The 255,633-nt window shown below is 39.9% G+C and overlaps 6 protein-coding genes, 1 long non-coding RNA gene and 2 other non-coding genes across 20 annotated transcripts; 5 read left to right on the forward strand and 4 right to left on the reverse strand.

Annotated features, from left to right (window-relative positions):
• The first annotated feature begins 15,654 nt into the window (after window positions 1-15,654).
• Window positions 15,655-29,490, forward strand: PTGER4 (prostaglandin E receptor 4). Its single transcript, XM_047729570.1, has 3 exons — window positions 15,655-16,226; window positions 16,692-17,613; window positions 27,576-29,490. The coding sequence occupies exons 2-3, from the start codon at window positions 16,735-16,737 to the stop codon at window positions 28,164-28,166; spliced, it is 1,470 nt and encodes a 489-aa protein (XP_047585526.1). The 5' UTR covers window positions 15,655-16,226; window positions 16,692-16,734; the 3' UTR covers window positions 28,167-29,490.
• An 8,290-nt stretch (window positions 29,491-37,780) lies between these two features.
• TTC33 (tetratricopeptide repeat domain 33) lies at window positions 37,781-72,795 on the reverse strand. Of its 6 annotated transcripts, none has more exons than XM_047729573.1 (5): window positions 72,704-72,795; window positions 67,845-68,066; window positions 46,580-46,661; window positions 45,127-45,258; window positions 37,781-41,420 (listed from the first exon to the last, which is right to left on the reverse strand). In XM_047729573.1, exons 2-5 carry the CDS (start codon window positions 68,063-68,065, stop codon window positions 41,067-41,069), a joined length of 789 nt encoding a protein of 262 aa, XP_047585529.1. In that variant the 5' UTR covers window position 68,066; window positions 72,704-72,795; the 3' UTR covers window positions 37,781-41,066. The 6 variants fall into 6 exon arrangements, with proteins under 6 accessions (XP_047585529.1, XP_047585528.1, XP_047585531.1 ...); XM_047729572.1 differs by having other exon boundaries at window positions 72,581-72,719; XM_047729575.1 differs by lacking the exon at window positions 72,704-72,795 and adding an exon at window positions 72,437-72,574.
• On the forward strand, window positions 72,627-74,014 carry LOC125099937 (uncharacterized). The gene is made up of 3 exons (XR_007127402.1): window positions 72,627-73,223; window positions 73,449-73,655; window positions 73,954-74,014. It is a non-coding gene; the product is annotated as an uncharacterized LOC125099937 (long non-coding RNA).
• A 2,449-nt stretch (window positions 74,015-76,463) lies between these two features.
• Window positions 76,464-110,995, reverse strand: PRKAA1 (protein kinase AMP-activated catalytic subunit alpha 1). Of its 5 annotated transcripts, none has more exons than XM_047730355.1 (11): window positions 110,841-110,958; window positions 109,484-109,607; window positions 95,414-95,555; window positions 93,667-93,760; window positions 93,182-93,226; window positions 89,880-90,024; window positions 88,443-88,530; window positions 85,677-85,901; window positions 83,791-84,277; window positions 83,554-83,680; window positions 76,464-79,379 (listed from the first exon to the last, which is right to left on the reverse strand). In XM_047730355.1, the coding sequence occupies exons 4-11, from the start codon at window positions 93,724-93,726 to the stop codon at window positions 79,135-79,137; spliced, it is 1,422 nt and encodes a 473-aa protein (XP_047586311.1). In that variant the 5' UTR covers window positions 93,727-93,760; window positions 95,414-95,555; window positions 109,484-109,607; window positions 110,841-110,958; the 3' UTR covers window positions 76,464-79,134. The 5 variants fall into 5 exon arrangements, with proteins under 5 accessions (XP_047586311.1, XP_047586310.1, XP_047586308.1 ...); XM_047730354.1 differs by having other exon boundaries at window positions 109,476-109,607; XM_047730352.1 differs by lacking the exon at window positions 109,484-109,607 and having other exon boundaries at window positions 110,841-110,995.
• Window positions 110,996-134,131: 23,136 nt separating this feature from the next.
• Window positions 134,132-136,850, reverse strand: RPL37 (ribosomal protein L37). Its single transcript, XM_047730120.1, has 4 exons — window positions 136,699-136,850; window positions 135,683-135,818; window positions 135,353-135,437; window positions 134,132-134,247 (listed from the first exon to the last, which is right to left on the reverse strand). Exons 1-4 carry the CDS (start codon window positions 136,699-136,701, stop codon window positions 134,178-134,180), a joined length of 294 nt encoding a protein of 97 aa, XP_047586076.1. The 5' UTR covers window positions 136,702-136,850; the 3' UTR covers window positions 134,132-134,177.
• On the reverse strand, window positions 134,331-134,410 carry LOC125101471 (small nucleolar RNA SNORD72). The gene has a single exon (XR_007127869.1). It is a non-coding gene; the product is annotated as a small nucleolar RNA SNORD72 (small nucleolar RNA).
• Window positions 136,851-136,885: 35 nt separating the features above from the next.
• On the forward strand, window positions 136,886-151,629 carry CARD6 (caspase recruitment domain family member 6). Of its 3 annotated transcripts, none has more exons than XM_047730117.1 (4): window positions 136,886-138,748; window positions 140,714-141,010; window positions 142,550-143,134; window positions 147,813-151,629. In XM_047730117.1, the coding sequence occupies exons 2-4, from the start codon at window positions 140,728-140,730 to the stop codon at window positions 150,098-150,100; spliced, it is 3,156 nt and encodes a 1,051-aa protein (XP_047586073.1). In that variant the 5' UTR covers window positions 136,886-138,748; window positions 140,714-140,727; the 3' UTR covers window positions 150,101-151,629. The 3 variants fall into 3 exon arrangements, with proteins under 3 accessions (XP_047586073.1, XP_047586074.1, XP_047586075.1); XM_047730118.1 differs by having other exon boundaries at window positions 136,886-137,338; XM_047730119.1 differs by lacking the exon at window positions 136,886-138,748 and having other exon boundaries at window positions 139,377-141,010; window positions 147,813-149,873; window positions 149,919-151,629.
• Window positions 151,630-185,966: 34,337 nt separating this feature from the next.
• On the forward strand, window positions 185,967-242,594 carry C7 (complement C7). Its single transcript, XM_047729956.1, has 18 exons — window positions 185,967-186,175; window positions 190,439-190,494; window positions 192,445-192,520; window positions 196,772-196,913; window positions 199,210-199,357; window positions 200,730-200,868; window positions 207,509-207,679; window positions 209,646-209,889; window positions 213,088-213,201; window positions 216,452-216,618; window positions 219,080-219,308; window positions 221,362-221,533; window positions 223,454-223,541; window positions 226,088-226,220; window positions 229,998-230,189; window positions 234,623-234,713; window positions 237,671-237,855; window positions 241,912-242,594. Exons 1-18 carry the CDS (start codon window positions 186,170-186,172, stop codon window positions 242,091-242,093), a joined length of 2,535 nt encoding a protein of 844 aa, XP_047585912.1. The 5' UTR covers window positions 185,967-186,169; the 3' UTR covers window positions 242,094-242,594.
• LOC125101480 (U1 spliceosomal RNA) lies at window positions 229,306-229,469 on the forward strand. Its single transcript, XR_007127877.1, has one exon. It is a non-coding gene; the product is annotated as a U1 spliceosomal RNA (small nuclear RNA).
• Window positions 242,595-255,633: the final 13,039 nt, after the last annotated feature.

A 255,633-nucleotide genomic window follows, 5' to 3' on the forward strand; every position in this document is an offset into this window, starting at 1 on the left:
AAGGACAAGCAAACTTCACACCAAACACAGAGCCTCACTTGGTCTTGATCCCAGAACCCTGAGATGAAGACCTGAGCTGAAACCAAGAGTCGGATGCCCAACCAACTGACATCCAAGCGTCCCAGCACTCTGCTTTTCCTAAAATGACTCTGCAAAAACATATTAACTTTAGTGTTCTTCAATGTCTAGAGAGAAGAAACAGAGGGATAATTTTCTAAACTTTTGACTAAAAATTTGAATTATCAACATTTTTATAAAATGATCCACTTGCAAAGCTGCAGCACCAAAGAGGTAAACTTAGGTTAAATAGAAGACATTTGGGAGTGAGCAAATCAGTTGTTTGTTTCCATTTTATTGCTATATGTACAGTCAGGTAAAACCTGAAGTTACACTGTTTCACCTAGCTACCACAATAACACAGATCATATACCTATAAGATTGCCAAGATAAATAAGCTAAAGGTGATCCTTTGAAAAGCTAGATCCATTCTACCAGGTCAGTTCCAGAGATTTTGCAATCAAGGGGTGTGTCTCCAGCTAGATGTTTCCTGTTCCGGTTACACAAACTGCACCACCCCTATGTTAAACACCCTGTGTCTAGGTCCACAGAAGGAAAGCCTAGAAAGGACAGAAGGATGAAACATATATTTTACTACATGTTTTTGTTTTTCTGAAAAACATTCCATTTTTCAGAAAATGTAGTTTCTCTATTTGGGAGAGAAAGAGTGTATACCAGCAGAGGGAAGGGCAGAGGAAGAAAGACAAGCAGACTCCACACCAAGCGGGAAGCCCGACGAGGGGCTTGATCTCAGGACTCCAAGACCATGACCAGAGCCAAAGTCAGACACTTAACCGACGGGGCCACCCAGGCACCCCTATATTATTACATGTTTTAAAAACCAAGGTCATGGGGCGCCTGGGTGGCTCAGTGGGTTAAAGCCTCTGCCTTTCGGCTCAGGTCATGATCTCAGGGTCCTGGGTTGGAGCCCGCATTGGGCTCTCTGCTCAGCAGGGAGTCTGCTTCACCCACTCTCTTTGCCTGCCTCTCTGCCTACTTGTGATTTCTGTCTGTCAAATAAATAAATAAAATTTAAAACAAACAAACAAACAAACAAAAACCAAGGTCATGCAATATAGAAGGGTTGCCTTAGGTAACTGCTTCAATTACCAACATTTGCAGAATGTCTTTCTTCAAAAGTGGCATTTACCCTCTAGAGAAATATTACTGAAATGTGGTCCAAGGGCCACTGTGTGCATCAGCACCAGCCATGCGCTCATAAAAATGCAAATGCTGATTCAGTGAGTCTTAGCTGGGCCCCAGGAATCTGTGTCTAATCCATCTTTATAGACACTATAACTTAAATATCTGCATTACAGGCTATACTATGAGGGCTTGCATAATTGAGTAATTGCAAAGTTATCTGGTTTGATAGCCAAATGACATCAAGCCACTTCAAAAGAGAGATATTTGGTCCGAATTACAAATTCACTGTTTTACTTTATAAGGACAGTAACAGCATTAAACACATATAGACCTTTATAAATCTTCCCTCCTTCATAATTCAAAAACTTAGTGCTGGCTCTTATAACTAAATCAGTCAGAAAAAGGTCAATTTTCTCTCTTCAAAGGTTCTAGCACACAAAAAGGTCTTTAAATTTAAACTGGAAGTGAGCACAAAGATACCTGGGCATCCATATATTTCTTGATTTAGGTGTTAGTTACAAAGTTGTGTTCTCTTTGTGAAAATTCATCAAGCTAAACAATTGTGAGATGTGAACATTTCTATATACAGAGTATCCTTCAAAAAAAATTAATCAACCTTTTAAAAAATAAAACCTTTTTAGGAGTTTTATAAAAGCATGATTATTTTTTGCCTTTCAAGTTATTAACCTTCAGTGTTGATGGCTGTTGAACTTTAATGGTCATTCTTATATACTGTTTTGGGGGAATATAAATAGATGTAGGCCTTTTGGAAAGCAATTTGACAATCAATATTTGGCCAAAGGTTTTTAAATAATCATACACCCATTGACCTAGTAATTCTATGTCTTAGAATCTATCCCAAGGAAAGAATCTTCAATATGAGAAATCTCAACTCCCAACATCCAAAATATAAACCCATATAAATAATCACAATAGGGGAACTATTAAATAAACTATAATACATCTACTTGGCAATATTTATATATTGGTGGTAAAATTAAAAAGGAAAGTAAGGAAATGATGGATAAAAATTCTTGATGCAAATGAGGAAAGGCATAAAGAGCTCCTAAGGGCTTCCTAATATTCTATTTAAGCTTGGCATATACACAGATGTTCCTATTATTATCATCATTATTTAAACTAAATATAATTTTATATTTTAGTATATTTTTATGTGCTATATCTTGTAGTATGTAATTTTTGATATAATCTAGAACAAATATTGTTTACCAAAAGTTTATTAACATGAAAAATGCTCATGTCATAATGGTAAGTTAATAAAAGGACAAAGGGGAGCCTGGGTGGCTCAATGGGTTAAGCCTCTGCTTTTGGCTCAGGTCATGGTCTCAGGGTTCTGGGATCCAGCCCTGCATCGGGCTCTCTGCTTGGCAGGGAGCCTGCTCCCCCCTCTCCCTCTGCCTGCCTCTCTGCTACCTGTGATCTCTGCCCCCCCCCCCGCTCTGTCAAATAAATAAATAAAAAGTCTTTTTAAAAAAAAGGGACATATGGGGCGCCTGGGTGGTTCAGTGGGTTAAAAGCCTCTGCCTTCGCTCAGGTCTGATCCCAGGGTCATGGATCGAGCCCCAGATCGGGCTCCCTGCTGAGCAGGGAGCCTGCTTCCTCCTCTCTTCTCTGACTGCCTCTCTGCCTACTTGTGATCTCTGTCTGTCAAACAAATAAATAAATCTTTAAAAAAAAAAATAAATAAAAAATAAAAATAAATAAAAAAAAATTAAAAAAAGGGACATAAATTGATTATAAATTATAGTAGATAGATTCTGCAAAACAAAGTTGGAATCATCAGTACAAAGACACAGAAATCATTTCAACTACTATTTGACATTGTGCTAAAGATCCCCGTAAAGAATTCTTCTAGAAAACGGAGACAGGAAAATATATTCAAAACTGATATTCTTTTCATGTGATGTAATTACATACCTAGAACTTCCAAGACAATCACTGACATGAGTACTATTCAGTAATCTGACCAAAAATTGTCCTAGGGGCACCAGGATGGCTCAGTCGGTTAAGAGTCTTGATTTCATCTCAGGTTGTGATCTCAGTCATGAGGTTGAGCCCCACTATGGGGGGTGAGGGGTGGGAGGGGAGGTGGAGCCTGCTTAGGATTCTCTCTCCCTCTCCCTGTGTCCCTCCCCTTCCTCCGCTCATGCTCTTTCTTAAAAAAAAAAAAAAAAAAATTGTCCTAGACTTCAGCTGTAATAATAACAGCTAACAGTTTCTGAGGGCTATTTACCAGGTACTGTACTAGGTGCTTTTTAATGTATTTACTATTTAATTCTGAGGGAGGTTAGTATTATTACCCTGATTTAATTTATTTTTTTTTATCCTGATTTTAAAGACTTAAAACACCCCAAAGGAAGAGACAGGTTAAGAAACTTACATAAAGTCACACATGCTAGTAAGTGACAGAGCCTAACCAGAGTTTGTATTTGTACATAACTATGCTATTATATTGCCCTAACAATCAGCCATTAGAAATGTAATAGATTGGGACGCCTGGGTGGCTCAGTTGGTTGGACGACTGCCTTCGGCTCAGGTCATGATCCTGGAGTCCCAGGATCGAGTCCCACGTCGGGCTCCCGGCTCCGCGGGGAGTCCGCTTCTCTCTCTGACCCTCTCCTCGCTCATGCTCTCTCTCAGTTTCTCTCTCAATAAATAAAATAAAATCTTTAAAAAAAAAAAAAGAAATGTAATAGATCACAGGATCCCATTCATAAATCAAGAATCATTAAAAACACAAACAAAAAAATCAAAACAAAGCCAAGGAGCCCTAGGGATAAATCTAACAAAAGAAAGTCATATTTTTGAAATTTTAAAACAAGACCAGACTGTTAGACTAAATATTACGTTATATACATGTTGATTCTCCAGATAACAAAAAACTGCAGGGGAGGAAAGGTGCAGCCTTATAACCAAAGAAAGTAAGCCTTGTCCTCCAGACGGTCTCCTCCACAGGTCAGAGAAATTCCCTGAAGCTAAAACTGCCAGGAGCTCCATTCACACAAAGAGCTCAAATCCAGGAACCTGGCTCAGCTACTTTGAGGAAAGGATGTAAAGAGATCCCAAAGAAAGGCATGTCAAAGAATGAAGTGTTCTGCTTCACTGCCACCCAGGAACCAAAGCAAGAGCGTGCCAGCCCAGCCAACGTTCACCAAGGTGTGGTCAGTGCAACATTTGGCCACTGTTTTCCTGGTACAGATAGTTACAGGATTATAATTCTCTTGCTACCCAAAAATAAACGAGCTTTCCTGAGTTCCAGAGGGCCTGAGGGGACTTAGCAGATCAGACTGCCTCTATCACTTACCATTCACATTAATGTTGTTGAGCTGAAGTCAACCCACAGATATTCTCCAATCCAGCTCTCCCTGTTTACAGATAAGGAAACTGAGGTTCATCCAGAACAGGCTTCTCTTCCCAAGTCACAAAATTATTTTAAAGCCAGAAGCTGAGAGCTACTATCATGTCTTCCCCGTGGTTTCCTGATGATGAGTCTGAATGTATATATTCAAGTTTACTGCAGCCTATTTTAATCCCCAATCTTCAGATACTCACCACCTACCACCCTCATGATTTTGCCCTATCTGTATGTATTTCTACATTATTCACTATATATTTTCTTTAAATCTACTCATTTTTCACATATGTTACTTAGGGTCAGTCTAAGTAACAGTATCCATAAAATCATGAATGACCTATGCATTTCCTAACACGAAAAATTTTTCCTAAAAAGGAAAATATATCTTACTGCAATATACAATGTGTGTCTCTCAACCACTCCCCCAAATAATAAATTACCTTGCATATTAGGAAAGATCCCCTGAGTGAATTCCAAGGAATTCTAAATTGTATCATGTTAACCAGGTGTTACTGATGAAAGAATGCATGATCACATAAGCCCGGGGGAAGGTGACTAAAACAAAATTAAACAGTTTGAATTTTTTCTTTTTTCTTTTTTTTTTTAAAGATTTTATTTATTTATTTGACAGAGAGAGATCACAAGTAGGCAGAGAGGCAGGGCAGAGAGAGAGGAAGGGAAGCAGGCTTCCTGCTGAGCAGAGAGCCCGATGTGGGACTCGATCCCAGGGACCCTGGGATCATGACCTGAGCCGAAGGCAGTGGCTTAACCCACTGAGCCACCCAGGCGCCCAGTTTTGAATTTTTTCAATTGTCAGACATCACAGAACCTTTTATAACAATATACAACAAGATTTTCCAACAAGGGAATAGAGTACAGCATCTCCAAATGTATTTGACCATGAAAGCCTTTCTTCTAGACAGGATGGTATTGAAAACAGGCTCTATGCTGTATTAATTGTCAAAAAGTTAGTTTTTCTTTTTGAGGCCACAAATTATACAATAGATATTGTAAATAATAATATACACTAAATCCCTTATTAGCATAATCAAAATATTTTATAGTGGTAAAAACAAAGAGGTAGGAAAACATTAATATTTCCTCTTGTCATTCTCAAAGAGTTGATCTCTCCAGGAAAGGTAGCTCAGCTTTGTCCTGAAACACCTGCAATGATAATGAGCATTCTAAAAGAATATAGATAACTTCTAACAAGTTATCCAAATCTTCTACATTATTAATAGTAGTTAGGACACACAGGCTTTCCATTCAGGTTTGTATTTGTTTGCCTTCAGAGGTTGTATGATGGAACTTCAAGAGCAACATGCCCATAACATCAGATTTGATCTATGGGTGTGACTCTGAGAAAATGTGTACCTGACTTACCACCCAGTCATCTTCTTTTTTTTCCCTTTCTTTTTCTCTCTCCTTGGTCCTTCCCCTCCTTTCTACCTCCTTTCCTTTTTCCCCACACTCCCCCCTTCAAATGCATTGATAAAAAACACTGACATTTTGTCTTCTTTAGGCTTCTTATCTTAAGTGTTGGGTGTTATCAGGGAGAAAATATCCCAGTTACTAAGCTAAGCTTTTTTAAAATATTTTTAATCTGAGTATAGTTGACAGTGTTACGTTAGTTCAGGCGGACAACACAGTGATTCAGCTTCTCTACACGTGACGCTCTGCTCACAGGTGTAGCTGCCATCTGTCACCATAACCTGCTGCTGCAATTTCATTGACTATCTTCCCTCTGCCTTGTCTTTTATTCTGTAACTGGAAGCCTAATATCTCCCACTGCCCTTCACTCATTTTTTGCCCATCCCCCTACCACCCTTCCCTCGACAAAACCATCAATTTGTTCTCTGCACTTATAGGTTTGATTCTGCTTTTTGTTTTTAACGAATGCTTTAAAGCCAAAGTTCATGAGTATTTCTTTCAACTGCACTTTGAAATAAAATTAAGAACTACAACTCAAAGCAAACAAAATGCTAATACCCTTTCTTCAGTATTCATGTTAATGAAGTTGAGTATTAAGTTAATAGAGAAGAATGCTGATGTGTTAAGAAAGTGTTTCTTCACCAATTCACGGACCATTTTGAGTCTATTACTCTTAAATACAACTTCCCATTAACCGAAGTTTCAATATATTCTTTCTCCATACCGTACAGAGGTTATCAACTTATCAGGTAAATTTTTTAAAGACTTATTTATTTGAGAAATACAGAGTGCCCCTGCACACAAGCGTGCAGAAGGGGGAGGGGCATCTCGAGAGGAAACAAACAGACTCCCCGCTGAGCGGATGAGCCCTAGCCAAAAGCAACAGTTGGATGCTTAATTGACTGAGCCACCCAAGTGGCCCTCAAGTGAATTTTTATTCTATAGAATATGTTCTGTTCTCTTGCTCAGAAATATTAGCTAGAAAGCTGAATTTTTCTGAGATTCCTCACCAAACCCTGGAGGTCAGCAAAAATTTAGGAAAATGATTCAGCTCTTGCAAGTGGACACATTTAACACTGATGCACTGTAACATAATCAGCCTGAATAAGCTTAATCCTGTGGAACTTAAGGTAGGTAAAAACTGAGACTAAAAATGGTGTTTTCTTCTCTCTGGTTCTAAAATTGTACACTGCACTACAATCATAATGAAGAAACAAATAGCATTTTACCCTTTTGGTAAGGGAGATAAACAAGAGTTTGATTAGTATATATAAAATTAAAATATATATTCTTTATATAAGTGAGAACTGTTAAAATACACAACAGCAAAAGAGAAAATAGATATAATTAATAAATGTTTGATTCTTTAGGGAAATATTCCCCAAAGGGCTCTATTATTTTAGCAAACTTCTTTGTTACAGGTTTTAAAGCAATTCAGTTTTTCCAAATACTCATTTTGTGTACTTTTAACATCATAATATCTACTGAATAAAGTAAAGTTAGGTTTTAAGTCATCTTTTTTTCCCCTCCCCCCCCATCATTTACTTCCTACTTGGCTCCCAAAATTCTATTTGAGGTCCTGGAAGATTTATCCAGTTAGAGCTGAAAACATTCAGACTTAAATGCCAGTTTGATCCAAGCAAAATCTCTTTCTGACTCTTCAGTTTGTGTTCCGCTACTCCCTGACTTGCAAATGTGGGTATTTTGCATAAAGTCATTTATTACACTACTAGATTTATTACACTACATCCCAAATATTCTTGAAGTATCTATTAGGTAAAATTGTTTTGCAGGATCCTCTATCCTGTGTGAGGTTTTTTTTTCTAGTTACATATTTAATGATCATGATCTCTCTCTTTCTATACCCATTTCACATTCTCTTCATACAAAGTTTGCCCTCCAAAGCAAAAAATCCCAATAAAAGATCTTCATAGCCCTTCCGTAATCTAGGCAAAAAGGACCACACACATGTATCATCACAGGTTTACAAAACCACCATCTATTAGGGTCTCTTAAAGCCAACTCTACAAATTGCATGCTAGATCGAGCATGGCAAATGAGTTTCATTTCTGGTGCCATTGCTAGTAAACTGGTGGTGGGCCCTTAAAGGAAAGAGTGATGCTATTGATTAGCAATGTCTGTAATGAATCTAGAAAGACAAAAAGGGATAGATGATCTATTTCTCCCCCGCACCCCCATTCCTGAGTTTATGCTAATCTTTCTCGGTTATACCCATTCCCACACCATCTCCTATAAAAAAGAGACCAAATGAATGCAGATTTTCTTACTGACTTTACATCCTGATAGAACTGCAAGAGCAATAATGCCGACTCCCTTGGAGGTTCACCATACGCTTATTTAAGATAAATATAGGGGTCTGAGTATAACATCTGGCTTACACTTTATACTCAATCAATGCTTTTCCAGCTTACGGACACCGCTCTCCACTGTAAGTTCAACCTAAACAGGAAAGTTGATTTGGGCACTGTCTGGGAAGAGAGGAAGCCAGAGCTTTATAAGGAAATATTCAATCATTTAAATGCCATAGAAATTGTTATTGATCCCCTTGCTAGTTGCAGAAGTGGTAACCTACTCCATATACAATAGAAAATTAAACTCAGCGGCTATAAACTCAAATCAGAAACCCTGAGTTTTCTACTTCCTGCTTTTTGTACCCGCTTCCTAGGGGCACAGGCATGGCCAGTGTTTAGACTGAACATACCATTATTGTTCAGAGAAGTTTTACCTGTATCCTTTATTAAAATGTGGTAGCCTTTTTATTTGTTTGCTTGTTTGTTGTTTGTTTCAGGGAGGGGCTGAGGTGTTTAGGAGTGGGCCGCTGCTCAATATTGGGGAAGAAGACTGTAATTCAGAGCTCAATAACTTGCACTCTCTGTCACAGCACTCACGAGCTCTGTGACCTTGAAACATTGGGGCGCCTGGCTGGCTCAGTCAGTGGAGCATACAACTTGATCTCGGGGCTGTGAGTATGAGCTCCACATTGGGTGTACAGATTACTTAAAAATAAAATCTTAAAAAGAAGAAGAAGAAGTATCCTAATTTTTACATAGGCAAAAAATTTTCACCCAAAACACTGTGTATACTGCGTGGTACATAGTAAATGCTTAATAAATGCTACTTATTGATATTGTTGCTAGGGAAATGGAAAGGGTGAGGAGAAAAAGAAAGAGGGAAGATCTGCTTGGCTTCTTTCAGAAGGTGTCTAGAATCCTGGTTGTCTAGATCACAGGGTTTGTGGATTTAAGGCTCAACAGGTGCTGCTATTCTTGGAGGCGTGATGGGGACCCATTGTTGCAGAGCAGGGAGGGGTGTGCAAAGGAAAGCTCTCAATAGTGAGCCTTCATTTGAATTATAGGAAAGCTTTTATCTTTATTATGGATGGAAGGGGGAAATGAGATGTTAGCATTTGCCCAAGGTTTAAAATGCCACTACAATTAACACATTAGCTCACGGATTATAGAGCTGATACTCGCTCTGCAAGAGAAATGATTCCCTCAGATTTCTAAAAATAAACAAGAGCTCCACAAACCACCACACAGTAGTGTAGGGGATTACTTGGGAAAAACTGAAAAATTCCTGAAATAGGAATTCCTGATAAATACAGCTTTTTTTATATATATAGATTTTATTTATTTATTTGACAGACAGAGATCACAGGCAGAGGGGCAGGCAGAGAGAGAGAGAGGAAGCAGGCTCCCCGCTGAGCAGAGACCACCCCCCCACCCCCCACCCCCCACCCCCCACCCCCATGCGGGGCTTGATCCCAGGACCCTGGGATCATGACCTGAGCCGAAGGCAGAGGCTTTAACCCACTGAGCCACACAGGTGCCCCAAATACAGCTTTTCTAAAGCTACAGCTCTCAGGCCGCTTTCCCTACAAGCGGTGTTTGTGCAAATCAGTAAAACAGCAGATGCAACCCTCTGTCTTGTATAGATCTCATCTTAGAAACACACAGTGGGATTGTGGGGGTGCCTGGCTGGCTCAATTGGAGAAAAAGCTGACTCTGGATCTTGGGGTCTTGAGTGCGAGCCCCACACTGAGTGTAGAGATTAAATAAAACTTAAAAAAAGAAAGAAAGAAAGAAAAACGCAGGAGGGGAAAAAAGTGCAAAAACATATTCTATGTCCTAGGAAAATAAACTAACCCTTAAAAACATCAAGGGAAAATCAATGAAAAATACAAATAACTGATTTTTTTGGAAATACATTTTTAAATCTTTCTTCTGTTGAGACTCACCTTTGGCAAAGGCTAAAAGACTTGCTTTGCGGTTAAAAGTTGAACAGTCCATCACCTAAGCCAAAAAGAGAGATCCCCGGACTTTCTCTGACAACCTAGGATTTATGGACGCTTCATAAAGTGGACATTTTTAGCACCACACCTTCAAGTTCAGGTGACCATACAGCATGTAAGAAATAAAGGAGTCTGCAAACGAGGTCTCCAAAATTATGGGTGTCCAGGTAAAACCTTATCTAGCATATAGGTTCCTCCTTAAGAGGAAAATACATTTTGTTTCTTTGGCGGGGGGGGTTAAAGTGTTCAATTTGGGACACAAAACGAAAGATGAGATATAAGCCAGAAAAGGGAAGACAAAACTAAATAATTCTTTTTATAGTTTGTTTGGCTGCAAACAATCATTTTAATCCATAGGTAGAATACTCAGGTAAGAACTAACCGCTAACAAAGTTTAAATTAGGAGCACCTGGGTGGCTCAGTCTGTAGAGCATGCAACTCTTGATCTTGGGGTTTTGAGTTCAAGCCCCACATAGGGTATAGAAATTACTTAAAAAATAAAATCATTTTTTTAAAAAGTCAAAATTAAACACAGTTTAGAGTGACTTGCACTTTAGACAATGCACTGCCAGTGTTCTTTTAAAAACACTGCAGCACTAGTGTAATATGATTGAGATGAAGACAAATCATTAACACAGGAAGACAATTTTGAGAAGTATCTCAGCTACTAAAATTTCAACATTTTTTTTTATTTCTTAACAATTGACACCTTATACTAATTCGCAATTGAGAGAAAAAAAAATCCATAGTTGATGCTCAGCCCTCACATTAGATGACCTCAAAATGTACTTGTTGTTCTTCTATTAGAGTCCATGAATGAATCTTTCTGCAAAAATGCTTTAGGTAAATTTTATAGCTCTTTATCATATATAATCTATTACAGGAAAATAGACACTCAAAATAACTTGGCATCAGAAAATCATATTTAAAATTGCTTTTCTATGTGAACAATCTAATCTCATTTCTTGTTAAACCAAACACTGTAGCTTTTAAAGAATAAAATAAAATAAAATAAAGTTTTCCAATAAAATTAGCTGCCCATCTAATTCCTTTGCTTTCAAGGAGGTGACCTGCCTCAGACTTTCATATCTTCAGACCTTCTTAAACTACAGCAGAGTTTCAACTCAGCACTTTAGCATGCTTTGTGATCTACACCTACCTATTAAGTGGGAGGTCAAGAAGTAGGCCAGGCCAGAGACTAATTTTTGGCTTGAATTCCAACAGATGGCAATCTTACTTCATTTCGCCCTCTGCTCCCCAATTAAGAGCTCTGAACTTCTTTTGCAGGGGTTCAGTAAGCAGAATACACATTCATGTGTTCTCTCAAGTCACAGGTTCCTCCTTCCAACTGGCCTAGACTGATGTCTCAGAGAGACAGATGGGTGTGTGACAAGAAACTCAAGTATAATCAGAATGTCCGCCTTCCAACAGAAGAGACTCCTGAACTAGTAAAGGCTTTCCCTCTCCACCTAGATCTTCAAAAATGGGCAACAATAAGTAATCAATCCTTTCTTTGCCCATTGGCCTATCCACAATGGGAGTGCTGTAGAAATACTTGAGAGCAAAGAGGGGGACAATGAAAAGGGTAGAAAACCAACACTTTGAGGAGTAAAACCGCTAGAGAAGGAAGCAACCTAAAGGAGTCAGTTGGAGGCAACTGGCCTCCACTGCACTTAATTTATCTCCATAAGAAGATGCCGGGGAGTTAAGCACAGTACTGACATGTGCGAACTTCAGGCACTAGACTCAGCCTAAAATTCATCATCAGAAAGTGGTAATAGTTGGGGACCACACATTTGAAATATACCACTAAAAAGGGAGGGCAGTCCTTGGAGGGCCACAACCACAACTATGGACCTCTCCTCATGCCCAAACTCAGGTTAATGTCACACTTCTCATCCGCTGAACCAAATGGGGGAACACATGGAAGACAACTGTATCCAAGAGCACTGCGTTATTTGCACCAGACAGATGCCTTTTTCACTGTGTTTAGTATCCACATGGCCTGTCAGGGAAGACGGACAGCAAACACAATTTGCACAGATTTGCTACATGAATGTTAGTGCTTTAAGATCTGGCCAGATTAGGTTTAGGAAGGGATCCAGGCCAGATCTGATTAATCCTGCTGGAATTACCAGGAATTACCCATTCCAAGAATGGGATTCTTCGCAGGAATTACCTCTTCCTTACCCACCCCTTTGTTTCCAGGAGGATTCACATTAGTCAAAGGAAATGTGGTTGGTAGCCTCCAAGCAGCCTTAGCTTTTTTTTTTTTTTTAAAGATTTATTTATTCATTTGACAGACAGAGATCACAAATAAGCAGAGAGTCAGGCAGAGAGAGAGAAGGAAGCAGGCTCCCCACTGAGTGGAGAGCCTGATGCGGGGCTCCATCCCAGGATCCTGGGACCATGACCCGAGCAGAAGACAGAGGCCTTAACTCACTGAGCCACACAGGCGCCCCCAGCCTTAACTTTTAAACAGGTTCCCACCTTGGGATGTTTACTCAAAAGAGTAGGCAAATATTTAGCTAAAACAGACTGATCACCTAGGCAGCTCTTACACTAGTTTAAACTTCAAAAAAGGATTTAAAACAATTCTCAAGAATTGAACCCCGGTCTTCCAGTGCAAAGAAATAAGGATTGAGGTAAAAACTGCAAGGGAGAATAGAAAATAATTTTTAGAACAAAAATGGTCTAAATGTCATGAAAATTCTTCATTTCCTTTTGCAGTATAGATTCCTGGAAGAATGTGAGGGCAACTGAACCACTGTGTTCCAGTTTTCCAAATTAAGAAAATAAAATAGTTGTTTCCTTAACCTTCAAATTCAACTTCTGAAGGCTAAACTTAAGCTTTAAGAATCACACAGCAAAAGAGGATACAGGTAAACTTCATTAATTTTTTTTCATCTGGTGTCCTGGTTTCTCATTTATTTCCATCTTCCTAGAAATACTGTGGAAAGAAAATTTAAAAGACCAGTATAAAAAAGATGGTTCCATTGATAACAAGCCCAGCTTATCAATGACATGTTAAAACTTGTAACCTCACTAATCATTTCAGCAGTGTGCCTCTATTATTATATTTAATATACTCTTCACCCTTAAAAATTTAACGAGTATCAGGATGCCTGGGTAGTTCAGTCGGTTAAACACCTGCCTTCAGCTCAGGTCACGATCCCACAGTCCTGGGATGGATTCCTGCATCTAGCTCCTTGCTCAGCAGGGAGTTTGCCTCTCCTTATGCCAGCTGCTCCCCTGCTTGTGCTCTCTCTCTCTCTCTCCCTCTGACAAGTAAATACGTAAATAAATAAATAAATAAATTTTTTAAAAATTAACAAGTACCAATCCTGTTTTCCATTTGAGGAACTTCAAATGGAAAGAAAAATGGAAAAAATATTTTTATTAGCATGAGTATAAGTAGAACTTCCCACCTCTCCTTCCTATATTTACCGATAGCCACCTGACAGGGTGATAATGATGCAACGGATTAGGGAAGGATGGGGGTAGAATGTGCGGGTTCCTTTTTCTAGTGTTACCTTGTTTTCAGGGCTGACACATCCTTAGAGTTTACTACTCACAGAAAACATAGACAAACATGGTTATTATGGTGATTGAAAGAAGACTGAGCAACTGACCAACTGCCAGCAATTATTTTTATAGATTCCTTCCAAATCCCCGATATTCATGAGGAAATAGCATAAACAATAGAACAATGTTATATTAATATATCCATGTGGTATCTTTAAGAGTAATTCCAGGTATTTCATGTCCTGTAATGAGGTGAAGTCTGGAATGCCCTTTCTGGTTCTCCCATTGCTCTTTTTTTTTTTTTTTTTTTTTTAACCGTTCCATTTGACAGTAAAAGGAGAACCAGGTCAATTCTTAGGGGGTCTGTTTATTTATGAAATAACATTTACGGAATGAATACCTGCTTATCACATAAAAGAATCGAGTTATTTGCTTAATCTATGAGGAAATGCAGTATGTTAAAATGCATGTATCCGGCATTTAGAAACAGATTTTTCTAGGAATTTAAAAGGCCCACAGAATCTCTTAATTTTGTTCAAAAAAAAAAAAAAAAAAAGGCGAAGCAGTTATAATTACACCATGGAGTTTTGCAATCGTTTCTTTTCTGTTTTCAATCCTGATTTTAGGAACCAGAGTACAAAGAAGTGAATAATGAGTTTGTTACAAAAACACTGTTCCCACCACCAAGTAAGTAAAACTGATATTTAAAGAAAAAAGGTAGAGCTATTGGGCGGTTCCAAGAGTTAATCAAGGAGACAATGACTTGTTGAATTCCTTCCCCGGAAAAACTTTCAAATCCCCATCGCACCCATCTGCCTGCGGTTCAAAGGCTTCGTGGTGAAAGTACCCAACGTGAATACAAGAGGGCCAAGGCTCGAAGCTCAGACGGCCGTTCTTACTGGGAGGTGTAGTTCCCGGGAGGAGGAGAAAGATCTCCGCGGTTACACAGGCCTCCCACCCTAACTGTCCCACGTGGTACCTGCGGGTCACCCGTCTCCACAGCCTCAGGACTCCGCCACCAGTTTCGGGAGAGGCGGCGGTCCCGTCTCTCTTGCGCTTTTTTTTTTTTTTTTAAACCCCGGGATGCCCGACGGAGCGATGCGCACAGCCTGGGAACTGCCAACCAACTATTTTCCTGTACCGACTGTAATTACTTTTGGAGGAGAGATTCTCCGTTGTTTCCCCCGCCCAAGCCTGGCACGCGACCGCCCATCCACGCCCCCGGTCCCGTGCGCGCTCTTTCCCGACTTGGAACCCCGGGCCACGCGCGCGCACGCACCGCTCCTCTCCACCCTACCTCCCCCGGAGCCGCGCGCGCGCGCGCGCACACAGCTGGGCCGCTCTAAGGTGGAGTTCTAAAGCAGTCGACCTCCCTTCCCAGCACCCAGGTGTGGAGGTCCACGTGCAGAGGTGCGAGAAATAGCTGACTCGGAGAGGGAGGCAGTGGGGGAGAAGGGATGCTGGTTTCAGAGTTAGCCCCCTCTGGGGGCCGAGTCTTGAGTAGCTCAGAGGGTTCCGGGAGAGCACCAGGGATTCCCAGGGCCCCCGCTCCCGGCGGCACGCTGCACACTAGCCTGAGACGCGCGCCCCTATCTTCGCGACCCCGGCCCGGACGAGGCGGGGCAAGCCGCGGGGAGCCGGCCCTCGCGCGCGGCTCGGAGCCCCGCCTCCCAGCCCCGCGCGCTGCCTCGCCGCGCAGGCGACGGAGAACACGCCCTGCCTACCCGCCAATGGACGCCCGGGCCGCGCTCTGTGTGTCCCCGCCTCCGCCAGGGAAACTTGGAGCAGAAGAAAAGTTTGTACAGAGGCTGGAAGGGCGAGAGCGGAGCTCGAAACCCGGCAGCCAAGAGGAAGAAGATGAAAGATCCCAGGTCAGAGCCTCAGGCCAAGTGGACGTCAAGCCGCCTCCGGGGCGTCGGAAGCAGCCTCAGTGGCAGCCGCCAGCCCCGATAGCCGCCCGTGCTGCCCAGGGCTGAGGAGGAGGGTGGTCCGAACCCGGGACCGAGGCTCCGTGCCACCTGCGCGCGCGGCCCCACACCTGCGCGCTGTCAGCCCGGGGACCCGACCGGCGGGCTCCTCGAAGTTTGGTCCCGTCTTTGAAGGTACGGAAGAAAGAAGAAAGAAAGAAAGAAATCCAAGATCAGATTGCGTTGACCCATCCCGCGACCCTTCTGGTTCTCCCAAGTTTTTGAAAGCGTGCCATTCTGACCCCAGTTCCGGAAAATTGGCAGCCACCGAGACCCGGCTCTTCTCAAAGACAAAGGCTTGGCAAGCTCCACACTGAGCAGGCGAGACTGAGGGCAGGTTAGAGGCGTGTCGTGGATATCTGAGCCTTGACCCTGGGGTCCTACGCCGCTGCCACCGCCGCGGCTACCACAGGTGAGACGGACTAGGGTTTGGGGGCACTAGGCCGGGAGCGGTGGGCGGGCGCTCCTCCAGCGGGGCCCGGGAGGAGCTAGTGCGCTTTCCAAATTGCCTTCCGTAACTTGTTTTCAGTGAGGATTTTATTGACTCAGAATCTGTCGGGAATAAGCGCGAACCACTCACTTATCCCTAGAGATAGGTCTTGTTCATCTTGGCGGTGGAGAGAGTTGGGCTAGGGGAGGAGGAGAGATTGGCAGTATCAACCGACAAATATCAATGGCAGTAGAGTGGTGCTTTTGGCAGGACGTATCCGGAGCCTGGAGATTTCGGTGGCCGAAGTTGGTAAGTGGCTACAGTCCACCGTGCAGGGTCCAGTCGTTCGTCCTGTCTCATCAGCATAGTGTTTCTTGGGCCCTGGTCTGACACCCGGCAAGGGATAATTTCTGCTCACCGCGCCTTTGTCTCTCCTACCATCCCCAGACCCAGCCTCGAACTCCAAGTCTGAGTACCGAGGGCCAGCACCATGTCCACGCCTGGGGTCAATGCGTCCGCCTCCTCTACCCCCGACCGTCCGAACAGCCCGGTGACCATCCCGGCGGTGATGTTCATCTTCGGGGTGGTGGGCAACCTGGTGGCGATCGTGGTGCTGTGCAAGTCGCGCAAGGAGCAGAAGGAGACGACCTTCTATACGCTGGTATGCGGGCTGGCCGTCACCGACCTGCTGGGCACGTTGCTGGTGAGTCCGGTGACCATCGCCACGTACATGAAGGGCCAGTGGCCCGGAGGCGAAGCGCTCTGCGAGTACAGCACCTTCATCCTGCTCTTCTTCAGCCTGTCCGGCCTCAGCATCATCTGTGCCATGAGTATCGAGCGCTACCTGGCCATCAACCACGCCTACTTCTACAGCCACTACGTGGACAAGCGGCTGGCCGGCCTCACGCTCGTCGCGGTCTATGCGTCCAACGTGCTCTTCTGCGCGCTGCCCAACATGGGCCTGGGCAGCTCGCGGCTGCAGTACCCGGACACCTGGTGCTTCATTGACTGGACCACCAACGTGACGGCGCACGCCGCCTTCTCCTACATGTACGCCGGCTTCAGCTCCTTCCTCATCCTCGCCACCGTGCTCTGCAACGTGCTGGTGTGCGGTGCGCTGCTCCGCATGCACCGCCAGTTCATGCGCCGCACGTCGCTGGGCACCGAGCAGCACCACGCGGCGGGCCCGCTCGCGGTGCCCTGGGCCCCCTGCCGGAGCAGCGCGGCCGCCGCCTCCCCCGCCCTGCCGCGCCTCGGCGACTTTCGCCGCCGCCGGAGTTTCCGCGGCATAGCGGGCGCCGAGATCCAGATGGTCATCTTACTCATCGCCACCTCCTTGGTGGTGCTCATCTGCTCCATCCCGCTCGTGGTGAGTGGCTGGGAATGGGGCCCTCAGAGGTCCTTGCCCCGCATCCACCTTCCTCCCCTGTCTGCCGCTTCCCTCCTCTGTCTGCCGCTTCCTCTTTTCCCTCTTTGTGCCTTGACAGTGAACTTGCCCTCCAGGTCGGGTCTGGAGTTTCGACGCTGGACTTCTCACAGCGCAGGCCCAACCTCCTCTTCGACCGCATCCCCAGTGAGATGTAGCAGGTGCTTTTCTCCTAGGCCCCCCAGTTTCTTTCTCCGAAAGCCTGGTTTCCTCTCTCTCCCGGGACAGCCCCTACCCTTCGCTGCCTGACATTGGCCTTGAGCCTTCCGGGAACACCTGACACTGTCAGATGTGGAGGGGAAACCGCTGTAGTGTGACTTAGGTCCTCCACTTCGAACCGCAGAAGCCCGAAACCTCGGGGGTGGTGATCTCTTTGTTATACACCATTCCTTAGGGCAGTGGGGTTTTGGTGCTTCGATTTATGCATTAAGTTTTTTCTTTTGGTTTGTTTGTTTGTTTTGATAGATTATGTAGAAGTTTAGAGCTAGAGAGACTGGATGTGTTTTGGTCTAGTCTGACGCCCTCACATGATACAGGGCGTGACTTGCTTAAAATAATCTAGCAGAACTACCGTCAGGCTGGACTTCCTGCCTTTACCATGCTGTGCATTGCACGTGTGGGTCCCAGTTCCTACTAGGGCATGTCCCAGAGTCAGGTTCCTTCATTCTTTCTTGGGACCAGGAAAGCCAGGATTCTCAAGCCTGTGAAGGGTAGGCTGATGTACAGGGGTTATTGAATTTGCCTTCTCAGTAACTGTGAGAGGTACAGTGCCATCCTAAAGAAAGGAAGCTTTAGAGGTGGTGATCTAGTTATTGCCAAGCCAAAACCCTGCAGCTTGTGATGAACCTCAGACCCACCTGACTCCAAACCCTGTTCACATAATATTACATCATGTCTCGCTCCTAGAACATTTCTAAGTTTGGCCTTCGTACAGTGTGTGCATTTGAGTTTTGGCACACTTCACTTTTGGGACACCGCCTTCTTTAAAATTGCCTTTGGGTTAGCTTTCAAAATGTTATTAACAGAAAGGTTGAAAATGCACCTAAGTTCTCTTCTCAGCCTGTCATTAAACCAGAATGCACCAGAAACTGATAGGCTCATGTGCATAACACCTTCCTAGAGTTTCTCTTGAAAGCAACAAGTTCTGGGTTTTCCATCTCTCAAAACACTCCATGTCTAAAAATTCTAAACTACCAACTCAAAAAGAGAGGAGTTTTCTTTCTTCTGCTGATTGGGAACAAGAGAAAATAAATTTAATGAGCTATTCTTCCTTTCTTTCTCTTAATACAGTCCAGGGATCTTTCATATAAAAATATTATATCTCTGATAAAAGTGAGTGCAAACAAAAGGAACTTAGATGTGGCTGAGAGCCAGCACACAGTAGCTTCTTGACAATTTGTAAAAAAACAGAAATATATATGATTGGCCAGAAGGGCTTTTAAACCATTCCAGGGCTCAGTATAATTTACCAAGTTAAGTCACACTTGAGCCACATAAATATATTTTACTGTCTGTAATGGCAACTGAGAATACAGTGAGATTTTGGAAGAAACAACCCTGCTCCCGCTAGGGCTCCTTTCTCTGGCTGCTGCCTTATGTTTTACAGTACAGTAAGTGACAAAGTGAGGGGCTGTTATATACAGAAGAAAATCCACTTTAACTGAGGAAACGGAGCTAGTTTAGCAACATGTTGCACATACTTCTAAAATATGAAGGTAAGCATATGAAGCTGTTGATGACTGCACAGGAACAGGTGAATTGTTTTCTTAAAACATCCAAAGAAAAATAAAAAACTTCATTCATTTTATGGGCTGAAGTGGACCTGCCCCTGTGGTACGGGGGCCATTTATCACAAAGCCTTTGATGTTATTTGAGAAGCTAGAGGCAAGAAACTATAGGAGCTATACTTGTAGACTGCAAATTAGCCACATTTTAACTAACACATACTACCCACTATTATATAAAGTCAGTAGTTCAGGAGATACTATGTAATTTTACTCTGTAAATTGAAACTGGCTCAGCTAAGAAGTGATCATACAGTGAAGTACTCACACGCCTTTGTAAGTAATAAGGAATCAAGGAACAGTAACTTCAGGGTTTAGCCTTTAGTTCTGGCTACCAAAGTCTAATTTCAGAATCAGTTTAGCTGTAAATTAATGATAAGCAAGGAAGTCATTATACCACCCACCCACCCACAGTTCGCCTGTTACTGAAAGAGTTAAAAGGGGAATTTACCCATAACTATAGTCTTCCTTGGCTTACTTTTACAGCTTTCTTGTATTTTCATGTGTCTCATATTCAGATCGCAATTGAAGTTTAAAGTTTCTGAACTCTGACTTTTAAAGCCATCGGACCTATCTTCAGTTCCAAGGAAAGTAATGAAGCACCCTTTTTACCTTTATCAAAGCAAGTTGGTTGCTAATCCTATTTGAGGAAAACCAAACCCTTCAAAAACAGTTAAAATGCTTTGGAAAAGCTAAGAGAGCAAACAGATCTTACTTGGAGTTTCAGAAAGCTTGACACAGTGTTTGAGGTTTAATAAACAGCCAAATTTTGTCTTTTGGACACAAGGGGAAAAAAATTACAGTGGCTCTTAGAGGGCACCTGATACTGAGTTACATAGGAAAAAGTAAATTTTAATTTGTTATCCAAAACACATGTCTTGTAAACAGAGCTTGGAATGTAAATTTGAGAAAGATTGGGAGCTTAATCGTAGATAAAAGAAACTGTGCTAAACTTGAGAAATTTTCTAAAATGAGTCATAATAAATGAACGGAGAAGGTGTTATAAGTACATTCAACAAGGAACGTTACATGACAAGATTTGGTGGGAAGGTGGTTCTTGTCATTTGGCCTATCCTTCCATTTAAAACCAGTCTCTTTTTTTAAACACAAAAAAAGCTGAAGAAATTAAAAAGAGTCTACACTTAAGATAAATGAAAGGGACTGACTTCTTCCAAAATATGCAAATAAGACAACAGCCTCCTAAGGTCCCAGTGTTAAATACTGTAGCTAGATCAACTTCTGGTGCCCAATTTTGCAGTCACTAATGTTGAGATAACAATTAAAATCAGATATTTTGCCTCAGCACTAAACAGTTAATGCCGTAGGATTTGAAAAGCATATGCCCCCTTGCACAGGCAGGCCGAGGCCGTATTTACCACTTACTTCCTTCTCTTATTTTCTTTCTTCTTACTCTAAGTAACAAGGATTCATCTCTTTTAGGGGTAGAATGGCCAGTTTGACTCGTCTTCTGCTTTGGACAAGGAAAACACTGATCTTTAGGAAAATAGCTTCTTGTGAGTGTTAATTTGGTTGTTTCCTATACGCCCGTTGTCTCTATAAAGCCTTCACCAGCATTCGATCAAGAAAGATTTATTAGAGCAGAGGAAATGGGTGGGAATAGATAGACTTTACTGAAAGCAAAGCAAACCGGAGTCCCAGGACAGCTGATGGGATTTCGGATGAGTACGAATCACAGTTAAAGGGGTAAGGGGAAGACCATGAATTCGAGTACTCTTACAGCAGAACCTGAACCATTTGATTATTTTTCAAATAAATTTGGCTAAGTTAAAAACACAGCCATTCCTGAAAGCAGTCTTTTAGTCATAACCCTGGAATTGCAGACCAAGTTGGTGGTAGAAGCCCGGACACTGCAGAGTAGCACATGGAAAGAAGGGATTCCCACATCCAGCATCTCGTCCGAATAGTGCAGAAAGCAAGGCTAGCCAGTATTTGCACTCTGCTCCTCAGTTTTCTCAAGGGCACTGAAGAATTTCTATCCTTCTGCAACTTGCTGAGGAGCTGTGGGGGGCAGGGGGGCCCCAGTTTCCTGGATTTTTACCACATTTTGCTGACCTGTCAAGGCTCAGTTTTATGAATATCTGCTAAGATTCCCCCCCCCCAAGACACAAAGTGATTCTTGTAATCTCCCATTAGAATACTGAAAGCTTGAATAGAAAAAAACAAAACGAACAAACAACAACAAAAAAAGTGACTTCAGAAATGTGTTTTCAATGGAGAGACTGACTGTAGAAATTAAATAATTTGCCTACAATAAATGGCTTGTTAGTGACCCAGAGGGAAGGGGAACGGAGCTTCCTTACACTGCCACACACGCAAGAATTCTTTCCACTGTCCTTTACTCAAATATATTTTGTCATTAAAAAAAAAAGTGGTAAGGATTTCTAGTAACAGCTGTGTCAATTTTGGCTTCTTCACAGGGCAGTTAGATAACTGAGCACACACAGATTAATTCCATTTATGTTCTTGGAACAGAACACATAGCACACACAAACCCCACTCTAGGATCTTGTCATTTGTTAGAAAGCGTTTGTACTTTGACAGTCAATGACTAAATCAGTCTCATCAAAATTTCAACATTCTTCAATTAGACATTCCCTGCTAACAGGTTTTTCTTACATAGGAAGGACATGTTTTTGATACCAAATCCTTTAACTATACCCCAAAGTTACTTCTCAACTGTGGTTTTGAAATTATTCCTGTATTCCACAGTAGCCAAACTTACATGCATGGGCTCCCAAGAAAGCAAGGACACCAGACATGTACGTTATGTGCCAGGCATTGTACGAAGCCCTGTCATCACCTGCATGTTAATTAGAAGGAACGGGGCCAGGATTTGAACAGAGGTTAGTTTGATTCAGAGCGTGTGCCTGTACCTCTGCAACACACAGCCTCCCTACAGCTCTCCTGTCCTCCCACCTTGTTTTGGGTTTATCATGTTTTCTCCAAGTTATGTTCCAATGCTACTGAGTCCTAATTTCTGGTCATCTTCAAGCGCTTCAGAATATCGTAGTGTCTGCCAATATTAAAGATAAAGCACATGCACAAATCTGCGGCTCCTAAAAAAGAGATTCACTTTTAAAACTGCAAGAGAGTATACATGTTGTTTGTATCCAGTGAACTGTTTTAAGGTGTCCCTACCCCCACCCCACGCAGAGGTTCTGTTTTATCAGGAGCACACTCTTCCAACACTGAAAACTGTTTATTTTGACAGGAATTCCAGAAAAGCACTTTCACCTACCCACATGACATTGAACTACTGCTGTGGATATTCCCATCTTAATCTGGAGTTTCCCCTGCTTTGGGGAGAGTAGCCTTTAAAGTGAGACAGAGATGGCTAGACTTTTTCAAACATTGTGGAGAGCATGGAGCTTTTGTTCATGTTTGTCTTTTTCTCCACCTCAAGTCAATCTCCAATGAGAACATGCTACAAAGGAAAACTGGTTTGTCTTGATTTTTTTTTTTTTTTCAAATGATTTGACGACCTTTTGAGAATGTTTTGATCTGAACCTGAAATGTTACTTTTCATACTGGTCCTTATTGCTATCCTGTGGGCTCTCCTTTCCTAAAATGAAATGAAATAACCAGGCTCAGTGGCTTATATTATATCGTAAGCTTGCACAACTGCCGCACCCCCCCCCCCTTGGAACTAAAGTAGGGCTTCCTTCGTTCCCTCGGACACTAGTCAAAATAAAATACAGCTGTGGATGAAGGGAGACACAGATTGCTGTGATGTTTCTCATCACCTTGGATTATAAAATCCCAATTATTAATTTTTTACAACTCTCTGGCTTTTCTAAAACATCGTAGAAATTTTAAAATAAAATGCCAAATCCTAATACATTCCTGTAAATAGCTACAAATTTCATTCCTTTTATATCCATTTCAACCTTTCAGAAATTTTTCTCCTTGCCATACTCACCCTGTTTCCTTTGAGGTACTGGTGGGAGAGGCAACCAGCAACAAAAGAGTTCAATGTTAAAAATCTCAGAAATGTAAAGTTCAGAGTTAACCAAGATTCTATTCTGGAAAAGGGTCTTAGAGATGGCTGTGAAAACTATTTAGAGAGAACCTGTAGTGCAAAAACTCCCAGGTGGAGCAACAGCGCCACCCAGAGGCTGCAAGTCTCAAGTTCTCACAGACCCGTCTCGGGGTTTTTTTCCTAAAGGCTGTGCACTGGGAAGGTCTGATACTAACAAATTTTTTTTTTTTTCAAAGATTTTATTTATTTCTTTGACAGACAGAGATCACAAGTAGGCAGAGAGGCAGGCAGAGAGAGAGGAAGGGAAGCAGGCTCCCTGCTGAGCAGAGAGCCCGATGCGGGACTCGATCCCAGGACCCTGAGATCATGACCTGAGCTGAAGGCAGCGGCTTAACCCACTGAGCCACCCAGGCGCCCTGATACTAACAAATTTAAGTCCATTATTTCTTTGACCCTTAGGAACATAGTAGGTGATGTGAGTAATATATAAACCTCATGCTTTTTGTACCAATGATTCCATTGTCAGGAAATAATTCTTAAACAGAAAGCCAGCCAGACTGTAGAACAGAAAAAGCAACATGGAATTCACTGGGAGACCTTGGGGCCCAGACCAGAATCAGCCATCGACTGAGTGGCTTGATAAGTTCCTCAGAACCTTCAAGTCTTGATAACACTTCATCTGAGAAAAGGCATCTCTCAGTGCCCAAACGCAGCTCATTGCCTCAATAAAGTTTATGGTAAGAAGAAACCAAAATGCTTCGTTTCTCTAGTTTTTTATAAAGATAGACATTATCAGTCCTGCTTTGACTTGTATTGCTTGTGCAAGCAGGTTTCCGAAAGTCTATTACGACATCATATACTTCTGTTTATTCTAGTTCACTTTTTATTTAGCTATCTTCCAAAGACCAAGGTATTAATTTTATGCTATTGAGAGCCATTTGGCCATTTATTTTATTCTATGAAATTTACAGGACCATAATCCCTTATCTAAAATATTTAGGGCCAGATGTGTTTTAGAATTCAGAATTTCTTGTCTTTTAGAAAACCAGTTTAGTAATGTACTGTATAATATGTAGTTGGGACAATATCTCATGGCAAAACACAGGAATACTTAGACTCAGTAGAATAAATAAAGTATAAATACCCCAATGGTCTAGTTCAGTTCAGCTTTTACTGCCAAAATAAGTTTAGGTCAGGTTTTGCAATCCAAAAAAAAAAAAGAGGGCGCCTGGGTGGCTCAGTGGGTTAAGCCGCTGCCTTCGGCTCAGGTCATGATCTCAGGGTCCTGGGATCGAGTCCCGCATCGGGTTCTCTGCTCGGCAGAGATCCTGCTTCCCTCTCTCTCTCTCTGCCTGCCTCTCCATCTACTTGTGATCTCTCTCTGTCAAATAAATAAATAAAATCTTTTAAAAAAAAAAAAAGAAAAGAAAAGAAAAAGAAAGAATGACAATAAAATAACTGCAAATGAAAAACTAATTTCTTAGAAAAGGACTATGCACCTGTAACTGATCAAGTTCTGAATTCCCGCTAAGGAAGAAATTGACATATGATTACACCTCACTGATCTAGCTTCATCTAGACAAGTTTCTCATGAGTTGAGTTTCGCAGATTAATGTCACTTGTTTCCTTCAGCATTTTGAACTTATTTTATCTACACTGTTATAAATCTTTCTAAAATATCCCTTCTCTTTCATTCATGGTGATTAATGCACCATGAACATTAATTATTATATGGTATGGTAAAGCAGCACTGTCCTCAACTCTCATTAGATGTATTTGCCCCTAGTTAAATGGCTCTAGCTCTGCTTTCATGAGTTCATTCTCCTTTTTTATGGTTTTTATGCATCCTTGCCTGGGACTACCCTCTTCCTTCTCCCTAAGTTAAAATAATTACTAAAGGCAAGTAACAATTATTAAACAATTGCTAAACACAGAGGTCAGTTATCTTAAAACCACTCTTTATATGAAGTGAGATTTTTACATAAAAGATCCTAGTGGAATTAGAAGGACGATTTAGACAACAAAACTCTAAGAGTAAATTTAAGAGTGTACATTCGGCAAGTGCTTTTTCCTCTAAAGAATAAAATGTAGTCATCCTTAAGTTTACATAAATTCATGCTCTTTTCAGAATTAAATCATTTGACGTTCCCAGAAGCTGGCATATTATTTCATTCTTCTATGACTTTACACATGGAATTACCTCTATTTGAAATGCTATATCCTTCCTTCTAAATTTAACAAACCCCCCTCATCCATCAAAAACCCCAGGCAAGGTCCCTCCTCTGGCAGGAGCCTCCAGGAGCCTCCTCTGACACCCTCCTGCCCCCATCTGGATTAGTCGTGCTCCCCTATGTTCTTCTCCCGTTTCATTTAATCACCCTGCAGTCACAGCTGGTTTTCCTTCCTGTCTTCTGCCTTGTAGATTATTCTCTGCCTTCAAGAAGTTTGTGGTATTTAATGCAACTTTTTGTGGCCAGACTTATCACGCCTAACACACTATAGCTGCCTACTCTTAAATGATTAAATGCATGAAAGAATATATGAGTAAGTGATTATAGTAAACTTGGGAACTGTCAAAAATAAGATTCCAAAATAGCAAACAGGTTGCCAGGGTCTCCTTATGCTCCCGTCATTCATGCCTACCCGTCCTATGGCAGGTGCAGACGTGCATTTTGCCGTAAAACAGTTCAAACTGTGGTAGAACCAGTTGTCTTCCTGACTGGTCTGTGCACAGCTGCTTTCAGCACTTGGCTATTTACTGCCTCAAATGCTATACAGACACAAAGGAGGGACGGATTCTTTTTTTTTTTTTTTTTTTTTTAAGATTGTCTTTATTTGAGAGAGGGAGCACAAGCAGGGGGAGCGGCAGGCAGAGGGAGAGGCTGCCTAATGTGGGGCTTGATCCCAGGACTGGGGGAGATCATGACCTGAGCTGAAGGCAGTCACTTAACCTACTGAGCCACCCAGGCACCCCAGAAGGGACTGATTCCAACAGGAGTCCAGGAAGGATGCACGGAGTTGCAGTTGCTGAACAAAACTATAGTTTACAAGCAGCAGGGAGCCACTGAAGATTTTGCAATTGAGCAGCACAGTTAGATCTGCTTTCTAGACAGAATCTTCTGGTGGCAGTTTGGAGGATGGAGAGGAGAGGAATTGGAGGTGGGAAAGCCACTAGGGTGGCTGAGGCAATCATCCAGGTGAGAAATGCCGTGGGAGGGAAAAAATTGGAAAAGGTGTTTGAAGGAAGAGTTGGTAATACAGAGGATTAGTATGAACAGACTCTAAAGAGAAAATAGAAACTATTCTCTGGTCATTCTGGATGATATGAGATTCAGCTAGTGGTCTAAAAGTTTCCAGTGTATTCTTACTAGACTCTATAATAAAGGAATCTCTGGACTTTTCTGTGATGACTGGATGGTTAGTTAACTTACAAACTTCTGTGATGATTGGATGGTTAGCAACAGGAGGGGTGTCTAAGTGGCTCAGTCAGTTAAGCATCTGGCTTCAGCTCAGGTCATGATTCCAGGGTTCTGGAGTGGAGTCCTGCATTGGATTCCCTGCTCAGCAGGGAGTCTGCTTCTCCCTCTGCCTGCCACTCCCCCTCCTTGTGACCGCTTGCTCTCTGGCAAATCAATAAAATATTTTTTAAAAAAATTAATAAAATAAAAAAAATTAAAAGGCAACTGGAATAAGGGAAATCCATGGCTATGGAGGGAAAAAGATACTTCATCTGAATTGCAAAAACTTAAAAGCACTCACAGAAAGGAAGTTAATAAAATGTTTCTCGAGGACACTTTACGCATGTGTTGCCTTTTTTATTTTTAATATTTTTATTTTTTTAATATTTTTATACAAAAATGCATTGCATTTTTGTATACCTTCTTTGATCAAGGGAAGATATTCATAAGATAGTTACAGAAATATTGAAGTCACACTAACTCAAAACAAATGCGATTGCACAATTACCGGTTTTCTGAGGCTTACCATGTAAGCTGCTCTTTCTTGGCACTTATTAATAGAAAGGAGGGCTGCTAGCTGATATTACTACGTTAGACCCTGATGCAAATATTTCCCCAGCTGGTCAGTGACAACACCTAAACATGAGCATCTCATTTATGCAGGTACGGGTGTTCATCAACCAGTTGTATCAGCCACGTTTGGTGCGAGAAATCAGCAAAAACCCAGACTTGCAGGCCATCCGAATTGCTGCTGTGAACCCCATCCTGGACCCCTGGATCTACATCCTTCTGCGGAAGACTGTGCTCAGCAAAGCAATAGAGAAGATCAAGTGCCTCTTCTGCCGCATTGGTGGGTCCCGCAGAGATCATTCGGGACAGCACTGCTCAGACAGCAGAAGGACATCTTCCGCCATGTCTGGCCACTCCCGCTCCTTCCTCTCCCGAGAGCTGAAGGAGATCAGCAGCACATCTCAGACCCTCCTATACATGCCGGACCTCAGTGATAATGGTCTTGGAGGCAGGAATCTGCTTCCGGGTGTAACTGGCGTGGGCCTGGCCCAGGCAGACACCACCTCCCTGAGGACTTTGCGAATATCAGAGACCTCGGACTCCTCCCAGGGACAGGATTCAGAGAGTGTATTACTGGTGGATGAGGTTAATGGGAGCAGCAGGTCTGGGCCTGCCCCCAAGGGGAACTCTCTGCAAGTCCCGTTTCCCAATGAAACACTGAACTTATCAGAAAAATGTATATAGTAGCTAAGGAAAGAAATACAGCACTATTTCTGGAAGCATATAAAATCCTGTGCAATAGACACATGAAGGAAGTGTATTAAAGAACATCTGGGCTCTTTAGCACTTTCCAGACAATCAAGTTGATTCATAGGGGACCCGTGGTTGGAAGCACATTGCTTTTCACTTCACTATGACACAGGATTTCTGTCACCACTTGATGGCTGGGAAGATCTACCCTCAGTTTTTCTACTTGATAGGAGGATGGCGTAAGTTTTGCTATTTTCGTAACATCCAGAGCTTTGTATCTGGCATACAGCAGAAGGCCAGGTACTGAAGGGCTCTATTCCAATAAACTATAAGGACTATCTTGTGATTTAAGTGTCTCACTAAAGCATGAAATGTGAATTTTATTGTTGTAAATATGATCTAAGGTATTTAAACTATTTTCTTCTCTGTGAGAAGGTTTATTGTTAATACAAGGTATAATAAAATTATGGTAACCTCCCCCCCCCTTCCCAGTATAACCAGCTGAAGTTGCAGATGTTAGATTTTTTTCATAAACAAATTCAGGCCAAGGTGTAGAAAATACACAGTGAGATTCATAGCTATAAAATAAGATATAAATTTTTAAAAGAAAGAGTTTAGTATTATAAAAGGAATAAAGCAAGATACTATTTTAAGACATGAATGTTATAGTCCAGAATATTAAAGTTCTTTCCAAGCTATGTGTAATACATAGTGAAAAATTTTTAGTGATGCTACATGTATTTATCCAGAAAACTGTGAGTTCGGAAGAAGCTAACCAGCTGGTAAATATTTTCTACTTTTGTCCCCACTGATACTTTTAAAAATATAACAGATTTTAAAAGGTCTGAATAAAGAACCCATAATTGAAATGTAAAATATAAAAGGAGTCTAAGCAACTTGTTTTCCCTCTTAAAGTGTTCATAGTTTTCCTTTCCTAAGGAATGATCTAGAGTATCCTTTAAAATTTAAGAGGAAGGCAGATTGCCCCATGAAAGCTTTTATTTTGAGATGTGGAAGTATCCCGGAAGCTTTAAGAGTTTAACAATATGAGGAGTGCAGAACTGGGACACATAAGGGTAACCTTCTAGTGGTTCTGTGTCACACCCAGCAATGCTGTACACATTTGAAGGACCTTTCTCAAGGAAATACTAAGCATGTTTTGTTGCTTAAAGTGTTTTTGTGAATTGCTTGGTTGTAATTAAATTCTGAGCCTGGTAGTGATACGGTTTTAAGAAGCAGTTATACCAACTGAAATTATTTTGGAATGATAATAAATAAATACACTCAGTCTGAGTTCCATATCCTCAGTTTTGGAAAACTTGTGTGATTTTTGTTTGTTTCAGGTCATCGTCTACATCCTTTTAAATTGGAATTTTTTAATTGTTTTATTTTGAAGTAATGTCAAATTTAGAAAAAAGTTACAACGGTACAAAGCCTTGGATCCACTTAATGGAGAATGATATTTAGAAACCAAGATCTCGGTGTAAGGTGGGCTTAAAATCTCAAAGGGGCGGAGGAGAGTATAGGGGAGATGGTATTAGGCCTAACTTATGGAGAACTCTGTGTGGAGAACCCAAATATTTATTACCAGAAAATCAGCATAAGCTTGTGACCCTCCTGACTTGTAAATTCTCCGAATCAGTGCTTCTCAAACTTGATCATACATCAGAGTCCTCTGGAGAGCTTGTGAGAACAGTATCTGTAGGTCTGGGGTGTGCACATTTCTGAAAAGCCCCTAGCTGACGCATGGTACCAGTATAAGGACACACTCGGAGTAATCCCCAGAAGTGAGGCTGTGAGTTGCCATTTGCAAGTTTTTAAAGATATTTTTGGATATGTCGGGACTCGCATCTTCACAGACCCGAAGGCACAGTGATTCTCAGCTGATGTCAGGGAAGCTTAGAGAAGGAGCTTCTGGCCCAAGCCTGAGATGTTCTCTTTCCCCATTCTAACCGAAACCTAAGAAACAATGTTTTCAGAGAATATTTTACCTGTGAGAGAGGCTTTCATTCTTCTCCCATGTATATGGGCAATGAGACAATCTTTAGATTTGTATATAAATGAAATACATATAATATACCACCCATACTATATATCAGCTGTGTTTATGGAGGAAAAACAAAGCCTCATTCACAAATTAGCATTACTAATACTCAAAGCATAATCTCACTCATACTTCACTTCAGAGGTTCACCATCCAGAATACGGATTCTGGCTTATTCTTTTTTTAATTAAAATAAAATCCACATAAAGTTTGCCCCATATTTCAGTATGTTCACAGAATACAACCATCACTGCTGATCCCTGAACATACTTATCATCCCTAAAAGAAACCTGCCCACCTGCAGGCACCCCCCCATTCTCCTCTCTCCCTTGCACCTGTCAACCACTTTATCTATGGATTCTCCTATTCTGGACATAAATGGAGTCATACAATATGTGGCCTTCAATATCAGGCTTTTTTCACTTAGCATATTTCCAAGGTTCATCCATGTTGTAGCACAAATCAGTACTTCATTTCCCTTTTATGGCTGTGTAATACTTCTGTATTTCCTTTTTAAAAAAAATATTTCTGTATTTCTGATAGTAGCATTTGTATACAAGTTTTTATGTGAACATTTGTTTTCAATTCTCTATATGCTGGGAATAAAATTGCTGGGTCATATGTTAACTATATGTTTAGTTTTTTGAGGAACTGCCAAACTGTTTTCCCAAGTGCTTGCACCATTTTATATTCCCACCAGCAATGTAGAAGAGGCTCAATTTCTCCGTATCCTCATCGATATATTTTTTTTCCTCTTTAGTATTTATTGTCTTTTTTGGTTCTAGCCATCCTAATGGATATGTGATTTTAATTTTTCATTTCCCTAGTGACTAATGGTGTTGAGAACCTTTGCACATGCTTACTGGCCTTTTTTATATCTTCTCTAGAGAAATGTCTATTTGAATCCTTTGTACATTTTTAAATTGGCTTCTATGTTCATATTAGTTTGCTAGGGCTACCATAACAAAATACCACAGACCACATGGCTTCAAGCAGAAACTTATTTTCTCACGGTCTGGAGGCTGAAGGCCCAAGGTCAAGGTTCTAGCAGGCTTGGCTTATCCTAAGGCCTCTCTCTTCACCATGAGATGGCCATTTTCTTGCTATGCTGTCACATGGCCTTCTCTCTGGACACCTGCTTCCTTGATGTCTCTTTTCTTATAAGGACACTACTCATACTGGATTAGGGCCCACCCTTCTGACCTGGGTTTGGCCTTAATTATCTGCTTGAAGGCCCTACCTCCAAATACAGGTACATGGGATCAGGGAGAGGGCTTCACCATCTGAATTTCAAGGAAATACAATTCAGTCCATGACAATGTCTTTTGATTGTTACGTCTGGCTTATTAAAGGAACAGCCAAGGAAGAAAAACTTCAGCATTGTCCATCATCCATTCCACATTTATTTATAAAACTTACCAGCTACGTGATATGAAGATAGTTTCTTGTGGGAAACTTGTTCCTGAACATTTAGAGCTTCAAACTTTCTATGCAAGAAAATTCTGATTATCTAACTGGCTTGTATTAAACTCTTCCTGGTCCCAACAGGATATAGCGGACAGAAATATCATCTTAACTCCATCTCATTATCTTTAAGATAATCTAACCAACACGCCAAGTGTGTTAGGAAAGTTGGTGATACTGGTACAGCTATTAAGTGGTACTTTGATGAGAAGACCATGGAATACAAAAGTCCTTTCCCAAAAGACCCTCTCCATGGTTTCTTATTGGGGTCACAAACACAAAGGCCCATGGGAAAACCAAGGTACAGTAGTATTTACTGTTAGCTATGCCTTTGGCCTTAAATCTTAATGCAGAAATAGCCACATGACACGAGACAGTCATTTTTCCTAAACTACAGGCATTTCCCACTTTCCCAAGGTTTGCATTACACCACTTCGCTCTTACAAAAGACCTACATCAGTATGCTTTCACTAACCCAAAGAAATCCAAAGAAGACTTTTGCTTTTACCAAAAAAGGTGAAAAGCAAAAATAGCATTCAGCGTTGGTTTCGCATCGAGCCATTCCAGAGGCAGCGCAACCCTGAGCGGCGACAGAGGCCCCCCAACTTCCTGCCCCAAGCTGGCGCTCAGCGTCCTGGCACCATGCTGCCAGGGCTTGAACTGTGTCTGTGAGTGTCTGTGCTCCATCTGGAGCTCTTTTGTGCATTTGTTGGCAAAACGTGTCCTAGGATATCAAAAAAGTCTAAGGTTATTTTGGGGGTTTGAGAAAGCTCAAAAATTTTTCCATATAAATTAATGGTCGTTGCTTCTTCACTTCACACCATTTCAACTTATGAAAGTTTTAGCAGCAATGCTTTCCTTCCAGACAGCAGTGAACCTGTCCTTGTGATCGCTTCAGAACAAAATACACCATAAAGTGTGTTCTCTTCCACTGCCTTCCCCACCACCATGTGCCCTTCCCAGCACCTCCAAACCTGAGTCTCAGACGCCACAAGTATGATCCCAAGGTGGCTCTCCAGATACACAAGAAATGGAACTAGAGAGAAAGAGACTCAGCAAAAGAGCACATTTCATCCTGCTGTTTAGCATGGAGCTGTCCTGGGGCACACCTGGGGCTTTAGCTGCAGGCTGGAAGCACTTTGGGAAAAAAGAAAGAAAGATGGTTGGGCCTCTGATTCTCATATCAAAATCAATGTGTCTACCGTTCATTCATTACCCTATCTTTACCTTTCTAGGTCACCCACCGCATTCCACAGCATGGGAGCCAACAGAAGAGCCTGCCAAACATTCCTATGTCCAGAAAACGTTTGCCTTGGCAAGTCCACACACAAAATCTGAATAATTAGGTCAATATTTTTTTTTTTTTTTGAGAAGGGGTGAAACAAGATTCCATGCAAGGGAGAAGCAAAGAGAATTTGGAGAACAATGATGAAAGAGCTCAAGGCGACAGCCCTGTAGCAGGCCAGGAGGGCGTGCATCTACACTGAGGCAGGAGAGGGGCTCTAGGATCTCTCTAAGGTTTAAAAAAAAAAAATTTAACAGATTAGTTAACGTCTGGCAATATTGAGAGTAGTATTACATTTCTATTAGGCAGTGAAGGGGAAAACTAGTAATATGTATATGGAAAATTACAGAAAAACAACAAAAGTAATTATCGATTCTGTATGCAACAAAGTACAAAAAAAGGTAAACTGATAATAACCTAGGTCAGATTAACTATGTGTGATAATTATGTATCTTATTAAATAATGAATATAGATTGAAGCCAAAATGATAATCAGTTTTATTGGCAATGGAGGCAGAAGTGGCGAATAAATACATTGGGGGGAATGTAAGAGAGCTAAATCATATCCATCTATAAGAAATCAAATTCATGGGGCGCCTGGGTGGCTGTCAGTTAAGCTTCTGCCTTCAGCTCAGGTCATGAACTCAGGGTCCTGGGATCCAGCCCCATGTTGGGCTCCTCGATCATCGAGGAGTCCACTCTCCCACTCCCTCTACCCCTCTACCCCCTCACCCCCCACCCCGCTCCTGTGTTCTCTCTCTCTCTCAAATAAATAAATAAAATCTTTTTAAAAAATAAAAAATGAAGAGACATATAAACAGATGAAATGGACTTTTTTTGAATCCTGATTTAAGCAAACCATACTATTACTCAATGTGACATAACTGACAAGACCTACAATGTGGCTATTTTAAAACTGAACTTACAATTAATTTAAAACCCTCCCCAAAAGAAAACACTAGGCCTAGGTGACTTCACTTGTTACCTCTATTAAGCACTATTGAAAGAAATACCAAATCTACAGAAACTCTTTGAGAAAAGAGTAGGTAGAAATACTCAATATTTTTACAAATGAACTCAGCATTATCCTGATTCGACAACTACAAGAGAATTACAGACTGATATTCTTCATGAACATAGACTTAAAGATCCTTAATAAAATATTATGAAATTAATTTAAAAAGATCTAAAAGGATCTTTAGGGTTTATCTAAGAATGCAGCTGATTTGGCATTTAAAAAATAAACGTAATTCATCATATTAACAGGATAAAAGAAAAATTATAAGATCTTCTGAGATGCAGAAAATACATTTTTATTTACATTTAACAAAATTTAATTGCCCAGGGACTTCCTCAATTTAATAAAGGACATGGATAAAAAAAAACTACAGGTGTCATCATACTTAATGATGAAAGACCAAAAGATTATGAGACAAGAACGTCCATTCTCCCCACTTCTATTTAACATTGTCCTGGAGGTTCTAGCCTGCGCAATAAGGCAAGAGATGTAAATAAAAGGCATGCAGTATGAAAAGGAAGAAAAACTGTCTTTATGCACAAAGACTTGTTATTATAGATAGAATATTGTAAAGAATCTACAAAAAGCTAATTCAACTAATAAATGAAGTATCAAGGTGGTAGGTTACAAGCTCAATACACAAAAAAATTTATTGTATTTCTATGTAATAGTATCAAATTGGAAAATAAAATTTTAAAAACATTCCCTATAAAAGCATCAAAAAATATGGAATATTTAAGGATAAACAACAAACATATGGGCAAGACCTATTCACAGAAAACCAGGAAGCATCACTAAGAGAAATGAAATACCTAAAACAATGACAGTTATACCATGATCATGAACTCAAATATATGATATAGTCGTTAATTTTTCCCAAACTGATTTGTAGAAATCAAAATCCCAGCAGACTTGCAGATGGAGACAAGTTGATTCCAAAATTCTAAAAATTCTAAAAGGGCAAAAAAAATAAACAAAATAAAATTTTTTAAAAAAAGAAAGAGCAAAGAAACTAGATTAGCTCCACAATTGGTGGGGGGATAAAATTAGAAAAACCACACTGATTTTTAAGACTAAAATTTTTAAGCCACAGTAACTAAGACAGTGTGAAATTGGTGTAAGAATAAACACATAGATCAGTGTAGCAGGATATACACTGCAACTCAAGCCTGCAAAGACACAGTAAACTGATTTTCAAGATTTCAAGGTATACCACAGGAAAGTTTTTTCAATAAATAGTACTTGAATAATTAATTGGACATTAAAAAAAAATTAACCTCAGGGCACCAGACTGAATCAGTCAGTAAAGCATGCAAATCTTGATCTTGGAGTCAGGAGCTTGAGCCCCATGTTAGGTGTAGAGATTATAAATAAATAATTTTTTAAATGAGCCTTGACCTTTACCTTGTACAACACATAAAAATTAACTTCAAATGGATCACAGACCTAATTATAAAAGCTAAAAGTCTAAAACTTCTAGAGAAAACACAGAAAATCTTTCTGATCTTGGCGTAAGCACAGATTTCTCAGCACACAAAAGACACAACCATTTTTATATATTTATATATATGTGTGTGTGTGTGTGTGTGTACACATATAATATTTAAATATTTAATATATAAATTGGACTTTATATATAATATAAATATAAATAAATATAAATTGAACTTCATCAAAATTTTAAAATTCTGCTCTTCTGAAGTTATCATCAAGGAAATAAAAAGGTGGGGCACCTGGGTGGCTTAAGTTGGTTAAGCGTCTGCTTTTGGCTCAGGTCATGATCCCAGGATCCTGGGATGGAGCCCTGAGTTGGGCTCCCTGCTCAGTGGGAAGAGCCTGCTTCCCCCTCTCCCCATCCCCCTGCTTGTGTTCCCTCTCTAGTTGTATCTCTATCAAATAAATAAATAAACTCTTAAAAAAAAAAAAAAAAGGCAAACCATAGATGGGGACAAAATATTCACAATACAAATATCTTGTAAAGAGTTTTTATCCAAAATATAGGAAAAAATCTTACAGCTCAATAATTAGATAACCCAAATAAAAAATCGGCCAAAGATTTGAATAGGCACTTCCCCAAATATAGACAATCACATAAGCATATGAAAAAATGTTTAACATCATCAGGGAAATGCATATTAAAACCACAGTGAGATCTACTACACATCCACCCAAGTGGTTAAAATGAAAAACAATGACAACATCAAGCATTGACAAGGATATGGAGCAAATGATACACTGCTTGTCAGAATGCAAAATGGCACAAATACTTTGGAAAAGTTTCAGTTTCCTTGAAAGTTAGACCTACACTTAACCATAAGACTCAACCATCCTACCTCCAGGTATTTCACCAAGAGAAATGAAAACACACTGCCACACACACAAACCTGCGACATATATACATAGCAGCTTTATTCGTGAGAGATCAAAACTTAGATGTTCATCAATAACCTAGATGCCCATCAACATACAGGGATAGCTATAAATTGTGGTTTAACCATATAGCAGAATAATACTCAGCAATAAAAATAAAACCCACTGCTGATATACATAATAGCACAGATGAATCTCCACATGGATGGATTTCAGATGTATTATGCCGAGCAAAAGTGTCAGACACAGAGTAAATATTGTATGATTTGAAATGCTAGAAGAGTCAAATCTAATTCATAGTCACAGAAAGGAATCAGTGGTTGAACAGTGCTGGTTGTTGGGGTGGAGGAGAACTCACGGCAAATGGGCATTAGAGAACTTTGGGGTGATGGAAATATTCTACATCTTGATGGTAATGGTGATGTGTGGTTGTTCACATTTGTTAAAACTCCTCAAACTGTAAACTAACAATATAGGGTACATTTTACTATATGTAAATTATACTCTTGAGAAAGTTAACAGGGTGGGCAGAGAATATGATTTGTTCATCATTTTCTCCTTCTAAGTAAATCTAGAGTCAATACTGTGGTTTTTCACAACTCCCAGGGGATAGGTCTTTGGACAACCTGAACAAGTATTTACATATTGTCTTGTGATTGACATTATCCATTTCCAGCAGAATTTCCATGACTTGAAAAATAGGTAAAATTAGAAAAAAAAAAAATCCCAATTTGGTGTTTATCTCATGCTTACTTTGAAATACAATTTTCACAAATTTTTGTTGAGGTTTGAGGGAATCATGAAATAATATTCCCCGTCCCCCTCCTAACTTCTGAGCCACTTGAGAGGCCAAGCCAGGCAAATGGAGATTCAGTATATCAGATTTAGTTTGCACCAGTAAGAGCCACCTAATATCTAACCCAGAATAAGACAGACCTGCTCACCAAGGAATGGGCAGTCCTGCACAATTCCAGGGCTCCCCCTGCAGAGTCACAGAGCCTTTCACTGCAAAGCTTAAGCCATGTCTGGCAAGAGAATAAAACACAGGCTCTCTACGAGCATTACAAATCCCCAGGAAGGGGAGAAAGGTTTGCATGTCCAGTTCTTTATCCTGAACTCCCTTTTGCAGGGAGTTGGGGTGATCAGAGAAGGGAGCGATCAGGAGTCCTTGCTTAATGGATGTGTAAAGAAGCACCTCGAGAGGAGGCCACCTCTACCCTCTGCCTTCTCAAAACAAGATGTAGATCGACATTTTTCAACCTGTCTTCCACCGTGGCACACACACCAAGTTCACATAGAACATGCATTAAGGCACAATTCATGGCACACCAGCCACAGGGCTACCCCTTCCAGAGAGCATATTTAATTGCAAGTGACTAAAGTGACATATTTCATTTTAATTTACTTTGGTAATGAGTCAATCACTCACAAATTTCTGTACTTTATTATTGATTAAAAAAAAACAAACCCTTACTTTCTCAATCCTAAAATGTCATCAGTTTCACACCATTGGCTTAATATAAATCTCTCAGAAAAAAACCCATTGAGTATACTAATTAATTCAAAGATAGTTATGGTACTATGGTTCCTGTGTCAACTCACAACTCATGTAGATACATGTATGTCATGGAATCAAAGCTCCAGGATGGCTGGTCCAGAGTCAATTTAGAAAGGCTACGGACTCACGAAGTCTGGAAAAAAAAAAAAAAAAAGAATTTTCTTACTGCTGGGAAAGGCAGTAAAACAAACTTTTGACATCATTACATAAAGCATAATTTTCAAACTCAAGAGGCTATAGTGGTCAGTTATAATCATAGGAACTCTAGCTTTCTCAGACAAAACTTTTTTACTTAAATCTTCACTACAGTTTTGTCATAGAACATCAATTTAAAACCTCTTTACACTAAGACTACTACTATAAAAGTGTGTACCTATAAAAGGCCCCAACTGCAGTGATTCTGGGTTCACGACTTAGATGCTTTTCAATGTTTGTGTAGCATTTGTTAGCATATTTAAGATAAATACGTTATAATCTAAAAACCTATTGTCTAGAGAATAATATATGAATTCTCAAATTATCAGGCATGATCTGGATGTGTGGTGTTCTGACTAACGAGTGTCTATCCCATACAATTTTCAAATAAGAATAATACAAATTATATTCAATATAGTATTTAATGTTATTTCAGAGAATATATTAAACATCTTTAATTGTATTATTATTATAAACATCAACTATTTTTCAGATTTAGAAGTGTTTGCTATTGCAGTTAACAAGCTTAGCAAATGTCTATGTATAAGTATTCACATCTTAGAAAATGATATGTGCATTCGTGTCTTCATGCACAGAAGAGTGTTAGGTGAGCATCTTCTGGGGCATGAATAAATGAGCTGCTTTCGTTCTTCATAATTCATTATTCCTTTTCCCTCCATTTTATGTCTTCCAATTTATGTCTTATATCTGAGTAAGGAAAAGACAAATCTGTCCCACTGATAGGAATACAGGAAAAGACTAGGTTCTTTAACAGAATCGTAGCTACAGGTCCTCCATCCTGGGTCTTGCCTCTTTTAGGACTGACTTTATGACAAGAATAACCCCAACTGATAACCATCTGTTCTAAAATATCAAAAGTAGTGACTCTTCACTTTCAGATAAAGATTACAAAATTCTCCTATTTTCTTAAACTCAGAAGAAACAGGTTAAATATCTCCAAACTAAGTCAAGTTCTTCACAGAAATAGCTAACATTTACTGAGGACATCCTATGCAAGACTCCATCCAAGGTGTTTTACATATTTTATTCCCACATAACAAAGAAATTAAACAAATCAACCTAATTTTTCAAAAGCTAACAACACAAAGAGGCAAATCTTTAAAATGAAGGAAAAAACTATTTATTTACAAATTACATGATAAACAAAAGCCCAATACTCAAAACAGCATACCAAAGGGTGAATGCTCACTTCTGTAGATGCCCAAGTATCTACCCTGGGAGAATATCTTTTATTAAATGAAATAAAATGTAATTAGTATTTGTTCTTTGGATTCGTCTAAAACTAACCTCTCTAACCAGAGCTAACTTTGCAATGTAACTTTGGGGGAAAAATACAATACTCTGAAAAAAAAGAGGTAAGCATTCCACTAAAGGAAAAACTTTTTAAATCATCTCAGAGGGTGGGAGATGGACTAGATGGGTGATGGGCATTAAGGAGGGCACTTGTTATGATGAGCACTGGGTGTTGTATGGAAGTGATGAATCACTGACTTCTACTCCTGAAACCAGTATCACACTATATGTCAACTAACTAGAATTCAAATAAAAATTTAAAAAGGAAAAAAAAATCATCTCAGAAAAATGACCATTAACACACATGCTTCAACAGGGTAAGATTCTTTAAAACAAAATAGCTTACTTTCATTTCTAACAAGGATAAAATTAATTTTATAGCAATAATACCTTCCTGAGTGTCAGAAGTAATAGTACCCAGTAGTCTATATAATTGCACTACAATATATGTAATATAAAAATAATAATTCACATTAACAATGGCGGTTTTGATTTGTGAATATGACTGTGGCCTTTCAATGAAATATTTCTTTAAATATAGCCTTCTCTACTCACGTATTGTACCACAGTCATGTTTCAGTTTCTATGTATGTTGTGCCTAAATTATTCATTCACTGGCACTCATTAACAGCCTTACTTTTTTATTTTTAGAAAGATATAATCTGTTATTTAAAATTGTAATTGTAATTTAATTGAGTAGTTCCAAAAAAGTTATCTAGAAAAGGACTTCCAAACCATCAGCTGGAAAGTTATAAGCAAAAGATAAATTATTTTCCAAATCTTCAAGCTTTTAAAAATAAGAAGAAAATATTGCTTTTGACTGGGACAATGCAGTAGGACAATTTGTTATGACACATCTATAAAAACCATTCATTTTTTTAAAAATGCACATCTGAAATAAGACCCACCTGTGAAAAGGAACACTATCCACTTCAACAACTAAAAAAATAAAACCATCATTCTGACATGTATCAGTATTTCACATATCTAATACTGAAGGAGGCAAATACTATGTCATAATAATCTTAAAGCCAAAATAAAAGCTCAAATCAGAATTAAGAGAAACTTGGGAAAATGTTTAGAATGTAGATATTTGCATGCATTTTCAGCCAAACTTTCAAAGATTCCACATATAACCAAATGACAACTTTGAATCAAACTGAATGTCAAAAATATTAGAGCTTTGTGACAGACCTACTCTAATGCAACCAGAAAAACAGAAGAGTGAATAGCAAGAGCAGTATATTTCTAAAAGAAGGAAAAGAAATCACTGACTTCCTTTATCACGGAACAAAATCAACAAGTCAGCATTTTTATGACACTGGCCATCAAGTGATTCACTATCAAAGAATTCACTTTTCAAGTTGTGTCTTTAAAATGCACTCATTTATATTTTGGGATTAAATTAAGTTTATGAATCAAAAGCCACTGTACTCGGAATTCTAATCTTAAGAAATTTAAATCATAACTTATCAAAGCGTAGTCCAAACACTATACCGTAATTCTACCATTTGGTTTTTATATGCCTCATCTGCAAAACTCATTTTATAAACAGGAGTTTTGCTCTGTTCCTCCACAGTTAATGTCCCTACACCTAAAATTTTAAGTGGTAATCAAAAAGACAGATTCAAAGGATTCCCGCTACTTCATCGGGCTTTGATAAAAACAGAGCCATCTGGTGGTGTAGCCCCATCTTCCTTCTCAGTGACTGTCTCTACAGTCCCAGAAGCCGACACAATAACCATTGTTTTATTTGCTGGAACCATCTTCTGTTTCTCAGCAATCGCCGCACAAACGGCAACAATCTCATCACTTTCAAAGTCATAGTCAGGAATTGACTTTGGTGAGAAATGGGTTACTTCCACTGATGCGTCACACTTTTTAATCTTCTGTGCAACCTTCTGCTGCTCCTGGAGCGTTCTTGCCCAAGAAAGGTCTTCTTTCCATATTTCAGGGTTCATTGGATAGATGTGAAGGGCGACCTGAAAACTTCGAATTGCCTAAGGGAGATTAAAAAAAAAAAAAAAGGTTTTTTTTGTTTGCTTTGTTTAAAAAAAATGAGTCAATTTAATATATATAATCCATAATATCTATCTCTATGATCTCTATGATAGATATTATGGATTATATATATTAAATTGACTCTATCTCTTTAAAATATATATATAAAATATATATATATAAAAAATATATATCATATATATATTTTATACACACACACACACTGTGTGTGTGCGTGTGCGTGTGTGTTTTGACATTTTTTAAAAACATATTAGAATGTAAGGATAGAAATTAGGGCTGTACCCTAAACACTGGATAATGATTATGATGAAAAAAAGAAAAAGTTAAAGAAGTGTGAAAGAGGGGCGCCTGGGTGGCACAGTGGGTTAAGCCGCTGCCTTCGGCTCAGGTCATGATCTGAGTCCTGGGATCGAGCCCCACGTCGGGCTCTCTGCTCCGCAGGGAGCCTGCTTCCTCCTCTCTCTCTGCCTGCCTCTCTGCCTGCTTGTGATCTCTCTGTCAAGTAAATAAATAAAATCTTTAAAAAAAAAAAAAAAAAAAGAAGTGTGAAAGAAAGTGCCTGACAAACTGCTGCAGAGAACTCCAGTCCACTGAAGTACAGGGAATGCTTTCTAGTTCAAGACAAGGCAAATGCACTGTTCCATGTCTGCAGGCCAGCAGCTATAAGAATCTAGGGATTTGGGGCACCTGGGTGGCTCAGTGGGTTAGGCCACTGCCTTTGGCTCAGGTCATGATCTCGGGGTCCTGGGATCAAGCCCCGCATCGGGCTCTCTGCTCAGCGGGGAGCCTGCTTCCCCCTGCCTCTCTGCCTACTTGTGATCTCTCTCTTTCTCTCTCTCTGTCAAATAAATAAATAAAATCTTTAAAAATAAAAAAAAGAATCTAGGGATTTCTTGGCTAACCCATCATCAGAAAGGTACGTACTGGGAATGCCTACCTTTGACACCCAGAGCTGAGATTCAAATAATGCTAACATGTATTGACCATCACAAGAGACAAAGAAGGACATTATAGAATGATAGAAGGGTCAATTCACCAGGAAGACATAACCATTATAAACATATATTCCTCCCAAAGCCAGAACACCTGTAAGTATAAAGCAAACACAGACAGAACTGAAGGGAGAAACTGACAACAGACAGCAGGAGACTGCAATACCTTTGGTAACGGGACCCAATACCCAGAAGGCAGATCACTAAGGGAAGAGAGGACCTGAACAACACTATAGATCAAAGGGACCTAACATAGACAAAACATTCCCCCCAACAGCATCAGAGTGCACGCTATTCTCAAGTACAAACATAACATTTTCCAGGAGAGGTCACATGTCAGGTCATAGAACAAGGTTTACAAATTTAAGGCGACTGAAATTATACCAAGTGTCTTTTCTAATGACAATGGAATAAAACCAGAGATTGGTAGCAGAAGAAAAACTGGGAAACTCACAAATAAGCAAAAACTAAACAACCCAGTCTTCAACAACCAATGAGTCAAAGAGTAAGTCATAAGGGAAATGAGAAAACATCTGGAGACAAACGAGAATGAATACACAACATACTAAAGCTTATGGATGCAGCAAAAGCAGAACTAAGAGGGACATTTATAGAAGAAAGATCTCAAAGAGCTAATTTTACACCTCAAGCAATTAGAAAATGAAGAACTAAGCCTATAACTGTTTTCCAATACCCAACTCACTCTAAGTTTCAAGTTTTTATTTACATTCCAGTTAGTTAACATATAATGTAAGTTTCAGGTGTAGAATTTAATGATTCATGCCTTCCAACACCCAAGTCCACATAAAATCCTGAATAATTACTGCTGGAGCTCTCCCCACCTACTGACTCTTAATCTACCACGTGGTCTGTTTATCTTTGTATGATCTTGTGTTTTTGTCCAAATACATGCAAATATAGGAAGAATGGTTAGATGTTAACAATTTTTAGCTCGCTTTCAATATATTTTTCATAGCAACCTTTCCTTAATGACATTTTAAGTCTTTTTTTTCTTACCATTCCAGTCTTTCAAAATAGCTTAAGTATACATAAAAATTACAAACTTAGATTTTCCCAAGTACAGCTCTAAAAATTATATTAAATGAGGAAAAAAATTACACTTTTAATCCCTGCAAGAATTTCATAATTTTATTTTATTTTTTTTTAAAGATTTTTTTTTTATTTATTTGACAGAGAGCGAGAGAGATCACAAGTAGGCAGAGAGGCAGTCAGAGAGAGAGAGGGGAGGAAGCAGGCTCCCTGCTGAGCAGAGAGCCCGATGTGGGGCTCGATCCCAGGACCTGGGATCATGACCGGAGCTGAAGGCAGAGGCCTTAACCCACTGAGCCACCCAGGCGCCCCAAGAATTTCATAATTTTAATGGACAGAACTGTATCAGCAGGAAAAAAAAATTAAAAAACAAAACAAAACAAAAAAAAACAACTGAACAACTGGCTCCCTTATGCAAAAAAAAAAAAAAACCTTAAAATCTTAAACAATTTTACTTTTACTGATTGACTGGAAGTACCTCTACTATGTCTCCTGCAGTATTTTCTTTCTTTACAGGACAATCTTTGCTAAACTTTAAATCCAGAGATTTTTTTCCCATTACCATAGACACTTAACAAGCAAAAGAGATAATGCTTTGTAAGCTTTTAAATAAAGCAGAAATGGGGGGCAAGTATTATGTGATAGGCTTTGTTTGTCTTCCTGTTAACCCATTAGAAAACAAAATACCATGAATTTCTTTTTTCTAACTCTAGTATGAGTTAAGTCTTCAGGTTAAAAAAAAAAAAAAAAAAAAAAAGGGACTTTGGTTAAACTGGTTTCCATCACTGTGAACCTCATTTCAGATTATCATGTTTAAGTTATTTGACACCAATTATTCTCTCATCAAAATTCCTTACTTATTATTTCTGAGAATTTGACCAACACCTTTATTTTGGTAAACAGAAATGATATTTATCAGAAAAATCTAAGTTATCCATGACTTACTAAAGCCATTGTTAGTAAAGTTAAGTTCAGGGTTTACCAGTCATTTCATTAGCCTTTAAAGAAGCTATTTTTAATTTTTAATTTTTATTCTAACTGTGAAAGGTAAATAAAGCCTTGTAAAATCTTAATTAATGACAAACAGAAAATTTGGCACTACTGTATTAGATTTGCAAGCACTCTTTAGGATGTTAGGGGCTAGCCCTGCCAAAACCAAAACAAAAACAAGATGTAACGGTCACAGCCAACTCTCATTTCTTCATCCTGTGCTACCTAACACCTGAAAAAAAATTCTTTTTTTTTAAAGATTTTATTTATTTTAGAGAGAGAGAGAGAAAGAGGAAAGGACAGAGGGAGAGCCTCTTAAGCAGACTCCCCACTGTGCATGGAGCCTGACAGGGGGCTCAATCTCAAGGCCTATGAGATCACGATCTGAGCCGAACCAAGAGTTGGAAACAACCACCTGAATCAGCAGGGTGCCCCCTGGAAAAAATATTCTGACTCTAATATAATTGATGTTTTCAACGGAAAAAGACATTCAATAAGAACTATGATCTGTATCTATGCTTACTACCTTTAAGAGGTAATTTGCTATTTATTTTTTGCACAGATGTAATAAATGGCTATTTACTTTTTGGCTCAGCTAATCAAAAACACATCAGAATAAAATTTCATCATTATAATAATCTAACTTCCTTACCAGGACTATCTCTCCTAATCCAAGCTGAGCACGTCCCAAAGTTTGCCAAGACTCCCATGAATGTGGATTTCTCTGGACAGCCATTTCAGCTGCATGTACTGCTGGGAACATTTCATGAAGAGACATTAGGACCTGTAGCCAAAAAAAAAGAAACAAAACTTGTCAGTAATACTCATAAACTAGCAAACTACTAATGAATAACCATATATAAACTTTTTCATTTAAAAAAAATATTTTTAGTCTGGTAAATATAGCATCTCAGTGGTTTTGACCCACACCTCTGACATGCAGGGTCAGGAAAGACTATTCTTCCTATTTCTAAAATAACGATGAAAATATAAACTATCCCCTTCTCAGTCATTGAACACTCTTGTCCATCAGTTAAAAAAAAGTGATCATGATCTAGCCATGGTGATTCAGAGATATTTGAACTCTTAATTCCACTTTTGATTATTCTATTTACAATGTGGTTTTCTATTTACAGTGTGCCTTACGTTTGAGATCATCATCTGAAAGGTATCTGTAAAGTGTGTAGATCAAGGCTGAATTGCAACTATTCCCTCCCAAAAATATGTCTGATACTCCATTAGAGATTTTAAAGTCTTTTGGATAACTTAATCCAAGTGCTCAGAGATTTTCTTTATAGACTTTCCCACAAAATAATAGAAATGTATTTTTAAAATTCAAATGTTATTTCCAAACTATTAATAAATTGAGTCTATTCTGACCTTTTGCTAAGGACTAGGCCATTTTTAGAGAAATATCCTCATACAGAGTCCAACCATCCTCATTCTGAAGAAACAAAGCTATTGCCCAGTTCACTACAATTAATTTCCAAGGCAAGCAAACACATTTCATTTAAGAAATCACCACTAAGGGCGCCTGGGTGGCTCAGTGGGTTAAGCCGCTGCCTTCAGCTCAGGTCATGATCTCAGGGTCCTGGGATCGAGTCCCGCATCAGGCTCTCTGCTCAGCAGGGAGCCTGCTTCCTCCTCTCTCTCTCTGCCTGCTTCTCTGTCTACTTGTGATCTCTCTCTGTCAAATAAATAAATAAATCTTTAAAAAAAAAAAAAAAGAAATCACCACTAAAAAAAAAAAAAGAAGAAGAAGAAGAAAAAAAGAAATCATCACTGACTTCCTAAAAGATAGGCATCTGTTCATATCTTACCAAGGTTGAAATAAGTTAACTTCACTGTGAAAATTAATGAATTTCTTATGTCATGCAAAAGGCAGAGCCATAAATAATACAGTGATAATATTTTATCACCCAGGGCCTACCAATAATAATACGGTAACACATTTTGGAAAGGAAATATTAAAAAATTTGAAAAAGACATATTTGAGAAAGAAAATGGAAAGAAATGCCATTTTGGTTCATTACTGTTCACCAAACACATATGAACACAACACAGTGAGATTTCATAATGAAACTGAAATTCTCCATGATCCTTACCTGTGATTTCATTTCATACAGGGTGGCATCATCTGGGGTTAACTGCAGTGCTTCATCCCATTTTTGAATTGCCTCTCGATATCTGTGATTAAGTTACATTAATATCATATTTTTAATAAGGCCTTCAGAGTACCTGACTAAATATTTAAATCGGGTACTAAGGAATACTTGTATATCAAGAAATAGCTCTATTCAAGAACTCACAATAACAATAACAATAACATTACAAAAGCAAGAAAAATTAAGAGTTAAAGGGAAAAGACAGCAAAAGAGAAAAAGACAAATATAAATGCAAGAGATCTTAGAAATCTCTCTCCAATTTTACTTTCCCGGCTGAGAAATCGCCATCAAAATTTCCCTTTTTTCATCAACCCCAATGTGTCTGCAAATGTTGTCATACATGTCACAAGTATTACAAAGGACTTTTCTGAGGAATTTATAATCCAGTTGCAATCCTGGGCAATCCTGAAACAATCTAGCTGACACACAACACTTTAAGAAGTTGCCTGATAACTGTGTAAAGACTCTTTTGGGGCACCTGGATGGCTCAGCTGGTTGAGCATCTGACTCTTGGTTTTGGTTCAGGTCATGATTTCAGGGTCATGGAATTGAGCCCTGCCTCGGGCTCTGTGCTCAGTGGGGAGTCTGCTTGAGAATTCTCTCTCTCTCCCCGCTCTGCATTGCCCTCCCCCCTGGCTCTTGCTCTCTCTCTCTCAAATAAATAATCTTAAAAAAAGATTCTTCAGTTTTAAGTTTCCTTGTCTATAAATTCCATGAGCTCAGGAACTATATCTTTTCATCACTATTAATACAAGGTAAGCTTATAAAAAATGGGTCAAATGAGGGGCACCTGGGTGGCTCAGTGGGTTAAGCCTCTGCCTTCGGCTCAGGTCATGATCCCAGGGTCCTGGGATCGAGCCCCACATTGGGCTCTCTGCTCAGTGGGGAGTCTGCCTTCCCCCCTCTCTCTCTGCCTGCCTCTCTGTCTACTTGTGAGCTCTGTCAAATAAATAAATAAAATCTTTTTTAAAAAATGGGTCAAATGAATGAAAAACAGCTTAGAGATGGTGATTTCCACTACCACTTTTCCACTGATATCCTCCTAGTGAGGTTTTTCTTGTGACCTCCAGAGCCGTATGGTCAACTAGCATCTCTGCGAAGACACCACGAATTCCTCCTGCCTAAAACCGATGTTAGCATGCCACGTCCAAATTTGCAGAAGCACTACAGCACTTTCTTTTTTAAATAAAATTAAGGAATAACAAAGTCCTATATGTTATCCTTCTATGTTATCCTATATGGTATCCTTCACAAGTGTTTAACTCACGTATATGTGACTATTTCTAGAAAGAGAAAGTCCTATTTGCCAGAATATATCTTCCATGACAACGAGCAGAAACTTTCTATTCTGTACTTTCCTCCCAGTGCTACTAATTCTGGTTTCTCGAGATAAACAGAAAATATGTAACCCACTAGTTTTAATTCTTGGCTATACCAGAATGATCTAGGGAGATTCTGGAAGGGAAGAAATACACAACACACACACACCACACGTATACACAGAGCTGGGCCTAGCCTCAGCTCACCTAAAACAGATATTCTCAGAGGAGGACCCAGGCATCTAAATTTTTTGAACCAGGAAACGCTAATAAACACCAAGGTGGTGAACCATTGATAATATCTTTCATAACATATTAAGACCTATCATGTGCTACCTTCTATGGAATCACTCATTGTTTCCTGTTTTCCAGACCCTTCATTTCCTCTGTATGTGTTCTTCTGCATAATTTCCTACTTGAATATGTGAAGATCCAAACCAAAGATACCAACCAAAATGTGGGCCAATATGCACTGATTATTATTATTATTTATTATTATTTAAACAGAGGACAGTGAAGTAGAGAAATACAGGTGACATTTGGGAGAAAATGCAAAACTTGAAGAACATAAAAAAGTACATTCTGTTTTCACCTTGCTAGAGAGTTCTTTGACTAGCAAGGAATACAGATGGGCAGTACCATTTCCAGGGGTCTCATGCCGTCTTGGCAAATGAAAATGGGCTACCAACACCTGTAAATAGGTCTGCCACAAAGCCGGCCCCATGGCTAGCAGCAGGGGGAAGGTGGACATGGTGGGAGTGTGCTTTACACATCCCGCCGGAGCTGCCATGATAGTCTGCAGCAGTGGCTACCGCAACTTGGTAATAGCAAGCTAGACAGAGCTAGATGCTTCAGATTGGCCCTGGAAAAGCTGGTAGTCTTTGCTTCCAGGCAAACCAATCTGAAAATGCAGACATAGCTATCAGAACTACTGCCTGGACCACAGTTAATATCTTCTTCCCTAACAGGGGCCCCTGCTGAGTACTGAAGAGTTACTTTTTTTTTTTTTTAAGATTTTTTTTTTATTTATTTATTTGTCAGAGAGAGAGAGAGAGAGAGCGAGCACAGGCAGACAGAGTGGCAGGCAGAGGCAGAGGGAGAAGCAGGCTCCCCACAGAACAAGAAGCCCGATGTGGGACTCGATCCCAGGACGCTGGGATCATGACCTGAGCCGAAGGCAGCTGCTTAACCAACTGAGCCACCCAGGCGTCCCTGAAGAGTTACCTTTTTGAACACTGTGTTTACTTCTGGGTGAAGGACTACTAGAGTTTTAGGAATACAGTGTGACCATTATTCACTTCATTTTTATGATGTGCTACCACAATGCTGAATGTTTTTCCCTGCTTCTGCCTGCGTCAGAAATATTCTTGGCGGGAGGGGAGGGGCACCTAGGTGGCTCAATTGGTTAAGCACCTGCCTTCAGCTTAGGTCATGATCTCAGGGTCCCAAGACTGAGCCTCGCATTGGGCTCCCTGCTCAGTGGGGAGTTTGCTTCTCCCTCTCCCTCTGCCATGCCCCTCTGCTCCTGCTCTCTCTCTCCCTCTCTCTCTAAAATAAATAAAATCTTTAAAAAAAAATAATCTTTAAAAAAAAATTTAGGTAGTTAACACACAGGGCAATATTGGCTTCTGGAGTAGAACTCAGTGATTCATCACTTACATACAACACCCAGTGCTCATCATAACAAGTGCGCTCCTTAATACCCATCGCCCATTTAGTACCCCCCAACCCCCTCAATTAAACCTCAGTTTGTTCTCTATTGTTAAGAGTCATTTATGGCTTATTTCCCTCTCTCCTTTTTTTCTTTTCTCCCTTCCCACACATTCGCCTGTTTTCTTTCGTAATTCCACATATGAGTGAGTTCATATGGTATTTGTCTTTCTCTGACTTATTTCATTTAGCAGAATATAATCTAGCTCCATCCATGTCATTGCAAATGGCAAGATTTCATTCTTTTTGATGGCTAGGTAATATTCTAGAGTGTGTGTGTGTGTGTATGTGTGTGTGTGTTTTAAACATCTTCTTCAGCCATTCATCAGTCAATGGGCATTTGGGTTCTCTGCTGCTCTAACATTATGGTGCTTACATGAAGTGTTTGTTTTTATACAAAATATTCTTAAATCAGGTATTTCTTGTATTCTATACCTGAGTAAAGGACACTTGTTTTGATATAATTGTTTTGATATAAAAAATTATTTCCCAAATACACAGAGAAGAATCAGAAAATATAGGAAAGCACATGCATACACACCCATACCCCCCACACACAGAAATTAAAGACAACAACCATAGTTAATATAGTTAACACTTTATTGTATATACTTCCAGTTTGTTTTAATATATATCACACATATGAAACTTTTTTAAATGTCTTTAAATTATCAAATGCTTCTCTCTGTAGCATAATGCTCAGAGACTGATTACTACTGTTTCAATACAAAATTCATTCAAATGGATCCTCTACTGTTAGACATTATATTTAAAAGCTGCTAAGAGAGTAAATCTTAAATGCTCTCACCACACAAAAAAAGCAAATGTGAGGTGATGGATGTATTAACTAACTTTTTACTGTGGTAATCATTCTGCAATATATATGTTTATCAAATCATCACATTCTATACCTTAAACTTACATAATGTTATACATCAATTATATCTCCATAAAACTTGAAAAAATTACCCTTTGGTCATTACTGCTATCTTTTTGGAAGGAAGTGGGCCATGAACAATTGCTGAAGAAGGAAAGCTGTATTTTGGAGGTCAAATATACACATATTATACTTGATATAAAACTGCCTGGAAATGAGATCACTTTAGAAGGAAGGATGGTACAACTTAAAATATCATTCTCATTAATTTCCTTTATGAAAAAAGCCAATGAGGGAAGAAATAAGTATATTATATTATATTATATTATATCATATCATATTATATTATATTATATTAACATTATTATGTATTAATATTATCAGTGTTAGTATTATTATATGTAGTAAATATTATATTTACTATAATATACTATAATATATGTCTAGACTCCTCCCCTTCAGATTTTCTATTAATATGACCCACTAGGGCACCTACTATAATATGCTATACTGTAAGTCTATACTCTTCCCCTTCAGATTTTCTATTAATATGACCCACTGGGGCACCTGGGTGGTTCAGTAGGTTAAACACCTGACCTTTAAAATCCAACTGTTATTTGGTAAGAATATATTCAAAAAAAAAAAAAAGAAAGAAAAGAAAAGAAAAAAGGGGAGTGCATTGGGGGAGGTGGTGGTGGATGAGGGGATGAGACAGAGAATCTTAAGCAGAATCTGTGCTGGCCCATGCTAGGCTCAAACTCAACCCTGAGATAATGACCTGAGCTGAACCAAGAGTTGGACACTTAACCAACTACGCCACCCAAGTGCCCCAAAATTTGTACAAATGAAAAGCAAATCTTGCCTTTACTCCTGTCCTCTGGTCTATTAGATCACTTTCCCACAGGCAACCAGTTACCAGTTCCTTGATATTCTGCCAAAGATAATCTTTGGATTTATAAGCATGTGGACCTATGTATCTTTTAAAACATCATAAATGGTAACATTCTAAATATACACACAATTCTCTCCCTTGCCCTTTTACTTACTATATCTTGAGATAATTTTGTATTATTATGTACAGAACTGCCTTTTAAAAAAATGGCTGTATAGTAGATCTCTTACTATCCAGACTCTACCAGGAACCAGAAAGATTTAGATTTTAAACAGATTTAGAGACAATTTTAATTACTTGTCCTGGTTATTTAAATTCTTGATAAAAAGAAAAGCTGCAGATATTAAAACACTATTAAGCTCAAAAGCTTTATTCCAGATATAGCTGATTCTCATTCCCAAAGTTATGTTCTAAAAAGGCGCTGTAAAGACTCAATTAGCAAATACTGAATCATTGCTCGTAGTTTGGAAAACACAGGGTTAAGTTCCTGCAAACCCCTGGTCATATTTTTATCAACTGATTAATATATAGCCTTGTTTTATGTGTTTCTGTTTAAAGACATCTTATTTAATATATATTTATGATTCATTAACATTGAACTCATGGCCAATAGCACTGTAACTCATGCCTGGACAAAGGTTACTGAACACACACATATTTTCTCTGTCAAATCTGTGCTCATTCACATCACACCCTTCTTGTCCTTAGGAACATAGCACTTCTAAACCATACTCAGGGGCCGTTTTAAACAGCAAAACCACCAACAAAAGACACATTATGTGTGGAAAATATAACTTAGACCACAAAAAGGACACTTGTTTACAGTGTAAGAGTTGGAACAAGGAGACACAGTTGCACCTTGTTTGACTCATCTGGGAACAGCCATAGCAGGCACTCAAATTTTTCTCAGCTCTGTGCATGTTCACTAATGCTTGTGAAAGCACCATGAGTATTAATTTGGGGGTTACCAATATACTTTAGTGAGTGGGTAAACTCATAAATGCAGAATCCAGGGGCACCGGGGTGGATCAGACAGTTAAGCGTCTGCCTTCAGCTCAGGTCCCGGGATGGAGCCCCATAAAGGGCTCCCTGCTCAGTGGGGAGTTTGCTTCTCCCTCACCCCGTGCCACCCCTCATCTCTTCCCCTGCTCACACACTCTCTCTCCCCCTGCTTGCTCGCTCTCAATATTAAAAAAAAAAAAAAAAAAAAAAAGGCAGAATCCATGAAAGAAGGTTGACCATTTTTAAGAAGAAATGTTATAGCATTTTTTTCTATGTTAAACAGAATGTAACTAGTCTCAAATGAGTATTACTTTCCACTAATATCATGACAGATTTCTATTTGATTTCTATCACACAATTTTACATCCTTATATGGAAATATCAAGACAAATATAAATGCTACTTCTATCCCACATTGGGTATAGGGATTACTTAAATTAAAAAAGGAAGAAGAAGAAGTTTCCTAAAAGCTATTTTTCTTTTCTTTTTTTTTTTTTTTTTTTTAAGTAGGCCCTATACCCAGTATGGGGCTTGAACTCACGACCCTGAGATTAAGAGTTGCATGCTCTACCAACTGAGCCAGCCAGGCACCTCCCCTAAAAGCTATCTCTATACAGGTACACTTTTTAGCAAATCCCTAGCTAATATTAACATTCGTATTTTATTGCCTCATTAAAAACTATGTCATCAAAAACTTTAAAGTTTTCACCTTATTTTACATTGTATTTCTAATAATATTTACAATAATTGTGCCCAAAAATGTTTCATGATAGAAATAACTTTTCTGGCTCAGTTTATATTTTCTTATTCGAAGTGGCTTTCCTTTGTTCAGAATATAATATTTGAAATTGAAAGTTTAGTTTTCTTCTTTGATATTGTGAGAGCTTTCGCATAGACATTACAATGATATTGAAAGTAGTTTTTGATAGATTTAATTTGAGTGAAAGCTGTGTGACTTCCAATGTAGGTAAATCAAGTTCCAACTTTTACGCAATGATCAATTTTTTTAATTAAACCCCCCAAAAACGGTTAAGATATTTTGAGCTTCTCTGTCTAGAAATTGGAGTAGCACTCTGAAGAAAGCAAGGACAAAATAATGTGTAAGTAATACAACGAAAATCTGTCATAAGAAACCTAATTCCCATACCTTAAGATAAGGTCAGAAAGAAAAAAAAACAAAAAGGCAATAAAAGAGAAAAGACATACTTCCTAATCATGGCATATTTTCTCAAGACATACAAATTTAGGAGAAGGGGAAGTGCATTGGGAAGAATTGCTGAGATGATGCTTAGATCAGAGTCCCTGGGTGATTCTATCAGGCAAGGGACAAGTCAGAAGTACACTTGACAAATAAATTCTAAACTGCTCCGAGTCTTAGTCACTATCGCTTATTGTCATTATGTGGACACAGTCCACATACGTGTCCACATGTCATTATGTGGACACGGTCAAGTCAAAAAAGCCCACGTTCGGTAACAGTTTAAACTTCAACTATTTACTTACACAAAAGAAGAAACCTATCTTAAGAGTGTCTAATTTATTACAGACAAGAACAAACAATGCAGGGCAGATCCACGGCCTCCGGAGACAGCAGGAAGGAGTCTGAAGTCACATCAATGTGGACACACACTGAATAAAGGTCATTTTCCAAAGCAAATTAAAACGATGATGTCAACTCCTACCTAGTGCAGGATGTTTCTTAGTTGTTATCGTATTGAAAGCAATTGCCTTCTTCTCCTACTTGCCATATTAGACAACCTGTTTTCTGAAACAAGTAAAAAGTCACAATTTTAATCTCCCAATTTCTACTTCAGATACAGAGATGATTTAAAATTATTTTACCATCTGTATTACTCACGGAGCATACACACAAATGTCACAAAATAAGATTCACTAGAAATTAATTCTAGTATCATGGAATAACTTGGATCAAATTAAAACATGTAAGTAAATGGGCAGGACTATAGCAAGTCGCCTTGTTTTAATGACAAATATATGACAAAATCACAAATTATGCAAAAAGCAAAATAAGAATCAGGACTCCCTTCCCTAGCTAAACCCCCATCAACCTGCCTTCTTGGTTCCTCAGAGAGGTTCACTCTGCCCCCCTGCCTTAAATCATTCTTGTGAATATTGGCTCGTGATACCCAGTTCTTTTTCTTCATAGAACTTGAAACTTTACATTTATTTCTGTTTGTTTAAGCCAGAAGCTCTATGTACACCAAGGTATATGCAGCTTTAGCACCTAACACAATAGGCCTAACACATATCAATAATTTCTGAAAGAATAAGGTAGACACGGGAGTGGTAGACAGTCTTCGTGGAAAAACAAAGACAATATGGTCCTGACCATGAAATATACGCCACTACCTAAGCCACAGTTTTAAATACCACAGTTAAAAATGTAGTCTTAAGAGTCCTAATGCATTTCAGCGTATTTGGACAATCTAGCAATAAAAATAAGAAATGCTTTTGTCCTAAGAAAGATACATTATCTGAAAAGACTAAAGACTTCCTAGCACATAAGCTAAATATAAAAACCCTAAAGTATTAACAATTTAAATCCAGCAACTTATTAAAAAGTATAAAGTTCACATGACCATGTAGGATACACCTCAAAAAATTAGAAAAACTCATATTTAACAGATAACACAGGGAAAAAAGGTATAAGACTCTCAACAATACTTAACACCCATTTCGACTCTTTATAGCGATTCCCTATAAAGTTCTTAACAAAAAGTATATACATCACAGAAATTTCATTTCATGGTGCGATTATCTACTAAGCTTTAATGATACTATGTCTAAAAGTGGTTACTATGTCACCTAAAAAGAAAGCAAATTATGGATGACTTTCAGCCTATCTCTAAGTATTTCCAAATGTTATTTCAGATACAACATAAAAAACTTTGGAAATGTGCTATGTTCTAGTCTCTGAAAAGTTAAATTATTCCTTCATAATAATCCTTCTACTCATAATATTCTAAGAAATGGAGTAGTAGTAAATTCTGTAGGACTTAAAACTAGTGAATCTATTTCTTCCAGTATTAGCTTATCAGTCCAATCTTTTTTCTACTACCCACACCTCTGCTCCACTCAGCTGCCTATGTGCCCAGTCCCCACCCACGTATCATGTCGTTCTTTGTTCATGGGGTTCATGTTTGGTTTTTTTTTGTTCATGTTCAGTACACAAACATATGCACATCTAAGATTTCCTTCCTCCCCCTCTTCACTATTCAAAGGCTTTCTCTCCTCTAAGACCAAGTTAAAATTCCATTCTTCATGAAGCCCGTATGAGTACCACTAACCTGACCGTGCAGCATCACTTGTGTTCCTGAAGTACTTTATTTTATAAGGTACTTTCAATACCATCACTAATAAACAATTATTCTCACAAAAAGTTCATTCCCTTAGTGCTCATAAAGTCCTCCAAGATTGGCATTACTTGTTCTCATTTCACTGAAGAGGAAACAAAGGTAGAGAACAGCTACAGGACCAGTCCACCAGTCCATTAATTAATGGTATTAATCCTGTGAAAACCAGGAAGCTAGCTCTTACAGTTACAAGACTAATGCTTTTCCAGCTACCTAATGCTTTCTCCCACTTCATTTTTCTCTATTTTTTTCATGTATTTTTGTCTTCTCTTCACTAATGAGTTCAGGGACCAAAAGGTAGATTCACCTGTACTCTCTACAACACCCAGAAAAAGGCCAGGCACACAGAAGGTGCTAATATCCCAGATTCTATCTACCTACCCTACCTTCTCTCAGGGAAGTCTTGGAAAGCAGCAAAGAAAAGCATGAAAGACATGAAACGTGGGGACAAAAACTAGCCTGCTGAAAATACATTTAAGAAAAAAAAAGAAAGAAAGAAAAATGAAAACAAATTTTACCTTAAAAGAAAAGTAGCAGATACCTTAATTCTTACTTTGTTCCATCTTACCATTCCAGGTACAGAAGTTACAAGAAATCCCAAGACTAAGGGAATGGGAATATGGGTAGAAAGAACTAAGAGATTAAAATTCTACGTAGAGCAGAAGGACTTTAAGACATCGGGATGTGCGAGGTTTAGGAGTCCGTGGCTTTAGAAAAAGGGGCTGGTCTGGAGACCAAGGTCAGTCTAGTAAAGCACCCTATAAAGGGTATTTCAGGCTTTGTGGGCCATGGAGTCTCTGTCACAACTGCTCAATTCTGCTGTCGCACAAAAATCAGCCACAGATAATACATACACAAAGATGCATGCTTGTGTCCGATAAAACTTTATAAATGTTTATTTAAAAAATTTATAAATGTGGGCGCCTGGGTGGCTCAGTGGGTTAAAGCCTCTGCCTTCAGCTCAGGTCATGATCCCAGGGTCCTGGGATCGAGGCCCGCATCAGGCTCTCTGCTCAGCGGGGAGACTGCATCCTCCTCTCTCTCTGCCTGCCTCTCTGCCTACTTGTGATCTCTGTCTGTCAAATAAATAAATAAAATCTTTAAAAAAAAATTTTATAAATGTGGTGTGCCAACCCCTGCATTACTTGGTCCAACCACTTAAAAATCTGTCACATCTGTCAAATGTCCTTTTCACTTTCAGTCCTAGTTTCTGCCTAACTCAACCAGGAACTGTTATCACCCCAGGGCAGGCATTTATATCAATTCACAGAGGTGGTTCTGGTTGTCATTGTGACTTAGAGGCACTATTGACAAGGGTCCAGGGATGCTAACATCCGGCAAGAAAAGGAGCAATCCTCATAACAAAGACCTGTCCTGCCCAAAATGCCAACAGCACTATTCCTGAGAAACAGGGCAGCCTCCCCCATGCCAACCCTCCCACCCCTCAAGCTGCTTCCATTATCACAAAGTAGGAAACGAGAAGTTCCAGATAGCACTGACCATCGATTAGTTCTGTTTTCTCTTTTCATTAGGCAGCATGTACACACAGGTACCCATACCGACATATACATGTGCAAACACAGGCATAGAGATTTGAGGGGAAAAAAAGAAAAGGCCACTCCACCCCCCTTAGTGGTGCCGCTTTTATTTTGAAGGCTTTGCTAAGTGAAATGTGTTTTATGCCCATGGGACACGCAAAGGTTTGAAGGAAAAAGTGAGCTGTTTTCCACCAACTGAAAACCAGCAGCAACTGGTGGGCATTTACTTCACTATCATAAGCTTATTGAATTCCCTCTCCTCCCCCATTTTTTGTTTCTCTCTGATATATGTCTCCTGGCCTACAAACAAAGGGTGCCACCCCCCAGTTCCTCTGTTTTTGGATCCCAGGAAACTTGGCACCCAATAAATCAAGGGTCTCTCATAACTTCTCCAGCATATCTCCTAATTCAACTTGAGACTGGAACAGACTGACCAGACTCAGCCCTACTGCAGCTGTTGGACAGGAAGCATGACAAGATAAAAACTTGGTTTAAAGTCATTATGGTTAATAAGTGACCAAAGTCTGATTCAGCCAGTTTAAAGACAACCTGAGCCGTGTGCCGGTGAGCTAGCACAAAGAGAACGGGCACAGGGATCCCGCTGGGCAGGGTGAGGTAAGCCGTACACCGAGGTGAGCAACAGCTGGTGAACAAGGAAGCGAGCACACTCATTTATCAGACAGAGATGTCAAAGTGTTTAACTACTCTGCTCCCAATTAGATTTCGAATTTACTACAGCTTCAAGCTTAATGAGCTCTGTAGTTATAAGCTTGTTCATTTGGTAGAAATTTATTAAGCATCTCCTCAGAGCCAGGTAGTTTTCTGGAAACTGAGAATACGGCATTCGACAAGATATAAAATGACCCTACCGTTTTTCTATATCTTCCATTCTAGAATGTTTGCATGCAGGAAGAAGGTAGAGAAAGATAACAAACCTAAGTTAAAAAGTTAAAAAGTTAAAAAAAAAAAAAAGTGGAGGGATGTGAAAGGGAATGACTAGATGGCTCCTCTGAATGTATGGTCAGAAAAGATCTCTCTAGAAAGGCATTTGAGCTGTGATCTGACTGACAAAAAGTGGTCAGCTAACTGAAGATCTGGAGAAAGTTCATCCCAGACAATGGGAAGAGCCTAAGCCAAGGGAGAGCCAAACACCTCATGTTTTGAGGAAGGGAAAGAAAACCAGCATGGCTGTAGTTGGAGGAGGAAGGCAGATGAGAGCTACAAGAAGCAAACTAAAGCCACGATCACTTAGGAACTAGGAGGCCATGGTTACTTTTATAGGTGGCTTTTATCTCATGCATGATGCGGAATCTGTAGAGATTTGATACGACACACAGACATGATTTACATTTTGAAAAGATCAGTCAGGCCCAGGGAGGAGAAGAGTCTGTAGAGGTATAAGAATGAGCACAAAAGGGGCGCCTGGGTGGCTCAGTGGGTTAAGCCTCTGCCTTCGGCTCAGGTCATGATCTCAGGGTCCTGAGATCGAGCCCCACATCAGGCTCTCTGCTCAGCGGGGAGCCTGCTTCCCCCCACCCCCACACCTGCCTCTCTGTCTACTTGTGATCTCTCTCTCTGTGTCAAATAAATAAAATCTTAAAAAAAAAAAAAAAAAAGAATGAGCACAGGAAAGCCATTAGGAGACCACTGAATGATTCAGGTAAGGGATGAGAGTAGATTAGATTAGGAATCCAGCAGTGAAAACAGAGAGGATAAAAAAGATTTAGAATATGTTTAAAAAATAAAGTCAACTTAAACTGGATATGAGGAGCAAAAAAAAAAAAAAGGAAATCCAGGATGACGTCTTAACTTGGATTCCCTAGGAAACAGAGCTTGAGGCCTGAGCTTATTCTTTGTTGGGGACAGGATCCCAGGGAAGGAAAAGTGAGGGAAAAAAGAGAAGTAAGGCAGGAAAGACGGAGAATAAATACAAGGCATCTGCTGAGCTGGCAACAGCTTCAAAAACAAACAGATGACTGCTAATCTTGTAAAACTTCAGAAGACTGTATAAAACGTGTGTGTCTTGCAAACTGTCCAGTGAGAGGATGAAGGGAAAAGAATTTTCCCTTCCTTACCCTGTCTCCCACCAATTCTACCCCACAAGCTTTGAACCCTTCACACTTCTCAATGTGTGACCCACTCCTTCCAGAGCACCTACAGGTCCAAAATGGCCAGTGTCAAGGTGTGATGGTCTTGGACGGTCAGGGAGCACAGTGAACGCAGGCTGTCTGGTCCGTAAGAACAGCGGCAGCTGCCCGGGCTTCATGGCCATAAGAACAGCATCAGGGGCAGGCAATCCGGGGTGCCGGAGGCCAATTAGCTCTGCAGTGGCACAGAAACCCACAGAGCTGACTCTGGCTTTCAGGCTTATGGACTTGGGTAAATGGTGATCCCTTTTACTGACATGGGGAAGACTAAAAAGTACCCGATGTTTGCAAGAAAAATCAAGAGTTCTGCTTAGTACATGTTCAATCTGAGATACAAATCAGACATCCAAGTGGGTATAAAGTAAGCACTGGAGATTGAAGAGTCTGGAATTCAGGTGGGAAGACAGCACTCTAGACATATTTGGCAGTCATCGGGATAGAGAGGGCACTGAAAGCAGGAGACTATGTAAGTTTAAGAAAGGGGGGGGGAAGGATATAGAAAAGAGAAGAAGTACTTCCTAAATTCTTTGGCCCACCGATGTTTAGAAAATGAACAGAAAAGGATGAAGCAAAGATTAACAAGTGGACAGTGAGACCAAAGAAAAACCAGGAGTGTGGCGCTGTAGATGAAAGAGCAGTGTATCTAGGAAGACAGGGGTCAGCTATGCTGGAGGATGACAGGTACGGTGAATGAGAACAGAGACATGATGACCGAAGGTCATACGACCTTCACAAGAGTGGCTGCGGGGGACCAGTAGGAATAGAAACCTGACTGGAAGAGCCCCAGAGAAGATTCATCAAGAAATGGAGTTTATGGTGAAAGGGGAGCGAAGAAATGGTAGGGCACGTACAGACAAGGGAAGCTTTTTAAATGACTGTTTTCAAGGTATGTTCGTACACCAGGGAGAAGAAACCAAAAGAGAGGGAGGAACAGATGACACCCAAAGGAGGATCACGGTCATTAAACAGATCCATGCTGACGTCAATAAAATGTGTGCCATGCAGCCAGACTGCCCTCATGTTCACTTTGATAGGTGTACTTTTCTAGACAAGAGATAAGATTCATGATAAATTCTAATTATAGTTCTGCTTCACACACACACTAAATCCCACAGAGGAAAATCAGACAATTTAGCTACATAATCAAATATCACCATCTAGTGGCTGAAACCTTGAAAGCCAACATATCAAAGTTTGGACTCACACCGAGACTCCTGAAAGGTATATCCCAATTAGTAACAATTCTAGTAAAAGGTGTCTGCACAAAATAACTTATAAAAAATCTTAATATTACATGAAATGCACCAATCACATAAAAAAATCCTAAAACATAATATCTGAAGTACATTTATTGAATGTTTCCGAGGTGCCAGATGACATGTTAAGCTCTTTCACATGGACTTGCTTTTTAATCCCCCAACAGTCTATGAGAGAAGTCTTACCATTATATACATGAGGAAATTGACACTTAAAAAGTTAATAATCTGCCAAAGGTTTCACAGACATGATAAAGCTAGGATCTGAACAGAGGTAAGATGACTTCAAAATCTACACTCTTAATCACTATACTCACAATACTATCCCTGTGCATTAAAATTACTTAGTGTTTACATAGTTTTTGGTTACAAAGAATCATAAATACTATAAGGGAGAACTCCAGATCTTAAAAACCATTCGATTGCAAACCAAAGTTTCCTAAGGGAAGTTAGTTACTAATGAAGGAAACTTGACAGCAGGAGCCCATAACGCCAAAAAATTGTGTCGCCTTTTGAGGATGACATTAACACCCTTGGATTGTGCTATATTTCATGTGTTCAGACCACACTCTAAGTGCTAAATAAAACTAAATGAGAAAATACTAAGTTCAAAAAAAAAAGAAAGACAGAGGAAAGAAAGAAAAGGAAGGAAGGAAGAAGATAGGGAAGGAAGGAGGGAAAGAAGAAAATCACAAGGAGGCAAAAGCTAGAAAGTAGAAGTAACTCCCTCTTCTTCATCAACCTTTCTCCCTTTCTCCATCTCTAGCAAGTCCTCCAGAGGCATTCCTACTTCTCTACCATTCTAATGATTCATACTCATGCCAAGTTCAAAGCTGTGCCAAATTCTGATGCACTTAATCTTTACCATCATTTAAAAACAACAACAACAAAAACTTTAAAAAGTGACACGATTTTATATAACCTCTGAGATGTGAACTTGAGGAGGTGAGATTCTAACTTGAGAATTAGGAATATGTGCAACTGCAAAATTCGCGCCCCCCCCACCCCAGTTCCAGACTGGGGACTTCTGCCACTGCTCCCAGAGCACAGGAAATAATTTAAAAGGCTAAAACGGTGACCCTGAGACCATAACCCAAGCTAAATCAAGAGTCAAATGCTAAACCGACCAAGATGCCTGGGCGCTCCTGATTTTTTTTTTTTTTTAATCAAATTTACTGGACTATAATCTAGATGCCAAAACATGTACCCATTTTAAGCATATCCTTCAATGAGTTTTTACAAATGTATACACACAGGTAAATACCACAACCATTCATAATAAGAAACATTTTTATTAACCCAAAAAGTTCCCTAGGCCCTTTCGCAGTCAACCCACCCCAATTTCTGGTTCCAGACAAACACCATAGATTAGAGTTCCATTTAGGGGTTGCATAGATGGAATCAGTATGCCCTCTTCCTGACTTTTCTGAACATGAAAATTTTTGGATGCATTAATCATCCCTTTTCATTGCTCCACAGGATACTGCTGGATGGATATACCACAATTTATTTATCTATTCACCTGCTGATAGATATTTTGGTTGTTTCCACTTCATAGACCCTATGAATACTACTACTAGGAACACTGTTAGGTAAGTCTTTGAGTGAATATTTTCCTTTCTCCTGAATAATTATCTAGGAGGGAGTAGACTGCCAGATTGTATGGTAATGCTGTACGTTTAACTTTAGAAGAAATAGCCAGACTGTGGTCTAAAGCAGTTAAACTGTTTTACATTTTCATGGACAATGGCTTGAAAGTTTGAGTTGTCCCACATCCTCCCTTGATATTGTCAGTCCTTTCCATTTTAGCATTCTGGTAGTTACACAGTAGTATGCTATAGTTTTAATTTGAAGTTTTCTAGGGACTATTCATGCTGAACAGCTTTTCATGTACGTGTGGGCCATTCATGTATCTTATTTTGTAAAGCTTCAGGTCAAACTTTGTATCCAATCTTTAACTGGCTAGTGTCTTGCCATTGAGCTGTGCCAGTGCCTTATGTCCTATGTCAGATATGGACATAGGAAAATGTCCTATGTCAGATATATGCATTATAAAGATTCTCTCTGAATTTTCATTTTCTCAATTATGCTTTTTGATAACCAGATGTTTCAACTTTGCTCAACTACCACATAAATGTGAGTAAATTCTGCACCTTATATTCTCTTCATGATCTGTAGATGTCCATTCTTACACTAACATTATTAAGGCACAGCATTCAAGAATGTGCTGATGCAATAAAGTAGCGTTAAGTTCTCTACATATTTTTTGGCCCATAAAATTATTTTGGCCAGTCTAGATTCTTTCCATTTCCTTATGAATTTTAGGATAAGCTTGTCAATTACTACAAAATCAAGCCTGCCGGGATTTTGACTGGAATTTCATTAAGTTTACAGCTTCATTTGAGGGTCTAATAGGTGCCACAAACTGTTCTAATTTGGGGGTACTACCTCCGACTGGATGCTCAGAGAGGGGCTCATGGAGATGATCACATGTGAGTGTAGATCAGAAGGACAAGAAGAGAGAAATTAGAAAACAGAAGATAAAAGCTTTTCCGACAGAGCATCATAGGACAAAGTTGTATAAAAACTTTGTTCAAAAACACAAGGAAGGCCAGTGTTGCTAAAATGTAGTGATAATGAAAATGCTTAAAGATGAAGTTGATGGGGCGCCTGGGTGGCTCAGTGGGTTAAAGCCTTTGCCTTCGGCTCAGGTCATGATCCCAGGGTCCTGGGATCGAGCCCCGCATCGGGCTCTCTGCTCGGCGGGGAGCCTGCTTCCTCCTCTCTCTCTGCCTGCCTGTCTGCCTACTTGTGATCTGTCAAATAAATAAATAAAATATTAAAAAAAAAAAAAGATGAAGTTGATTCAGAAGAAAGGCACTGAGGTTCTGTAGTGTTTTGTTTTGTTTTTTGAAAGATTTTATTTATTTATATGACAGAGAGAGAGAGAGAGATCACACGTAGGCATAGAGGCAGGTAGAGGGGGAGAAGGGAGTAGGCTCCCCACTGAGCAGAGAGCCCGATGTAGGGCTCGATCCCAGGACCCTGAGATCATGACCTGAGCCAAAGGCAGAGGCTTAACACTCTGAGCCACCCAGGTGGCCCAAAGAGAAGCAGGCTCCCCACTGAGCAAGGAGCCCAATTCAGGACTCGATCCCAGGACTCTGGGATCATAACCTGAGCTGAAGGCAGCAGCTTAACCAACTAAGCCACCCAGGTGACCCTGTTTTTTTGTTTTTTTGTTTTTTAATTTAGCTTCACTATTCCTCCTCGAATTATTTTTTACTCCTCATATTACTTAAATCAAGTTTAATGTTATCTTAGGTCTTTTTAAACTATTATTTCTATTTAGTTTTGGCACAGAGTAGCCAAACTGTTCAATCCCATTAGATCCCTTTTATTCTGTTTAGTTATCTTCTAAAGCTGTGTATATATTACTCCAAAACAAATGCTGACCACCAAAAATACACAATCATTTCGCAGTGTTCTCCATTCAAAATAAAGCACCGAACCCAGCTGATTTCAGTGAAACGACTCAATGTTTTGACATGCAGGCAGAAAACAAGAGTTATTTTGTTTATCTACAGAGTTGCTATCTCCCTTGTACCACAGGAAACTCAGAGGGACTCCCATGGTAATAACTGAATAGCTTTTCCCTCCTGCACACTAGTGTGGTCTAGAGAAAAAGGCATAAACAAAGTTAGTGAACTTTTAACAGGCACTTACAGGAATTTCTAAAGATGTTTTATCGATGTTCTGAAAATGATTTCATAAATGCGGAAAATTTATAGTGGGTTTTCTTCTAAGAATGGTCAATCTTGAAAAGTTCTACTTTTTTTTTTTGAAGATTTTATTTATTTATTTGACAGAGAGAGAGATCACAAGTAGGCAGACAGGCAGGCGGGGGGTGGGGGGGAAGGCCCCCCGCTGAGCAGAGAGCCCGATGCAGGGCTCGATTCCAGGACCCTGAGATCATGACCTGAGCTGAAGGCAGTGGCTTAACCCACTGAGCCACCCAGGTGCCCCCAAAACTTTTTTTTTTTTAAAGATTTTATTTCTTTGAGAGAGTGCAAGTTTGAGAGAGAGATCATGAGCAGGGGGAAGTGAAGAGGGAAAAGCAGACTCCCCACTGAGCAGGGAGCTGGAAATGGGACTTGACCCCAGGACCCTGGGATCATGACCCAAGCCAAAGGCAGACGCTTAACTGACTGAGCCACCCAGGCACCCCAAAAGAAACCTTTTTATGCCTAAAATATCAGAAATAGGATTCAGAATATAACATGTTAATTATCCTTGATTGTTATTTATTTTCCATCATTCATTTCCAATTTGAGGTGCTAATATACTATAGTCTAGACACCATTTGATGTTTTATATTAAAATATATTAATAAAAGATTACTCCAAAATCAAAAATAAAATAGAGCTAGAAACTAAAATGTTGTTTCTTCAAATCTGACTCATTCACAACAAAAATGACCAACAAGGAATCTTATACCCACCCTGAGCAATTTTAATTAAAGAAGAAGAAAAAAGAACAAAGAGAAGAAAACTGCTTTTTGTTCAGTACTGCTTTTTTTTTTTTTTTTTGACAGAGAGAGATAGATTACAAGCAGGCAGAGACAGGCAGAGAGGGAGGGGGAAGCAGGCCCCCCGCAGAGCAGAGAGCCCAATGCGGGGCTTGATCCCAGGACCCTGAGATCAAGACCTAAGCCGAAGGCAGAGGCTTAATCCACTGAGCCACCCAGGTGCCCTTCAGTACTACTTTTAATTTCTCAAAATCTTCATTACCACATGGAAGTTACCAGTCAAAGGCACACAGGCCTGATTTTAGATCTCTGGATGACCTGAAGGGTATTGTCCTAAACTCAGACCTATTCAGATACTACTCCTGCTGACCATACATATATCTTCTCAAAATAATATCCTTAGTGTGCAAATTAAAAAAAAAAAAAAAAACCACTCCTCATGTTGGCTAGTATAATTCTCTTAATATATTTCATTCCCCAAGGATAAATGTTTCAAGATTTTATTTAAGATTTTATTTATTTGAGAGATACAGAGAGACAGAGCATGAGTGGAGAGTGAGAGAAGCAAACTCCCTGCTGAGCAGGGAGACTGATGCAGGGATTAATCCCAAGACTCTGAGATCATGACCTGAGCTGAGGGCAGAGGCTTAATCGACTGAGCCATCCAGGCACTCCAATATTTCAAGATTTTTATTAAAATATGACTTTCACCAGATATTAAACACAGTAAACTGACATAGGCATGACATCTTTCAAATGGCTGCATTGATGACAACCTGATGTTACTTCTCTCCCAATATGATACAATAGAAAGTAGAAACCTATTAAGTACTCCTGCCAAAAAGTCAATCAGAATCGAAATCAAATCTCCATACCTCAGTTGACAAGAAACACATGAAATAGAGGAACAAGTTAAATGACATCCATAAGGAACAATTAAATAGAAAATTGGTCTAGACTCTTCAAAAAAGTCACTATCATGGGGGATAAAGTAGGGGACCTACGTAGACACTAAAGAGCTATAACCATGAAATGAATGTGTGAACTCTGGATCCTGAATTAAAAATAAAACAAAACAAACAAACAAACTGTAAAAGACATTTCAATGAAAATCAGAAAAATCTAAATGTGGACTGCGTATTGGTTTACTGAATTGTTAATGTTCACAGCTTTGATAGTTACAGTGTGTAGTAAGTGAATATTCTTATTCTTTTTTTTTTTAAGATTTTATTTATTTATTTGACAGAGAGAGATCACAAGCAGACGGAGAGGCAGGCAGAGAGAGAGAGAGAGAGAGAGAGGGAAGCAGGCTCCCTGCTGAGCAGAGAGCCCGATGCGGGACTCGATTCCAGGACCCTGAGATCATGACCTGAGCCGAAGGCAGCAGCTTAACCCACTGAGCCACCCAGGCGCCCCCCCCCCCTTTTTTTTTTAAGTAAACTCCATACCCAACATGAGGCTCAAACTCACGACCTACAGCTTAGGAGCTGCACACTTTACTGAGCTAGCCAGGTGCCCCCAAATATCCTTATTCTTATAAAAAGCATGCTAAATTAGGAGAGAGGTGTCATGTCTACAACTTACTTTCAGACATCACAAAAAAAAACTGTAAATTTATAACTACATGTCAGTGTATGTATAGAAATAGATAAATAGAGCAGTTAATAGGAATTTTTTGTCTAGCTAGAGTGAATATAGGGGTTGAACTATTACTTTAACTCTAATGTAGATTTGAAATTTTTAAAAATACACATGTCCTTTTCCACCTCTAGGTTATAAAAATACCCTTTCATATTTTCTTTCAATAACTGTGTAGTTTTACATTTCACACAAAGTTTTTTTTGGCTCTCTAGGGTCCATATTTGTATGTGGTATTAGATACAGACCATTTTATTTTCCCATATAGAGAATTCCAGCTTTCTCTATAGAATCTCCTAGCCAATGGGTTCAGTCCCCACTGATCTGTGAAAGAATGATTTTTGGTCCCACAGAAAGACCTAACCAGAGACAGGGGAAAAGGAACAAAATGTAGGAAAAAAAGGAAAACAGAAAAAGGTAAAGGGTAAACAGCAAAAGCATAAGTGCTTAGATGAATAAGGGCTGAAGATAAGTGAAATTATTATCAAATTCCTATGCACAACCATATTTATTGAAGTACATAAAAGCCAATGAAAAAGGATAACTGAACATCTTTAAAAAAAAAAAAAAGTACATGCCCTCAAAGCCCTTCAGGAAACACCCAATTTGTCTGGTATATAATAAAACAAGGAGAAAGTTTTCAGAAATTAAACTATCCTACCAACCAAGAATGTGGATTACATTTTACTCAGCATTTACTCTTCTTCAGACAAAACAAAAACGATGGCAAAGCAGACATTCCAAGCATCTTAGAGACTCTTCTACAAACTTTCAGACTCCATGGGAATGTTTAAAGGTATCTTTAAAATTTATTTAATTGATTAATTTAGCATCTAGATCAGAATTTTAAGACTTGAATTTATAGAATTCATAGCTCTTCATCTCATCACTGACAGAAATGTAAACCGTTCTCTAAAAACATACCTTTTATTTTCAGCCAAACTGGCTCCTTCATCCTTCAGCTGCTTACTCTTCTCAGCACAGCCCTCAGAAAGCATTTCTTTCCTTCGTTTAATGGCATGAAGCCAGTTCCCTTCTTCATTCTCAACTATATCCTTCTCATCGGCAGCTTCAGCTTCAAACTGCTGGGAAGTCACCTTTGAGACCTTCTCACCAATTTTCCTCTTCCATCCAAAGGAAGCCATTCTGGGAAATTACAAAGAAACAGCTTTAAAATTCAAACTTGGCCTTTTATAGAAGTTCTCCAAATAATAGGTGAAAAAGGGATAACAGAATCAGACTGGCACCACTTTTTTTTTTTTTTTAAAGATTATATTTATTTGACAGAGAGAGATCACAAGCAGGCAGAGAGGCAAGCAGAGAGAGAGAGAGGAAGAAGCAGGCTCCCTGCAGAGGGGAAAGCCCGATGCGGGACTCGATCCCAGGACCCCGAGATCATGACCTGAGCCGAAGGCAGAGGCTTAACCACTGAGCCACCCAGGCTGGCACCACTTTTTAAACTCCTAATTAAATGGTGGATCAAGGCAATAGTCAACAAAGGTTGCTAACATCATAAAGAAAGCCAACTGGACAGTATCTCCTGGTGGAAGGGCCATACCACCAATGAAGTTCCTATGAAGGTCACAAATGTTGGACCTATGAAGTCAAAACCTAATTCTGAATCAGATTGAGCATACCAAATTCTACCAGTTTATAAGAAACCTGTGATGTGGATGAGCATGCGGATAACATGTTGGAGATGAAGACAGCAAATTAAAAAAAATGGAAGAAAAATAAAACTGGTTTCTTCAAGAAACAAACTTCCAGGAAAAAAGAGAAAGATGGGAAATTAAAAAAGAGACTTCAGAGACATACTAACCAAATAAAACCTATGCATCTTGTTTAGCTCTGGATTCAAAGACGCCAATGGGGAGGAAATATTTATGAAATAATAGGAGAAACCAGAACACTGATTTGATATTTGATGATATCAAGGAATTATCGCTATTGTTTAAGGTATGATAATACTATTATAATTAATGTTTACAAAAAGAATACTTATCTTTTAGGAATATATACTAAAATATTTCATGAGATTAAATGATATCTAGAAATTATTTTCAAACTGATCACCAGGGGTGTGGTTGCAACAGAGGAGAAATACAGATGAAAGGATTGCTCTGGGTTGATAATTGGTAACGTTAGGTCATACATAGACAGGATTTCTTGTACTTTTCTTTCTCATATACGTTTGAAATTTTCCACAATAAAAAAGTTTTTAAAAGAGTCAAACTTGGTAAATAACTTAATTCACAGAACTACTGGGTAAATCTAAAAGATAATACACGTTGAGCTGTTTTGTAAATCAGCAATGATATACAAATGTAAAGGATAAGAAAGAAAGGACAATTGGTGAGACAAAATTAAAGAAAACCATAGAAGCACTCAACAAATTATGTATTTAGAGAAGGGATTTACTGATGAATTCAAGAACTCTTACTATGTGCATGGATGAGCTTAAAGACACCGAGAAATTCCTGGAATTGTATATACGTTTTTTTCTATGTGTGCGTTCTGGAGAAGAGTGTCTAAGCTTTCATTCCATTCTTAAGGGAGTCTAAACCCTGAGGTGATTATAATCAACTAGGGGCATAAGGAAAAGCCATGAAGCAGAGGTGTTTATAAACACTATCAAAGAATGGGCATTGTGGGAGTAAGGGAGAGAGAGAAATGAAATAATGAATAAGTTCTAGCAGATGTCAAGGTCTTCATCACCGATGCACATGGCTGAACTAAAATACAAGTAATCAATAGAAGAAAGAGGACAAAAAAGTAAAAGGGACTATGAAGTTATTCACATGAAAAGGCCCAAGATAACGGCAGAACTTGGAGGGGTAAAAAAATTACAGGTCATGTGCCTAAATTCTAATGTATACAAAGAAGTTTCAATAAATTGTAGCAATCAAGAAATGCATAGGCAGATACACATGAACCACATGCTTTCCACTGGAGCCCGGATTTTTCAAAAAGCCCAGAGGAGTAATGTATTCTAAGCTACAGTGGGGTATTAGGACAATGCCAAACTCTCTTCCCAGACCCGTTATAATATAGGAGATATATTATATGATATATATAATATATGAGTTTCCTATGTTTGAAGAGGACTTTAAGTAACTTAGGGGAAGAACCAAGAAATGACTCAAAATGAAGTGTGGTTACATTGGAACAGAAGGCCAGAGGCACAGAGTTAAGACAGTGTAAAAGAATAAATCAATAGGAAGGTCTCATAAGATACCAGGTTAATATATCTAGATAAGAACTCTAGTGTTGGGGCGCCTGGGTGGCTCAGTGGGTTAAGCCGCTGCCTTCGGCTCAGGTCATGATCTCAGGGTCCGGGGATCGAGCCCCGCATCGGGCTCTCTGCTCAGCAGGGAGCCTGCTTCCTCCTCTCTCTCTGCCTGCCTCTCTGCCTGCTTGTGATCTCTCTGTCAAATAAATAAATAAAATCTTAAAAAAAAAAAAAAAAGAACTCTAGTGTTTATAAATGTCCCTATGACAAGAACAAGGACAATTACATTTTCTGGCTTCAAGTTTCCAAATGGAACTTTGTTTCGAAATCAGCAATGTGAGGAACCAGGTAATGTGGGAACCCCGTTAACAGAGGAAAACTTGGTATATTTATGTAGGGAAATTACATTAAAAATCATCAGTCGGGTCTATATATTATTGGGAGCATGGGTTAAGATGGAGAGGAAAGGAAAAAGGAACAGAGACCTTCAACCCAAACCATTGTTCTAAATGTCAAAGACAGGGACAGGCTAAGACCCCAAATGGAGGTTCTCAACCATGTATGGAAAAAGTCACACACAACACTGCCTTGGGTGTTTCTGCCATCTTCCTCCACAAATCCTTTAAGCTCTTCTAGAGGTCAGAGGCTGTGGAGGTCAGGCGAGAATGAGGTTACATGTGTATAAAAGGCCTGATGACCACTAGTAGTTGACAAGTTTAGTCTTGAAGAGAGAGAAAAGAATACATTCCTCTCAGACAAGAGTTAATACTGAGTGAAAAGCACAGGCAAGTTCAGGGATAGGGGGAAAAAATAATGAAGGATTTCCTATCCCTAAGCTTCACATTTCCCAGAGAAATAGGCAGCTCCAAGTAAAGGGAAAAGAAACAGTTTTGAGTACTTGAGAAAAATAGAAAAGTTCCAAAGTAGTCACTATAGAGAATGGGAAAACAGGAAAAGCAACAGTAAGGGATGAATAAAGATAGCAAACAGTATCAGGGGCCCACTCGAGGTTGAAAAGCATGAATCTGGGGACGCCTGGGTGGCTCAGTTGGTTAAGCAGCTGCCTTCGGCTCAGGTCATGATCCCAGCGTCCTGGGATCAAGTCCCACATCGGGCTCCTTGCTCGGCAGGGAGCCTGCTTCTCCCTCTGCCTCTGCCTGCCATTCTGTCTGCCTGTGCTCGCTCTCTCCCTCTCTCTCTCTGACAAATAAATAAATAAAATCTTTAAAAAAAAAAAAAAAAAGCATGAATCTGTTACCAAGACCATTAGCAGAGCTTTGTATTTTCTTCAAAACTGTCTGGAGACAACAAGAGTAGAGTCAATATACTCCAGAATAAGTGTTATTAGAGAGTAAACAAAGGATACTATGACTTCAATGGAGACACTTGAGGCGTCCTGGAGGGGAGGATGATAAGTTTTGAAAAATAATAGTTGGCCAGCCTTAAAAGGAGGGTGAGTCCTAGGATATATGCAAAAACAGTCTCTCACCTGAAAAACTGAACACTCAGAGTTGATTCAGGTACCTTAATTAGTACTAGTTTGTTGTTCCTCTAAGGTTATCTGAATGTCAAATTAAAACTTCTTATAAATAAGGCTTTCCTGAGTCTATAGTTAGATGCACAAGGCGCCAACATCCCAGCCCTTACGTTTTTTCACCTGGATAAAAAGTCATATGGGTAAATCATAATCACATAGGTTTCACGTTAAACTCATGAAACAACACAAATTCATTTTATACAGACTTATAGTTAATGAACACCATGAAAACTCTAAACAACAAAGCTGGGTTCTAAATTCTTCTGTTGGTCCAACGATCCTTACAGCAGGCATTCAATTACTGTGGACGGCTGGACAGTTCTCCCAGCCACAAGCCCAGAATGCATGTCTCCACTGCACTGGAGGATGCAGCACCTAAGACGAGAAACCGCCAGATGAACACCCTTAGGAAACCGAAACAGCATTCTTCGGGTACCGGGATGTACTCAGAGGTAAGAAATTCAAGAAGCAATTTACCCGAAAATGGCACCGTAACAGAGAAACCTGTATTAGCAAGTTCCCCGTGCGAAGTTCATAAAGGCTGCCCTGGACGTCACCCGCGAGTTCACCAGGCCGTGCTCAGCTGCAGACACCCCCATCGCGGGGTGGGAATCAAGCTCGGGTCCGCTCCTCCCACCGCTAAGCGAAGGTCAAAGCCGCCCCGGCCGCCGTGGAGACGCGGAAGCTGCTCCTGACGCAGGCGTAAGGGAGGGCCTGACCCCCTGGAACTGCTCGTCTCCAGAGATCAACCTTAGCGTCCCCGCTCTGCCCACACCCCTGTTGGGTGTCAACTCCGACGTCTGAAGCTCCTTTTCCCCCTAACCACCAGACGCACCAGCCTCGTTTAGAATTCTTCCTCCAGCTTCTACCACGGTCAGCGTAAACCCCACTTACCTGATGACCACTCCCCTGGGCCCGTGTTTACATTGTGTTTGCCTTTACCCACCGGAACCGGAAGCTACCCTGCCGGCCCTCGTACCGGCCTGCCTTTGGCGCCAGGTCTCCCAAGAAACTGACCTGGCCGACCCGGGGCCTCGGAACCACGCCGAGAGACGGGCAGGGAAGAGGCGACTCTCAAAGCCCTTGTGGGTTGCCAATCCCTTTCTCGGGACCACAAATCCCAGAGGTCACTGCGACCGTCCCCACCCCACTACCCTCTGGGATTTGTAGTTTGAGCCACCCGCGCCCCGAGCGCCCTCTAGTAGCAGCCGGGAGCGTCTGGCGCACGGGCGACCGCGGTGCGTGAGCGCGGGAAACTAGGGCTGCGCGGGTTGAGGGGCTCGCAGAGAGAGGCAGCCCCAGCCAGACTGCGCGCCCCGTTCAGTACGCCGGTGAAACAGTCGAGGCTGGGGGAAAAGATTTGGGAGTATTTCATCCCATTACGATAGGACCCTGCCCTAAAGGACTTTACAGCCTCCCTAAGAGACCGGCCAGACACAAAGGACAGAAGCAAAACTCCATGGGAAAGGAGTCCAGGGGAGCAGGTCGGGGAGAGAGGCCCGTGGTTCAACTGTAGGCTTCACGTTGGAAAAAACAGGTTAGTTGGGCCCATAAGAAGTATAACCTGAAAGTAGCTGTGGTTTGTGTCTTGAAAATAATTAAGTGGGAAAATGTAACGCAGAGAACTGTTTAGGAAATTGAAAAATTAGGATTGTTGATTTATCGATGTAGCTATCTTGTGCAAAGGAAGATCATTTCTGTAGACCAGGCTTTCTGAACCTCAGCGTTATATTTCAAACTGCATCGTCTTTGTTGGGGAAAGGGAGGCTCTCCTGTGCGGGGTAGGATGTTCAGCGGCATCCCTGGAATCTACCCACTCGATTCCATTCGCATCCACTCCCACCACCTCTACCACCTGTTGTGACGACCAGAATTGTCTCCAGTCACTGCCAGAGGTCCCTGAAAGGAAAATCGTTCCCCCACCCCTGCCCCGTTGAGAACCGCTGTTGTGGAACAATGATGCTCTGAAGTAAGCCTCAGATCCCTGAGGGTTGCCAAGACCTTTTCAAATTATCTTCCTGTTCACAGTAAGACATCATTTGCCTTTTCACAATGTTGACATTGCACTGATAACTGAAAAGCAGTGGTGTGTAAAACTGATGGCAGCTCAGCCATCAAGGCAATGATACCAAACTCTGCTAGCTGTCCTTGTATTCTTCTCCACCACACTCATAGTACCCCCCCCCCCAAAAAAAGGCCACTCAAGAATATCCTTCACTGGGGCGCCTGGGTGGTTCAGTGGGTTAAAGCCTCTGCCTTCTCCTCAGGTCATGATATCAGAGTCCTGGGATCGAGCCCCCCCCCCCAATCAGGCTCTGCTCAGCGGGGAGCCTGCTTCCCCCTCTCTCTCTGCTTGCTGCTCTGCCTACTTGTGATCTCTGTGTGTGTGTGTCAAATAAACAAATAAAATCTTTTTTAAAAAATGTCTGTATCCTTCATGAAGCAGTAAAACTCATTTTATTAAAATGACCCTTGAAGCTCATAAAGTACTTCTGCCGTGTACTGAAGTACGATGTCTCAAGTAAAAGCACTTGTGAGATTGCATTATACACTGAAATAGATACGTTTCTGTGGAATACAACTCTTATTTAGAAAAACAACCAGCCGTCCAGCTGGTTATTCAGGCTTGGGTATGTGATAGACCTTACCCTGAAAGTAAACAAATGGAGCCTGCTAACTTCAAGAGAAACAGTTCATGGTGTTGCCCAGAATATACTGTCATATCATACAAGTGTATCATATAGAAGTATATAACTTCTGATATTAATTATGAAAGACACAAAGGTAGTAGCATGTTTCTTAATATGGGGAGAAGCTGACATGGCCATGTTCACTGCAAACCTAAAACACTTAAAATCCATCAAGCCAAATATTTATGATTTGTGTACTTTTCTAAGTTACATACCTCTATAGCCTTTAAAGAACACGTATCTCCCTGACAAGACACTCACTGCAGGTTTATGCCTTATGGTCACATTCTTAGTGCTTGGCTCATAGTAGCTATTTGAGGGCATATAGGTTGCAGTGCAAATTATTAAGTGGTACTTGAAGGTGTACCCCTTTCTAGGGATCTTTTCCTAAAACTCTCAAATAGTTTTACGCTGGTAAAGGCAACCTCCCACACCGTTTTCACACTACCTACCACTTACTTAAGCCTATGAACTTGAAGTTCCTATTAGTATATTTAATACATTTCTCATACTGTTAATTGACAATATAATCATCTTCCAAGTTGCTGGAAATCCTCTAAGTTTGTCATAGTTACCATTTATTGGCACTCACAATAAATAGAACAGCCTATTTGTCTACAATAGGACAGTTCAATAAATATTGATATTTCAAACAAGAAAATTTATTGTACAATTGTATACAGTCAGGGAAAATAAATATCTAGAGCAACTTATAAATTCCCTAAAGAACAATCTTACGTGCTATTCATAGCATTCTTTAGTACTGTTTTGTTACAACTGTCAAACTATTTTAAAGATTTAGAATGCCAACAATCTAGCTCAATCAAGCCCTGCCTAATAATGCCATATGGGATGTAAGATTTCATTATAGTTGAATTCTAACAGTAGTGGAATTCTAACCAGATCCAATGTTGACAACAAAGAAAATGGGTAACTACATTGGCTTTTATTGTATTCATCTTAGTATTTTTTTGTTCAGGTGGTTTTTAGATGAAATAAAAAATCAGTAATTTAGTTGAGACAAAGATCATATTTGAATGCTAAGATGTGTTTAAGCACTGTATTTTATATTTAGACACATTGTCAAAAAGATGCACAGGTGGTCCGCTATGAATAGGTTGCTTTTTTTCTTAGCTTTCCCAGAAGTTAAAAAATTTAAGCACAATGTAACATGAAAAAATGATGTTTTTATCATCCATTTTTTTTAATTTTTTTTTTAAGATTTTATTTATTTATTTGACAGAGAGAAATCACAAGTAGGCAGAGAGGCAGGCAGAGAGAGAGGAGGAAGCAGGCTCCCCGCCGAGCAGAAAGCCCAATGTGGGGCTCGAACCCAGGACCTGGGATCATGACCCAAGCCGAAGGCAGCAGCCTAACCCACTGAGCCACCCAGGCGCCCCTATCATCCATTTTTTAAATCAAAGTATTTTAAATTATATGCTTAAATATACCCCAGTCAAAACAAACATGAACACATCTCAGACATACTGTACTACGAAGATTGATTTCTACCCTATCACCGATGTATAGTTGTGTTGTACGTGGAATTTCAGTCACCTTGTCAGGAGAATTCACAATGAAAATGAAATTTCCTGCTGTGGGTGGAGAAGATGGACAAGAGTTAGGGGAAAAGATTTATACAACACACTTGTTTCTTATTCGGAAGGTGCCAGTCAGAGCACAGATGCACAAAGCTCTCCATCCAGCCACAGTCCACAGTCCACCAAGCATTCATTCGGGTAAGTGGTAGCACTGCAAAAAGCAGGGAAGCGGGGTGGAGAGTGGGCAGGGAAGGGGGGTGGGGAGTGTGCAGGGAAGGGGGGTGGGGAGTGTGCAGGGAAGGGGGGTGGGAGTGGGTAGGGAAGGGGGGTGGGAAGCAGGGAAGGGGGGTGGGAGTGGGTAGGGAAGGGGGGTGGGGAGTGTGCAGGGAAGGGGGGGTGGGGAGTGGGCAGGGAAGGGGGTGGGGAGTGGGCAGGGAAGGGGGGTGGGGAGTGTGCAGGGAAGGGGGGCGGAGAGTGTGCTCTCATCTTTTTGTATAAAATAATTTAAAACTCTGAAAAACTACAAACACATCTCAAGAGAAAATATAATCAAAGTAAAAGCAATGGAGTTTATTTCAGTGAAATTAAATTAGATATATTAAGCTCCCATATCCCCCAACCTGTAGAAAAGTTCCTCTCAGTGAGAAATCATTTATTTTAATGGCAAAATTTTTTACATATCAGTAAAATCTGTTATATTTAAAACTATGTATACAGTACATTTCCGGCAAAAACCTTATACATCTTTCAGTTGTCAAGACAAAGTAAAAATATGGTTGCAGAAAATCAAAAAATATAAATTGCTGAAAAGATAATTAAAAAAAGATTAAAAATCATTTGCATCAACTCCCTTTATCTGCAGTTAGTAAGAATTTGCAGACTACAAGTTTTTGAAAGTTCTGATGCAACCTTGACATATTCAACCAAAAGTTGTCATTTCAAATATCCCAGCTTAAAAAAGTATTTACTGCAATAATCTGTGCGTTTATCATACTATTTGTACAAGTGCAATATTTAAATATCTTCAAAATAAAATTCAGTAACTAAAAGGAATCACAATAACTTAATAAGAAGCAAAGTTTACAAAATTAACAATTTTTAGAAGGTCCTATTTAATTGGTTCCTCCTTTTGTTCTCCCGAACTCCCCTCAACAGCTTATAGAGACATTATGAAGATGCCTTAGTTCTATACACAAATCTGTAACTTTAAAAATACAGTCTTCTGTTCTTAACATCAGAAACATAATGCTGCATTTTACAGACCCTACATTAAGCCAATATTCCCCAAAACACGGGGCCACATACAAGTTAAAAATACACTTGTGAACTTATTATTTAAGTTGAACTCCTATTAGTTTATACAGCTTTCAGATTCTAAGTTGAATAGAGAAGCCCTGGACAAAAAGAAACAAGATTTTTCTTTTGAATTCAGTGCACATTTCTAGGGGCGCTGGAACCAAATCTACGACAGTTAAGTATGTAAGCTATCAAGACACTTGAGTACATTACTGTCTGAATACTTAGGTGCTCACTGTATTTGCCAAAAACATTTCTATAATACAAAGGTATGAAATGAGAAATAAGATAGCTCTTTTGCAATGGAAAAATGATCGATACCAAAAAAATCAATACCTTGGAGTTAAAATAGTATAAGGCAATTATGGGTGATATAGTATTTTTTATTATTAGCATACACAGGACACCAATTTTAACTGATATGACTTTAAATTTTCATTTACAACTATTACGGAATGCTACTAGGAAAAAGAGCAAGGAAAAGAAAATATAGAGATCTTACAAAGGTTATTTAACCATCTTTAGGCAGTTCCCATAATGCTACTTTTTAAAAAGTGATTGAAATCCAAAACGTATGTGACCATTTAGAAGCACTAACCAATATGTTCCATATTATACTGAAATAATAATGTCCTATCTGACTAAGGAGACATAACCAAATGCAATGTGTAAATTTTCGCTGAATCCTGGTTTGAAATAATGAGCTATATAAGAAATTTGGAGGGCAACTGGGGCATGGTTGGATGACATTAGGGAATTACTAATTTTATGTTTTAGGAAAATGTCATTATTTTTAGGAAATGCTTGAAATGTTGAGGGTGATTATGTCAGCAACAGTCAAGTGGTTCAGGGGGAAAAAGCATACACACGAACACACACAAACACACATACACATATATATACACAACTATATCTATCTATATATATAGATAGATATAAACCAAACATGGCAAAACGTTGACCAATGTGGAATCTAAGTGGTAGATACACATGTGATCACCCTACAGCCTTTCAATTTTTCTGTTTTTAAAAATGTTCACAATAAAATTTGGGAGAAAAAGTCATATCTGAGCATTTAAACAGTTTGTAAGAAATGTTCTTTCTGTGTGTTAAATCAATTTAAAAGATACATAATTGAATGACTAGAAACTTTTTATATACATTCAATACTGACATGAGCAGCGAACTTTGTGAGATTGACAAAAACATGATTTATAGTATACGCAACTCAGCTCTTGTGACAAAAAGAGATTTATATACAGAATATAGTAAGACAAACTAAGATTTACCTTAGTGCCTAGAGTATCTGAATATATAAGTTCTGTGCATTTTTGGACTTACCAAGCTAAAGAGAAAATTTTAATTGTGTCTAATATCTTTGATGTGCTCACCAGATACTAAAAAATATTAAAGGAAGAGATATGGAATGGTCATCCAGACTGTCATTACTGTTAGAAGATACTTGCTATTTAAGAAGATAAGGAGCCCCCAAAACAAAATCACCTATAAAGATCTCTGGGGATTCTAGGCAAATATTTATTGAATAAATTTATGAAGCAGTTATATAACACATCAACATGTAATAATATATGAAGGCCTTTATGGTAAATTAATATTCTACAAAGCCCTGTCTACACTAAATATAAAATAGCCAAATATCAAGTGAGCCTGAGAGACCTATAATTCATTGTGAATATTACATTATGCTATATGCCTACTGAACAATGAACAAAATTATCTTAATTCACTTTTGCACATTAGGCTTTTAACTATTAATCATATTCCAATTCCTGTGCAAACTGCATTCCAAAAGGCCAATCCTCAGTTATAATTAGGTATAACTTGATTATATATGGAAGCATTTGGCTATTATTTATTATGCATGCTTATTGCTATCAAAGAAATAAGCAAAGTTTTAGGTTTACTGTGCAAGAATTTTAATTAGATTTGCACACATCTCAAAAAATTCTATTGTGTGACTTCCAGGTCTCGGAGTTAAGTCAACAGGAGAAGAGTCAAGTGAGGTCATAGATGAGGTAAGAGAAGCTTCTGAGGATTTTCCTTGAGCCTCAGCATCTGAATCATTCCTTTGGCAAGATCGATAGTTGCTTACGGATCCCGATCTCTGTGGAGTAGCAGTCCCTGATTTAGCTTCAGTAATTTCGTCTGGACAAAAAAAATTTCAATGTATTATAATCCATGACACCCCCCAAAAGTTTAATAGCATTTAATTTGCTTCTTTGAGACCAATGACCAGCTACCGAAACCATGTTTATGCTGAATACTTTCTAAAATAGAGGTGACGAGTCTGTGTTAAACCATTTGCCTTTTTTCCTTACAGTATGTATTCTCCTGATGGCTAATCGAGATTGGGCACAGTAAACAGTTACTCATCAGTCTTGCAATCCAAAGCTAAAAGCCCAATAAACTAATAACCATGGGACTCAATAAACATCCTTCCCTAGTGATAAAAATTAATCCCTCTATATTAAAATCACAGAATAAATGCACTTAAAATTTGGAAATAACACTGGAAATCATCTCATCCAACCCTTTGTTCTACTGATAAATAAACATAAACCCCAGAAAGTGAAGTGACTTGCCACAGGTAATAAATGAACAGAGAGGTAAATCTAGAACCTGCATCTCCTATCATTTCAGTGCTTTTCACTCTCCCACTTTCTCTCCATAGCTAAGATCTCATAGAAGAGAATGATTCCAACAAACAGAAATCAAGGAAAAACTAAAGTTAGAAACAGAGTACAAAAACAGTAAATGTTCAAAGTGCCTGGGTGGCTTTGTCAGTTAAGCATCTGCTTTCAGCTCAGGTCATGATCCCAGGGTCCTAGGATCGAGCCCTGCATCTGGCTGCCTGCTCAGCAGGAAGCCTGCTTCTCCTCTCCCTCTGCCTGCCGCTCCCTGCTTGTGCTCTCTGTCAAATAAATAAATAAAATCTTTAAAACAAAACAAAACAGTAAATACTCACTCAACTGGCAAACTCAGAGGCTAATAAACCCAAGGTTATAAATTTGATCCAAAAACAATGAGAAATATAAAATACATTCCATATCGCAGACTACATTAATATGTTGTTAGCAGATAAACAGCATCTGGACAGAAAGATAAGCAGACAAGCAGCTCTAGCCAGTATATCACCACTCAAACCTGTGTCTTTCTGATACTAAAAAGGTACTATCCTTTGGTTTATAAAGAAGACAAAAAACTCATAGGTAAATCTCATCTAACAGTTCCATACAATCTTAGATGAACAGAAGTAGTAATAAATCTTAATTCAATTGATTTGGCCAATGAAGAACTGCCATATACTTGTACTTAATTAAGGCTCTGTTGTGAGAGAACATATATATAGTTATACTCTTTAATAATGCTGGGATAGAGAGAGTATTTACTTGAATTATGAATCACCTGTGTTCCATCAGGCTTTTTAACAGATAACATAAATTAGTTTTTAAGAGTGTACGCATATGGGAAATCTGAATTAATATAAATTTCAGGGGTGCCTGGGTAGCTCAGTCAGTTAAATATCCAACTCTTGATTTTGAATCAAGTCATGATCTCAGGGTCATGGGAATAAACCCCACATAGGGCCCCATGCTCAGTGGGGAATTTGCTTGGTGTTCTCTCCCTCCCTCTACCCCTTTCCTTCTCACTCTCTATCTCTCTCAAATAAATAAATAAATTTTTGAAACATTTTTTTAAAAGATTTTATTTGCTTATTTGAGAGAGAGCATGAGCAGGGGGAGCAGCAGAAGAAGAAGCAGGGGCGCCTGGGTGGCTCAGTGGGTTAAGCCTCTGCCTTTGGCTCAGGTCATGATCTTAGGGTCCCGGGATCGAGCCCCACATCAGGCTCTCTGCTCAGCAGGTAGCCTGCTTCCCCTTCTCTCTCTGCCTGCTGCTCTGCCTACTTCTGATCTCTCTCTGTCAGGTGAATAAGATCTTTAAAAAAAATAAATAAATTAAAAAGGAGAAGCAGCAGCAGACTTCCCACTGAGTAGGGAGCCCAATGTGGGACCAGATCCCAGGACCCTGAAATCATGAACTGAGCCAAAGGCAGACACTTAACCAACTGAGCCACCCATGCACCACTAAATAAATAAACCTTAAAAAAAAAAAATTCAAACCATGTTTGGCATCACACCATTTATGAAAAGTCTATTATAATCTACTCATATATATATATATATATATATATATATATATATATATATACACACACTGGCACACTGGCATACAAGATATTTTTCCCATTTAAAAATAACAACAACAAAATAAAAATAAGAACAAAAACGTCTGCTTTCTGCAATTAATAATTTGCCTCAACTTAATCGGTCTAAATAGTTAAGATATTCTAGCAAACTATACATAATGGTAATCAAAGACATATTTTCTAAGTACAGGTTTTCAAAATATTGAAACAGTAAAACAATATTTAATGTTTCTTTAAAAAAACTCAAGGAGGGGGGCGCCTGGGTGGCTCAGTGGGTTAAAGCCTCTGTCTTCGGCTCAGGTCGTGATCTCGGGGTCTTGAGATCGAGCCCTGCATCAGGCTCTCTGCTCAGTGGGGAGCCTGCTTCCCTCTCTCTCTCTCTCTCTCTGCCTGCCTCTCTGCCTACTTGTGATCTCTGTCTGCCAAATAAATTAAAAAAAAAAAAAAAAAAAAACCTCAAGGAGGTACTTTAAAGATTTTATACTGCAGTAATGTCATCATTTTGATGACCAATTAAAATAAAATACCCAACTTAAAAAGTTTGAATATTTCAGTGATTTGACCATCAATTGTCTCTGTTTATGACTGTAGATAAATAGAAATGGACAACAATCCAAAATTAAAGTTAACAACATCACTTGTAACTAATTATGACAGTTATGTTGAACATAAGATGCTTTAGTCCCAGGAATCCTTACACAGTGCGTTCATATAAAAGTTATCTATTATTGGGGCATCTGGGTGGCTCAATCAGTTACACGTCTGCTTTCAGCTCAGGTCATGATCCCAGTGTCCTGGGATCAAGCCCTGCATCGGGCTCCCTGCTCAGCAGGGAGTCTGCTTCTCCCTCTACCCACCGCTTCCCCTGCTTGTGTGCTCTCTCTCTTTCTCTCTGTCAAATAAATAAATAAAATCTTAAAAAAAAAAAAAGTGGTTATTTAAGAACACTTTATTGAGAGACAGATAAAATTGGAATCATGCAGCTCTCACAAAACTAATAAAGGATGCATATCTTTGATATGTCTCTAGCTTCAGGCTGGGAGCAATAGACTGGGTAAGAGGAGAAAAATAACTGTTTAAGTCCCTAACCTGTCCAAAACACTTCTCTCTCAGTCCCCTGCAAGCTTAATTGACAAATAATTTCTTGTTCTATGAGCTAATCAAATCTGTTCACATTGCCTTATCAATCAACTCTAAAAGCTAATTGTACTTTAATTCTTAAATGAAAATTAAAAATATTAAATATCAGATATAAAAAATACTTAATAAAAAAATCAACATTTCCAAATAAAACATTTTATCTTACCAAAATGAACCACACCAAAAACCAGAAATGTGGCAGAAACTATCACTTTAGGATCAGACTACATCTGGCTTTAAGATAATCTTAAAAGGACAATATACTGTAAGATTACAAGAAAAACACGATTCACAAATGCTGACATCACAGAGGCACAAAATCACATTTTATACTCTTTTGCTATTGAATTACTAGGAACAATTCAAGAAGCTTCGAAAGAGGTAAGCAGAGCCTTGATCAAGGCAGTCGTGTTCTCTCTGCTGTGAGCTTTCTCGCTACCTGAATTCAACTGGGTGAACTAGAAGTTAGGTCAAGATCCAAATCCAAACAAAGAAAAGATGACCGAGGGTCTAACCAGCATGTGGGTGCACAACAACCCAGGGAGAACGACTGAAACAAGAGGAGGCACCACCTGAGAGTCAGGATGTTCTACTCATCAAGGGAAGGCAACTGAAAGAGCATCTGTGGCTCAAGGACCTGGCCGGAAGCGGATCTCTAGGAGCTGCCTCAGGCGAAGGCTGGGGGTGTAGCTGAAGATGACCATGACGTCAAGGGGAGAAATCTGCCCTTTTCAGAGCCCATTAAAATGCCAGAAGCAGGTGAAGGACAGCCCCAGATTTAAACAAGGACAAGTTGAAACATGCAAACTACTCTTATGTGGGGGTACTTCACTGTGGAAATTCTCTCAATAAACCTTCTCCAAAGAGGGAAAAAAAGAAGAAGAAGAAGCTTCAAAAGAATCAAAGACTGAAAAGCCAAGTTAGGAAACAAGTCTAGTATGTCAACTATGTTATTTTGTGGGATGTACATACCGTCAATACTACGGAAATCCAGTAAGTACGTTCTACTATCCACTTGGTATAACTGTAGGCTCATTTTGGAGTATGTACTTGTCACAGGATTCTTCCTTCGAACACGCAAGTAATAGGGGTTTACAACCTAGTGTATGGTATGGACAAAAACAAAATCAAAAGCAGTTCTTCTAGAAAACACTTTAGACTACAGGTTTGCCAAATGTGCTTATAATCAGATTGCCCTTTCTTTCTTACCTTCCATTCATAATCCAGCTGTTTAATTGCTCTACAAACTTCTGCCATGATATCATTCGGTCGACTTTGACTCCTAATTCCCAAATGCCATTTGGCTTTCCTTACACCTTGATGTTTGGATTTCTGTGGATTTAATTCATCAAGGGTGTGGCGTGCCCTTGGTGTTTCAGCAACCAAGAATGGTACTCTTTCAGGATGGGGCCGAGTCAAATGGTGATCATCAAGAAAAGAATCAGGTGGGCTTGTTGCCAAGTAAAAATCTTTGGCCTCATTCATTATTCTCCTGTTATCTATTATGAGGTGGTAGGCAACTGCCAAAGGGTCCTGGTGATTTCTGTTATAAAGGCAGCTGAGAACCTCCTCTTCTGAACACTCAAATTTTTCACATACTTCTTTTAAGGCTTCATCATCAATCATGGTTGAACTATATGATGGATCCTCAGGAAAAAGATATTTTGGAAGGTCTTGTTTAAACCATTCATGTTCCCTGAGAGAAAATGGCAGGGTCAGGAGGAGAATTCTGAGTAGAGATGAGACTACAAGTAACAGTTTGGGGAGTTTAGGATATGAATTCATTTATATTTGTATTCATCTTGTATTTTCATTTTTTCAAACAGACTTTCCTCTTCTGGCTCACATTTCATTGTGTACACTGGAGGAAATGCTCCAACCTCCTTCTGGTTTTAAGAAGGAGAAAGCAGCGCTGTACCAACAGGAAAAGAAATGTCTCCACTTTTATTTAAAGTTTTGGTACAAATGACTGGCAAACAAATGACAAAGACCAGCTTATTTCCAGCTCAGAAAAATAACATATTCTGTGGCTTCATTATAATTCTCTTTTGATATAATGTCTGGTGAAAAAACCATAACAACAAAAACAGGTATCGTTCACTGAATGCTTACCATGTGGCAGGTTTCAGGCTAAGTACTTACTGTACATTCTCTCACTTCACAAAACAATTCTATGAAGATAAAAATATCTCTGCATTTTTTAATGAAGGAACTGAGAGTCTCCTAACTTCATATATAAAAGGATATGTTTGACCTGCATTATGTCCAAAACTGCTAAAACTAGAAACATCAAGAAAGCAAAACACCCAAAAGAATAAGGACTATCTTCTGGGTGACAGAATTAGAGATCATTTTAGCTCTCTATTTTTTGGGTGTCTTCTAAGTCTTTTCCAGTTGTCACACATTACATCTAAATTGGAAAAAATATGTAAAACACAAGAAAAAGGATCTCTCACTTAGATATTTTAAATTTTAGAGAATGATCTGTCCTTTTCCACTGGTGGTACAAACATGCCCTTCCATATTAAACTTACAAACCAGTAATTTCACATGTGATTCAGTATGTATTAGCCCAAAACTACACCTTAAAATTCTTCATAACTTGAAATGAACAAAAGAAAAAAAGAGTAATTCAAAAGATCAGAACTCAAATAGCGACACAGAAATTTACTACTACTGAAAAGTATTAATCCTAATGAGAATACATGGAAGTCAAATATGAGGCATACTACAGAAAATCTTGCAGAGCCACGACAAATGTAAAATCCCACCAGGGTCCTTTTTACTTCACATTAGTGGTTTTTTCAAATTTAAAAACAAATACAATATTCATTGTTACAATTTCAAAAGAAAGATGCATAAGTAAAAAAGCAAAAGCCCTCCTTATTACTAATCTTCTTTCCCTAAGGTGCCTGTTCAGTGTGTATTTTTAAATTCCAAAATAAAATAAATGTGCCTATATACTGTATTTTTTAATATAAAAATGGCATTACGTTGTACATACTGTCCTGCAATTTTTTCTTTCACTTGACTTGTATCATTGAAACTATTAAATCTGATAATTAGATCTGATAATCTCCAAGCTGCATTATTACCTGATATCTTTGATTGTGGCCCTCTTCATGGGATCCACCTGTAGCATATGTTTCAAAAGGCTAATCACAGACGGATTTAAATACTGAGGGGTATAGAAGATCCCATCACATATCTTCTTAAAAAGAGTTGGCACATGATCATCATCAAATGGAAGGGTTCCACATAATAAAGCATAGAGAATAACCCCACTGCTCCATATATCTACCTCTGGACCTGCATACAATCTGTAACAGGACACATTAATGGGATTATGTAATCATTACAAACTTGAGAGTCAATCAATCAAAAATTTTAAATATGGATGCTTTATAAAGAATTATTAGCATGTGGTTTCTATGGTCATTGCTACACACTACACATAAAGATTCTATACTAATTCTATCAGTATCATCTTTGAAAACAAAAGTCAAGAATTTTTTTAAGTTTAGACTATAGCTAAAATTCTGTTCTTACTACCTTACTGTGGTCCTTATGACATCAGCTAAGAATGTTTTTTAGTGATGAACTTTAAACCCACTTCTCCCAATAGCCCAAGACCTCCTACCAAGGCAAAAAGGACCTGAGGCTGTGGAAGAAAGCCCAGCTGACTGGTTCACAGAAGATTCTAAACTGGTATTTGCAATACAATGAAGCCAACTGACTTAATTAACTACTGCAGGCTGTTAGCTCAGTCTGGTTTTGGGGAAAGGATGTCTATAAACTGATGAAATAAACTGTTGAACTGATCCATAAATACTGCTTTAAGTAAAAGTTCCCACTCATCCAGACCTCACAGGAAGACCTATCCAAACTGAAAAAGGAGACTTCATTAATGACCCACGTATATATGCATATTTACAATACATTTCTTCTATTTAATTAACACTACCACAAGGTCTTGAACTGTTTTCTTCCAAAACAATTTACGTGACACAAATGAAGTAATTTAAAAACATTTTTTGAACATTAAGCTGATATAAAAAGATAATGATGAACCTTGATAAATTTTTTTTTTAAGATTTTACTTATTTATTTGACAGAGATCACAGGTAGGCAGAGAGGCAAGCAGAGAGAGAGGAGGAAGCAGGCTCCCTGCTGAGCAGAGGACCCTGGGATCATGACCTAAGCCAAAGGCAGAGGCTTTAACCCACTGAGCCACCCAGGCGCCCCTGAACCTTGATAAATTTAAAATTAAATACTTCTGCCTTATTCATAGCCATGCCTTTACCCAAATATAATTTCTCTGAGCAGATTAGGCAAGCGAGTTTATGAAAACAGACAGAAAATACCATAGTATATCTGCATTGTGAATTAGGATGTGAATCATTCAAACAAAGTGGATTTGAGTATAAAGTTATTAAAAGTTAATTACAAAAATTAGTAAACAAACTTTGTTTTCAATTTTAGTAGAAGAGTGAAGAACAATTACTCTTTTTTTTTTTTTTTTTTTTAAGATTCTATCCATTTATTTGACAGAGAGAGAGAGATCACAAGTAGGCAGAGAGACAGGCAGAGAGGCAGGGAGCAGGCTCCCTGCTGAGCAGAGAGCATGACGTGGGGCTCGATCCCAGGACCCTGAGATTATGACCTGAGCCGAAGGCAGAGGTTTAACCCACTGAGCCACCCAGGTGCCCCAAGAAAAATTACTCTTCAAAAAATTAAGTTTTCCTGCCATCTAAGCTATATACTGTACAAAGATCCTCATGCTCTCAATGCTGATGGCCAATAATTAAGAGGTTAGAATTCTTACAATACTGTAGTCTCTAGAAGATTTAAAAATGAAAAATTCAAAATAAAGGAGTCTAAAGATTTTAGCATACTTCAGTCCAATTCCCCAGGACACCTTACCATAAACATAAAGCTACTACAAAATGCCTTTCTATCAGGGCCGCCTGGGGTGGCTCAGTCAAATTAAGCATCCAACTCTTATTTTGCTTCAGTTCATGTCTCAGGGCTCTGGGATCAGGCTCTGGGATCGGGGCTACACTCAGTGCAGAGTCTGCTCAAGATTTCTCTCCCTTTCCTCCTGCCCTACCCCCAACTCATGCGTGTGTGTGCACTGGCTCACACACTCTGGATCGCGCGCTCTCTCTGTAAAATAAGTAAATATATCTTTAAAAAATGCCTTCTATCTGAAAAATTAAAGGTATACATTACAGGTTTAACTCTTCACCTAAGTAAATCATTTCTAACTAGTAGGTTATTTCTATATTCAAATTTTTAATGTATGACCTCTAAAAGTTGCTGGTGTTAGGGTCTGCGAGCTGCTGTGGCTCAGTCAGTTGGGCCTCTGCCTCTTGATTTTGGCTCAGGGCTCGATCTCAGGTCTTGATTCTTGAGACTGAGCCCCCCTGCACCTGCCTGCCACATCAGACTTCATGCTCTGCAGGGAGTTTGCCTAGGATTCTCTCTCACCCTCTCCCCTCTCCAGTCTCACATGAACACATGCACACGCTCTCTCTCTAAAATAAATAAATCTTTAAAGAAAAAGAAACCTGCTAGTTTTAAACCTTCAATTTCTTCTACTGGGGGAAAAAGTGAGACATATTCTCATCTAACTACTTTATGTACAGTATTGACTTCCAAACCAATATTCTCTTCTATAAATGGAATCCTTAATTCTTACTCACTTATGTTTTAGTCTTAAAACATAACACTTTCTGGATAAGGAAAGAATAAGCCTTACATGTCTTTCCTTTCACTAGAATTTACTATAGATAGATAAATCTAAGAGAAAAAGACAATTATAAATGTACTGGGGTGGAAAAAAGGGTGTCAAATACTACCTTCCTGAAATTACTTCTGGGGCAGCATAATTGGGTGAGCCACAACTTGTTCTTAAAAATTCACCATCTGACATCATGTTTGAAAGACCTGAAAATGCACAAAATCAACTATTCAAGATTTTCCAAGGACAAAAATAAAAATAAAACTCCATTAAACAGTAAAATTGAGTTTGCGTTAAAGTGATAAATCATCATTTTGTCCTTTGTTTTAACAAATTCTGTCTTTACTATTCCCAAATATTTTGCCATTATGCCCTAAAATTTGTAATCTATTTCAGTATTTAAAGTTAGTGCATTATTGGAATTTAATGAGCATATATTTAAGCTACTGGTTATTCTGCTTACTAGAATAAACTTGGCATATTTAAATTTATTAATACAGAAACTACTAGGAAAAAATGTACAACAGATGAGTAGAAGAATTAAAGTTCAAAGTTTCTATTAACCCCTGTTCTGATTCTTTAAAAAAAAATAAAAACAAAAAAAATTAAAAAAATTAACTTTGAATATCAAAGCTTCCGCACAGTTTTACTCCAAGAAGAAACCTCTGCCTCCTCAAAAATGCACTAGATAAAAATAATCATGACCAGAGCACGTGGCTGGCTCAGTTGCCAGCATGCAGCTCTTACACTCAGGACTGTGAGTAAAAGCCCCAGGTTAGGTATAGAGATTATTTAAAAATAAAATCTTAAAAAAAAAAAAAACAAAAATAATTGTCATCATGACAACTGAGGAATAAGGAAGTCAAATAAGTCAGTCAGTTTACAATAGCAGCAGCAAATCAGTAGCTCAGAGCTGACAGTGCTCAATGAATCTCTAAAGATTATAATACATATATCCCAAACTGAGGAAAATAGTTATAACAATCTCCTCTGATTTGAATTGAAGCTAAGCAAAAGAGAGTTGCAGAGATTCATTTTCTTAGATTTAATAATGTCGGTAGCAACTTACGTAGAAAATAAAGGAAAAATAAATTGATTTTTGACAATCAAAATAATATTCCTCCAAGCTGAAATTATGCTTTCCTATCATTTAAAATATTTTACTTCTTTTTAAAATTTTGTTCGTATAATTTACCTCTGGCTTTCAGAGTCTGAGTAGCTCCATTCCAATCTCTTTCCCTTGCTCTATACTTGATCAAAAGAATACACTGGAAATAAGGTTGCTAACTTCTTCACAAATAGTCGCAAATCAAATGGTGCTTCTAAGGCGGCCTACTTAAATTATTTACCCATTGTCACAAGACTCAATTTTAAAAACATAAAGCTAAGAAGAGAATTCCTTATGTCTTCTCCTTTTTGTACGTTCATAGACAAAATGATAAGGATACACTATTTTGGGGTACTCAATCCGCTGTGCAGAAGTAAAAATTATCTGAAGAATGCTATTGATGTTTGTTAAACATAATGAATATGGGCACTATAAAAATCTCCTTACCAAAATCAGCTATCTTTGCATTCATGTGTGCGTCAAGCAGGACATTTTCAGGCTTCAAATCTCTATGGACCACCATGTGCCTGTGACAGTAATCCACACCCGAAAGGATCTGTTGAAACAGGCGCCGACTTTCCTTCTCATCCAGCTAGCAAAAGTAGAGAGGCATTTTAAAGATATGTTTTTCAGAAGAAATTCTTCTACCTACAATTCTCCAACCTATAAGACTGTCAAAATGCATGAAACCTCCTCCTGAGATACTTTTGAAATGGGGACGAGATGGATATATACAGCACAAAATGCTAACAGGATCCTGGAAATCAAATCAGTAACTTAACTTTCTATTACCACTCTTCCGACTACACTGTAATAGCTTGCTTTCCTCTGTATCTCATGAACTATGTCAAATAGTTTCAATTTCTACCTGAAACTAGACATATATTTTGTCTCCTATAAATTGGATATGTTTAATCCTTCATTCCTTTAACAAATATTTATTGAACATCTTCAATGTGCCATGCACTGTTTCAGACACTCGAGATACAGCAGTGAATAAAACAAAGGCCCTAATCTAGTTGATGAAAATAGACAATAAAGAAATAAATATAACATCAAGGAGTGTTTTAAAGAAAAGGCAGAATAAGGGCACAAAGAATTATGCTGGAATGGATGATAATATTTTAGACTATATGAGGAAGTAACATTCAAGATTTTTAATGAATTAGTGAGCAATCAAATTTTATGTCCTCAAAAAAAGACATTTTAGTTTTAACAAAAAAAAAACTTTTATTAATTTCTTCTATAAAATATAAAAAGCATGTATCTTTAAGTCTGTTTTCTGAAAAAAGTTATGTAGCAACTAACATTTTAAAAAATAATTCTTTAAAAAGTGCTCATACAAAAAAATTCTCATTCCATTTATCCATATTTTCTTACTTTATGATTCTTTTCCCCAGAAATAATTACCATTACTTGGATGAGCCTGCACCAAAAAGTAACATTTAATAAATAGCCTATTAATTCTCTAGACAAAGGATTCTAATATGCAATTCTCTAACAGAGGCCACAAATTAGCATTCTAAAACCAGACTTCTATACTTCACAAGGCATGGACAATCTAGGAGAAAAGATAAACTAGTAATTTCTTTTGAAAGCAAAATTAAAACTACTGAAGTAGTATGAGGTACCCTTCCTCTAGAGAAAATAACAATGTGTTAGCAATCTCATTTATTTCTAGAAGAAATGTAGGTTCGCTTTTTTAATACAACTTTATGTCAAATATACTAAATGAACATAAGAATGTGTTCTAGATGTGAAAGAAAACTGATTAAATAAAATATAATAGGTAAACCAAACAGGCTACAAAAATTAAAATTATACTATATTGACAATAAATACAATACAGAAGATGAAGGAACAGAAGTCTACAGAAGAGTATTAGAAAAGTTAAAGCATATTTCCAGTCAAACACGGCAGATTGAACCTTCTGTCTCCACACTTTGAAACACTTTGTCTTAGCAAAAGTGTTTTAACAAAGACAAAAAAAGTGTCTTCGCAAAGACAAAAAGAGCAAGAGAAATGACAACTGTAATCAAGAGGAGTCAATGAGCATTAAGGAGGGCACTTGATGTCATGAGCACTGGGTGTTATATGCAACTGATGAATCACTAAATTCTACCCCTGAAACTAATTAATACACTATATGTTAACTAAACTGAATCTAAATAATGTATTTTTTTTTAAAAAGAGGAATTACTAAACTGTAGAATAGATGAACAGTGATACAGACTTCACCAGAGAGAGCTGAAACCTAAGCCCACAGGGGTGGAAACCAATAGTAAACTAGCCTGCACACACAACCCTGGAAAAGCTTAGAAGCCTTAGGAATTTGGGAAGGGAGGAAGGAGAGGAGAACTGAAAACAGGACAGTGGGTTAAAAAAGAAGTTTTAAACTCACCCCAACCAGTGAATGAGACCCATGATTTACTCTTTAGAAAGGCTGAACCAGCTCTGTTCTCAAGGACACCAAGGCAGGGATGAAGCACCAGAAGGAAAACATGGGGATTGAGTGGAACTCAAACACTAACTACTGAGACTTGCAGATCTCTTCTCAATTCACTCTCAGAATACTGAGAACTAAGTTAATACCCTCAAGGAAATTGGAAGGTTTCTTCTGGAGCAACTTTCTGATCTAAGGAAAATATCTGAAATCATGGACATTTGGTATACCCTAATAAAATGGACAGATCCCTACCCGTTCAACCAATGGGAAGGCCCACCAATCAGTAAGCTTGGCATTTAGCACCTCACTCAAATATAAGTGGACAACCAAGAATCACCAGACATCTGAGGAAGGGCCACGTACAAAACACCAAAGCCAGTAAAATGGAGCACAGAAGGTACAGTAACAATGCAGGAAATAGATGAAGACTTAATCACACACACAACAATTGTTGACTCTTAACTATAGAGAACAAACTTATGGTTACCAGAGGAGAGAGATGAGTGGGGGTAAGGGGGGGACAGGTGAAATGGTGATGGGGATTAAGAGCATACTTATCATGATGAGCACGGAATAATGTTCAGAATTGGTGAATCATTGTATGTATATCTAAAACTAATATAACAGTGTATGTTAATTATACTGGAATTAAAATTAAAAACTTAAAACAAAAACCTAATTGTCATCCTCAGATAAGATTATTGTATCTATGGAGAACTGGTTATTTAAAAAAAAAGTCAGAAAACAAGAAAGAGCTTTGAAATAGAAAATATGACAGCCGAACTGTTAATATGCAACAAGTAAAAACTGAAGAAAATTCCCATGATGTAAAGCAAAATGATCAAGAAATGACAAATGGAAAAGATAAGAAAACAAGATACCAATTCAACTTGTGCCGCATACATGGTTGGCGGGGAGGGAGGGTTAGGGAACAAAGTGGAATACCTGAAAACTGAAATGAATCATGCCAAAAAATGGTAAAATCAAAATTAACTTGGTTATTTAATGAGCTTGGTTTTGATAAAAGTAAACAGATATGCTATACTGAACAAATGAATGATATAAAGAACTTTAGCTTGAGAGGGGAAAAAATGGCTTCTTATTGCTAGATATAGGTCTCCTAGAAAGAGGTTTTAGCATACCACATAACCTGGGTATGAGAAAATACATGGGCGGGGGGTGGGGAGAGGGTGGTGAAGGGGGTGGTGGCAGTGTTCATTTTTTGGGTCTGTAACTTAAGATACTGCTCCAAATGCCTTTTAAAGTTCCTTCCAACTCTAAATTCTTTAAGTCTAATTCCTACCTCCTTCATGGAGCCTGTTCTTACTACTCCAGGTACATCAGATTTCTGAAACCAAAAAACGAATGCAATTTAAGTGTGGCTAGGGTTGACTACCAAGGCCTAGATCTTTAAGTATTAATATATTTTGTAAGGATTAAATATATACTTCAAGATATATGTTACAAGTATTTCTATACCCCAAAGCATAAGTTGGAAGACTATGAGTTCTGGGGTCTCAATCCAATTCTGTCTTTAATAAATCAAGTGATCTTCAGTTAAAAACATAAACTGTGTATCCTGGCTTTCACGTCTGTGTAAGCAGGCTACGGAAGTAATCTTTAAGGTCTTTCCTAACTCTAAATAGTCTATGATTCTAGACAAATATATGACTAAGGGAACTGGTTATTAAGTAGACCTCTTAACAAAATTGCTTTCTGACATCTTGAAGCTAGGAAGGAATAAGGGGAGTTACAAAATATATACAGGATTAAATCAGAACTGCTTACCCTTCCATTTTTACAGATATAATCAAATAGCTCTCCTCCTGAGACATATTCCATCACCATGAAAATATCAGATGGTGTACTGATGACCTGGTACCTGGTGAGAGAAAACATTACCTACCAATATTAAAACATGTATATTCATCCATTCAGTAAATGTTTACTAAGCGCCTATAATACAGCAGGCACTGTGCTAGAAGCTGGGAAAAATGCAGGAACAAAACAAATTCTCTCCCTTCATGGAGTTCATGTTCCAGGAGCCAGGAAACAGACACTATATGAATAAGCAGTATCTCAGGTGGTGGAACATGCTATGAAGAGAAACAAAGCAAACTAAGGGGAATTGCTCATACAGGGGGTTTAAGGGAGGACTCTCTGATAAAGTAACATTTGACCAGAACCTGACAGAAGGGAGCAAACCACACCATGATCTGGAAGAAGGTGAACCAGGCAAAGAGAACAGCAAGTGCAAAGGTCCTGAGGGAGAAGCCTGCCTGGCATGTTTGAGAAATGGAAAGAGGGCTAGAGCAGAGTGAGCTGGCAGAGACAAACAGGATGTAGAGTCAAAGAGGTAATTGGAGATCAGAGGAAAGAGAACCTTACAAGCCAGAATGAAGCTTTGGCTTCTACTCTAAGGGAAATGCAAAGCTATTGAAGTTTTTAAGCAAATAGTCATGTGGTCTGATCTATTAAAAGGGTAACTTTATGGCAGCAACGTGAAGAACTGACTGTGGATGGTATAGGGGAAGCAAGAGGCTACTGCAGGAGTCCATGAGAGAGATGATGGTGGCTCAGACGAGGTTGATGACAATGAAGGAACTGAGAAACACTGAGTTCCTAGATCTATTTTGAAGAAAGAGATGGAATGGATGGTAGGAGGTGAGAGAAACAACAAAGTTAAGGATGGGTCCTATGTTTCTGCCCTGAGGAAGTGGATATTAACTCAGAGGGTGAAAACTGTGTGTAAGAGCAGGTTTGGGGGAGGGTAACAGGAAGTTCAGTTCTGGCATCCAAATGGAGATGTGGAGTTGGCAGTGGGTGTATGAAACTGGGATTCAGGGAAGAGGTACGAAAGCAGGAGATGTGTACTAAGGGGTCATCAGCACCCATATGCACCTTAAAACCATGGTACCTCAGCAAATAAGAAGAGGTGAGAGTGAAACAAATTTGGAGCCAGCCAGGTCAGTATAAAAGCCTTAGCATTGTAAGTGACAGCCCGCGTAAGAAAACGGAGCAATAAATAAGTTCTATACAGACCTACAATTGGCAACTGGAAAACCACCATAATACTACTACTGCCCCCTCTGTATACTAGATTCCTGAAATTCTATCATTTGTTATTTGCTCTATCAGAAATAAGCAGCCTGGGGGAAAACCCTTTCAACTCCCTTTCTCTTGTCTCTGGTGAGGCTAAATGACATGATGTGAGATGTGGAGGTTAACCTTTTCTACTAGCAAATCACTGTTGCTTCTACAGCAAGAGGGGTAGAGAAAGTTTTCGATCAGACAGCATGTTCAGAAGATATGAAAGAACGAGAAAGTTAACAGCTGATAAGCACAAGGGCAAAACATGGACATAGGTTTAAGTGACCATGAATGGGGTTAGATAAATACATGAACAGGCAAAAATTTTAAAACCTTGAGAGATGATTCAAGAAATGTCAGTCATCTTTCTCTCTTGTCAGATTAAATAGGTTAACAAAAATGATTTTAAAATGATATGACTATATTTAATATAATCAGATCTTACAGTTTAATTATATGAGGATGCCTGAAAAGCTTGAGGTTCTGAATTTCTCTGCGGATTTTTCCTACCACATCAAGGCTTCGAATCTTCTGTCGATTCAGTATCTTCACAGCAACTTTATGCCCAGTCAATTCATGTTTGCCAACTGTAGGAAAAATAATTTTAACAAATTAGTGCCAGACTTGATTAATAACATTTTAGATGTATTCTAAGAGTAGTAATCTCCAAAAATACTGAGCAAATTTAAGTCCTTTCAGTTCTGCCTGATTCGCCCCTAAATGTTTACATGTCCAAGAGTGATTAAATAGGAGAATACATAGGAAATTGGTAACGGTGGTTCTTTCAGAAAGGGAAACTGGAAAACTAACAGAGAAAGAAAAGAGATTTCCCTTTTGCTGTATACCTTTTGCCCTTTTAAATTCTTACTTATTTTTTAGTTCTTAAGCTATCATACATACAAACCGAAATCCAAAAAAAAAAAAAAAAAAAAAAAAAAAAACCAATTATTTTCTTTTGGTGAACAGCTCTATGGATTTTAACATATAGAAATTGGTAAAGCCACCATTAAAATCAAATACAAACAGCTTCATCATCCCAAAGACTCCCTGATGCTACCAGCACACTTCCCCCATCCATAACCTTTTGAACCTTTCAAATTTCCATTCATGAACATGCAGTTTCTATTTTTAAGAACAACAACAACAAAAAGTGATCTTCTTTCAATTTGAATGCTAGGCTCAGATAATCAATGGTGATAATAGAATTTAGTCTCCAAAAATTTAGCTTTTATTTGCCTTTTCTCAAGAACCCACCATAGAACATATATTCTACCAAAAACAGGAAAATAAGCCAAGAAGATAATATCCAGTAAAGAAGGGACCCAGTACAGGAGAAAAACTAAGAGAATCCCCAATATATGGTAATGAGGCAAAGTCCTAGGTAATAGATGTGTAGAAGGCTTAGAGAAAACAAATCCAGACAGAAATGTGACAGAGGATCCAAGACAGCTGGGGGAAGGGGAGACTAATAAATTATCTTACAGGTTTGAAAGTATTGTATTGAGAAAGATTTTGACAAAGGCATTTGAAGAAACAGGGACATTCAGCCTTAGGTTCAAAGAAAACTAAGCAAATGGAAAAAACAAGGTAATTTAATAACTCCAGGAAAAATTATAAAGAAAATAGTCACAGATTTGGATTGGCAAATAAGTCTTTAGTCACAATTATTAAATGCTAAATATGGATTTTTTTAAAGTATGATATAATTATATTAGAAGAATGACAGTGTAGAGGAAAAGGTGTAAGAGAATTGAAATCCTTATGTACCACAATAGAAAGTGAACAACAACAAAATCCATCAATAAGAATTAAGAAATAGCTTGTGTGCATGCATAGGTCAATTAGAAATATGGAGGTTTAAAAACAACAACAACAACCTACAGGTAAATACTAGAAGAAAAGAGTTGAGAGTAAGGGTAAGGAATTCTGTTTTAGAACTATACCTCTTAGCACTAGTTGGCTTTTTGAAATATACATGTATCAAGTTTTGTTTCTGTTTTTTTTTGTTTTTAAATAAGTGACTTAGGGGGTTAGCTTTTTAGGAAGAAAATGTTCTCTTCTAAATTAGGACATAGCTTGTAAGACTGAGAAAGAAAGCTGAGAGCTTTCCCTGGCAATCTTGGTAATTACCAGCTGAAAAGCAAAGATAATGATAAATAAGAAATCCCTTCTTAGTTATTTATGTTAGTTATGTACTGAACTGTGTCTCCCCCAAAATTCATATGTTGATACCCTAACCCTGGTCTCAGAATAAGACAGTATTTAGAGATAGGACCTTTAAAGAAAAGACTATTAAAATGAAACAGTTTTGGTAGGTCCTAATCCACCCTGACTCATGATATCCTTCTAAGAGGAAATCTGGACAGACGGAGAGCCAGCAGGGTACACGCAGGAAACCGTGTGAGGACACAGGGAGGAAGCCGCCATCTGTGAGCTAAAGAGAGGCCTCAGAAGGCACCAACCTTACTGAAATCTTGATCTCAAACTTTTAGCCTCCATACTGTGAGAAAATATCTGTTGTTAAAAGCCATTCAATCTGCGGTATTTTGTTACGGAAACCCTTAGCAGATTAATACAATACTTCTTACTATTTTCAAGTAGAAAACTCAACACTGGTATTTTAAACTTATGTTTAAAACATTATTTTACACCAAGAATTTGTCTTTATTATTCCAGTCTAATTAGGCTTTCCCACTTGATCTGGGATTTGGGATGGAGCTGAGCCTGCCCACCCTTTAAAAACCCGCAAGGATTATGAACCACTGCAGGTTTTTAAAGCAGGGAGCAACAAGATGATTAAATTATCTTTCTAAAAAACAAAAGATTCATTGCTTGCTCCTCACTCACTATGTGCTCTTGATGAATTAACAATAACAAGCGAGCGTAGAATTTTAGAAACTAAAGAGAACTCTACAGATCTTCAGGTCCAATGATTTTCAACAATTCAACATTTTCCCCCAAAAGGCCAACCAAGATAATGAGTGATGGGCTCTTCTGCCCCCCAACACGCCCCCTGCAGTTCAGAGAGGCAGGGGATGGGGTAATTCCTCATTACTTTGAATTTTTTTTAAGCATTTGCTACTTTCCCTAAATGTTTTTTTTTTTTATTAAAGATTTTTATTTATTTATTTGACAGAGAGAGATCACAAGCAGGCAGAGAGGCAGGCAGAGAGAGAGGAGGAAGCAGGCTCCCTGCTGAGCAGAGAGCCCGATGCGGGGCTCGGTCCCAGGACCCTGAGACCACGACCCGAGCCGAAGGCAGCGGCTTAACCCACTGAGCCACCCAGGCGCCCCATTCCCTAAATGTTTTAATTAATAATATTAAATCCATGGTTAAGCTATACAGATATTTCACATTTGGTGAAAAAACTCTAAGACTCAAAGAAAAGTATTTAAGTCAGAGTAAGTCTGAATCCCTTTCAAAATATGATTTACCACCTAAGTTCACCTTCCATTTTGTCCAGATTTTTTAACCTGTACAATCCCTCTATAATGCAAATCTTTCCAGAAAATGAGCAAATGTGTAACTGTACCATAGTCAACTCTCAGAATCAAAAACTCACAGAATCAAAAAATTTTTAAGCTACGACAATGTGGGGACGCCTGGGTGGCTCAGTCGATTAAGCCGCTGCCTTCGGCTCACGTCATGATCCCAGAGTCCTGGGATCGAGTCCCGCATCCGGCTCCTTGCTCGGCAAGGAGCCTGCCTCTCTCTCTGCCTCTGCCTGCCATTCTGCCTGCTTATGCAATGTCTCTCTCTTTCTCTGATAAATACATAAATAAATAAAAATCTTTAAAAATAAATAAATAAAATAAACTACTACAGTGTAAATGGAACCTCTAAATTTTCTTATAACCACCATTTGTATAGCTCATCTAATCTCAAAACCATCCATGGCTAAGAAATTACAGAAGTTTCCTGAAAGAAGACAGAGTAAGAATGCACTGGACATACTTCCATCAAAAACTCATTAAAATATACATGAAATCAGTGACAAAGAAAAACCTATAATCATAACTGAAATGGACTGTAGAAATTAGAAGCACATTCTAATTTCTGATAAGGCTTTCTATAATCTATTATACCAATCAGATGTGATTAACAGCAGTCAACTTGACTGTTAAGCCCCAATTCAGTAAGTATCTTCTTTCTTAGACCTAGTGTACTGTTACCTGAACAAGTAGTAATTTAATCTGTCCAACTACTCCCAAAATCTCCAAACAATGGCTTAGTGGAAACCCTCTCTCATTAACTGCATAGCTGAAACAAGACTGGGAACAGCCACAATACTGGATACTACTGGCAGACTCAGATTTGGAAAGAATATGAAAGCAAAATCCATTTGGGAATGAACTCCAACTCATCACAAATCAACCACAGTCCCCTCTCATATCCCACCCCGCTCAACCTAATTTCAACCCCAATTAACTGTAAGTAACAACTGGGTCTTCTTGGAACTCCAGATGTATATTCTATCATTAACTAAGGAACTGGAATAGGAGAGTCAAAGCATTCTCTCAAATTCATGTACTGAGCGTCTACTATATGCCAGTAATGGTGTCCCAGAAAACAGTACTGACCAAAAGCAACCTGGGTCCCTGGGACCTTCCTGGCCTCTGAAGATGACCAAAATAACTATAAAGTAAGAAAAAACAAAAAGTTTTAAAGTACAAAAAACTAAAGCAAAAAGAATAGACATTAATAAATGCTCTCCAAGAGCTACATGAATGTTGTAGAAAAAATTAACTATCACAAAGTGATAAGAAATACAGAAGTTATTCAACACCTAGCTGGCCCAATCAGGAGAGCACCGGACTCTTGATCTTGGGGTTTTAAGTTCGAGCCCCACACTGGATGTAGAGATGAGTTAAAAATAAAATCTTTTAAATTAAAAAGAAAGAAAGAAATACAGAAGGTACAAAATAAGAGCAGAGTATGATGAATTATACAACAGAACAATTAAAATCATTTAGAAAGTAGTTAAGTTGCAGAAATGTGACAGAAAATTTCATTGAACACATACCAAAATTGAGGAAGAAATTAGCAAGAGAAGGCAGGATGGTGATAGACAAAGAACAGAGAGTCAAGTAAAATTCAACTCATGAGTAATAGGGAGTAGAATATTATTCCACCTGCGAATAATAGACCACTCCCACAAAAGAAGGCCAAATAAACAAAAGGAAATCAGTAACCAAACAACCAAGGTACAACTGGACTTTTTTCTAATATGTGAACATTTCATCAAATTATAAATTAATCAGAAATAGAGGCATATCTTCATTTTTGAAGCAATAGAAATCACAAAAGTATGACTGTATAAATAGTATTCAAACAAAAATTGAACAGTAGCATGGCAGGGGAAGGTGTCATGACAGCCACTGTAATGAAATCAAATTCTTTGTCTCACATATACACACACACACACACTACTAAGTAAGTAAAGAAGCAGAGTACGTGATCAGTTTGGTTTTTTGTTAAGGGAAAATTGGTACACTAATTCCTTTTTCATGGCTGGTATAACAATAGAACATTTTAGGAGAATAAAAAGGCAACTGATATCCTAGAATAGCATTAAGAGCAATATATATTTTTTAAAATATATATTTATACATATAAATATATATTTAATATATATTTTAATATATTAATTAACTATATAGTTTAATATACGGATTTTAAAAATCTGTAGTTTCCTTACTCAGAATTTAACTTAGAATTAAGTAAATTTTAAAATGTGCATAATTATTGGGCACCTGGGCAGCTCAGTCAGTTAAGTGTCCCATTCTTGGTTTGGCTCAGGTCTTGATTTCACAGGTCCTGAGATCTAGCCCCATGTTCAGCTCCGCACAGGAGTCTGCTTGAAGATTTTCTCCTTCTGCCCCTCCCCCCACTCATTCTTTTTTCTCTCTCTCTCAAGTAAATAAATCTTTTTTTAAATGTGCATAATTATTTTTATTATAGTGTCTTATTTAAGAACAAAGATGGCAAATGACCCAAATGACCAATTTCAGAGAACAGTTTAATACATTGCTATTCCAACATAACAGGCTCTCTCATAAGACTATAGAAAATATTCTTATAAATATGAAAAGCGCAAACAAAAATTATATATACAATCTATACTTTCTAGCTATATTAAACATTTTTATGACAGTGATAATGTGCTAAAATGAAAAGTTATCCTACAGTGATTTTTTTCAAATTTTACTTACTGTTTTATATTCTTTACAATTAATAAATCCCAAAGGGAAGGAAAAAAAAATGATAGGTGTTTGATTCAACTTTTTCAGAAATAGGGCTAAACACCCCATTCTCCTACATGAGAAGGCAATCTATGTACAAAACATAGACTTTGTAGCTACACAGACCTGCCTGGGTTCTTTCCAGTATGAAGGGTATTTATTTCATGTTTGACCTGGGCAAGTTAAATTACATCAGCCTTCTATTCACTTGTCTGTAAAAATAAGAATACCACATACTCCATATAAAAGTGACTGTAGGGGCGCCTGGGTGGCACAGTGGGTTAAAGCCTCTACCTTCGGCTCAGGTCATGATCCCAGGGTCCTGGGATCGAGCCCCACATCAGGCTCTCTGCTTTAGGGGGGAGCCTGCTTCCCCATCTCTCTCTCTGCCTGCCATTCTGCCTACTTGTGATCTCTATCAAATAAATAAATAAAATCTTAAAAAAAAAAAATAAAAGTGACTGTAAGGAATGCATGAAGTAGGGTTTGTAAAGCACTTTCCATGGTATCTGACACAGTAAATGCTTGATAAATAAATGGTGGCTATCACTGTTTAGAGCAATTTATTTTCCATTGCTCCCAAACCTGCCCCATCCCTATTTAATCAGCCCTAAATTTTCTGCTTTAATCTCTATCTGGCCAATAACCTCAGTTCCTTGCTTTGTTGTCCTCATCCTCCTAGATTCAGTAGCATCCCTTTATCTAACCCCATAATAAGTGCTAAATAATTAATAGCTAAAATTTCTATGCATCTAGCCCCCATTCCCATAAGCTTCAGTTCCACCAACCTACCCATCCTCCGCCTCCCATCACATCAATCCTGAGATTTCTAGCTTCCTAAAATCAACCCTTTCCTAACTTTGGTTAATTTTCAACATAATATTGCTAAACATACACACTTGGCACCAAGCCTTGATGTTATTTCACCTACTACCTAAAAACTACAGGAATGCTTATTCAGCCATATAAGAGCACAGAGCTAAAAAACAGGCTAATCAGATTTGATTTTATCAGATTTTTTAAAAATATAAATCTAGTTGATATATAACACGTAACATAATTAAGATACACAACTGTGTAGTTAATATTCATGACATACCCACTTTATGCCCAAACCTACTGATACTCTAACTCTAACTAACCCTAGAAGACTGACATTATTAGTAACACTTTACAGATAATTGAGGAACAGGAACAGATCCCCGATCATGACTTGAGCCAAAATCAAAGAGTCAGACACTTAACCAACTGAGCCATCCAGGCTCCCCTACAGTCTTACAGTGTTGAAAACAACAATAGACTGAATAGCCCCATACCAGTAAGAAATATTCTAAAAATTCAAACATTGATTAAAGAAATAGTGAGTACCTGCACCTACTATGTGCCTGGCATTGCTACTATGATTTTTTTCCTATATGAGAAAATTAATTCAGTCTACTAAAAACCTGCCTCATATCAATTTCAATGTTTTAAGACAAGGTACCAAGAATATATTTTATTCATTCTACCAGATCAATTTAAAAGTTTCTCAAAAATTAAAGTGTTAGGGGCGCCTGGGTGGCTCAGTGGGTTAAGCCGCTGCCTTCGGCTCAGGTCATGATCTCAGGGTCCTGGGATCGAGTCCCGAGTCGGGCTCTCTGCTCAGCAGGGAGCCTGCTTCCCTCCCTCTCTCTCTCTCTCTCTCTCTCTCTGCCTGCCTTTCTGTCTACTTGTGATCTCTGTCAAATAAATAAATAAAATCTTTAAAAAAAAAAATTAAAGTGTTATAAGGGAGAAACCAAGAGTATAAAACCAAAAGCATAAAAAATAACAAATGTAATGGATTGAATACTGCCCCTGCACCCCAAATTCATGTCCACCAGAACTTAGAATATGCTCTTATGTGGAAATAGCGTATTTGGATATGTAATCAGTTAAGGATCTGAAGTTCATGAAATCATCCTAGGTTTAGAGTGGGCTCTATATCTAATGAATGGCATCCTTTATAAGAAGAGAAGAGAGCACAGATACACCCACAGGAAGCCATGGGAAGGCAAAGGTAGAGACTGGAGTTTTGCTACCACAAGCCAAGGAACACCAAGAGCCACCAAAAGCTGGAGAGGCTAGGAAGTCTCTCACCATGAACCTTCAGAGGAAGTGTAACCCTACAAACCCCTTGATTTTAGATTTTTGGCCTTCAGAACTTCGAGAGAATAAATTTCTGTTGTTTGAAGCCACCCAGTTTGTGGTACTGTTGATGCAGCCCCAGGAAACATAGTTTTGTTTTGTTTTGTTTCCTAAAATATGATATTCACCATTAAAATTAACAAATTAACAAAAGTAATCTTTTTTGAAAACTGGTTTTCTAATCTGCACTACAAATGCCCCAAGAATTCATAAATGGAACATGCTGTACATAATGACTGGGAAACAAGCAAATGTTCACCTTGTATGAACATCAGTTACTCTCCTGTGCCCTCACACGGTGACATCTGTGGGAGTTAGCTGGATAGGACTTCTTCTTGCTCCTAGGCTATTACGTTCCAGCTCCACAGTTTTCTGCATTTTGAAGTTGTGTCTCATCCTTCACAGCCTATCAGGAGTCAACTTTTAAGCCCTCTCTCCAATGTTCTAATTCAGGAATTCAAATTGTCTATGGGCTAGAAAAATCATAAAACTAAAATTATTACAATGAATTTTAAGATTTATGCTCTACAGGGGCGCCTGGGTGGCTCAGTGGGTTAAGCCTCTCCCTTCCGCTCAGGTCATGATTTCAGGTCCTGGAATCCAGCCCCGCATCGGGCTCTCTGCTAAGCAGAGAGCCTGCTTCCTCCTCTCTCTCTGCCTGCCTCTCTGCCTACTTGTGATCTCTGTCAAATAAATAAAAATAATGTGCTACAGTGAGTGGTGTGAAGTGTGTAAACCTGGCGATTCACAGACCTGTACCCCTGGGGCTAATAATACATTATATGTTTATAAAAATTTTTTAAATTAATAAACAAATAAATAAATAAATATAAAATCTTAAAAACAAACAAACAAAAAAAAAGAATTATGCTCTACAGAATACTAGGACTGAAGCCTCCACACAGAAAAAGATTTTGTCAGCAAGGAAGTCTGGGAAAGGATGTATGCTCTCCCTTTTGGAAACCCACTACACATATTAACACAATAATGGCTCTGGACTGCCTAGTAAAGAAACCTATTAAACATTTTTAACCAGTCTTACTTGGATACAGACTCTTCCCTTCAAGGTTTTCAAATAATGTCCCAACACCGATGGCTCAAATATTTTCTCTTTCAGAGTAGGCAATAGCCCTCTGGATATCATCTTTCTCCCTCTTTCTTCCCAGGAAAATCTTCGCAATTTAAAGCTATCATATGATAATCTGTTCTTTTCCTTAATTATAGCAACAGATATTTTGCCTTGAACCCAATTACCAACAAACTTCAATATCAGAATTTCAGTAACAATACTTTTGAAAATAGGATTTTATATGATCACATTTGACCCTCACAACAAACCTATGATATAGGTAATTATAAAGCTCTAAGAGATTATATAATTTGAGGCAGTAAAGCTATTAAGTGATCAAGCTGGGATAGACCTTCTGACGTCAAGTCTTACGACCTACCTACTCTACCACACCATCAATATGCAATAGAAAATTGCGGGGGTGGGCAGGGGAGCTAAGCCCAATATCAAACCCCAAACCCTGAACTGTTTTCTCAAAACTAAGCAAAGGATTCTCCATATATTAAGCTCAGTTGCAGCCAAATTAATTGCTGCTCCATAGTCAATCAATCAGTAACAAGTGCACATTGTCAGGAATATGCATTAAGAGAAACACCCCCCTTTCCAAAGCTCAAACCTTTACTCTTCAGACTGTTATTGTTTTACAGTAGTGCTAAGATACTGGTTTGTTTGTTTGTTTTAAGATTTTATTTATTTGAGAGAGAGAGAGAGAGAAAGAGAGAGCATGAGTCGGGGCAGGGGCAGAGAGAGAGAGGGACAGACTGAGTCCTAACCAGGCTCCACATCCAGTGTGGAGCCCAACGTGTGGCATCTCATGACCCTGAGATCATGACCTGAGCCAAATTTAAGAGATGATATCTTAACCAACTAAGCCACCCACGTGCCCCTATGAGATTGTTTTTGAACAAAAGAGAAAACAGGTATTTCTGCCATGGAACACTTACAGGTCACTCATAGCAAAGGCTACCAAAATTCACAATGTCTCCCTCACAAGAGCAGTGAATTAGTCACCCTCCAACTAACAGCCTATTAGTGCTTTTTTTTTTTTTTAAGATTTTATTTATTTATTTGATAGACAGAGACCACAAGTAGGTAGAGGCAGGCAGAGAGAGAGGAGGAAACAGGCTCCCTGCTGAGCAGAGAGCCCGATGTGGGGCTCGATCCCAGGACCCTGGCATCATGACCTGAGCCGAAAGCAGAGGCTTTAACCCACTGAGCCACCCAGGTGCCCCTATTTTTTTTTTAATTATTTTATTTATTTATCTATTTGACAGACAGAGATTGCAAGTAGGCAGAGAGGCAGGCAGTGAGAGAGAGGAGGAAGCAGGCTCCCCACTGAGCAGAGAGCCCGACACGGGGCTTGATCCCAGGACCCCGAGATCATGACCTGAGCCAAAGGCAGAGGCTTTAACCCACTGAGCCACCCAGGCGCCCCCTATTAGTGCTTTCTAAAGGGAACTTTGTCTACCTGTAGGACACTGTAACAACTGCTCTTCTAATCAGACATGTAATCCTGAAGTGAAACAAGATCATACTTTGAAAGAGAAAATTTTAAATAGGAAAGAGATGCCACAAAGAACTATCTACTGAAGATTTTCTGATCACCTATTTCATTCCCGCTCTAAAATTAAAAGAGCCTGGGTGGCTCAGTCATTAAGCATCTCCTTGGGCTCAGGTCATGATCCCAGGGTCCTCGGAAAGAGAGCATCACATCGCATAGGGCTCCCTGCTCAGCGGGAAGCCTGCTTCTCCTCTCCCACTCCCGTTTGCATTCCCTCTCTCGCTGTCTGTCAAAAAAAATAAAATGCTCTCTCTCTCTCTAATTAATAAATCTTTAAAAAAAATCTCACTCTTAAAAGTATAAAGGAAAAAACTTAATCTTCGAGAGGATGAGCATTAAAAGCTATAGGTGGAAATCTGAGAAAGGCAGGTTTACTTAAGGAAACATTTCAGGCATCCCAAAAGGCAAACCAAATACCTATGTTCACCCACCACCAGCTTAAGCAATAAAACATTACAGATGCAAGTGAAGCACTTTATGCCTCCTCCCAGATCCCTTTCTCCTTTCTCCCTCCCCAGAGGTAAACACTACCTTGAATGTGGTGTTTGTCTTCCCCTGGAGTATGAACCCATAAACAATACTGTAACAATGTCTTCCCTACGTTTATTTCTACAAATTTAATTTTATATATTCTTTTTTTAATATTTTATTTATTTATTTGATAGATCACAAGTAGGCAGAGAGAGAGGAAAGCAGCAGGCTCCCCGCTGAGCAGAGAGCCCGATGCGGGGCTCAATCCCAGGACTCTGAGATCACGACCTGAGCCAAAGGCAGAGGCTTTAACCCACTGAGCCACCCAGGAACCCTAATTTTATATATTCTTTTGAGTACATAATACCTGCACTGCACAATTAAACGGTACAAAAAGATATGCAGTGAAATGGCCCCCTGCTACCTAGCTCCCCCGCTCTGAACTAATGTGTTTCATGTGTATCTTTAAAGGGTCACTCCATGCATGTGCAAGTAGTTAAACTTAAAAACCTTCCTTGCCCCTACTTTTTATACACAAATGGTAGGTATACTAGACACATTTGTTCTACTACCCCCTTATTCTTCCCCTTAAAAATACACCTTGGAAATTGCTTCCTAAATTATATAAAGCCTCTTGTTTTTTTCTTAATGTTTGCAATGTATATCATTGTATGGATAATGATAATATAACTACTGTCCTACTAGAAACGTTATTTCTAACCTTTGTATTTATAAACAATATGGCAATAAATAACTCATTATTTCATACCAGTATATCTATAGGATAAATTCCTAGAGTCTAAATCACTGGGTTAACTTTAATAAATACTGTCACACTTTTAGAGGTGGCAACATTGTACTCTCACTAGCAATGTCCGGGTGTTTTTCCATGATTTTAAAATTTATATAAGTAACATGATAGTATTCTACTTCTTTGGTTTTTGTGGCCTAAACTTCATTCCCACTCTAAACTTTAGATATAGATATAAATATAGATATAGATATATAGATATTTTCCCACCTTAAAGAATTTTTTTTTTTAAGTAAGCTCTACCAGTGTGGGGTCTTGAATTCATGACCCAAGATCAAGAGTTGCATGCTTTACCGCCTAAGCCAGCCAGGACCAACCCCCTTAAAGAAATTTTTAAATAACTTCTACTATGATTGATTCACAAAGAGATTAGTCACCTATTTACCTGAAATTGCAGTTTTATGTAGAAAAATACTCACCAGCTTAATAAATAGGTTGTATGTATAAACAACTCATTTGCTGAAGACCACCTATACCACTAAAGAGACCATCTTCTCTTCTCTTGGAAAACTTAACAAAAACTGCCATTTTAATTTATTGCAATAGTAACATGAGACTCTGTTCATCCATGCTTTTATAACTGCTGTACCTGGGGAAAGGCAAGTGGACCCTGCAAGGAAGTAGAGACTAACACCTTGATAACCAAAGGGGGAAAAAAGGCAACTTGGGAATAATAAAAGGTAATTCAAACATAATCCCAAACCCAACCCCGGTAGCCTGTTTAAACTTTCCCCTCACAACAAGTTGCCAAATGACTTTTTCAGCCTGTAATAGGGAACAAAATAATCACTGTGAATTTATAGTCCCCTTTGCCCCCAAAATTAAATTTCCTCTAAGCATGTAGTATCATATTAGGAATTTTCTGCATATATCTTATCTTCTATTAGATTCCTTTTCTGTGTTAAATTTACCAACATGTAACTAATTTTAAAAGCTCTATCTACTCCAAATTATCTCCACTGAAGTATCTGGCTAATCATACCATTGACAAGAATTCTTATCAAATTAAGGCTATGTAAGTTACCAACCATCACCACTGTAAGAGCTGTTCCTGCCTGCTCACTGAACATCTAATTTCTCTCACCTAACAATTAATACCCATTCTGTATAGGTATTTATCTACATGAAGTACTTCAGAAGAAGATGCCCTCACCACGCACACACATTTAACAGTGGGCCATATTCCACCAAGAGTAATGCTATCTCCCTCGCTAGTGCACAAGCCTGAACCAAATGGCACATGGCATCCCTGGCCCCAGGGACTGGATAAGCCAGTGAGACTCATGAGAGTTATGCTGAAGCTTCCAAACTTTGGAGAGAGAACCATAGAAAGTAAGGTTCTTAGCTAGGCTGAGTTGGATTTTCTATTACTGTACATGGAGCAAAAAGCATCCCAACTGTTTAACAACTTAAAAATGCACTGGTTGGGGCGCCTGGGTGGCTCAGTGGGTTAAGCCGCTGCCTTCGGCTCAGGTCATGATCCCAGGTCCTGGGTTCGAGCCCCACATCGGGCTTTCTGCTCAGCAGGGAGTCTGCTTCCTCCTCTCTGTCTGCCTCTCTGTTTACTTGTGATTTCTCTCTGTCAAATAAATAAAATCTTTAAAAAAAAAAAAATGCACTGGTTGAGGATTTTGAGCAATATCAACGAATGTATTTGCGAACAAATTTAACCCTATCTATGAAACCTGATTCTTTGATGACTATTGACTTGTCTATAATTTAGAGAATTGACTTTGACAGTATTTAACACTTCAAGAGAGGCACATGTGGAAGAATAAGGTTAGGGAACACCACTCACTGAAAGGATTCATGTCACAGCCACATCACAGTTCAAATCCAAAAAATGAAAAACTCCCTCTTGCTTTCCTATCTGCCATGCCAAAAGCCACTGAGCGAATAAGAAAATGAGACCTGACTTTGCACAGGTCTTTATTAGAAGGATGAGCATCCTAATCCAAGCAGAACCCTGGAAGGAGTGAGGGTATCAAGACTGTCATCACTATTTGGGGGCATTAATGAGCATTTCTTACAAATACTGTAAACTAAAAGCAGTCTGTAATTGCTAACAAGTAAAGAGACAACACAGCCAAAAATAAATAATTTTGAGGGTACAGAGACATCTTACTGGCCTAATACAGACCCACCCTGATGGCTCTTATTACCCTATTCTGGCATTTGCTTCTTACTTTCTTACATTGTTGGCCTTGCTGATTTTCATAAGAAGGCTTAGGCAGTTGCTTCCCTGTGGGCTATACAGCAATTTTCCAGTTCTATGACTCAGAAAGAGCAAGAGAAGGAAGGGTTCTCCTCTTCCATCCCTAGATAAAATCAGAAAATGTTTATTTAGCTCCGGTAAAGCAAGGCTCAGTTAGTTAATTCACTGTACAGGCTTTCACAACTTTTTTTTTCTTTCAAGTCAAATATTTACCAAGAGCTTAGTATATGCAATTCATAGGTTATTATATATTCAAAGCCAATGAATGAATTACATTTATCAGTTCCATGCTTCCTTTCTCTACATCCCTAATAACAAAGTCAAATATTTTAAAGAAAAAATATTTATGCCTCACAAAGTTTGCAATTAAACTTTTTGTGCCAGAATTGGTGGACTGGTGATCAGGTTTGTTATTTCCAGAATATTGTGCTGAAACACAAGGGTAAGACATTTCCCACTTTCCTTTAAAAAAAAAAAAAAAGTTCAAATGATGTGCACTCAATTATTAAAACAAATATCCTGAGAAAGTAAATGGAAACGAACTACATCAATGAGCTAATAAATACTATCTGGAGGCAACATCTGCACTACCTACCAGGTTTGGCACACACAGTCTGCAAAACTGATAATTCAGAAACACTGGAGGCACGGAGTCTGCATTCAGAACATAAACCATGCATCGCAAATACAGAACCAGGTTACATTCAATTAACTGCTCCGAAAAAAAATTAGTCATCCGTCCCAACGAGATGGCCCTTTTTAAAAAATTCTGTAAGCTACCCCCAAAGCAAGCCTACTTTTGGGGGGAGGTGGGAAGGGGGGACACATTTCACACTTGAGAATCAGCCCGGGCAGGTAAGTCGAGAACATCCTAAAGAGGACGGAAATACGGACAATACGGAGAACTGCCAGGGAAGCGATGGGCTGGCCCTGAGCCGAGGGAGCACAGCCCCAGCGAACAAGAAGCCCTCTCCCCAGGGCTCCGGGCCGAGACCCCGGCGCACCCCCCCTCCTCCCAGCGCTACGAGCGCGCCGCGCAGCCCTACACTGCCCCACCTGGGAAAGTTCGCACCTCCGCATCCCCGCCCCTCGCACCAGCAAGCCCCTCGCACCGCGGTGCCGTCGCCATGGCGACCGGTCCCCACCCCCACCCGGCCGGAGAGGGTCGCGCCGCAGTCCCGCGGTGGCCTCTGACTCCGCTCCCGCCGGAGTCAGGACAGGGGTTGCAGAGCCCGGGAGAGGAGGAACGCCGGGGCGGGGGAGGATGAAGAGGTGCGAAAGGCGGAAGTCACCCGGACCGCGGGCTGGAACCGACCCTTGCCCCGGGGGTCCTCACCCTTCACTTTGCCGAAGGTGCCGACCCCCAGCGTGTCCCCCAGGATGTAGTGGCCGATCTTCACCCGCCCGTCGTGTTTCTGCTTCTCGGCTGTCGCCATCTTTCTCCAGGAACTGAGTCTGCGCATGGCGCCGCGGGAGGGGGCGGAGGGGGCGGGCAGGGCCGCGCCGGGGGCGGGCAGGGAGGGGGGTGGGGACGCGGGAGGGCAGCCGCGCCGCCGCGCCGCCGAGCCACCGCCCAGCGCCGCCCGCCGGGTCCCTGCCGCAGGCTGTCCGGCGCAGACGCTCCCCCTGGCGGGGCGGGCAGGGGTCGCTGGGAGGGCCACCGGTATTCCCCTTCTCGCGCCGCTCCGCTTCGGCCTGGGGCGCCCGCCCACCTGCGCGCCAGAGAGGGCTTCCTGAACTGCAGAGGAGGGCGGCAGCCCTTCGGCTGCTGTCCTCTGTGGCGGAGTTTCTGCCCGCGGCGATCTCCCCGAATCGTTACTCATGGGGAGGGGTACCGCTCTCCTTGCGATTCCGAGGGGATAGATGGGCACGGGGGAAGCCCACTCGGGCGAGGCAGCTGTGTGGCTGGTTACTAGTGCGGCGTGAATTGAAACATGGCAGGGGACACCGCCCTGCCACTATGTTCTAACCTGTATATTTTTCCTGTGCGGTTGGAATCTAAAACCCACGGAGAGTTGTCACTTGCATCTTCGACGGAGTTTCCCCTTTTTCTACCCACCCCCCTGGTTCTTCGTTGTTGTTACTTTGAACCAGTAAGTTGCTATTGGGCACCTCGACAGCTTTTCTCCTTCTGGATGCTTTTCTGAAATTTCCTTCCCAAGCAAGCTCTGTTGGAAGGAGCAGGTTGGAAATACTGTGAACGAACATGTGCTCGGGAATGGGATGTTACAGACATAGGAATTAATATTTTTTGATTACCGATAAAATGTAGACTTTGAACTGAAAACAAGGCTTATATTTACAAGTCAATCGACAAGTATTTATTGTACTTGCAATGAGTAAGTACAAATGGGATGTGCCATGTTACAGGGGAAGTAGAGAAAGCATGCTTATTTCTATTAAATTTTTAAGCGAGTTCACTGCTCAGTTGTATTCCCCTGATATGGGTAAAAATGAAGTGTCCAAACAAACAAGATATGATCTCTACTTTGCAGTGTCATAGCATTTGGGCCAGTGTAAATGGGCAAAGAGTTGAACTCTTCAAGAAAGTAATATAAAAAAGTAAGACTAAAAATGTTATCCTTTTTGCTCCTAATCAAAGTAACCCAGCTCCTCTGATGTTTATATACTTTCTCTTTATGAAATCAAAGTAACATGAATTAAGTACTGCTTTGTTCCAAGCACAGCACTGCAAGGGAAGCAAAAGCTGGCGCTTAGAATTACAACTAGCCTTGGATGATCAGTTTCTATTGTATTAGGGACTGCACATAGTCTGAAGGACCATGAAGTTAAGAAGTCTTATTACTGACACATTTGGGGGTTGGGCAGTGGTTACTGTTGCAATTTTTGCTCTCTGGTTTCTTCACCTTTTCTTGTTTGCCTTGTGAGTTTCTGCAGCCCGGACATTTTGGATCTCTACAAAGCAGGAATAGCTTACTGGATTATCTTGGGAGGGGGGGACCTCTCATCCCTAACTGCAAAGTATCATCTTAAAATGACTTTAAATTTGCATCATGTCTAGAGTTTAACGTAGCAAAATTATTTCTTCTAACAGAAAAAAGTCACAAGCTACCTCAACCCTGTATGGTTAAGCTGCGGAGCATCTTACAAAGAAGCAAACTGAAGCTGAATTTTGCAAACCAATTGCCAATCTCCTCATGAAACTATGAAAACCCAATTAAGAAAATAATATAAAGTTTTTTTAACAGAAACATCAGTTTGTTTCTGTTCTAATATTTTAGATTGTAGTTTTAATACATATTCATTAAATGCCACATTTCACTCAAAAGGCTTTTTGGGGAAAGAAAACCTAGAATCTTAGATCAAAGGATTGAGTAGGAACTTAGAGCTCACCTTACTGGGTCTTCCATAGTCTCTGTTTAAACAGCTTTTATTGCTGTTGGTTTTTTTTTTTTCTTATGAGTTAAAAACTGAATTCAATTAAGAGTTCCTAAGAAGGTAAATGATAATCCTCCTTTAATCTTTTGCTTTTTCTCTTTCCTTCATTCCTTTTAAAAAATTTCTGTCCCATTTGCTTCCACTTCTCTTCCTTTCATTATCCCACTGATCCATCCCCAAACCCTCCTTTCTTTCTTCAAGCACTGTCAGATACTGTGGATAAATACAAAATGAAAATTCATGGTCCCTCCTTTGAGGAGCTCATAGTCTAAGGTGAGAGTTCTCTATATTTCTCCCACCCAGGATAGATAGTATTCACATGCTCAACATTCTCCTAGGGTAGAAGTGAAAATAAGGCAAACTGGTTTACACCCAGTTTCCAGACCCATCAGTTGTAACCCTACCCCCTATCTCAAGCCAAGTATATTGGAATGTAAGTGGGCAGGAGTGACTATACAGAAGCAACCTTGCTTGCACACTAGTTTAGGAGGAGGGAAAGGTAAATTGTTTTCAGATTTCAGTACTTCAACTTTTACTAGTACAACTAAGTCACAGTATATCTCAGCATGGATGAAGACATACCACAATGACCCAACAACCCTATAGGGAACTTCTGATCTCAGAAGAAGCTAAGTGTCAGCTGTTTCCTCTCTGGCCCTTCAGAGAGTCTGTGGGAGCTATGCATTCTCTTGGTCTTTTCTTGCTAAGGCCATCACAGTGTTCGTACACTGTACATTGTCAGGTGGATATTACAATTCTTCAATCTCTTTCTCTAAATATGGTGGCCAGAACTAAAACTTCTAAGTACTACACTTCTATTAATAGAGCCTAACATGTCCTTAGGTTAATTACATTGTAACTAATATTCAGTGTTAATTAAACAACAAGTTGGTATTAGTTTGCTAGACTCTGAGGACTCAAAAAGCAAAGGAACACAGTACTGCCTTCAACGTGGCAAAGCAATGTGATAGGTGCTATAATAAAAACATGTATATGGTCCTTTTTTAAAAAGATTTTTTTTTGAGTACTCTCTACACCCAACATGGGGCTCAAACTCATAACCCCAACATCAAAAGTCATATGATCCACCAACTGAGCTAGCCAAGACCCCCTTATATATGGTCTTTGGAAAGGGCTTCATGAAGGAAAGGCATAACCTTTATCTGTGGAGGTCCATAAAGTCTTCACTTGAATATATTTAGGGGAATAGAAAGGGATATCGCACTGTACTCAAAGAAGGGTGACATGGGGTGTGGGGGAGACACAGGGAACAAGGCATCCCAGGTAGAAGGAAGAGCATATGCAAAATCACAGAGGGAAAGAAGCCTATGGCTTTTCAAGGGAGAGCAAAGTCGTTACAGGGGATGAAATCTGGAAGCACAGAGGGACTTATTAGAAGAAACAAAAGAGAAACAGGAATAAATCCTGAAAAGCCTCATATATACTTCTCAATTTGGACATTATAGATGATGAGCCACGGGAGACATGAAGACATGAAGATGTAAAGTAGATGCATTTTAGAATTACTTTCTTTGCCAAAGAAATTGATGGCTATGGGTGCCTTTGGTAAGTGAAAAGGGTGATCAAGAAGTCAGGTGCAAGGGGCAGACTTTTCCCTGTGAACCTTCTTAACTTTTTGGTTTTGCACCTTATGCATATATTATAGAGTTGAAAACTATTTAATGATTAGAAAAAAAAAGTCTTAAACTCTGAACTGGATTGGAGAAGAGCAAGACCAAAGTGGTGATAAAACAGGAGAATTGGTGATTATCTAGTGGAGAAATGATGAAACAGGCCCTACGTATGCAGAGGAAAAGCATAAGACATAGACATGGAATTAGCAGTGGACAGAGAGGGTGAGGAAGAAATCTTGGCTACCTCTTTACATCTGGAGGGATGATGGGGGAATGGGGAATAGAGGTTCTGTAGAGATAATTCTATTTGTAACATTGGGACATCTAAGAGACATTCAGGTAAAGATATCCAGGATGATATTGGTAATACAGGTCTATTACTCCAAGGGAAGGTCAACCTAGAGACAGATTGGGTGTCATCACTACAAATGGCAGATAAATTAGGGCAACGAGTATGAATGAGATCTCCCCGGTTCACAGAATTAAGGGATCCAAGAACATAAGACTTACTTAGAGAATGTGGATATTTAGAAGGGTCCAGAAGCAATATAAACCTATGGAAGGAAAGAAAAAAGAGCAGTTTATATTAGCTCCCAGGAAGTTACAGTGATTAAAATTAGTTTGTGGATGAGTGTCACCTAGAGTAGATGATTCCTAACTCCTCTAATTAGAAACTTTTTAGGCAAAAATGTTTAGAACCTTCTTATGATGACAAATTTTAAGCTTCAATTACCCTTGTAGATATAGGCCCAGAACTGTTTCCCTGGGAAAATCTTAGCACTAAAGTTTATGAGAACTCCCTTGGCCTTTCTCTCTGTACAGACGGTTGGTTGATCCTGGTTGGCTTACTTACTGTTAGAAAACGTCAACCCTGCTCACCTCCCAGCTGATTCTCTGAGGATCAGGCATGTGGGTCTATCCATGATCAGGAGCAAAAAGTGTATTCAACAAAAAATGTGACTCTAAAATTTGCTGTTTTTATCTGCTAAAGGGAATAATATCCTTGAGACTCTTAGGGAGACAAAAGTAATTGGACTGTCCTGTTTCTGGTTGCTATTTGCTTGATTTTGCTCCATTTGGTAATACAAGGAGCAGATAAACACTTGAATATCTTGAATGGGTTAATAATTTGTCTCTCCGTTCAGACTACTGGTTTGGTTCCCTTCAAAACAATATTCTTTAAAAATTCATTCAACATTGAGGTGCCTGGCTGCTCAATCAGAAGAGTGTACAACTCTTGATCTCCAGGTCATGAGTTTGAGCCCCGTGTTGATTATAGAGATTACTTAAAAAAAAAATACAAAAAAAAAATTTTCTGTTTGACATTTATCCAAGTGGAAAGGCACGGAATAGAGGATTGCTAAGTAGTGTCCCGGGGAGTGAAGACCCTGCTATTACCAGACCCTCATTTCTTAGACACAGTTAGCAGGCCCCCCCAGCACACATTCCATTGAATCAGGCATTCCGTAGCAGGGGAGCTCCTCTCCCACCCCAAGTGATTTAGCAAAGTGGTCCTTTTTCACCACCCCTTTCCAGGAAGAGTTCAGGTAAATAAAAATTTGAGTGTTATTTTGGTGCCCCAGAGATGTGTAGTATCCCTTGGGGACTGACTCCTATGCAGCTGCTGGCTTGGCTCCCTCTGGGCATGAGCTGCTGTCCTTAGGGCAGGGGTGTATTGTAGGAATGGAAGGCATGTTATAAGAAATAGACGCACAGGGCCGCCTGGGTGGCTCAGCGGGTTAAAGCCTCTGCCTTCGGCTCAGGTCATGATCCCAGGATCCTGGGATAGAGCCCCACATCGGGCTCTCTGCTCGGCAGGGAGCCTGCTTCCCCCTCTCTCTCTGCCTACTTGTGATTGCTGTCTGTCAAATAAATAAATAAAATCTTTAAAAAAAAAAAAAAAAGAGGGGCCCCTGGGTGGCTCAGTGGGTTAAAGCCTCTGCCTTCGGCTCAGGTCATGATCCCAGGGTCCTGGGATGGAGCCCCACATCGTGCTTTCTGCTCTGCAGGGAGCCTGCTTCCTCTTCTCTCAATCTCTCTGCCTGCCTCTCTGCTTACTTGTGATCTCTGTCTGTCAAATAAATAAATAAAATCTTTAAAAAAAAGAAAAAAGAAAAAAGAAAAAATAGACGCACAAAGCCTCTTCAGCCCGCCCAAATTTACAGCCCACTTCTTTTTTTTTCTTTTAATTTTTATTAATTTTATTTTTTATAAACATATAATATATTTTTATCCCCAGGGGTACAGGTCTGTGAATCACCAGGTTTACACACTTCACAGCACTCACCATAGCACATACCCTCCCCAGTGTCCATAATCCCACCCCCCTCCCAACCCCCCCTCCCCCCATCAACCCTCAGTTTGTTTTATGAGATTAAGAGTCACTTATGGATTGTCTCCCTCCCAATTCCATCTTGTTTCATTTACTCTTCTCCTACCCCCTTAACCCCCCATGTTGCATCTCCTATCCCTCATATCAGGGAGATCATATGATAGTTGTCTTTCTCCGATTGACTTATTTCGCTAAGCATGATACCCTCTAGTTCCATCCACATCATCCCAAATGGCAAGATTTCATTTCTTTTGATGGCTGCATAGTATTCCATTGTGTATATATACCACATCTTCTTTATCCATTTGTCTTTTGATGGACATCTAGGTTCTTTCCATAGTTTGGCTATTGTAGACATTGCTGCTATAAACATTCGGGTGCACGTGCCCCTTTGGATCACTACGTTAGTATCTTTAGGGTAAATACACAGCAGTGCAATTGCTGGGTCTTAGGGTAGTTCTATTTTCAACATTTTGAGGAACCTCCATGCTGTTTTCCAGAGTGGTTGCACCAGCTTGCATTCCCACCAACAGTGTAGGAGGGTTCCCCTTTCTCCGCATCCTCGCCAGCATCTGTCATTTCCTGACTTGTTCATTTGAGCCATTCTGACTGGTGTGAGGTGATATCTCATTGTGGTTTTGATTTGTATTTCCCTGATGCCAAGTGATGTGGAGCACTTTTTCATGTGTCTGTTGGCCATCTGGATGTCTTCTTTGCAGAAATGTCTGTTCATGTCCTCTGCCCATTTCTTGATTGGATTATTTGTTCTTTGGGTGTTGAGTTTGCTAAGTTCATTATAGATTTTGGACACTAGCCCTTTATCTGATATGTCATTTGCAAATATCTTCTCCCATTCTGTCAGTTGTCTTTTGGTTTTGTTAACTGTTTCCTTTGTACAGCCCACTTCTAATAAAGACGTAGTTACTAACAATATGTTCTAGAGTGTTCTAACCTCATCCCTGGGTTTATTGTATTTTCCTTCCCCTAAATTCCTTATTCCTCAGTTATTTATTATTTAAGGGAAATATTAATCTTTAAGGTTCCCAGATTGATTGATTGATTGATTTTGAGAGAGAGAGCACAAGTTGGGGGAGAGAGAATCTCTGGCAAGTTCTGTGCTCAGTGCAGAGCCTGACACTGGGCTTGATCTCAGGATCCTGAAATCCTGACCTGAGCCAAAATGAGGAGTTAGATGCTTAACCAACTGAGCCACCCAGGTGCCCCCAAGATGCTTTTTCAGTAGGCTTTATTTTTTAGAATAGCTTTAGCATTACAGAAAAAATGCGAGGAGAGTACAGAGTTCTCATACACTACACAGCCAGTTACTACTATTGTCAACACCTCACACTCTTTTTTTTTTAAGATTATATTTATTTATTTATGTGAAAGCAAGAGTGAGAGAGATCCCAGAGGGAGAGGGAGAAGCAGACTCCCTGCTGAGCAGAGAGCCAGATTTGGGGCTTGATCCAGGACCCTGAGATCATGACCCGAGCCAAAGGCAGATGCTTAAAACCACCCAGGCACCCCAACACCTTATATTCTGTGGTACATTTGTAACAATCAATGAGCCAATATTAATATATTATCATTAACTAGACTCCACATTTCATTCCAACGTCTTTAATTTTTACCTAATTTCCTTTTACTTTTCCAGGACCATATTACATTTAGTTATCTTGTCCCTGTAGGATCTTCTTGGCTGTGACAATTTCTCAGGTATTCCTGGTTTTGATGACCTTGACAGCATTGAGGTGTATCGGTCAGATATTTTGTAGAATGCCTCTCTTTCAGAATTTGGTTTTTCTCATGGCTAGACTGATGTTACAGGTTTGGGTGGAAGAACACAGACAATGGTCCATTTTAATCACATCATATCAAGGGTTCATACTGTCCATATGGTTTATCACTGTTGATGTTGACTTTACTTACTTGCCAGAGGTTGTGTTTGTCAGGTTTCTCTACTGTGGAGTTACTCTCTTTTTCCTTCTTTCCATACTGCACTCCTTTCTGTATTCTTTGGAACGGAATCACTAACCAGAGCCCACACTTAAGGATTGGAGAGTTGTGCTCCCCTTCTTTAGGGTGTGCTATCCACATAAATAATTTGTCATTCTTCACAGGAGATTTGCCTCTTTCCTTCCATTTTATTCATTTATTCAATCATTTATTTATAGCAGTGTGGACTCACGGATATTTATTTTATAACTAGGTTATAATCCCCTACTCCTTTCATTTTATTGCTCAGATTGTCCCAGCTTTGATCAGTGGGTGCTTTTTCAGTTAGCTCCTATATCCTTTTGACATATCTCCATCAGTGTCATTTTTACTGCTTTTCTGTTCTGCGCTTTCTTATTTTCTAGCACTACAAGATGTTCCAGGCCCATCTTGTGTTATTTCCTGCCCAGGATCAGCTAGGATCAGCCATTTCTCCAAGGTGTCCTGGTTACTTTTATCATAGAGTAGTATTAGAACCCAGGATTTGGTGTTTGGAGTGTCATTGCTCTTAGACACCCTCAGCTGACAGAGCAAGGAAATATACATGCATATACTAACCAATAAATATACCCGTATCTCTGAATATTTCAAGAACTGTCCCTGTCTGTAATAAGCTTAACATGATTTCATGCAACCAACTCTAATCCGTTCCTACAGAGGTCAGCCTAGTCTCTTCCCTTTGCTTACCTGTAAACTCCCACCCCAACAGGGAGAAACCTAGCTTCCATTATCTAACAATCACTTACTGAATTGCTCAGAGTAGCATATATATTTGTGGAGGTATCAGGATTGTTAACCCCACTGCTCTGGACAGCAACTGTATCAACTGGTATCCCCTGCTTGTGTGCAGTTCCTTTTGTCTTTAGTCTTATAGATTTCCCCTCATTTCCAAGTGCTAATCTGGACTCTACCATTTCTTTAGGTAAGAATTTCTTTGCCTTCCACTCTCCTCAGTGAGGCTGTTATATACAAGAATAATACCAATAGATTTTGTTATCACTATCTGCTTTCCATCCCGGGATACCCTACCTTGGTTTTAATCTCCTATGCACCGTGTTGGTGAGAGAGGAATTCCCTCTCTATGGTTTTGCAGATGGCCAAATGCACAATAACCAACACAGGACAGATGTATCAAGAGCAGTCTACTGGTCGCATATGCTCACAGCCTAGGGGAGGTGGGGGGCACCATGTAGGGCACTTAAAAACTCAGGGCTGCACTTAAAAACAGAATGAACAACCAGTGGCTTCAGAAAGCAGACTTTGTAGTATCAGTAGGGAGGGCTGCCTCCTGGTTCTTGTGAAAAATGGGACTAGTTATTTGAATGATTCTATAAGCTCACAGGGAACTGAACCCACTACTCAGGAATTAGCACTAACTATGCCTGGCCTTTGGTAAGGAGGGTTGCTTGGCTACTTATCTATGGGAGCAAAGTGGGGAGGAGGACTTATAGCTGGGCCATTTGAGGCCCTCAGTAGTTCCAGATGTCAAGGCAACATGTAATATTGAGCCTTAATATTAGGCCTTATACCCACAACCTTGCAAATGACTTTTTAAAATTTGCATCATTGAGGTTCACTTTCTGCTGGAAAGTTCTGTGGGTTTGACAACCGTTCAATGCCATGTATTTGCTATTATGGTATCAGAATATTTTCACCACCCTAAAAATCCCCTCTGCTCCACCATAATCAACTCTGCCCTCTTTTTCCTGTCTCTACCATTTTGCTCTTTTCAGGATGTCACTTAATTGGAATCATACAGCATGGAGTCTTTTCAGACTGGCTTCTTTCCCTTAGCAATAACCATTTAAAGTTCATTTCTGGGGGCGCCTGGGTGGCTCAGTGGGTTAAAGCCTCTGCCTTCAGCTCAGGTCATGATCTCAGTGGCCTGGGATCAGCCCCACGTCGGGCTCTCTGCTCAGCAAGGAGCCTGCTTCCTCCTCTCTCTCTCTCTGCCTGCCTCTCTGCCTACTTGAGATCTCTGTCTGTCAAATAAATAAAAATCTTAAAAAAAAAAAGTTCATTTCTGTCTTTTCTGTCACCCTTAAATGCTTTTGAAATAAGGAAAATATGCAATATTTAAAAGCTTAAGATTGGTCTCCATTCTAAAATATTGTCTTCAGATACTTTAAAATATTCTATACTTTTTAAAAGAATCTGACAGTGGTGCAGCTTTGCTAAAAGGTGTGTTAAATGTACCAAGAGGAGATTGGATAGATAGATAGATAGATAGATAGATAGACAGACAGACAGACACTCTGTTATTTAGCTCTGGTGATTTCCTTAATAACTAATGAATTGTGTAGGCAAGAAAAGAGTTAAAGACCTGATTTTGGGGGTGCCTGGGTGGCTGAGTCAGTTAAGCATTAAGTATCTGACTTTGGCTCAGGTCATGATCCCAGGGTACTGGGATGGAGCCTGCTTCTCCCTCTCCCTCTGCCTGCTGTTCCTCCTACTTAATGTTCCCTCTCTCTCTCTGTCAAACAAATAAATAAAATCCTTAAAAAAAAGAAGAAGAAAACCCTGATTTTGTTTTCTGTCTCAGTAAAGAATATTATTCTTTACATATATAATCAGTACATGAAATTATTAATTTAATTCTCCCATCCTTTATATATATTCTCTTACATAGAGTAAAACACAAATTCAGATACATTGTCAAAATGTGTAGAACTTTTAATTTCAGAAATTAAGATGGTTTTGGTTTTATGTGGGAATTTTATTTTCTTTGTGTTGGGAATTTGTTCTAAGTCTAGTATATTTTACCTTTACTGAACTGGCTCTAGATTACCTGATTCTATGAAATTCTGACTTGGAGCATCCCCTAGGTGTCTTGCTAAATGACATATATTATAATTGATCTTTAGTAGACTTTGTTTTGTCTGGAACTAATACTTTGTCATGTTTTTTGCCTGTTTAGATTTCTACGTACTTACCATAAATTCAACCCAAACTTTCTAACAATTGTCTAAAATCTTTTCTCGATATTAAAATGCATGAGGTATATGATATGCAGGAGGTATTCATACTTTGTCATATTTTTTACTTGCTTAGTTTTCTATGTGGTTTTCATTGATTCAACCCAATTCCACCAATTTTCTAAAATCTCTTAAGACATTAAAACATGATATGGATTATCAGTTTATATTCTTGCATAGAACTCTCCTAGACCTTTCTCCTAATTTGCCTTCTATCCCTGTGTCAGAGTTTCCACTGGAGAATCCCCTTTTGCCTTCTTCATCAAGAGTTCCTTTACCTTTCTCCTGTGTTGGATTATTTTCAATATACCATGTTTTCTCCTTTTTTGTCCGTTTTTGCTTTTGTTTTCCCTGGTTTTGGTGAAACCTATCCCACCAGTAGCTTTATGAGAAAAGCTCAGGGAAGTTAATTTTTCTGAGAGCTTATGCATTTGAAAATGTCTTTATTCCACCCTACACTTTGTAGTTTGGTTGGATATAGGGTTTTAAGTTGTAAAAAATGTCCTTGAGAATTTTGAAGGCATTACTCCATTGTCTTCTAATTTCCTTTATTTTTAAACAATATACTGAAATGTGATTTACATTTAATAAAAGTCACTTTTTAAAAAGATTTTCTTTATTTGAGAGAGAGAGAAAATGAGCATGAGCAAGGGGTTGAGGGATGGAGAGAGGCAGAGGGAGAAGCAGACTGCCTGATGAGCAGGGAGCCTGACGATCTCAGGACCCTGGGATCATGACTTGAGCTGAAGGCAGACACTTAACTTACTTACTGAGCCACCCAGGCACCCCTAAAGGTCACCCTTTTTTTAGGTATAGAATCCAGTGAGTTAAAAAAAAAAAAAAAAAAAACAAACTACACAATGTTGTGTAATCACCACCACTCTTTTTTTTTTTTAAAGATTTTTATTTATTTATTTGACAGACAGAGATCACAAGTAGGCAGAGAGGCAGGCAGAGAGAGAGGAGGAAGCAGGCTCCATGCTGAGCAGAGAGCCCGATGCGGGGCTCGATCCCAGGACCTGAGATCATGACCCGAGCCGAAGGCAGCGGCTTAACCCACTGAGCCACCCAGGCGCCCCACCACCACTCTTAAAATATAGAATACCTCTACAGCCCTATAAAATTCCCTCGTGCCCTTTTACATCCACATAATTTTACCTTTCCAGAGTAATACACAAAGGAACTCATTCAACATATAGACTTTTGCAACCAGCTTTTTCCACTTAGCCCAGCCCTTTGGAGATTTATCCATTTTGTGGCATGAGTCAATAGCTGATTGCTTTTTTATCCCTTAGCAGCATCCCATTATGTGGATATACCAAAATGTACTTATCTATCCTCCAGTCATGGTGTTTGGGTTGTCTCAATTCCTGTAGCAGGAATAGCCTGCTATACACATTCACATACAAGTCTTTGTCTTCCCGTTTCTGTTGAGTAAATACTAGACTGCTGGGGTGTAAAGTGTATGTTTGACCTTATAAGAAACAGCAAACTTGTTTTCCAAAGTGGCTGTACCATTTTGCATTTTCACCAGAGCAAGCAATGAGCAAGCCATCCAGTGGTTCCTCATTAACATTTGGGATCGTCAGTTTTCATTTGCTTTGTATTTTAGCCACTCTATTAGATATGCAGTGCTATGTCCTTGTGGTTTTAATGTGCACTTCCCTGATGACTTATGATGTGGAGAGTCTTTTCATGTGTTTATTTGTCATGCACATTTATTCTTTGGTGAACTATCTGTTCGAATCTTTTGCCCATTTAAAAAAACAAAAAACTTAATTCTTAATTGTTAACTTCTAAATACAGGTCATTTTTATATATGTTTTGCATGTATTTTCAAGTTGTGTCTTGTCTTTTTATTTATGTATTTTTAATTATTCCTTTTGGAGAACAGAAATCCTTAGTTATGGTGAAGTCCAGTTTAGCAATTTTTTTCTTTTATAGGTTGTGCTTTTTATATCATATATAAAGAATCTTCCCCTGACCCAAGCTCATAAAGATTTTTTTTCCTGTCTTTTTCATAGAATTGTCCTGTTTTTTTTCATATAGTTTCAGGTTTTACATTTAGACCTTTGATGCATCTTGATTTCATAATACAGGGTAAATTTTGAGATTCTTTTTATTTAAAAAATTTTTTTACATATGGATGTCTGGTTTTTCCAGGACCACTTGCTGGAGACTATTCTTTCTCTGTTGAATTACCTTGGCACCTCTGGTAAAAATCAATTTACCATATTATTTGTGGGCCTATTTGTGGACTCTGTTATGTTCCTCTTATGTCCATTCTTACATCAGTACTACTCTATCTTTGACTACCATAGCTTTATAGTAAGGCCTTGTGTGGTTTTTTTTTTTTTTAAACAATTGCATTATTATTCCATTGCAAGAATGTACTATAATTCATTTAACTCAACTTCTACTTAGGCAATTTAGAGTTTTTTAAAATAAATATATATATTAGAAATAATGTGACAACAAATGCCCATGGGTATAGAATTTTGTGCCCTTGTGATGGTGCTTAGGTAGTATACATGCTTCCAGTTGGGAATGTTAGATCAGTGTTTCCCCACACTTTTTCCTAGTAATTGTGTGTACTTTAAGGTCCAGACCCACTTGGGTGGCCTTAGAGAGTAATTAACTAGACTGTCTTGGCTGTGTTCCAAGGCACTGCCTCTGATCTTAGTTTCTACTAGCTCTGTGTTAAAGCAAGGATTTCCTGCTTTCTTCTTTGGTTAGTTCATGAGCAATGGCAAGGTATTCTCTCAAGAACACAAAGATAAGAATGCTCTTTTAGGGTGCCTAGGTGGCTCAGCTGGTTAAGCGTCTGCCTTCAGTTCAGGTCATGATCCCAGGGTCCTAGGATTGAGCCTCACATCGGGCTTTCTGCTCAGCAGCAAGTCTGATTCTCCCTCTCCCTCTGTGCGTGCGCTCTCTCTCTCTCTCTCAAATAAATAAATAAAATCTTTTTTAAAAATGCTCTTTCAGGGACGCCTGGGTGGCTCAGTGGGTTAAGCCGCTGCCTTCGGCTCGGGTCATGATCCTAGGGTCCTGGGATCGAGTCCCATATTGGGCTCCTTGCTCAGCAGGGAGCCTGCCTCTCTCTCCGCCTCTGCCTGCCTCTCTGCCTGCTTGTGTGCTTTCTCTCTCTCTCTAAAAAATAAATAAATAAAAATAAAAATGCTCTTTCAGAGTTAAAGTGTTTTTCAAGCCTTCCAGAGCATTCTGCCTATGACAGTTACACTTTTGATAGTTGGCAAGCTAATTTTCAAACAATTTCTAATTACCTGGGAGTGGGTTAATCAGTTTGCAGGAAGCTTGAATTCGTGACCTTGAGAACTAGTCACATTATCTACTGACTGAGCCAATCCAGGCACACCCCCCCCCCTTTTTATATATATTTTTCAATGTGGCAGCTAGAAAATTTAAAACTCCATGTGTGGTTTGCATTTATGGCTCACATTAAATTCCTATTAGACACTGATTGTCTAACATATTTTACAGATGCTGTATTGGCTAACTCAGCACAAATTTTGCTCAGGTTGAATCTGACAAAGAGCTCTAAGCTGGGGCACCTGGCTGGCTCAGTTGGTAGAGCATGTGACCCTTGATTTTGGGATTGTGAGTTTGAGCCCCATGTTGGCTGTAGAGATTACTTAGACATAAAATGATTCTTGGTAAACTTCAGAGAGAGGCCTAGGATTTCTGCAGTCGGGCTCCTGCCCTGGCCATGGGTGGTGAGTGACCAGAAGCTTCCCTCAGAGGCCCTCCAGGCAATTTCACAGCAGAAGGCTGTTGGGCATTACACCTCCCTGTGAATGGCTTTCCCATCAGCATCCCTCTGGGCTTTCCAGCTAAGTCCGGACAGCAAGACACTTCAATATCCAGTGAGCTATGCTCTACCTTCTCAGACATCTGGATCTCAACTCCAGGGGTAGGGCCTTTACCTTTGGTGCTCTATCTCAGGTAATAGGGGTGGTGGCTGCTCCTTATTTCACTCTTCCTAGAGAGTTCTCTTTCATTTTTACTATTCAATCCCTCATTACCCCAATCCCTTACATCATATGATTCCCATTCAAATTACTGTGTGGTTTCTGTCTCACTAAACCTGATATATCAACTATTTTTACTAGATGTTTATATTTTATACTCTGCATGTTATTTCTATTATTTATGTACTAAACTACCAAGTTTTAGTACAGTAAGTGAAGTTTTCTTATTTTGCCAATACTAAAGGCCTGTGTGTGCTTGCACTACACAGATTTTCATATACTCTAAACTTATGACATTGAAAAAAATCCAGAAGGGAGAATGTGTGTGATACTGCTTTTAAATCCACCTATAGTTAATCTATTCAAACTTTAAACGTTATCTCCTTAATGCATACGAAATTTATTCAAAAATTTTAAACTGTTCAAAAATGAACTATTGAGGATTTTACTCTATAATATATTCTCTCACAGGATTTTTCTGAGAGGGAATGGATCAGGAAAGAGCAGATTTGCTCTGATTGAGACTGTTGGAAAATGGCTTGCTATTACCTTTTAAACAAGCTAACCTAATGCTAAAATTATATATATAAATAGTATCTCAGTTCTCTGTACTTTATGACATATGATCAGCCCTGTGGCTCCACAGCCAGACTACAGATGAGTAAGGATTCCATTTAATGAAGATAAATTTTCTACAAAGTAACCTTACATTATGCAATGTCTTTTTAGTATTATTATTTTTATTTAACACAGAGAGAGACACAGAGAGAGGGAACACAAGCAGGGGGAGTGGGAGAGGGAGAAGCAGGTTTCCTGCTGAGCGGGGAGCCCGACACGGGACTTGATCCTAAGACCCCACGATCATGATCTGAGGTGAAGGCAGATGCTTAAAGACTGAGCCACCAGGCACCCCTGTGCAATGTCTTTTTAAAGGAATGCGTTCTAACACTCAAGGTTGTCGGAATTTTTATTACCAAAGAAAATACATACTTTCTTTTTTTTTTAATTTTATTTATTTATTTGACAGAGAGTGATCACAAGCAGGCAGAGAGGCAGGCAGAGAGAGAGGAAGGGAAGCAGGCTTCCTGCTGAGCAGCGAGCCCAACTCGGGACTCGATCCCAGGACCCTGGGATCATGACCTGAGCCGAAGGCAGCGGCTTAACCCACTGAGCCACCCAGGTGCCCCAGAAAATACATACTTTCAATAAATAATCTCTGTGCCTGAGTTTTCTTCTCTCCCAAATAAAGAAGTGACCTCATGCCACCTCCAGTCTCCTGCAACTGTAAAGGCACGGTGCCATGCGTGTTACCTCACAGGACTAAGTTCCCGGAGGTTTCTCTCCCCAGAGTCATCCCTAATTGGACAGTACTTCTCTCAGAGGCTTCCTGCTTCCTGTCTCCTCTCCTGGGGGGCTGCTGCTTCTCTGAGGGCTGCTCCTCTGTGCCACAGGGACAGTAAACAGTTTCTGCCCTGACTATGCCTTCTCCATTCTGAGGTTGCTGAATCATATGTCACCCCTCCCTTCCTCCTATTTGCCCGAGATAGTTATGCTCCTGAAATAATACCATCTGCCACATGGCATAATAGTCTTTGCTTCCTCCTCAGCCACCTCGACTATCTCTACTCTAACTTGGGGAAGCTGGACCTTTCTCTGATACCACTTTATCAGTTGTCTTTTTTTTAAAGACCTTTCCTCTAAAGGACTTATTTTCTCTATATAACAACCAGGAGTTCAGATCACTTTAAGCGTTTTTCAGGGCAAACCAAGTACTTTTAGATTTGCTAGATGTTTATTTTCAGAGCTATATAAATATAGCACTCTATCAAAATAGGACTTTTCCTGCCTCAAGGAACTACCAAAATGAGACATAAAAGAGAATATATCAAAAAACCTGTCATAGCTCTTAGAATCCTCAGATCAATGACATAAGAGGGATACAAGGGAGAGATTAGCAAAGAAATTCCCTTGAAGAGAGTTTTAAGTATTTAATCCAACCTTTTGGAAAAGAGGGTTGCTACCTTCTGGTGAAGGAAACTTCAAAAGAACCACTGAGGGAACTTTGAAATATGTTCCTGCAACGGTTTTGGCGGTGTGCCAGGAAAGGCCCGCTGCACTTCAGAATTTGGTCAGGTCAGGAATGTGGCAGTATTTCCTGTGGCCCAAATGTGGGCCACTCAAGGCAAGAGAGAGCGTGGGATAGTTCTGGATCCTGCCAGTAGGGCCTTCGAGGTACAGAAAACCCTAGGAGAAAGAGGCTGAACCCTAGGGTCTAGGAAGAAGTCACAAAAGACAGTTTTTTTTTTTTTTTTTTAAAGATTTTATTTGTTTATTTGACAGAGAGAGATCACAAGTAGACAGAGAGGCAGGCAGAGAGAGAGAGAGAGAGAGAGAGAGAGAGAAGCAGGCTCCCTGCTGAGCAGAGAGCCCGATGCGGGACTCGATCCCAGGACCCTGAGATCATGACCTGAGCTGAAGGCAGCGGCTTAACCCACTGAGCCACCCAGGCTCCCACAAAAGACAGTTTTGAACCAAGATGGGAACTATAGGAGAGGGGTCTCGGTAGGAAATCTCCAAAGAGCTAATACAAGAGCCCAAGAGTAAAAGTCGGCTTAATCCTCTGCTCGGTACAGGGGAGGAGTAAAGTTGCAGCTGACAGAGATGTACAGGAGAGAAAGGTGAAACCAGAGGGACCATACCTTCTCCTCCACTGCTCGCATCCAGCCCAAAGGAAGCCCAGGCTGGAGGTGAGGTAAGGTGAAGTCATCTTTGAATTTTGACTTATTACATAGGACTGGACATTTTACTTAATGAAATAAAACTGTTTTGCAATTAACCATGACCAGAAGGGTTTTTTTTTATTTTTGTTTTTGTTTGTTTGAATCTGTAAGTGCTCTAAAAATACATGGGTCAGACCAAGTCTTTATCCCGGGGCACTGGAGCATATTCCCACTGAATAAAGAAAGCACACAAAAATAAAGTTATGTTTTTATCTCAATCCACATATCATGCCTATTCTACAAACTACTTGCACACACAGGAACCATTTTTTCATTGGAATTTTCCTTGACAAAACATCCTTCTTCCTTACTGTGCAAGGACATTTTTATTCCAGATTCCATTTTGGGGAAGGTAGAAGGCAAAGGGAGGGAAAGAATCTTAAGCAGGCTCCATGCCTGGTGCAGAGCCCCAGGTGGGGCTGAAATCAAGAGTTGGACACTTAACCGACTGAGCCACCTAGGTGTCCCACATTTTTTTTTAAACACCTTTTTGTTTGTTTTTTTTTTTTTTTAGAGAGAGCATTAGGAGGGATTAGCAGGAGACGGAGAAGCAGGCCCTCCACCCAGCAGGGAGCCCTATATAAGTCTTGATCCTAGGACCCTGAAATCATGACCCAAGCCGAAGGCAGATGTTCTACTGACTAAGCCACCCAGGTGCCCCTTTTCTAACACTTTTAAAAAGAATTTTTATTTATTTATTAAGTAATCTTTATACCCAATAGGGGGCTTCCACTTATAACCCAAAGATCAAGTCACATGCTCTACCAACTGAGTCAGCCAGGCACCCTGTTACTTTGCTTTTCTTATATGAATATACAATATTACACAATTACAGCTAATTATAGCCTAAGCTAAATTTTGCAACCAACCCAGAACTCAAAAAAGACTGAATATCTGCCTGAATGACTGTTGTCTTTGCAGGGGCGGCTCCTTATCATTTAGCTTTCTTAACCGCCTTTCTAAAGAAGGGTCCTCTACCTCCACATTCTCTATCGCTTCTTTGTTTTTACAACACTTATCACTACCTGATTGCTTACTTGTTCCCGGTCACCCTCCAACACACACACACACACACGCTTATGTACACACAATTGAAATCTGTCAGAGCGGGGTCCTTTGTCATTTTCCACCTATCTCCTGGACCTGGGCGTGCTTCCGGCACACAGAGGTCACTGAACAGGTATTTGGTTCAGGAAAGGACACCATATCATCAATAGAAGTGAAAGGAAACCATAGAATTTCCAGGTAACCTTCCCAAAGCATCTTTTTTAAACTCATCATTCCTCATTGCCTGATCTTTGCTGAATCCCTAGAAAACTGGCTTTATTTTCAATACTCTATTGAAATCAAGTTTATGGAAAGTAAACATTATCCCAAATTTTGCCAAATCTGGAAGTCCTTATTTTTAAAATTTTGTTTGAGAGTGGAGAGAGTGTGTGTGCATACACATGAACACACAAGAGGGAAGGGGAGGGGCAGAAGCAGACAGACTTCCCGCTGTGAAGGAAGCCTGATTCAGGGCTGCATTCAGGACTTGATCCTAGGACCCTAGTCTTTATTTTTAAAATCTTCATTCTCAAAAAACAAAAACAGACCCTTTTTTTTTTTTTTTGCTGGTGATTGAGTGCCCCCTCAAATAATCCCCTTTCTTTGTATGACTCAACCCTGTCCTAGTTTATGGGCTAATTAATTCTGCAATGCCTGGTGTCAATTGTCAACTTCAACAGCTTTTGTTCCCACTGCACCTCTAACATGGCCTGCCACACAGTAGGTATATCACTATGCACATTATATGTTGAACAAATGAATGAACCGCTCTCTCTAATCTATGGACTTCCCCCTAAATCCTTCTTTGAGCCTCTCTACATCATTTTTCTTGAGTTTGTGTATTTCAGTTTCAACTGTCAAGGATGGCTGCTGAAGTTCCTCAGTCAAGTAATTGCATCCTTTTCTCTCCCCATCATCTCTTATCTCTGTGTAAATTATCTTCACCATTCTAACCCTTAAAGTCCCTCTCCCAACTTCACTACTCCAGTGTAGAGCTCGAGCCCAGACTTCTGGTCCAACTGCCACCAGGTTTACTCAATTCTTCCTAAACCCCTCCTCCTCGTGTCCCACGGGGATTGCAACAAAACCAACTTTAGCATTTCCCCTCTTGCCTCCATTCTATTCCATCTCAGTGAAATGCACAAACCACCACTTTGCCCTGGTCAGAAACCTATCATCCAAGACTCCTATCTTCCTGTTAATTTTTTTTAAAGAATTATTTTTTGTCAAGCTTTTATTTATTTACTTGAGAAAGTGAACACAAGCAGGGGGAGTGGGAGGAGAAGCAGGCTTTGCTGAGCAAGGATCCCAATGCAGGGCTCAATCCCGGTCAATCATGACCTAAGCGGAAGGCAGATACTTAACAACTGAGCCACCCAGGTGCCCTTTCCTGATAATATTTTTGCACATATGACCTCCTGAAATCCTCACACAGGCTATGTTACAGAAGGAAATGGGGGTCTTAAAAGTTCCCTTTGATTCAAATTTCAGATAGTCTCATTAGAGACTTTCCTAATATAGCCAGCCCCACTACCACTACCTTAGTCCAAGTCCTCATGATTTTCACATTAACTTTAGAACCTGCAGCCTGATCTTCTAGCTTCAAGACTCATGACATCCACATCACCACCACCTTCTACAATTATCTTGCTAGTGAAAACTAATTGTGCCACTGCAGGGTTGAGACCTTCAATGATTTATCATTACTTTCATGCTAATGTCCAAACTCCGTAGCTATGGTACTTGAAACCTTTCATGATTTGTTCAGCTTACCCCTCCAGATTCTTCTCTTGCCAACCCTCTCTTTCTCCTGACCCAACAAAACCACAGTATCTGATTAAAGGGTTGGGTGAACAATACATGAGACGTGAAGCACTCATAAATTATTTCTGGATTTCATTTCAACAACACGTTGGTGACTAATCTGGTCCTGAGTACCCTCTGCCCGAGAAACACAATTTTCTCCCCAATTCAGTAGGGTAACTAAGCTGCCTGAGTGGGTCAGGTGTACTTTTTACTGTCTTACATATAATTAAGTGGGAAATGTTTTGTCAGATAGGGATCCACTGCCCAAACCTCAACCAACACTTGGGACGTCATCACATAAATCAGACATAAACTTTCTGCAAATCATGACTCATCTGAAACTGTTTGCTCTCTAAATGTGCTAATCCAGCTCCATCTCTTTCCAATTGCTTCTCCTTGGGCCTTAAAATCAAATTTAACTGATCAGAGTGGTTTCATTTGGTCCATGAGCGTTCTATGATCTGGGGGGATAATTACCATAGCACCAGAGTAATTTTCCAAATTCACTCCGTGTTAAGGGCCACAGGCCACAGGCCTGGCAAACGAAGTCAGCTCACTTACACTCAATAAACACATGCCTTTGCTAATGCATCACTGCCCACCCGCCCCCTTACCCTTTGCCCCAATGCTTTTCCTGACCCAGAATTCAGTAATTTCACAGGTGTTAAGGTCAGTGCACATTTGCCCCACAGACTGTTTATTCCGTACTGGCCAATACGTATCTTAGTGGGTCCCTCCATTACTCAGGGAGCATTAGTGACACTGGAAGATTTCAGGAAGACGTTCAGAGCAAATCAGATTATTTCCATTCTCTCCAGTATAGCTGAGCCCTGTAACAATGCAGGTTTGTTTGTTTGTTTTTGTCTATCTATCTATCTATCTATCTATCTATTTATTTATTTATTTGACAGAGAGAGAGATCACAAGTAGGCAGAGAGCCCGATGCGGGCCTCGATCCCAGGACCCTGAGATCATGACCTGAGCCGAAGGCAGAGACTTTAACCCACTGAGCCACCCAGGCGCCCACAATGCAGGTTTTTGAGCATCAACACCCCAGGCAGTAAAAAATGCACGATTAAGTTTCACCTCTCCAAAACCTTAGTCTACTGTTTATAAGCTTTACTGGTTAATGGTCAATACATTTGTGTATATATGTATTATACACTGTATTATTATAATAAGCTAGATAAAAAAGTGTTTAAATGAGTTTATAGAATTGTACTGCATTTATTGAAAGACCAAGACTCCAGGAAGCATGCTCTACCAATACATGCCTAGAGTACAGAGGGTCACTCTAGTCTCACACAGGGAAGCCCAATGTGTTTAGATGAGCTGGGGATCCCCCAAGTGAACGTAAGCCGAGATCTTAAGGATGAGTTAGAAGCCTGGGCAGCTCAATCGAACATTCCACCGATCTTGGCTCAGTTCGTTATCTCAGGGTCCTGAGATCCCTCAGTAGGGCATCTGCTTGAGAGTCTTTCCCTCTGCTCCTCCCCCAGCTCCCACACACCTGTGCTTGCTCTTTCAAATAAATCTTAAAAAAAAAAAAAAAAAAGAAGTAGGGAGGCAGCACTTAGCTAGTATCCTGGGGAAGTACTGTAGGGTGCAGTAAAGGTTGGCAAGGCATTGAAGATCACGAAAATCCTTTACAGGCCAGGTTGTGATCAATGGGAAGCTGCAAATTAAGACTGCAGTTGGCCACTTAAACGGTGACTGTTTGAACACTCGTGCTCCACTTAATCTCCGTTCTCTCACTCAGCAGTCCAACTATATTGGCCTTGTCTCATTACAAAATACTGGCAACAAACCACCAGAACTGGGAAAGCATGACAAAAATTTCAGAGCCCTATAATAGAAAAACCAATGATCACTCAGTTGAGGGTTAAAGAAACACCACTGGGGACCTAGTTACCATTGCCTTTCATCTACAAATGTTAAGTTTATGTATTTGGCTTTCCTTTACTTTGTACAGATTGCATTTGCATGTCGCCCAACTTTCTCTTCACCCATCCCACTCCAATGTTTTGACTCACACCTAGCAAGGAGCTTCTCATATTCAGCTGGCCACCTTAAAATCACACACAAGCCTATATGCTATATACCAAGCAAGCATTTTGGAGACTAGAATGAGTTAAAATCACCTTTCCAAAACAACTTATTCAATTACTATCCTTCATGTTCTCACTGGTACTCCAAACCCTATCACACAGGATTGAGGACTACTCCCCAAAGTCAACAGACTATAGCAGATGAATGTTACTAAAAGCAATTATGCTTTTTCGTTTACTCTAACATTTTTTTTTTAAGTTTTACGTAAGTCTCTACACCCCACGTGGGGCTCAAACTCATGACCCTGAAATCAAGAGCTGCATGTTCCTCCAACTGAGCCAGCCAGGTGCCCCAACTCTTAAATAAATCTTAAATACCCGTATGTACCATGAGTTCTACTGTGCTCATACTGCATTTTTTCTATTGTCCAGGGTTACTTACTTGAAGGAATCCTGGAATTCTGCTTGTTTCTTATCCTCTTAAGCAGTAGCACAATCCAGTTCAAAAGCTAATGCTCCAGAACAGTCACTTAACAAGTAATCTAGTAAGTTGTCCCATCCCCAACACTATGGCAACTCACTGATACTACGGGGCTATTAAAAATACCTCAGCACACCAAACTTTTTTTTAAAACCACGATGTTTATTGTGACTAATCGCTGAAATCCTTAAGATGAACTGGATGCTGCAACAGCCGCCCTCTTGGGCTTAGGTGTTGTTCCTTCACGGAATCCATGCCTGCATGGTATTAAACATGAAAACCAGTTACTTTAGCAACAACGATTTATACATTTTAGTTTTTATTAATACAGATTTAAATGAGCTCATCTCAGTTAAATGCTGAAATCAGTATCAAATTCATATGTTCAGACATTTATTTTTACAACATCATCGATAAGCTGCACTATTTTATTTACTTCCTTCCGCGTCAAGATACCCATTTTAAACATACACTTAGTTGCAATTGAAAAAAGGCCAACAATTTATTTTGTTGTCCCGGTAACCAAGCCAGTATGTCTCTCCTGCTTGTTAAGAGATCCAACTGTGAAAGTAAGTCCCTAGGCTATCAGGCAGGGACCCTAAGCTCACTCCTTTAGCCAGGAAAACAAGGAGCATGTTTAATTGCTGACATTTTCTAAACTGCTTAACTGTGCTTTACATTTTAACTCATTTATTATACATACACACCCCAAAGAGCAATTGTACTGTTATCCCCCTTTTAAACTTTATGAATTGAAGCACCAAAAGGTTAGCCTGGTTTTAGTTGATGCCCTCCAACTCCTACTTTACACAGCACAGGACAGTCTCCCCAACAAATTATCTTGGTTGAGACCTAAACGACTGACGCCGTAAGAGGCATGTTAAAATGCAGTTTCTCTGTAAGCTGGGGCTGAAATTCTGCATTTCTAACAACTCTAGAGCCTGACTTGAACGAGAGTAGGAGATCTTTCTTTCTATACAAATGCAGTAACGACGACAGTTTTCTACAGCAGATTTGCTCAAAACCACAAAAGTAAAGGCCCAACCCCAGACCTCATTCACCACTGTCCTGACAAATTTTGGGGAAAAAGTGAGGTGTGGCCTATCCCCAAGAAATATTACTACATTTTGGGGTATCCCGCTCCAACCGCAATCTAAACATTTATAGCTTATACGGTTGCTCATTGAGAGAGTAACAAAATCCAGACTGACTGGTCTGAAGGTTACAGGGGCAGCAGAAAAAATACCCTCCAACACGTGCAACCCCACTAACCGGGGCAGTACCCTCATTTTACAGCACACAAAGGAGGTTCTTCTCCAAGCTCACAGAACCAACGACAATGGAAACACAAAAAAACTGTACCTGAATCTGCGGTATACAATTTTTAGGTGCCTCATTCGACCGGTCCCAGTGGTGTTTCGTCTTTTAGCCTTGGCACTCCAGTTATCTAGAACACACATGCAGGTAAGGTTCTAATGGCTCTTCCCCACCTACGTTACAGGCACCGCTGGTCAACGTATTAAAGAGCGCCTCCCTTGTTTTTAAGTCCACTTCATCCGCATACAGACGCACTTTTCCTTTAAGGACCGACTAACGCCCCAAGCCACACCCACTCTCCTACAGCGCGCCCGAGACTACCGCCATCCCCCCGCAACGCCTGACAGGCCATCGGCCTGAAACCAATCCACTTACACTTTCTCTTGCGCTTGGCAGGGTAGCCGCATTTGCCACACGTGGACTTCTGAAGGTGGTAGGCCTTCGAGCCACAGCGGCGGCACAACGTGTGCGTCTTATTGCGACGCTTTCCAAACGATGACGTCCCTTTCGTCTGCAAAGGGGAGAAACGATTTTGAGATCTAGTGATTTCTACACGTATCCCGGCGTTTTCAGTAAAAGACGTTACTGATTGGGGCGCCTGGGTGGCTTAGTGGGTTAGGCCTCTGCCTTCGGCTCGGGTCATGATCCCAGGGTCCTGGGATCGAGCCCCGCATCGGGCTCTCTGCTCAGCGGGGAGCCTGCTTCCCTCTCTCTCTGTGCCTGCCTCTCTGCCTACTTGTGATCTCTGTCAAATAAGTAAAAATCTAAAAAAAAAAAAAAAAAAAGACGTTACTGATTAAGATTTAAAAGCAATTACAAAGAAAGGTCTGAAGACAATCTAGGGCTGAAACCACGGCGGACGCTCCTAGCTTCTTAAACGCTAGATCAGAGACCACTACCAGCATTTCAAGTTACATAAGCCTTCCGCAGGGACTACTCTATTTCGAAATCGGCTACATTCTTTAGAGGACAGAGATAGAAAAAAGACAAGCCGCAAGACGAAATAACGTGGTGGTTTTCCTCCCTACCCCGACCCCCAAACTTAAGAGCTCCTGCAAGACCTCATCAACAATGAGTTTTTTTTTTTGCTTACAGAGCCAAACGCTCCCAGACCACGCTTCTTCCTTCAGTTCACATCCGAGGGCAAGGCTTCTCCAAAGATCGAAAGAAAACAAGGGACCTAGAGTGGCTCCTGCTCCACGGCTGTAGACTCAGCATCCCCAGGTACAGTTAGGAGCCATTCTTCTGGCTCTTGAGGGCCACAGCATGCCCCTTTCCTACCCACCCGCTCCCTCTATCAGGACCCTCGTCGGCTCCCTCAGGATGGCAGGGAGCGCGACGCAGAAGACGAGGATGGAAGGCGATACGAAGAACCACTGGAAACAACTCACCATCTTGTTTCCGCGGCAGGCCCCAAAGAGGGCGGAAGAGGAGGCACTTCCGCTATATCGTGCTAAGGCACTTCCGCCCAGGGAAGTACTTCCGGCGAGCCCGGGGCACAGTTCTCCGACGTCCGTCGCAGCGGTGTGGGCGGGCTCTAGAGGAGGACCCAGAGCCAAGGCAGGCTCAATAGGGATTTCCGCGCTCGGCGGACGGGAGAGCTCACAGCTTCTTGGAGTCCCAATGGGCGTATTTTCGGCCGACCCTCCTTGCGCGAGAGCTGCCTAGACGCCGCAAGTTGATTTTCTGTGATTCCTCTCCTGCTTTCCTGCCTCTTTGAGTTCTTAGATCTGTGGCTACATCGCGGATTTCGGTCATTAAGCCAAGCCGGTGGGGAGCCTGGGGCACGAGTCCGCGCTCCCGGCGGTGGTGGAGGATTCGGGATGGAACTGGAATCCCGATCTGGGAGAAACGGGCTCCTCCAGCTCCCTCCTCACCCTGGCTAGAAGCTTTTGGCAGACGCTGGTTCTCGAAGAGGTCGCAGGCGGTACGGAGGCACCGACCCGGCCTCTGAGGAGGTGGCCTCCAGATCTCAAATAGAAAGGCGAATCATGTTTTTTTTTTTTTTTTTCTAACTGTAGTTGTTTAGAGGTATATGTTTTGATCTAAAATTTAAGTATGCTATATCACACGTGGAATCTTCGGATACAGTTTTCTGCCTCCCTCTCCATGGCCCCCCGTGAGGAAATCCGATTCGGCCCCTTTTGTTAGGGCCTGGAAGTCTGTACATAAACCCTTCTTAAGTAGGGTCTAAATTGACGGTTTCCAGATCTCCTTGATAGACGGTGATCCGATCATAACCTTTCACCGAGCAACGCCCCCACCCTCGCAAAACAGCAAAAAATCCAAACATTAAAGAGTTCATAGGGAGAAAGATCCCAAATAGCCGTGTAATGTGCTTACCTTCTATGTAAACGGAGAATTCTTTACCTGTCACATGTGAAATATTAGCAAAGGTGACGGAGTAGCCGGTGGCGGAACAAAATGAACTCTAGGAATCAGGGGTTTACAGGACAGTCCCTGTCCTCATGGAAGCGGTAGATAGAGGATTAAGAGGAGGCCAACCTGCCAGTGCTTGGATCCAAACTGTAATTCGAGGGGCTTTCTGGATTAGATGATGTATTAGTTTCTTACTGCTTTTCTATCAAGTTACCACAAACTTAGTGGCTTAAAACAAGCTATACTGCTTTTTAAAAAATTTTATCTACTCAAGAGGAATAAATTCTAGGGATCTGTTGGACTTCATTGTGCCTATAGTTAACAATACTGTGTATGAACACTTAAAATCTGGTAAGAGAGAAGATCTCTAGTTAAGTGTTCCTAACCACAATTAAAACACACATTACAGTTCTGGTCAGAAGTCTGAGACTGGTCTCACTGGGCTCAAATAAAAAATGTGGTCAGGGCTGCATTATATTCTTAGAGGCTCTGGAAGATCTGTTGTCACCTTTTCCAGCTTCTAGAGCCTGTCATTCCTTGGCTTTCTGTCTCCTTGTCCCTTCAGATCCAGTAAGAATCTCCTATCCTACCCTTCTGCCTCCGTTTTGAGATGCATTTAGTTAAAACTCTTACCTAAAATTAATTTTAGTATTATATAAAGACTTCCTTAATATTTTTTCAACCTCAGAAACAGCAGAGATGAATTCATCATTATCCTTGATTCTTAATACATCTCAACATCGGTCCATGCAGCATTGGTCCCTGCCCTTATTTACATATTTAATTACCTTTAATAATATAGTAAAGACCTATAAACTCATCCCTGGATTATAGCCTATGTCTAACTCCACGATCTTCCTGTCCTTTTATCCCATCTTATCCCCAACCTTTCCTGAACCTAGGTAACCATCTTTCTTAACCTCATATTCATAATTTCCTTACTTCTCATTTTATATCATTTTTAAAAATTTTATTTTTTAAGTAATCTCGACATCCAATGTGGGGCTCAAACTTACAACCCTGAGATCAAGAGTTGCATGCTCTACTGACTGAGACATCCAGGCACCCACACTTTATATAATTTTAATGACTCCACACTCCTAAAATGTGTGTATGCATGTGTATGTATTTAAGTTACATTCAACTTTTAAAAAGCGTATCATGCTGTACATAATCTTTTGGGACTTGAAGTTTTTGTTTTATATTTTTATGATTATATTGTGGGTCACTGAAGTTCATTCTTTTTGAACGGTGTATACTGTTCCATGAAATACTATAGTTTATTCATCTAGGAGCCTGTTGATAGTTATTTAGATTGTTTTCAGGTTCTTGCGAACTATGGGACTGTAAATAAAGACCAGCTAGGAGTACTTGAGTGGCTCAATCAGTTAAGCATGACTTGGTTTCTGCTCAGGTCATGATCTTGGTGTCATGGGAGACGGCCTGTGTCCAGCTCTATGCTCAGTGTGGAGTCTGCCTGGGATCCTCCTCTGCCCCTGCCACTCATGTGCTCTTTCTCAAATAAATAAATAAATCTTAAAAAAAAAAAAAAAAGACTAACTAGATGGTTTAAGAAAAAATTCAGGGGTGCCTGGGTAGCTCAGTCAGTTAAGTGTCCTACTCTTGGTTTTAGCTCGGGTTTCGATCTCAGGGTCGTGAGATCAAGCCCTGGGTAGGGCTCTGTTGTCAGCATGGAATCTGCTTGTCTACCTCACCCCCATGCACGCATGCATATGCACTCACACTCTCAAAAAAAAAAAAAAAATCTAAGGAATAAATAAAAATTAAAGTTAAGAGAAACAAAAAGTGTAAACTATTAAGTATGCAGTAGTGTTTAAAGTAGAAAGTATGAATCCCTCTGTAATCATATCCCCAAAGATAACCAGTGCTATAATTGGGGAGTCTCTCTCCTGTCTTCTTGTAAATATATATCGCTATATACATTTTATATATGTGCATTATACACATTTTAATTTTTAAAACAGAATAAGATCTGTAACTTTGTCTTTCATAACAATATATCATGGATATCACTAGTTGTTAATATACATAGGCTTACTTCATCCTTTTATTTCTTTCTTTCTTTTTTTTTTAAGTAAACTCTACCCTAATGTGGGGGTCGAGCTCGTGACCCTGAGATCAAGAGTCTCATGCTCCACTGACTGAGCCAGCCAGGCACCCTGCTTCATCCTTTTAAACTATTCTTTTTTGTTTTACTGTTGATATATCAACATTTATTCCACAAATCCCCAATTCGTGAAAATCTTAGTTATTTAAAACTTTCTGCTATTATAAACGACATCATGCAGATTCTTGCCCATTTATCTTTGGACATTTGTCTGATTATTTCCTTAAGATAATTACCTAGAAGTGAAATTGCTGGGTTGAATGGTGTAAATTTGTATTTTTATCTATCTGCATTTATTTATTTATTATTTATTGCTGCCTATTGCTAGATTTCTCTTCAGAAAGAGTTAATCAGTTCACGTTCTTATCACAAGTAGAGCTCAGAACACCGAGTCCAGACTGAAGTTCAAGAGACTTCTCAGGGGAATTGATTCGGGGCCTGAGTCAAGATGAGACTGACTCAAGTCATCAAAAGAGTAGATAGATAATCTATAGGGAGCCAGGCCAGTGGGCTCAGGGCTAGATTTCCACACTGTCTTGGCTTGTTTTTATCCACTCTCTTCAATGCTAGGCATCTTTGACCTGTTTACTCTTTGCCATTTTTTTAAAGATGTTATTTATTTATTTGACAGAGAGAGAGAGAGAGTGCGTTCACAAGTAGGCAGAGAGGCAGGCAGAGAGAGAAGAGGAAGCAGGCTCCCTGCTGAGCAGAGAGCCCCGTCTGGTCTGCCGAGGGTAATCCGGAGCGTAATCCGAGGACCCTGAGACCAAAACCTGAGCAGAAGACAGAGGCCTTAACCCACTGAGCCACCCAGGCGCCCCTGCCATTTTTTTTTTTAAACCTGTATTTATTTACTATTGAAACAGTTTCATAATCCATTTCCTGGTCTAGAGGTCTAGAGGACGGAAGAAGAATGGCTGCGGGGAGTGTTCCTTCTGAGCTCATAGAAAGAGAACGGAAAAAGTTGCTTGAAATCCTCCAACAAGATCCTGATTCTGTCTTAGACACATTAACCTCTCGGAGGCTGGTTTCTGAGGAAGAGTATGAGACTCTGGAGAATATTACAGATCCCCTGAAGAAAAGTCGAAAGCTGTTAATTTTGGTACAGAAAAAGGGAGAGGTGTGCTGTCAGCATTTTCTCAAGTGTTTACTTAGTACTTTTCCAGAGTCAGCTACCATTTGGGGCTTAGAGCATGGTAAGTTGGATTTCTATACTTTTTTGGGGGGGGGGGTGGGAGGGACAAGGCAGATTTCCTGAAAAAAGAAAATAATTGCCTTTTGTTTTCATTTGTCTATCTCTGGGAGATAATTTTCACTGAAATATGATAGAGGATAAAAGTGTCCCAGAATTTAAAAGTAGGGAGGAATGTGTCTTATTGGCTTAAGGGATTGATAATTTTTTATTGAAACTGTATCTAAAATTTGCAGGGATTTTTTAGTGCTAGTATAAACTGCTTACTATTCAGTAAGTAACTTCATGGATATTTAACAACCCCAAGGCCAAGTGCTGCATCTTTCACTTAGTATAACCATTTCGGAAATGGCAGAAGAATGATACATGGTGGATCAATAACTTCATTTTTTTCTGTGATAAGAATGCCAGCAGAAGCCTGCTTTTCTGGAGCAGTTCAAATGCTAATTCTTATTTTTTCCTAAGATTGATTTTATTTATTTATTTAAAGATTTTATTTATTTATTTGACTCACGGAGATCACAAGTAGGCTGAGAGGCAGACACCTGAGAGAGAGGAGGAAGCAGGCTCCCCACTGAGCAGAGAGCCCATGCTGGGCTCCATGCTGGGCTCGATCCCAGGACCCTGGGATCATGACCTGAGCTGAAGGCAGAGACTTTAACCCTCTGAGCCACCCAGGCATCCCTGAAGATTTTATTTATTTATTTGACAGAGAGCAAGTGAGAGAGAGAGAGAGAATAGGAGCAGGGGGAATGGGAGAGGGAGAAGTAGGTTTCCGATGTGGGGCTCTTTCCCAGGACCTTGGGATCATGACCTGAGCTGAAGGCAGACACTTAACCGACTAAGCCACTCAGGTGCCCCTCAAATGCTAATTCCTCAATGTTTAAAAATATTTTGTGGCAGATGAAGGAGTATTTCTTCCAGAATGGATTGTTTAGCAATTTTGTAGATTACCACTAGAGGCAGGTATAGCTCCTTTTTCTGAAAGTCTAAAAAATATTAAAGATCATTTTAAGAGATATTAGAGAGGTAGAGGCTCAGATAAAAAGTTAATGTTAATGATCTCTACTGTAGGACAAGAACAATATGCTTAGAGAAATAGATACTATTATTTCTAGGACTTACTATTCCAAATTAGAACTATTTGTTTCCTGATTAGAAATGATTAGGATCCGATTTCATTAGCAATGGCTCTAGGAAATCTGAGGTGGTTTTGGGTCACAGTAAAACCACAACTAAGCACTGTTCATAGGATTCACATTTTCTGTTTCATTCATGTACTCTTCGAGTTTTCTACAAAGAACTCAAACTTTTGAGCAAGGTAGGAACATGATTTTATTTTATTTTTTTTCCCAGTGAGAGAAAGAATGGCTGGTGACTTGTTATTTATGTGAGAGATGCTAGGTATTCATATCCTCCAGTTTTGAAATAAAGAAGAAAGATGATGCTTTGAGGTCTTGGAAACTCAAGTTATTATAAGATTTATTCTTGTTAATTTGGAAAAATGAAACAACCTCCCTCCCAACTGTCTTGTTTTTTTCAGAATTTTTAAAGCATGAGAATATACAACCTCTTCAACCTATAGGGATAAACAAGAATTCAGATTTTTTTTCCTCTGGAGAGAAACAGCCTGAGAATCCTGAGATCACAGTATCCTTCACAGAGAAAGAACATCTGGATATGGGAATCTCTGAATCCTTTGGGGAGAAGAAAAGAAGTCATAAAGAAACTGCTTGGACCTCCAGCAAAGATGAGAAGGAATACAACACGCCCAAAGTCATATCACCACATTCAGTTGAGAACCCCGAATATGAAATTCCAGCAACTATTGTTTATTTACAGGATGGACAGAGATATGAGAAGCCAGATGATTCTTTGTACTTAGGAAGAGAGGGATATCTAGAATCCCTTGGGTACTCGGAAGATGCAGAGCCCGCTGTGGAAGAAAAGGATTATAATCACTCAGAGCACAGTGTTTATGATGGCGAAGAGGGCTGGACATATTCAGAAACCCTGCACTTCTCTGAGGAAGAACAGAGCTATGAGGATTCAGAAACTGGCATTTCGTTGGAGGAGGATGAGGAGGAAGAGGAGGAAGAGGAGGAGGAGGAGGAGAAAAGGAGTGAAGGTATGGGAATGATATGTGATAGTTGGGCAACAACTTATTCCATTCCATAATGGGGAGAAGGGGTGAAGAAAGACACTAGACGTCAGCAGAAAAGCTGCTACTCAGATTCTTTATGCCTTCCTAACCTGGAATTTCCTTAGAGGTGGGTGTTGACAGAGAGGAAGACTCAGGACCTACACAATGGTGGACAGTATAAGCAAAAATAAATACTGATTGTCAGCTTATAGGTTTATTTTTTTTTAAAGATTTTATTTATTTATTTGACAGACAGAGATCACAAGTAGGCAGAGAGAGAGGAGGAAGCAGGCTCCCCGCTGAGCAGAGAGCTCGATGCGGGGCTCGATCCCAGGACCCTGGGATCATGACCTGAGCAGAAGGCAGAGGCTTAACCCACTGAGCCACCCAGGCGCCCCAGCTCATAGGTTTCTGCAGTCAACTCCTGTGATGCATAAAAGAAGCTGCTAACCACTAATTTTAGGTGTTACCTTCTATTGTTCAAATTAAGCCTCTTAAGTCATTTTAGTGCCTTTGTGACCAATGGCATATGGAGGTTATGGTCCTAACTACTGAAGTGACTATCAGAGAGGAGCCTGTGATGAATGGATAAGATCCCCAAATACTGTTACTTGGCTTGATCTGGTCATAAATTGCCATCTTAGTAAGGGAAAATTATATCAGTATCTTTAATTGGAATATTTCTGAATGAAAACTTGAAAACTGAGAAATGCTTCATTTGAAGAGATATTGTTTATGAAAATAAATATCCCCAAGTTCTGAGTAGAGGAGGGAAAAGTAACTCTTATCTCCCATTCATTTCAAATCCTGGGGATGCACCCTCGTTCTAGATAGGAGAGGAGTAATGTCCACCTCATCAGACCTTTTATTAGTTTGCTAGCTAAGTACCCCAAATGGGGGAATGTAAATAATAAACAACAGAAATGTCTTATCTCAGTTTAGAGGCTAAAGGCAGAAATCAAAGTGTCTATAAGGTTGGTTACTTCTGAAGCCTGTAAAGGAGAATCTGTTCCTGGTTTCTGGTGGTTTGCTGGAAATCTTTGGCATTCTTTGGCTTGTAAAAATATCCCTCTCATCTGCCTTCATCTTCACACAGTTGTCTCCCTGAGTGCATTTCTCTAGGTCCAAATTTCCCCCTTTAATAAGGACATTAGTCATATTGGATTAGGGCCCACCCTAATGACCTCGTCTTAACTAATTATACCTGCAGTGACCCTGTTTCCAAATAACATCACATCCTGAGGTACTGGGGGTTAGGATTTCAACATATGAATTTGAGGGGTACATAATTTAACCCACAACTCAAATCTTGTCCCACCCCCTTACCTTCCCAGCCCATTATCATTTTTAGGCGTCCTTCTTAGTTTTTATTTATTTACACATTTCACTTATTGTATAGGTTTGACTTAATTATTCATTACATAGTATCATCATTATTCTGTAACAAACCACTTTTGTCTGTTTATTCCATTTTTTCTTCATTCTCCGTTCCTCCATAGGTAATATTCTAATATTATGATGCGTTTCTTGCATGTTATTGTTTGTTGGTATGATCTTGTTTTCTGTATCATTTATTTATTGCAACAGTCGCGCTGCATAACAGAGCTTATCAAAACAATAAGAGTGTCTGCAGTTGGCTAGGCAGTTCTTCTGGTCTTTCCTGGGTTTATTTATGTGTCTGTGGTCAGCTGGTGATAGACTTGTCTGTCATCTCATGGCAGGCTAGTCTGGACTTCTCAGACTAGATGGGGCATAGTCTCATGGTGAGGACAGAGGAGTATAAGAGAGAGAAGGCAAGAAAGAGAGGGAGAGAGAGAAAGAGAGACAGAGAGAGGAAGAGCCTTAGAACTACCATCGCAACTGTATTAGCTTCCTAGGGCTCACCAAAGTACTAAAAAGGGTGGCTTAGGACAATGGGAGATTTACTTTCTCTCGATTATGGAGGCCAGAGGTCTGAAACCAATGTGTTAGCAGGGTCACACTGTCTCAGCAGGCATTAGGCAAAGTGCTGTTCCCAGTCTTCTCTCCCTAGTTTCTGGTAGCCTCAGTTGCCCTGGCTTGTAGATGACCGACCATCTTCTCTCTATGGGTCTTCAGATCATTTTCCCTCTGTGCATGTCTCTGTTTTCAAAATTCCCCTTTTTGTAAGGATACCGGTCTTATTGGATGGGGCCCACCCTAACAACCTCTTTTTAACTTGACCTCTGTAAAGATTTTATTTACAGATAAGGCCACAATCTGAGTCTGAGGTACGAGAGACTTAACACAGTTTTGTTTTTGTTTTTGTTTTTCAGGGTTGGGGGTGGAGAGTAGACATAATTCAACCCATAACACCATCTTTCTGCCACGTTCTGTTGGTCAAAGTATGTCACAAAGACAGTGCAAATTCAAGGACTAGGAAAAAATAGATACCACTTCTTACAAAGCAATATTGCAGAAAGCCAAAATATATCCAGAAAGCCATTAATTGGGGCTGTTTTTTGCAATCAACGTAACACCTTTAGCAAAACAGGTCAAGAAAAGAGATGCTTAACCCAGGTGACTAAACCCCCCAGCACCTCTCTAGTTTGTTAAATATCTTCAAAGAATCTTCATTTTTTAAATCTGTTCTAGTTTCCAGTTAACCTAACTGGACTCAAATTCAAAATTCTCCTTTCAGTGGGTGGCAGCTAAAATCTCTCGATCATTTCTTTTGCTTCAGCTGGGCTATTTTCATGAGTTTTAAATTTATAAAAATGTATTAGGTTCTTGGAAGGCATGAGCGGCTCAGCTGGCTAAGTGTCTGCCTTCGGCTCAGGTCATGATCCCAGGGTCCTGGGATTGAGTCCTGCATCGGGTTCCCTGCTCAGCGAGCAGTCTACTTCTCCCTCTGCCTGCCGTCCCGCCTGCTTGTGCACATGCTCTCTCTCTCTCTCTCTCTCTGACAAATAAATAAAATCTTAAAAAAAAAACAAAACAAAACATGTATTGGGTTCTAGATATTATTGCTTCTTAAATTTTTGTTTTTCTTTTTATCCAGCTCTGTCCTTATTGATTGTATCATTGTTGCTGTGTATAAGATTTACTCTGTTGCTTCTTGGTGGTATCCCAAATGAGCTCCATTGTAAGACTCTTATAACCTTATCAATTCTAGACATCTTGGCCTGGGCTGTGTGATTACTGGTTTTTGTGCTGAAGAAATAGTGGATTGTTGTCCAAAGTCAGCCTAGTTGATAGGCAAGAGCAGGACCTAAAAATTTTCCTGCAACCTGTCTTCTCACTGCCTCCTCTAGGAACCCATTTTGCTAGCCTCAACTCCTCCCTCACCTTCTTTCCCCAAAACATATTCCAATTCAAGCAACTTTTAGACTACCCGAGGATTTCTCAGAGTTACCTTAGTTAATTATTAAAATTCATATTTTTCGCTCAGTTCTGTTGTTTCTTCCAGGCTATTTTTAAAAAAGATTTATTTATTTGAGAGAGAGAGAAAGAGAGAGAGGGAGAGAGAGTGGGAAGAGAAGTGGAGGGAGAGGGAGAGAGAGAATCTTAAGTAGATACTGCTCTGAGCACAGAGCCCAATGCAGGGCTCACAACCATGAGATCATGACCGGAGCCAAAAGTAAGAGTTAGATATTCAACTGATTGAGCCGCCCAGGTGCCCCCTTCCAGGTTATTTTAATAGGGGATCCAAGAATCTTTTTTTTTTTTTTTAAGATTTTATTTATTTATTTGACAGAGAGACAGCACGCACACAAGCAGGGGAAGTGGAAGGCAGAGGGAGAGGGAGAAGGAAGCTCCCTGTAGAGCAGGGGAAGCCAGATATGGGACCCAATCCCAGGACTCTGGGATCATGACCTGAGCCAAAGGCAGTGGCTTAACCAGTTGGGCCACCCAGGCGCCCTGGGATCCAAGAGTCTTATGTTAGTTTGCCATCTTCCAGGAGTAGAAAATGCTCTGTGGTCTTCTTTTTCTACTAAGCACTATATCTATTCCCAAGAAGTGGTTAGGAGGCATATTAGAAAATGGGAGATTAGGAGAAATTAGGTACAACTCATAAATTCTGAGAAAGGTTTAATGGGAATAAAATCTTCCATTTTTCCAAACTTTAGCAAGAGATACATTTAAGAGAGAAATCACTATCAACCTAGGAAATTCCTCACACATGTATATCATGAAGCATTAACAGTGTTTTCCATTGCTGCATATAAACATTAGTCAAGAAACTGGAAAACCTAAATGATCATCTGTAGATAATGGTTAAATAAGTAATGGTCCATCTAAATCATGAAATATGATCGATTAGTTAAAATGAATTAAGTCAATCTCTGTATAAACTGATTTGGAAGAATTTGCAAAGAAACAATTAAGTGAAAAGAATTTGAAGAATCACTTGTTTAGTATAATATCATTTATATAAAAATAAAATAATATCCACCAAACCAAATGATATATTTCTCTCTATGCATGCATACTTATGTACTTGCATGGAATAAGGATGGGAAGCAAACATATGTAACACCTTGACATCTCTTAGAAGGAAAGTGGAATTGGCAAAAGGGAACTTTCACTTTGTGTTGTTCTGTCTTTTCACAGTGAAAATGTCAATTACTTACTTAGTTTTAGAACTCCATGAAGGAAGCTTGACTCTGAATGTGACATTCACTGAGTATCTTTTTCCCTACAGAAAGAAAAAACGTGTTTCAAGATGTCCTATCATGTTTAAACATGGATAGGAGCAGAAAGCTTCTGCCGGATGTTGTTAAGCAATTCTCCTTAGATCGAGGATGTATGTGGACACCTGAGGCTCCCGGAGACTTAGCTTGGAATTTCCTGATGAAAGTTCAAGCTCTGGATGTGACAGCCAGAGATACAGTCCTCAGACACAGGGTTCCGGGTGAAGATGGCAAAGAGGAATTGGTGACTGGGGTAGAGAATTTGGAAATCAGAGATGTACAAACCATTCATCCCTTTGATGTTCTTTGTGCCTCTATGCTTTGTTCAGACAGCTCCTTGCAGCGTGAAGTCATGTCAAACATGTATCAGTGCGGGTTTGCTCTTCCCCTGCTCCTGCCAGATGCAGAAAACAATAAAAGCATCTTAATGCTAGGGGCCATGAAGGACATTGTGAAAAAGTGGTCAACACAGTCTTCAGGAGGGCCTCCAGGGGACACAGAAAAGTTTCCGAAGATGCCTGTCATCTCCTTTGTGCGCCTAGGGTACTGTAGCTTCTCCAAGTCCAGAATCCTCAACAGATTGCTTGGTCCTGCCCAACTGAAATCACACAAAATCTTTCTCCATCAGGATTTTACTGTCCCAGTGCTTCCCCGGCAAATCTCTGATGGCCTGGTTGAGATAATGTGGCATTTTCCTGAGCGAGACTGTCTAAAGGAAAACCCTAGTTTTTTCCAGAAGCCTGTTGCTCTGGCCAACCTCCGTGGAGACCTAGAAAATTTTTGGACACAGTTTGGTTTTTTGGTGGAAATTTCCTCAGCTGTGTTTTTTTTCACTGACTACCTAGGTGAGAAGGAGTGGGACTTGCTAATGTTTTTAGGAGAAGCTGCCACTGAGAGATTGTACTTTGTCCTCAGTTCCCAGGCCCAGGAGAGTGAAGAGGCTCAGCTTTTCCAGAGGATTCTAAAGTTGAAGCCATCACAGCTACTGTTTTGGGAGGAGGAGGAAGCTGGGGAGAGAGGGAAGAATATGGAGGCTCTTCAAGCTGCTCTGCAGGAAGTGATGTCCTCTTCCCTCAGATGTGTGACCATGGAGGAGATGGGCTCCCTGGCCAGGGAGTTGGGAATCCAGGTAGATCAAGACTTTGAGAACGTTCAGGGAATTCACAGTTCCTCTAGTGAAAACCTGGCTGAAGATGAGAGACAACAAAGACACAGTCAGCCAGAAAGCTCATCTGAAAGCGCAGCTGAGATGCCTGTAAGCGAGCCTGGGGCTAGCTGGAATTTTCAGAATTTCCACCCCACCCCAGTACTCCTGCCTTCTCAGGAAAACTCCTATCCTCTACCAACCAGAATTGGAGGTAACTTTAACCATGTGTATCTGAAAGCCCCCTGGCTTATGGGCTCCCACTTTTGGTCAGAGCAGAAGACCAGGTGGTTCCGTCCCTGGCCCTTTCAGAAAACAAGGGGCCATGGTCGAGGTAAAAGTTTTAGGTCTCAGTACTTCCCACCCCAGAGATTTTATTCACCTGAAAGATTTATAAAATTTCCAAGAACTTCTTGGGGATATTGCATGGATAAAACAAGACCTGTGTCTCAGCATGTACAGGCCTGGCCTAAGAGACCACAGGAGGACAGAACAATGGGAGCTTTGAAAAGATCTGGGGCAGTGGTCTCCCACAAAGGTCACTTCCATTCCCTGGGTTTGCAGCCAGCAGGAACAGTTGGGAAGCCACAGCCTAAACAAGCCTATGCCCAGAGAACACAGCCAACTAGGGCAACTGGGAATCTTATAAAAACAACATCCCATATTGAAGGTCTTTACCCCGAGGCCTTTCAATCAGCTAGAGCCATACAAACACCTGTAAGACCTGCTTTTCAGCAAGGAGCCAAACTGAAGGCACAGGATGGGTCTTCAAATCCAACTTTCCAAATGGGATCCTATCCTAGGTCCAACAGCAAATGTTCACCCAGCTCCCAGTTCACATCCAACCAGCCCAAGCCACTTCAGGTCAACCAAGCCCAGCCTGTGCCCTCTCCACCCAAACCCACGCACACAAAACCCACTCAACCCCGCCCATCCCAGACTAAACCCTTTCCAGCCATCCCCACTCAACCCTGGCCCTCCCAAGCTAAACCCTCTCCACCTAAACCCACTCAGCCCAAGCCATGCCCACCCCAGGCCTCCCAATCCAAGCCTTCTCAGCCCAGGCCCACTCAACCCAAGTCATGTAGGACCAGTCCTTCACAGGCTAAGACAAACAATCCAAGAGCAGCACCCAAGAGGGGAGGAAAACGTTAAAGTGCTTACTCTAGAGACCTGTGAAACAAATCCTTCACCCAGGCCATTGCTATCATACAGTAACCTGAAGAAGAATGGCAGAGGTGGTCAGAGATTCCTATCATTAACATGACAGAAAGAAAAAAAAAAGATATGCACAGCTTAACTGGTATCATTAAAATATCTGTAAGAATTGTGTCTACCAAAAGAAAAAATATGAAAAGAAATAAGAATAGAATCAGGGAGTAAATAAATTAACTGAACCCAGCCTTGAGTATTAGGTAATATATAACCTGATTGCCAGGAAAGGTGCTGTTGAGACGACTCCATTAAATTAGGCTCAGACAGCTCAGTGTTACAAGAAAAACGGTTTTCGATGTTTGCTGCTCCAGAGGTGTCTTAGTGAAAACTTTTTGGTTCACTTATCAGCCACTAAGCAGATAATCTATTTACCTGTGATAACAGCTCCAGTTTGCTTGGATGTTATAATTCTCTCATTTTACCCTTACATGCAGGAATAATGAGCTGAAAACCAATGAGATGAATTATTTTGCATTTACTTGGGTATGATTTGTGTATGTTTTATATTTGAAGTATTTGTAGGGACGCCCATGTGGCTAAGTTGTTAAGTGGCTGCCTTTGGCTCAGGGCTCCATCCCAGGACCCTGGGATCAAGCCCCCCATAGGGCTCTTTGCTTATCAGGCAGCCTGCTTCTCCCTCTCCTACTCCCCCTGCTTGTGTTTCCTCTCTCACTGTGTCTCTCTCTGTCAAATAATAAATAAATAAATATATAAATGAAATAAAATCTTAGAAAAAATATAGTATTTGTAATAGTTAAGGTAATTTAGTTTATTAAAAGATCTGATATCCTCATGATTTCAACTTAAAATGCATAATTGAATTTTTGATTTTAGAGTTACAAAGCTTGTAGAAAGCACTGCAATGTTTAAGAGAACTTAAGATTCACAAAATTTGCAATTTTACTTTATTAGGTTCATTACTATCCTAAACATTTGGGTAAGATCTGCCAGTTACAAGCATAAGTAAAAGGAATATAATAAATTTAAAATATTCAAATGAAGTTTAATTAAGCTTATAAATGATACCAAATATTAATAAAAGGCCACTTAAAGGTTAATGTTAAAATTCACTAGATGTAGAAATAAAATAATAAGATTTGTAATTTGGATTAAGACCTCTGGTTTTTTAATTTAACACTTTTATAAAATTAATACTAATTTTAAGTACTAAAATAGCCCCACGTTGTCTTTTCTGGGTTAGAAATTTTTTCGCCTTCAAGGATGCCAAGGGAAAAAGATCATATTGATAAATAGATGAAAAATGATTTTTGAAAAGGAATAACTAATTTCTGAGAACATGCTCATACTCCAATAGGCATCCTTTATTTATGCATGTCTTAAACAATTATACTGAGTATTTACAGGGTGTTAAATCTCTAAAGTCATTGTAAGGATGAAGAGAGAAAGGACTGTGCATGTAGATTTTTATCTATATCTTTCCAAGAGAAAAAGCATAATACCTAGTGTATTACTACCAAATCTTCAGTGTAAAACAGGAGTTTCTCAATGAGAATAATCTTTTTTTTTTTTTTTTTAATTTGACAGAGATCACAGGTAGGCAGAGAGGCAGCCAGAGAGAGAGAGAGAGGAAGGGAAGCAGGCTCCCTGCTGAGCAGAGAGCCCGATGTGGGGCTTGATCCCAGGACCCGGGGATCATGACCTCAGCAGAAGGCAGAGGCTTTAACCCACTGAGCCACCCAGGTGCCCCAGAATAATCTTTTTGTGTTTAAATTTTTGAAATGAGCAATACTTGGTGATATTTTTAAAAACGTTTTTCTAAATCCATCTTTAAGATTCATTCCTGGAGGACAGAACTTGCTGGATTCTTTGTCACTAACAGATTCTGTATCAGCCTGGGTCTTGGCAATACATAGATGGTACATTCAGTTTGGAGACTTGGAGGAGCATCTCATAAAGAGACTATTTACAAAAGGCTGGACAAGATGTAAAAACAGGGCAAGAGAGCACAGCACCCTGGATCTAGTCAAAGTGAGGTACATTGCCACCCCAAGATCCGAAGGGATAGAGGGGGCAGTGCTCTCCCCAACCAGAAGAGCTGTGTGGGAAGGGTCTTGGGTCTGGTTGGTTGAGGGAGACAGCAGGCTGCAGTGACCAACAGGGAGCTGCCTCAGGGATAAATAGCTAAATAAATAAATAAATAGTGCATTCCCTTGGCCAAAGCCAACCAGAAACCAGAGAACAAGGAGCTCACCTAGGTGGTTCTTGTTGATCAGGCTTCGGGTTCAAAGTAGGGTGGAGAGTGAATCTGGATGGGCAAACAGATGGCACTTAGCAGATTTTTCCCTTCCCATTGCGTTATTCCTTCCCTTTTTCCCCCTTTCTTCCTTCCCTTGTGTTTATTTCTTGAGCATATATTATGCGTGAGGCAGTGCAGTAGGAACTGAGAAGATAGGAAAAGAGAAAGAGAAATCCTGCTGCAGTTGTGAAATCCTATAAATCTGTTTCCTCTTTATTATAAAACTATAAGCCCATTTATACAGTTTCAAAAATGCAGAAATAGACAAAGAAGAAAGGAACATAAAAATAGTCTGTAATCTCATAACTCAGAGTAACCAACTAACCGGCAATGTAGTCCTCTAACTCACTAATAACATTTTCATATATTTTTTTTCTGTGTAAATATATTTACAGGCAGCACTCAGTTACATATTCGAGTCTGTATCAGGGTTGAATGTGGCAAAATTAAATAGTGTTGGGGCAGGTAGTATAAACAGCATAAAATGCTGGTTTTCCAGATATCTTAAGAAAGTCTGAATTCAAGGCATGAAATACAGTTTATAGGCATCTTTATATAATGCACAAGTTCAATTGTTTTTAGTCAAACATGCAAAAACTCAGAACTACTTGTTTTAGGTGTGTTATTTACTAAATTGAGAGCGTTCAATTTGTACCTGAATTCTTTGTTGTTGTTAGCAAATTTAGGAGTCTATCCAATGACTTATCCTTTCTTAAACACCTTAAATCAATTTATATTTTGTACAAGAAACCAAATAAACATTACTTTTTTTTTAAGCATTGAAAAAAATGTGCTCTTTGTTGAGATGCTTGAAAGGAGTATATTCCAGTGGGATACAGAGACTCACCATAGGGAAAACGTTGCCTTATAAATCATACTAGCGTCATAAATCTAGGTTTTACCTACATGCATAGTGACCTTCTGCATTTCCTTATGTCTTAGAACTTTTTTTATAGTCCTCCTCATGAGTAAGGTATAGCTCTCTTCTTATTTGCTCTTTGGGGGTCCATGTGAGCATAGTGTCTGTTGGGCAGGATAAACATGACACTGACTAAAAAGATTCAGAAATCTGATTTAATGGGTGGCTTTAAGTGGTAATTGGCCAAGGGTAGTTTTTAGTGTTGGTTAGGGTAAAGGCTGAGATGCTATAGCAAAGAGAAGGCAAAAATCTCATGGCTTAATTAATATGGGAGCTAATTTTTCCCTCATGTAACAATTCAGCCAGTCTAAACTGGTAGAACATCTCTTCTCATTAGGGTTAATCAAGAACTAAGTTCCTTCCATCTTGTTTTTCCATCTCTCTGGACATTGTCCTTTTCTGCACAATTAAAGCCACCCTCTCATTTCCTTGATGCAATTTATAGAATGTGAGAAAAGCCAAATTCCAGAGAGACCAGCCTGACTTTAATTAGGAATGATCTGGAAACTGCATATATCTTTCAATCACACTCCATGGTTCAAACTTGGTCATCTGACCACATGTAGCTGTAAATGAGGTTGGGAAGTGTCGTCACCAAAGGAGTGGCCACACATCCAGGAAAGAGAGAAGCAGCATTTTGCCAAAATATCATAGAATATCAAGAATATCAGAGAGAGACCAGGAAGAGGAAGATAAAGTCACTAGATGGAACCCTAAAACACACATCACATGTTCATTCCTACAACTTTAATCATAATTTTTTGTTATTTATAGGATATATTATTTTAGTGACAGGAAGGGGCAATAATTACCCAAATTGGTGGGAGGATTTTGAATGCAGAAATAGACAAGAAAGGAAGAGAAGATTTTATTTTACATACTTTTTATTTAAATAAAATAACTATTCTATAATAGAAATACAGACAGTTTAATGCAAGATGTCAACATTCTTCACATCCTCTTGGCAAGTTTCCTTAAATTCTGAAACCGTGAGTGTATAATCTGAGCTCGCACAAAAATCCCCTGAGACGGTTGTTAAAATTGCATATTATTAAGGTTCTGCTTAGAGATTGATTTAGTAAGTCTGGAGTAAGCCTCAGGAATGGCCTCTTTGCAGGGACTACCACTGATGCAGAAGATCCTGGGGCCACATTCTGAAAACCCAGATCCGGCCTGGGCTGCAAACCTGTTTGCTGGTGCTCAGAGAAAGAAATTTTCATCTGGACCAGGAATTCAGTCTGGGATGATTTCCCTTCATTATCATTCTCATTACATTCATTTTTCATCTCCTGTTAGAAAATTGGGCACTAAAAAGCTGGTTTAATGAGGCAATAATAAGGTAAAAAGTTTTAGACATTTAAGATCAGGACTGTTCTGTTCTACCTATAGGTTTCTATACCTAGAAACTTCCCATTTTGTTTGCAAGTTTTGTACCTGATTAAATTTAAAACACATCCTTTTATTTTTCAAAATGTGCTTCTTTCTCTTTGCTCCATGGCTAGGACTTCCCCTCAAGCCTCAGCCCTTTCTTCCTCTTTCCCAGTGTCACCAGTTTATATCACATTATTCTTTCACTAATGGCAGAGTGACTTTGCTATAGATTAATGCAGATGATTTTTGGCTTGGGTCTTGATTTGACCGTTTTGTGTCTCTAGGCCTCGCAAACCAGATAAACTTCTCTGGGTTGGCCAAAGCAGAGAGAAAGGAGAATAGAGCAAGATACTGAGATTGTGTCTGCCCTCCAGATGGGCCTTGTCTCCTATCCCCGGTCCTTGGTAAATTCCCCAGGCCCACTTCTGGACCCTAGGCTGAGCATTACAACCCAAACAGATTTGAGTACTGTGGGCCTTTAATGTCTGTCCCACTTCCCATGATTGGATTGGGTTAAGGAATGAGGTAAGAGAGGAGTAAATACTATTAATGAAAAACAATATTAATTAGTCCTTCAAACATCATCCCCTCCAGACAGAAATCCGGGTAATGGGGACAGGATGCGAGGGGAGGAAGGGCAGCACTTAGGCAGACAGAGGATCAGTGATGTGCAAAGAGGAGGGCTGGACAGAGAAGAGCCAAGATGGGTGTGGAGGGTTGTGTTGCAAGAGGACAGCACAGCTGTCTTGAGCATTTTATCAAATCAGGGCCCATTTCCTTGCTTTGAGACTAGACTTATTTTTGATGCTTTTAAGATAAGGAATGAGATGAGAATTTCCGAAACGAAGAGGAAGACTGCCAGAGGGGTCAAAAGGTTATTAGGCTGCTTCCTGACTCTGCCCCAATGGTATGTAAAACTAGACAAATAATTGCCCATAGAGTCTCAGTCCTGGGCAGCCCTGGCCTGTGCTGCTCAGTTCTCCTTTCACTGCGGATCCTGCTGTGCTCTCTTGAGAAACCACTGGGGCATTCGGGAAACCACACCCGGGCAGGCTGCCCGGCAGTGACTCAGCATGGTGGAGGGTACTGGGGCTTGAGAAGGGTCCTCCCCTGGGGGGACTCCAGGCTGCTGCCTCTGCTCTGGGCTTTGTACTGGCCTGGCTGACATCTTCTCTGAGCTGCAGGGTGGTCTGATGCTCACACCCCCACGTACTCTCCCCCTGCTTTCCCCCTCTGCCCCCCCACCCCCACCCCCCGCCGCAGTCCTTCTCCCTCTTCTCTTTGGCTTCCAGGTGTCAGACCTGCATGGCCATGGGAGGTCCTTCCCGCCCACTCCTGCTCCCTTCTCTCTCTCTCGCTTCACAGACTTTCCTTGCATTTGAATCTATCTTAGCATTTGCCTCACGAAGGACTTGAACTGGCTGGCACAAGTTCTTTATGAAAAATGTTTCTTCTTTTTTCCAAATGTCTGTGCATTCTTGGACATGCCTACTCCTCTCCCAACCCTTCCACGAGAAACCGAGCGGGCGAACGTTGTCTATGGTGCTGAGAGACGACTTCCCAGAGGGAGAAATTTGTTGAGTCATTTTAATTATCTCTTTTAGGCTGGACATTCATTTTGAACATGGAGGGTGGTTTTTTTTTTCTTTTTGTTTAAACAAGATCTTGGCACGAATTGCATATTTCAGCTGTCGCCCTGTCTTTAAGCATTCTTCCTTGCTTCAAGATAAAAAAAAAAAAATCATTCACAATCTGCTCTTCTCTTGGAGCCCATAAGAAAGAAGAAAACAATCATAATATGGTGAATGCCAGGATATCGCTTCAGGTCCCTTGGGTCTCTTACAACTTGGGCTAACGCGGTCAAATACCTCAAAAGATCAGTAGGCTCGGAACTGGGCCATGTGCCCTTGCCTCATGTGCTTGTGGTCGGTTCAGTTTTGGGAAAATGAAGGCACAGAAGCCAAGCTGAGCAGGAATAAGATGGTAACGGGAAGCCAAGACGTGGACACTTCAGGAAATTTGATCAAGAAGGGGAGTACTTTACTTATTTGGTCAAGAGAGGCTTTTCTGGGGTGCCTGGGTGTCTCAGTGGGTTATTTGCCTTTGGCTCAGGTCATGATCTTGGGGTCCTGGGATCAGTCCCTGTACTCAGGGCTGAGTCTGTTTCTCCTTCTGCCTCTGCCCTTCCCCTGCCCTCCCCACTACCCTGCCTTGTGCTCTCTCTCTCTCTCTCAAAAAAAAAAAAAAAAAAAAAAAACTTTTTAAAAACAAGAAAGGCTTTTCTTTTTATTGTCCTCCTCCCTCCCCCCTCCCTTTTCCCATCCTTCCTTTTCCTTTTCCTCTTTATTTTTCTTCTGATCCACTTTCCTGTCTTCTTAAAAAAAAACAAAACCAAAAACAACAACAACAAAAAAACCCCAAAAAACCAAGGTAACATAATATTTGGAAAAAATTTCAAACACTGTGGGAATATATATTGTTCAAAATTCCTCGTAATTCCACCCCTGGAAAGCAAGAATTTTCAATATTGTTTGCATATCAGAATCATCTAGGGAGATATTTGGACCTGATGTCAAGCCCACAGTCCCTGTGAAAGACATGGCACCCAGATCGGAGCATTCTTTACATTCTCAAGGTGGCTCCCCTACACAGTCCCGGTTGAGAACCACTGTTCTAGGACTTTGCTACTCAAAGTGTGGTCTGTGGACTAGTGGCATGAGCGTCAGCATCCAACAGAATCTCAGCTCTGCACCCTCAGTCTACCTACTGAGACCTAACCTGCACTTCAACAGGATCCCTTGATATTTCATATGCACCATAAAAATAGACAAACACTTTCTATAGACAAATCACTAAAAGCAAGAAGGAAGACTTTTTTTTTTTTTTTTAAGGTGGCATGGACTCATGCTTATAGACTGAGAGGAAAAAGCGATAAAGGGGAAAAAATAGAAAGTATAAAAGAGAATGTCAGAACTGGGTGGGGAGTGGGGGGCCATGTCCCAGAAGGGCTGGGAGGGTTGGAACTGACAGCCTGTAGAGAAAAATGAACTTTAAAGAGGAAAGGGAATTTGTCATCTTACGACACTGGAAGGAAGTATGATAGACTGACAAGCAGATCTAAGGGTGGGACGGCAGCTGCCTCCTGATGACCTTTGTTTTCTGCTTTTCTCAGGGAAGTAAGAGGAGAGGTCATCTGCTGAAACTGAAGGGACCAAAGAGGACTAATGGCTACTGAACACCCACTATGTGTCACACAGTATTGCCTTTTTTTTTTTTTTTAAGATTTTATTTATTTATTTGACAGACAGAGATCACAAGTAGGCAGAGAGGAAGGCAGAAAGAGAGGGGAGGAAGCAGGCTCCCTGCTGAGCAGAGAGCCCGATGCGGGGCTTGATCCCAGGACCCTGAGATCATGACCTGACCGGAAGGCAGAGGCTTTAACCCACTGAGCCACCCAGGTGCCCCACCCTTTTTTTTTTTTTAAAGAATTATTTATTTATTTGAGGGGAGGGAGGGGCAGAGGGAGAAGGGAGGAGAATCTCAGGCAGACTCACCACTGACTCTCTCCACCCTGAGATCGTGACCTGAGCCAAAATCAAGAGTCGGTTGCTTAACCGACTGAGTCACCCAGGTGCCTCTCATACAGATTTTTTACGTACAAAAATCATGTGTAATCCTTCCAAAAGCCCTATGACAATTCTGTTATACAGATGGGGACATTGCTGCTCAGTCTCTAAACACCTATCCTAAGGTTCCTTCTCCATGTCTTCACTCCTTTGGTGACATGACTCAGTCTCCTGACTGTAAATGTTATCCATGTAAGCCCAACTCCCTGATGCGTGCTACACCCCACCCCACCACCGTTGTTGACTTGACCTTCTAAAATGGCACCTGCCTGACAGGAATCCCAAACTGGGTAAAAGAGAACTCATCCCAGAGCTGCACTCCACCAGGGACCCCACTCATCATAACAAAGCTGAAAAGCCAGGACTTCTGGAAGTGCATCATCCCTCCCTCCACCCATCCCAAGTCACCAAGGAGTCTTGTCAACTTGATCTCCCTGGTATTCTGAGTCTTCTAAAAGAAGCCTTTACAAGCAAATCCAATATATTGGATTGTCACTCCATCATAAATATTTCAGTAGATATGTCTCATGGAGAAGGATTTTCAAAAGTACTAGAAACAGAATGCTAATTGCATTCTTAGTGCCCCAGTGTGCTGTCCACATTTATATATTTTATCTCATTTAGCTTTCACAATGTTTTTTTTTTTTTTTTTGAGGGGGGGGGGCATTGCTAGATGATTTTACCTACAAAGAAAATGGAGATTTAGAGAATAAGGGACTTGCTCAGAGGGCTGTCATTTGAAGCGGGAGTCCTTCAATTCCCTGTTGGGTGTCCTTCCCCGCCAGCCCCTGCTCCTCTATGAGGGTTTCTGTCCTCATCCCTTAGTGCCTTGCATCTTGTGATCTTGCACTGTAAGAAAAGAGAAAACAAAAAAGGAACAATCCATATATTTTCATCACTGGAAAAAAAAAAACATTATATTTTCAGATTTTCCTACTTAAATATTTTCTCTCCAAAATTGAGGGAGAACATCATTGTGCTGCCATCTTCTGGATCTTTTGAAGGCTAACAAATCAACAATACAGAAAATTTAAAACCAGTTCTGTCCTGCTCTTTCTAATCTAGGGCTGACATCTTAAACTTTGTACAATTAAAATTATTTCTTTAGTTAATTGGAAAATTCCTGAACAACTTCATACCTATCAAATAGGGAGGCTAAAGAGGTCAGTTATTTTTCTTTATAGGGGAAGAAGACAAACATATACAGTAAAATTGACAAGTAATTCAGCAGCCACATTTTGGCCATTGATTTCAACAATAATTTTTAGGATTAATGTTAATAGAGGTGGTGGGTAAAAAGGCTACTCCACTGCTGGTGGGAGTATAAATTATTACAGAAAGGCAATTTGACTACATATATAAGAAATAAAAATAAAACACGTGTAGCTCTTGGCCCAGCAATTTTGCCTTATGAATTAATCCTACATATATTCTTGTAGATGTATGCAAAGATATATATGTGAAGAATGTACGATCTCACACTGTTTATAAAGGACTAGAAAAACCCAGAATACTTAAGCAAATGTGGTACCACCCCTGTGTAATGTAATTCTGTGGAGTTAGTTGAAAATAGTGTTGTAGTTCTGAATATGCTAGAAATAATAACTGATATTGTAAGAGGTTTTTAAGAAATATTTTGACCCAGAACTGGAAGATACTATGCAAAAGAAGTATTCCTTCCTTTTTTTTTTTTTAACCAGCAGATATTTGTGTAGTAGAATCTACATTTGTATTTCTGTCACTAAAAAAATGATATCCTCAGATTTTTAAGAATGGAACATGAGGCAATAAAGTATAATCAAAGTTCATAATCTGATACAATAAATAAGATAAATACAATTTGAGTGTAAGTTACACTGTGTGGTTTCTACTCAAGAAAAATTTAAACTAACAGGAAGAAAACCTTGGTGATCTGTGAAATCTGTACCATGAGGCTAAATTTAGAGTGCAATGTCTTTTTTACTTACTCATTATTTAATAATAAAATATTCAATAATTAGAGTAATCATGACTGATATTTATTGAGTCTTTTCTACGTGCCGAGTGCTGCTCTAAGTGCTTAGTGTAGGAGATGTCAGCTGACCCCTCCAGGACTCTGGAAAGACCGTGTAAAGATAATGTTCCTTCCTATTTAATAAAGTTGAGAGTAAGGAAAGCTGAGTCACTTGCGAAGATCACACAGCCATCAGATGATCAAATCAGGAACTGAGTCCAAATAGTCTGAATTCCAATGCAGTGCTCTTTGTATTATAACCAAAAGGGTCAAAGGGGAAAAAATCAGTGTAAATGTCTGTACTGAAATCCTTGGTAATGTATAATATGTGCTAAGCACGCTGCCAGGCTCATCGTAAGTACTCACAAAATACCATAATTCTTGTTGTTGTTATTACTATGCTGAGAGGAAATAATGCTAGCTATTTTTCTGAATGACATTGACAAGCATCCCTCCCCCACAACTCTTCTACTGAAAATTCTCAATCGCATTGCAGTATTTTCATACTAGAATGGAGCATAAGACCCAAGAGGGAGGTGTTTGGTCTGTTCTGTTTACTGACACACCTTGGTGCCTGGGTCACAACTCACATTCAAATGCTCAAATTTGATGCAAATATTTAACAATGTAAGTATTTAGCGAATAGATTGGGAAACTGTAAGCTTTTCTTGTTCTTCTTTTCTTTGTGACATCGTTGGCTTACTATTGGTCTGCCATTCTGTATAATTTGTATGTTTTAGAGTAATGCTTCTCAAGTCTTACTGTTATGAAACTTCCTTGAGACTGGGGTAGGATCTCTTCCAGGAAGCTGCACATACTTTTGCTGGTATCTCCTTGGCCAGAGGTTAGCATCATGTCCTCACCTACCTGTAAGGGAGATTATAAAATGTAGTCTTCACTCCACACCCTCATGAGCCCAGCTAAACATCAGAGCTCCATTACTACATAAAAGGGGAGATAAACATAAGGGGACCAAAAACACTGTGGGACCCAGTTACTGAATGGCATTAGGTGAAATAAAGTTAATTATTTCAAGTTTTCTATGTATAGTTTGCTACTCTTATAATTTCTAGTTAGTGTTCCAAAGGCTGTTATTTTGTAACTTACTTATTGGCTTTAATATGTTCCATAGCATACTAGGTAGGCTGGGGAGGTGAAGTTTAATGGAAGAGTAAGCAGGGTGGGGTGGTGCTAGGATGGCCGAGTTGGTTAAGCCCCTGATGCTTGATATCAGCTTAGGTCATGATAATCAGGGTTGTGAGATCGAGCCCCAGCTCAGGCTCTCTGTTGAGTGTGGAACCTACTTAAGATTTTTTCTCCCTTTCCCTCTGCTCCTCCCTCCACCCCAACACAAAAGAAAGGAAACTAAAATTTATTTCTGGCAATATGCCAGGTACCTGATTGGAGACTTTCATATATATTTTCTCATTTGGACAAGGCAAGAGAGATAAGCAGAAAGAATTATTTCACCCAGTGCCAATCATCAGTAAAATGGGTAAGAAAGGCAGGTTTTCTTTCATAATTCAGGTTTTCTCTTTCAATAGGTCTTTTCTAAAACGTGTTCTTCTTCTTTTTTTGAAAAAAGATTTTATTTATTCATTTGACAGAGAGAGAGGGAAAGAACATACAATCAGGGGGAACATCAGAGGGAGAGGGAGAAGCAGGCTCTCTGCTGAGTAGGGAGCCCAACTCGGGGCTCAACCCCAGGACCCTGGGACTACAACGTGAGCCGAAGGCAGACACTTTATGGACTGGGCCACCCAGGCACCCCTAAAATGTATCCTATGTGTATTTTATTTTACAGCAAAATATCCAACATAGAACACAACTGAAAATATTCTGTTGTGCAAAATGGTATGTAGGACTTAAGTGCAAATGGAAATGTCATTTGTCCAAACAAATACTTAGATGTAATCTGGGGTCTTATAAAATAGTCTCTCAAATAGATAGCTCCCAAATCTGATTGGTTGATCTGCCTTATCTCTGGACCCCCAAACCACAATTGTTCTTTCCCTGCTCAAACGGAAAAAATCAAAATGTGGGAGCATCTGGGCCAGTGGTTGTGATCACACCTGGTTCCTTTTCCTAAGTTTTCCCTTCCACCATACAAATATGAGTTGACTTGGGTAAAAAACATCAGAATTTTCTCAGAGCAGAGTGGTTCATGGGGTAAGTATGGTGAGTATTCTACACGAATCCCTGGGTTCCTATTTCTAGTGAGACTGCAACTAGATGACTTTCTTCGATGTATTATACCGGACAAGCACAAGGGCTCTGTGATATTGTGATCCATAGTAAGAAATTTATATTTGGTCTTCTTCCCCTTTCTGGCACGGAGATCCTATAACTCTTGGAATTCCCTGTGATGAAAGTCATAAAGCTATGTCTTGTTATGTCAATGCAATGACTTTTAGAGGACACCTAAGGGTCAGGGCTGATTGCCAGGGGAACCAACCAACCATGTGATTAGAGGGTTGGACCTGTCAGTCCCACCCCCTGACCTCTAGGGAGGAGAGTGGGACTGGAGTTTGGATCCATGGCCAGTAATTTAATCAATCATGACTATGTAATGAAGTCTTTATAAAAAACCAAAAGGACCAGGTTTGGAGAGCTTCCTGGTTGGTTTACAGGCAGAGGTGCTGGAAGAGGGCATAGAAGCTCTCATCCTTTCCTCAGGCCTTATCCTCGGTATCTCTTCTATCTGGCTCTTCCTGAGTTATATCTGCTTTTATGATAAATTGGTGATCTGGTAAGTAAGATGTTTCTCTGAGTTCTGTAAGCTGCGCTAGCAAATTAACTGAACCTGAGAAGGGAGTCATGCATACCTTTAACTTATAACCAGTCAGTCATAAGTATAGGGAACAACCTGGACTTGAGGTTGGCATCCCGGGGTAGAGGGGGGGTCACTGGAACTTCCAATTGGTAGTCATTTGGTCGGAATGCAGACAACAGCCAGGGTTCCCAACCAGAAGCTAAAGTAGGGTGGGCATGGGAGCAGTCTTGTAGGACCAAGCCTTCAACCTGTGGAATCTGGTGTGATTCCCCCGGTAGACAGTGTCAGAATTGAGTTGAATCCGTGGACAACTTACTTGTGCCCTAGAATTGCTTGGTGTTGTATGGAAAGACTCCCCCAGCCCTATTTTCAAACTGAGTCTCAGAACACTGGAAGGGGTTCCATCCAGCCCTTGAGAGCGTTGGATCATGCACCCAGAGAAAGGCCCTTCCACCTGCCTGTTTGGAAATGGTCCTCCAGCATTGGAGGCACAAGTATAGTGATGTCAGCGCCTTTGTGCCCACGCTGCCAAGTGAGCCACTGGCTCACAGCAGCGCAGGGGTAGGAAACTGCCTTGGCTTTTCAATTCTGCCTGCATGGTAGATTTTCTGACAGCTGCCAAGCGGGTTCTGTGAAAATCTGCTGGGTAGATGAAAGAGAGTGAAGCGGTCATAGCTGTTCCACGAGAGAGCGTATTACCAGCAAAATCCCTCTGATGCTGCGTGTGCTTGCCTCGCCTTCCTAAGAACACCTGCTCGTAGTTACCCTAAAAGGCAAAGAGAAGGGCTGAAGCAAGAAATATCTGTTGGCACTTGCCGTGGTGGCCTTCTAGAAGGAAAATACCTCTTGCCCTTTGGGAAGACGGAACATGTCATCCACTGTGCCTGTTGGCTCACACGTGGCAATCGCCTTAGCAGCTGCACCCACTCCCTCCACCTCGGCAGTGGTGGAGACGGCAGTGGTGAGGCTGTCAAGAAGTAGCTGACGTGTTGAGTCACGGCACAGAACGGGCAGGAGGGGGAGCTGAGGCCAGAGCGAGAGCTTTGAGAGCCAGGAGTGTTGGCGTCGCTGGCTCAGCCCTGCCACCGCCCGCGCCGAAACGCTACCACGTTGCTTAATTTCTTATGTCTTTTCTTTGCCTTTCTTTTTTCTTTTCCCTTTCAAGTAGGACACTTCAGTGACCCAGGCTGGAGAAGGATTATTTGAAGCAAAGAATAAATTGTTAAAGCTAAATTTTAGGCCTCATGACAGATCAATATTTGGATAAAAGATATCTGGAAAATAGACCCAGAATAAGTGCGTGAAAATCGGCATGGGGATATTTTTCGTTGAAAAGAGAAGCAACCAGAAGGGCAGAAGACAGAGGCCGCGGCACCTGGAAAAGCCTTTGCAACATGCTAGTGTTGCTGCTAACTCAGGAGAAACACTGCTTTACTGTATGGAATCTACCCTAGAAGCCTCAGGCTCCACAGCTCCTTCCATCACCTGGGAGCGGAATTCATCAGTGGCATTCTTTCCCTTATGTTTTTGAAGGCTGCTCTCATATGGAATAGAAAATGCTTTAGAAACCAATTTTATTAATGGGCAGCATCATATTTTTTATAATCTTGCTGAAGAGACTTAGGGTGAACAGCGGGTCAATTTTATCTCTTTTTTTTTCCCCCAACCAAAAGGGCACCTCACTCAGCAGAGTACTCAGTGGTTATGAGAGTGAAAACTAGTTGTGCGGCGTAAGGTGCGGGCAACATACTGGATTAGAAAGTATAATATGCTTTCCTTTTTTAAAAATTTTTAATTATTATTTTTTAAATTTTTTAAAATTTATTTTCAGCGTAACAGTATTCATTGTTTTTGCACCACACCCAGTGCTCCATGCAATCCGTGCCCTCTCTAATACCCACCACCTGGTTCCCCCAACCTCCCACCCCCCCACCCCTTCAAAACCCTCAGATTGTTTTTCAGAGTCCATAGTCTCTCATGGTTCACCTCCACTTCCAATTTCCCTCAACTCCCTTCTTCTCGCCATCTCCCTTTGTCCTCCATGCTATTTGTTATGCTCCACAAATAAGTGAAACCGTATGATAATTGACTCTCTCTGCTTGACTTATTTCACTCAGCATAATCTCTTCCAGTCCCGTCCATGTTGCTACAAAAGTTGGGTATTCATCCTTTCTGATGGAGGCATAATACTCCATAGTGTATATGGACCACATTTTCCTTATCCATTCATCCATTGAAGAGCATCTTTGTTCTTTCTACAGTTTGGCGACCGTGGCTATTGCTGCTATAAACATTGGGGTACAGATGGCCCTTCTTTTCACTACATCTGTATCTTTGGGGTAAATACCCAGGAGTGCAATTGCAGGGTCATAGGGAAGCTCTATTTTTAATTTCTTGAGGAATCTCCACACTGTTTTCCAAAGAGGCTGCACCAACTTGCATTCCCACCAACAGTGTAAGAGGGTTCCCCTTTCTCCACATCCCCTCCAACACATGTTGTTTCCTGTCTTGCTAATTTTGGCCATTCTAACTCATTCTAACTGGTGTAAGGTGGTATCTCAATGTGGTTTTAATTTGAATCTCCCTGATGGCTAGTGATGATGAACATTTTTTCATGTGTCTGATAGCCATTTGTATGTCTTCATTGGAGAAGTGTCTGTTCATATCTTCTGCCCATTTTTTTTTATATGATTGTCTGTTTTGTGTGTGTTGAGTTTGAGGAGGTCTTTATAGATCCTGGATATCAACCTTTTGTCTGTACTGTCATTTGCAAATATCTTCTCCCATTCTGTGGGTTGCCTCTTTGTTTTGTTGACTGTTTCCTTTTAATATGCTTTCTTTTTTGAACTAGGCCTAATCAATATGCTTTTTATATGTTATCAGGATCATTCATCAATTATTGATGAAACACTAGGCAAAGCTTTTCTTTTTCTTTTTTTTTTTTAAGATTTTTATTTATTTTTTGTATTTGACAGAGAGAGACACAGCAAGAGAGGGAACACAAGCAGGGGGAGTGGGAGAGGGAGAAGCAGGCTTCCTGCAAAGCAGGGAGCCCGATGTGGGCCTCAATCCAAGGACCCTGGGATCATGACCTGAGCCGAAGGCAGCCGCTTAATCACTGAGCCACACAGGCGCCTGGGGCAAAGCTTTTCTTGAGTGCATTAGAAACTCTGGCTGGAGTGGCAGCCCTGGGATCTGGGGTTGTGTCTATGAATATTATTCTACAAAATACCCTGAGCACCCACTAGGAGCCCAAATGCAGAGTGTCACTGGCTCTCGGAGATGAACTTATTTGGGGAAACATTTGGAACAGGGGCCACAAAATCACTCCATCACGCAATGCTTAATTGTAAAGGGAATGGGGATGCAGATTCATTGTGTGCAGGGCTGTTTCCAAGCAGGGTTTTTAAGGATAAGGAAGGTCGGCTCCTTAGGTTCTTGCCGAGAGTAGACAGGACGGGGTCTGATCAACAAGGGGAAGAACTGGCCTCAGTTAGGAGCACAGAGAGTTCACCTGTGGTATTTTATTTATTTGTTTGAGAGAGAGAGAATGACAGAGAGAGAAAGCAAGAGATGCGGGAGGGTCGGGCTCCCTGCCGAGCAGCCCTCCTCCCCGTGTGGGCCTCCATCTGGGACTGTAGGATCATGACCTGAGCTGAAGGCAGTCGCTAAACCAACTGAGCCACCCAGGTGCCCCTGGAAGTCCTCTTACAATGCGTTCAATTTCATTAATGAAATAAGAAAGGTGTTGGTTAAAATGAGTGTGAGACAGTAGATATCAGAGATACGGTATGAGGGGGAAAGTAAGTATGAAGTAGTTATCTACAAGTCTGGGATTCTTTTCAGTCGAAGTTATACTCACCAACTTTCCCCATTACACCCATGACCTATTCCTAGCATCCCAATGATCAATATTAAATAGAAGCCAGTGAAGAAAGAATGAATGACAAACTTGACAAGGTGAATGAGAGAGGAATGTCATAGGGGACAGACATACAAGACAAAGAATGGTTAAGCCTGGGATTGATTTTTCCAAGCCCTTAGGGGCTGAGAGAGAGCTCTGTTTCTGTCACTTAAAATCACTCAATTTCATGTTTACCCCAGGACCTCAGAAGACACCAGTTTAGTTCCGGGGTGAAAGTTGGGACAGAGGCTCTTTTCCTGGCTAGACTGCCTGACTGAGTACTGTAAACCAATTTGCTCTGACAGGCATCCTGTGGAATCTGGAGATCAAAAAGACTCAGTGTGAGTCCAAAGTTACCTTCCTTCTCTTCAGAGCTTCTAATTTTACCTGTCGTGAAATATCGGCTATGGAGTTAGGAGTATAAAGAACCAATACTTTGTAACTAGAGGGGACACGGAGTACATTTGTCCCTGGGGAGTATATGGAAGCTCTTTCTTGGTTCAGTTTGCTCAGTGAAGTGGAGAACAAAGTTATTATCAGAGAGGCAAATTCAAGTTCATAGGAGAAGTTTATAAAAGGAAGTGTGAATGGATGAGGCAGAGTAGTGTGATTACCACTTAAAGGACCATCTGAGGCTCATAGTCATGAATTTAAAGTCAGACCAGTCAGAGGGTACAGGAAGAGAATTGGACTGGATTTAACGAGGTTTGTGATTTTGATAAATAAATAAGTACACACACACGCACACACGCTAGGGATAAATAATAGGATGACACAGGGAGAATTGACTATAGTATATTCAATCAAAAGAATGCAAGAATTCTTACACTGAAACCCTTGTGGATAACTATTTCATCCTTTCCCTCTCTTCTTATGTATTCAATTTCTCTCTCTTTTTTCCCTTCTCTCTCTTCACATATACAAACACATTTATTATATATAATAAATATACATGTATATATATATAATAAAGGGGAAATAAAAGCATAAATTTGTATTTTCTTATATTTGCATAAAAGAAACCTCAGAAAGATACACCCAAACTAACACAAATGGTTACCTTTGCAAATGCTTACTAATTGGAGGGTAAGGGGACAGAGATGGAGTCCTTCCAATCCTTCACAAACTCTTCCCAAAATAGTAGGAGGGAAACATGTTCCAACTTACTCTATGAGGCCAATACTACCCTGATATAGAAACTAGAGGAAGACATCACAGGAAAACTACAGATTAATATCTCTTATTGGTATAGCCACAAAATCTCTCAAGGAAAAACTAGCAGACTAAATCTGGCAGCACATAAAAAGGGTTACATATTATGGCTAAATAGGGATTTATTCCAGGAATGCAAGATTGGTTCAGTGTATGAACATTAATCATTGTAATACACTATATTAAAAGAATAAAGGATATAATCCGTACAACCATCTTAAGATGCAGAAAATGCTTTTGACCAAATCCCATGCCCTTTCATGACATAAACACTTAACAAATAGGAGTAGAAGGGAACTTTCTCAACATTTATGAAAAACCACATTATAAAAAAACATTTATGAAAAACCCATAGCTAACATCATACTTAATATCAAAGGACTGAAAGATTTCCTCCTAAGAAGGGAAAAAGACACGGATGTCTGCTTGCTTCTTCTCTTCAGTATTGCACTAGAGATTCTAGCTAAGGCAATTAGGAAAGAAGAAGAAATGAGGAGCATCCAGATTGAAGAAAAGAAGAAGTAAAATTAATTTCTCTTTTTAGATGATATGATGTTATAAATGGAAAATTATAAGGAATCCAAACTATGAAGGCTAATAAACTAGCTCATCAAGTTTACGAGATATATGATTCATAAGCAAAAATCAATTGTATTTCTATAAATTAACAATGGACAATCTGAAAATAGTTTTTTTTGAAGATAAAAAAAATTTTAAGTTCATTTACAATAGTATTCAAAAGAATAAAATGCTTAGGAATAAATCTGACCAAGGAGATTCAAGACTGTGCGCTGAGCACAGTGCCCGATATGGAGCTCAATCTCACAACCCTGAGATCATGACTTGACCCGAAATCAAGAGTTGGACACTTAACTGACTGAGCCACACAGGCACCCCTAGTTAATTGATTTTAAACAAGAATGTCAAGACCATTCAATGGATAAATGAAACTCTTTTACAAATGATCCTGGGACAATAGGATATCTGTGTGCAAAAAAATGAAGTTGGGCCCCTACCTCGCATCATATATAAGATTAACTTAAAATGAATAAAGATCTAAAAAGAGCTTTGAAATTTCTGAAAAATATATAGGGCTGAATCTTCATGACCTGGACTTTGGCAAGGGATTCTTAGATATGACATCAAAAACAAGGGAGACCAAAAAAATTAGATAAATTGGCCTTCACCAAAATTAAAAACTTTTGTTCATGAAGAGACACTATTAAGAAGTGAAAAGACAACCTATAGAATGGGAGAGAATATCTGTGAATTATACGACTGATAAGTAAGATATATAGAGAAGTCTTATCATGCAATAACAAAAAGAAGTAATTCAGTTAAGAAAATGGGTAAAGACATTTCTTCAAAGAAGAAATACAAATAACCAAAATCACAAGAAAAGGTGCTCAACATTATTAGTTTATTAGATAAACGAAAATGAAAGCCACAATGAGATACCATTTTGTACCCTCTCAGATGGCTCTAATTAAAAAGATAGAGTAAGTAGTAAAAGTAAAGTAAAAGTAAGTAGTGCTGGTGAGGATGCAGAAAAATTAGAAGCCTCATACATTGTTGCTATGAATGTAAAATGCTGTAATTGCTTTTGAAAACAGTTTGGTAGTTCCTCAGAATGTTAAGCAATGAGTGACCATATGACTCAGTAATTCTAGTCTTAGGTATAGGTACACCTTGTTTTATTGTACATCACATTATTGTGCTTCACAGATATTGTATTTCTTGCAAAATGAAGGGGTTTTGGAAGTCCTGTAATAACTGAATCAATCAGCACCGTTTTCTAACAGCATTTGCTCACTATGCATCTCTCTGTCACATTTTGGTAATTCTCATCGTATTTCAAACTTTTTCTTTATTATTATTATATTTGTTAGGGTGTTCTGCAAGCAGTGATTACACAGATTGCTGTAAATAGAGAAGCCTTATCATGCATGTAAATATTAAACACATTGTGTTTTTAGACTTAATGCTGTTGCACACTTAATTGGCTATAGTTGAAATAACTTTTATATGCACTGGAAAACCAGAAACTTCATTTGATTCACTTTATTGTGATAATTATGTTATTGCAGTGGCTTGGAACTGAACCTACAATATCTCTGAGGTTTGTCTGTATATTCTCAAAAAAATCAATATTATTGTTATATTATTATTGTTGTTGTTATTATTATTGTTATATATCCACAGAATATAGTATATTCTGGTATATCATGTCCTATTATACAACCATAAAAGGAATGGAGTATTGATACATGCTACAAAATGGACAAACCTTGCAAACATTATGCTAAGAAGTCAGACACAAAAAAGCACACATTATATGATTCCATTTGTATGAAATGTCCAAAAGAGGCAAATCTATAGAGCCAGAAGGTAGATTAATGATTTCCAGGAGCTGGAGGTTGTGGGCAATGGGGAGTGACTGCTAATGGGTATGGGATTTCTTTTGGGAATGGTGGAAATATTCTGGAATTAGATAGTGGTGATGGCTTCACACACACAGTATTTTTTAAGCCACTCAGTTATGCACTTCAAAAGGGTGAGTTTTCTGGTATGTGAATTATATTCCAATAAACAAATATACCAGATAGGCAACAAGGAACAAATGATATGGAGGGTGTGGCTCTACACTGACAGAATGAATGAATGAAGGGGTATATAAGTCAGAAATACATTCTACAGAATGTGATGACTGATCAGGTATAGGAGGCAGTGAGAGGTAGGAGAAATTCAGGAATGATTCAGAGGTGGCTTATCACCTTGTATTTCATTGATTTATTTATATACATGCCCATCCCATTAGAATACATGTTCCTCTACCCACCTGTCTGTTCTGCAGGGAAGGGGAAATAAGTGGCAATTTCAGATACACTTCAGGTAAAACATCAGCAAGGGTTTCCATTTTCATGGGTCTGTTTTCTGCACTTCAGGAGTGTTGTTCAGTTTCCCCTGGGAAGAGAGAGGTTACTTCCTGTGTTTGGACAATTTTGAGGTTTCCATGTTTTAGTCTTTTTTTTTTTTTTTTAAGATTTTATTTATTTATTTGACAGGAAGAGAGAGATCACAAGTAGGCAGAGAGGCAGGCAGAGAGAGAAGGCGAGGCAGGCTCCCTGCTGAGCAGAGAGCCCGATATGGGGCTCCATCCCAGGACCCTGAGATCATGACCTGAGCCGAAGGCAGAGGCTTAACCCACTGAGCCACCCAGATGCCCCAGCATTTTAGTCTTGATGATAGAAGCACTAAACTTCATTGACTCCACATTAAGTGTTGGATGTTCTTTTTCCCAAAGAGGGAATGGGTTCACCTGGCCATGGGTTTTGGAAGACTTTAAAAAAATTTTTTTTAAAGATTTTATTTATTCGCTTGTCAGAGAGAGAAAGAGAGAAAGAGAGACAGAGAGAGCTTGAGCACAAGCAGGGGCAGTGGCAGGCAGAGAGAGAAGCAGACTCCTTGCTGAGCAGGGAGCCCAAGGTGAGACTCAATCCCAGGACCCTGGGACCATGACCTGAGTGGAAGGCAGATGCGTAACTGACAGAATCACCCAGGCGCCCCTGAAAACTTTTTTTCTTTTTCTTTTTTTTTTTTTACAATAAAAACATTTATTAACATAAACTGATTTCACTTTCTGCTTAATCAAAGTTGTAATAATGCAACTGTCAACTAGGCCTTCTCATTGGTATGAACTGTCACTCACAATGCTAGTTGATATAATTTCAATCTAAAGAAAAGGATCTTGATACTTTAATGGGTCTGTACACTATCATTAAAATTATTTATTTATTTATTTATTTTGCATTCTCATTTTATTTATTTATTTATTTATTTATTTATTTTTAAATTTTATTTTTTATAAACATATAATTTATTTTTATCCCCAGGGGTACAGGTCTGTGAATCGCCAGGTTTACACACTTCACAGCACTCACCACAGCACATACCCTCCCCAATGTCCATAACCCCACTCCCCCTCTACCAACCTCCCCTCCCCCCATCAACCCTCAGTTTGTTTTGTGAGATTAAGAGTCACTTATGGTTTGTCTCCCTCCCAATCCCATCTTGTTACATTTATTCTTCTCTTACCCCCTTAACCCCCCAAGTTGCATCTCCTCTCCCTCATATCAGGGAGATCATATGATAATTGTCTTTCTCCGATTGACTTATTTCGCTAAGCATGATACCCTCTAGTTCCATCCACATCATCCCAAATGGCAAGATTTCATTTCTTTTGATGGCTGCATAGTATTCCATTGTGTATATATACCACATCTTCTTTATCCATTCGTCTGTTGATGGACATCTAGGTTATTTCCATAGTTTGGCTATTGTAGACATTGCTGCTATAAACATTCGGGTGCACGTGCCCCTTCGGATCACTACGTTTGTATCTTTAGGGTAAATACCCAGCAGTGCAATTGCTGGGTCATAGGGTAGTTCTATTTTCAACATTTTGAGGAACCTCCATGCTGTTTTCCAGAGTGGTTGCACCAGCTTGCATTCCCACCAACAGTGTAGGAGGGTTCCCCTTTCTCCGCATCCTCGCCAGCATCTGTCATTTCCTGACTTGTTCATTTGAGCCATTCTGACTGGTGTGAGGTGATATCTCATTGTGGTTTTGATTTGTATTTCCCTGATGCTGAGTGATGTGGAGCACTTTTTCATGTGTCTGTTGGCCATCTGGATGTCTTCTTTGCAGAAATGTCTGTTCATGTCTTCTGCCCATTTCTTGATTGGATTATTTGTTCTTTGGGTGTTGAGTTTGCTAAGTTCATTATAGATTTTGGACACTAGCCCTTTATCTGATATGTCATTTGCAAATATCTTCTCCCATTCTGTCAGTTGTCTTTTGGTTTTGTTCACTGTTTCCTTTGCTGTGCAAAAGCTTTTGATCTTGATAAAATCCCAATAGTTCATTTTTGCCCTTGCTTCCCTTGCCTTTGGCGATGTTCCTAGGAAGATGTTGCTGCGGCTGAGGTCGAAGAGGTTGCTGCCTATGTTCTCCACAAGGGTTTTGATAGATTCCTTTCTCACATTGAGGTCCTTCATCCATTTTGAGTCTATTTTCGTGTGTGGTGTAAGGAAATGATCCAATTTCATTTTTCTGCATGTGGCTGTCCAATTTTCCCAACAGCATTTATTGAAGAGGCTGTCTTTTTTCCATTGGACATTCTTTCCTGCTTTGTCGAAGATTAGTTGGCCATAGAGTTGAGGGTCTATTTCTGGGCTCTCTATTCTGTTCCATTGATCTATGTGTCTGTTTTTGTGCCAATACCATGCTGTCTTGATGATGACAGCTTTGTAATAGAGCTTGAAGTCCGGAATTGTGATGCCACCAACTTTGGCTTTCTTTTTCAATATTCCTTTGGCTATTCGAAGTCTTTTCTGGTTCCATATAAATTTTAGGATTATTTGTTCCATTTCTTTGAAAAAAATGGATGGTACTTTGATAGGAATTGCATTAAATGTGTAGATTGCTTTAGGTAGCATAGACATTTTCACAATATTTATTCTTCCAATCCAGGAGCATGGAACATTTTTCCATTTCTTTTTGTCTTCCTCAATTTCTTTCATGAGTACTTTATAGTTTTCTGTGTATAGATTCTTAATCTCTTTGGTTAGGTTTATTCCTAGGTATCTTATAGTTTTGGGTGCAATTGTAAATGGGATGGACTCCTTAATTTCTCTTTCTTCTGTCTTGTTGGTGTAGAGAAATGCAACTGATTTCTGTGCATTGATTTTATATCCTGACATTTTACTGAATTCCTGTACAAGTTCTAGCAGTTTTGGAGCGGAGTCTTTTGGGTTTTCCACATAAAGTATCATATCATCTGCGAAGAGTGATAGTTTGACTTCTTCTTTGCCAATTTGGATACCTTTAATTTCCTTTTGTTGTCTGATTGCTGAGGCTAGGACTTCTAGTACTATGTTGAATAGCAGTGGTGATAACGGACATCCCTGCCGTGTTCCTGACCTTAGCGGAAAAGCTTTCAGTTTTTCTCCATTGAGAATGATATTTGCGGTGGGTTTTTCATAGATGGCTTTGATAATATTGAGGTATCCCTACACTTTGAAGAGTTTGATCAGGAAGGGATGCTGTACTTTGTCAAATGCTTTTTCAGCATCTATGGAGAGTATCATATGGTTCTTGTTCTTTCTTTTATTAATGTGTTGTATCACATTGATTGATTTGCAGATGTTGAACCAACCTTGCAGTCCTGGAATAAATCCCACTTGGTCGTGGTGAATAATCCTTTTAATGTACTGTTGAATCCTATTGGCTAGTATTTTGGTGAGAATTTTTGCATCTGTGTTCATCAGGGATATTGGTCTGTAGTTCTCTTTTTTGATGGGATCCTTGTCTGGTTTTGGGATCAAGGTGATGCTGGCCTCATAAAATGAGTTTGGAAGTTTTCCTTCCATTTTTATTTTTTGGAACAGTTTCAGGAGAATAGGAATTAGTTCTTCTTTAAATGTTTGGTAGAATTCCCCCGGGAAGCCGTCTGGCCCTGGGGTTTTGTTTGTTTGGAGATTTTTTTTTTTTTTAAAGATTTTATTTATTTATTTGTCAGGGACAGAGGGAGTGAGAGCGAGCGAGCACAGGCAGACAGAGAGGCAGGCAGAGGCAGAGGGAGAAGCACGTTCCCTGCCCAGCAAGGAGCCCGATGTGGGACTCAATCCCAGGACGCTGGGATCATGACCTGAGCCGAAGGCAGCCGCTTAACCAACTGAGCCACCCAGGCGCCCCTGTTTGGAGATTTTTGATGACTGTTTCAATCTCCTTACTGGTTATGGGTCTGCTCAGGCTTTCTATTTCTTCCTGGTTCAGTTGTGGTAGTTTATATGTCTCTAGGAGTGCATCCATTTCTTCCAGATTGTCAAATTTGTTGGCGTAGAGTTGCTCATAGTATGTTCTTATAATTGTCTGTATTTCTTCGGTGTTAGTTGTGATCTGTCCTGTTTCATTCATGATTTTATTTATTTGGGTCCTTTCTATTTTCTTTTTGATAAGTCTGGCCAGGGGTTTATCAATCTTATTAATTCTTTCAAAGAACCAGCTCCTAGTTTCGTTGATTTGTTCTATTGTTTTTTTGGTTTCTATTTCATTGATTTCTGCTCTGATCTTTATGATTTCTCTTCTCCTGCTGGGTTTAGGGTTTCTTTCTTGTTCTTTCTCCAGCTCCTTTAGGTGTAGGGTTAGGTTGTGTACCTGAGACCTTTCTTGTTTCTTGAGAAAGGCTTGTACCGCTATATATTTTCCTCTCAGGACTGCCTTTGTTGTGTCCCACAGATTCTGAACCATTGTGTTTTCATTATCATTTGTTTCCATGAATTTTTTCAATTCTTCTTTAATTTCCTGGTTGACCCATTCATTCTTTAGAAGGATGCTGTTTCGTCTCCATGTATTTGGGTTCTTTCCAAATTTCCTCTTGTGATTGAGCTCTAGCTTCAGAGCATTGTGGTCTGAAAATATGCAGGGAATGACCCCAATCTTTTGATACCAGTTGAGACCTGATTTAGGACCGAGGATGTGATCTATTCTGGAGAATGTTCCATGTGCACTAGAGAAGAATGTGTATTCTGTTGCTTTGGGATGAAATGTTCTGAATATATCTGTGATGTCCATCTGGTCCAGTGTGTCATTTAAGGCCTTTATTTCCTTGTTGATCTTTTGCTCGGATGATCTGTCCATTTCAGTGAGGGGAGTGTTAAAGTCCCCTACTATTATTGAATTATTGTTGATGTGTTTCTTTGATTTTGTTATTAATTGGTTTATATAGTTGGCTGCCCCCACGTTAGGGGCATAGATATTTAAAATTGTTAGATCTTCTTGTTGGACAGATCCTTTGAGTATAATATAGTGTCCTTCCTCATCTCTTATTATAGTCTTTGGCTTAAAATCGAATTGATCTGATATAAGGATTGCTACTCCAGCTTTCTTCTGATGTCCATTAGCATGGTAAATTCTTTTCCACCCCCTCACTTTAAACCTGGAGGTGTCTTCGGGTTTAAAATGAGTTTCTTGTAGGCAACATATAGATGGGTTTTGTTTTTTTATCCATTCTGATACCCTGTGTCTTTTGATTGGGGCATTTAGCCCATTAACATTCAGGGTAAGTATTGAGAGATATGAATTTAGTGCCATTGTATTGCCTGTAAGGTGACTGTTATTGTATATTGTCTCTGTTTCTTTCTGATCTACTACTTTTAGGGTCTCTCTTTGCTTAGAGGACTCCTTTCAATATTTCCTGTAGAGCTGGTTTGGTGTTTGCAAATTCTTTCAGTTTTTGTTTGTCCTGGAAGCTTTTAATCTCTCCTTCTATTTTCAATGATAGCCTAGCTGGATATAGTATTCTTGGCTGCATGTTTTTCTCGTTTAGTGCTCTGAATATATCATGCCAGCTCTTTCTGGCCTGCCAGGTCTCTGTGGATAAATCTGCTGCCAATCTAATATTTTTACCATTGTATGTTACAGACCTCTTTTTTCGGGCTGCCTTCAGATTTTCTTTGTCACTAAGACTTGTAAATTTTACTATTAGGTGACGGGGTGTGGACCTATTCTTACTGATTTTGGGGGGGTTCTCTGAACCTCCTGGATTTTGATGCTTGTTCCCTTTGCCATATTGGGGAAATTCTCTCCAATAATTCTCTCCAATATACCTTCTGCTCCCCTCTCTCTTTCTTCTTCTTCTGGAATCCCAATTATTCTAATGTTGTTTCATCTTATGGTGTCACTTATCTCTCGAATTCTCCCCTCGTGGTCCAGTAGCTGTTTGTCCCTCTTTTGCTCACCTTCTTTATTCTCTGTCATTTGGTCTTCTATATCGCTAATTCTTTCTTCTGCCTCATTTATCCTAGCAGTGAGAGCCTCCATTTTTAAAAATTTCTAATTAATTAATTAATTTATTTATTTTTTATTTATTTTTTTTAAAAGATTTTATTTATTTATTTGACAGAGATCACAAGCAGGCAGAGAGGCAGGCAGAGAGAGAGGAGGAAGCAGGCTCCCCGCTGAGCAGAGAGCCTGATGCGGGGCTCGATCCCAGGACCCTGAGATCATGACCTGAGCTGAAGGCAGCGGCTTAACCCACTGAGCCACCTAGGTGCTCTGAGAGCCTCCATTTTTGATTGCACCTCATTAATAGCTTTTTTGATTTCAACTTGGTTAGATTTTAGTTCTTTTATTTCTCCAGAAAGGGCTTTTATATCTCCCGAGAGGGTTTCTCTAATATCTTCCATGCCTTTTTCGTGCCTGGCTAGAACCTTGAGTATCGTCATTCTGAACTCTAGATCTGACATATTACCAATGTCTGTATTGATTAGGTCCCTAGCCTTTGGTACTGCCTCTTGTTCTTTTTTTTGTGGTGAATTTTTCCGCCTTGTCATTTTGTCCAGATAAGAGTATATGAAGGAGCAAGTAAAATACTAAAAGGGTAGCAACAACCCCAGGAAAATGTTTTAGCCAAATCAGAAGAGATCCCAAATTGTGAGGGGGGAGAAAGGGGATAAAACGAGGTTCAGGAAAAAAAAAATTAAAAAAAGAAAACCAATAAAGAAAAAATATAAAAAGGAAAAAAAAATATATATTAGATAAACTAGTTAAAAAAAATTAAAAAAGAAAAGGGTAAAAGTTAAAAAAAATTTAGCAGAAGAAGAGAAAAAAAATTGAAAAAGAAAAAAAAATTAAATTAACTGCAAGGCTAAAGAATCATGGGGAGAAAGCCCTGAGTTCTGTGCTTTGCTTTCTCCTCCTCTGGAATTCCGCCGCTCTCCTTGGTATTGAAACTGCACTCCTTGGTAGGTGAACTTGGTCCTGGCTGGGTTTCTCATTGATCTTCTGGGGGAGGGGCCTGTTGTAGTGATTCTCAAGCGTCTTTGCCCCAGGCGGAGTTGCTCCGCCCTTACCCGGGCCGGGCTGAGTAATCCGCTTGGGTTGCTTTCGGGAGCTTTTGTTCCCTGAGCGCTTTCCATCGAGTTCTGGAGGGCGGGAGTGAAGATGGCGGCCTCCCGGTCTCCGACCCGGAGGAGCCGAGAGCCCGGGGCTCCACTCCTCAGTGTGCCCTCAGAGAACAACGCCCAATTACTCCCGTCACCCTGGCCTCCGGCCACGCTCCGAGCTGACCGAGCCTGCGACCGGTTCAAGGTAACCCCGAGCTTAGAGTCACTCCTCGGCTCTGTCTCTGTAGCCGGCTTCCCCGTTCTAATACCTGTGAGCTCTGCGACACTCAGACACCCCTGATACTTCTGTGACCCTGCGGGACCTGAGGCCACGCTGACCCTGCATGGGCTTCACTCCGGTTAAGCCTCTGGAGCGATGTCCCTCAGCGGAACACTTTTTTTTTTTTTTAAAGATTTTATTTATTTATTTGACAGACAGAGATCACAGTAGGCGGAGAGGCAGGCAGAGAGAGAGAGAGGAGGAAGCAGGCTCCCCGCTGAGCAGAGAGCCCGATGCGGGGCTCGATCCCAGGACCCTGGGATCATGACCTGAGCCGAAGGCAGAGGCTTTAACCTACTGACCCGCCCAGGCGCCCCAGCGGAACAGACTTTTAAAAGTCCCGATTTTGTGCTCCATTGCTCCGCCGCTCGCTGGGAGCCGGTCCCTCCCCCCGCGGTCTATCTTCCCGTCGCTTTGGATTCACTTCTCCGCCAGTCCTACCTTTCAGAAAGTGGTTGATTTTCTGTTTCTAGAGTTGCTGTTCTTCTCTTCGATCTCCCGTTGGATTTGTAGGTGTTTGCAATCTTTAGATAAGCTATCTAGCTGATCTCCTGTTACCTGAGGTAGTCTCAGCCTGCTACTTCTCCGCCATCTTGACTCCTCCCTCCTGCATTCTCATTTTAGATCATGTAAATTTCAATCAGAAAAATAGCTCTTGGTCCTAGTGACTGTCTTCACAGGTCCATAAGAGTGTAATGTCACATAGTTGGTAATTTCCCTGGTAATTGTTGATCAGTTTCCTTCTGATTAACTGCAAGTTGATTGTTCTCAGGAAGTCACTCTCGGAGGAATATCTCTGGATAAATTGGTTTGCTAAAATTTTTCTTTGGCTCGCATTTGTATGGATATATTTTACTTTATTTTATTTCATTATTATTATTTTTAAAGATTTTATTTATTTATTTGACAGAGGGAGACAGCGAAAGAGAGAGCACAAGCAGGGGAAGCAGTAGAGGGAGAAGCAGTCTTCCCGCTGAGCAGGCAGCCAGATAGGGGCTCGATCCCAGGACTCTGGGATCATGACTTGAGCTGAAGGCAGACGCTTAATAACCGAGCCACCCGGACGCCCCTATGAATATATTTTAAAAATTCATTTATTCATTGGTATGAAAGGTGTGGAGATCTATATGTACTCAAAAAACTTCAGGGTACATTTTACATATTTTGAATTTCAAATATGCCTTACAAAGATTTCATTATTCTTTTTTCTTCTGAATTTTGAATATGCCCTACAAAGATTTTGTTATTTTATTTTATTTTTTTTAAAGAAAATTGAGGGTTGGGGGCTCCTGGGTGGCTCAGGAGGTTAAGCATCTGACTTTGGCTCAGGTCATGATCCCAGGTCCTGGGATTGAGGCCCGTTTCTGGCTCCCTGCTCGGGGTGGTGGCGGGGGTTAGGGGGGTCTGCTTCTCCCCCTTCCTCTGTCCAGCTTGTGCTCTCTTTCTCTCTTGCTCACTCTGTCTCCCTCTCAAATAAATAAATAAAATCTTAAAAAATAAAAGAAAATGGAGGGTTAAGGGGCACCTGGCTGGCTCAGCTGGAAAAGCATGCAGCTCTTGATCTTGGGGTCATGACTCTGAGCCCCACATCGGGCGTAGCGATTACTTAAAAATAAAAACTTAGAAAGAAAGAAAGAAAGAAAGAAAGAAAATTAAGAGTGAAGAGGATAACACAGCAAGCAGTAAAACAAACTTGAGACAAGATTTATCCAATGTCCTTCCTGGCAAACCACATTCTCCCAAGAAGCAGGCCCCCACTAGCTGAATCTGAAGAAGGAGGGAGAAGAAAATGAAATGAATTTCTTGATGGGTGCGGGTGCCTTACTACATCTTCATGCGCATTTAAATATGTATTATTGGTGTACATTATTCATACGCTCACCATGAAATAAAGTAGCATACATTTGTAAACATGGTCACATAAAAATTGAGGAAATACATCAACGGTGCTCTGAAGTGGAGACCAATGACTCACCAGCTCTACCTGGCCTCCAGACCAATCTTTTGGCCCCGCTAATCATAAGTGTTTCATTAAGATGCTTGTTTCTATTATTACAATGTGCGTCCTCACAATCTATCTCAGCCCCTTCAGGAAAATGAATGAAGGAACAAGACGAGAAAAGACAGAGAATCTTCAGGATGCTATTCTACAGTACTCTGGGATAAAAGAATGGCAGCTGACAAAATAAAATTCAGTAATTTTTACTTTCTTCTTCTTCTTCTTCTTCTTTTTTTTTTTTTTGGAATAGGCAATGCATTCATGAATGTGTTAAAAATATAAGCTAGGATGAGGTAAAAGGCCGTAGTCCCATTTCTTTTTCTATCCTATTTCCATCTTTCCATGTAGTGGCCTTTTCATATGTTTGCACCACGAGATAAGAATTTTGATTAGTTTCTCATGTATTCTTCCAGACTTTCTTCATGCAAGTATAAACCAATATGAATATATATTCCTTTTAGCCCCAAACTAACTATGCTCTGTGTTTTTCCTTTTTCTCCTTAACAATGTATCTTATGATCTTTCCATATCCATGCATAGAGAACCTCTTCAGTTTTTTATAGGTGTGTAATACTCCATTTAATTGTGTATGCTAAAATTTATTTAACCAAGCTACTATTGATGCATGTTTGAGTTCTTTCTTTCCTTTTTTAAAAGTAGGTTCTGTGGGGGCGCCTGGGTGGCTCAGTGGGTTAAAGCCTCTGCCTTAGGCTCAGGTCATGATCTCAGGGTCCTGGGATGGAGCCCCATATCGGGCTCTCTGCTCAGCAGGGGGCCTGCTTCCCCCTCCTCTCTCTCTGCCTGGTTCTCTCCCTATTTGTGATCTCTGTCTGTCAAATTAACAAATAAAATATTAAAAAAAAAAAAAAGTAGGCAGCTCTGTGCCCTATATGGGGCTTGAACTCACACCCCTGAGATCAAGAGTCACCTCCTCTACTCACTGAGCCAGCCAGGCACCCCTGTGTTGTTTCTAATCCTTTGTATTCCAGCTCACATTTATCTGACCAGGCTTCCTACATTCCAGGCACAGTGCTAATTGCTTTGCCTGGATTTATTTAATAGAACAACACTATAATTTAGATAATATTATTTCTACTTTTCAGGTAAGGAAGCAAGAGGATTAGAGAGACAGAGCAACTTCCCTAGGATTTGAATCCATACTCTGCCTTTAGGACACATATTCATACACAGATTAGTGCCCTATCGCTTTCAGGAGAATTCTTCATTTAAAGAAATCTCTAATTAGGCATTTGTGACTGTTCTTCACTGTTTTCTAAAACTTTTTCACAAACATTTGAAGAGTTGTATAATTCAGAATTTTATTTCTATCTACCACTCATTATTTTTTCTTGGCCTGTGGAACATGGAATGATAAATCTGATATCAAACTATGTCTGTGTGGAGACAGCTTAAGGAGATAAAGCTTAAAATTATGGCATAGATTGACATTTTCCAGAAGTGATTACTTTTTATTTTAGAGCTATAATATGCTGAACTCTTGCTCTGGAAAAACAACAAGAACAACAAGAACAATGACAACAACAAACCAGCTTTCTGCATAGACACCCCAACTTTACTGTGCAAATCAAATAAATGACCTTGTCCTTTGATATTCACCCTTACTCTGCAGGTCTTTACACAAGGCATTTACGGAACCACGGAAATCTTTGCATTTTGTGCCTTCCTTCTCAGAGCTCTCTGACTTAATTCAAATTTAAACCAAATGAAATATATCTTGGCCTTGTAGGCTACGGCATTGCAGAAAACTGAAAAACCCAGATGTCAGAAACCCAAACCAGGTCAGGCCCTCTCCTAAATTTAGCAGATGCCTGCTGCTATTGAGAACCTTGAAACCCATAACGACAAAGCCTGGTATGGCTTCCTGATTTTATTTGGATCCTTGCCATCCGCAGCCATCAGGGCCCCCAAGGCAAAGGCTCGTCCAGTATTGTAAACAGCAACAACAGATGTCTACACGGAAGTGCAATGCCCTGGAAATATTTCTTAATCTATTTAAACCTTACACATCATTCTTAGGGGCTGGGTACCAACAGACAGTACTAATCTAATGACCCCACTGTTTTTTTCCTTTTTTTTGGTGACCTCACTTTAATGCAGGCAGACAGTCTCTCCTTTGCTGCCCTACTGGCCGCTCCCTTGTGGTGTATTCAATAAACTTCTATCTCCCTTAAAATAAATAACTAAGGAAGGAAATAAATGAACTAATTAAATAATGCACAAATCACAGTATTGAATGCAGTGCTCCCGGCAGAGATGGACAGCTTCTGATTAGGTACATGAAAAAGCCATTTACCGGTCGTTTTGCTGAAAAGTTCCTTTAGGTAAGTATTGCCTAGCAGCCATTTCTCATTCTCAAACTATTCACACCATGACACTTTAATGGAAAAAGAAGATACCACCTGGAGTCCTTATTAGCTTAACAAGCACTTGACTGAGAGACTAAGTAGATTCAGTTTCTCACTCCTGAGTGATTTAACTCCAGAGCCTAACGCTAATCTATTACTTGAGGCATTGCAGCACGTCCGCCACTAGGGGGCACTGTTGCCTTTTGCGCCAATTTCTGGCGGTTTGATTTCTGACCTTGACAGACTGAACAGAATTTAGGAAGGAGGCTTTATTCTTCCTCGGCAAGTTTATTCCTCTTATGTGCCTAGAGTCAGTGGAACAATTCAGGATAGAACGAATGGCTAGCAAATGAAATAGGCTTGTTAAAATGTTTTCAAGAATCTCCCCAAGTTGGACCATAACAGCTTCTTGATATCATCAGGGGTCTGTATCATTAGGGCCTGGGGATGTTCAAGGTTTTGAAGTGCTACCAAGGAAAGTGAAGACTAATGGGGAATAGGGAACGTGTCATCGCAGGAGATAGGGAGAGGACTAAGCCCTTGTGGACGCTCTCCCGGTCTGGCAAAAATCTGCTTTCGTCTTCCGCAGATTCAGTATTGGTTCAGACACCATTTGCTAAAGCATGTCCGCGAAACCAGTTTTCAAGCTTGTTAGAAATGCAAGTTCTGGGGTCACATGAATTTGGAATTCTGGTTTGAGAAAAGTTTTAAGACATTTTACTTGGTGTACAACTTTTAGAACATTTAATTTACAATGCCATGTGCTGTGGGCTTTGTGATTCTAAGGCTGAGCATTTGCTAGAGAGAGACACCATAACAGTAGTTCTCAGGAGAGGAGGGCTGATTTTGCCTCTTGGGGCCATTTCGCAATATCTGGAGACATTAAAAAATTTTTTTAAAAAAGATTTTATTTATTTATTTGACAGAGAGAGATCACAAGTAGGCAGAGAGGCAGGCAGAGGGAGAGGGGGAAGCAGGCTCCCCCATGAACAGAGAGCCTGAGGTGGGGCTTGATCCTAGGACCTTGGGATCATGGTCTCTATACATGGGCTCACATGATCTTTATAGCATGTAAGGAATAAAAATAATAAAAGATATTGCTCAAGGCTTCTATCTGTCAAAATCTTTAGCCGATTATGTCATGCATCCTCAGTAAGCATTTGTTGAATTAGAATAAACAAATTAATGAACGCATTTGTGTACGAATGACAAGTTACCACAGCAGTGCTATTGGTATCTACTTATTTCCCCTCAGCACTCCTTGCTACATGACACAGGCAATTATCTGCAAATACTGCTGATACCTGCAACTGGCTACTTGAAGGCCCTACCCCCTCCACCCTGCTAGCTTTCAGTGAAGCCAGCCCTACCCCCAAGGCAAACTGGAAGTGTTGGAGAGTTGAATCTAGGAGCCACCCTCAATCAATGATAGGGTGTTGGTTGATATATCTGCTTAGAGCAATTCTCAAAATAAGACAAAACAAAACCAAACAAAACCCCACAAAAAACCCAGCCAAAACACAAAGCCCAAACCCTTCAAACTCTTCAAAAAAACGTACTTGTAGTTGATTTCCTGTCTCAGAATCTGGGCTTTCAGGGGAATGCAAATGAACCTGTTTAATGTGGAATCAAATATTGAGTACTTTTTTTTTTTTTAAGATTTCATTTTCTAGTAATCTCCACACCCAACATGGGGCTTGAACTCACAACCCAAGATCAAGAGTCACATGCTCCACTGATTGAGGCAGCCAGACTCCCCTGCACAGTGAGTCCTTAAGAAGAGTCCAGGGGCACCTGGGTGGCTCAGTGGGTTAAATCTCTGCCTTCAGCTCAGGTCATGATCTCAGGGTCCTGGGATCGAGCCCCGCATCGGGCTCTCTGCTCAGCGGGAGGCCTGCTTCCCCCCCCACCCCGCCCCCAACCGCCCTGCCTACTTGTGATCTCTCTCTCTGTCAGATAAATAAATAAAATCTTAAAAAAAAAAAAAAAAGAAGAGTCCATAACATTTAGAGATCATGCAAGTGGAGTTGAACAACAACAACAACAACAAAATCTTTCAGGAATTAGGGGTCATTTTCTGTGTGGCAAAATTTCTTCCACACAAATCACTAATGGTTTTAACAAAGGATGTGGAAGATTTGTCTCTGGGAGCCCATTTAATTTATGAAGGGAGGGTAGGGGTTAGTCTCTATTATTCAAGTTCTTTGGATAAAGAAAGAAATAAATCATTAAAACTGGAAAATATTCGCTAATGGAATGTTTAGTTATAAAATTACTCTCAAAGCAAAAATCCTTTCCCACTTAACACTTAACTTCTCTCCTATTAATGCCCTAGCAGCTAGTGTCAGAATATTTGGCCAAACCATGTGAATCAAGTTATAGCTCAGCTTCAATAGAAAATCTGAACTCTTGCCTCCCAAATGCAGCTTTCATGCAATCTTTGAAAGTGATGCTGAGAACTGCTAGGATCAATGCAAACCTCTGGAGAATGAGGGTCTAGCAGAATTAGCCAAGGCAATAGCAGAAGAGGAGAAAATGGATGGAGGGTGATGGTCATGATAAGAACTTTTCAACAGTGAGCTCCACATCAAAGGATTAGAGGACGAACTTGGGAAAATTAATGATGCTCTTCAATATGTTTGCAAAACATGGTGCTGTTTCCAACCATTCTGTGGAGGTCAAGCATGAGGGGATGGAGGTAATATTGTGTTAGTGTGTATGTGTATAAAAATAAATATATATATGTATAGTTAGTTTTTTTTTGTGTTGTTTTTTTTTTCCCCTTTTTTGTTGGGAGAAGTGGTGGAAATTCCACCCCCAAATGTTCCATTTCTATTCTGAGTGACAGAACCACGTTTAGCTCTTCTTTCTCACAGTGTTTAAGCTCCAAGTCTGGTGTACAACACCCTTTAAGGAATCTGGAAAACATCTGCTTAGTTTAGAAGATTGAAATAGGAAGGAGGCTTATCCCTTGCCTTACATAGAGTCTCCTTTGGTTGAAAATCACTTAAACATCGAGCTGGGAACATTTGCTGCCTTTCTTGATTTACAGATGTTTTCTTAGAACTATACTTCCAAACAGTTCCAGCTGGCTAAAGCTAAGGTCTGTGTAAGTTGATAAGACGCATCTGGCTTCAAGCAGGGACTAAATAGGGAGGCAGGCTCTTTGTGTCCCCAGAGAATCTGGTGGGGATAGGAGCTAAGTCTCCGAACCACTTGCTCTGTTTATGAGTGCCAAGTTAATCCCCCCGCAGTGAGAGACAGGGAAGGAGCAGATTGTTGGGCTCTTCCTGCTGTTGAAAATTCACCGACACTCAGTGGAAATTTTCTTCCTTCTTCAACTCTGAATGTTTCCCCAAACATGAAGGTAAGATAATAATTTCATTACTTTTGTAAATGAAGCGATCTCAAAAGGGAGTGAGGCTTAATCAAAATGACTCAAAAAAGAGGGAAAACAGGAAAGAGAAAGATCTGGGGGTTACTTTAAAAAAAATCCTTATTTAAATATATTTAATAATTCAGCCAAAGTGAATTCCTCTTTCTTTTTTGCAGTAAATTAGTGGTTCAGAGGTCTGGGAATCAGAGACTGGAGACAATGTTTATGAACGTTCTGAGAAAGGCTTTAAGAAATGCAATAGTACCTTTGTTGTTTCTTAGGGAAAATGTCCCTCCAGTGTACTTGGTATGTTTGTTTCTTTGATTTGGGGTCATGCCATGAAACCCCATGATTTGACTCATCCAAGAGCTTTATGTAAGTGAAGTTGAAGACTTGGAATTTTAGAATTTGGAATCTTTGATGAAAGAAAGGGTCAGGAATGTGAGAGTGGAAGATACAGATGGATGGAAGACAATTACAAGTTTACCAAGTACACGTGTTGGTCCAGTGCAATGTAGCCAAATGTTAGAAAAATTACAGTTCAGCCAAAGATAGGAGCAAGGACAGCAACTTAACTTATTTTTGCATCATTTGTTATTAATTTGTGATTATTCTATCTTGTTCATTTGTTAAGACACTCTTTTTGGGAGCACTTGGGTGGCTTAGTCGGTTAAGCGTCAGTGTTGGGCTCAAGTCATGATCCCAGGATCCTGGGATTGAGCCTCATGTTGGACTCCCTCTTCCTCTCTTGTTCCCCATGCTTGTGCTCTCTCTCTGTCAAATAAGTAAAATAAAAATCTTAAAAAAAGATATTCTCATTGAAGGTGGGAAATGATAACTACTTCATTTTCAGGGACCCAGGTAAAAAATTTTAAGGAATTCTCTTGGTTAAAGATTCAGCTTTTATAGCTCATGAACAAAACTGCCTTGTAATCGGCAGATCTTCACAGGTTATAATGAGAGTACATATATGGGGAAGGTGTTGGCAAAGGCAGTCCTGATGAAAAAAAAGTGTGTTCCCTAAAACTTGGTTGAAATTCTTTTAAAACTTATGCAGTAGAATGTTAATGAATTTTTTCATGATGCCGCTTTTGCGGAGACTTGAAAGCCAAGAACAGTAAGTGCTCAGTATCCCGACATTTTGGAGTGAGATGCTGGACAGGCAATGCAGTACTATGAAAAGGGCATCTCAGGGCACCCGGGTGGCTCAGTTGGTTAAGCAGCAAACACTTGATTTCGGCTTAGGTCATGATCTCAGGGTCCTGGGATGGAGCCCTGCATCAGGTTGCATGCTCACTGCAGACTCTGCTTAAGCCTCTCCCTGACTTCCCCCTTGCTCATGTTCTCTCTCTTTCTCTCTCAAAACAAACAAACAAAAAAGGGTAGCTCTAAGTCTGTCTGGTGAGCCTTTGACTATCTGCATCCTTAAGAGTATGCAAGATCATGACCCTTAGAGTATGGGGGATATAGGAAATGATGTGGGAAACAAAGGCAAAAGAAAACATTATTTCCTTACTGCCTACTGCCCATTGACAAGTCCTTGAAACAGGTAGAGTGACCTTCCTCTAGGAACTCAGCTGCCTCAGTGTTGACACTTTCCTAAGAACAAAAGGCAATCTTAACTTAATGTTATCCTACCCTCCCCCCCCAGGATCCTGTAAGTCTACTCAAACATATACAGATTCCTTTGGAAACTTCCTTTATCTCTACTCCCCCCCCCCCCCCACACCTCCAAGATATATATGTTAGCAGTCATCCTCCAAGCTTATGGCCCACTGATACACATCTGAAGGGTCTCACGACTAAGATATTATTAGGCAGTAATAAATGACCTTTTCCTAACAATAGTTAGCCCCTTCAGGGTTTTGGACACCTTGCTTCCAAAATTCCTTAGGTACATACATTATCCCAATCCCTCTCCCAACTTGAAAGAATATAATCAGTCACCCATCACAACTGCGGGGGTACTCCTTCTGCCGATGGGTCCTATCCCTGTGCTTAAATAAACCCACCTTTTTGGACTGAAGACATCTCAAGAATTCTTTCTTGACTGTTCTGAACCCCAACAGTTCCACATCAGGGAATGATACTCTAGTCATGAAAATCTAAAGGCACAGGCTGGTTCACTGGCCTGCATTCAGCAGAGTAAAACGACACAACAGTGTTGGTTACATCCTGACATACAGAGCTTAACAGGATGAGGATGTGAGCAAATCTCTCATGGACCCAATGCGGACCCCCTTTTTGGCTCTTGCCCCTCTCCTTCCTGCTGCCGTGACTTTGAAGAAGACAGAGACAGCTCAGAGAGATGGGGAAGAAAAGCACAAGCACAAGGGGAAGGAATTCTGCAGCAAACACCACTCCGCCCTTGTTAGGAGCATCTGGGATCAGAAAGTAAGAAAGAAATTTAAAATTGAATACTGAATTGAAATTTTTTTTTTTTAAAGATTTTATTTATTTATTTGACAGAGAGAAATCACAAGTAGGCAGAGAGGCAGGCAGAGAGAGAGGAGGAAGCAGGCTCCCCGCTGAGCAGAAAGCCCGATGTGGGGCTCGAACCCAGGACCTGGGATCATGACCTGAGCCGAAGGCAGCGGCTTAACCCACTGAGCCACCCAGGCGCCCCTGAATACTGAATTGAAATTTGACTGTTTAGATTGTTTCAGAATTTTTGTTTTCTGAAAATGTGATAATTTGTTAGTACCTGGGAGTGACTAAAAAAAGCTATAAGACAAGTTTTCCCAGAGGGAGGAAAAATGAGTTGACACAGCACAAAGTAAAGACATTATTGAAAAAATAAAAAAGAAATCCTTGTTTTTAATTAAAAAAAGAAAAACCTTAAAAAAAGTGTTGGTTTAGATTATGTGCTTTATGTGCTCATTGAAAAGTCCGAAAAGTATTCACAGCTTCCCATGCCATTGTTCACTCATTTCCAGGATGCCCACAGCTATTAGTGTTTTCGTTGTGTTTATCAGAATAATAAGCTTTGTAGAACAGTAAAAATCAGAAGCAGGCAACTAGGATTTTACAACGAAAAGAAAGATATCTAATAAGACCTCGGTGATTTAGGAAGGCAAGTAGAAAGGTCTGGAAAAAATGTTGGGAAGCCACTCCTCAACTACAAGGAGAGGGAAAAATGTCTGAGGAGATCGGGGAGAAGAGAAAGAATATTGGCCTGTGGGGTACGATGGTCTTAAGGACTTTTACATTCGGTTATGAACTGAATACATTTGACGCTCAGAGAGTCTCCAGTAAAGATTTGAATTCTATTCATGGACGCCTTCAGTGGTCAAAGTAGGGAAATACATAAAAGTAGAAAAAAAGATAATAGAAATCACCTGTAATTTCATACCAGAAGTAAAGGATTACCTTTTATTATGTCTTTCTAGATTTGTTTTTAATACATGTTTGGTTTTTTTTTTTTCAAAGATTTTATTTATTTATTTGAGAGAGAGAGAGTGAGAGTGAGAGAGAGCATGAGAGGGGAGAAGGTCAAAGGGAGAAGCAGACTCCCCATGGAGCGGGAGCCTGATGCAGGACTCCATCCCGGGACTCTGGGATCATGACCTGAGCTGAAGGCAGTCCCTTAACCAACTGAGCCATCCAGGTGCCCCATATTTGGTTTTTCAAACAAAATGTAACCCCATTTTATATATAATTTTGTGATATACAAAATCTTCAATATTTAGGCTGGTGCTGTCATGGAAAGATGATTACAAAAGGCCTCGGAGGTGTTTTAAATCTGACCCAGCCACAGAACTAAGGGCCTGGGCGAGCATCACCCCCCTCTGACTACGGATGTGCTTCAACTTTGGTTGACTCTTCATGTATGATGCTTATTTCCCTTCTAACTCCTTATTCTTGGCTGGTCTTTCTTCTAGGCTTCCTCCTCTCCAGGTGTCCTTATGAGTGTTGAAGTTAGAGTGAAGATGAGTGGAGAAAGGAATTAAAAGATCCCTAAAGAGAGGCTCTAATGAATTAAATTTTCCATATGTTTGGCCATGACATTCCCCAGCCCCTAGTTGTCTTTACAGAAATGAACAGTAGAGGGTGAGCTCAACAGAACTGTATTAAACTTTTATTTAGAATGGAAATTTAAAGGACAAGCACAGTCGTTGAGCCTGGTCCATGGTTCTTTCCTTCTTTATATTCCCAACTCACAAATCTTGACCTGTAGGAATGTGTACACTTTCAACTCATTAAAGAAATGCAAACTAAAGTAATGTTTTTTTCCTCCTCCCTCTTCACCCCCAGGTAATAATTTTATTCATCTTGGTGGGATTTATAGGAGAGTTCCAAATTTTTTCAAGGTGAGAATTTTTTTGGAAATCATTAAAATTGTTTTTTATTTTTAGGAAGTTCTTTAGTACATGGCCTGATTTTTACATTGCAGCCTGACACATCTTTATCCCTTAATATTTTATATTTCCACATTTTGAGAAAAGGCAATGATAGCAAAAGCTTGTTTTATTCTTATTCTTATATTACTTTATTTTTTTCCATAAGAAAGAAACCTGAAATCTAAAAATACCGCAAGGTTTTCTTCTTATCCCAGTATCGTGATTTTACCTGCAATTCAGAGAATTGAGCCAACCTTAGAATTGACACAACTTAGAGCAGAATTTGACTTTTAAATGAAGTCATTGCAAAACATTCTTTGGATTTTAAAGGTTGAGAGTTTTTTTGTTTTGTTTTGTGTTTTTCCTTAACAGAAATATAGTTGACACACAATGTTACATTAGTTTAAGGTGTACAACATAATGGTTTGACAAGTCTATATGTTATGCTATGCTCATTGCAAGTGTAGCTCATGTCTGGGTCAGAGATTTTTTTTTTAAATTTTATTTATTTTTTATTTTTTATTTTTTTTAAGAAATTAGGTTTACTGACTCCTGAGACCTGGAAAAAAGCCAACCTCATTTACCCATAGCCTTGTTTTGCTCTCATCAGTTGGGTGGGATAGGACCAGGTCAGTTCCCTTCATCGGCCTCTCAGAATATGTTTCAGGAGCTGAGCTATGATGGGGTTGCAAAGAGAACCAACACAGTACAGTGAGTCCGCCAGGTGACTCAGATCTTGAAATAGTTGATTTCAGTGCAGATGTGCTCTGTTCTCTGGGAGAGGGCTGCACGCCCTACTGTGGGAGCACAGAGGAGAGAAGGGCAAGCTAGCTTTTCTTCCTAAGCCTCGGTGTTTGGGGAAGTCCTCTGCCTGTCCCTGGGACCCAACATAGAAAAATGGTAAGTTTGATTGTTTAAGGGTCGCAGACACTGAGGCTTTGGATCATTATGGCCATGTCAAGATGACAGATTAGCAACATTGTCTCCATAAAAGCATGGGAGGCACATACACTACAAAGGGGACAACTTACTCAGGATCACCTCAGAGGCTTAAGACGAGGCAAATCACCTTGACTCCAGATGTCTCCAAGGCTAGTAATGTGCTCAAAATCCAGAAATCAGGAGTCTGATTTCCTCTGCCCCTTGTAAAATGTGCTTTTATGCTAGGCCAAGCCGTGTGATCTTGGCAAAGCTGGAGTTAAGTGTCACATGAGAACCGACTGTCCTTTTTCATGTATTTTAGTGGAGTAGAATTGCTTAAGCTCAAATTGACTCTTCTTGGGTGTGTTCTTGAGAAAGAAGTAGCCTAAATGAACAGGGGGAATATCTAAAAATAATTTTCTGTCCCTTTAGTCTTGGCCAGGTTTCAGTTTCTCACTTCTCATAGGGTCTTTTTAGAGCTTTTTGTCTTCCAGTGAAGAGTTTCTGTATAACTCTTCAATTTGTCATTCAGAATCCTTTCAAAGGCCAGAATACCTTCCTCTTATATGTTCTCACCTACCTTCTCACATGTGAACAATCTCTTATCTATATTTCCACAATACTTTATACTGTACACATTTCTGTTATGAAATTGATCAAATGATGTATATTGTATTATAGATCATGTTTATATGATCATATTATGATTATTTGTTTATTCATCTGCATCTTTGTCATCTCTACCCATAGTCAGTGACCTATCTCTTACTATTTCTACAGCTCAGGTGTCTGAATTAAATGTCTGGTACATAATAGATGTTTAATAAATATTAATCTCTAAAAAAGTTGCTCTCTTCCACATACATTTTTATGTATCTTGGGATGCTTTTGGTGCCTCTTAAAAAATTGTGAAGCAATTTTTTTTTTTTTTACTATTTTTGACCATTCTTTATGTTTCCCCTCTCCTTATCTTCTACCTGACTTATAACAATTCGACAGAGCTGCATCTCCAGTCAATTGCCAGTGGGATTCCTATGCTTCATGGTCAGAATGCAATGGTTGTACCAAGACTCAGGTAGGACCATACTAAAACTTTGTGTTTATTGTTTCTTTATTGTCTATATTGTTTATACTGATATAGCTGATTTATGGACAAAAGACATTAGCTTTTGACATGTTATTTTTTGCATTTTTAAATACAATTAGTAATTTTAAAGGGAGAAAAGTAATGCTTTAATAATTAATAATGTAATAAAGTAATTTCTGCATTCTTATTTTTCTTTCAGGACTTTTCTAAATCTTACATTTGAGCCTAGAATTGTACGTAGGATAAAGCAATTCACTAACTCTTTAACTATTAGAGAAACAGAAGAGTGTGAAGTGAAGTTAGTATGTAATTCAACATCTGTTTTATATTTACTGGGTTCACCTTTTCTTCGTATTTAAAATAAACACTGACAAGTACAAAATGGTTGCTTTGTTTTGCCTAAGTAATAGTGAATGACCATGAAGAGTGAAACATTTTGCACTTTTTTTTTTTTTTTAAGGTTTTAGTTTTAAGTAATGTCTACACCCAACATGGACTTCCAACCCACAACCTGGAGATAAGAGTCTTGTGCTCCACTGACTGAGCCAGCCAGGAGCCCCTGCATTTTTAAACTTTTAAAGGTTTAATTTCTAAGTAATACAAATAAAATGCTGGACTTGATCTGGAGATAATAGAGGACTTCTAAAAGTGCCTGTTTTCCCCCCCCCTTATTTTAAGTTACTTATTCGAGAAAACATGGGAAAGTCTATATAAAGAAAACTCTAGTTATAATTTTACCATTTAAAAGACATGAACGGGGGCCCCTGGGTGGCTCAGTGGGTTAAAGCCTCTGCCTTCAGCTCAGGTCATGATCCCAGGTCCTGGGATTGAGCCCCGCATCGGGCTCTCTGCTCAGCGGGGAGCCTGCTTCCTCCCCTCTCTCTCTCTGCCTGCCTCTCTGCCTACTTGTGATCTCTCTCTCTCTCTCTGTCAAATAAATAAAATCTTAAAAAAAAAAAAAGACATGAACGTACCATCATTTTGCTATTCTTTCAATTTATCTTCTCTGTGTTTGTAATTTTTAAAAATAGAATTGTTTGATTATAGTTTTATATTCCGCTATTAAAAATTTTTTTGTTTAAAAAATTTTTTAAAAAAATTTTTAAAAGATTTCATTAATTTACTAGGGAGAGAGAGAGAGAGGGCATAAGCAGGCTCCCCACTGAGCAGGGAGCCCAAAAGGGGGCTGGATCCAGGACCCTGGGGTCATGACCTGAGCCAAAAGTAGACACTTAATGACAGAGCCACCCAGGCACCCCTAAAATTTTTTAAAAAAATGAACTCCATGCCACATGTGGGGCTTGAACTCATGACCCTAAGATCAGGAGTAGCATGCTCCACTGACTGACCCAGCCAGGTGCCCCTCTATCCTACTGTTTTTTTTTAAAGTAGGTTCTGTGCCCAGCATGGAGCCCAACATGGGGCTTGAACTCAGGACTGTTAAATCAAGACCTGAGCTGAGATCAAGAGTTGGGCACTTAGCCAACTGAGCCACCAAGGTACTCCTCTACTATTTTAAAATTATACTTTTGGCTGGAATTTTAACAGCTGTATTATTTTCCACTATATGAGTATACCAATCTTATTTATCTATTTTCCTATTGTTTGAGATTTAAGATTTGTACATTTTTGTTATTATAAATAAAACTTCAGTGAACATTTTGTACATAGAAATCAGTCCTCTGTTCTGATAATTTTCCTAGGATAAATTCCAAAAATATATGCTTATTTCAAAGGTTTTAAACATTTGAATGATTAAAGATATTTTTATTGAAATATAATTAACACATGACATTGTATTAGTTTCAGATATACAACATGATTCTATATTTGCAAAATATTTTAAAGGTGGTTCAGTTTGAATAAAAATGTGTATTTAAAAATCACTTTTTAATTATTAAAATAACAGAACCATATTATAGAAGATAATTTCTGTTTTGGAGCATCATCACAATCATCACTTTCATTAAGCATTTGGTACCTACGTGAGTGGTATTTATAAAACAAGTTACACAAATGCAGAATTTGGCTTTGGGCGAATAGATGACTACTCCGATTACAGGAAAATGGGTACATGAATAACAAGGCAAAAGTCAGACACCAACTACAGAAAACATTTTTATAATTTAACAAGTTAAGAAAGAATGTTAAATAGAAAGAGATGGAAGGTATTTTTCATATTAGTATTTTTTTCTTTGCATAAAGGTCATCATGCAATGTTTATATCTATAGATTATAATGACAAAATTTTCACCCAGAAAGAGACAAGTGAAAATGAAAATAGGGTCATAAGACCAGAATTTCTCAGGTGAGAATGAGACTGTTCTCAGTGGGCAGCCGTCAAGGTCATGCTCATATTGAGAGAGAGGGAAGCATTCTTTAGACACACTACACAATCTGTGCTTTGGAACTTTGGAAAAGGACAATTTAATAAGACACGTATGAGAGGTGTCTTCATCAATTAAACACGGAGATTAAAAACTTATCAAAGGGGGCGCCTGGGTGGCTCAGTGGGTTAAAGCCTCTGCCTTCGGCTCAGGTCATGATCCCAGGGTCCTGGGATCGAGCCCCGCATCGGGCTCTCTGCTCTGCAGGGAGCCTGCTTCCTCCTCTCTCTCTCTCTCTGCCTGCCTCTCTGCCTACTTGTGATCTCTGTCTGTCAAATAAATAAATAAAATCTTTAAAAAAAAAAAAAAACTTATCAAGGAACTGTGCTGAGCTCCATTCCCCACTCCTATTCCTCCAAGACTCCTCTGCTTGGACCCAACAGAAGTTGCCAGGGTCAGCCCCAGGCTGACAAAACCGCTCAAAGAGCAAATTACATTCCTGTGACCCTTGGTCCGAAAGAATCCCCACTTCTAACACAGCTTAGGAGGGATGAGGCGATTCCACCTTGGCTTGTGATGAGGGACAGAAGCAGAAATGTGTTCACATTTAGCACGGAAGGCTGACCTATAGTCTGCATAGTTCCCATAAGGACCAAATACATGAGGGTCTCATGACCGCCTGTTCATCTCACTGATGGTCAATATTGAGCCCAATGACAAGCACTGGAGAAATCCTGCAAAAGTATTTTCATGAGTAGAAATTCGAAGAAGACATTTATGATCTGATACTCCCTGCATGTCCCCTCCCCCTTGAACATGAAGTACGTAACCACCAGCTTCATAGAGCAAAAGTGCAGCTCTTTCTCCCCATGGGCCCTTGTCCCCTGCTATCATCAAAACAACTTTTTGCACAAAAAAAACATCTCAAGAATTCTTTCTTGACCATCCCACTCCTGGCCCCACATCAGTCTGTATATCCTGTCTTCCCTGTTGGTCTTTGCTCAAGGCTTAAATTCTCTGGAATGTCAGATTTTGTTTATTTTTTTAGATAGGGAAAAGGTGAGTACAGAAAGAGGCTCACATGATTCATCTGACTGCTGTTGGGGACGCAAAGGATTTTGTGGACCTCTGTGTGTTTAAGTGTTAGATGCATGGCTTCATATCGACTAACTGAATTTTAGGACGAATTATTTGCTTCTCATGTGGCTCAATGATTTCCTCTACTTTTCTCATACTTTCTCTCCCAGAGATTTGCCTTTGACATGTTTCCCATTTCAGAGGCCAGTGATTTTGTTTTTCTAGTAGAATCCTGTTGCAGAAGTAGCTTCGTCTTTGGACTACCAAGGCTTCTGCGCTGTCCATTTGCCTTCCGTACTGACATATGAGGTTCTCCAGATTGCTTTGCCTTGCCTTGTCTTCCTGAAGAAGGCTTAACATTCAACACAAATTAATTACCACCACTTTTCCAAAGGCTTTTCTGACTTAATTTCTCCTTAACCCTGGTTCCTAGGGTCCTTCCCCCACCTCTGGCAAAATTGGTTTCATCTTTCGAGTTAGCTCCTGGCACACAGCTTGAGCAAAACCATTAATCATCTGTAATGGAACTGGTTTGCTTATGTGTCTACCTGGCTCTTTCAAGTTACTTTCTTAAAGATCCACTATTTTTTTTTTTTTTTTACACTCAATCCTGAGAATAAATAAGTAGCTGGGAGTCCTTCCTAAATAGTAATCCAAGTGTCACGGGGCTCAAGGACAAGTGGGTCTGCGGGTTTATTGATTTTGGAGGTTTTACATCTGCCCACCAGAATAGTTTCCTGAACACTGTTTCTTCAATTGTATTAATTTCTCTCCGATTTTGTCTCTCAGACAAAGGAGAGGAGATGTCCAAAAGCACTACCTGTTTTGTGTTTAGACTCGCAGGCGGTCAGTTGCTGTTTATGGGCAGTATGGCGGTCAACCTTGCGTCGGAAGTGCATTTGAAACACAATCGTGTGAACCTACACTAGGATGTCCGGTGGAAGAGGGATGTGGAGAGCGGTTCAGGTGTTTCTCAGGTATCTTTTCCATAGGTTTGGACACTCCATGCCGAGTGTAAGTTCAAATGTTATTTGATCAACTTGCTCAGTATGTATTTATTCAATTTTACTGAATTTATATTGGCCTGAAAATTAATTTTGTTGGCATATTAATTATACACTCAGCTATCATTATTTCAAATGTAACATCATTATTTCATCTGGTAGCAAAGGTGGACATACTCCTTGCTTCTTTGAAAAGAAATATGGCAATTGACAGACCCAGACTGCTCTTGACATTGCATTTTTGGTCAAGATGCAGAGTGAGTCTGGTACATCAAGATTGGGCAAAAACAAGGTTACTGCCCAAGTTATTATTATGTTTACAAGAAAAGCAACTCTGATTAGCTAATCGAGAAGCAATACAGGTCACTCCTATGCACAGGGTGATTGAAACATAATTTCAAGTTTGGGCACTGAGGGTTATTTGGCCTATTGTTTAGGTAGCATTGGTGCAATCAGATTAATTCAACAACTTTTAGCAAATATTTATTATTGTTATTATGCTCCAGATATAGTGGTGAGGGTTGTGGATATGTAAATGAAACACATAGCTTCTTCCTTCACAAATATTAAAGTTTATGGGCAGAAGAGCACATAAATAATCCCTGTATTAGAAGTGCTCCTCGGTAATACCTCTCTAACTCCTTTTTTACTTCCAAAACCCAAATCAGATGGCTCCTCTTTTAGGAAGCATTCCTTAACTCCTCAACTGACAAATCCTTTCTCTGTGTTCCCTATGCATGTTGTACATATGTACGTTGTACCATCTGTAATCTGGGGTGTTTGTTGGTATGGTTATCTTTCTTGTGAACTCCTTGAGGATATGGATGATATTCCTTTAATTTTTGCATCTGAAGTACCTGGTACCTAGTAGACTCTCAACAAATGTTTGGTGTATGGGATTGCGTGAGACAACAGTGGGGTGCATGGGACACCATCAGAACAGGTGTGTGCAATGCAGAGTATGAGAACATAAACGAAGGAGTTGTACTACAACCTGTGGTATAGGGATGGTTTCTGAGAGGAGCTAATATGTACTTTGATTTTTGAAGGATATGCACATGACAGGCAGAGAAACCCTTTGAGGCTGAGAGACGTATTAGAGCAAGGAGATGAGAGAAAGCCTGGCCTTTAATTCACGTAGGTGTGATGAGGGTATAGGAAGCAGGTCGAAGAATGGCTGGAAATAATGCTGGGGAGGTAGGCGAGGGTTAGATCATCTGGTACCCTTCAGTGCCTCCTCCATGCCCATCTACCATAACAATTACATTGCGGGATTATAATGATCTGTGTCTTCATAGTCCTTCCTACTAGATCATAAAGTATATGAAAAGCCCAGCATACTATTTTTATTTTTATCTGTACCTTAACATCTGGAAGGGTGCCTTGCACAGATTAGGTGCTAAAGAAATGTTGAGTTTTAACCCTTTGACCCAGTTTCCATGCTCTCACAATCTTTCACAGCAAATCACCAAAGCAAGCAGAGCTTTGGCATCTTGGTCAGTGATTACAAAAAAAGTGAACTGCCAAGTGGAAGGGCAGGATGTCGATCTGTCTTTCTAGTGGTTGACGCCTTTTGGTTTTGGGGAGATTCAGACAAATGGCTTGATTATGGCTGAGAGCCTGGAATTTGAATTTGGCGTTTATTTTTAATTTTGTTTCCAGCTGAGGTCAGGATCTATTTTGTGTGTTAGATTATGAGTGCCATAGGGCGCCTGTGTGGCTCAGTGGGTTAAAGCCTCTGCCTTCGGTTCAAGTCATGGTCTCAGGGTCCTGGGATCGAGCCCCACTTCGGGCTCTCTGCTCAGCAGGGAGCCTGCTTCCCCCACTTTCTCCGCCTGCCTCTCTGCCTACTTGTGATCTCTCTTGGTCAAATAAATAAATAAAGTCTTTGGAAAAAAATAGAATATGAGGGCCAAAATAATCATCAGTCCTTCCCTGGACACCTTGAAGATTGATCTCAAATTCACAGTAGAATATTAGTGCAGAGTTGGGGTCCAGGGACAAAACCTTTTTTTTTTTTTTAAAGATTTATTTATTTAATTTAGAAAAAGTGACCACAAACAGGGGCAGGGGGAGAGGGAGAGGGAGAGAATCTGCTGAGCATGGAACCCCACACAGGGCTTGATATCATGACCCTGAGATCATGACCTGAGCTGAAGCCAAGAGTTGAAGCTCAACTCACTGAGCCATCTAGGAAACCTTTTCAATCCTAGGTAGTTTTCACCTTCTTCCTTCTTTTATTTTTGTTGGGGGCTTATCTTGTCTACAGGCCAGTGCATCAGCAAATCTTTGGTTTGCAATGGGGATTCTGACTGTGAAGAGGACAGTGCTGATGAAGACAGATGTGAGGAGTCACAACGGAGACCTTCCTGTGATCTTGATAAACCTCCTCCCAACATAGAACTTACTGGAAATGGGTAAGGTACCGAGCAGCTTCCTGTGTATATGGATGGGCTGTAGCTTTTCATTTTATTTTTGTTTTATGGTTTGGTAAGTCTAATAACAAGTCATACTAGCTAAGCCTTTGGCTCAGAGCTCTTTGCCACATTCTGGAACACTAAAAAAATTTTTTTGAAGTTTTATTTATTTAAGTAATTTCTACCCCCAGTGTGGGGCTCAAACTCACAACCCCGAGATCAAGAGTCTCATACTCCCCGACTGAGCCATCCAGACATCTTACCTGTATACCTGAAAATATAGGTGGTAAATGTAGAGTGTCCACTTGTCCCTGGACTATCCTGCTTTTAGCACTGGAGGTCCTATGTCCAGTGAAACCCCTCAGACCTGGGAAAACCCAGATGGTTGGTCACCTTCTGGGAGAAAGGTAGAAATAGAGAGAGAGACAGAGTGAGAACTGGTTCAGTGACAATTATGGGGAGCTACTCAAGAGAACAAAGAGATATTAGAATAAGAACAGAGAAAGAATGGAGAAAGTGCTGTGTTGGGATATTTAAGCTTGAAAAGGAATTGTCTTAACCAGCTGGAAACTTTCATTTTCAAGTGAAGTTGGGACAATCCCATGTTGTCTTTTCAAAAGGAATTCTGAAGGACTTCTAAGGGTCAGATCCAAGTTGAGATTTTAAGGCTTTTAAAATAGTTTATTTTAGAGTCAGAGGTGGTTTTTCTGTAATATTTTAAATTCATTAACAGAGAAATGGTAAAATTAGTCTAAAGAGTGTACCATTCAGTATGCTAAGAGGCAATTTAGGTGAAATTTATTGTAGAAAGTTCCCTCCTGGGGCACTTGGGTGGCTCAGTTGGTTAAGCATTTACCTTCAGCTCAGATCATGTTCCTGGGGTCCTGGGATCAAGCCCCAATTGGGGCTCCCTGCTCAGCGGGAAGCCTGCTTCCCCCTCCTTCCCTGCCCCTCCTCCCTGTTTGTGTTCTTTCTCTCTCCCTCTCTTCAAATAAATAAAATCTTAAAAAAAAAAAGAAAAGAAGAATTCCCTCTCCTCAAGAGTAATCTTAGTTGTACTGGTTTTATCTATAGACTCAAAATAAAACCAGCTGTTTCTATAGATACAAAAGGACTGTGTATTTCCCAAACATGTTCTTAGACTGAAGGGATGTTGGAGTCTCCCAGCTTTTAGTTTTAGCCATTATACATGCAGGGAAGGTTGGAAAATGTATGGTGTGCATTAGGAAACTGTTCTCATTATTTGAACTCTCTCAAAGAGATACTTAACTGTAATTTATTTCAAGATTTTCTAGAATTCTTTTTCAGCAAGTGCTGTTTTTGGTTTTTAATCATCTTTTCTTCTCCCCCCCCCCCCACTTTTTTTTAACAGTTACAATGAACTCACTGGCCAGTTTAGGAAGACAGTCATCAACACTAAAAGTTTCGGTGGTCAATGCAGAAAAGTGTTTAGTGGGGATGGAAAAAAGTTCTATAGACTGAGTGGAAATATCCTTTCCTATACATTCCAGGTACTTAATTTCATTGACTTAATTTATTTTTAATCTGTGAATTATTGCCAGAGATTGTTACTTATATGATATTGATTTTTGGGTATTTGTTGAGAATTTATTTGTGGCTTAATATTTGGTCAATTATTATAAATGTTTTATATGGGCTTAAAAGGGATACATATTCTTTTAACTCTGGGGTACAGGGCAATGATAATTTCAATTTGTCTCATTTAAGCTGAACTATTCTTTTTTTCTCATTTTCAAGTCCCTAACCCAAACTTGATGGTCTGTCCCTTATGGGTGTCAAAACTCAAGGCCCTGGTCATGACTGGTCATGATGATCTCCTTACCACTGCCACAGTGTCAGCTCACTTGAAAATGCTTTTATTTTTAAATTGTGGAATATATCATATATGCAAAAGAATGTGACTAATATAAACACACAGCTTGAAGGAAGCTAATAAAACAAATACTCATATATGCCCACTACTCACTCACCATAGAATTGCCAAAGATTGACTTAAAGGCTCTCATCTATGCCTCTGGCCATATCCTCCCCACTCTTACTCCCTAGACAACCACTATCTTCTGTTTTATATTAGTCACTTGTCTTTCTGTATACATTTATCTCATATGTCTTTGTCCCTAAATAAGAATATGTGATTCAGTTTTGCCTGGTTTTTTTTGGCCATTTATATAAGTCAGTCCTATAGTATACATTCTATGACTTTTGTTCATTCAAAATTATGGTTTTGAAATTTATTCATGCTGATGTAGATGACATTTTTATCGCTGGTTCCAATTTTTTCTTATGAAAATGTCTCGCACATTCTTGTGCATGAGTTCCATGCAGGTGAGCTAGAGCTTCTTTAGGGCATACACCTTGTACCTGAATTACTGCCTTACAGGTTATGTACAGGTTACACTCTGCTCAGGAAAGTTTCCAAAATGAATGTGCCATCAATTTATGCCCTATCAGCAGTGTGGAAGGGGGAGCCTGTGCTCCTTATCCTTGCCAACATCTGCATTGCTAGAATTTTCCATTTTGCTTAGGGTCTCAGGGTCTTTGTTCCAGGCTCCTGCTTCTTATAAGCTGTTTCTGTCATATACACCTAACCTCCTTCTCTACCAGGATTTCCACACAAAATCCACTCACACAGCAACAGTTATGGATTTAGGGAGAGAATCCTGAACATCTGAAGGGAATATAGAGGAGAGATTTTCTGTTGCAGTCATGCCAACGCAGTCAACAACAATGGTTGATGTCCTGTATCATAAAACATCTGTCCTTTTAGAACCTCAATAAATCAAAGTTTCTGGTCTAATCCCATTTCAGCTTCTCTTGTTCTAAGACCTCTTCTTCTTTCACTCCTTTCCTCCCTTCTTCCCAGAATTCTGAAAATTTCCAGCTCAGAGCTTCTTAACCTATTACTCCCAAATTTGTAAGCCAAAAACTATTAGGATGCCTATCACAAAGCATAAAGTGTAGAGATGTAAAAAAGTTCTTTTAAACCAATTAGAATCAAAATACCTATGATGCAAAATGATCTAAGAATGCAAACAAAAAATGTGGAAAATACATGTGAATAAGTATATAAATATGAAAATGTGCTAAACTTTATAACAATCAAATGAAGTGAAATTATAATATTAAGGAAACCTTAATATAAAAAGCAAAACAAAAAACAACAACAACAACAAAAAAACTATTAGGATGTTCAGACAGAAGGGTTTTTGTTTACCAAACTTAACCCTCTTCAGAATGCAGTTTTCATTATAAATAGCAAACAGCATTACAATAGAATAAGTTATATTTAAAAACTACTTTGTCATGGGGGCGCTTGGGAGGCTCGTTTGTTGAGCATCTGATTCTTGATTTTGGCTCAGGTCATGATCTCATGAGTCATAAGATGGAGCCTTGTGTCGGACTTTGTGTTCAGCAAGGAGTCTTCTTGAGATTCTCTCTCTCTCTCTGCTCCTCTTGCTCTCACTGTCTCTTAAATAAATAAATAAATCTTAAAAACATACTGTATCATGGAAATGAAAAGTGAAATTGATCTGAAAAAAATAATGGTAGCTGTCAATTTTTTAATATCTCCTGTGGCACCTGTACTGTTTTAGGCAGTTTGTGTAGGTTTTATCCTTATAATATCTTTGGAAGGTGAGTAATATTTTACCATTTTATATAGGTAGAAATTGAGGCTCAGAGTACTTTAGCTGGCTTGCTTTAAATCACCAAATTAATAAGTAGAATTTGGATCCAATATGTCAGATTTCACAGCCCTTTCTTTTTCTAGCTTATTTTACTCTCCCAATATCTTGTATTTAATTGCTTTCCCATCTCTAAATTCTACACAGTGAATAATATATACTGTAAGGTAACCATTGGCCAGAAGGAATAATGTAACATAGGCATAGGTAGAAATATTTTTTCTTCTCTTCGTAGGAGGATGTGTTGATAATTCTTTCATAATTATAAGAGAGATAATTGCATATGTATTTTTGGGGGTCAAATTTAAAGAGTTACAGGGCAAAGAAAATCATGAATTTCTGACATTGTTGGAAGACAGATATACTGGAAGTCTGCAGCTTCTGAAGAAGAGAAATAATTTAATAATAGCATACCCTTGACATTCATTTCAGCATGGCTTGGATTTTGCATTGACATCTGAAATGTCTTTCCAGTCCCTGAATTTGAAGGTGTTTGTCAGAGGTAGAGGGAAATTATAACCTGTTATTGAGTGAAGAATGGAGATGTTTTGAGGATCGAGCCTGAGGGAAGTGAAGTAGAAGCACTAGGCAGTGAGTCAGTCATTGAAGAGCTAACCCAGTGTGGAGATTGGGATGGGAAATGCTCTCCACAACTCAGACAGACCTGAGGCCACTGGGTATTCAGCTACCTCTGAGTGGAAGATGGCTTTTGGCTCATTGGCACATAAACATTAGTAAATAAACAGGAAACAGAATTGGTCAGTCCATTTTATAGCCCATTTCAGTTATTACCATTGTGGTTTGTCCAGAGCAAACTTGGTTTCATGTTGACTAAGCCACTATCTTTGATGCCATGCACTGTCTCTGTTCGCTCATATTTCTCATACTGCAAGGAAGTCTTGGACACATAAATACATTCCTCCTCCGTGGTTGTTTTGGGAAGGACCACTTTGCTAATTCAGCCTGGAGATTGTTGAAAGACTATTGTGTTCATTGTCAGCTTATAATGAGTGCAGAGGGGAGTAAATATGAAGGTGGAGAAAATTAATTACTTCCTGGCTTTTCCTGTATTTAGTCTTGAATGTACTTCATTATATTTTTGGAAAAGAGATCCTATGTACATATCAAGTAAATAACAAAATCGTATTCTTTTTAAAAAAGACATTTATTTTAGAGAAAGAGAAGGAGCGCATGAGCAGTGGGAAGGGACAGCAGGAGAGGGAGAGAATGTCAAACAGACTCGCTGCTGAGCACAGAGCCCAGTGTGGGGCTTGATCCCACCACCCTGAGATCATGACCTGAGCTGAAATCAAGAGTCTGATGCTTAGCTGACTGAGCTACCCAGGTGCCTGGCTCTTCTTTTCCTTTTTAAAAGATTTTATTTATTTATTTGACAGGGATTGAGAGAGAGAGAGAGAGAGAGGGAGAGAAAGTACAGAGAGGGGAGAAGCAGAGGGAGAGGGAGAAGCTGACTCCCTACTGAGTAGGGAGCCTAATTCAGGGCTTAATCCTAGGACCCCTGGATCATGACCTGAGTCAAAGGCAGCTGCTTAATCAACTGAGCCACCCAGATGTCCCCTTCTTTTCTTTGTAATAATCTAAAAATGTGGGTACTGTCATTTCTATTTTACAATTGAAGAAAGTTGAGACAAAAAATATTGAAGAATTTACCCACAATCATAGAGTTATAGATAACAAATATGGAATGTAAACTCAAAAAGTATGTCTGCAGAACCCTTGCAGCACAGTCTACTTAAACGGAGTTAGAATACATATACATTTGATAGGACTAAGCCAGTAGAGAAAGAAAAATTGAAGCTGTGGGAGAGGGAATAAGCAACCAATTTAATACATCCTTAGAAGTGGTGGGAAGGAATGCAATAGAGATGAGACAGAAATTAGCTTTAGGTGGAGGAAGGACACCTGCAGAAGAAAGGAAGGGAAGAGATGTAAATATGCTTGTGGACTTATTCGCCAGAGTTTAGGAGAGTTCATGTCTGATAATGGGAACGTTTGTAAAGAAAGAGGTTAGAGTTATTTTCTGAGAGTGAGGGAAGTGGTTCTCAGATTGGGGGACTGAGGTAGGTAGAATTTTTGAAGTAGATACTGTAGAGAATGGGAGAGAAAGAGAATGGAAATATTGGGATGCTGCACTGTATTAAGGGTTCCCCTGAGACTGGAAATCATGAGCGGACTTACAGTGGTACTGATCGATTAGCTGTGTGATTTTTCTATCATAGTGTTAAGCAGATTGTCTGCGAGCATTGAAACAGGGTTGGAATTCTGCCAGGAAAACATGATGGCAAAGCATATCTAGGGAAGAGAGTTAAGTCATCGGCGAGAGAGTGGTTGAAGTCGTGAACCAGGAGGTCTATCTGAAAAAGAAGGAAGTAAAAATATGAAGGTGGTGATAGAGAGAAGGGAAACCAAGGAGAAGAACTTGTGTCTATAAAGTTGGATAATGGATAATAGAATGAGAATCAAAAGGGTAAGAGGTGGCAGAAAGTAGGATGTTTGAATCTGTGATTTCAGAGGAAGGATCAGTTTGGGGGCTTCTAGGTTGGTTGGAGAGAGTATTAATTAAGGGTCATTGAAGAAGATCATGTTACCTTGAAAAAGTGACTTGCAGCTCTGTGTAGAGTAGATGAGAGTAGGAGATGGTGAACTGAAGCAGCTAAAGAAGCTTATTTGCATTAATCAAGTATTTGAATTGCAGATTCGAAGAGGAGGGAAAACAGGCTTTTTTTTCCCTTGCATTTAAAAGAAAATAGATAACTTCTCTTCCTTAAGAGACATAAAAAGCAAATTCTGTGTCTTTCTAAAACCAAATAGGACTGAAACACTATCTAGTGGTTGCAGATATCTCTGATGGCACTCTTATTAATGTCTTCTTCATAGTCAAGTCAATAATAATACATATATTCTCCATCTCAGTTTGTACTGAATTTTTGCCTTTGACTTTTAAACAAACCAATTTCATGATGTAATGAAAATAATGCTCTAACAAAAGATATGAATAAATCTACCTTTTCTTATCTGCTGGCATGTTCTTAACGTGCATGTATAATTTTGAACGTGAGTGGTGATAAAAGTAATACAATATTTTCTGGCATTTTGCTCATTTTTTCTAGTTTTTCTTTTCTAATTCTTCTTTTTTAAAGTAGGCTCCATCCCCGGAGCTCAGTGCAGGTCTTGAACTCACAACCCTGAGACCATGACCTGGGCTGAGATCAAGAGTCAGACACTCAACTGACTGAGCCACCCAGGAGCCCCTGAATTTCTTTCTAGTCTTTTTTTTTTGACTGGGCAATATGCTTGTATGGTTATAATGAACAGGATTATCACATGTATACCCACTTTCTCATTTAACATCAGTATTTTTCCTCATAGACATCATTTAAAATGGCTACATGGCATTCTATCATTTCCATTCCTTTTAGGTTTTAGTTTAAAGTGTACCATATCCATCATTTTAATGGTTTCTGTGCTTATTTATCCTCTGATCTCAAACACAGATGTGGGTATGCTAAGGACACAAATACTCGTGGAAGGACAGTTACTGATTTGACTATTTGTACAGAGCAGACATTGTGAGAGGGAGTCATCTTGTATGTCTTGTTTTATTTTCATGGTGTTTGACAGTTTTGTGAATTAATTGCCAACAACTTAAAAAAGTCTGGAGATTTTTATGTCAAGATTTCAGATTTTTCTCTTTTCTTAAAAACAGCTAAACTGACAATGCTAGAACTTAAAGTTACATATAGTACCTGTATGATGAATTTGAGTGTTGGTGTCCTTTTCCTACAGTGTTGGTGTTCACTTCATCCCCCTGCTTCCATGGAATCTTCCAACATTTATATGACTTGCCAGCCCCCATGGACATTTTATTTTGACACTTGATCTAGGATAAAATAAGGGATAAATAAGTGATTGTCTTGGAGCTCTCACTTCTCTGTTAGCTACATGTGAGTCTCCTGTTGTCTGCTTCAAAATTCTTTTAGGATGGACTTTTCTTCTACTGTCTGTCATAGGGAAAAAAAAAATTGCATCTCTGTTCCCCTCTATTAGAGGAAAAAATCAAGAACCAAAGGCTTTTCAGTTCTCTGTTAGCATAATTTGGTTGATTTGCTGACTTCTCGGTTAACTATTGACATTAAAAGAAAGTGGGAGATGTTTGTACACAGATGTGTTCTGTGAATCACTTGGAATTGCCATTATTGACACCCCTCTTAGCAAAGAGTAATTGTGGAATGGACTCTATTCCTTATACACATATGGGCCTGGTTGTAATGAGAGCCACAGTCATTTTGTGTCAATGGAGAGATTTGTCTTTTTGGAGAAGATTGTTTGAAGAAAGTATATATGTTAAAGGATCCATGGCAGAAGATTTTTGGTTATATCCAAGGCCTTAATTTGGTCATAGCAAACTTTTTCATTTTCTTGACAGGTGAAAATAAATAATGATTTTAATTATGAATTTTACAACAGTACCTGGTCTTATGTAAAGAATACCTTGACAGACTATACATCATCTAGTAGCAAAAGCCACCTTTTTGGATCTTCGTCTTCTTCATCTTATCATACAATACCACATTTCAATGAAAACCACAAGAAAAAGGTCAGTATGAAATATTAGTTGACTTTTCTATATTTTACTGTTTAAATATTTCTAACATTAACATTAATTAAAAGTATGTTTACCAAACAGATCAGATTTCTTTTTAAAATTAGGGTAGTACTATCTTCTTCAAAGAGACAATGTAATATATTTCTTTAAAAGGTAAGATCATGTTTTGTTACTTCTCTTGGATAATATATTTACTTATACTTTTTGTTTTCTTTTTCTTCTTCCTCCTCCTTCTTCTTCTTTTCTTTTTTTTTTTTAAAGTAGACTCCATACCCAATGTGGAGCTTGAACTCAGGACCCTGAGATTAAGAGTGAGTGGCATGCTCTGCTCACTGAGCCAGCCAGGCACCTCTCTACTTTTTATTTTCTTATTAAACTATTTGTTCTTATTTGAAAATCTTGAAAAAGCATTACTTTCAAATCTTCTAGTTAAAATTTTCTTTAATTTCTAATTCACGATTACTATACATGGTTATATAAATGTTATATATATTTGAAAAAATCCAATTAATATGTGCTTCCTAAACACTAACACTTAGAAGGTACATAAAACTAAAAGATTTTGGAACACTTTATTACTTTTGAAATACCCAAATTTTTATCTGAGAAATTAAAAGCCTTATTTTTAGATACTTTGTTGTTTTGAGATACTAAAAGTTTTATCTTGGGCAACCTGAACAGTTGAGATAGATTATACTAGTTGATAGACACTTAGTGCTGGAGAAGTTTTCAGGCTGATTGTCATTCCAAATTTGCATATTTCATCTCATTCTTGAAGTCAGTAACTTGATTAATAAATCACAGGGAGGTATGAAGGAATAGTGGTTTTATTTGTTTTATGACTAAGAAGCTGACTATGGAGGTAGGAGCTGGATAAACATTTATCATCTTTATACTATATTGTTCACAGAAGTGAGGATTTGATGTAAAGTAGATCCATCCTGGATATCATTACAAGATGCTTAGGAAGTCCTCAAAGACCTCATTGTATCCACTACTGGGTACTTACCCAAAGAATACAAACACTAATCCAAAAAGGGAGAGGCACCCCTATGTTTATTGCAACATTATTTATAATAGCTGAATTATGGAAACAGCCTGAGTGTCTATTGATAGGCAAATTGATACAGAAGATGTGGTATATTTATACAATGGAATATTACTCAGCCAGAAAGAAGAACGCAATCTTGCCATTTGCAACAACATGGATAGATTCAGAGAGTATAATGTTCAGTGAAATAAGTCAGAGAAAGACAAATGTCACATGATTTTATTCATATGGGGAATTTAAGGAAGTGAATGAACAACAACAAAAAAGAGACAAACCAAAAAGCAGACTCTTAATTATAGAGAACAAACTGATGATTACCAGAGGGGAGGTAAGTGGGGAGATGGGCGAAACAGGTGATGGGGATAAAGTGCACTTGTTGTGATGAGGACCGGGTGATGTATGGAATTGTTGGGTCACTATATTGTACATCAGCAACTAATAGAGGACACAAGCATTTGTGTTCTTAGCATACCTCGCTCATTATGAAGCAAGGGACCCCAGTATGGAATATAAATTACATGGTCACCTTACGTATAAGTCATTGTATACTCCCCAGGGACACACTGTTTTATATACTTATTTGTGAGATTGTTTGGCAGTTAATGAAACTGACTCTTTTTTCTAGTTGAGGAGGACATAACAACTTGGTTTTGAGATCTTAAAGGTCATATATGCAAGAAATTACCATGTTATCACTCAGATATTACTCCTATTTGGTATTCCAAAAGTTCCATAGATTGCTTCAAGGGAGCAGGCCCAGAGAAGACCTTATACCTCATCATGCATTAAAATAGAAATTCATATAGTTTGGGTTGGAGGTGGCAGCTGATGGAGACATTGGATAGCTCTTCCACTGCCTTTTTATCTCCAACCTAAAACTCTTTTTACTCTCTCTTCTTTCCATAGAGTTATCAGTTGTTGGTTGTCCAGAACTCTGTGGAAGTGGCTCAGTTTATCAATAACAATCCGGAATTTTTACAACTTGCTGAGCCATTCTGGAAGGAGCTCTCCTTCCTTCCCTCTCTGTATGACTACAGTGCCTACCGAAGATTAATCGACCAGTATGGGACACATTATCTGCAGTCCGGGTCCCTAGGAGGAGAGTATAAAGTTCTGTTTTATGTGAATTCAGAAAAAGTCAAAGAAAGTGGTAAAGTATTAAAAAATTATTAAATATAAACATTGCAGGAATTTTAATGGGGGTAACGACATGTAGTTAGCTTAAACCTTTAGAGCTTTAAAATATGACAAATAGAGATTAAATTGCAAAGGAATCCAGAATGGCAAGAATCCATTATATTCTACTCAAAATCTTTAGGCTCTAAGAAAAAGGCTGCCTACTCTTTTGGAGAGGACCCTGAAATGTGAGATAGTCATTAATGATTATCGGCTATCCTCAGAGGGTGCTGAGTGGGTTTTTGGAATACTCCTTAACCTTTTCCATTTCTCAGCTTAAGTAATATTCTTCAAGGAAAAGCTAATGAGGAATTATATTTCAGAAATCAAAATGTTTTAAAGAAGTATTTTGTTTACCTCTGTTCATTACAACTCACATTCCTTTAAAAGTAATCTGTTCCAGATATCACAAGTTTGCTTACTACATAATTCTTGTAACAATAGCTTAAACTTATCAGAGCCCTTTTTTTTTTTTTTTTTAAATCAGAGCCTTTCTTATGATAGGCAAGTTACATAGGTTAGCCATGCTCCTCTCTACTATCTGGTGAGGTGGACGCTACAATTCCTGTCTTACAGACTGAGAAATGGCGACTCAGGGCTATGGTAAGACTCATCCAAGGGCATATAGAATGTAAGGCAGTCTACTGGCTCCAAGGTCAGCTGAGCTTTTTCCTTATGCTATGGTGTTGTTAGAATTGCCTGATTTTTGTTAGAATCAGTGCACACCACTGAGTTTGTAATTTTTTGACTTCATAATTAGAGGAGAGTCCTCACCAGGTGTCCCAATGTGCCGCACCCGCACCAGCGACTGTGCAGCATGGCAAGCAAATCGCTTCAATGGCTGCTAGTCCAGGGGTACGTGCCTGAAGTGGCTAAGCCCTCTGGTATTGGGTCGCAGAAGCTCCCAAGAAGCTGTGTTCCACTCCTGGGGACCTGCTGGGCCGCATTCAGCACCTGGGCGTTTCTTATCACCATTGCTTTAGGCTTATTGTTTCTTGGCAATCGCTCTCAAATAACAGAACTGTTACAAATAAAGACTCTGATCTAGGTCAAGCTTTAATCATTATGCTTAAGAATTCTTCGGGGTCTTTTGGGGAAATTTTAGACGTCTTACAAAAGTTAGAACTAGGAAGACTTACAAGAAATAGGAATAAGAGATCCACACAAAGTGAAACTAAAAGTAAACACGATAAGGATGAAGATTATTATAAATATTTAGGATTAAAAGTACGTCGGGGAAATCACACATTGCAAGTAGAGATTGGGGGAAAATGGTGGACGCCTGGCACGTATACAGGTCCTTATAAATTGCAACCCACTAATGCACTAATTCCTTACACAGGAATATATGATTCAAGCCTCACGCGGTGGGTTACTCATAAGGGAAGGAAAGTAAAATATAGTTCCCTAAATAGATGGACAAAGGTACAATTAATCAATATCCGTTAGGTCGGTTCGCCCCGCTGAAGGGACTAAATAGGCAATAGGAAACTAGTCAAAACCACATGTCCAGCAACTATAACCTCAGGCTGAATAGCTATTGTTTAGGCTAACTTTAGGCTAATACGTAACCAAATGTTAGGCTATTCTGAGTAAGAAACATCATATTTGATCCTGTGCCAATGTTCCATGTACAATGCATATAAAAATTGATATTCACCGCAATAAATCGCAGCAGCTGATACACGCCTTGAGTGTGCCTCTCTGTCTGTCACGCCGAATCCACCCCATACCTGCTTATCCAAGGATCCCCCCGCAGACTCACCGCTGACAGTCCGCGGCACCAATGTGGGAGGGGAGGGGTGGTATCTCAGTGTCCATTCCTTCTTTGCAAAGACCTTTTGGCTCTGGTTTACTAATATTCCAAATCAAACCTGCCCCTTCCCAACTTTGTTAAGCTGATACCTACAATTCCTTCTCCATTCCAAATCACCTCTTCAGGGTCTTTCTTTTCAGTCAAGCCTTTTTACAATTGTGGACGAGAGTGAGACTTACTACATGAATTTAGAGGTCATGTAACCTTTCCTTGTGGATGAACTACAATATTTTTCTGTTTCCATTGACTTATTTTTTTTTTCCATTAAGCTTAATTACCAATTAAGATTTAGCCAGAATTTGAAATTTTCTATCTTCCCTGCTTGGAAATGAATGTACAAGCACAGGTTTTTGTTTGTTTGTTTGTTTGTTTGTTTTTGTTTTGTTTTGTTTTAGCAACAACAAAGGCAATATTTCTTTGGAAAATTAATCCAGCAAGTGGCTTGATCTAAACTCAGTTTCACTGCTCCCCCACTTTTTCCCTTAGTACTTAAAATAAATGGCAAGAACTTTTAAAGAATTTCCAAGTTGGTCAAAGTACTATTTTGAGTAAAAATTTTACTCTTGAGCAGTTTCTGTTCTTTCTGAAAGTTCTAATTGAAATATAATCAAAACTGCTGAGTTATAATAATATATGCCCCCTCAATTGTTCTGTAAGAGATACTGAAGTTATTATAATAGAGTTAGCAAAATTATATGAGAAAAATATATTTCCACACTTTATTAATTTCTATCCTTCTTAAAAAACGCTTGGCAAAACTCCATTTGATAATGAGTAGAAATTGTTACATGGTATGGTTATGATCCAGGGGAAGTTAATGTTGGAAACCAGAGATGGTAAAGATACTAAAATGGAGAGATTGAGGCAGTAGATCTAGGATTTTGGGAATTAATTACTGTAGAACCAGAACCTAGCATTTGAGGTTTCCAGTAGGTGGATGGGGACCATTACATGCCTACTTTTATTGATTTACTTCATGCCTGAGCAGCTGACTGTGGATGGGCAAAGATATCACTCTTTGGGGCGTTCCATTTCTGTTCCTTCCACTGTTTCATGTAGAAATCATCCCAATCTTCTCCTCTCTCCGGTCAAGTTAATAGGAGCCAAAAATGGCATTTGAAAATAAGTTTCAGACACATGATACTTTATTCCTAGATATATGCATGTATCTGTTATTTTGTTTAATAACAAAAATAAAATATTCCTTTTTCTGACCCTTGATCCTTCTGGAGCTCTTGAGTAGATGGCCACCATAGTAGGACATAACCTCTTATCCCCTTCCTCACACCTGGCTGCATCTTAAAAGGAGTTTTTAACAAATGCAGAAATTAAACACCTTTAAAACTTTTCCTTCAGGTTTTGGTTCAGAAGATATGAAGCGATGTACTTCCTCAGGTTTTAACTTTCTCTTTGTATCATCATCATCGCACGAATGCAAAACCCTGAAAGATGTCTTAAAATCAGATTCAGGTAAATAAGAAAGGGGGCAGTTTGCATTATGAGCTTAATCTCTATCCCTCTTTCTCGTGGCTAATTCCTGGCCTCCAAGGGCCTTTGAGATTTTAACAGGTGTCCTATTTTATGTTTTTTATGTATTTGGTTATGTTTGCCTCTGATCTTTCTTTCACGTGTCATGGCAGTGAGACATCATGCAGAGTGAAAAGTTCACTGGGTATTTCCTGTGCACTGTAAATAAGTCCTCCATGTATACTACCTTTCTCCCCTACAATGACAGTTGGCAATCAAACCTAGAAAAAGGACACCAGTAGGAGAAGAATCAATTTCACTTTGACATGGATGCCCAGTGCACTTTTGGTGCCTGCTGCTGTTGCTGCTGCTGGGAGAGGGAGTGGAGAAAGTGGTGTGCTATTCTTTAAGTGATTGAAATAGGAACTGGAAAAATAAACTGATTTAGATTGTGTCTAGATGCCATGGTAAGGAACTGGGATTTCATTCTGATGGCAAGGGGTGCCATTATAGGATTTAATACAGAGAGTGATTAAATGAAAGATTACAAAGAAAGTTGTAGAGAAAGAAGAGGGACCGAGAAAGGATAATCTGATAGGATAAGAACCAGAAAAGAGGTGCCTGGCCAGCTCAGTCATAGAGCATGCGAATCTTGATTTCAGGGTCATTGAGTTTGAGCTCCGCATTGGGCATAGAGCCTACTTAAAAAAAAAAAAAAAAAAAGGAAAAATCAAGAAAAATAGGGGGAAAAAAAAGGAACCCGAAAAGATAAGTAACATTAAAAATAAAGGAAAAGGAGAGGTCAACAGAGAGAAATTCTTGAGAGAAATTAAGAAAAGGACTGAAGACTCTTCATTGAATTTGGTGATTACAATTTACTTGCCTTACAATGAAGGGATTCTTAGTGTGGTAGCAATGGATTGAGTGGTACTAGAGCTTAAATTCTCCCAGGGTGATGGCAGAAATTGGGGCAAAGGTGAAGATTGACCCAGGTGTCAGGTTTCTTACCGAGGAAGTGGGGATTCTTGGGATATTAGTAGATGACTGCAGAAAGGAGGGAGACAGAGGAGTGAAATCAGGTTTATTTACTGATTCACCTCCTTCATTCATCAACTGTGTATGGAGACTGTGGTGTACGGTGGGATTTGTTCAAGGCATTGGGGTACAAGCAGTGACATGTCCAAGAGAATATCTATCTTCATGGAGCTGGCATGACAAAGGAGGAAAACAGGTTTTTGAAAGAAATGGAAATATAGTGATCTGGAAATAGAAATGAGAATGGGAGGTTTGGGAAGATGTAGACATCCATTATCAGCTGGGCAACTGGAAGCTGCTCACTGATTTTATTTTATTTTGTGTTTAACAAACACATAGCATTTACTATGTGCCCGGCACAATTTTAAGTGATTTATAAAAATTAGCCCAAATATTCTTCCTATCTGAATTAGGTATTATTTATTTCCCATTACACAGAGAGGGACACTGAGTCACAGAAAGGTTGCCCAAGATCGCAGTTGGTAAGCATCAGACACGAGATTCAAAGACATGACATTTGGCTTCACATTCTGGACTCCTCATTGTCACACCAAGCTGACTCTCTAGGGAAAGAAGGCCAGCTGGCACAGGGAGCTCACTGAGGTGTGGAGAGGAGGCTACAGCCTTAAAAATAAAATTAAAATTGATTTTTTATACTCTGTAATTTGTAAAAATGTCTGCCTGTTAAGGCTGTGACTTCTCCAACTTTAGTATACACCGAGATTATCTGAAGAAGCTTGTTAAAAGGCTGATTCCAGGGCTTTCCTCCCAGCTGTCTTCTCATAGATGCTGGAGCCCAGAAACGTGTAGTCACTCCAGGTGGTTCTGAGTTGGGTCGTGCAGGGACCTGCCTTCCAAGGACAACTATTGGCATATTAAAAATGGAGCTAACAATGAAGATGAGGAAGTACTTGGTAATTTATTAAAGACATCAGGCTTTAATTTCTGATAAATGTATAGTTTTTGAATTTGAAAATTTTATGAAATTGCAAAATGTAGTTAAAAGAGGTGAACTGAAAATCACCCAAATCTGGTCTGCGAGGTAGGAATATCCAGTCATGACCAATGTAAAAATCAATGACAAATGGAGACAAAAGTAATCCTGAAATTATAGGGCACATAAATGCAGAAAAAAATTCAATTAAAATTCACTGCTTAGAATACTTTTCATGTGTTAATATATGCCCGTTAATGAATAGGTTTTTTTTTTTTTGCTTATTGTTAGTATTCCAGATGCAATGAAGTCCTCTTCATCTTATTATGAAAACTTTCAAACATACATAAAGAACATTGTAATAAATACCCATATACCCACCTCCTTTATGTAGCGATAATTATGACATTTGGCTATATATAATGTACATATAATATTTATAATGTGGATTATTTAACAATGTATAAGTATTATATATTCAAAATTTATGTAATCTTATTTAAACCATTTGGAAGTAAATTTGATGATGCTTCCATAAAACATTTTTATTTTATTTTAAAAAAGATTTTGTTTATTTTTTTATTTGAAAGAGAGAGAGAGAATGAGCCAGCATGTGTGCTCCTGTGTGTGCAAGCAGGGGGAGGGGCAGAGAGAGTGAGAGAATCCTAAGCTGACTCCACACTGAACACAGAGCCTGATGCAGGGTTTGATCCCACAATGCTGAGATTGTGATCTCAGCTGAAACCGAGAGTTGGATGCTCCACCGACTGAGCCAGCCAGGCGCCCCTTCTTTTTTCCTTTAATAGACATTTTTTTTCTTTAGAGTAGTTTTAGGTTTACAGCACAACTGAGCAAAAAGAACAGAGAGTTTCCATTTACTTCAGTTGGAAACTAAGGCCTCCCCACCATCAGCATTCCCCACCACAGTGGAACATTCGTTCTTGTGATCCCCTACAGTCCATAGCTTATGTTAGCATTCAGCCTTGGTGTTGTACATTCTATGGGTGTGGACGGATGTTTAATGCCGCTTATCCACCAAGTCATATCACACAGAGAAATTTCACTGCTCTAAAAACCCTCCATGCTTCACCCATTTATTCCTCCCACCCACCACTGCTGACAATCACTGATATTTTTACTGTCTCCATAGTTCTTTCTTTCCAAGAATGTCATAAAGTTGGATGGGTTATGTTTTAGTGCTTGATAAGAGTTTTCATTTTTATATTCTCCTTTTTGTTTCATTTGTGCAACCCAACTGATTTGTTTGGATTTCTCCTTGCACAGGAACTCAGAGCAATATGCTGAAAGGGGACTCGTTTGTCAGGGGGGGAAGTCCAGATTTTGTGGCTGGCCTCAGTTCACTGGATCTGAACAATCCTGCTAGAAACAAAGAGCAATATTCTTCCTGGGCAGAATCTGTGACTGGTGGTCCCCAAGTCATAAAACAAAAGGTATGTCCTGTTCTGTTGAAAGCAGCACAAAGCAGGCATGTTTCTTCGCACTGGGAAAACGAGATTAAATCAAGGTGGTTAAACAGAGACAGCTGTAATTAGCATTTTCTGTATCCCAGTTATGTTTTGTATAGTAAAATGAATGCATACATAATAATAAGAAACAGAAGCTTCATTATCTTGTATGTTCATATTTCAATTGTAAAGGTTAAATATCTTGTAAATCCCAAGAGAAATTATAACAAAATTTGCATATTAAGCTTTTGACCTAAATTTGATTATGTTTTCCTTGGTCTCTAATTCAGAAGAATTATATATTCTTGCATGAGGAAAGCATTTAGGCTTGTCTACTGTCCATCAGATTACCTTTCTTCCTCTGGCCGTGGCATGCGGGCTCTTGGAGACATGTCCATTAAGTTAAAACAAATTCGGCTGCCACAATTTTAGGATGTTTTATTGATGCAGTCAGTTCTTTGATAATGCAAAATATGTGCTCTTAAAAACCGGAGAGCTAGGCAGAATTGCACAGTGAAGAGCCTCTGGCTTATGGGGAAAATGGGGTTAAGGACACAAAACTCAAAAACGTAATTTGTGATACTCATTAAAAGAAAGAAGGAAAAAAAGAAAGAAAGAAAGGAAGAAGGAAGAAAGGAAGAAAGAAGGGAAGAGAGAAAGAAAGAAGGAAAGGAAGGAAGGAAGACATCAGTAAAAACAGTAAGAGTCTTACAGGTGTTAAATTGTTAAGGAATGCTTCTACTACGTTATGGTGACACAATTCCTAGAGTAAGACTTGAAGTTGGTTGGGTGACAGGAAGGTTGGAGCCCTGAAATAACTGTGAAGCGTCGGAAGGGGAGGGGCCAGATGATAGACATCCACCAGAAGTGGATGGATGGAGCTTAGTACAGGCAGTGACCCGCGTGGAGGTCTGATGTCTGTGTTTGTGTGTGCGTATTTTGTACATTCCTATCTTGGGTTGTGTTCCCTTTTTGTGTCCACTTTTCTGAGTTCACCTGGTTTTTTCTTGTGGATGAAATTGTATGTAAGAATACACAAAAATATCCCATAGGGTTAGAGTGTTTGCCAATACATCTGTCTCCAATGGAACAAAGTCACACTTTCAAAACATGCTGTAGCAGAACTGATTCTCTGATCTGTTCTCTGTCATGGGAATCAAGCAACGTCTCAGGTGAAACTTGACTTGGATACATTTTATAAACCCCCAAATCACAATAACTCCTTGAACACCCTCCCAAGACCACATGTACCCACTTGCCTCTGAACAAGGGTGAAGGGGGGAGGGTGGTTTTCCCAGGAGGTCTTACCATAAAGTGCCACCATCAATATTCACAATGACCTATTTTCAATGCCGGTGCCCCAGAACAAATCTTGAAAAATTAGAAATTGTTGATTAGGGAGAAACAGACATTCCTTCCCATTCTCAGCTCTGCTCTTCTCCACGATGGACTGTGACTATCATAGGTAGCTGTGCTAATTTACTATAGGGTTTATGTCCACACAATGCCATGCAGTCCATTCTGCCATAATGCAGTGTAAGAGAGCTTGGGCAGGGATGGAAGGATATGTGGCTGAGTCTTTGAGTCATTCTCACATTATCCTCACACTTGCAGAGATGTGCTGCAGAAAGCTTGGACGGACCTTCACAAGAGCCAGTGGTATATGTATCTTCCCAACTCCATGGTCATTGGCATCCCAATGGCAACGTGAGACTGGCCATGGCAAGAGTTCTTATACTGCAGAAACTGGCAAATGCTACAAATCAGAGCATTTTTGTTCTTAGGAGAGCAGATTGTTAAAGCTTAACCAGCACATGTATGGTCTCCAAGTTACGTTTCATTAGACATACTCAGCACAGAACAATGTCTGTCTGTTTTATTATTTTTATTTTAGTTTTGGGGGTGCAGCAAAGCAAAGTTTATTGAGAGATAGTAAATTTTACTGATAGAGTGCAATGCTCCCGAAGAGGAAGGGGACCTGTAAGGGTTGCCTTGTCTATCTGTTTTAAACTTCTTCAGGGAAGAATAGTCACAGTCTCCATTAAGAGACATGTTAAATCTCTTAGAGTCAGGGTATTTAATTGTAAATTTATTTGCACTTGCTTCTTCACTGTAGTTTAATAGTATTTCCTTTTCTTCTGTCTTCTGCAAGGGTGGAAATGTACTGCCTTCAAAATAATCTTTCAATAACTAGAAAATGAATGTCCTGTTGATTTTGAAAAATTTTATGCAGGATATAAAAAATACTCCTTCTCTATTCACTCCTATTTTTCTTTCTGCCTTATAAAGAAAGTGAAGTGCTTTCTTTTTATTTGAAGAAGAAATAATTGGAATTAACATGAGTGGCTTTTCATTTTATTTTAATGGAGATTGAGCCTGAATGCCAGAAGAAAAATATCCTTGCCTAAAAACCTGATTACTGACCATGATGTCTTTATCTGTTTAGCTGACACCTTTGTATGAGCTGGTAAAGGAAGTACCCTGTGCTTCTGTGAAAAGACTATACCTGAAGAGAGCTCTTGAGGAATATCTGGATGAATTTGACCCCTGCCATTGCCGACCTTGTCAAAATGGTGGCATTGCCACCGTTAAGGGAACCCAATGTCAGTGCCATTGCAAACCATATACATTTGGTGTGGCTTGTGAGCAAGGAGTCCTTGTAGGGAATGAAGCAGGTCAGTGTGCTGGATTTTTGCTGGTTATGCTGGACACAGTGAAAAGGGTACCACTCTTTCCATTTGGTTCTTGACATTGTGCTTCTTTGTGCATGGGCATTTTAATTAGTGTCTCCATTCCTATTCCACTTCTGGGTTCTAGCTACTAGGTCAAGGCTCCCTGCTGTCTTTTTCCTTTTTTTTTTTTTTTTTAAGATTTATTTATTTACTTGAGAGAGAGAGCAAGAAAGCATGCACACAATGGGGGAAGGGGTGGGAGAGGGAGAGAGAGAACATCTTAAGCAGACTCCCTGCTGAGCATGGAGCCCGATGCGGGGCTCGATCTTATGACCATGTGATCATGACCTTAGCTGAACTTAAGAGTTGGACCCTCAACAAGTGAGCCACCCAGGTGCCCCTCTGTTTTCCTGTCTTAATTAATAGATCCACCATGCCCTCCATTCTTTATTCTCCATTGGAATAGATTAATGCCTAAAACACCTCTCTCCTTCCATAGTCATCTCATTAAGGTTTTGTCATAACATAGGTCTGTGGAGCTGGTGTATGCATAGCTTAACCTTTCTGATGGCAAGCTCTTTGAAATATCTCTTTTTATTTTGTTTTATGTTCCATCAATCAATTATTCACAAACACTTTTGAACATCTGCTGAGTGTGCCCAACTGAATGGTACTTTAAGTATTTTAGTACAGAACTATGTGAGGTTGACTTTATGAGTAGACAAAGTATGAGACAATTTTGCATTTATTTATATGTCTTTCTCTTCCAGGAAGCTCATTTCCTAAGGTCAGAACTATGATTCCTTTTTTTATTCCCAGGGCCTAACAGGGCTTAATCCATAGAAGGCATTTAATACATGTTTGTCGAATGAATGAGTACACGACTAAACTATGGTTGCTTATAGACAAGCATCAAGAAGGCATCCTTGCCTCCAGTTCTCTTCGCAAGTGGCCTGTCTGGTCAATTGAAATTCCACCTCTTTGATTTCATTACTTTGGCGCTTGGATTTCCCGTTATTTGGTAAAATGGAAGCTCCCCCTGATGGTCAGGGTTGGAGTAGCAATCATAATATATTAAGCTATAAATTACCCCCATTAATATGCTCAGCAGACTACTTTATTAACTCAATTTCTAATTATGGAAGAAAGCTCATGGGAAAATATTACCAAATTAGTTTAGTTCTCTTTATTTTTTTTAGTAGAAATACCTAAGGAGCAGTAAACACATCCATCTATCACCAGGAAGTAATACTTCGGGGGCGTGGCTTCTGAGATCAGTTTCTACCTAGGAAAGCCAAGTTCTTAGAATATAGTGCAAGTTTTCTCTTGTCTTCCCTGAGGAATATGATGAGGGAAAATTGTAAAACCACTGTTAGTGGTCAGTCGGCCCTGAGTTGGAGGGTGGCCATGCTGGGCTGAGCAAGTGCCTTCAGACTGAAGGACGTTGACAGGAGGCAAACATGTTTCTCCTGCTTAGACACTTCCTCATTGAACAGGGCCAGCTCTGAGGGCGGCAGTCGGGAATACCCAGCAGACCATGTTCCTCCCATGCCTTGTCAATGCTTTTGCAATAGAAAAGTTCCCAGTAGGAACTACTCTAATGAGAGAAACCTGGACTCTGCCGTAAGGCCATGCTGCTGTCTGGATGTGGCTCTTGGCAGCCATTACGGCACTGGGCGTGGCATTTGACCACCTTGTCTTAGATGCCACATCTATCAACTGAGAATGGTGACAGACACCCCTGCCCATTTGGATTCATTCTGATGAGAAGCGTAAATGAATGGTAGAATATATGTAAAAGTGCTCTGAGACAGTTGCAAAATAATAAACAAATTTAACATATTATTGCAAGAAGTTCGTTAGTGCAGCCTTACCTGGACAAACCTGGTTGGTGTGCAGAGACATTCTGGTCCTTGTAGAAGACCTGAATGAAGTGAAGGCAGCGAGTGCCCAGACTGCCCCCTCCCCCAATAACTGCCAGAGCAGGAAGCTCAACACTAAACTCTGGAATCTTCCTCTCCATTGCTTTCTGAACAACCTCTCTCTTACCTTACAGGAGGGGTGGATGGGGGTTGGAGTTGTTGGTCCTCTTGGAGTTCCTGTGTTCAGGGGAAGAAAACAAGGAGCCGAGAATGCAATAACCCACCTCCCAGTAAGGGCGGGAAATCCTGTATTGGAGAACCCTCGGAAAGCGGCCCCTGCGAGGATGAGGAGCTGCAGCATTTACGGTAATGGTGGCCAGATCTCCTGGCAACTGCAAAGAATACGGTGCTCTCTGCAGTAAGCCTGGGATGCATGACTGCCGCTATTAAAAGATTTAGAAATTAAATGCCAATTTTTATCATTGACTACCTTGCCCTTAGCAGTGTGGTCACTTGATGGAGGAAGCCATGTGTGGCCAACTAGCATTTGTGTGTTTCAAGTTCTCCCTATACAGACATTACAAAAGGCTGGGTAACTTGGAGGCCATCTAGCCAAGGGGATCTGAGCAGCTCTGGCATGGAGCAGATCTGCCATATACTTGCTGGGTGACCTTGGGTGAGTTAACTTGCTACACCTCTAAAATAAGTATATTCATAGAAGGTAAAACAATGGTAGGATATTGTCAGAATTCAATGATATTCAGCACAGAAAGTGATTAGCACAGCGCCTGGCACATAGTAAGCATTCAACTACCAATCCTATTCATTCATTCATTCATGATTAAGCATAAAGCCAGATGTTCGAGATGGCTAACATGTAGACAGATTAACCCAGTTGTCTGACTCCAACTTTTCGTTTGCCAGGACCTTGCAAAAGCAATCTCAAAATGCTTAGTTGATGAATTATACCCATTGGGTCAGAATTCTTCAGGCCATACCTTACTGTTTTATACCGTCTTTACTAACCTCTTTTGATCAGGGATTGGCAAAATGTTCTAGTAAGATAATTTGAAGGTCATGTGAGTTGAAGAAAGTTGTAAGATCGTTGGGTATCTGGTAGAAGCATAGGGAGATGGGATGCCTTTCTTTCTAGGTGTTTGGTGCTTCATAAACCAACAATAATAAATATCTCATGACCAGGAGGCTGGTGAGCGTATGGAATTATGGTAGGAGGAGAAATTGCCTTTGGAGTCATTCTCTGGGAAGATGAGGGTTTCTATTGGAGGAGGTCTCTGTTGGAGGGAAAGGAGCATCCTAAGGAAGGCATTGAAGGAATTCCTGCTCTTCTTGGTGCTCAGAGGGGAGATCTCCTCCTGTTTGGTACAAAGATGAAAATTATGATCAATACTTCACATTTCTGAGTTTTCTCAGAATATGGCAAGAGTGTAAGGAACTCACAGGTGAGAAGGAGGCAGTACTCACAGGCTATTTGTCATGCTTTCCCTCAGATTTCAAATCTCTGGAGTGGGGGTACTACTGGTGGCATGCTGGCTTCAGGGGGCACTACAGAAAACTGTTGTTTAATGATGGATATCACTGTGATTATTATTATTATGAGCTTCCTCTGGAGATGGCTTGTGGGAGGGAGAATGAGCATGGGTTTAGGAGCCTGACTGACAACAATGTGAATGCAGCCTTGATATTTATGACTTTATAACCTTGGACAAGTCATTCAAACTTTCTGTGCCTTTGTTTTCTTCACATACCTGCTAGCATTACCATGAATGTGAATTGAGATAATGCACATTTGTAGAGCGACTGCCAAGGTGCTTAGCGCATAATAAATGCTCAATCAAAACTAGCTATTATTTTTGCATTATCATTCTCGCTGGATCACTGTTATTACCTTATTTTTAATACAGAATTAATTATGTGTGGCATCTCAGAGCCAGACAGCAGGAGAAAAAGTAGGTCTGAGACAGGCAACCTCTAGAAATGATATCAAGTATGTGTGTTGTCCACTGACTTTTAGTTCCTTCTCTTTCTCTTTGTTCTTCGTACTGCTGACTTACTAGCTATTTTTTTTTTTGGAAGCTTGAGCTTATGTTTGAGTTTTCTATGATAGGATATGATCAGATATTGATTCTGAGAATGGCAATCACATCAACATATTTATGCAAATGGATTCCCTTCAAATGTAAATAAAAAATTCACTGTGCTGCAAAATATTTATTCTACTGTGGAGCTCTGGCATGTTAGTTATGTTTTGTTTCCTTTTCCTTTCAGGTTGCTTGAACCACATTGTTTTTCTTTGCCTTTGACTCCGAAAGAATTCTGTCCATCACCTCCTGCCTTGAAAGATGGATATGTTCAAGTTGGTTATGGAAGATCTATTGTTTTCCTTTACATATACACCCTTTGCTCCAAGTTCCCTCTCTCTACTCATGTCCTAATTTATTTCCTTCTTCCATGATGAAATGGTGCTAAAAATAGTTTATATGTGCATTTTAGGTTTAATGGTGAGGGTTTTAGTTTGTGACTTTTCTTCTTTGGCCCAAGGTGATTAGAATTCTGCAGAAGGCAGTATATCTTCTGTGGTAAGGTGAACCAATATTGCTGCCCAATGAAATTAGAAATGTAATCATGCCAGAAGGCGGATGAATGTTTCCATTCTGAACGCTAAAATAGGAATCCATAAGCAAGTTCTTCAACAAAGAGAACTTTATTCTTTCCATTGAAAAATGTCTTTAAAAATTTCTTTTCATAAATATGGGGTTTGGGATGAAATATTGGGTTTATTCTAGAAGCCAGTAAGACATTTGGCCAGTGTTGGTGAGATACGGGTCATTATACATTGAACAATTTTCTCATTCAGGAAGGAACACAAGTCATCTGCCACTTGTTCTAGGGAATTTTTTGGCTTTGGGACCATATTAATTCATGTTCTTCTCACTGCTTGTTATGATGAAGCTTTGGCCCCAAGCCCCAGTGAAGTGTTTTTCTGGCTCACATAGGAGATACTGTCCATCAGGGCCCTCTCAGTGCTCCCAGCCTTGCTTTCTCCACAAAGGATTTGCCTCTCAAATTCCCTGAAGTTTCCTCAAATGTAGGTAATGGAAAGGGAAGAGGGGTGTGTGTGTGTGTGTGTGTGTGTGTGTGTGTGTGTGTAGAGGGAGGAGAATGAACCCAGCATCTCTAGCACTCATAAGTCCCAGTATATTTACCATCATAATCCATAGAATTCCTGAAGGAAACATAGGCTTGGAGAACAAGGCCAAGTAAATTTGTGTAGTTCAGCAAATCATGAGCTGTTGTTCCAAACTCCAGTGCACGTGTGTGCTAAGGAGCCAGGGGTTCAGAACACTGCCCAGATGGGCTACATCACCCAGCAAATTTAATAGAGATTGCTGCTTGCCCCTTATCTTCCATTTTTTCCTCATTCTGTATGTTTAGGGTAGGGTCTTTTTTTTTTTTAAGTTTTTATTTATTTATTTGAGAGACAGAGTGAGAGAGAGAATGTGAGCAGGGTAATGGGGAGGGGCACGGTGACAGGGAGAAGCAGACTCCCTGCTGAGCAGGGCGCTTGACACAACGGGACTCCATCCCAGGACCCGGAGATCATGACCTGAGCCAAAGTCAGACTCTTAACCAGCTGAGCCACCCAGGTGCACCCCCCCCACTTTAATTGGAACTAGTAGTTCTGATACAGAGTTAAGTTTGGGCACTGTTGAGTTCATCTTCGCCATATAGCAGTCCCCTTTGCAAGGCAAAGGAAGGCCTAAAGATTAGCACCAAAGGAAATCAAGTGTCCATACCCATTTTCTTCAAACCCCAGTGTTAACTTGGGCCCTCTGTTTCCTACCAACTCCCATGATGGAGCCAGCCTGGGCAAGGACTGACAGTGAGAAGAAAAAGGCACCATGGGATTTTGTTCTAATGCCTGGAGCAGAACAGGTCCAGCTCTCAACCCTCCCTGTGGGGTGGCAGAGAACTTGAAAGATGAGGAAAAGAACTAAGAGAATCCCCAGAAGAGCATGATTATATCCTGAGGTCTTAGACTTTGAATTCTCCCTTGCTTCACTGTGAAAACTCACCTCCTGGGATCACAGGCGGACACTATGTCCCTGAATGTGACCCAGTCCCAGCAGCACTTCCCTAACAGGGTAGGGCTGGGAGAAGATCAGCATTCTGCTTCCTCTAAAAGTCATCAGTGAGAAACTTAAACTTTCATGAGTACGCTGATAGGATTTGAACATTTCTGTCTGCTCCTCCTGGCTTTTGTTAGGCAGTATTGCCAATGAACAGCCCATAACATCTTATGGTAAAGAATTGACTGACAAGTACCTTTCCAAAATCTGATAAAAACCTGTCTTTTCCTGAAACATAGGAGAGAAAGGTGACTTGGGGAGTGTCCACTAAAGTAATTTTAGTAAAATGCTTATGACAGTGCCTGGTATTTGCGGGACAATCAATAAATTATAGTACAGTGGCGTTACGGGCTTTATTTCAATCAATGGTAGTGCAAATGTTGGCTAGGAACGTACAAGGAAGAATGTTTTTACAGACAATTTTCTAAATTCGTTATTTGAACTTAGTTTGCCTGATGATTAAAAGAAGACAAGATTTATAGGCGAAGGGGCACTTGTGTGGCTCAGTGGGTTGGGCCTCTGCCTTCGGCTCAGGTCGTGGTCTTGGGGCCCTGGGATCGAGTCCTGCATCGGGCTCTCTTCTCCACAGGGAGTCTGCTTCCTCCCCCCACTCTCTGCCTGCCTCTCTGCCTACTTGTGATCTCTGTCTGTCAAATAAATAAATAAAATCTTGAAAAAAAATGATTTATAGTTCAAATATCTCTAAAGAAACATTCTGTTAATGCACAATAGACATACTTTTTCTCTCTGTCTCCCTCTTATTTCTGTTTAGGATGAAGGTGTGAAGTTTCCTGTTGGGAAAAACATAGTATATACTTGCAATGAAGGATACTCTCTTATCGGAGACCCTGTAGCCAGATGTGGAGACGATTTACGGTGGCTTGTTGGAGAAATGCATTGTCAAAGTGAGTGGCCTTGGTTGTAGTATGTAACTTAAGATGAGAGAGTCATGGAGAAGAGGATGATTCAAGATGAAACAGTGTTCACTGTGTGGCCCGTGTCTTGACCTCCCTTTCCTGAGAGGCCCTTAGGATCCTGTTCAAGTTTTGGTTGTGTCTTGAAAAAGCCCTCCATAGTCTCTAGTTGATAGTGCTCCTTTGGGGAGGCATATTTTACTGCAATTTTAAAGCTCCTGGTGCAAATTAGAATAGGCTAAGGAGCTCAGGTCTGGGTCAGACCTTCAGAACATCCTCTATAGTTCAATTTCTAGGGATGTACCATCATCATTGTACCTCCTTGAATGTACGTCCTCAAATTTGCATCCTGTTCTGTTCAGATGTGGGCATCTGAGTCGTGCTTCTGCTAACCACGCGAACACTACTGTTGGCCTTCCATCTCACTTGTACTGCAACATAAGTTGGTTCAGTGGATGGATAGAGCTGTAGAGACGTATTTTTCTTCTCTCAGTTATCTGTGCGATGTGAAAAAACCCCTTGTGTACACATGCACATTTTTTTTCTCTTGGTATATATCTGTTAATGAAATTTTGAATCATAGGGTATATATCCACTTAGTAGATGTTACTAGTCTTCCAAATGGTTATACCAACTTACATCCCTACCAAAATCCGAGAATCCAAGATGGCTCTGTATCCTCACCAACAATTGGCATCATCAATCTTTTAAAACCTTTAGCTGTACTGGTGAGTGAGTAGCAGTATCTTATTTTTTAATTTGTAGTTTTTTCTGGTGACTATGATGTCATGCCTGTTTTCATGTTTATTGTCCATTTGCCTATCTTTTCTGATGAAGGGACTGTTCAACCTTTGGGCCCTATTTTCAGTTTGTTGGTCTTCATCTTTTTGATCTGTAGGACCTTTCTTCTTCTTGTTCTTGTTCTTCTTCTTCTTATTCCTTGGACCTTTCTTCTTTGTCTTTGTCTCTGTCTGTCTCTCTGTCTCTCACTCCTGGAGTCCTTGACCAGAAAGTACTATAATAGAATATAAACATTTCTTACCTCGGAGTAATAAAGCCAAAAGTTGGTTCTTCAAAATGTTTAATAAGAGGCTTGTGCTTAAAGAGATTTTTCCTTTATTGGTCCCAGTCTTTGTTCATCTTAAAATGTCTTTATTTTATCTTTGTTTTAGAAGTATATTTTTACTGGGTAAGGAATTTAGGTTAGCAGTTATTATACTTAAAAACTTATACTTAAAAACAAAGATTTTATCCTTGCCTTTTACTTCACTGTTTTCTAATGAGATGTTCACTATGAGTCTTACTATTTCTGGTTTGAAAATCTTATGTCCAGCTACTTTTGAGAATTTCTTTTTTCCCCAGTGCTTGTGTTTCAGAAGCACTCCCACTGTGATGCACCTAGGTGTGATTTTCTTTGTCTTAACCCTGGTTGATATTCGAAACACTTCCTGAATCTGAATCTTTTGTCAATTTTAGGAAATTCTTCACTATTGTGTCCTCATTGTCTCTGTTCCATTCTTGGTCATTTCTCCTTGTGAGACACAAATGATGTGTTTTTTAGATTACATATATTATATATGTTCTTTTCTTTGGTTTTGCATCATTTTTCCCTCTCTTTGTTTCATTCTAAATAATTTTGTTTAGATTATATGTATGTATGTATTTTAGAGAGAGAGAGAGAGCACAAGCAGTGGGAGAGGCAGAGGGAGAGGGAGAGGCAGGCTCCCTGCTGAGCAGGAGGTCTGATGTGGGTCTTGATCCCAGGACACTGGGATTGTGAACTGAGCTGAAGGCAGACACTTAATGGACTGAGCCAGCCAGGTGCCCTCTTTGTTTCATTCTAACTACTTTCTATTGAGCTACCTTCCAGTTTATTAATTCTCTGTAAGTTATATAATTTGCTTTTAAGAACTCTTTTGTGTGTTTTTTTTTTTAAGATTTTATTTATTTATATGACAGAGAGAGATCACAAGTAGACAGAGAGGCAGGCAGAGAGAGAGAGAGGGAAGCAGGCTCCCCGCCGAGCAGAGAGCCCGATGTGGGACTCGATCCCAGGACCCTGAGATCATGACCTGAGCCGAAGGCAGCGGCTTAACCCACTGAGCCACCCAGGTGCCCCCTCTTTTGTGTTCTTAATTTCATTTTCCAATTATAGATATTTCATTTGTTCACTTTTCTATACTTTCTTATTCTCTGTTGAAATACCATGCCTTGCCATTTAATTTTTTCCCATCATGTTAATCACAGTTATTTCAAGGTCTGCTGTTGTTAATCCCATTATCTGGACCTGCTGTGGGTCTGTTTCTATTGTCTTTTTTGGGGAGTTTGGTAAATTCTTGTCCTTTTGAATGTTAGATTAGTTTTGATTAAATGCCAGACTTTGTGTGTAAAAAAATAAAGGAATCATTTGAGGTTTGGGGTGATGTTCTTCTTTTCCTCTAGAAAAGATTTGATTTTGTTTCTGGCAAGCAGTGAGACTGTTTTATGTCCTATTTACCTTTATTCCTAGGATGTAGCCATTAAGAGATCCCAACAGAAAGTCTGGGATTTCTCTCTAGGTTCCGCCTTTGTAATGGGACAAGACTCTTACTCTTGATTGCCTAACCCTATATAAGGCTGTTAAAAACTACCAGCTTTTCAGTCTCTGAGCTGAAGTTCCTCCTTAGTTCATCAGCTTTTCTGATTTTTTTTTTCTTGTTTGAACTACAAATAACTCAAGGAGAACGGCATTACCAAATGTTGTAGACTTGTACCTGTTACATCTCCAGCAGCACACAGCCTACTTGGCTAATACAGGCACTCAAGAGACGCTTTTTGAATTAATGAATGAATGGAATTTCTGATGGAAGTGGTACAGAATCAGAGCAGGATTTTGTAAAATATTGTCCAAAGTCCATGATAGAGATTGCCAAGATTTTTTTAAATTATAAATTCTGACTTGCTTCTCATAGTTATGCATGTTTCTCATTTTTCTCTTTGCTGTTTTCTCAAGTAGAAGATTTGAGCTAATGAATGTAATCAAGTGGGAAAGACTAGAGATGGAAAACCAAAGGCTATTTAATACTTGTTTGGTTGAATACTTACCTGGCAGGGGAGATACCATGATCACGAAGGTGGTTTTCCCAGGGCGAGGCTTATCCATTGCACTCCGGATGTGCTGACCCCTGCGATTTCCCCAAATGTGGGAAACTCGACTGCATAATTTGTGGTAGTGGGGGACTGCGTTCGCGCTTTCCCCTGGCGTAAAAAAAAAAAAAAAAAAAAAAAAAAAAAAAAAAAAAAAAAACTTGTTTGGTTGAAAGGTTAAAGGTGGTTCTTTAAAACTTTCAGATATTAAAAGTATCTAATTGGATATATGTTAATGATATATGGATGAATAGAGCTCTTCGGAAAACTCTGGTGGGACTCCACCAGACCAAAGAGATAAGCAGCAGCTGGGAAAAGTGTGGTTTTGACAGCAGCCTGGTCTTTAGGACTCTGTGTATGAGGGTGATTCATTTTAAGTTGGCATGTTGCACTGAGGGCAGGGGTGAGGGATGGGAACTGTTTTGGTCTTCAGTCTTTCTTTGGTCAATTATGTGCCAGAGACAAGACTGTGGGACTTGTCTTTCAGGGCATCCTAGCAGTGAACTTACTTAACTCTTCCTCTTTGTCCTCTAATGTGAAAAAAACAAAGCATGTGTATTAACACTATTCGAAGTTATCATTTAAAAAAAATATGGCACAGGAAAGCAATGACCCTTGTATTCTGTTTTCTTTTCTCTTTAGAAATTGCCTGTGTTCTACCTACATTGATGGATGGCATTCAGAGTCATCCCCGCAAACTGTTCTATGGAATTGGTGAGAAGGTGACCATTTCCTGTTCAGGTGGCATGTCCTTAGAAGGTCCTTCAGAATTTCTCTGTGGATCCAGCCTTAAGTGGAGTCCTGATATGAAGGGTGTTCAGTGTGTGAAAAAAGGTGAGTAGCATATAGGTCTGTCCAAGGACACCTGCGCTCAGGTGAGTGAGGGTCCTTGTGATAATCCTTTGTAGCATGGATGAACATAACTGTGAGTCATTCCTTCCACCCCTGCCCTTCCACAAGAAAGTCGGTTCATAGAGTAGATAATAGACTTTTTTTTTTTTAAAGATTTTTATTTATTTATTTGACAGACAGCGAACACAAGTAGGCAGAGAGGCAGGCAGAGAGAGAGGAGGAAGCAGGCTCCCCGCTGAGCAGAGAGCCCAATGCGGGACTCGATCCCAGGACCCTGGGATCATGACCTGAGCCAAAGGCAGAGGCTTTAATCCACTGAGCCACCCAGGCGCCCCAGATAATAGACTTTTGCTCACATTCACAGATAGACTCAAAATGCAAGGAAAGGCAAGGAGAGCCCTGTGATCGTGAAACTAATTTAAATCCTTCTTATCAATGATTAACTTTGTATCTGTTTTGGTGCCAAGAAAATAAAGGATGTTTAAAACACAATTTCTGGTTTTCTCCTGATTTTTGAAATGTACTTTTATTAAGTACAGAGTTGAGTTGAAAATTTATAAAAAATTCTGTATGTTTCATTCCTGGGCTTTCAGAGAGTTTATTAGTATTATTGAAAAAGAACATTTAAAAGCATTTACATTTAACACTGCAAAGCAGAAGTTATTGAAAGCAAAATGTTGTGGTTTGTGAATTTGTTTTGAATAGTGGAAACCCAAAAACCTAGTATTTTGAACACCAAGCAAATTAAGATGGCCTTTCAAGAAGCTATGCTAAGAAGAGATTTAGAAAGCCAAACCATTTGTTTTTAGAGGTATTTAAGGTAGGATGGATTTGTTTTTAAAATCGCCTCCTGTTTCTTTTTTTTTTACATTTTTAAAAATGGAAAACATATGTTTGAGACAACTAAAAAATAGGAAGGAAGGAAAGCGCATTTACATTCCATTTTATACAGTCTTCTTATTTTTCTGGTGAATGACTTTTAATTCAATGCTAATTTGCCTTTAATAATGAAGATGAAGTACCAGATTCCCTGAGTGATACTGTCAGGTGAATTAGATGGTCACAACTAAAGAGAGGACAGGCTGATGGTGGACATAGGCTGTGGTGTTAAATATAGACACGGATGACAGCACAGGAGGCTATCAGGGCCAGCCAGGTGCCCACCATATTGGTTCCCACATGCTTGTTAGCCATCAGTGGTCCACAGCAGAGACAAGTCCTTTGCTTTCTACAGCACTGAACCATAAATATGAATTTATTGGGATATTTGAAGTGATAGACCTGTACCAGGAATTCTAAAATTAAAGAGAACAATGTACACTTGACAAGGTTGCTCTTTTATTCCAAAAGAGATATTATATACTTGTCTTTCTAAAATGTCTGCTCCAGTCATTTTGTAGCACAATTCAGTATGAATTTTCTCCTTCTCAGTAGTAAATTCTATTAAAGTTTTAATTAAAGATATTTTTCAAGGCCTGCGTGTTTTTCAGAAGACCCTGATGAATAAGAACAGGAACTTCTCTTAAAATAAGCCTATCACAAATAGAAAACTCCAGGTTTGTCAGCCTCCAAGGCTGATGTTTTAAAATACCTGCTATTGGTATTTAGTCTTTTTATTTTTATTGTGGTAAAACAGACATAACATAACTTGTACCATTTTAGCCATTTGTAAATGTAAGGTTCAGTGCACTAAGTGCGTTCTCATTATTGCACAGCCATCATCCCATCCATCACACCGTCCATTTCCAGAGCTTTCTTATTTTCCCAAACTGACACTCTGTGCTCATTAAACACTAACCACTCATTTCTCTCTCCCTCCATCAATATTTAGTCTTGTCATAAAGTTATATGAAGATAACAAAGCTATATGTTCTTAAAGGCAAAGTTCTTCTGTCTAGCTAATTCTACCAGTGATTTTTTTTAAAATAAAAAAATTATAGTAACTTCTAGAAAACATTTAAAATCTAAAATTTCATTCTTAGGAACGATTAGTAAATAAAGTTTTAAAAAAATATTTTTTCTTGTTTCGTTGAGAAATAATTGACATATATCACTGTAGAAGTTCAAGGTGTAGATCATGATGGTTTGATTTATATCTATTGTGAGATGATTACCACAGGAGGTCTAGTTAACATCCATCATCTCATTAAAATACAATAAAAAAAATTTCTCCTCATGATAAGAACTCACAGGATCCAGTCTCCCACAACCTACCTGTGTATCATAGAACAGTGTTAACCATAGTCTTTGTGTTATACATTACATCCCCAGCACCCATTTATCTTATATCTGGAATTTTGTACCCTTTGACCACATTCTTTGCATTCCCACTTCCCTCTTCCCCTGCTTCTAGGAAATAAACTTCTAAGTGTAATGCAGAGCTCATTGACATGACTTTATCATTGAACTTTAGTTTTGGTACATTTAGATCAGACTTTCTCAACCCCAACACTACTGGAATTTTGGACCTGGTAATTCTTTGTTGCGGGAGCCAGTCCTGTGCTTTGTAAGCTATTTAGCAGCATTCCTCAATGCCTGTGGCACTCCCTCACCCCTGGTTATGATAACCAAAAATGTCTCTAGACATTGCCTAATTGCTGCTGGTTGAGAAGAACTGATCTAGATAACACCATCTTTTGGTTGTTGTTGTTGTTTTTCTTCTTGTTCAGGGGGGAAGGGACAGTGGGAGACGGAGAGGGAGAGGGACAGAATTCACGAAGTGTGGTGGCCCCAGGCAGGGCTGGATTTCACAACCCTGAGATCATGACCAAAATCAAGAGTTGGACGCTTAGCAGACTGAGCCATCCAGTTGTCCCCTGGATAACACCATCTTAAAAAACAAAAAACAAAAAACATTTTATTTTGGAATAATATTAGATTTCAGAAAAGTTGCAAATACAGTTTTCATATGCCCCTTACCATGTTCTCAGGATATTAACATCTCATATAACTTGACATAACTTAGTTGGTTAACTAAGGCATTTAATATTAGTGTAATACTATTGACTCAACTACAGATTTCATTTTTTCACTAAATCCATTTAATGTTCTAGGATCCAATTCACAATATGACATTGCATTGAGGATAACGGTCCTTTAAAAGGAAATGTTAAAGAATGAGTCCTCATTACAAACGTGACTGGGCACGGAAGGCTAAGCTTCACATTGCTCCCATTTTTTACAAGTAACAAATTTTTCACAAGATTTTACTGTCATGTCTAAAGCTCTTAAGTTTTCCAAAGTGAGGGAGTATTTCACAGTTTGTGCATCCATAAAAATATGCTCTTCAGATAAATTACCTTTATAGATATACCCAACATAGAACTAGTTTTATGCTGGGAAAGTTTATGTCACTGAATTCCCTTGTCATGAAGCTGGCAGGCGGTGGAAATAGCAGGAGATCTTAGGCTATTCATCTGTTAATCAGGGATAGCTGAGGAGATGGCAGGCAAATTAAGCTCTTGTAAGCTGGACCAAGGTGTTTTCCTGCCAAAATTGGAATGATGATTGATGTTTGATCGGTTTGTAAAAAACACAAAGCAATGGATAAGTTTATTAAGTGTAAATACCTTTAGATATTTACTCATCATTGAAGGGAAATCAACTAGACATTTACATGTAAGAGTTTATTATACATCTTGGGGTACCAGGAATTTCTCCAAGTATGGGTCACATTATGTTGCTTTCTGTCCTACTATAGACAGAGTAGGTAAAATGCAGTCCACACAGCAGTTATAAAGAGCAACCTCTTAATGAAAGGGAGCCTACTCCACTGGCCTTGAATTCATGAACACTGGCCTTGAATTCATGAACACTGGCCTTGAATTCATGAACATGAACTTAAATCCTGGCTTGGCCAATCTGTTAAACATGTGAACTAGCACCAGTTTCTTCACTTTTTTGACTCTTAGTTTCTTTCTTTCTTTTTTCCCAAGATTTTTTTTTTTTTATTTGACAGAGAGAGTGAGAGTACAAGCAGGGGGAGCAGCAGGCAGAGGGAGAGGGAGAAGAACACTGCCTGCTGGGCAGGAAACATGATATGGGACTTGATCCCAGGACCCTGGAATCATGACCTGAGCTGAAGGCAGAGGCTTAACCGACTGAACCATCCAGGCGTCCCTGACCCTTAGTTTCTTTAACTCTGAAGTAAGCATTTTTAAGGACGATTAAATATCACAATAGTCTATGCTCACACAATAGGGACTGCTCGAGAAATGCTAACAATGAAATTATTTGCAGGGTTCTCCTTGGAATGCTCTGTCTTCTGTAAAATGCTTTACAGCTTTGTTTTTTGACTGCGCAGATTTGTGGCAGCTGAGACTATTACAGAATCTGGTTCAACAATTAAAATAACTTTTTGTTTACCACAAAGCAGCGCTTCGAATGACGGGCTCTCCCTTATCCTTCTCTTTCAGATGCCCCCTTGCCACCAGCAGTGCCTGAATGTCAGCGCTGGGAGAAACTGAAGAATTCAAGATGTGTTTGTAAAATGCCCTATGAATGTGGGTGAGCTCCTTCTTCGCTCTTCTATCTCCCTTTTATTTTATTTAAGATGAAAAAAAAAAAGTCTCAGTAGGTGATAGTCTCTCTGTTAGATCAAAAGTGTTGCTGGGGGCGCCTGGGTGGCTCAGTGGGTTAAGCCGCTGCCTTCGGCTCAGGTCATGATCTCGGGGTCCTGGGATCGAGCCCCGCGTCGGGCTCTCTGCTCAGCGGGGAGCCTGCTTCCTCCTCTCTCTCTGCCTGCCTCTCTGCCTGCTTGTGATCTCTCTCTGTCAAATAAATGAATAAAAAAATCTTAAAAAAAAAAAAAAAAGTGTTGCTGAACCAAGGGTTAGGATCTTCGTTTGCCTTTGAACCCGGCCCATCTGCTGCCTGTTACTTGCCCGGGGTCGCCAGGGCTGACACCCAGCGGTGTTAAGCAGTGCTCTACTGTCTAGACAAAGGCTGAAAGACTCAGGCACTGCTTGTTGTATACAAGAAATGCGGCAAAATGAAAACACTGTCACGTGAGGATTTAGAGCTTGAGGAGATGAGGATTGAAATTCCCTTGACCTATAAACTCTTCTGCAGTGTACCAACAGAGATACAAGTATCTGCTTTTCCGATTCTGGAAATGGCTGTGTCACCAGATGTGCATTATGAGAATGCCACCCATCTTGCAATCACTCTGCTGTAGGTGGATAGCTGAAGTAGGTACTCGATGTCTGTGTTATGGTCCTGGTCGGATACAGGAGGCGTGATCGCCTTAGCGCAAGAGGAGGTTTCCCAGCGGCACTAGTTATAAAGGAAGGGAAGGAAGCTGCACGCCAGGAGGCAGTACTGCGGCACTGCCAGTCGCCAGGGTACATATCTGTGACTGGGCCTGAAGCTGTGACCAGACAGGCTTTTCTGCAAAGCTGGAGACAGAGTAGACTGTGCAGATGGCAGCTGAGGCAGAGCGGGGTCCCTCATTTTAGGGATCTCAGAGACCCCCACCCTAGAGTGAGCCAGGGCATTCAGCATGCTCTAATCTCTTGCCACTGATCAAATGCCCCTGAAGCTAGAGGACAAGAAAGTGGTTCTTAGGGTCAGCCTTCCTTGTAGGGGTCGGGGGGGGGGGGGGTTGAGGGCGGGGGTGTGGGGCTGTGGAGAGTGAATCTGGAGAGGCAAATGGGAGGTATCTAGGCCCCCAGATTTATTGGTCATCTTTAAGGCTGAATCAAAACACACTTTACTGCCCACTTACAGGTGACCCTTGAACAACATGAGGGACTGGGCTGCTGACCCTCCCTCACAGTAAAAAATCCATGTATAACTTTTGACTCCCCCAAAACTTAACTAATGATAGATTATTTTTGACTGGAAGCCTTACCAGTGACGTAAATTATTTTTTTAAAGATTTTTATTTATTTACTTGAGAGAGAGAGAGAGACAGAGAAAGCACAAGCAGGGAGAGGGGAAGAGTGAGAGGGAAAAGCAAGCTCCCTGCTCAGCAGGTAGCCCAATGCTGGATTCGATCCCAGGAGCCTGGGGTCATAATCCTAGCTGAAGGCAGGCGCCTAACCAACTGAACCACCCAAGTGCCCGCCTATATTGTATTCTTATAATAAAGTAATCTAGAGAGAAGAAAATACTATTGAGAAAATCATAAGGAAGAGAAAATACATTTATACAATTGTCTGTATCAAAACAATTCTCTATAAGTGGACCCACAGTGCAGTTCAAACCAGTGTTGCTGGGGGGGGGGTCCACTGTACTTGGCTTTCAATTATATTGTCCCCAAAATACATATCCAACTTCTTGAACACCTATAGTGGGTAATGGTGATTGTGGCTGTATCTTACAAAAAGTAACTTCTTGAAAGAAAAATACAGCTAAACAGTGTAAATGGCAGTGGTCCTCCGCCTGGAATGTTCTGACTGTGGTATTGTTTTTTTATGAATCATTGTTGACTTTGATTCACTTTCATCCTCTTTCCAACTTCTCTGATTCATTTAGTTTATCTGCAGCCTGCTGTTTATAGACAAGGTGTGAGCTTTCCATCAGAGACTGATAACAATGGCTTTGCAAGGTCTCTGCCTTTTGAGTGGTTCTGAGTAGTTCAATTTAAAGCTTAAGTAAGCAGATAAAGATAGGAGGATTTGTTTTTGTGATGTAAATAACTCCAAGTAAATTTAGCTCTTGGTCACTGAGGAAAATATTAGAGCTAAAAATGTATAAGAATAAATATAAACTCCATCTACCATACAAAAATAGTGAAAGTGAAAGGGTTCACTACAGTGATGCCTTCCTTGCCCATCAACAGTCAGAAAGGTGCTCGTTTTTATTAGTGACATTTCTAAAAAGCCAAATCTCACCATTTTAGCACCCATGCTTAAGAAAAAAAAATAATACATTTTTACGGAAATATTTCTAAACTACTTTGTAAACATCATTACTTAAAAAAAAAATCCCATTGAAAAATACGATTTCATCTTCCCTTGAGGATTTGGTCATCAAGTATTGGACATGCCATATTATGGACATGAATTCTCGGGCTGCTGGGCTGGGAGGACCTAATTTCTCCTGCAACCCATGGTCCCACCGGACTACAGTCTCGGAGTAGGTGATCTTTGCTGATTTTCTGCCTCCTGCCTGCTTGTCCACCCACCAGTGTCCCAAGCACACCTCCTGTTCTCTTCTAATTTGCTCTATCTGATCTGCTCCAGAAGAAACTAGATCAACTAGAAGAAACTAGATCAACACGAGGTATCTAAGCTTGTAAAAACTGTGAGCAAATAAAGAGCAAAATATGTTCATTTTGAAGATCTGAGGAGGGTGATCCCCAGGTATGAAGGAGATTTGAGTTTCTGCTCCATCTTTTTGCTGTGGCTCATAGCATCAGTCAGACTCCCTGAGCTCAGAGCCTCTCCTTTTACGTCTCATGCTCCATTTTGAAGACTGAAAATCTTCTACATAATGTAATTTAAAAATCTTTGTTTCAGATCCTCCTTGGATGTATGTGCTCGAGACAAGAGAAGCGAAAGGATACTGCGTCTGACAGTTTGCAAGATGCATGTTCTCCAGTGTCAGGGTAGAAATTATACCCTTGCTGCGGGGGACAGTTGCACTCTGCCTGCCCCCACTGAGAAAGCCTGTGGCGCCTGTCCACTCTGGGGAAAATGTGATGGTAAGGGGCATTTCTTTTTTTTTTTTATTTTTTATTTTTTTAAACATATAATATATTTTTATTCCCAGGGGTACAGGTCTATGAATCGCCAGGTTTACACATTTCACAGCACTCACCATAGCACATACCCTCCCCAATGTCCATAACCCCAACTCCCTCTCCCAATCCCCCTCCCCCCATCAACCCTCAGTTTGTTTTGTGAGATTAAGAGTCACTTATGGTTTGTCTCCCTCCCAATCCCATCTTGTTTCATTTACTCTTCTCCTACCCCCTTAACCCCCCATATTGCATCTCCTCTCCCTCATATCAGGGAGATCATATGATAGTTGTCTTTCTCCGATTGACTTATTTCACTAAGCATGATACCCTCTAGTTCCATCCACGTCGTCGCAAATGGCAAGATTTCATTTCTTTTGATGGCTGCATAGTATTCCATTGTGTATATATACCACATCTTCTTTATCCATTCGTCTGTAGATGGACATCTAGGTTCTTTCCATAGTTTGGCTATTGTAGACATTACTGCTATAAACATTCGGGTGCATGTGCCCCTTCGGATCACTACGTTTGTATCTTTAGGGTAAATACCCAGTAGTGCAATTGCTGGGTCATAGGGTAGTTCTATTTTCAACATTTTGAGGAACCTCCATGCTGTTTTCCAGAGTGGTTGCACCAGCTTGCATTCCCACCAACAGTGTAGGAGGGTTCCCCTTTCTCCGCATCCTCGCCAGCATCTGTCATTTCCTGACTTGTTCATTTTAGCCATTCTGACTGGTGTGAGGTGATATCTCATGGTGGTTTTGATTTGTATTTCCCTGATGCCGAGTGATGTGGAGCACTTTTTCATGTGTCTGTTGGCCATCTGGATGTCTTCTTTGCAGAAATGTCTGTTCATGTCTTCTGCCCATTTCTTGATTGGATTATTTGTTCTTTGGGTGTTGAGTTTGCTAAGTTCTTTATAGATTTTGGACACTAGCCCTTTATCTGATATGTCATTTGCAAATATCTTCTCCCATATCTTCTCCCTGTCAGTTGTCTTTTGGTTTTGTTCACTGTTTCCTTTGCTGTGCAAAAGCTTTTGATCTTGATAAAATCCCAATAGTTCATTTTTGCCCTTGCTTCCCTTGTCTTTGGTGATGTTCCTAGGAAGATGTTGCTGCGGCTGACGTCGAAGAGGTTGCTGCCTGTGTTCTCCTCAAGGATTTTGATAGATTCCTTTCTCACATTGAGGTCCTTCATCCATTTTGAGTCTATTTTCGTGTGTGGTGTAAGGAAATGATCCAATTTCATTTTTCTGCATGTGGCTGTCCAATTTTCCCAACAGCATTTATTGAAGAGGCTGTCTTTTTTCCATTGGACATTCTTTCCTGCTTTGTCGAAGATTAGTTGGCCATAGAGTTGAGGGTCTATTTCTGGGCTCTCTATTCTGTTCCATTGATCTATGTGTCTGTTTTTGTGCCAATACCATGCTGTCTTGATGATGACAGCTTTGTAATAGAGCTTGAAGTCCGGGATTGTGATGCCACCAACTTTGGCTTTCTTTTTCAATATTCCTTTGGCTATTCGAGGTCTTTTCTGGTTCCATATAAATTTTAGGATTATTTCCTAAACATCCGCAAATCAGTCAATGTGATACAACACATTAATAAGAGAAAGAACAAGAACCATATGATACTCTCAATAGATGCTGAAAAAGCATTTGACAGAGTACAGCATCCTGATCAAAACTCTTCAAAGTGTAGGGATAGAGGGCACATACCTCAATATTATCAAAGCCATCTATGAAAAACCCACCGCAAATACCATTCTCAATGGAGAAAAACTGAAAGCTTTTCCGCTAAGGTCAGGAACACGGCAGGGATGTCCATTATCACCACTGCTATTCAACATAATACTAAAAGTCCTAGTCTCAGCAATCAGACAACAAAAGGAAATTAAAGGCATCCATATCGGCAAAGAAGAAGTCAAACTATCACTCTTCGCAGATGATATGATACTTTATGTGGAAAACCCAAAAGACTCTGCTCCAAAACTGCTAGAACTTGTACAGGAATTCAGTAAAGTGTCAGGATATAAAATCAATGCACAGAAATCAGTTGCATTTCTCTACACCAACAACAAGACAGAAGAAAGAGAAATTAAGGAGTCCATCCCATTTACAATTACACCCAAAACCATAAGATACCTAGGAATAAACCTAACCAAAGAGGCTAAGAGTCTATACTCAGAAAACTATAAAGTACTCATGAAAGAAATTGAGGAAGACACAAAGAAATGGAAAAATGTTCCATGCTCCTGGATTGGAAGAATAAATATTGTGAAAATGTCTATGCTACCTAAAGCAATCTACACATTTAATGCAATTCCTATCAAAGTTCCATCCATTTTTTTCAAAGAAATGGTAACGGGCATTTCATATTTGTAACTATAACAATGTTAAGGTGGTAGGACTGAGATTTTTAAACTGTAGGTTCTGGTTTAGCAGCAAATCCAAGCAGATCCCTGAGGACGTGAAAGTCTCAGGCTGGTCTGAGTGACTTGTCCTTGCCCACAGCCTTCCCTGGGGGGTCGGAGCAGGGATCAAGTACCTAAGAGGACAAAACCCCTTCCTTGTTGGTCTGAATGTCCTCCCAAACACTGGCGCTTCCCATTCCCCCTTCATGGTTTTTGCTCTGTCCTAGTGTTATCCATATTATGTACTCATTTTAAAAGATAGACTCATAAAAATACCTATTTTTTTTTTTAAGATTTTATTTATTTGACAGAGAGAAATCACAAGTAAGCAGAGAGGCAGGCAGAGAGAGAGGAGGAAGCAGACTCCCTGCTGAGCAGAAAGCCCGATGCGGGGCTCGAACCCAGGACCTGGGATCATGACCTGAGCCGAAGGCAGCGGCTTAACCCACTGAGCCACCCAGGTGTCCCACCTATTTTTTTAAAGAGGAAATTTTCTCATCACTTTCTTAAAAGGAAATATCACTTGCCACACATACTAGGTAACTATAAAAACACATGTAATGAAACAAAATGAGGCTATAGATTCTAGCCAGATGCTGCTGGCAGCTTGGGGCTTGCTGCTTCTGTGGGATAAAGGGAGTTTAGCAAGAGCTAGGGGAGTGTTAAAAGCCTATCAGTGCCAAGGTGACAATTTCTCCTAGAAGTAATCAGAAGAATTTGAAGAGAATAGAAAAAAGAGTTACTTTTTCAAGTTGTGGTTTGAGATTTGCCAGTGCTAGATCCATGTAGCCCTTATGATGAACTTGAATAACACCCTTGCCTGGCCTTCCACAGTTCTGGCTGTGTTACTAACGGGGAAAGCCGGGGTGCCTGGAGCCAAGTCATTGCCCTCAGTTTCCCCACCTGCAAATTTGGGAGCTGGACTGTGTGATCTCTGCCAGCAACTCAGGCTCTCCCCTTCGTTCCTTTCCTCTGGATCCTGGGTAGTTTGTGGCACAAGCCAGAAAGTACCGAACTCCAACTATTGGGTCCCATTAGGATTGTCAGTCACCAGTGGGCTGGCTGACCTTGTCACTTCTTCGGGAGCCAGCTGGCTGGCACCTGCAACACACACAGTGAATTCCTCCTCATTTCAGGCTTGTTTTTATGGGATATGTGCCCGTTTGCCTTTTTTGCCCCGCATCTCAAAGCGAATTGAATTCTTTTCTTTGTCCTTGGTAGAGCCTTACAGCAACTTGGTCTTTACTGTCGTCTCCTTATCTGTCAGGGGTTGGGGGATTACTCAGTTTCTGGCTTCGCTAGACAGCAGCGCAGAGGAGTGGAGCACTGGGGAGCCCCGGACTTGGAGAGAGCTGGCCCATGTGGGTCCGGTCCATCTAGTGGCCAGTCTCAAACCCTGCTTATTCTGAGTGGAGCGAAATGCCTCGCTTTCTGGGTCCTACTGCTTTCCTGGGGCGGGGGCGGGGGGGTTGGTTATTGCGATCCCCGAGGCAGGAGCTTCTAGAGCTCTCTGGAAAGCATTGTGCTTTTGGAGGTCATGCGCCTTGACTCTCCCCACTCCACCACGTGCCACTGAGCCTCTGTTGTTGTTTGTGTTTCCAGCCCAGAGCAGCAAATGTGTCTGCAGGGAAGCGTCCGAGTGCGAGGACGGCGGCTTTCGCGTCTGCGTGGAAGTGGATGGCGTGGAGCAGACGATGAGCGAGTGCGCCGCTGGCACACTCAGGTGCCGAGGACAAGACGTCACTGTCACCAGCACACAGCCCTGCGGTTGGGGGACCCCGTAGGCCCCCCGGGCCTCTCAGCTGGAATCCCACAGCCACTGTGGCTGAGTTCAAACATATGTAACCAAGCACTTGAGGTGGCTCTGCCTGCGTGGAAGAACCCTCCTTCTCCCTCCTTCTCCCTCCTTCTCCCTCCTCTTGCCTCTGCACTGTCTCTCCTCAACTCCCAGCCGTGGGCACCAGCATAGCCCCCTGTTTCGGCCAAACCCGAATCCAGACAACACTCCTTCTCTTCTTAGTTAAAATGTCAGCCAGGATGAGAGCGCCCTCGAACTTGTGCACGAGCTGTGTGTTTTTGGACAAACTGTTCACTTGTCTGGACCTTGACTGTTTAAATCTGAAAATTAGAGGCTTAGAGCAGAGAAAGTCGAATACTCCCTTCAACCCTAGGATTCATCAATGTATGACTGATCTCACCTATGGGCCCGAACACCCTGTACAGATGGATTAGGAGAACAGTAAGATGAGAGAAGTCGGCTTCCCTCTGGGACAATGAATGCTCAAGATGACTTGAGCCAAAACCAATAGTGAGGTACTCAGCAGACTGAGCCATGCACGTACCTCCCCTTCTAGGGGACCTTGAGTGGAAGAAGACAGATACAATTTTCCATCCCAAGCTGCGATCTCGAGCTTCCCGCCTGTGGACTCCAGCACCACGTGTAGGGATCCCTACATCTTACACGGACATGGAACCCCTGAAGTGTCAGAACCACTGTGCTGTCATCACTGACACCTTCTGCCTTCTTGTCTGAGCATAAATACAATCCCTTCTTCTCTCTGGGGCTTCTCTCTAGTGCATGTCAAGCGCATGAAGTGCAATTTGCCCCCTTTCCCCCTCTTTCTTTTGTAGGAAGCATGAGTTCATGCCCGAGCTATTGAGAGACCGTGAATTTGACAGCCCTGTTTTCTCGAATATGAATACATGCTTGGATTTTTCAGGGGGCCATACAGGTACATCAGTTTGAGACACTGGCCTTCTATTTATCCCTTATTCATCTTTCATCAAAACAAAAAAGCAGCTGTGGGAGATTGAATGAGTGGGTTTAAATGGAATTTAAAATATGCTTTCATATACAAATAATATCTGTGTACTTTTCTGTTACTGATAAATACATTTCAACAAAACCTTAGTTAAAATGACAATGATTAAAATCTCATTAAAGATACTGTTCTTTGGAATTTTTTTTATTATGTTTAATTTTAAAGACTCCACAAAGAATTATGTGTTCTTTTAATATATATTTTTGTTTTTTAAACTACTTTAGTGAGATATGATTGACATGGAAAAAGCTATACATATTTCATGTATACAACTCCAATGAGTTTGGGGATAAGTATACATCAATCAAGACCATAAACATATCCATCATCTCCTAAAGTTTTCCCCCACCTCTCTTGTTATGGTTGTTGTTATTTATTTATTTATTTTTATGGTAAGAACACAACATAAGATCTTCCTTCTTAGAAAACAATTTTAAAAGATTTATTTATTTATTTATTTGACAGGCAGAGATCACAAGTAGGCAGAGAGGGAGATTGGGGCGGGTGGAAGCAGGCTCCCCGTTGAGAAGGGATTCAGATGCAGATGCGGGGCTCGATCCCAGGACCCTGAGATCATGACCTAAGCCGAAGGCAGAAGCTTAACCCACTGAGCCACACAGGCACCCCAAGAATTTATTTATTTTAAAGAGAGAGCATGCCCTCACGGGAACAGGGAGAGGAGCAGAGGGGAAGGGAGAGGAGGTAACCTCCAGGAGACTTTTCATGCTGAATACTGCCTGAGTGGAGAGCATGATATGGGGGGTCCATCCCACCCCCCGAGGATGATGACTTTAGCCAAAACCAATAGTGAGGTACTCAGCAGACTGAGCTATGCAGGTACCTCCCCTTCTTAGAAAATTATAAGTATATATCACAGTATTGTTAGCTCTAGGCATTTTAGCTAACATGTAGCTACAGCAATGCTGTAGAGAGTGGATCTTCAGAATTCACTCATCTTGCATAACTAAACTTTGTTACTCTCTGAGCATCACATTCCCAAGTCCTCCCTCTCTTCTTTATGAATTTGACTATTTTAGGTTATACACATAAGTGAGATTATTATAGTATTCTTTCATTGTTTGCTTTATTTCATTTAGCATAGTGTCCACTGGATCCATCCATATTGTCACAAATGGCAGGATTTCCTTCTTTTCTCTAAGGCTGAGTAATTTCTCGCTGTATGTGTATACCACATTTTCTTCATTTATCCGTCCATGGATGAACACTGAGATTGTTTCTCTATCTTGGGTGATGAATACCTCTTCAGGATCATGAATTCAGTTCCTTTGGATATTTGCTAGAAATAGAATTACTGGATCATATGGTAGTTTTATTTATAATTTTTTGAGGAACTGCCATACTATTTTCCCCAGTGGCTGTGCCAGTGTGTTCTTACCTGAAACCCAGGTCTGATTCACGTCCAGATTCATTTACCATATTGTCAGTTGAGTGAAGATTCAGAGAATATATTGAATTATAAGGATACAGTTTTAGGGATGCCTGGGTGTCTCAGTTGGTTAAGTGTCTGTCTTTGGCTCAGGTCATGATCTTGGGGTTCTGGAATTGATCTCCACATCTTCAGCTCCCTGCTCAGTGGGGAGTCTGTTTCTCCCTTTCCCTGCTTGTGTTTTCTCTCCCATTCTCCCTCTCTCTCTCTCTCTCTCTCTCACACACACACAAATCAATAAATAAAATAAAATAAGTACAAGGAGGCAGGTTTAAATAGATTGAAAACAATAATAACCAGAAATGTTTAATTGAGGCCAACAGCATTTGTTAGAGGTTATTAGGGAGTTAATTTCTACCCTAGGTAGGGGGATAGATTTGAAAATGCCAGGCCAAGAGGCAGATCCCAAAACAGAGCTGAACAAATAATTTCTTTGGGAGGATGAGATTAGTATCCTTCCAATAATTTCTCCTCTTGTCTTAAGTTAGTAGGGAGTTAAATGTCTACTACTTATGAACAACCACCCTCCTTTTGTGACTAATACAGATGATATGGTCAACATTATCAAATGCTATAGGAGAGCTCAAATGAAGTCTGAAAAAAAGAAATTTGCAGATTTGACAACTATAGTTTGAGAAAGAAATTTCCCAGAGTTAATGGAGGAAAAGTAAGGGTTTAGTGAAGACTTGGTAGAGAAGGAAAGAGCAGTGAATGAGGCTGTAGAGAGATGCCATCTTGAGGAAATATTAAATTTTGTGCCTTCTTTCTTTTCTGAACATTCTTACACTTGACCTTTCCTTTAGAGATCTTCACTGTTGCTTGTAAAAGAACTAGAATCATTGCAGTGAGTCTGCAAGGAGAAAGTAACTTTCAACACTAAGTCTTCTAAAATGTTTTGAAACTTTGAAAATAAGCTTTTGAGTGTCTAAAGAGAAGGCTTTGAGGGAAGACAGGAGGACTGTTTATACAGGAAAATTGACAGCATAGCGAATGTGGGAGGAAGTGTGAGAATTTCCCCTGCTTGCCCTTCCCACTGCCTCGGACAGGTGAGGGTCCTCTGTGTTAGAATGGGATATAACTTTGGAGGAGAAGGCAGAAATAGTTGAAGTTGAAGTTGTCTGGACCTAGTGGGGGGACAGAGGAGGAGGAGGGAATTGTTGGTGCATTAGCCATCACAAGCTTCTGGGAACTACATGGGAGCAAAGCCACTTCCACAAGTCATCATTCACAATTTAAAGGGAGACAGCAAGTCACCTGAACAGAGAAGCTGCTTTGGAAGATCTTTTAATCACTCCGAAGAGTGTATTTTTAAAAATTATTATTTTATTTAAATTCAATTAATTAATTAATGTATAGTGTATTATTAGTTTCAGAGGTAGGTTCAGTGATTCATCAGTTGTATATAACACCCAGTGATCATTACATCACATGCCCTCCTTATTAGCATATGATTTCACTCATACATGGAATTTAAGAAACAAAACAGAGGATCACAGGGGAAGGGAGGGAGAAATGAGACAAAATGGAAAATAACTTCTTGTGACACTCCACACATTTCCTAATAACTGACCGATAGAAGCGCTGGTTATCAATGCTGTGAGATTTGGTGAACCCCATCCAGACCACTCTCCCTCCCCTCCACCAACAATCTGGGACACTTGCAATCCCTTGAAACAGAGGGAAGGTTCTTATGTTTAGGTGTAGTATGGTGGGGGTATGGAATGGCAAGAAGAAATGTCTGACAAATGACCCCTGGAACTCTGAGTTACCAGGCACCTAGCCAGCTAACCATTTAATCTGATACTGCCCTCCCCCCCAACATGCGCTGGAAATGTCATGGCTAATCTCAGCTTCATATGAGAATTGTGAACCCATTTTGTTGTTAAGTAGTCACTCAGAGCTACCGGTGCTGGGCAGATGGTGTACCCAGCATTGCCAAAAACAAGTTATTATATGCCTTTACCTTTTGGTTATGTGTATTAATATTATATACTAATTAATATTATATAATTAAGTAATGATATTATATGTTATATAATATTAATAATAATAACTGTCTGTGTTAATGAATAGTTTGAACCCCATAGCTTATCACCTGTTCTATATTTTCGTTCTATGGGCACCAAAATTTCTTATACCCACACACTCACTCACTAACTAACCCACCATAGGCATTTGGATTATTTCTAATAGCTGGTGGAGGAGGTCATCATAAACTTGAAGATAAACTAAGATGTTACATACTTTGGGTAGGAAATGAAGTAAGTGTTCAGGTGTACCAGCTCTACCTACTCTTTTTCTGAGGTAGAAGAAAGAGACGGAGGAGGGACAGATAAGAGAAAACAAATGAGAGAGAGAGAGAGAGAGAGAGAGAGAGAAAGAGAGTCATTTTCAGTACAGGGTTAGCAGAACCAGCAACCACATTGTCTTTCTACCTCCCAGTGCACCAAGATTTTTCCTTCTTGATGGACTAAAGTGCATTCAATACTTGTGCTAGAAATGGAATGACCTGTTTCTCTTTCAGAACACTGAGCCAGAAAGCAACCACAGTAGGAGGCAATTTCCGTTAATATCTGAGAAACCAGAGGTATATGCATGCCTTTCAATTACCTTGGTCTTTCAGGCAGCTCACACATTTGGGGACAAGAAAGCTTGATGGCATGATAGGACTCCCTGCCGTGACAACCAAAGCACTTACAATTTGTCTTTTTATTTATTCCTGTCAGACAAAGCTCCAGATTTACACTAAAAACATCAATCACATAGGGAAATTTGCTTTTTTAAGCCAAGGGTTAACAAGACCAGATAGAAAGAGCGTCATTGTTTGAGAAGAAAAGGGCTGATGGTGACTAGGTGGGTAGGAGAAGAAAGACAATAAAATGTTATTTTTGATTCGCAGGCTGAGGACAATTTCCTGTGAAAGGACAAACAGAAAGCACTGCCCTGTAATCATAGTTATTTGCACGCATCCTTGGGGGTAGAGACTTGTACTGAAGATCCGGGGAGGGGGCACCCTTCTGTACAAAGCCGATCAATGATGTTCAGGACAGAGATGCATCGACCCGAGGCACAAAGCCTATGTGACATAGAATGAGTGTCCATCATATAATAATCAACTGCTCAAGTTGGCTAGGAACACAGAGAGGTCAAGGAATTTTCTGTAATCATGAAATGAAATTTTCTCATCAAAGAAAAATTTTCCAGAAACCTCAGAAGAAAGTGATCAACACAAAAGGCTCTGCATTGGTGTATTATTAGACTATATGCAACCCACAAGTACATTAGGACAGTATTTAATAAAGGGCTCCAACTGAACTCCAAGTCTGAAAACTCTTCGCAGAGATACTGAGCGTTAAGAGGAATTCCTGAGGTCAGGTGTAATGTCAAACTGGACAAGCATATTAACTGTACAATTACAGCCCTATGGCATTAAATACTTTGGTATGATGATAAGGAGTCCTCTAAAGTAACTTGAGTCTCTTAAAAATATGGTTATTGCCTTTTTACTATAGACATGGTGCACAGAATTCATTAGAAGTGAGAGAAAGGCACCTTCGAGGAGATCTTGCCCCCAAACTTCCTCCAGACTGGTAAGGATAGGGACTTGTCTTAGAGGGTTCTGTGCCTCCTGCGGCTCAGTACATTGGCTCAATAAAATGTCCATTTTATAGTCATTTTTCTTTTTCTATTTTTTAAAAGTTTTTATTTATTTATTTGAAAGAGAGAATGGGAGAGAAAGAGAGCACAAGTCATTGAGTGGGGGGAGGAGAGGGACTGGGAAGCCTGATGTGGGGCTCCATCCCAGAACCCTGAAATTATGACTTGAGCCAAAGGCAGATGCTTAAACGACTGAGCCTCCCAGGTGCCCCAATATAGTAATTTTTCTATAGTCACCTAGCTAGTTAGCAGAAGACCTAGTCTGGAAATGGCTTCCTAGGGTAGCACTTACTTGTCTCACTGCAGTACTGGCCTTTTTTTCTGTGCTGTGGATGTGTGGTTATTGTTTGAGTTGTGTCTTGCCAGACTCGGGAGAGGTAATGAGCTGTGAGATGAGGCCTCTTGCTACACCTGTAGGGGCTGGTATCCTGAAATACTAACTTGGCCTTAAAGAGGTGTGCTTTGTCTTTTGTGGCATGGAAGTATGTCCCTTTTATTTCTCTTCTTTTTTGTCTTTTGAATAAAGATGGCAGATTTCCTCTCACTGTCCCTGTGGAAGATTGATTAAGGGTGAAGAAGCTTGCTGTTGAAAATCATGGTAGAGAACGAGGCAGAGGAGTTAAGCAAGAAACTTGGAAATTCCTGAGTCTAAATATTGACATATAAGCCTAGATTCTGAGAAAGTTAATCTTGGGATGTTGGTTTATTATGAGATTGATGCTCCTACTTTAGCAGTAGAAGTGGCTGGTGTTGACAGTTCCCTTGGATGCAGCCTGGGAATTATGATCCTATGATGAACATTCTCTCCCATTTTGTTGAGAGAACAAGACTCTAGTCAGTTCTGGCAGCTATAACGAAATATCATGGCCTGGGTGGCTGAAACAATAAATATTTGGAAGTGCCTGGCTGGCTCAACTGGTAGAGCATGTGACTTGATCTTGGGGTTGTAGTTTGAGTCCCACCTTGGGTGTAGAGATTACTTGAAACTAAGTAAGTAAATTAAAAAAAAATTAAAAACCAACCAACCAAACAAACATTTACTTTTCACAGTTCTGGAGGGTGGGAAGTCCAAGATTAAGGTCCTTGCAGTTTGGGTGTCTGGTAAGGAGGGCTCTCTTCCTTGTTTGTCAGCAGCTATTTTCTTGCTGTGCCCTTACCTGGTGGAAAGAGGGCACGTTCTGGGCTCGTCCTTTCCTTATGAAGGAACTAATCCCACTAGGGGAGTTCTACCTGTATGAACTCCGACCTCATCTAAACATAGTTACCTCTCAAACGCTTCATCTCCAAATGCCATCATATTGGGGTTTAGGGTTTCAACATACAAATTTTGAGGGGATACATTTAGCCCATGACAGAGACCATGAGGTGCTGTGATTAATGATCAAACGTGTTGCTTTGAGCTTGACCTTTTGCAATCTTGGCAAGTAATGCAAAGGTATCAAAATAAATTTATTGAGCCAGAGATATTTTCTCTGCATATTGTGGGAGAAATTTTTCTCTCATATTATCACGGCAGTGCTTCAGATGCCCAATACGGGTTCTAAGCAACTCAGACTAGGACGTACGATCTCTTCTGAGAAGGAATGTTGGAACCCAATCTTGGGATGTGGAATGCAAAGATCTGAATGCCAGAAAAGAGCAACATTAATATTTAAACCTAAAAATTCTATGTTGCTTATTAGTGCCAGTCCTTGCTGTGAGAACTTTATAGATATTAACTCATTTAATCAGTTTAACAACACTATGAATAAGTACAATAATTAGCTTCATTTTAGAAATGAAGGCATGATGGCATACAGAAACGAAGAAATTTAGTGAACTTCACACAGCAAATGCAAGAACCAGGATTCAAATCCAAGCCCTTTGGTTTAGTTAATCATATTCTTAACCACTATTCTGATGTGTTACAGATGGTAATAGCACTTTTCATTGATATAAAACCTTAACAGATTCTAAAATTTTTGCTATACTTGTCCCATTCAAAATAAACCAACATTCAGGATTAGATTTTTTTTTGCTGAAATAAAAAGTCAGTAGTTAACTTCTGTAACTGTTCAAAAAGACTCAGCTGTATAAAAATGATTAATTTCTCAAACCGATCTTTTAAAATGGATTGAAATAAATTTTTGGAGTTCTAGTGCTCCTTTAATCTATACTGTGTATATGGGTGTGTATATGTTTGAGTGGGGTCTAAGCGTATATGCACTTGAAAATGGGACTGTTAAAATTTGACCTTGAGCATATGGAGCTTTACTAAACACTGGCTTATTTTATTAAATAACACTTAACTTTCTAAATATTTTGGAGACTTTAAGATATCTTTCTGTTATTGATTTCTAGTTCAGTACCATTGTAGTTAATAGAATCTGCTTTATATGATTTCAATCCTTTTCAATTTACAGAGATTTGTTTTGGGGCCCAAAATCTGGTGAATATCTGGTGAATAATCAATGTATACTTGAAAGGAAGTTGCATTCTGCTGGTCAGTGGTGTGTTCCACACATGTCAATAAGGTCAGGTTGGTTGATAGTCTTGTTCAAGCCTCCTATAACCTTGTTGATGTTCAGTCAGGTTGTTCTATCCATTATTGAGAGTGCTGACATCTCCAACCATGTGGACTTATCTCCTCCTTTCAATTCTATCAGTATCTGCTTCATCTAATTTAAAGCTCTGTTATTAGGTACATAAACTTTCAGGGTCATTATGTCCTCTTGATGACGTGACCCATTTATTGCCATGAAAAGTCTCTTTATCTCTGATGTGTTCTTTGTGTTGAAGTCTACTTTGTCTGGTACTCATATAGCTATTCCAATTTTCCTCTGACTAGTATAAAAGCAACCTATATAAGTAGGATATATATAAGTAGAGTGTATTAGGGCTCTCCAGAGAAAGAGAACCTCTCTCTCTCTCGATCTAAAATATATGTATATTATATATTTATTATAAGGAGTTGTCTCAGTGATTGTGGAGTTCAAGAAGTTCCACTATCTACCATCTGCAAATAGTAGATCCAGAAACCCCTCGTATAAATTCTAGTCATGTGGTGACTGCATATTGCACAGAACTACCTGAAACCAGGCCTGAGTTTTCTCTTCCTCTGTCAACTGATCAGTAGGAAAATCCCCATGAGGCCACAGGTGCACACTGAGAGACAGAAAGCAGTGTAGCTGGAATAAGGATAGTTTGGGTTACTTCCTCACGTAACTTGTACCTTTAGGACCTGCTTGGGCCTGATCACTTCTATTTGATGATGGAATGCTGCTGTGCATGCCCAACTTTATGGCTTGGGGTGTCAGATAATATCCAGTTAATGATGGGCAGCTCAGGTTGCTTGGTAACTTGGTAGTCCTGATTAAGCATTCGGGCTCTACTAAGGTCTACTAGCAGCCCAAGAATGCTTTCTCAATAGGAAAGTAGTTATTTGTGGAGAATGGCAGGGATTTATTTCAAAATCCTAAGGCCCTAGACTGGGATTCCCCTATAGGGTCCCGCCAAACGCTCTAAATAGCACTTCTATCTGCCACCAACACTTCAAGCACCACTGGATGTGTTGGATCCTCCCGCCCACAAGCACAGCAGCTTCAGACCAGCCCGGATCTGCTGAGAACCTTTTCTTATTCTATGATCCACTCAACACTGGCAGCTTTGGGGCCAGTCCATGAGTGGACTGGAGTAACATACCCAACTGAGGAATATGTTGCCTCTAAAATCCAAAGAGGTCCAGTAGGCATTGTGCCTTTCTTGGTTGGTAGGAGGGGCCAGATGCAACACCCCATCCTTCACCTCAGATAGAGTATCTTGACATGCCTAGACACTGGCATCCTAAAATTTCACTGAGGTCCCTGAATTTAGTCAGATTTGTGTCCCACCCTCTGATATGCAAATGTCCTATCAGGAAGTCTAGAATAGCTGCTATTTCTTTTTTATTTGGTCTAATCAGTGTACTGTCTTCAATGCAATGAGCTGGTGTGATATAGAAGAGAAAGATGATTGAGATCCCTGGGAACTAAATTATGACAAATTCCATTTGATTATGGTGTAGGGTCCTTTAAATGTGCTTGAATTTAGTTTGTCAATATTTTGTTGAAGATTTTCACATCTGCATTCATCAGGGTCTGCAATTTTCCTGTGTCTTCCATTCTGGGCCTGGTATCAGAGTAATTCTGGGTTCATAAAATGAGTTTGGAAGTGTTCCCTTCTTTTCTGTATTTTTTGGAGGAGTTTGAAAGGATTAGTGTTAATTCTCTAAATGTTTGGTATAATTCAAAGTGAAGCTGTCTGGTCCTGGACTTTTGTTTGTTGGCAGGTTTTTTCTTACTAATTCAATCTCCTTACTAGTAAATGTCCCTGTCATTTATTCTTATAATATTTCCTTAGTCCAAAAACCCATCACTACTATCTGATTTACCAGTTTATCTACTCTGTTAGTCACATGCTAAAGTACTGATTTTATCATTTTACTGCCTTGATTAAGAATTTCTTCTGGCCACCCACTAAAGATCGTATAATCCAGATACAGTATAATTTGGTTTGTCATTCAATGGCTCTTTGCCATTTAGCCATTTTTATTTTTTTTTAAGATTTTATTTATTTATTTGACAGAAAGAGAGCCAGAGATAGTGAGAGATGGAACACAAGCAGGAGGAGTGGGAGTGAGTGGGAGAAGCAGGCCTCTCTCTGAGCAGGGAGCCCGATGTGGGACTTGATCCCAGGACCCTAGGGTCATGATCTGAGCCAAAGGCAGACGTTTAACAACTGAGCCTCCCAGGTACTCTGCCATTTTTATTTCTTAATAAAACCTTCCTGCTATAGTCATATGGGGTTTCATTCTATCTTTGTTAGAATGTCATAGACTACAAAATGGCCATGCCCATAAGCCTATCTACCCTCATCTATAGACCTGAGCAGAACCTCCAATGGTTGGATGTGGGGTAATTAAAGATTTTATTATGATTCCACTGGGATCAGGGTAAAGATAAATTCCTTGTTGTTGTTGCCTTTTTTTTTTTTTTTTTAAAGATTTTATATATTTATTTGAGAGAGAGAGAGATGATGAAAGAGAGCACCAGCCAAGGGGCAAGTGGTCGTGGTGGGGCAGATGGCAGAGGCAGAGGGACAGGCAGACTCCCTGCTGAGCAGGGAGCCCTATGTGAGGCTTGATCCCAAGATCCTGAGATCATAACCCGAGCCAAAGTCAGGTACTTAACGGACTGAGCCCCCCAGGCACCTCTAACAAAAAATTCTTATCCCCCCTCTACTCCCTCTAAAAAATTAAACGAGTCCTAGCTAACCTGTCTTTCAGGCAGATAAGCAATTCTCCAGGCTCTCCAACTCCAAGACAGGGCCTCTTTTTGACCACTGTGCAGTTAAGAAGGTCTTAAGGCATTGGTCAATTTAATCCTCAGGATTTACCTCTGAGAATATTTGGAGGAAGTGGTAGGTAATGCAGAAGGATTTCTTATCTTGTGTTTTTTGGTGGCTCCCAAATTGAAAAAGAAGCTATGAGTCACATATATTTATAAAATTGTGTTCTCCAAATTTATCTTGCTTTCAGGATAACCACATAATTCAATACATAAAATCCAGGACAGTTTGTCCAGAAGGAATACAAATAAGTAAGGATGTTTTGTTGGGTAAATAAAGTTTGATAAAGAAGAAGTAAGAAGCAAATGCCATTTCTCATATCCTGACTTGTCCATTTTTACACACACACACACACACACACACACACACACATTTTTGTAATGAATCCCATTGTCTTCCCCTCAGATTGGTCTTGACTCAATATGTTTTCTACTGTCCCAGTTTTAGAGATACCTGCAAAAAATGAGTAAGAAAGAGAAATTCTAAGAAATAATTCCCAGAGTGCAGCCAGATAAAATTGCTCGTCAGAAAGTTGCTGTCAGGGCCCTAGACGAAAGGATCTTGATCAGCTCACGGGTTCTTACCATGTTCAATGGACCATGTATTGTCTTGTGACATACTTAGGTAATCTGAAGGATAATGGTGGCGTTGGGGGCTAAATCTAGTAATTAAAAAATGCTATTAGAAAATTTTTGTTACAATCTTAGAGTTTCTTGAGGGTTCCTGATTCTTCTGGAATCTAGTCTTGTAGTTTATCCTTTAAAACTAGGGCTGTGCAGGGACAATGCCAATTAAGCAATTCCCCTGGCTTTTTCCCCTGGAAACCCATTTCTTTCTTCTCATCTGTGATCTTTGTTCTCCTCTTTTCTGGTAAAACAGTTTTAGCAGGGTCAGCCAAGCTAAATGTCCCTGATTTACCAGCAGAGCCCTGGCTCTCACTGTTGGGTCAAAGGGCAAGAGTACTGAATTGCAAAACAAGTGCTTTTGAGCCCGTTAAAGAAGTGCTAGTTCATTAAGCATTTCTAGCCTAAAGTAAACACGAGTTAAAAAACGATTATTTGTCTAAATAATTGTGAGGCAAACAACAGGAGTGAGGAATCTGTTGATTTCTTCAGTGGCTCTTCAACATGCTTTTCCTCTGTAACTCAAATTTCCCCAAGACCTTCCAGAAGTGTTTCTCCCATGGGTGATATGCATGTGTTTGAACCACAGAGAGGACCCTGTTAGAGGACTGACTGGCAAGAGAGGCTTCAAGACAGGCTGGGGACAACTCTGTGAGGGAGGGATTAATAGCAATAATTGTTGGGGAGAGTGAAGAGATCTAAACTTTTCCTGCCACTGAGCCTATGGCTAGTGTGATGTGAGAGCAGTCAAGAAGGCTTTGATGTGTACTGCAAGGACTCTGAGGCAGCCACAGCAGGAGTACCTGCTGCTGAGCTGGGATCTTCTGACTGGAGGAATGGGGGTTGGGTGCTTGAGGGGTGGGGGCAGCTTCCTTTTCAGCTTCCCAAGGAGGGCAACAACATGCACAGGGCCAGGAACAAGGCCCCACAGAGGTGGGAAAATCAATTGACTTTAGATACCAATTGCTGAGTTTACATTAGTATTTGTGAGTCTAATACATTTGTTCATGTTATTAATATTTATATGGCATAGGTAACATTAACCATGATCCTGGGCCAGGTTTCTAACTGCTTTACACGTATATGAATACATTTAATCCCCACAACAGCACCTTGAAGTAGATATTATTATCCTAATTTTACAGATGTGGAAATTAAAGTACAAAGAGGTAGGTTAAATGGTTTCCCCCAAGTCACACAGCTTGTAAGGGTTGTTGTTGGGATGTGATAAAAATATGTTGGGTAGGGGCACCTGGGTGGGTTAAGTGGGTTAAGTGGGTTAAGCCTCTGCCTTCCGCTCAGGTCATGGTCTCAGGTTCCTGGAATTGAGCCTGCATGGGGCTCTATGCTCAGCGGGGAGCCTGCTTTCCTCCCCTCTCTCTGCCTGACTCTCTGCCTACTTGTGATCTCT

Source organism: Lutra lutra, chromosome 5 (assembly GCF_902655055.1).
Source record: "Lutra lutra chromosome 5, mLutLut1.2, whole genome shotgun sequence".
NCBI classification, from domain to species: Eukaryota; Metazoa; Chordata; class Mammalia; order Carnivora; family Mustelidae; genus Lutra; species Lutra lutra.

What these genes read in the sequence shown, in the direction of transcription:
- PRKAA1 (XM_047730352.1), bottom strand. Translation starts at nt 110,967, where the DNA reads ATGCGCAGACTCAGTTCCTGGAGAAAGATGGCGACAGCCGAGAAGCAG. An exon ending in CACCTTCGGCAAAGTGAAGG is followed by an intron (nt 95,556 to 110,840) that starts GTGAGGACCCCC and finishes TTTTTCCTACAG; the next exon opens with TTGGCAAACATGAATTGACT. An exon ending in CATCCTCATATAATTAAACT is followed by an intron (nt 93,761 to 95,413) that starts GTAAGATCTGAT and finishes TTCTCTCACCAG; the next exon opens with GTACCAGGTCATCAGTACAC.
- RPL37 (XM_047730120.1), bottom strand. An exon ending in TGCCAAGCGCAAGAGAAAGT is followed by an intron (nt 135,438 to 135,682) that starts GTAAGTGGATTG and finishes TGTGTGTTCTAG; the next exon opens with ATAACTGGAGTGCCAAGGCT. An exon ending in ATTGTATACCGCAGATTCAG is followed by an intron (nt 134,248 to 135,352) that starts GTACAGTTTTTT and finishes AATACCATGCAG; the next exon opens with GCATGGATTCCGTGAAGGAA.
- CARD6 (XM_047730117.1), top strand. Translation starts at nt 140,728, where the DNA reads ATGGCTGCGGGGAGTGTTCCTTCTGAGCTCATAGAAAGAGAACGGAAA. An exon ending in CATTTGGGGCTTAGAGCATG is followed by an intron (nt 141,011 to 142,549) that starts GTAAGTTGGATT and finishes TGTTTTTTTCAG; the next exon opens with AATTTTTAAAGCATGAGAAT. An exon ending in GGAGGAGAAAAGGAGTGAAG is followed by an intron (nt 143,135 to 147,812) that starts GTATGGGAATGA and finishes TTTTCCCTACAG; the next exon opens with AAAGAAAAAACGTGTTTCAA.
- C7 (XM_047729956.1), top strand. An exon ending in ATAGAACTTACTGGAAATGG is followed by an intron (nt 199,358 to 200,729) that starts GTAAGGTACCGA and finishes TTTTTTTAACAG; the next exon opens with TTACAATGAACTCACTGGCC. An exon ending in TGTTCAGTGTGTGAAAAAAG is followed by an intron (nt 230,190 to 234,622) that starts GTGAGTAGCATA and finishes CTTCTCTTTCAG; the next exon opens with ATGCCCCCTTGCCACCAGCA.
- PTGER4 (XM_047729570.1), top strand. Translation starts at nt 16,735, where the DNA reads ATGTCCACGCCTGGGGTCAATGCGTCCGCCTCCTCTACCCCCGACCGT. An exon ending in TCTGCTCCATCCCGCTCGTG is followed by an intron (nt 17,614 to 27,575) that starts GTGAGTGGCTGG and finishes TCATTTATGCAG; the next exon opens with GTACGGGTGTTCATCAACCA.
- TTC33 (XM_047729573.1), bottom strand. Translation starts at nt 68,065, where the DNA reads ATGGCTTCCTTTGGATGGAAGAGGAAAATTGGTGAGAAGGTCTCAAAG. An exon ending in AGTTTGGCTGAAAATAAAAG is followed by an intron (nt 46,662 to 67,844) that starts GTATGTTTTTAG and finishes ACTTAATCACAG; the next exon opens with ATATCGAGAGGCAATTCAAA. An exon ending in TGTATGAAATGAAATCACAG is followed by an intron (nt 45,259 to 46,579) that starts GTAAGGATCATG and finishes TTTTGGCTACAG; the next exon opens with GTCCTAATGTCTCTTCATGA.